The sequence below is a fragment of the Phyllobates terribilis genome, unplaced genomic scaffold (assembly GCF_046119375.1).
Source record: "Phyllobates terribilis strain yellow unplaced genomic scaffold, ASM4611937v1 Scaffold_1__5_contigs__length_1240528914, whole genome shotgun sequence".
Taxonomy (NCBI): Eukaryota; Metazoa; Chordata; class Amphibia; order Anura; family Dendrobatidae; genus Phyllobates; species Phyllobates terribilis.
In genome coordinates this window covers 893,885,138-894,173,495 of record NW_027362761.1, presented here as the reverse complement: position 1 = coordinate 894,173,495, position 288,358 = coordinate 893,885,138, and the positions used below count along the sequence as shown (strand labels likewise).

At 43.4% G+C, this 288,358-nt stretch overlaps 2 protein-coding genes across 5 annotated transcripts; one reads left to right on the top strand and one right to left on the bottom strand.

Annotated features, from left to right (window-relative positions):
- Positions 1 to 47,215: 47,215 nt before the first annotated feature.
- On the bottom strand, positions 47,216 to 63,149 carry TIFA (TRAF interacting protein with forkhead associated domain). Of its 3 annotated transcripts, none has more exons than XM_073640658.1 (2): positions 63,015 to 63,149; positions 47,216 to 48,257 (listed from the first exon to the last, which is right to left on the bottom strand). In XM_073640658.1, the coding sequence occupies exon 2, from the start codon at positions 48,253 to 48,255 to the stop codon at positions 47,680 to 47,682; it is 576 nt and encodes a 191-aa protein (XP_073496759.1). In that variant the 5' UTR covers positions 48,256 to 48,257; positions 63,015 to 63,149; the 3' UTR covers positions 47,216 to 47,679. The 3 variants fall into 3 exon arrangements, with proteins under 3 accessions (XP_073496759.1, XP_073496751.1, XP_073496769.1); XM_073640650.1 differs by having other exon boundaries at positions 62,838 to 63,118; XM_073640668.1 differs by lacking the exon at positions 63,015 to 63,149 and adding an exon at positions 62,559 to 62,792.
- On the top strand, positions 62,868 to 249,586 carry ALPK1 (alpha kinase 1). Of its 2 annotated transcripts, XM_073640626.1 has the most exons (14): positions 62,868 to 63,006; positions 162,790 to 163,019; positions 177,072 to 177,226; positions 205,170 to 205,368; positions 209,689 to 209,748; positions 221,138 to 221,224; positions 223,089 to 223,165; positions 223,901 to 223,996; positions 225,142 to 225,246; positions 225,935 to 228,158; positions 234,453 to 234,606; positions 234,817 to 234,979; positions 239,315 to 239,495; positions 246,125 to 249,584. In XM_073640626.1, exons 2-14 carry the CDS (start codon positions 162,902 to 162,904, stop codon positions 246,361 to 246,363), a joined length of 3,858 nt encoding a protein of 1,285 aa, XP_073496727.1. In that variant the 5' UTR covers positions 62,868 to 63,006; positions 162,790 to 162,901; the 3' UTR covers positions 246,364 to 249,584. The 2 variants fall into 2 exon arrangements, with proteins under 2 accessions (XP_073496727.1, XP_073496736.1); XM_073640635.1 differs by lacking the exon at positions 62,868 to 63,006 and having other exon boundaries at positions 162,842 to 163,019; positions 246,125 to 249,586.
- The last annotated feature ends 38,772 nt before the right edge of the window (positions 249,587 to 288,358 follow it).

Here is a 288,358-nt window from a genome sequence, read left to right as displayed (position 1 = left end):
GCAAAACATTTAGGCGCGGGGACTCAAGCATTTCACTCAAGCATCCACGATATTCTGTGCATAGCCGAGCACTTGTGCTCATTACTAGTTGCCTGTCATGTATGGGCTGTCACTGCCGTAGTTTTTGTATTTCAGGCCCTATCACAGAACAGACATGTAGATCTAACACAGATATGAATGAAGGCTTCTATGGCTTTTGTTGGCAGCACTCTATAAATGTACACGTGGTTGCTTTTGTGATGAGCTGAACGTGGATCTGCGCAATGGTTGTAGATTATGAAGTGATCGGAGCTCGCCTTATATCTTGTACATTCCACTATAGGACACTTGAGGACTTGATGTCAGTATATAAGTCCTGTTCAGTCACAGGTGAGCACAGTCAGTATTTCTTGGCTCTAGCAGGACACTTAATACCACATGCATGATGTGATTTCACAACAGATTGTTTATCTTGCATCAATAAAACTGATAGCTTTACACCATCCTAAGAGGTTATGTACACCTCCAGAACCAATTTATTCTCTTAATAAATAACATGAAAAATTAAGCAACTTTTCAATAGGTTCTAGTTAAATATTTCCAATCATTTTTTTTCATTGTAGCCGGACTACTCTTCCATAACAGACGGAAAACAAATTCTTTGTAGTGTATTCTTGCAGTCTTAAAGGTTTTGTCCCAAGAACAAAGTACACAGCCATTACACAGTACACAGCAGGGTCACATTTATGAGATTATCTCAGCACAGGAACATTTTTTTTAACACATCTAATTGTGGAACTTATTTTTATTCCAAAATCTATTGATTAAAATATACTTTGTTCGAGGGACAACCCCTTTACAACTTTTTCTATTTGTCCCCCACTTGTACTTGTGTACATATGGTAGAGTAGCTTGATGTAGACAGATCTATGGGAGTATGGCTGCAAGCTTCAGCTACCCTGAGTTTGTTTCTACAGCTCCTATGTGTCTCCATTGAAACGAATAGCAAACAAAGTAAGATCTTTTTAAATAACACCTACTGTGAATTTGATTTGTTTCTATATGCATTGAAAGAGTGAGACAAAAATGATTGTAAAAGTCGACGTAAACTTTAAAGGGAATCTGTGAGAAGGTTTATGCTTCCCATTCTGAAGGCAGTATAAATTAGTGACCAAGACTCTGATTCCAGCGATGTATCACTTACTGGGCTGCTTGGTAGTTTTGATAAAATATGCAGTTTTCTCTGCTGCAGATCTATCCATTTTCTGAATGCCTCGCTCTGTATAACCCCGCCCACACCACTGTTTGACAGCTTTATGTGTATACTGTGCATAGGCAGAAAACTGACAGTTGTGGGGGAGGAGTATAGGGCTGCAGAAAATAACACAGTAATAGGGTATGTGTACACTGAGTTTTTTAGGAGGTTTATTTTTTTTTTTGCTAGAAACTTAGCTTAAACTCCAAATCCTCCTCTAAAACTTGGAGGTTCTGCTCAGTCTCCTCTCTGAAAATTTTGCTGTAGTTTTGACAATATGGCATGTGCACACTAAGTCTTTTGGCAAAGAACAATAAGTGACACACACCTGCAATTATGGTATCTGTCCTGATTTTATGTTGTATTCAGATGGGGCAGCAAAACCTGGTGACCGATTCTCTATATCTATTGGGACACTTACCTACCCATAGTTTGTATAAAGACATGGATGTTGCAGGTGGGCCTTTATTCTATATTTTTTAAAAAGTTACATGCATAACTGGAAGATGTAATCTTTCAAGGATAGCCTCATTAAAACCTAATTTCCTGTCCATCCCTGCAGTAATTTTTGGCAAGCCCTGCAGTCACATGCCAACTAGCGTTTGAGCTACTTCTCTCAGTACAACAATGAGAGAAGCAGGGGAAACTCTAGTAGGCATGTGACCGCAGCCATGCAAAGATCATACTTGCTGTCACATAATGTCCGCTGAAAGTGGAGCCGAATACTAACTGGGTATACACATCTCAGATTTGACAGTTAAAATGACTTTTTTTTTTTTTGTTGAAAAACTATAAATAAAAATTTGTTATTATAGGCCACCTGTGTTACCACTAATCCTGAACAGTAATATCAGTTGTGGCCTGAGTAAAATGAGTGTTCTTTACTCTGGCATCTGCTATTCAGGAAAGTTTGATAACGGCAGCATCATGTGAAATTTTATGAGTAACCGCAGCACATTTAGTGCTGACTTTTTATTTTATTCCTGGTCTTCCTGAAGACTCTTAGCCATTATGAGAATTATACATTTTATATGACAAGTCAAATAATTCAGACTGATGATCTGGCACATATCTGATTTCATTAATGCCTGAGTAAAGGACCTTTATTGTAAGAAAGAATAACTGTAATCAAAATCTTTTTTTTTTATTTATTTTTTTTTTAATAGAAGCTCTGTTACACTTGCAATATGGATTCACTTCGCAGACGTATCTGTTGTACTGCGTATCCATACAATGCCCAATGGACCCTGGAGTTTTACAGTGGGTCTGTCGAGGTCTTTTTGTTGTGGCAGTCACGCAATGTGAACAATAGATTTAGCTTTAAAACTATGGCTTTGAAGTCAGAAAAATGAAAAGGTTGAATTTTGAACAAAGGCCCTTATATTACAGCAAATTATGTGAAATATATTTTTTGATATATATTCAACAGCCACATTTTAAAGACAGCTATGGAAATAAAATCCAGAATTTACTTGAATGGCAAAGGTAACCTGAAAAAAAAATGTATTATGGGGGCTGGTGAAAACTCAAGTGTCTTATAGAACTCCATTGAGAAGCTTGTATATTATGCTGTAATTGAAAAGAAAATGTTGGGTTGCTTTAAATGTATTTGCTACAAGTTCATGCAGATTTGCTGCATCATTATGAATAAATGCACAAATGTAATATAGGCATGCTGACGAATAAATCTTTTTTTAATCACGTATAAGTCTTGTTTTTCCTACTTTTCTAAGCACTATCATGTCATATTGCAGTGACTGTCCAGGTTATAATGAAGCTAGATATGATTGCCTCACATTTGAAAAAAACACTTTGGTCCTTGTCAAATATGCAAAAAAAACAAAACACGTTTATATGTGCCATCCATGCGTTATCGTGAGTTTTCTCATGCTGTTCAGCTGGATTGGCAATGAATTCATGGAGGAGCAGTTCAAAAGCCAAATGTAAGGCTGCAGTTACAATAACATCACCCATTGTACGCGGAAGGCACAATATATAACAAATGCCAAGTAAAAGTATGAAAAAGTGACTGAAGGTTCAAAGAAAGCTTTACTAAGAGTATTGCAAGGAATGGCAGCCTTCAAGGGGACCCATCTTTTGGATGGATGTTTCGCTAAGGAAAGCTTCATCTGGGGATGGTTGGAATACTGGTTATATCATCTATTTGAACCCCAAGTGGTCAATAGATGCACATCTATGGATTACCTGCAGTGTTTTCATAATGTGCACAGGCGCCAGCAATGGTAAATAAGGACTTCAGTTTACTGCACCTATGACACCACACCAGAGGTAGTACTAAAGCTGATATCAAGGTCAGCCACAAAACAAAGCTGAAGTAGAAAGAGGAGCTCGCAATGGTGATCAAAAGGTTTGTGAGGTAAACCAAAATGGGCCAGAGAACATAACCAGAGGGTGGAACATGTGATCACTGATGGGGTATGGATATCAGTCATGTTCATTGGAAATAGTCTCGTGTGGATGGCAAGTATAATGGATGTGTGTAACTAAAACCAGGCAAAATACTTACAAGGGGTACATAAACATTAGGATACAAAAATACATAACACTCTATGAAGAATGAATGCCCAAGTGACGCATGTAAAATAAGTACAGACGTGACAAGACATGAACCCCTTCATGACATGACCATTTTCCATTTATTTATTTTTTCATTTTAATTTTTTCCATCCCCTTCTTCCAAGAGCCATATCTTTTTTTTTTTTTTTATCTTTCCGTCCATATAGCCATGAGGGCTTGTTTTTTTGTGGGAAGAGTTGTACTTTTGAATGACACCATTCATTCTACAATGTAGTGTACTGCAAAACGGGAAAAAAATTCCAAGTGTGGTGAAATTGGAAACAATTTCACAATTGTTTTTTATTTTCCCATATTCACCATGTGGTAAAACTGACCTGCCAGTATGATTTTTTTAGGTCCGTAAGAGTACGCAGATTCCAAACATGTATAGTGTTTTTTTTTATAATTTTGTCAAAAGAAAAGTTTTTGCTTTTTTGCCATTTTCCGAGGCCTGCAAAGCTTTCATTTTTCGAGATATGGGGCTGGGTGATGGCTTATTTTTTGCACCCAGAGCTGAAGTTTTTACTGATGCCATTTTGGAGTAAATACAATGTTTGATCGCCTTTTATTGCAATGTTGTGCCGGTCAATAAATAATTGTCATTTTGATTTGTTTTCTCGTTACACAGTATACCGATTGGATACATTTTATATTTGGATAGATTGGACTTTTACAAACGCAGCGATATCAAATAAGTGTATTTTTTTTAATTGCTTTATTGTTAATGGTGGCAAAAGGGGGGTGATTTGAACTAGTCTGATCGCTTGTGCTATACATAGGGAAAATCACGATCTCCCATGATCGCCAGCCAGGAATCACAGGCACGGCGTCATCAGCAAACTTCCGTCTGTCATGACAACCCATCTGTGCCCCGCGATCACGTCACGGGTGTGCTGACCAGAGCGTGGAATGATGCGCTTTCCCCCCGCCGTTGCTTGTTAAATGCCGCTGTCGGAGATTGACAGCGGAATTTAACAGTTGCAGGCGGCCGGGAAAGATGCGGGCTCAGCATGCGGCATGAAGATCCAATGCGTCAGTCATGAGAAATCTAGCGTGGAAGCAGGCTGCGAGTACAAGCGGAGATTAGTAGGGGTCACCACATTCCCTTCTTAATGGCAAGGGTTTCAAGAGAAGACCAAGTTATTTTAAATATCTGGCATCTTCTTAACCAAGTGAATTTACATTTACCCGAACTATCAGTCTTCATGTCTCAATGAGCATATGACCAATTCATTAACTTTGAACACCTCCATTCTCATTGACCATTTTCAAATCAAAATAGAGTTCTAGAGCTCGCTCCCACTTTCAGTGACCCGTGCACATAGGGCGTCACAATAACAAGGAGAAGTGAAATGGAGGAAAACAAACCTGATATCATTGTGCACAGTGCACAACAGCTAGATGCATGTGGATGTAGCAGAGCTGACTGCTGCCGGCAGATCCTTCCTAGATCGGAATAGCAATGGAGAAAAAAAAAACATCTGCTGAATTGGCACTTAGTTTGACAGCTGCCCCCAGATAGATGTGAGAGATCTGTAAAAAGATTACATGGCAAGGTTGTAGTGAAAGGTTCCACTAACCACAGTAATATAATTTATTAATTAAAATAACAAAAAAATGAATAGAACATGTAAAAACACTATACGTTTCAGTACCCAACCGGCTCCTTAATCAGATGTTTAGGAGAAATAGGCAGGCCAATGAACGGTTAATGAATAAAAAACACATTTTAAAATATTAATTTGGTAATGGGTAAACCATTATGTAAAGTAAACGTGGCTCCAGTAATAGAATAACTAAAATAGAGTAATATAAGACGAACATTATAAAATACCTGATGATTGTGTGTGTGTATAGTCCGGCTGTGCTAGTATTTATCTGTGTGTAAAACATTGTTTCCTCCTAAGAGACCTGTTCATCTACTCTATAATATAAGGGCAGGTAATAGGAGGAGTTGTGTGTCACTGAAGTACAGTCAGTCCGGAGTAGCAAAGGGCATCTCTGTTGTCCTGATGACCACTGAGACGCGTAATCATTGGAAGCTTGGAAGGACCAAAACAAGTAGTGTTGTGGAGCACAACTTTTGCGTCATGGTAGTAAAGGAGCTCAAAGGAATAAACTAATGTCCGTGAATAATGGACCTGAAGGGTAAATAAGGTCTCATTCAGACGTCCGGTTTTCTCAAGTACAAGAAAAATGGACTGAGTGTGGTATGAGTGTCATACAAGCGTGTCCGAAGCAATTAGTCACTGCTCACAGCACTGAGTGGCAGTTGTAAGCATGCCCGTCACTGACTGACAGCTGGTTCAACAGTGCTTCAGGACAGAGCTGGCTGTCAGTCAAAGTGCCAGGACGTGTTTACAGCTGCTGCTCTCCGTGCAATAAGTGGTGGCTGTAATTGCTCCGGGCATGCCTGCATGACTGAAAGCCGGCCCTGGAGAAGCAAAGTGCATGGGCAGCATGAATCAGATCCTGGCTGCAAGATGGCACCCTGGTTTATGTTTCTTTGAAACACTTGCATTTAAGATAAAATAAACTTTAAAGTTCCTGCCAGGAACCACAGCCGGAGATTAGATTAGTTTGGTGCAGCCCCTGGTCAGCTTCTTCCAGCGCCATAGCAGGACCTGTCACTCACCTCTAGCAGCACTGGGAAGCGCGAGCTGTCAGAAGGGGAAGCCGGACTAGTTTCATCTCCTGACTATGGTCCCCAGCTGGATTTTTAAAGTTTATTTTGTCTTAAGAGTGTTTCAGAGAAAAATATATCTGGCTATAATTGAGCAGCCAGGATCTGATTCATGCTGCCTGAGGTATGAGCAGCATAAAGCAGATAATAGGTTAATTTTCAATCTAAAATAACTTTCTTTCCTTTTCCTGTATGTGTTTTTTCTTTTTAATTTTTGTTCCAACAGGGAAAATGTTTTTTTTACAGACCATATCAGACAAATCCATCTCACAGTAATAAAAAAAAAAAAAAGAAAAAAAAAAAGGTTGTTAACCAGAGGATTCTCGGAATAGGGGAATAAAAAGGCTCACAAACACAATCGCTAAGTGCCTTTATTATGCTATAATAAAACTGCTTGCATCAGTAAAATAAGCAGATAGAACAAATAAATGAAGGTATACAGTCACCAAGTGTTAGTTCAGGTGTCTTGCGATATTCACATTGAGTTCACCAATACCCAAGATAGTGAGAAGAGAGTGTTTTAAAGATGTCTATTCAGAAGGCTTAGTCTACTGACAGTCAGGTTGCGTTACATGCCAATGCATGTACGTGTGTGTATTTCTTTGTGTGGCACTCATACTTGCTATTGAACCTAGATGTTTTAAATTATTTTTCCATTTCTTCATCATTTGCATATCATTAACATGTTTGACCACGTGGGCAATGCCGTGAAGAAGCCTTCCTAGGGAACGTTGCAACAATTCTACTACCAGGATTATGGTGTGGGTTGGGATAATGTGCAAAGGGAGCTGACAGCAGTGGATCTTGATGATTTGTATGCCTAGGTGCATTTAGCATGGGAAAACATTTTTCTGACAATCATTAATAGCCTCAGCGATAGCATGCCAATGCGTGTAAGTGTGGATATTCCTGCACGTGGCGCTCATACTAGATACTGAATAAATTGAGATGTTTTGAAAATGTTGTTTCCATTTTTTTATTTGCATATCATTAATCTATTATCCTGTTATTTCCATAATTTCACTTTTCCTTCTTTGTGTTGCCATTTCAACGTTGAGGATTGCAGTAAACATTCTGTCCTTGATTTGAATAAATGTTGACTTTTGTATTAGATTTAGGTTTGCAGTAACAGACTGCAGTAGTGACAAAGAGGTTGCTGTTATTTTTTCGCTCTCTAGTTGTTACTACAAAGAAACAAAGATGAGTGTTAATGGAAATGGGTTACTATAAACCTTAAGGCTTTAATTAATGCTGTATAAAACATCTATTCCCTTAAGTCTCTCTAAGCAGCACAACACATGGGAATTTCTCTATTTTGTGAGCTGATAGGACAGGTGAAAATTCCACCCATTTTTTGTTTTTTTTCTGTACTACTGAGCTTAATGGGCCGGACTGACTAAGGCTAAGTGCATGCTGCAACCGTACCCCCATCATGCAGTAGACTGTAACGTCTCCACAGTTGAACTTTCACCAGACGGAGGCCAAAAGTGTGTTCTCCCGGTGCTTTACTATACAGAGGGCTTACTGCAAAGAAATGTATAGGACGCGCCCCTGGGCCTGTGTCGCGCTGCGTTGCGCACGCGGGAGCTTACCCGGAGCCGGATCTTTTGAGGGTTGTAGTCTCGTGGTGGTGATCCGGTCCGTGCCCAGGGAGTCAGACTAAGTGGCGCTGTATTAGCGGTAGATGTTGGACGACTACGCCACCCGTTGAGTACAGCTAAGGAGCTGCTGCTGCAGGGCAGACCGCTGAGGCCGGTGGTAGGATTATGCAGCGTGATAGTATAACCCCCAACGGGAGGGGTATGGCCTCAGGGCAGCCGACGTGGATGATGGGGGTAGCAGGAACCACTCGGAGACGGTACGGTGTAGTTCAGGGTCTTTACTGGTGACAAAGATAGACCCTCCCGGAGTACTGGCTAGCGATTGGGGCCTGGTCAGTCCTTGAGCAGATGGGATCTCCCCTGGCCAGGCGGAGTTGTAGGCCTCCCAAACTAACGATACTCTTCTGGCTACCTTGCTAGAGGCGGGTATAAGTAGCCCACGTCCCTGAGTGTACCGTGTGGTGCTCACCCGTATGGCCGGTGACTCGGGGCCTTCTAGTAGCTTCCGCTCCACGACGGCGGTGCTGGTCCCACGCGTGTGACCGTGCCTTCGGGTTTCTGGGCCAGAGGACCTGCAATCCCCTGCCGGTCGGTTTCTGCTGTTGGATAGGAGTTAGTCCCCACAGCCTCGGACTCCGGGTCCGGTGATAACTTCTCAGTCAGGGCGAGCTCTGCAGCTGCCAGCCCCTGACTCCTTGTAGCACTGCTCCCACAGAGCTCCTGATGTTCTTTTCCTATATCTGCTTCTCTGTCTCTACTTCTTCTCTACTCACTAACCCTGCCTCAGCCCTAGGTTTATATAGGGGAAGTTCTTCCCCTTCCAGGACTGGGCAGGAGGTGTGGCATGCACAGGATCCCTGACCAAGAGACCTCCCACCTGCTCTCAGACATAACATTGCTGTTACTGTGGAAACCAGACCCCTGGGGTGCCACATTCCCCCCTAGTGAAATTTAGTACTCCGGGACTAAACATATTTTTAGAAAAACATAACAAGGTATAAACAATAATAATACAATAAGAAAAACACATAAAGATGGTTACGGCGTGTCCGCAACCGGGTGCAGTCTTTGAAGAAAACAAAGGTGTCCATTTCACCAAAACAGGGAGACGTAACCAGGTAGGGGTCTGTCCTGCCCCGAGTCCTTAACAGTCTTTAGTCCATTCCTGGGTTACGCTCCAACCAATTGTACAAGGATTCCCGGTAAATCCACCAAGGACTCCTAAAAATAACTAGAAACACATAATTATTTACAAGTAACAGACAGGTGACCACAAATAAAACAATTTAAACACTTCAAATCCTCCAACGTGCGGATAACTGGCCTCTAGTGGCCCTAGTGGACCTACGGAGTTGACTGTCTGGCCCTGAACTACAGGGTGTAGGAGCTGTCAAGGGTAAACTGGGCAGCTGTCTACCGGCTCTTTGGCTCACTAGGGGTACGGCAGGCTCACTATAAGCAGAGGGTTCATCCTCCTGTTCTGCTTGTGTGGAGTCTTCTGCCTCCTGGACCGGCTGCTCTTCCAGCTCTACCTGTTGCTCCGTAGGCACTTGGGATGCTGGTTGGAGGAACGTGAGGACGGGTACCACAACTTCACCATTGACTTGAGTCCAGGACTGAGGGAAGTCTCCGAGCACAGTACTAACCATATCTTCCCTTTCCTCTACGGGTCGATGGTCTTCTTGTTCCTCTTCAGGGTTCCGTAGCTGTTCAGGACACTTCTTCAGGTGATCCCGGGATACAATGGCTATGGTCTCCCCTCCGTCTTTACTGATGGTACAGACTTTCGGGTTCTCGTGGCTTGAGGGCAGTACGGTGTACAGGTCCTTCTCCCACTGGTCGTCCAACTTGTGGAGCCGTCTTTTCCTCTTCAAGACCTGCTCTCCGGGTACCAGGGGAACAGCGGGAGCATACTGGTTGTAAGTTTTCTCTTGTCTTTCCCTAGCCTGACAGAGACTTCGCTCCACGCTCTCCTGTACTTTCCGGTACTGCTGCTGCCTCTCTGTGTCCCAGTCTGCTTCTGGTGAAGTGTCCTCGGGTGTCAGGACTCCCATTTCCAGGTCAACAGGTAACTTACCAGGTCTCGCCCTCATTAGGTAAGCCGGGGTACAGTTGGTGGAACCTACCGGGATGTGGTTGTATAGGTCCACCAGATCGGGCAGCTTCTCAGGCCACAGACTGCGTTCTTCCAGGGGCAACGTTTTCAGGAGATCCATTACCACCTGGTTCATTTTCTCACAAAGTCCATTAGTTTGCGGATGATAGGGTGTCGTCCTTATCTTCCGGCAGCCATACAGATTGCAGAATTCCTGGAAGACCTCCGCTTCAAAGGCAGGTCCCTGGTCCGTCAGCACTTGGTCCGGGTACCCGTGTGGACGGCAGAAGTGCTGCTGGAAGGCTCTAGCTGCTGTTTGAGCCGTTAAGTCCTTAACGGGGACGACAACCAAGAACCGGGAGTAATGATCCACAATGGTTAACGCGTAGACGTAGCCACTTCTGCTTGGGGTCAGTTTTACATGATCCAAGGCTACCAGTTCCAACGGCTGCCGGGTGACGATGGACTGCAGGGGAGTCTTCTGGCTGGCACGGTCCTTCCTTCTTAGGTTGCACGGGCCACAGTCTCTGCACCACCTCTCGATGGTTCCCCTCATGCCTACCCAGTGGAACCGCCCACGCAGCAGGAACTCCAGCTTCTTCCATCCGAAGTGTCCAGCCCCGTCGTGTCCCTCCGTGGCACCACTACTTGCCAGATTAGTTCATGCGTCCGGGAGTTAACCATTCTGCGGCACAACTTCCCCTTGTAAAGGAACAGTCGACTCTTCTCAGCCCACAATTGCTTGGCTTCCTCCGGAGCGTCTGGGTCAAGGCGAGCCTCTGGCCGAGTCAGCATCTCCTTCACCACCCGGACGGCAGGGTCACTGTCTTGCGTTTCCTCCCAGTTGTAGTGAGGCAAGGGGTTAAACGTAGCGGCTTGCTTACTCCTTACCCGATGGGAATACTGGATAGTCCCATGACGGTGGAACGCGGGGAGTTCGACTTCTTCCAGTCCCTCTGGATCTTCTCCTACGTCCGGTAGGTTTGGCATCCTGGACAGGGCGTCCGCGTTGGTATTGGAGCGTCCTGCCCGGTATTTGATTGTGAACTCGTAGTTGGACAGACGGGCCATCCATCTCTGCTCTAGGGCACCGAGTCTTGCCGTGTCCAGGTGTGTCAACGGGTTGTTATCCGTGTACACGGTGAATCGGGAAGAAGCGAGGTAGTGCTTAAAGCGTTCGGTGACTGCCCACACCACTGCCAGGAACTCTAGCTTAAATGAGCTGTAATTCTCAGGGTTTCTTTCGGTGGGTCGCAGTTTTCGGCTGGCGTAAGCGATTACTCGTTCTTTCCCCTGCTGGATCTGGGACAGCACGGCTCCTAGCCCGATGTTACTTGCGTCGGTGTAGAGGATAAAGGGCTGGCTGTAATCAGGGTACGCCAGGATTTCATCCCCCGTGAGGGCCATCTTCAGCTGGCGGAAGGACTCTTCTTCCAGCTTCTCCCATCTGAAGGGTGGCTTCTGGTTCTTGGCCTTCCGGGACTGGCCTATCAGGAGGTCCTGCATAGGAGCTGCCTTTTTGGTGAAACCGGGGATGAATCTGCGGTAATAGCCTACCAACCCGAGGAACTGCCGCACTTCCTTTACACTGGAGGGACTTGGCCATTCCTTAATTGCGGTGATCTTATCAGGGTCGGGAGCCACTCCATCAGCGCTCACCACGTGTCCCAGGTACTGCACCTTTGGTTTCAGGAGGTGACACTTGGAGGGTTTCACCTTTAGGCCGTAGCTTGCCAGAGCTTCGAACACTTCCGCCAGGTGTTTCAGGTGGTCCTCATACGTCTTGGAATATACGATGACATCGTCCAGGTACAACAGGACTGTCTCGAAGTTTCTGTGGCCCAGACAGCACTCCATTAATCGTTGGAAGGTTCCTGGTGCGTTGCAGAGTCCGAACGGCATGCAGGTAAACTCGCTAAGTCCCATCGGGGTGGTGAATGCGGTCTTCTCCCGGTCCGCCTCTGCTACAGGAACCTGCCAGTACCCACTAGTGAGATCCAAGGTAGAGAAGAAGTTAGCAGATCTTAAAGCAGCCAAAGACTCCTCTATCCTTGGTAAGGGGTACGCATCCTTGTGTGTGATACGGTTGATTTTCCGGTAATCTACACACATCCTCATGGTGTTGTCTTTCTTTTTGACTAAGACTAGTGGAGCTGCCCAGGGGCTACAGCTATCCCTGATCATCCCAGCCTCCTTCATGTCTCTAAGCATCCCCTTGGCGTGTTGGTAGTGTGCAGGGGGTACGGGTCGATACCTCTCTTTTATGGGAGGATGGTCTCCCGTGGGGATGTGGTGTTCTACCCCCTTGACTCGCCCGAAGTCTAACGGGTGTTTACTAAACACTCTCTCGTACTCTTGAACCACCCGATAGACTCCCTGTTTCTGGTGTGAGGGAGTGGAGTCAGTACCCAAATGTAGTTGCTGACACCAGTCCTCCATTGTTTTCTGAGAGCCGTTACCTTCCTCCGGGGAAGATGGAGGCAAGGGTTCTACGGACTGTATGGAATCTTGATTGATGGTATACAATTTGGCTAGCGTGGCATACCGGGGCAGGTACACTTCCCTCTTCCCGATATTTATTATGCGAACGGGCACCCTCCCATGGCGTACATTGACCACCCCCCGTGCTGTCAAAATGGTGGGCCTACTGTCTGAGTAAACTGGTTCTACCATTGCCTGGTAATCTCTACCTCTCAGACCAATAGCTGCCCGGCACCAAATCATCATTTCACTTTTCGGGGGCATGGCAATAGGGAAAGGGTCACACATTCGCACGCTACCAATCTCACCACCGGAGAGTTCTAGCTGTTGCCGTCGCATCAGTGCCCGGATCTCTTTCTGGAGCACTCGCTGCTGGCCGGAGCTGGCGTTCTTGGCAACCTGCTGTAAAAGGAAAATCACCTCTGCAAGACAATTTTCAATTACATTAGTTCCTAGAGTTATCTTTGGGTGACTCTCGTGTTTGTCAATGTCTACAATGATCAGTCCCTGTGCTGCCAGTTCGACTCTACCGATTTTAATGGTCACCTCTTTAAATCCAATCTGTGGCACGGGCTGACCATTGCTGGCGATGATACTCAAGTCGTCGTCAGGGTAGCGGGTGATATCCGAGTCATTCCAGTACTGCTTGAAGAGCACGTACGGGATGGTGGTGACCTGTGACCCGGTGTCCAGTAGGGCACTCATAGGAATGCCATCCAGTACCACGGGTAAGACTGGACGTCCTCCCACATATTTGTCGCGCCAGTTCGATGGGCCTGGTGATCTTTTTCCTGGGGGTTGGCCCTCTCCCCCAGGTTGTGCCAGTTTAAAGGACAGTACCTTGCCATATGTCCGGGTTGATTGCAGCGGCGGCAGATGGGTCGTCCGTCCTCGTTGTATCGGTCACTGGGTCTTCCTCTGGCCGGTGGGGTCCTCCTTGGTCGACGCCACGGGATGTCCTCCGGTCCGGATGCCAGCTGGATCTTCCCTGGAGTGGAAACCTGTAAAGACTGCACAGTTCGGGTTAGCGCAGCAACGCTTTTAGCTAGCTCTTGGACCTGATGGTGCAGGTCTGGAGCCGGGTCATTGTTCAAAGCCTGCGCATCAGCTCCCACAGGCCCTGCCGACAAGGGCGCCGCCTCCTGGTGGTAAGTGGTAGTGGGGCGTCTGGGGGTCACAACGCCACCTGGTGCCGGTTCTCGAAGCACCCGGATGGCTCTGTCCTTGAACTGTGCAAATCCCAGATGAGGGTCCTGTAAGGCCATTGCCCGCAACTGGGTTCGGTGGGCATTGCAATATAAACCCTATATAAATTGTTCAGTCAACAGCCTGTCCTCGTCTCCCACGCCGTCAGGGTCGGTCTGCTTAATGGCTCTCAGGGCCTCTTGTAGGTTCAGGGCATAGTCCCTTATACTCTCATGTGCCCGCTGTTTGCACCCGTAGAATCTAAGCTTGATCTCGGCTGAGGTGCGGGTATCAAAGGTGTCCCTCAGCCGGGTTAGTATCCCTGCGACAGTCCTCCCCCCAGGTGGCCAGGACTTTACCTCCCTTTGGGCTGCCCCGGTTAATTGGGCCACCAGGATGCTCACTTTTTGCTCCTCTGTGAGGGGGTACACCTGGAAGAGGCTATCCAGCTTTTCTCTAAAGTCATGCAGGGTATGTGACTCCCCTGAGTACTGGGGTAGCCAGGCTGCCCCCGGGATATAGGGCATGGTGAAAGGCATGACCGCAACAGCGGTGGCGCTGGCGGGGGTTGAAGCGGTGAAGCTCTCCTCCGTATCCGGCATCCTTCTCCCCCCTAGTGGACCGTGGCCTACCTTGCGATGATCCTCTTCCGTAGGCCGCGGCTCCGCAGTGGATCGTCAGGGTTGAGGACCTTCCGTCGCGCTCCTGTGACGTCGGCGTCTGCTGGGCTCCTTCCAGGACCTTACGCAACGTCCGGACGTGAGGCGGGGCTTCAGTTCTAGCGCGCTTTCGGAGTCCACGCCCCTCTTCTTCCCGCGCGGCGTCCTCAAGATGGCGTCCAATGGCGGGAAAACTCCACGTATGGCGGGAAGAAGGCTGAAGATGGCGCCGGATGGCGGGAAAACTCCACCGATGGCGGGAAGGAAGCGGAAGATGGCTCCGGATGGCGGGAATCTTCACCACAGGTAAGTTTGAACAGTCTTTTTCAGGCACGCAGTACCCGGTGGTTGCGGGCACGAAATCCTGCCGACTACGCCAAAAGTTGACGCGCCCCTGGGCCTGTGTCGCGCTGCGTTGCGCACGCGGGAGCTTACCCGGAGCCGGATCTTTTGAGGGTTGTAGTCTCGTGGCGGTGATCCGGTCCGTGCCCAGGGAGTCAGACTAAGTGGCGCTGTATTAGCGGTAGATGTTGGACGACTACGCCACCCGTTGAGTACAGCTAAGGAGCTGCTGCTGCAGGGCAGACCGCTGAGGCCGGTGGTAGGATTATGCAGCGTGATAGTATAACCCCCAACGGGAGGGGTATGGCCTCAGGGCAGCCGACGTGGATGATGGGGGTAGCAGGAACCACACGGAGACGGTACGGTGTAGTTCAGGGTCTTTACTGGTGACAAAGATAGACCCTCCCGGAGTACTGGCTAGCGATTGGGGCCTGGTCAGTCCTTGAGCAGATGGGATCTCCCCTGGCCAGGCGGAGTTGTAGGCCTCCCAAACTAACGATACTCTTCTGGCTACCTTGCTAGAGGCGGGTATAAGTAGCCCACGTCCCTGAGTGTACCGTGTGGTGCTCACCCATATGGCTGGTGACTCGGGGCCTTCTAGTAGCTTCCGCTCCACGACGGCAGTGCTGGTCCCACGCGTGTGACCGTGCCTTCGGGTTTCTGGGCCAGAGGACCTGCAATCCCCTGCCGGTCGGTTTCTGCTGTTGGATAGGAGTTAGTCCCCACAGCCTCGGACTCCGGGTCCGGTGATAACTTCTCAGTCAGGGCGAGCTCTGCAGCTGCCAGCCCCTGACTCCTTGTAGCACTGCTCCCACAGAGCTCCTGATGTTCTTTTCCTATATCTGCTTCTCTGTCTCTACTTCTTCTCTACTCACTAACCCTGCCTCAGCCCTAGGTTTATATAGGGGAAGTTCTTCCCCTTCCAGGACTGGGCAGGAGGTGTGGCATGCACAGGATCCCTGACCAAGAGACCTCCCACCTGCTCTCAGACATAACATTGCTGTTACTGTGGAAACCAGACCCCTGGGGTGCCACATATACTGTTAAGTAGACGATTCTTCACAGTGTGCCCTTATGATGCCTCGGCATCCATCCTGGCTGTTACCACCGTCTGGTACATACCTCCTGAGCATATGCGTCCAACAGTGGACACAGACATGATCTGGATCTAGCGTTACAGATTTCTTCTTTTGCGGGACTTTACTGACTTCTAGACCCAGTATTCACTATTGCTGATCAGTAAGTTTAGCAGGTGTTTCTGGATCCTTCCAGACACTTTTGCCTGCATTTGCAGCTCAGTTTGTTGTGGGATGCAGTAACTAATGTTAGTTTTCACTGTATCATAGCCATCAGTTCTGTGCTTTCTCTGACCTCTCTTTTGGAAATTATTGTACTACTCTATGTACAGTGTTCTGGCCTTATGAGAGCTATAGTTTTAGTTCATATGTACGTGCTAAGGGGTGTATATGGAAATCACGGGGCCTCATAGCAAAAGATTTAATTGTCCTCCCCTCACGCCTCACAAATAAAATATATATATATATATTATATATTTGGCGGAGTAGGCTAGGTAAAATCTTGCAACTTTTATAAACAGGAAGGAGGACATTTATTGCAGCACACAGTAATTATGCACATTTTCAAGCCCCTTACTGTTCTCACCCACAATACACATTTCATGGTCATTATAGAGCAGGGGTGTCAAACTCAATTTCACCGAGGGCCATATCAGCATTATGGTTGACTTCAAAGGGCCACTTATAATTGTAAGGGCTCATGCAGACGTCCGTGCAACATGGTTCGAGCACGGACTGCAATGCCCAGACTATCCAGGGGGCTATAAGAGAGCTGTCCGTGGGTAGTCGGGCTAAGAAAGCTGTCCGTGGGTAGTCAGGCTAAGAGAGCTGTCCCTGGGTAGTCAGGCTAAAGAGCTGTCCCTGGGTAGTCGGGCTAAAGAGCTGTCCCTGGGTAGTCAGGCTAAGGGATGTTTCTGAGTAGCAGGGCTAAGAGACCTGTTAACTGTTCCTGGGTAATAGGGCTAAAAGAGCTGTCCCTGGGTAGTAGGACTAAGAGAACTGTCCCTGGGTAATAGGGCTAAGGCTATGTGCCCACGTTGTGGAAATGAAGGAGAAAATTTCTGCTTCATTTCCGCATGTCCTTTCCCGGAAAAAACGCATGCGGAATTTCGCAAGCGTTTATCGCGCGTTTTCGACATGCGGAATTGCCTTGCGTTTTTTAGTGCATTGGAAAGGCAATTCCGCATGCGGAAACGCAAAATTAATTGACATGCTGCGGATTTTTGTGCACATCAAAAACGCTGCTGAAAAATCCGCAGCATGGGCATAGAACTTGCGGATTCTCATTGGGGACCATGGGGTGCGGATTACCAAGCGTTTTACAAGCGTTTCCGCTGCGGAAATTCCACATCAAATACGCTTGTAAAACGCTACGTGGGCACATACCCTAAGAGAGATGTCCTTGGGTAGTGGGGGCTAAGAGAGCTGTCCATGGGAAATAGGGCTAAGAGAGCTGTCCCTGGGTAATGGGGCTAAGAGAGCTGTCCCTGGGTAGTGGGGCTAAGAGAGCTGTCTCTGGGAAATAGGGCTAAGAGAGCTGTCCCTGGGTAGTAGGGCTAAGAGAGCTGTGCCATACCTCAGAGTCAAAGATAGACTGCTCCCTATGCTAAGTACTGGCTGCCTCTGCTCTGATTAAAAAATGTAACCACACAAAATTGCTGACTGACTGTGTTCTTTGTGTTCACTTTTTGTGCTGGCTGACTTTCACTGTGTTCACAGTTTGTGCTAGCTGACTGCATTCGCGATTTGTGCTTGCTGACTGCATTCACGGTATTCACTGTACTGGCTAAGTTCACTGGTTGTGCTGGCTGACTGCATTCATTTTTGTGCTGGCTGGCTGTGTTAACGGCGTGTACTGTTCAATCACAAAGATGGGACCTGCTCCTTTTGCTGGTGCTCCCCCCTCTTTGGCTGCATCTGCTCAGATTCAAAGATCGCATCAGCTCCCTGTGCTGGCTCTGGGAGAAAAATCTGAATAAAAAGTGATCAAAAAATGTTAGGTAAAATTGTACTAATAAAACTTCAAGTCATCCCTCAAATAATAAGCCCCCACTTGGGTCTGCCATCTGTCAATGGAAAAATAGTGGGTTTCCATGTAAGTACAGGTTCAGACGGGGGTATTTCATGGTCTGAATACGGACTGCAATGCCTGGACTGACCGTGGGTCTCTCGACCCGAACTTGCACTGTAATAAACACATATAAGATTAAAAGTTCGGGTCTGGGCATTGCAGTCCATATACGGACCTTCAAATACACCAGTCTGAACCTGGCCTTACTAGCACCTCAAAGTCTTTGGCACCCAAAATGCCATCCAGTAAAAACTAAGCTCCCAAATCCAAATACCCCCCCAAGTGTGCCTAAGCCGCAGTTAGCATCCACATGTACGGCAATTGTGTAGCCAAAAAAAACACAATTCACAGAGTGCGTGTCTCCAAAAGCACAAGCTGCTCACTAGGTATTGGTTACTCTGCAACATCCACTCCATGCTTTTTTTCTGAAAAACACCCATAAGACGAAAATAGTCACTTCACTTGTAGATTAATCTGCGAAGGTATGGAAGTTGAAAAAATATATGCTGTTCTGATACCTCTATTGATGCCCGCAATACTCAGAAAAATCTGTGCTCAAAAAGTCAAGTAGTCCTCCTTCCCTTCCGAGCCCTGCCGTGTCCACAAACAGTCTTTTCCGACAACGCATCACTACGTTCGGGTGAAATTACGTGACAAATTGTGTTATAAAATTCTGTGAGGCACCCATGGGTTCAAGATGCTCATTACACTCTTGCATGAGCATGAGCGGTGTTTCCAGTGCACACCAGTTTTCTGTTTGGAAGTGACAGTCCGTCTTTGATATTTGTATACATAGACCCTCTGACTGAGCACTCCACCCATAAGCCTATGGCGGTTTTAATCACAGCAGGATCCTACCTTCCCATATAAATGTAGGCTATTAGTCCATGAGAGGAGTCATATTAGATTAGTGTCAGGAAAATATTAATGTCAGGGACAGATTAACAGAATATTAGCCTCTTCTCCCATGCCCTCTCCTGTAGTGTTTGTCCAGAGATGACAATTATACTGTGTCTTCCTGCAAATTATCCCCCACAGCCAAAAGGCTTTACACATGAAGTGTCACAAGCTAAAATGCAAATGTATTTCCTCTTAACACAGACCTGAGATAGATTGACACCTTCTCCCAAGCAATGAGTTTGGAGGAAAGAGGAAATGGTTCGTTAAGTTCAAAGACACTCATAAACAATTCCTGGCCACCAGCCATAGCCAGATCGGCTCCGATATTAGATATGAAATAGTATGAGTTCCATACGTCCGGCAATAACGAGACCCAAATGGGTAGTGACCATATCAACCCAGGAAGGTGTAGGTAGTTTTCCAGGGCTGTAACCAAAATCAGGGAGCTGTAGCGCAAAAACACCAGAATAGCAGACTACAGCTATGTGAAGTGTGATATCAAAATAAAAATAAAATCATAAGAGAAAAAATGGCGTAGTTTGCGAGCTTCTGTGATCAACGAGCGATGAGTTATCGCAGAAGTTAGCCTTTCTAATAAAAATATACAGACTGGAGACCGGCCCACATGATGTCACCACAAGGGGCGTGTGGCCAGATCTCCCCTTAGGTATAAAAGAATCTATGGAGAAGACAGGAGCACTCATTGCCAGGGGGGAATAAGAATTATAAGCAACGGGTCCTGTTCAATAACAGCATAATCTGGAGAGCCCCTCCTCCACCTATATTGAATCATCTCCGCGATCGTATAGTGTAAGTAAGTTATCTTCTCTTTCCTCCTGTTTATTTTATGTAACTGCCTATGTATTTTAATGTCTCCCTTGTAACATCCTTGTATATACTTTTCCTAAACACTGCCTCCCTTTTGGATTAAATATAAAATTTAATACTTCTGTTTCTTTTGTTCTGTAATCGTTCCCTTCCCCAAAGCCATATACGCTACCAAAACGCAGGTGTCCGGCCAGGCCTGTATTATATTTTAAACTCGGCCGGTGGTGGCAGAGAGTATTAATAATTGGGCTATCGCGAAGCTGACAGTGACCGTACGGAGGGCGTTAAACACGGATTCCAGGCTGTGGAACCCAGGGTGTTGAGCCATACGCTCACTGGTCGCTTACCGATACCCACGTAGAGAGTAGTCTGGATCGTGTGCTCGCGACTCTGGACGATATACGGACAGCGTGACGGCACGGTGAGATATTGTGTGATCTCCCCGGTGTCGTCCTGACTGTGTGTGGGTGGAATCCCTGACAAATTGGTGGCTGCGGTGGGATATTGTGTGATCCTGCCGGTGCCGTTCCTGACAAATTGGTGTCAGCGTTGGGATATTGTGTGATCCTGCCGGTGCCGTTCCTGACAAATTGGTGGCAAGCGGTGGGATATTATAGAACATTAGTGGCTGGATTGAGCAATCATTCTTGTCACTGAAAACTTGCACGGTTCTTGCGAGAATTCTGTGCAGAGTTTTAAGAAATCAGACTCAGTGTTTTAATATTTTTCTTATCTGGGACATTACTATACGTGTAGCAGTTGCATCACCCCCCCTTCTCTTGTTTTTCTGTCCTATCTTTTATTTGGCAATAATGGCTACACGTGGAGAGAACTGGTATCACCAGCAGGTGAAGACCACTATCATCGCCCTCTGTGAGCTGAGGCAGATTTACCCCATGGGCAAAACCAAGGTCCAAATGATTGCTGAACTGCTGCAAGGTGATGCAGAGCCCGTCCGACAGCAGAGCCCTGATGATGGGGCGGCCAGCCAAGGCGCTGCTGCAGGGGTCCCACCTGTGACTGCCAGCCATACCCACAACCAGGGTAGTGTGGACCCCCACCTGCAGATGGCCTTGGAGCAGCTCGATGCAGACGATCGCGATGGACGACTGCAGCTGATCCTGAAATTCCAGGAGCGAGCAGCGCAACAGGCCAAAGCTGACCGAGCAGAGCGCCAGGCCCAAGCTGACCGAGGGGCTGAGAGAGCTGAGTGACAAGCTGACTGAGAGGCTGCTGAGCGCCAGGCCCAAGCTGACCGAGAGGCGGCTGAGCGCCAGGCCCAAGCTGACCGACAACACCAGCTGGAGATTGCCCGGATCCCGACGGAGTCATCCTCGACGCAGACCCGTGAGTCCAACAGCACCAACTGCTTTAAACCCCGTCCTGAGCACTTCCCTGTGATGGAAAAGGATGGGGACTTGGACACATTTCTGCGAGGCTTTGAAAAGGCCTGCAGGCAGTATCAGCTGCCCACGGACCAGTGGGCAAGATACTTAACTCCAGGGCTCAGAGGAAAAGCCTTGGAGGTGTTCGCTTCCCTCCCTCGAGAACAAGATGGAGACTATGAGGCGTCAAGCAGGCCCTGATAAAAAAAAGTACCAGCTGACTCCGGAGGTTTACCGGAAAAAGTTCAGAGTCCTCCAACGTGGACCACATGACACCTACAGCGATGTGGTAGACGGGCTCAGAACCAACTTTGAGCAGTGGATCCAAGGACTGTCAGTCACCACCTTCGAGGACCTGAAGGATCTGATGGTGAAGGACCAGTTTCTTCATCTTTGCCCTGTGGAGGTGAGACAGTTTGTGCTGGACCGGGAGCCAAAGGAAGCCGCCAAAGCAGCCCAGATCGCGGATACCTATGAGGCCAACCGCACACCAGAGGTGCGGAAGTCAGCCACCGCCAGCTGGAAGGGGGGTAAGCCGACAACCACCCCCAGTGTTCCAGCCAGCCGACCCTCAGTGTGTCCTGCCCCATCTTTTAGCACCCGGCCTGCATTTGACTCCCGTAGGTGTTATACTTGTGACCAAACGGGTCACATCAGCCTTGTCTGCCCGGAGAGGCAGAAGATGAACCCCACACCGGAGGCCCCAGGGCCTACTGCATCCATTCTTTTTGTGGGTGGGGCGGTTGGTCGGGCCCGGGAGAACTTACAACCCGTTACCGTGGGCAACACTGTCACTGTCGGCCTTAAGGACACTGGCGCAGAACGCACCCTGATCCGCCCTGAGTTTGTGTTACCAGAGGAACTCATTCCTGGGAAGACCCTGACTGTCACCGGGTTTGGCGGTGTTTGCCGTCCCATACCGATGGTCCGAGTTTTCCTGGACTGGGGTGCGGGGAGGGGATTAAGGGAAGTGGGGGTGTCGGAGAATCTCCCCACTAATGTGCTACTGGGAACTGATCTGGGACGGCTGGTTGCCCGATACATCCCTGACAACCCTCCCAGATGTGATATGTCATGTAATGCCGCTGTCAAAAATGTCAATGTGATGTATAATAAAAGTGTGTGTTGTGGTAAAGGAGAACTCAGCTGCCTCTCCCCGCGGGGTGATGCTGCTTAGGATCCCCTAAAGAGAGCCAGTATAAGTGCTAGGGGTAAGGGGAGCAGGCACGGACACCAGGAAGCAGGTCGTCCCGTGCAGGTGACCAGTGTCACACCAGATAGTGACATGGTCAGTGGTAGCTGCCCCATGACTAGCACGGCTCCAGAGGTGATGTGGAAGGATGGGGAGAAACACGGGGATCATAGGGAAAGTGGTCCCGTGCCGACGACCAGTGTCACGACGGACTGTGACATGGCCGGTCATAGCTCCCCCTAGGGAGTGAAGCTTCCAAGGTAAAGATGATGACTGGTAAAAAGGTAGGCCGCATAACCAGGCAAGGTAGGAGGAAGGTGTGTCCCCCTGTCTGTCAGGAGTATAGGAGGAAGGTACCCATAGCCTGTCAGAGGTGGGGGGAAGATGTATCCAAAACCGGTCAGGGTGACCGGAAAGCTGGATCCGCAGGAAGGGTGGGCCAGGAGGTGGGCTCAAGGGGCGATCTGTAAATCACCCCTTATGCCACCTCAAAGAGGGGGAGATGTCAGGAAAATATTAATGTCAGGGACAGATTAACAGAATATTAGCCTCTTCTCCCATGCCCTCTCCTGTAGTGTTTGTCCACAGATGACAATTATACTGTGTCTTCCTGCAAATTATCCCCCACAGCCAAAAGGCTTTACACATGAAGTGTCACAAGCTAAAATGCAAATGTATTTCCTCTTAACACAGACCTGAGATAGATTGACACCGTCTCCCAAGCAATGAGTTTGGAGGAAAGAGGAAATGGTTTGTTAAGTTCAAAGACACTCATAAACAATTCCTGGCCACCAGCCATAGCCAGATCGGCTCCGATATTAGATATGAAATAGTATGAGTTCCATACATCCGGCAATAACGAGACCCAAATGAGTAGTGACCAAATCAGCCCAGGAAGGTGTAGGTAGTTTTCCAGGGCTGTAACCAAAATCAGGGAGCTGTAGCGCAAAAACACCAGAATAGCAGACTGCAGCTACTGTATGTGAAGTGTGATATCAAAATAAAAATAAAATCATAAGGGAAAAAATGGCGTAGTTTGCGAGCTTCTGCGATCAACGAGCGATGAGTTATCGCAGAAGTTAGCCTTTCTAATAAAAATATACAGACTGGAGACCGACCCACATGATGTCACCACAAGGGGCATGTGGCCAGATCTCCCCTTAGGTATAAAAGAATCTATGGAGAAGACAGGAGCACTCATTGCCAGGGGGGAATAAGAATTATAAGCAACGGGTCCTGTTCAATAACAGCATAATCTGGAGAGCCCCTCCTCCACCTATATTGAATCGTCTCCGCGATCGTATAGTGTAAGTAAGTTATCTTCTCTTTCCTCCTGTTTATTTTATGTAACTGCCTATGTATTTTAATGTCTCCCTTGTAACATCCTTGTATATATTTTTCCTAAACATTGCCTCCCTTTTGGATTAAATATAAAATTTAATAGTTCTGTTTCTTTTGTTCTGTAATCGTTCCCTTCCCCGAAGCCATATACGCTACCAAAACGCAGGCGTCCGGCCAGGCCTGTATTATATTTTAAACTCGGCCGGTGGTGGCAGAGAGTATTAATAATTGGGCTATCGCGAAGCTGACAGTGACCGTACGGAGGGCGTTAAACACGGATTCCATGCTGTGGAACCCAGAGTGTTGAGCCATACGCTCACTGGTCGCTTACCGATACCTACGTAGAGAGTAGTCTGGATCGCGTGCTCGCGACTCCAGATGAAATACGGACAGCGTGACGGCACGGTGAGATATTGTGTGATCTCCCCGGTGTCGTTCTGACTGTGAGTGGGTGGAATCCCTGACAAATTGGAGGCAGCGGTGGGATATTGTGTGATCCTGCCGGTGCCATTCCTGACAAATTGGTGGCAGCGGTGAGATATTGTGTGATCCTGCCGGTGCCGTTCCTGACAATTAGGTATCCAGACATACATGAATTGGACAATTTATTGGCTAAGTATCTTTGTTTTTTCCTATTTTCTACACCAGTAATGCAATTCCAATTTAATATATTTCATGTTTGCATGCTATAGCGTTAGAGTGCAACTTTGTTAGTTTCCAAAAGGAAGGTAATTTTTTTTGGCTGTTCAGGTACCGCAGGGGCTTTGCTAATGGTGGCCACAATCAATCAAACAAAATCTGCATTTCAAAAGCCAAGAGGGTTCCTTAGCTTCTGAGCCCTGCTGTATGCACAAACAATAGTGTACATTCATATGTGGTGTATTGTCGCACAGTAGAAATTACAAAATTTTTTGGTCCATTTTCTCCTATTACCCTTTTTGAGAATGAAACATTTGAATCTGAAGAAGCATTTTAGTGGAAAAAATAAAATCATTCGTTTTCACAGCCAAATCTTATAATATTCTGTGAAACACTTGTGGGTGCAAAATTCTCAATACACCCAAGGAGTGAATTTCTTCAGGCTTTTTTTCTCTAAAATGGGGTCACATGGGGGAAATTTCTGCTGTTTTGGCACCTCAGGGTGCTCTGCAAATGCGACATGGTGTTTTAAATCTCTTCCAGCAAAATTGAACCCCTATACCCCCGAAGGCTGTTTGCACGTTAATGACAGGCTAATTTTTACAATTCTGACCAGTGTCACTTTATTATTATTATTTATTATTATAGCGTCATTTATTCCATGGCGCTTTACATGTGAAAAAAGGGGGTATACATAGCAAAAACACTTACAATAATCTTAACAAAACGAGTCAGCGAGTGGTACAGGAGGAGAGAGGACCCTGCCCGCGAGGGCTAACAATCTTCGCGGAATGGGTGAGGATACAGTAGGTGAGGGTAGAGCTGGTTGTGCAGCAATGTCATAGAGCAGTGGTTACTGCAGGTTGTAGGCTTGTCGGAAGAGGTGGGTCTTCAGGTTCCTTTTGAAGGTTTCCGTGGTAGGCGAGAGTCTGATATGTTGGGGTAGAGCGTTCCAGAGTAGGGGGGATACACGGGAGAAATCTTGTATACGATTGTGGGAAAAGGAGATAAGAGGGGAGTAGAGCAGGAGATCTTGTGAGGATCGAAGGATGCGTGCAGGTATGTACCGGGAGACTAGGTCACAGATGTATGGAGGAGACAGGTTGTGGGTGGCTTTGTATGCCAGGGCTAGGGTTTTGAACTAGATTCTATGGGCAATGGGGAGCCAGTGAAGGGATTGACAGAGGGGAGAGGCGGGGGGACAGGTGGATTAGTCGAGCAGCAGAGTTTAGGATTGATTGGAGGGGGGCGAGAGTGTTAGAGGGGAGGCCACAGAGCAGGAGGTTGCAATAGTTGAGGCGGGAGATGATAAGGGCATGCACTAGTGTTTTTGCAGAGTCCATGCTGAGGAATGCGCGGATGCGGGAGATGTTTTTGAGTTGGAGTCGGCAGGAAGTGGAAAGGGCTTGGATATGTGGTTTGAAGAAGAGGTCAGAGTCCAGGGTTACCCTGAGGCAGCGAGCTTGCGGGACTGGGGAGAGTGGGCAGCCATTGACGTTGATGGATAGGTCAGATGGGGGGATGAACGAGAAGGTGGAAAGATGATGAATTCTGTTTTATCCATGCTAAGTTTTAGAAATCTGGCATAGAAGAAGGATGAGATAGCGGACAGACATTGTGGGATTTTGGTTAGTAGGGAGGAAATATCGGGTCCAGAGAGGTAGATCTGTATGTCATCGGCGTAGAGGTGATACTGAAAGCCGTGAGACTCTATGAGCTGTCCCAGGCCAAAGGTGTAGATGGAGAAGAGCAGAGGTCCTAGAATTGAACCTTGGGGGACACCGACAGATAGGGGGCAAAATGAGGAGGTGGTGTGCGAGTGGGAGACGTTGAAAGTCCTGTCTGTTAGGTATGAGGAGATCCAAGATAGGGCCAAGTCCATGATACCAAGAGATGAGAGGGTCCATAGTAAGAGGGAATGGTCGACTGTGTCAAAGGCAGATGACTGGTCCAGGAGGAGGAGGACGGAGTAGTGTCGCTTGGATTTGGCGGTTAGTAGATCATTGGTGACTTTGGTCAGGGCAGTTTCAGTCGAGTGATGTGGTCAGAAGCCAGATTGTAAGCGGTTGAAGAGTGAACATGAGGAGAGGTGGGAGGATAGTTCAAGGTGGACATGTTGTTCCAGAAGTTTTGAGGCATAGGGGAGAAGTGATATGGGGCGGTAGCTGGTCAGAGAGGATAGGTCAAGGGAGGGCTTTTTGAGGATGGGTGTGATTGAGGCGTGTTTGAAACAAGAGGGGAAAACACTAGTTGTTAGTGACAGGCTGAAGAGGTGGGTTATGGTTGGGATGAAGACTGTGGTAAGGTTAGGGATGAGGTGGGACTGGATTAGATCAAGTTCGCAGGTGGTGAGGTGTGACTTGGAGAGTAAAGAAGAAACTTGGTCTTATGTAATGGTGGAGAAGTGGGGTTTGGAGGAGGAAGGTTGAGTAGATATGAGGAGGGGCTGTGGGGACTTTATGGAAAAGCTTTGTCTGATGGTGTCAATCTTCTGATTGAAGAATGAGGCAAAGTCTTCAGCTGAGATGAGAGGAGAGGGAGGAGGCGCTGGAGGACGGAGGAGAGAATTGAAAGTGTTGAATAGCTGTTTAGGGTTGTGAGACAGGGAGAATATGAGAGATGAGAAGTAGGTTTGTTTTGCTGTAGTGAGTGTGGACTTGAAAATAGTGAAGGATTGTTTGAATGCGATGAAGTGCTCGATGGAGTGGGACCTTTTCCATCTCCGCTCAGCAACCCTGGAGGCTCGACGCAGTTCTTTAGTAAGTTTGGTGTGCCATGGTTGCCTATTGATTGTGTGAGCTTTGGTATGTGTGAGTGGGGCGACTGAAAAGTAATAACTTTGAAACGCTTAAACGGATCCCACTGATTCTGAGACTGTTTTTTGTGACATATTGTACTGCACGATAGTGGTAAAATTTATTTGATATGACCGGCATTACTTTGTGAAAAAATTGGAAATTTGGCGAAAATTTTGAAAATGTCGCAATTTTTAAACTTTGAATTTTCATGCCCTCAGAGAGATATGTCACATAAAGTAGTTAATATATAACATTTTCCCCATGTCTACTTTACATCAGCACAATTTTGGAAGCAACATTTTATTTTGTTAAGAAGATATAAGGGTTAAAAGTTGACCAGCGATTTCTAATTTTTCCAACAAAATTTACTAAACCATTTTTTTAGGGACCACATCACATTTGAAGGAACTTTGAGGGGCCTTTATGACAGAAAATACTCAAAAGTGACACCATTTTAATACTGCACCCTGCAAGGTGCTCAAAACCACATTCAAGAAGTTTATTAACCCTTTAGGTGCTTCACAGGAATTTTTGGTTTGTGGAAGAAAACAATGAACATTTAACTTTTTTCACAAAAATGTTACTTTAGACCCAATTTTTTTTTATTTTCGCAAGGGTAAAAGGAAAAAATGGACCCCAAAATGTGATGTACAATTTCTCCTGAGCACACCGATACCCCATATCTCCCACTGTTTGGGCGCACGGCAGGGTTCGGAAGGGAAGGAGCGCCATTTGACTTTTTGAATGTAAAATCTGCATGAATAATTAGCGGACACCATGTTGCGTTTGGGGAGCCCCTAATGTGCCTAAACAATGGAAACCCCCCATAAGTGACATCATTTTGGAAACTAGACCCCTTAAGGAACTTATCTATATGTGTGGTGAGCACTTTGAATGCCCAAGTGTTTTACAAAAGTTTATAACATAGAGCCGTGAAAATAAGAAAAACACTTTTTTCCCCACAAAAATGATCTTTTAGCCCCAATTTTTTTATTTTTACAAGCGTAACAGGAGAAATTGGACCACACGGCAGGGCTCAGAAAGGAAGGAGTGACATTTTGGAATGCAGACTTTGATTAAATGGTCTGCGGCTGTCATATTGTGGTTTGAGAGCCCCCATTTTGGAAACTAGACCCCTCAAGGAATTTATTTAGATGTGTGGTGAACACCTTGAACCAACAGGTGCTTCACACGTGGATCTGTAAAAATGAAAAAAATATAATTTTTCCCACAAAAATGTTGTTTTAGCCCCCAATATTTTCCTATTCACAAGGATAGCAGGAGAAAATGGACCCCAAAATATGTTGTGCAATTTCTCCTGAGTATGCCGATACGGCATATGTGGTCGAAAACTACTTTTGAGGCACAGTGCAAAGCTCAGAAGAGAAGAAGCGCCATATTGGAGTTCAAATTTTGCTGGGCTAGTTTGACGGTGCCATGTCATATTGGCAGGGTTCCTAAGGTGCCAGAACAGCAGAACCCCCCATAAGAGACCCATTGTACAAACTATACCGCTCAATGAATTCATCTAGGGGTGCAGTGAGCATATTGACACCAAATGTGCCTCACAGAATTTTACACCATTGGGCGGTGAAGAAAGAAAAATTACATTTTTACCACCAAAGTTTTTTTTTAGCCCTAGATTTTACATTTTCACACTAGTAAAGGGGTAAAAATGGCACCAAAATTTGTCCCACAATTTTTGCTGAATGTATAAATACCCCATATGAGGCTGTACAGTACTGCTTAGCCACACGGCAAAACTCGGGAGGAATGGAGCGCTATTTGCCTCTTGGAGCGCAGATTTTCTTAGAATAGTATGCAGACTCCATACACATAGCTCCTAAGTGCTAGAAGAGCAGAATCCCCTTTGGGAATTTATCTACAGGTGTGGTGAGGATTTTAACTACATGGGTGTTTTCCAGAAACAAGCAGCAGTGGATGCTGCTTAGTGAAAATTGCATACTGTAGTGACCAGTACGTTATGCCCAGCTCGTGCTTCTGAAGACATCCACACGTAAATTAGGTGGGTTCTCATCGCTACAAAAATGTCAAACATGTGGATGCTAATTGCGGTTTAGGCACACTATCGGGCTCAAAAGGGAGGGGGGCATTTGTATTTGGGAGCAAGGGCAATTACATTTTTCCAAAGCCGTTGTGCTACTAGTAACATGGAAGCCCCCTATATTTCCCGTAACAGATGACGGACCTGAGTGGGGACTTGCTTTTTTTGTGGATTGAGTATAAAACTTTTATTGTGATCCAAAATGTTATGTAAAATGTTCCCATTTATCCTGTGCTCTATGCTGAGCACTGATATCGGGGTTGCCATTTAAATCTCCGTTTGAATCACATATTTCAGAGATTTACACGGAAACCACGGTGTATGCGCTCAGCGAAGAGCGCAGGATAAGTGTGAGCTGAGCCATACCGTAATCTTTGGGAGGCAGAATGAACAAATCAGTAGCAGGTGAAGAATTGGCTTTATTTATTTTTCATGCTGTCTCTCGTGAGGTATAAGTGATTACACGACCTTATTCTTCGGGTCAGTGCGATTACAGCGATACCAGATTTATATCGGGTTTTTATGTTTGCCAGCTGTCACACACTAAAAAACGCGTTTTTTTTTGTATAGACTAGTGTTTGCATTGCCAATTTTTGGGAGGCAGAATAAACAAAAAACAATTCAGGAATTGTTTTTTGCTTTTTTTTAAATTCCGTTCCGTGTATAGTAAAATTGATAAGGCAGCTTTATTCTTCAGGTCAGTACATTTACAGCGATACCGTTTTTTCATATTTTGGCGCTTTTACACAAAAACTATTTTATAGAAAAAATAATTTTTTTCACATCGCTTTTTTCTGAGAGCTAGAACTTTTTTATTTTTCAGCTGACAGAGCTGTATGGCAGCTTGTTTTTTTGCGGAACAAGATTACGTTTTCAGTGGTACAATTTTTATTTACATTTGTCTTTTTGATTGTGTTTTATTCCACTTTTTGTTCGGCAGTATGATGATAAAGCACCATTTTTTACCTCGTTTTTTTTTTTTTTTTTTTTTTTTACCGTGTTCACTAAAATCTGGACACAGCGATACCAAATGTGTACTTTTATTGTTTATTTTTTTTCTTCATAATAATATTTATTTATTTATGGGTAGAATACATATATATATATATATATATATATATATATACATACACCGTATATACTCGTGTATAAACCTACTTTTTGAGCATGATTTTTTATGCTGAAAAAGCCCCCCCGCCTTATACTCGAGTATATATTTCTTGAGTATATATAATTCCGGCTGTGGAAGGTGGGGGGGGAGATGCGGCGGCGGAGGAGCGGGGCACAGGTAGTAGCCGGCTGCTGCAGCTACCACATGTGCCCGCTGCTAAAGAAAATTAATATTCACTCTTCTCCACGCCCATGGGAGTGGAGAAGAGTGAATATTCATTCTCTTTAATAGCGCACACTGTCAGTCGCAGCCGCCGGCTTCCTGCTGCGGCTCAGCGATCCTCTGTGCCCGCAATTAGAGAATAAGAATATTCACTCTTCTCCACTCCCATGGGCGTGGAGAAGAGTGAATATTCATTCTCTTTAGTAGCGGGCACACTACCAGGATGGGGAAATTTACCAGTAGCTGCTGCATTTCCCATCCTAGGCTTATACTCGTCAATAAGTTTTCCCAGTTTTTTGTGGTAAAATTAGGTGCTCCGGTTTATATTCGGGTCGGCTTATACTCGAGTATATACGGTATATATATTTTTTTTAAAATATTTTTACAACTTTTTTTTACTGAGTCCCACTATGGGACTTTCACTTTCTGCAGTCTGATCACAGTAGCCTATATCTGTCAGCCCTGCAGACGCAAGATAGTTTGATCATGCACTGCGCATGATCAAACTACCTTGCTAGTGCCTGGTGACCCGGGTGTCGTCATGACAACATCGGGTCACCCTGGCAATGATCTGGACCCCGCGATGATGTAGGTCTCCGATCCAAGAGCAGAGGGGCTTTTGTCTCTCTGCTCGCTCTCTAAATGATGCAAACGCAGCATTTAGGGGGCTAAAGTGCTGGGAGCGGTGCGGGCACCGCTTCTGGCACTGAGTGTTGGGTGTCAGCTGCCAGAATCAGCTGACACCCGGCGGCGATCGAGCCCACACAGCCTCTGTGCGGGTGTGATCACTGAGACGTAATAATACGTACCTGATCATTAAGGCACAGGGACGTATTATTACTCCTCATATCAGAAAGTGGTTAAGCTCCTAAAATGAAATAGCCCTACTGTATGCATAAACAGTAGTTTTTAATCACATATGAGACATTGCCATGTTTGGGGGTAGTTGTTTAACAAATTGTGGGGTCCATTTTCTCCTATTACCCCATATGAGAATGAAATAATTGAGGTTAAAGTACCGTATATACTCGTGTATAAGCCGACTTTTTCAGCACATTTTTTATGCTGAAAAAGACCCCCTCGGGTTATACTCGAGTGAGGGTCCAACTTACATTCCGGCTGTGGATGGTGGGGTAGGGGGGAGCAGTGGCAGAAGAGCGGGGCACAGGCAGTAGCAGTAGCCGGCTGCTGCAGCGATCACATGTGCCTGCTACTAAAGAGAATGAATATTCACTCCTCTCCACGCCCATGGGAGTGGAAAGGAGTGAATATTAATTCTCAATAGCGCACACTGTCAGTCGCTCCTGCAGCGGCTCAGCGATCCTCTGTGCCTGCTATTAGAGAGTATGAATATTCACTCATCCCCACTCCCATGGGCGTGGAGAGGAGCAAATATTCATTCTCTTTAGTAGCAAGCACACAGGATCGCTGAGCAGCAGCAGGAAGTCAGCAGCTGCGACTGACAGTGTGCACTATTAAGGACGCAGCGCTGGAGCAGAGGGAAGGAAGGTGAGTAGAATTGTTTATTTTTTTCATGTCTGCAGTGATGGGGGGCCATGCATACCAGGATTGGGGATGAGGGGGCCATGCATACCAGGATAGAGGATGAAGGGGCCATGCACACCAGGATAGAGGATGAAGGGGCTATGCACACCAGGATTAGGGATGAGGGGGCCATGTATACCAGGATTAAGTTATACTCGAGTCAATAAGTTTTTCCATTTTTTTTGTGGTAAAATTAGGTGCCGCCTTAATTCCTTTGAAGCACCTGAAGCATTAACAAATTTCCAGATAGCGTTTTTAATATTTTGAGAGGTGTGTTTTTTAAAATGGTATCACTTTTGGGGCTTTTTCCAATGTATAATGCTCTCAAATTCACTTAAAAACCAAACAGGTAAAAACAAACTGTACTTGTAAATTTTCTTGAAAGCAGTGAAATATTACTGCTAAATTTTAACCACTTTAACATCCTAACCAAATAACGATATTTGAAAAATTATGCTGTCATAAAGTAGACATATGAGAAAGGGTATTAGCATTCAAAGTTTAAAAATTGCAAATTGTTCAAAATTCTATTATTTTCATAAAAAATAAGCAAAACATCTACCTAAATTGACCATTCACAAAGTACAATCTGTCACACAAAAAAAATCTAAGAATCACAAAGTTATTATCACATAAACTGAAAAGTCAGATTTGAAAAATGGGGCCTGGTCGGGATGGAAGAGATGCTATTTGACCTTTTGGAGCGCAGATTTTCCTGTAATAGTTTGTGGGTGCCCTATGCATAGCCCCTAAGTGCCAAAACCAAAGAACCCCCAACAAGTGACCATATTGGTAATCACACCCCTCTGGGAAGTTATCTATGAATGCAGTGACTATGTACATATGCCAGCTTAGAGCCATATACATTTTCCCCAGCTTCTGTTTCTGGAGAAAAATGTCAAGTGATTTCTTCTCTCTACAGCAGTGTTCCTAACACGGGTCATCAAGATCCACCAATAGGTCATGTTTTCAGGATTTCCTTTGTATGGCCCAGGTGATAATTGTATCACCTGCACAGGCAATAATTCCATCACCTGTGTAATACTAAGATCTGTGTAAATCCTAAAAACATGACCTGTTGGTGACTCTTGAGGACCGGAGTTGGGGGAACACTGCTCTACAGCAATGTCAAACATTTTCGCTAACTGCGGTTTAGGTAAACTGTGTGGCTCAGAAGGGAGAAAAGGTATTTGGATTTAGGAGCTAAGATTTCTGTGAAGACCCGGGGTCTTCCGTGGGCGTAACGCTACTCTGGCAACACAGGGTGAGGGTAAAACAGCATGGCAATACTTTATTGAACCACAAAGCGGACAATAAACACACAGAACAGTCCCAGCAAATACCAAAGATGGTAAAGCATTACAGTCTCACCCTTCCTTCTCCGCCCGCTTAGGATAGAACAGCTACGACTTTGGAGACTTCAAGGGCTGACTACCTCAACCAGTGGTCCCCCCTGCTTCTGACGGGTCCCGAGAGAGAAGGTAGCGGCAAGCTTAGGAAGCCAGCAGTCCATCGAGGTACAAGGCCAGGAGACCCAGGGGGTTCCAACCTGGCCTCTCCAGGGGCTTTACATGGGGCCAGATGACCGTATGCAATCTATCTACTGTCCTGAAGGATGTCTCTCATTCACCTTGTAAAGTCTTTCTGATTCTCCTTGCAGCACTACAGACATCCCTGTTTATATTTACATCTGTGTAAGGTCATCAGTCACAGGTAAGAGGTAAAGGTGCAGGGCTCAGCTATCATTGTTTGAGCTAATCTATTTACATAGTTGGTATCACAGGGGCTACCTGACTTTTAGTACAATTTGTCATTAGCATAGTAAACATGACTGTTTCCAAAGGAATAGAATTCAACATTCACAGTTATACAAATACTGGTCTGTTCTTATTGACCAGACACAAATACACAAAGATAATAGAGTATTTCTCTTGGATTAACAAATCTAAATGTCTGGCTTACTAAGATTTTAGGCTGTATCATCACAATTTCACATAATTTTTTTTGGAGGAGCAATGCCGCTTTTCCAGAACCTTTGAGCTACCAGTAATATGGAAACCCCCTATAACTCCGCAGACAGATGATGGACATGTGTGGGGGCTAGTATTTTGTGAGTTGAAGCTTATATTGGTATAATTTTGGGGTACATAACATTTTGTATCCAAAGTGTATTTTTCTACCTCATGGGTGAATCACATTTTGGGGATTTAGATAGAAACCCCAACACAATCTCAGCGTGGAGCATGGGGCAAATAAGGACTGAGCCTTATTGGGATTTTTGGGAGGAACGAGGTAGTTTTTTCTTCTATCCTTCCAGTAGACGGGCATGGCGTCAGGAGATGGAACAGGATCCTTGATGTGAACAACTGGCTGAGACGATGGTGCAGACAACAAGGATTTGGATTCCTGGACCACGGTGTGAATTACCTCTATGACGGACTCCTTGCCAGAGACGGACTACACCTCAACAAACCCGGGAAACACACATTCGCCAGGAGACTCGCAACACTCATCAGGAGGGCGTTAAACTAGAAGAAGAGGGGATGGGAAGAAAAACGCCGGACACGAACATGCAACCAGAGAACATACTAATGAAAGATATGAAGTGCGACAAAGAAGGTCCAAGACAAGATACTTGGAAGGGAGGTAAGAAAATTTCAAATAGAATCCACAGGGAGAAGATTGGAACAAAACAAAATCGTGTAAACTGCGTGCTAGCAAATGCCAGAAGCCTGACAAACAAGATGGATGAACTGGAAGCAGTAATATCTACAGGTAACTATGACATAGTGGGAATAACCGAGACATGGTTAGATGAAAGCTATGACTGGGCAGCTAACTTACAGGGTTACAGTCTGTTTAGAAGGGATCGAAGAAATCAGAAAGGGGGTGGAGTCTGTCTATATGTAAAGACGTGTCTAAAGCCTACAATACGGGAGGATGTATGGGAGGGACATGAGGAGGTCGAGTCCTTATGGGTGGAGATACATGGGGCAAAAAACAATAATAAAATTATCATAGGAGTCTGTTATAAACCACCAAATATAGCAGAAGCCACGGAAAGTCTATTAATGAGACAAATAGACGAAGTAGCAAAAAATAACGAGGTGATTATTATGGGGGACTTCAACTACCCCGATATAGACTGGGAAACCGAAAGCTGTAGATCTCAGAAAGGAAACAGGTTTCTGTCAATTATCAAACACAATTATTTGTCACAACTTGTGCAGGAACCAACTAGAGGGACGGCCCTTTTAGACTTAATATTAACTAACAGGCCAGACAGAATAACTGAGGTGCAGGTCGGGGGGCACCTGGGAAATAGTGACCACAACATTATACAATTCCACATGTGCTACAGTAGGGAGTCCAGCAAGGGAATCACAAAAACACTGAACTTCAGGAGGGCAAAGTTTGATCAGCTAAGAGATGCCCTTCACCTTATAGACTGGGATAGTATCTTTAGTAATAGGAGCACGGATAGAAAATGGGAAATTTTCAAAACAGTCCTACATAGTCACTGTAGAAGGTACATACCTTATGGGAATAAAAGGGCTAGAAATAGGAGGAAGCCAATGTGGCTAAATAAGGAAGTCAAGAGGGCAATGAAAAACAAAAAAAGGGCTTTCGGTAAACTTAAACAAGAAGGCAGCGAGGAAGCGCTAATATCTTATAGGGAAAAAAACAAAATCTGTAAGAAACAAATAAGAATAGCAAAAGAGGAGACAGAGAGACTAATTGCCAAGGAAAGTAAAACGAATCCCAAACTGTTCTTTAACTATATAAACAGTAAAAGGATTAAAACTGATGGAGTTGGCCCATTGAAAAATAACCTGGGTAAAATCATAGAGGGCGATGAGGGTAAAGCAAACCTACTCAATAGCTTCTTCTCCACTGTTTTCACAAAAGAAAACAATTTATCGGAGGAAATGCAGAGTGATAAAGTAAACCCTCCACTAAATATCACCCACCTAACCCAGGAGGAAGTTCAGAAACGCCTAAATAATATCAAAATAGACAAGTCACCAGGCCCAGATGACATACACCCCCGGGTACTAAAAGAATTAAGTAATGTGATAGACAGGCCGCTGTATCTTATATTCAAGCACTCTTTATGGACAGGGACTGTCCCACTTGACTGGCGCCAAGCAAATGTGGTACCAATATTCAAAAAGGGGTCTAAAAGTGACCCTGGGAACTATAGACCAGTCAGCTTAACGTCTGTTGTGGGTAAATTGTTTGAAGGATTTCTTAGAGATGCTATTGTAGAATATCTTAATGATAATAACTGTCTAACTCCATATCAACATGGAATCATGAGGGATCGCTCCTGCCAAACAAACCTGATGGCCTTCTACGAGGAGGTGAGCTCACAGCTGGACCGGGGAGAGTCAGTGGATGTTGTATACCTTGACTTCTCCAAAGCGTTTGATACCGTGCCACACAAAAGGTTGGTATATAAAATGAGAATGCTTGGTCTGGGGGATAATGTGTGCAAGTGGGTAAATAGCTGGCTGAGTGATAGAAAGCAGAGGGTGGTTATCAATGGAGTAAGCTCAGGGTGTGTCAGGGTTACTAGCGGGGTGCCTCAAGGGTCTGTCTTGGGCCCTATATTATTTAATATATTTATTAATGATCTAGTGGAAGGGTTGCATAGTAAAATAGCAATATTTGCAGATGATACTAAACTTTGTAAAGTAGTTAATACAGATGAGGATAGGGCACAGCTACAGGAGGATTTAGATAAATTGGGGAGTTGGGCCAAAAAATGGCAAATTGGGTTCAATGCCGATAAATGTAAGGTCATGCACATGGGAAAGAAAAACAGCAGTCACCCATACATATTAAATGGGAAACTGTTGGGGAAATCTGACATGGAGAAGGACCTGGGCGTCTTGGTTAATAGCAAATTAAATTGGAGTGCCCAGTGTCAGGCTGCAGCTGCGAAGGCAAATAGAGTCATGGCATGCATCAGAAGAGGAATAGGGGCATATGATGAGAACATTGTTCTTCCTCTGTATAAAGCGCTGGTAAGGCCGCACTTAGAATATTGTGCACAGTTCTGGGCTCCGGTGCTCAGGAAAGACATATTGGAGCTAGAGAGGGTACAAAGGAGGGCGACTAAGGTAATAAAGGGAATGGAGGGACTAGAATACCCAGAGAGGTTGTCAAAATTAGGCCTATTTACGTTGGAAAAGAGAAGGCTTAGGGGAGACCTCATAAACATGTATAAATACATCAGGGGGCAGTACAGAGATCTCTCCCATGACCTGTTTATACCAAGGATGGTGACAAAGATGAGGGGGCACACTATGCGTCTGGAGGAAAGGAGGTTCCTGCACCAGCATAGAAGGGGATTCTTTACGGTCAGAGCCGTGAGACTCTGGAACTCTCTGGGAGAGGAAGTGGTGATGTCCAACTCACTTAATGAGTTCAAGAGAGGCCTGGACGCCTTTCTTGAGAACAATAAAATTACATCTTACGCTTAGTGATAGTTAATTAATCCAGGGATTTAATCTGACTGCCAGATTGGAGTCGGGAAGTGAATTTTTCCTCAATGATGTAAATTGGACTATACTGAATGGGTTTTTTTTGCCTTCCCCTGGATCAACGCTGCGGAATAGCTGCAGTGCACAAGAAATAGGCTGAACTCGATCAACGCTTGTCTTTTTTTCGGCCTTATAAACTATGTAACTATGTAACAAATAAAAAAAAAGTAAAAGACAATTCCTGAACTTTTTCATGTCGTTCATCGTGAGGTATAAGTGATATGACAGCTTTATTCTTCTGCTGCTTCCAATAGGTGGCGCTATATAGTTCAATCCTCTTTTTCTCTGAAGAGGCAATTTGCATACTTTTTCCTCCAAAATTTTGGAGGAAAGTGGGGAGTGTGTCTTATAGTCCGGATGTACGGTCCTGCTCTGAATGGTGTGGGGGGAGCGGGAGCGGCAGAGATGCGGGTCACAGAACGCAGGAGCTGCTGCAGCTCACACTGTGCCCCCTGTTAAAGAAAAAGAATATTCACTGCTCCCCATGCCCATGGGCGTGTGTGGAGTAGTGAGTATTCATTTTCCTTAACAGTGTGCACAGTGTCAGCCGCCGACTCCTGCAGCAGCTGGGCGATCCCGATGTTAAAGGGAATGAATATTCACTGCTCCCCACGCCTATGGCAGTGGAGAGCAATGAATACATAGTAACATAGTCTTCCTTCAACCTTAAAAACGAAGTCCTTCTAGTTCAACCCATAGCCTAACATGTTGATCCAGAGGAAGGCAAAAAAAAACCCATGTGGCAAACACTAAGCTCCACAATGGGGAAAAAAATTCCTTCCTGACTCCATACAACAATCAGACTAGTTCCCTGGATCAACGCCCTATCAAGGAAACTAGTATATATAACCTGTAATATTATACTTTTCATGAAAGGCATCCATGCCCTTAAATTTTTAGTAGTGAATCACTCATTACAACATCATGCGGCAGAGAGTTCCATAGTCTCACTGCTCTTACAGTAAAGAATCCGCGTCTGTGATTATGATTAAACCTTCTTTCCTCCAGATGTAGAAGATGCCCCCTTGTCCCCGTCTCAGGCCTCAGAGTAAAAAGATCAGTAGAAAGGTATTTGTACTGTCCCCTCATATACCTGTACATAGTAATAAGATCACCCCTAAGCCTTCTTTTTTCCACAGTAAATAACCCCAAGTGTAATAACCTGTCTTGGTATTGCAGACCCCCAGTCCTCTAATAACCTTGGTTTCTCTTCTCTGCACCCGCTCTAGTTCAGCTATGTCTTTCTTATACACCGGAGACCAGAACTGTACACAGTATTCTAAGTGTGGTCGCACTAATGACTTGTATAGAGGTAAAATTATGTTCTCCTCATGAGCATCTATGCCTCTTTTAATGCATCCCATTATTTTATTTGCCTTTGCAGCAGCTGCCTGACACTGGCCACCAAACGTAAGCTTGTCGTCCACCAATACACCCAGGTCTTTTTCAGTGACAGTTTTGCCCAGTGTTTTACAATTAAGCATATAATTATACATTTTATTTCCTCTGCCCAAGTGCATTACCTTACATTTATCCCCATTAAAGCTCATTTGCCATTTACCAGCCCAAGCTTCTAGTTTACATAGATCCTCCTGTAATATAAAATTGTGCTCCTCTGTATTGATTACCCTGCAGAGTTTAGTGTCATCTGCAAATATTGAAATACTACTCTGTATGCCCCCTACAAGGTCATTAATAAATATGTTAAAAAGAAGCGGGCCCAATACTGACCCCTGTGGTACCCCACTGTTAACTGAGACCCAGTCTGAGTGTGTTCCATTAATAACCACCCTTTGTTTCCTATCACTGAGCCAGTTCTTAACCCACATACATATATTTTCTCCTATCCCCATTGTTCTCATTTTATGTATCAACCTTTTGTGTGGAACCGTATCAAAAGCTTTTGAAAAGTCCATATACACAACATCCACTGCATTTCCTTGGTCCAGTCCGGAACTTACCTCTTCATAAAAGCTGATCAGATTAGTTTGATAGGAACGGTCCCTCGTAAACCCATGTTGATATTGGGTCATGAGGTTATTCTTCTTCAGATACTCTAGTATAGCATCTCTTCATAGAATCATAGAATGGTAGAGTTGGAAGGGACCTCCTGGGTCATCTGGTCCAACCCCCTGCTCAAAACAGGATTCACTAGATCATCTCAGACAGATGTCTGTCCAGCCTCTGTTTGAAGACGTCCATTGAAGGGGAACTCACCACCTCTCGTGGCAGCCTGTTCCACTCATTAATCACCCTAACTGTCAAAAAGTTTTTTCTAATATCTAATCTGTGTCTCCTCCCATTTAGTTTCATCCCATTGCTTCTAGTCTTTCCTTGTGCAAATGAGAATAAAGATGATCCTTCTACAATGTGACAGCCCTTGACATATTTGTAGACAGCTATTAAGTCTCCTCTCCGTCTTCTTTTTTGCAAGCTAAACATTCCCAAATCCTGCAACCGTTCCTCATAGGACATGGTTTGCAGACCAGTCACCATTCTGGTCACCATTCTTAGGAAACCCTCCAGGATTTTACCCACAGTAGAGGTTAATCTTACTGGCCTGTAATTTCCAAGTTCAGTTTTTGTCCCCTTTTTGAATATTGGCACCACATTTGCTATACGCCAGTCCTGCGGTACAGACCCTGTTATTATGGAATCTTTAAAGATTAAAAATAATGGTCTATCTATGACGTTACTTAATTCCTGCAGTACTCGCGGGTGTATCCCATCCGGGGCCGGGGATTTGTCAACTTTAGTGATTTTTAGACGCCGCCGTACTTCCTGCTGGGTTAAGCAAGTGACATTTAATGGAGAATTTTTGTTATCACTGATCATGTTTTCTTTCATTCGATTTTCTTGTGTAAATACTGTTGAAAAAAAATCATTTAGCATATTGGGTTTTTCCTCATCCTCATCCACTCTCTAATAGTGGGCACATATGATCGCCCAGCCACTGCAGGAAGCTGGTGGCTGTGGCTGACACTGTGCGCGCTAATAAGGAGAATGAATATTCACTACTCATCACGCCCATAGTCCCGGCGTGGGGAGCAGTGACTATTCCGACAGCTGATCTCAGCGTGTGAGGACGCATGACAGTGACGTCATGCACTGCTCCCACGGTGAGATCAGCGGCTGACTAATGTTGAGCCACCCCCGTAGTGTTCAGGTTCGGTTCGTCGAACACCGGGATGTTCGAGGAACTGTTCGTCGAACACTTTAGAACACCATCGAACACCGTTAAATCCAATGGCAGGTAAACAAAAACACATAGAAACACATAGAAAACACCTTCAAAGGTGTCCAAAAGCTGACAAACTGCTCAGAAGACGCTCTCTTTAAAAAAGCCGGCAGGCAATTCAGCAGTGGCATACACCGGTACCCGACAATTTAGACAAGAAGGAATAGAGCATCACACATAGATTAGATAGATAGAAACATGTCAGTCACATATATATGAAGTACAGTGACAGTGTTGATGACTGTACTTGTCATTTAGTGTTAAAATAAAGGATTTATTAAAAAAAAATTGGCGTGGGGTTCCTCGTAATATTAGTCTCTAGCGGAGGTTAAGCAGACGGCTGGGGCAGATGTTTGAAGCCTGGGAAGGTGGTAATATCCATAGAGCTTCCCAGGCTACTAATATCAGCCCCCAGCTGAATACCTAGCCTTTACTAGCTATTAAAATGGGGGACCCCCCCAAAAAAATGATGTGGGGTCCCCCCTATTTTAATAGCTAGCAAAGGCTAGGCAGACAGCTGGGGGCTGATATTAATAGCACAGGAAGGGTTCCATGAATATTGGCCCCCTCCCAGGCTAGAAACACCTGACGTCAGCCACCCCAGAAATGGCGCATCCATAGGATGTGCCAATTCTGTCACTTAGCCTCGCTCTTCCCACTGCCCTGTAGCGGTGGCAGTGGGGTAATAGGGTTGGGGTTGATGTCAGCTTATAATGCCAGCTGACATCAAGCCCAGGTTAGTAATGGAGAGGCGTCTATAAGACACCCCAATTACTAACCCCATAGTCAAAGTTAAAAAAAAACACAAACACCCAGAATAAAGTCCTTTAATTGAAATAAAGACACAATTCTTAATTGTTCTAAATTAAACCATACTTACCGTATCGCCCATTCCAGCTGAAGCCAACGATCTCCTGCAATAAAAGAAAAATAATAAAGCAACATCATCCTTACCTTTCCATGGTTCCCAGGACAGCTTCAGCTCTGCTACATCGAGATGACAGGCTGGACCGCAGCAGAACGCTGCCATCCAGCCTGTCATCCCGCAGACACTGAGAAGCGCAGCGTGAGAAAATTCTCCTGCACTCAGCGCTTCGGCGTGAGAATTTTCCCACGCTGTCAGTGACGTGCATGAAGTGAGTTCATGTCCATTTTTTTTTTAATTATTTCATGAAATAATTAAAAAAAAATTGACGTGGGGCTTCGCCCTATTTTTGTGTCCAGCCAGGTACAACTAGGCAGCTGGGGGCTGGAATCCACAGCGCAGGGAGGCCCAAGCTTTCTGGGCCCCCCCGCTGCAAATTGCAGTCCGCAGTCACCCAAGAAAATCGAGCGTTCATAGAAGCGCCATCTTCTGGCGCTGTACCCAACTCATCCAGGGCCCTGGTGCGGTGGCTCACTGGGTAATAAAGGGGTTTGGGCCAGCTTAGCATTATCAGCTGGCCCTAAGCCCGAAATTCATGGGGTCACGCCAATATTAGACATGACCACCATGAATTTCTAGTAAAGTATTTAAAAAAAACACAACACCCAGAAAAAAGTCCTTTAATTGAAATAAACACACAATTCTTTATTGTTCTAAATTAAACCATACTCACCATCACGCCCATTCCAGTTAAAGCCAACGATCTCCTGCAATAAAAGAAAAATAATAAAGCAACATCATCCTTACCTTTCGATGGTTCCCACGACAGCTTCAGGTCTGCTAAATCGAGATGACAGGCTGGACTGCAGCAGAAAGCTGCCATCCAGTCTGTCATCCCGCAGACACTGAGAAACGCAGGCATGCTTGCGCTCCTCAGTGTCTCGCTGTGACGGCATCCAGATGAGCCGAGGTCATGTCCAATGAACTCGGCTCACCTCATGCACGTCACTGACCGCGTGGGAAAATTCTCCTGCACTCAGCGCTTCAGTGTGAGAATTCTCCCACGCTGTCAGTGACGTGCATGAGGTGAGCTGAGATCATTGGACATGAACTCACCTCATGCACGTCACTGACAGCGTGGGAAAATTCTCACGCTGAAGCGCTGAGTGCAGGAGAATTTTCCCACGCTGTCAGTGACGTGCATGAGGTGAGCCGAGTTCATTGGACATGACCTCGGCTCATCTGGATGCCGTCACAGCGAGACACTGAGGAGCGCAAGCATGCCTGCGCTTCTCAGTGTCTGCGGGATGACAGGCTGGATGGCAGCGTTCTGCTGCAGTCCAGCCTGTCATCTCGATATAGCAGAGCTGGAGCAGTCGTTGGAACCATGGAAAGGTAAGGATGATGTTGCTTTATTATTTTACTTTTATTGCAGGAGATCGTTGGCTTCAGCTGGAATGGGAGTGATGGTAAGTATGGCTTAATTTAGAACAATAAAGAATTGTGTGTTTATTTCAATTAAAGGACTTTATTCTGGGTGTTTGTGTTTTTTTACTTTGACTATGGGGTTAGTAATGGGGGTGTCTTATAGACGCCTCTCCATTACTAACCTGGGCTTGATGTCAGCTGGCATTATAAGCTGACATCAACCCCAGCCCTATTACCCCATTGCCACCGCTACAGGGCAGTGGGAAGAGCGAGGCTAAGTGCCAGAATTGGTGCATCCTATGGATGCGCCATTTCTGGGGCGGCTGACGGCTGGTGTTTCTAGCCTGGGAGGGGGGCAATATTCATGGCACCCTTCCTGGGCTATTAATATCAGCCCCCAGCTGTCTGCCTAGCCTTTGCTAGCTATTAAAATAGGGGGGACCCCACATCATTTTTTTGGGGGGGGTCCCCCATTTTAATAGCTAGTAAAGGCTAAGTATTCAGCTGGGGGCTGATATTAGTAGCCTTGGAAGCTCCGTGGGTATTACCCCCTTCCCAGGCTTCAAACATCTGCCCCAGCCGTCTGCTTAACCTCCGCTAGAGCCTAAAATTATGGGGAACCCCACGCCAATTTTTTTTTTAATAAATCCTTTATTTTAACACTAAATGACAAGTACAGTAAGCAACACTGTCACTGTACTTCATATATATGTGACTGACATGTTTCTATCTATCTATGTGTGATTCTCTATTCTTTCTGTTCTAATTTGTCGGGTACCGGTGCATGCCGCTGCTGAATTGCCAGCTTTTCATGTTTCACTGTGAGCACTGTTCCCATCGATTTGGGCAATCACTGTAATGCCACAACCACCATGGCTGTGACATTACAGTGAGTGGCAGACAATCCCTGCATGATTGGTGCTCTAAATAGCGCCAGACATGCAGGACACGCTTTTGGTGCACGAACAGTTATCGAACATAACCTCGAACAGCCGAAGTTTTTGCAAATTGTTCGGGTTCGTCTAACAACTCGAACACCGCCCAAAACAGCTCGAATTTGAGATTGGCGAACAGTTCTAGTCGAACACTGCTCATCTCTACTGCTGACAGCAGAACAGGATGTAGCGCTGGAGCAGAGGGAAGGAAGGAGAGTAGAATCCTTTATTTTTTTTTATGTGTGCAGCGTGATAGGGATGGGGGTGCCATGCATACCAGGATGGGGGTGCTATGCATGCCAGAATGGGGATGGGGGGGGGGGGGGGGGGGGGCGCATGTATACCAGGATGGGGGATATTACCCCTATAACTATCAGCAGCAGACCCCCTCCCCATAACAGTGCATCATGACCACATTTTTTGCTTCCATTTTTATTTATTTATTTATTTTTTAAATTTTCCTCCTCTAAAACCTAGGTGCGTCTTATAGTCCGAAAAATACGGCATATAGGTTGTTCTGTTTTGCCACTGCTACACACTATGCACTGCCACACTTAGAGAGCTATCATTTTTCTAGTTTTCTGCCAACAGTCACATGAGGGCTTGTTTTTTCCCCCCGATATGAGCTGAAAGTTTTTATTGGTACCATTTTGGGGTACATAAAATTTTTTGATCACTTTGTATTCCGATAATTTGGATGCAAAATGAACAAAAAACAGCAATTCAGGAATTTTTTTTGTTTGAACCTGTTCACCATGTGAGAAATGTTATAAGACCGTTTTATTCTTTGTGTCAGTACGATTATAGGGATACTAGATTTCTAGTTTTCTTTTATGTTTTGCTACTTTTGCACACTAAAAAAACAATTTTGTAGGAAAAAAATGCTTCTACATCACCATATTCTAGAAGCTATAACTTAGCCAGGGCTGAATGTGCATTTGTTTTTGCGGGACATGCAGCATTTTTATTTACAATTGACTTTTTGAATACGTTTTGTTTAGCTTTTTGTGAGGCAGAATACTGAAGAAAAAAAAAAAGTGTTTTTACCTTGATATTTTTGTTTTGGAGGTGTGCACTCTAGGGTTAAACAGGGAGACAGTTTTATAGATCTGGTTATTTAAGAGGCAGGCAACCAAGTACGCTTACTTTTTTGGTTTTACATTTAAAAAAATGCATATTTATTGGCTAAACATTGTTAGTCATTTTTGCATTCTTGATTGTTTTTTTTTTGTTTTTACTTAGTCACTCCATAGGACTTAAACATTTGTACTGAATGATAACTGGGCGACTGGGCCAATACCCTACAATACTTATGTATTGAAGGGTATTAAACCTGTCAGTTTCAGGTTATGTGCACACAGTGCGGATTTGCTGCGGTTTTGACGCTGCGTTTTTATGCAGCGTCAAAACCGCAGCGGCCAGATGTTACAGCTTGGTGGATGGGATTCCTAGAAATCCCATGCCCACTACACTATGCGTTTTTGTGCACCTGCGGATCACCTGAGGAAACTGACTTGAGGTGCGTTTTTCAGATCCGCAGCATGTCTATTTCTCTTGCGGAAACGCATGCGGATTTTCCCCATAGACTTGCATTAGATTAGGAAAATCCGCATGCGTAAAAACTGCATGTGTGTTTTGTGTGCATTTCCGCAGCAGAAACGCACACAAACACGCTACATGATGATCAATAAAGTTTGTTTAAAAAAAAACAACAAACAACTAGTCTCTAATTTCAACATGAAAAACCACAATTAACCTGCAGCGTCAAAATCGCAGCAAATCCGCACCGTGTGCACATACCCTCGAAGTGACAGAAGGTCTCTGAGTCCTAAGGGTATGTGCACACGGTGCGGTTTGCTGCGATTTTGACGCTGCAGAATTCCTGCACCAGTTCTGCACCTAATATGCAAATTATTTTACTTGCGGTTTTTGGTGCGGTTTTTATGCATGCGTTTTTTTTGATGCATGCATTTTTTTTTCATGTCTTCATGTTGAAATTAGATAGTGTTTTTTTTTTTAAAACAAACTTTATTGATCATCATGTAGCGTCTTTGTGTGCGTTTCTGCTGCGGAAACGCACACAAATCACACATGCGGTTTTTACACATGCGGATTTTCGTCATCTAATGCAAGTCTATGGGGAAAATTTGCATGCGTTTCCGCAAGAGAAATAGACATGCTGCGGATCTGAAAAACGCACCTCATATCAGTTTCCGCAGGTGCACAAAAACGCATAGTGGGCATGGGATTTCTAGAAATCCCATCCACTATGCTGTAACATCTGGCCGCTGTGGTTTTGACGCTGCATAAAACCGCAGCGTCAAAACCGCAGCAAATCCGCACCGTGTGCACATACCTTAACAGGCCACCATTTCAGGCAGGCCCGGAGGTCATTGTGTAACCTCTAGTTGCTTGACAACCATGGGCTATACACGCCCCATCACAACTTTCTAAATCTTCTTCGCTATTGATTGCAGCATCTAGAGGGCTAATGCTGCAGGAGCTCAGCAATCAGAAAAAAAGGGGTAGTCCACTACTTGGACAACCCATTCTCAATTGCTACATTCTCTCATGTAGAGTAAAAACACCTTATACTCACCTTTCTGTTCCAGCAACAGGTCGCTCATAACATTAAGCTCTGCAGCCAATCAGTGACCGATTCCCTCTGTTTGGCTGCAAGGCTCACTTGATATAACAATGCAACACGAGCCCCGTGACACCAGCCACTTATGTCGCTGGAATTGCGCCGGCACCAGAGGCAAATATAAGAAATCTTTATTCCACGTGGGAAAGCTGTAATTGAGAAGGGGTTGTACGAGTAGCGGAACAACACCATTAAGCCAAGCTCCTGGAGGAGAAGGTTCGGGCACTGCTCCTGTGCCTACATTATCACTATACGTCATAATGTGGTGATAATAATCCTTCCAGATTATGATGTACATTTACATCAAATGTTGGAAAGGGGTTAAAATGGAAAGAGTAAAGTACTTGTGTAAAAGGAACATTAATTTGTTTAATAACATTTAGCGGATTTGTTTACTGAAGGGGGAATATTATTTTCAGACAATGAGATTCTTTCAGATGTTTTTTTTTGCAGTTGGATAACATGATAATCATAATAAACCGTAATTAACATGCTGAAAAGTCAATGAGAACAGACATAGAAAATGTTTATAGTAAAGATAAAATAATTTAATTTTTACATGGTAGATTTTCTATTTGTAAAATATAAAAAAAAGTATTTGTGAAAGTTATATGAATACAAGTTAAAGAGCAGTGACAAATGCATGCGGAGACATTGAAAATAATATTTTTACAGTTTCATTAGTTAAAATTATATTAGCTATAGAGGTGGAAGTGGTAGCAGGCAAAAGCTACAATACTGGAGTCTCCTGCCAACCCACCCATAGCTGGGCTAGAAGAATTGCACTGAAAAGTCTGAATACACAATAACAAAAGTCTGTTAGCTGGAGCCATCTTTTACACAAGGTAATATTTTATAATCGTTATACTGTCTCATGTATCTAATATCATATTTACACAAATAAATACAGCCACATTATGGATTTTACCCCCATGCATACAAAACTACCTCATCTCTACCGCATGTATAAAATATAGTAATAATTTTTTTCTATATATCGTTTTCATCAACTTCCACTGGGGGAGGAGTTGATGGAGTAATTGAAGGCTGATGATTTAATGGGCCATTTTCAGGGATGGCTAGCATCACCGGATAGCCTACTTCTTGTACAAGAGAAAAGCGCGACACATCACAGCAGATTGCAAATTTGTCCTCAGACTCTCCGGCTTCATGCTCCATCAACATCTGAAATTCCCCAAAACGAATGATGCACTTTGGTGGAAGCTCAACCTTATTGAGGTAGCTCAGTTCCAATCCATCAACATAAAGTTTAGATTTCTTGCTGAGGTTTTTTATCTCAAAGGACGTTGTGGAAGTATTCAATGGTATAAAGAACTGCAAAGCGAATTGCATCCGGGAGACTTTGTTATGGAGCAACTTGAACTTACAGCTATTAACGTCCCGCCCGAACAAAACCATATCCTCTGCTTTGATCTCTTGTCTTCTGCACAAGTCAATGGCACTGAAAATTCTTCGGTCATGTTGGTGAGGATGGTACATTTTCATGTGCAGGCACGTGAGAGTCTGTTCTGTATCCACATCATTGTCCCCATCTGCGGAGGCCATTCCTACAGGAAACAGATAAAACCAATAATATGGTAATTTACATTTATCATTAGTGAGTACATAAACTTGTTTTATGGAGTGGAATACTTCGCTCAATGATAAGAGTACAGCAACTCATAAATTGCCATATCTCAGGTCATGATTAACTAACGATGCAACAATTCGTACGTGGCCAGTAGTTTGACGATACATAGATATTTCATTAATTGTCATGTAGCAAAAAATATCCCTAAATGTCCAAACTATGTCAAAACCGACCTTTAAAGGGGTTATCCAGGTTTGGCACATAAGTCTGGAGTCACTCTACAGAATGTGACTGCAGACGTATGAATCCTCACATCTCGCACAGTGCACACTGTCAGGATTCGACAATGCTGACGGCAATACCAGTGCGGTCATGCGACCGCAAGTATGCAATATGCATGCTTCCAACTAGACGTGCGTAGCCTCGCTCAATTCACTGGTATTGAGCAAAGCCGCGCATGTCTAGTCTGAACGTGACTGGGAGGGAGTATGCATATCGTATACTTGCAGTCACATGACCGCCCACTCCTGACACGGGAAAATCGTATTGCCTGCACATCAAGAGAGCACAAAAGCATTGTACAGTGTCACCTGTTCAATGTGCACGGCCAACTTTTTGTACAATACTTTTGCTTTTCGCATGGCACTATATGGTTTGGGGCTCTAATCAGAGAGCTACACCCCTTCATAAATTTATTATAATCCATGATACAATCTGGCTTTGGGACTTCTGTTGTGGTACCTCGGACAGTGACAAGGGAGCTGTTGTCACGGTGTATGATGGTCAAGATAAGGACATCGCTCTATTCCTCATACTTAACCACCAGCACGTTGTCACTGCATTGGGCTCTGCTCTCACCCCTTTTCAGGAGTAGCCCAATTAGCAGCTTAGGGAGGCCGCTCGGATTTCTTTGTGCTGTGCCGCATGCAACTGTACTTCTGGCAGAGAGGGTCTTAATGAGCAGGATGCTGGTGTAAAAGTTATCAATGTAGAGGTAACCCTTATCCAGTAGTGGGTGCAGCAATTCCCACACAATTTTCCCACTCACCCTCAGGACAGTTGTGCATTCAGGGGGGGCAATCTGGATGTCCTTCCCTTCGCTGACCTTAAATCTGTGGGTGTACCCTGAGGTACTCTCGCACAGATTGTACAGTTTAATTCCATACCCGGCTGGGTAAGTACTGCCAACATTTTAGCCTCCCTTTGAAATGAAGCAGAGATTGATCTATAGCAATGTACAGGGTGAGCCATTTATATGGATACACCTAAATTAAATGGGAATAGTTGGTGATATCAACTTCCTGTTTGTGGCACATTAGTATATGGGAGGGGGAAAACTTTTCCAGATGGGTGGTGACCATGGCGGCTGTTTTGAAGTCGGCCATTTTGGATCCAACTTTATTTTTTTCAATGGGAAGAGGGTCATGTGACATCAAACTTATTGAGGATTTCATAATAAAAACAATGGTGTGCTTGGTTTTAATGTAACTTTATTCTTTCATGAGTTTTTTACAAGTTTATGACCACTTATAAAATTAGTTCAAAGTGCTGCCCATTGTGTTGGATTGTCAATGCAACCCTCTTCTCCCACTCTTGACACACTGATAGCAACACTGCAGTAGAAATGCTAGCACAGGATTCCAGTATCCGTTGTTTCAGATGCTGCACTTCTTAAACTATATTCCCTTTTCTTTATTCCTCTTTTATTGACCGCCCTGGTCACCGTCACTGTGACACCCCCAGCACCGACCGGCCCGGCTACCCCACGGCCCAGGGGGGCGCGTCAAACTTGGCGTCACGAACAGGATATGAACCCACCCGTTATCACCGGGTAGTGTGCGCCTAGAGACTGTGTTTGATACTGAATGTGGTGCCCGCCCCAGAAGAACGGACGCCATTATGTGCGTGATTAAAGACAACAAGAAACCACCTCCCATCGTGGGCCGGGTTCCAGAATGGCGCCAAAAACGGGGCCCGCCCCGAGCAGCAGTGGCCATGTATGTAGATGTGTCCATCAAGATGGGGGGGCCGCCCCTAGGTGTGGCCGACCGCAAGCTGCCATGGAACCGCCCCCGAAAGGGGAGAGGAGAGAAGAAACCTGGGAGACAGGGAGGAGTCTCCAGCAGTCTAGACAGACCGCACCCGGCAGGCAGCATGGAGAGGAGTCCAGAGCAAGCTCCCGTCCGTGGCCTGCAGCACGCAGAGATGCCTCTCACCCTACAGGAGGCGATCTCCAAACTATCCCTGGAGGATACAGAGTTCCTCCATGCCGAAGTACAAGAGTTAGGCCGGAGGATGGAGAAGGCCCAGCAGGATACCATCGCTAGCCGGAAGGAGGAGCTGCAGGGGAAGATTGTGACCCGGCAGCAGCCAGCGCTGCCTTCCACCAGCAGCGCCCCAGCCCCGGCGGAGCCTGAACGGAGCCAGGAGGCAGAGAGCAGCACAGGAGCGGCCGCGGGAACAGGTAAGAGGAGTTTCCGTGTCCCGGGCGCTGAGTGCGCTGACCTGCTCCTGGGCCCCCTGGCGGAACCTCCAATCCCGGGCGCCGACTCCGCAGCCTTACTTCTAGGCCCCCTACCAGAGCCACCTGCCCCCGCACCCGAGTGGGTGTACGGAAGCCTCGTCTATGACTGGTCCAAGTTTGAGGACCAGCAGGGACTCCCTCTGACACCCAGACCCGCACCCCCGGTAGCCTGCCAAGGAGGAGAGGAGTTTCGGTGGGACAACCGGGAGAGGAACCTCATGGGGTTCCCGTGGGAGACTCAGACCCAAGCCCTCAGGAGGGAGGAGCACTGCAGGTGGGAGCTTCTGCAGTCGGAAAAGGAGCGACATATCCGGCAGGTGCGTTGGGAGCGAATGGAGGCCCGGAATATGGCAGCCAAAAACCGGGCCCGCAACACAAGATCTGCCACATCCAGTCCCCGTCTGGAGGGGATAGTGGTGAAATTCGACCTGGAAGCCGGGTGGGGCTTCATCAGAGAGCTGCAGATTGATCGGGACGTCTTTGTGAATCAGCGGGACGTCGAACCCCATCTTCAACAGAAACATACCGGCAGAGACCTCTACCCCGGTGACCGTGTCACCTTTACCCGACACAAGGGAGAGCGCAGGTGGTATGCCCTTCAGGTGTACAGAGTAGTGGAGGAGGGAAAGGACATGTCCCCGCAGTACGAGGCTGATGACCCGGCTGGGTCAGCCTGCAGGAATCAGGTGTTTCCCAGGAGGGAACACTACTATTGAGTGGAAACTGTACTGTAAATAGTTGCCCGGAGGGGTATAGCAGAGACACTGCAAGTTTAAAAAGTTGTGTGTGCATAATTACCCGGTAAGGGTACCAAAAACTGACAGGCTGAGGACTGTGAGCAGCCAAAAACTTTACCTGTAAATAGTTTGCACTTAAAGTGCCTCTTATTTGTTTTATATAAATAGAGCTCAGAACAAAAACCCGTTTGGCGTGGCCGAAGACGTGGTCCAGCGACTGGATCATCTATGCCCTGCAGCCACGCCCAGGGCCTACGTTGATAGTTTGCGGACGGGTCCCTCATGTTCATCAGAATTGCACCTTGTTCAGCTGAATGGACACCCGGTTACAGATCGCGCTGTAACCTGCTAAAAATGTTTGATATGAGAAATGTTTTATATACCTGAAGAAAGTTTTATAATGTTTTAAAAAGTCTTGATAAGAAACATGTAACGTTTAAGAAAAGTGAAGAAAAAGTTTGTTTATGATCTTATATGCGAATGCATTCTAAAAATTGTATGTCTAAAACCTTGTTTTACTCTGTTCCAGCCTGCGGACGTCCTGTGTTTTACCAGGGGGTTATGTGGCACCCCTGCGGGTTCAGTCACCACAGAGGTACTGCATCTCACCCAGAGGTGTAGTATCTCACTCTCAGGTAAGGAAGGAGTACTGCCCGGGACCCTAACACCTGCATCCAACACTACACTACTCCAGACCAGCAGGAGGGGCAAGATGCGCTGCTCCTCTGCTGAGCCCTGTCCCTGGCTGGAGTGGGGGGGAACCATGTAGTGGGTTTGGGTGGAGGAAGGAGTTTAGGGGAGCTCAGTAAGAAGCGATATAAAAAAGAGAGGGTGGAACATTCTAGAGGGGAGAAGAAGGAAGAAGAAGTGAGAGAGAGTCAGAGGAGGAGTTGTAAGCAGGAGCTCTGCTCAGGGGAAGCGCGGGCCTGAGTGAGGAGGAAGGAACGGGAGCAGAGAGAAGGCTCCAGGAGTGAAGAAAGGAGCCCAGGGGTACGGGCAGTGCTGGAGGCCACCCGTACACCCGAATCTACCAGGCGGTGGAGGGATCGGGTCGCAGAGGGGACCGGCCCCTAGCTAGTGAGAATTGCAACGTTCAACTAGGTAACCGGAGGGTGCAGCATTTTAGGTGCTGCAGCCAAAAGCCACATCTATTTCACCGAAAAGGTGGCCATAGAGGACCCAGGGGACAGAGAAGACGTCGCCAGACAAGGTCCGCGGTCACTGGATTGGGACACTGGGTGTGAGGTGCAGGGAGACGGCCAGAAGGAACACACAGAAGGGGGTCCTGTTATGTACTCCGGAGGGACCTGAGGGTTGGCTGAACCCCTCCCTGAGTAAGCACAGGACGGCGTGGGAAGTTATGATCTGCAGTTGTAACCAGGAGCAAAGTGAGAACTGTGAGTAAATCCGGAAGACTGCACCCCACTGTCTCTGAATTATTACTACTGCGCCATCATCCCCTGCACAGCAACATCTATACCATCACCATTTACTGCCCTGGAGCTAAGCTCTACCTGTGGAGAGCTAAACCAACTCTGCTGCATTAACACCAGCTCCAGAGGACCTGCTCCGCAGCGGCAGCTCCCTTTAGCCGCATACCACAGGTGGCGTCACGAACATTATATAAAAACTATATTCCCTTTATTATTATTCCCCTTTTATTGACCGCCCTGGGTCATCGCCACTGTGACACCCCCAGCACAGACCGGCCCGGCTACCGAGTACCCCACGGCCCAGGGGGGCGCGTCATATCCATATAAATGGTCCACCCTGTACTTTTGGGGGTTGTACGCCTCAGCAAATTTTCTGAAGTGTTCAACTACTGTCCGAATTTTATATAGAAGATCAAGGTTGGGCTCGTCTTAGGGAGGACCCTGTGTTATCACTGTAATGCAAAAATGTTATCCTTGTCATGGCCATACGGAATACCGGTGTGCTGTAGAGTATGTCAGTACTCCAGTGTTGCTGAATCTATTTTTTTTGACTATGCCCATATGCAGCAGAATGCCTCAAAATGTCAATTTCTGCTGCATTTACAGGGGTCCATCTGGCTTATGAGGAAGTGGGATTTTGGGGTGAAAAATTGATGGGCATACAAATTTGTCTGGGCCACCATAAGGTTTATTATTTCCTTGCTGAAAAAGAATTGAAACCATTTAATTTCAGTGAGACCTGTAACAGTAAATTAGATTCCTGAGACGCTCATGAAATCAAGAATAACTGGCTGATAATTTTCGGGGGGTGGAGCCAATACGGGATCGATTGCTGGGGGGGGGGGGGGGAATCACTCCTCACTACACTGTGTTCCAAATTATTATGCAAATAATATTTTCTCAGATTTTCCCAAATTACCTATATGAATTGCAGTCATTGTAATTTTCCAGTCAAATAACTATTAGAGTACAATTGAAAGGTTTTTGTACAAACTGCCTATGATAACAGTATATTTTAAAAAAATAAAAAACTCAAACTGCACTCAAAATGCATGTTCCAAATTATTATGCACAGCAGAGTTTTCAACCTTTTCATTTTAATAAAGAACAAAAAAATGGTCATTTTTGAAATTATAAGCATTAGCAGGTTATTACAAACTGAAATCAAACAGTTTTCAACTCAAAACTTTATTCTAGGTGATGTTGCATTTGTACATAGGACCGCTTCTGAACTCTCTCGTTCATTGAATTTGTCAGGTTTTGGATGGTTTCTGCTTCAATTGTTTTGCATGAGGACAGAATACCCTCCCAGAGCTGTTGCTTAGATGTGAACTGCCTCCCGCCATCATAGACATTCCTTTTGATGATGCTCCAGAGGTTCTCAATGGGGTTGAGGTCAGGGGAGCATGGGTGCCACACCATAAGTTTGTCCCCTTTTATGCCCATAGCAGCCAGAGATGCAGATATGTTATGTGCAGCATGAGACGGGGCATTATCATGCATGAAAATGATCTTCCTGCGGAATGCACGGTTCTTCTTCTTGAACCATGGAAGGAAGTGCTGTTTGAGAAACTCAACATACATTATGGAGTTCATCTTTACCCCTTCAGGGATCCTAAAATGGCCGACAATCTCTCTCCCCATGATTCCAGCCCAAAACATTACTCCTCCTCCTCCTCGTTAGCGCCGTAGCCGTGTTTGCATGGGGTGTCCATCAACCAGCCATCCTCCACTCCATCCATCTGGACCATCGAGATCATTTTCATGCATGATAATGCCCCGTCTCATGCTGCACATAACACATCTGCATCTCTGGCTGCTATGGGCACAAAAGGGGACAAACTTATGGTGTGGCCCCCATGCTCCCCTGACCTCAACCCCATTGAGAACCTCTGGAGCATCATCAAAAGGAGTGTCTATGATGGCAGGAGGCAGTTCACATCTAAGCAACAGCTCTGGGAGGGTATTCTGTCCTCATGCAAAACAATTGAAGCAGAAATCATCCAAAACCTGACAAATTCAATGGACGAGAGAGTTCAGAATCTCCTTTCGAACAAGGAGTCCCATGTGCAAATGTAACATCACCTAGAATAAAGTTTTGAGTTGAAAACTGTTTGATTTCAGTTTCTAATAACCTGCTAATGCTTATAATTTCTAAAATGACCATTTTTTTGTTCTTTATTAAAATGAAAAGGTTGAAAACTCTGCTGTGCATAATAATTTGGAACATGCATTTTGAGTGCAGTTTGAGTTTTTTACTTTTTTAAAAATATACTGTTATCATAGGCAGTTTGTACAAAAACCTTTCAATTGTACTCTAATAGTTATTTGACTGGAAAATTACAATGACTGCAATTCATATAGGTAATTTGGGAAAATCTGAGAAAATATTATTTGCATAATAATTTGGAACACCATGTAGAGGAGAAGGAAGAGAAATAGAGAAATGTGGGCTCTTTCTCACTGCCTGAATCTGTGTCATAGGCAAAGAAAGTGTATGCATCCTCTGTTGAATAGTGTCTTTTTGACGAATGGGACATTTTAATTTTATTCTTCAAAATACTTGCAATGTGTGTGTAAGTGGTGCTTTTACACGTGTATTTTGTGGGACGTGAGTAAAGGGTACTATTTATTATTAAATGTACTATAAAAAAAATAAAGAGAAAATAAAAAAGTACAGAAAAAGAAAAAAGTAGAGGAAAAAAGTGACAAGGAAAGATTTAGAAGAAACACTTAGAAGAAAAAAAAATAAAGAAAAATCAGTAGAAGTAAAAAAAAGTTTGCATAAAAAAAAAAAAAAAATTACACTAATGCCCTACCTATAAAGTTACTCGGTGCTATTATTTTTTTGCAAAAGAAAAATGGACCTCACTAACACTGTGACATACGCTCCCTTAATGCGCTTCCTATGAAGTTACTGGCGCAAACTATTATTTTTCTGCAAAAGAAAAACGTACATCAATAACGATTCACAGCGATTGCCGAAGCGGGGAAAGGGGCGGTACAACCCCCGGGGTGACGTGCAGGGATGGTCTGCTGTCAGACACAGCGGCCATCTTAACTCTGTCACCGCGCGGTGACTGGAAATATCGTGTACGGTGGATGTCGTGAAGGGGTTAATGTTTATAAAGTGCTTTTTCAGGTGGGCTATGGAGTGTACAGGCCTGAAAAAAAAAAAAAAATGTTTTGTACACATACCCGAGCAAGGTTTTACCAGCTTATATATCCAATATTGTATTTTTTAGGTTGCTGCAGTCCAAGCTTGTAGTGAATTTTTTTTGAAGGTTATTGCAGACATGCCAGACCTCGATATTAAAACTTAACTAGGAATGCGATTTAATGATTTATTCACATTAATGATTCACTCTAACTCATATATTTTTAAGTAATTATATAATATACAATATGCATGTCTGAAATATCCACATTCCTAAGAAAAATGGCATTGTAATGGGCAGCATGGTGGCTCAGTGGTCAGAACTGTTTTGCAGTGTTGGGGTCCTGGGTTCAAATGCCACCAAGGACAACATTGGAAAGGAGGTTGTATGTTCTCCTCGTGTGTGCGTGCGTGTCCTCAGACATTCTAGTCTAGTAGCTACTGGTATCCACAGCACTCACGTGTCACACTACATATTTTACAGCAGGATAAAAACACTCCTTGTAGCAGTTCTTAGGAGTATTTTTACCTGAAGAAGAGCATGTAATTTAGGCAACATCCCCACTATCAGTATTTGGTCAGTATTGTTTCTCAGGAGTGGGAGCCAAAACCAGGTGCGGAACAATCAGAGAAAAGGTATAATAGAAACAAGTCACCAATTCTGCATTTATCACCCACTCCTGGTTTCGGCTCCCACTCCTGAGAAAAAATACTGACCGAATACTGATAGTGGGGCCGTGGCCATACAGTACAGCTATCCAGCATGCCATCCTTCATAGACACTGCAGAGCGCAGGCATGCTTGCGCTCTGCAGTGTCTCTGAAGGATGAAAAGCTGGATGGCAGCGCTCAGCTGCGATCCAGCCTGTCATCTCAATGCCATCCCAGTGTGGGAGAATTCTCCTGCTCAAGCGACAAGCGCAGGAGAATTCTCCCACGCTGTCAATGACGTGCATAAGGTGAGCTGAGTTCATTGGACATGAGCTCACCTCATGCACGTCACTGACAGCGTGGGAGAATTCTCCTGCGCAGGAAAATTCTCTCACGCTCACCGCATGCGCAGGGGATTTCTCCCACGCTGTCAGTGACGTGCATGAGGTGAGCTGAGTTCATTGGACATGACTTCGGCTCATCTTTATGTCGTCACAGCCAGACACTGAGGAGTGCAAGCATGCCTGCACTTCTCAGTGTCTGTGGCATGGCAAGCTGGATGGCAGCTTTCGGCTGCGATCCAGCCTGTCATGTGAATGTAGCAGAGCTGGAGCCGTCCTGGGAACCATGGAAAGGTAAGTATGATGTTGGTTTATTATTTTACTTTTATTGCAGGAGATCGTTGGCTTCAGCTGGAATGGGTGTGATGGTAAGTATGGTTTAATTTAGAACAATAAAGAATTGTGTGTTTATTTCAATTAAAGGACTTTATTCTGGGTGTTGTGTTTTTTTTAACTTTGACTATGGGGTTAGTAATGGGGGTGTCTTATAGACGCCTCTTCATTACTAACCTGGGCTTGATGTCAGCTGGCATTATATGCTGACATCAACCCCAACCCTATTACCCCACTGCCACCGCTACAGGGCAGTGGGAAGAGCGAGACTAAGTGCCAGAATTGGCACATCCTATGGATGTGCCATTTCTGGGGCGGCTGACGGCTGGTGTTTCTAGCCTGGGAGGGGGCCAATATTCATGGCACCCTTCCTGGGCTATTAATATCAGCCCCCAGCTGTCTGCCTAGCCTTTGCTAGCTATTAAAATAGGGGGGACCCCACGTCATTTTTTTTGGGGTCCCCCATTTTAATAACTAGTAAAGGCTAGGTATTCAGCTGGGGGCTTCAAACATCTGCCCCAGCCGTCTGCTTAACCTCCGCTAGAGACTAAAATTACGGGGAACCCCACGCCGATTTTTTTTTTAATAAATCCTTTAACACTAAATGACAAGTACAGTAATCAACACTATCACTGTACTTCTTATATATGTGACTGACATGTTTCTATGTATCTAATCTATGTGTGATGCTCTATTCTTTCTGTTCTAAATTGTCTGGTACCGATGCTGAATTGCCGGCCGGCTTTTTTAAAGAGACGGTGCATGAAAACACTATTATTTTTTTTAATAAATCCTTTAACACTAAATGACAAGTACAGTAAGCTGAGCGCTGCCATCCAGCTTGTCATCCTTCAGAGACACTGCAGAGCGCAGGCATTATGGGAACTTCCGATTCCAGTATTCGATATTCTAAAAGTATCGGAACTCCGATACCACGAATATCGGTCGATACCCGATATTTCAGTATCGGAATGCTCAACACTACTCAAGACATACCACTTTGCTAACAATTGCCCTATAAGATGACTGAGTTCTATGGGTGCAAAGAATTTACATGTTGCAGATCTCAAATATGCTGTCGTGCTGAAAGAATTGACATGCATCAGATTTAAAAAAAAAAAAGGGGGCTCTGATGGCTCAAATCCACAAAGAAAGACTAAGCAGCATGTGCATGAGATTCCAGAAAGCTCATTCACTTTGAGTACAGTAAATTGCAGCATTTTTTACCTTAAAAAAAAACACACAGAAAAGATAGCAGCAAAAGCATAGCGTGTGAACAGGCCCTAACTCAAAAGTGAAATACATAGGCATATATAAGAGAAGGAGCTTACTATTTATGAATGAAAACATTGCTATATCCATATAATTCTTCTATGCTTACAGAATATAATAGAAAAAGTACAATGGAGTCCATTTTTGACCATCAGGACTTTCTTGAATGCAAAAAAAATGAAAATAAAAAATAAATTGCAAAGCTTCTCCTACTTACTGTAATATTTAAAACAGGCTGCACGCAGATTTTCACTGACCCATAGACTAGTATGGGTGATTTTGATCGGTGACAGATTAAAAATGGACATGTGTCTGCAATGTTTTTTTGTGGACACACAGTCCGTAAAAAAAATGCGTATCTGTAAACAGCACCATAGTCTATACTAGATAATGATAAAACTGATCTAAGGCCAGGTTCAGATGGCCCCATTTTATGGTCTGTATACAGACCTCAATGCTGGTCTCCAGACAATGTAGGAAAATAGATCAAGGAGTTTGATCACGCCAGTTCAAATTCCGGCAGGAGGATCAGACCGAAGGATGCCATGTCTCAGGCGGGTGCAGCGCAGCAATGACAAACCAGAGGGAAGACGGAAGAGACTGCACATCTAAGGTAAATAAACAGTCAATAACTCTTTAATCTGTATCCATGGTAATCATGATTCTGGGCGAGTGACTCGCCAGAAACGCGTTGGTTTTAAATCACTTTGTCATTTTAATGGATACAGATTAAAGAATTGTTGACTTTTATTTACCTTGGATGTGCCGCCTCTTCCGTCTTCCACCTGGCTGGTCTCCAGACCTGAACTTACAGCCTCTTGGGTACATATGAGGCAAGGTCAGGTCTGGAGAAGCAAGGTCAGTTAGGGTATAGCGGTACATATACGGACCATGAATTAAATCCATCTGAACCTGACCTAAGGGTATGTGCACACAGCGCCATTTAGTTTTCTCAGGCAAAGCTGCTTCAGGAAAGCGGTGACATTTGTTTAACTGAGGCAGCTTCGCTGCTGTTCTTTTGGTTACTTTCACTGTATACTGTTAAGTATAGAGAACAGACGGCTTCAGAGCAGAAACAGGCCGAAGAATGAGCATGTCACTTCTTTTCAATGGTTTTCAAACTCTGAAGCGGTTAAAGTGACATAAGATGGAACATGTGCACAGCAATGTCATTTTGACATTGCTGTGCGCTATGTTCATTTTATGGGGTGTTTTTGCAGGCGGATACCACAGAATTTGCATGAAAAAAGATGTTGCATGCACATACCGTAATAGTGTTTGTTCTCTGCTGCTTAAACCCAAGGGTGCCCTGCGACACAATCTTTGCCCACATTTTGTGTATAAAGAGAGCCCAGGATTCACTGAATGACCCTAATCCTGTCAAGTATTACCAAATTATAGGGCAATACATATTGATAGATACACATTATGATAGCTCATTATCAAGTTAAAAATACCTATAGTGATCAAATAAAATGGTGGGTAAAAAAGTAAAATAAAAAACGGCAACAAAAAAAAAGTAAATGTGAATGGTGTCTAAGTACAGAAAAACAACAAGACCTTTAACTCAATTTTGTCAGAGTAAAATGTGAAAGTGACAAAACAAAAAAATGTATCTTTGGGTCTTGTAAGGATAGTAATACTTTTCTAAAATACAATACTGTGCAAGATTAGTAATAACTAGACAACATCACCACAGGCAGAACAGCAGTTCCTTCTTCTCAGAAATATCAGACAGCTAATTTAGGTATTTACTAAGAATTCTGACTTGCACAACTTTCTGGCTGTGACTGTCATCATCTATAGTATCTAGAATTATAATCTATAGTATCCAGAATTATATTCTCTACGATAGCGGTTAATTTACTTTTTTTTTTTTTTTTTTTAATAGTGGTAACCTTTGCACCTATGCTTTGGGAGATCTGCTGACATAGCATCTTTAACAGGAAGCAACTGTCCCACTGTAATTCTTGGCTAAATACTGAGGTCAGCGTCATTTAGCATCTGCTTATAGGGGGTTTACACAATATGACTATGAGAGCTGAGTGAGGGGGATGGGGATAGTTATCACCCATTCTATAGAAAGCTGCTAGGAAATTCCCAGGCATGATGTAACCATGGTGGAATGTGTGTTCAAGAAAAAGGAACACCAAAACTAAAAACAGAACTGAAAATGCCTTAGGCTATGTGCCCACGTTGCATAAATGAAGCAGAAAATTTCTGCTTCATTTCAGCAAGTCCTCTCCCGGAAAAACGCATGCGGAATTCCGCACGCGTTTATCGCGCATTTTTCGCGCGTTTATCACATGCGGAATTGCCTTGCGTTTTTTATGCATTGGACAAAGGCAATTCCGCTTGTGGAAACGCAAAATTAAATGACATGCTGCGGATTTTTGAACGCGGCATAAACGCTGCGGAAAAATCCGCAGCATGTGCATAGAACTTGCGGAATCCCATTGGGGACCATGGGGTGCGGATATACATGTGTTTTTCAAGCGTTTACGCTGCGGAAATTCCGCAGCATATACGCTTGAAAAATGCTACGTGGGCACACAGCCTTATAACTACATAGACACAGAGGGGACATCTACTAAGCAAAATTCTTCCATCCACAGCAAAAATCACAGGGAAGGCAAGGCTGCATTAACCTCTTAGGGCCATTTACACTGGGTTTGTTAAAAATGCTTGCTGTGTAAACAAACTGCAGCACAAAAGTATAGCATAGATCATTCAGTGAGCATCACTTACTTTGGTCTGCCTGTGTAAACAGGCATTCAGACGACCGCCAATTGTCGGTCCATGTAAAATAAGTGCGTTTTTTTCCCCCATTCATTTGAATTGGTGAAAAATACTGTAAAACCGCTGAAAGAATTGACATGCTCGGGCTGCTTCAAATCTACAAGGACAAAATAAACAGCGTGTGCAAGAGATTTCAGAAATCTCATTCACCTTGCTGGGGCAGTAAGAAGCTGCATTTTTTTTTGCTGGAAAATCATGGAAAAATAATAATGCAAGATGTTAACACACGCTTACATGCCACAGTCAATGAGGTTTTGTGTATCTGGCTCAATAAAGTGGGAGGGTCACCCTATCAGCATTCATGTGGTCCCAGTGGGTTGCCTCAGACTAGTATATGCTTAGAAATCACTATATAAAAACATGAGCGCTCTCTTGGAATGCAGCAACATAAAAAATATTGTTTTATCTATGAGATGTGCAAACATCATAGAACATTTAAAAGAATAATAAAACAAACAAAACAACAACATATCTTTGGTATCTCTGTGATTAAGGTGGCTCAGTGGTTAGCACTGCAGAACTGGGCTTAAATCCAACCAAGGACAACATCTACAAGGAGTTTGTATGTGTTTCCTCCAGGTTCCTCCAAAGACACCGCCAGTGTTTTGTGCCTTTTTTTGTACTCAGTTCATTATTCTACTTGTGCCTTTTTTGAAGCCTATCCTATATTTGCTCCCTTATTTTTTCCGGTTTGTCAGTAGTTTAGCAATTCTAGATATTTTTAAAAAGTTGCAAAATTTGGAGCAACTCCATTCCAGAGTGCCCCCCCCCCCCATGTGTTATTGAGTACCCCAGTATTTTGACACAATTTTTGCGTGAATATGGCCATAGTGATAGGGAACCTGATGTCTGTATGGCGCTGTGGTATATGATGGTGCTATATAAACAAGAATAATAAACATATAATTGTACCAACCCTTACAATAAAAGTAACACATTACTCTGACCTGATCATAAAATGCAAACATTTAAAATAGCTATAGTCCCCCTCCCCCCAAAAAGTTATTAAGTGAAAGTGCAAGTAAATCCTACTAAAATCATGCAGTGAGTCACCCTTCCAGAAGTGCAGTGGTTAATCTGGAGCTAGGTAAAGTCCAATCCTGTCCCATGGTGGTGATACATGTGGGGCAGGACACTGCCCGGGGTACAGCACATATGTCAGCCCCGGCGTCCATACATGGGGAAAACGACCACAGACAGGACTGGTGGTCCATACATGGGGTGAATGGCCGACACACAGGACTACTGGTCAGTACGGAGAGCCAGTGGCGCGCACAGCACGAGCGGCTCCCGCCTCGGGGCAGCACTCACCTGCAGTAATGACACTCGCTCGCTCCTCCGTGCAGTGTTATCTGGGGCTGATTAGCCTCTGCTCTGCTGTTGGGTGTCAGTCAGGATCCCGCCCAGTCCTAGCTCCCGCCCTCCAGTGCGGTGTGACGGACGGGGACGGGGCACGGACCTCCAGTGCTGCCAGCTAAGAGTACGTACCCTGCGCTCGTGTTCTCCCTCCTCACTGCCCCCTCTGTCCTGGCACAAGACTCGTCAGCCGCCCCTCCCGCCATTATTCCCTCACACTATTTATTATTGTTTCTTCAGTCACTGCTCCTTCCGGCTCCACAGGCAGGAATTCCCCTGTGACGTCACTGGCGCACAGACAATCCCAGCAGTGATGTCCCCCAGGGTCTGCAGGACCATCGTTACCACTGCCAGTATCAGCACTGCTATTAAGTATCATCTCCCAATCATTATTCCCACACAGTAGCACCATTGTTACCAGTCTGTGATGGTGCAGTGTAATGTACAATTGTTATTATTTAGTTTTGGCTGTTGGTGGGAAGAGAAAAATATGTATATTCTGCCATTGTTTTTTTTTAAACTTTTAAAGGACATTGAAACTTGATTGTGTGAATCGATACAATGAGGACACTACTTTCTTAGTGTTTTATTACTTTTACACAATATTTCTTTTTCTAACTCTGTAACGTCAGCCTGCAGTCTTGTGATGGGGGAAGGACAGGTCCTCGGCTCGCAGCGACTTACTATGACACTGCAGAGCAGCAGATGGGGTTTTCCATAATTAACCCCTTTACCCCCGAGGGTGGTTTGCACGTTAATGACCAGGCCAATTTTTACAATTCTGACCACTGTCACTTTATGAGGTAATTACTCTGGAACGCTTCACCAGATCCCCCTGATTCTGAGATTGTTTTTTCATGACATATTGTACTTCATGATAGTGCAAAAATTTCTTCGGTATCACTTGCGTTTATTTCTCAAAAAATCGTAAATTTGACGAAAATTGTGAAAATTCCGCAATTTTCAAACTTTGAATTTTCATGCCCTCAGAGAGATATGTCACACAAAATAGTTAATAAATAACATTTCCCACATGTCTACTTTACATCAGCATAATTTTGGAACCAAAATTTTTTTTTTTGTTAGGAAGTTATAAGGGTTAAAGGTTGATCATCAATTTCTCATTTTTTCAACAAAATTTACGAAACAATTTTTTTAGGGTCCACATCACATTTGAAGTGACTTTGAGTGGCCTTTATAAAAGAAAATATCCAAAAGTGACACCATTCTAAAAACTGCACCCCTCAAGGTGCTCAAAACCACATTCAAGAAGTTTATTTTTGGAATGTGGAAAAAAACAATGAACAATAATTTTTTTTCACAAAATTTTTACTTTGGAACCAAATTTTTTTATTTTTGCAAGGTGGCCAGGAAAAAATGGACCCCAAAATGTGTTGTACAATTTCTCCTGAGCACGATGATGCCCCATATGTAGGGGAAAACTGTTAATTGGGCGAACAACAGGGCTCGGAAGGGAAGGAGCGCCATTTGACTTCTTCAATATAAAATTTGCTTGAATAATTAGCGGACGCCATGTTGCGCTTGGAGAGCCCCTGATGTGCCTAAACTGTGGAAACCCCCCACAAGTGACCCCAATTTGGAAACTAGACCCCTCAGGGAACTTACCTATATGTGTGGTGAGCACCTTGAACCCCAAGTGCTTCACAGAAGTTTATAACATTGAGCCTTAAAAATATAATTTTCACATTTTTCCCACAAAAATGTTTTTCAGTCCCCAATTTTGCATTTTCATAAGGGTAACAGGAGAAACTGCAGCATATCATTTGTTGTGTAATTTCTTCTGAGTAAGCCGATACCCTATATGTGGGGCGAAAACCACTGTTTGGGCGCACGGCAGGGCTCGGAAGGGAAGGCGCGCCATTTGACTTCTTTAATGTAAAATTTGCTGGAATAATTAGCGGACGCCATGTCGCATTTGGAGAGCACCTGATGTGCCTAAACAGTGGAAACCCCCCCACAAGTGACCCCAATTTGGAAACTAGACCCCTCAGGAAACTTACCTAGACATGTGGTGAGCACCTTGAACTCCCAGGTGCTTCACAGAAGTTTATAACGTGGGGCCGTGAAAATAAATCCCATTTCCCACAAAAATGTTTTTTAGCCCCAAATTTTTTATTTTCAAAGGGATTACAGGAGAAAATGGACCCCAAAATTTGTTGTGCAATTTCTCCTGAGCACGCAGATACCTCATATGTGGGGGAAAACTATTGTTTGGGCGCATGGCAGGGCTCAGAATGGAAGGAGTGTCATTTTGGAACTCAGACTTTGATGGAATAGTCTGAAGGTGTCATATCGCGTTTGGAGAGCCCCTATTGTGCCTAAAATGTGGAAAGCCCCTACAAGTAACCTGTTTTGGAAACTAGACGCTTCATGGAATTTATTCAGATGTGTGGTGAGCACCTTGAACCCACAGGTACTTCACAAAATTTTATAACGTGGTCTGTAAAAATGAAAAAAAATATTTTTCCCACAAAAATACAGTTTTAGCCACAAATTGTTTCATTTTCACAAGGATAGCAGGAGAAAATGGACCCCAGAATTTGTTGTGCAATTTTTCCTATGTATGCCGATACCCCATATGTGGTTGAAAACTACTTTTGATTCACAGTTGAAAGCTCAGAAGGGAAGAAGTGTCATATTGGAGTTCAGATTTGGCTGGACTGATTTGAGGGTGCCATGTCACATTGGCAGAACCCCTGAGGTGCCAGAACAGCAGACCCCCCCATAAGAGACCCCATTTTACAAACTACACCTCTCAATGAATTAATCTAGGGGTGCAGTGAGCATATTGACACCACAGGTGGGTCACAGAATTTTATACCATTGGGCAGTGAAGAAAAAAATAAATACATTTTTACCACCAAAATTTTGTTTTACCCCAGATTTTAAATGTTCACACTGGGAAATGGGTAAAAATGGTACAAAAATTTTCCCACAATTTCTGCTAAATGTAGACATACCCCATATGTATATGCACACGGTGAAACTATGGAGGGATGGAGCGCTATTGCCTCCTGGAGCGCAGATTTTTCTAGAATAGTGTGCAGACTCCATATACAGAGCCCTTAAGTGCTAGAATAGCAGAATCTCCCCTCAAGTGACTCCATTTTGGAAATTATACCCCGTTTGGAATTTATCTACAGGTCTAATGACGATTTTGACTCCTTGGGTCTTTTCCAGAAACAAGCAGCAGTGGATGTTGCTGAATGAAAATTGCAAACTGCCTTTGTAGTGACCAGTACGTTGTGCTCAGCTCATGCTTATGGAAACACACACCTGTAAATTAGGCAGGTTCTCATTGCTACAGGAATGCCAAACATGTGAACGCTAACTGTGGTTTAGGCAAATACTGGGGCTCAGAAGGGAGGGGGCATTTCGATTTGGGACTGGAGAATTTGCTCAATTTCTTTTGAGGGATGATGAGCTATGGCGCTTTTCCAGAACCTTTGTGCTACCAGTAATGTGGAAGCCTCTGTATTTCTGATAACAGATGACGGACCTGAGTGGGGACTTGCTTTTTTTGTGGATTGAGTTGAAGCTTTTGTTGGGAACATTTTACATAACATTTTGGATCACATTTATCCTAAGCGTTACACTGAGCACTTATACTGGGGTTTTCATCTAAATCTCCGAGTGACGTGATTCAGATGAAACCCCGACGGATCCATTCAGTATAATGACGCAGCAGAGTTACTCTGGACTCCATCTGGCCTCTGTCCTTTTCAGAAGTGCACAAAACTGTGGCTGACGTCACTTTTATGCACGCCTAATAAAAAGACGGACTCCGACAGATAATAGGCCAGACGGCGTCCACAATGCCTCCATCTACCTCATTATAGGGAATCTTCTGCCTGGGTTTCCGTCTGAATCACGTATTTCAGAGATTTACACTGAAACCCCGGTGTAAGCGCTCAGCGCAGAGTGCAGGATAAATGTGAGCCGAGCCTTACTGCGATCTTTGGAAGGCAAAATGAACAAATCAACAGCAGGTGAAGAATTGGTTTTATTTATTTTTTTACGCTTTTCCTCATGCAGTATAATTGATTAGACGACTTTATTCTTTGGGACGGTGCGATTACAGTGATACCAAATTAATATCGGGTTTTTATGTTTGGCTGCCGTCACACACTAAAAGACTCTTTTTATTGCGAAAACCAGTTTTTGCATCGCCATATTTTGAGAGCTCTAGTTTTTCCATATTTTGGCCGACAGTCATGTGACGGCTTGTTTTTTGTGGGACCAGTTGATGTTTTTCTTGGTACCATTTTCGGGCACTTGACATTTTTTGATTGCTTTCTATTCTGATTTTTCGGAGACAGAATGAACAAAAACCAGCAATTCAGGAATTGTTTTTTTGTTTTTTATGTCGTTCCGCGTGTAGTAAAATTGATAAGGCAGCTTTATTCTTCGGTTCAGTACGATTACAGCAGTACCACATTTATAGCGTTGTTATGTTTTGGCGCTTTTACACAATAAAAACTATTTTATAGAAAAAATAATTATTTTTGCATCCCTTTATTCTGAGAGCTATAACTTTTTTATTTTTCGGCTGATGGAACTGTATGGCAGCTTGTTTTTTTTTGCGTGACGAGATGACGTTTTCAGCGGTACCATTTTTATTTACATTTGTCTTTTTGATCGCGTTTTATTCCATTTTTTGTTCGGCGGTATGATGATAAAGCATCATCTCTTTTGCCTCGTTTTTTTTTTCTTCTTTTTACGGTGTTCACTAAAGGGGCTAACTAGTGGGACAGTTTTATAGGTCAGGTCGTTCTGGAAGTGGCGATACCAACTATGTGTACTTTTTTTTTAATTTTTTTTATATTTTTAATAAAAATATTTATTTATGGGTAGAATATATTTTTATGTTATTATTTTTTTTTTAAATATTTTTACACATTTTTTTTACTTTTACATTTTGTCCCACTTTCACTAATTGACTAATTGCAGGCTGATCGCTTGTATAGTATAGGGATGTAGCAGCATACTTATACTATACAAGCTGTCAGTTCAGCACTGCACATGATCGAGGCAACTTTCCTAGCTTTGGTGACCCGGATGTCGTCATGATGTCATCGGGTCACCATGGCAACGATTGGCACCCCTCAATGACATCGCTGGGTCTCCGATCCAAAGGCAGAGGGGCTTTCTTCACTCTGCCTGCACTCTAAATGCTGTGATCACACGCAGTAAAACGTCTTTTATTGCTGGTATTTGGGGCTAAAAATACTTTTTTCATTTGGGTTTCTTTAAAAATTTTGCACCGTTTTGGCGTTTACAGACTCTTTTTTTCCCTGCATATTTAACTTTAATGTGGTCTGTGGTCATAAATCATCTGAGAGGAGCTCAGAAAAAGATCTAATAGGAATACACACTCTCTCAGATCGTCATAGTGGGCTCACTGACTGATTCTCAGTTATCTCATTCTTCAGCCAGCAATGTACAGTGTAACACAGAGGCTATATAGCAGGTTAACGGTGCAAAATATCTAATGAAACCCAATTGCAAAAATCATGTTTAGCCCAAAATGCATGCAAGTAAGGGGAGAAAATGTCCCCAAATGTGGATAACTGGCTCCCATGATTTTTTCTTTGCTCTGAGAAGCTGTAACTAATTGCTCCTGTACTATAGAAACAGGATAAAAGGAAGATCTGATCCCCGCTGTTAAGCCTTTGACACTGAGAAAAGGGGACTACCTCCTCCAATTAGGTTGCTGATTAAAGCCACTTGCACACGTTCAGTATTTGGTCAGTATTTTACATCAGTATTTGTAAACCAAAACCAGGAGTGGGTGATAAATACAGAAGTGATGACGTGTTTCTATTATACTTTTCCTCTGATTGTTTCACTCCTGATTTTGGTTTACAAATACTGAGGGAAAATACTGACCAAATACTGAACGTGGCCTAATTCAGAGATTAGGCATCTGCAATCAGCCCTAAGGAGCTACAAAGGACCCCAGGCCCGTCTGTTCAGTAAACTACATGGTGTAACATACCTGGCGGCGTCTTTGCATAGTGGTCCATCTCCCACTGTGCAAGAGCGCGCACTTGATCTCCAGTCCAGAGTGTCTCTCTGGCTTCCCTCCATGCTGTCTGTTTGTGTCTGTTTCTGCTGCTTAAGGGCGGCGCCCGATCACTTCCTGCTTTTTGTACCTGCTGCAGGCACACCCCTTGTACGTCCTCAGCCTATTGCTGTCTGTCACCTGGTATTTAACCCAGCTGTTCCAATGAATCCCTGCCTGAGCATTGTCTTTCATTTAGTGTGCTCTTGCACTCTGAATGTGCCAGGTCCCTTCTGTATTCTCTTGTCTGCCTATCCTGGAGGCTGTATTTCCAGGCCTGTCTGAACACGCTCCTAGCCTGTTCCTCTCGCCCTCTAGGGGCTGCATTCCTAGACCCGCTCCTGTATCTAGTCTGTCCTGTCTGAACACGCTCCTAGCCTGTTCCTCCCACCTTCTAGGGGCCGATTACCTAGACCCGCTCCTGTATCTTGTCTGTCCTGTCTGAACACGCTCCTAGCCTGTTCCTCCCGCCTTCTAGGGGCTGCTACCTAGACCCGCTCCTGTATCTTGCTACTGTGTCTGTTCTTGTCTGTATACTCTTCTAGCCTGTTTCCCGTGTTTCTCTATGTCCGTACCTTTCCTTTTTCTGCAGAGTCTGAACTCGTACCTAACTCCTGCTCGTTGTCACTGTACTCCCGTTTGTGAGTTTGTGGTCCACTCGCTACTTCACTGCAAGTACCCTGTGGGTATCTGGTTCTGCCTTTCCCTTCCTGTCTGTTCCGTGTGAACAGAGCCCTGTCCCCCCTGCTCTGCCTTGCTCACCGCTCCGGCTGTTCTAGCCTGCTCTGCCTTTCTCACCGCTCCGGCGGTTCTAGCCTGCTCTGCCTTGCTCACCGCTCCGGCGGTTCTAGCCTGCTCTGCCTTGCTCACCGCTCCGGCGGTTCTAGCCTGCTCTGCCTTTGCTCACCGCTCCGGCGGTTCTAGCCTGCTCTGCCTTTGCTCACCGCTCCGGCGGTTCTAGCCTGCTCTGCCTTTGCTCACCGCTCCGGCGGTTCTAGCCTGCTCTGCCTTTGCTCACCGCTCCGGCGGTTCTAGCCTGCTCTGCCTTTGCTCACCGCTCCGGCGGTTCTAGCCTGCTCTGCCTTTGCTCACCGCTCCGGCGGTTCTAGCCTGCTCTGCCTTTGCTCACCGATCCGGCGGTTCTAGCCTGCTCTGCCTTTGCTCACCGCTCCGGCGGTTCTAGCCTGCTCTGCCTTTGCTCACCGCTCCGGTGGTTCTAGCCTGCTCTGCCTTTGCTCACCGCTCCGGCGGTTCTAGCCTGCTCTGCCTTTGCTCACCGCTCCGGCGGTTCTAGCCTGCTCTGCCTTTGCTCACCGCTCCGGCGGTTCTAGCCTGCTCTGCCTTTGCTCACCGCTCCGGCGGTTCTAGCCTGCTCTGCCTTTGCTCACCTCTCCGGCGGTTCTAGCCTGCTCTGCCTTTGCTCACCGCTCCGGCGGTTCTAGCCTGCTCTGCCTTTGCTCACCGCTCCGGCGGTTCTAGCCTGCTCTGCCTTTGCTCACCGCTCCGGCGGTTCTAGCCTGCTCTGCCTCCTTTGCTCACCGCTTCGGCGGTTCTAGCCTGCTCTGCCTCCTTTGCTCACCGCTCCGGCGGTTCTAGCCTGCTCTGCCTCCTTTGCTCACCGCTCCGGCGGTTCTAGCCTGCTCTGCCTCCTTTGCTCACCGCTCCGGCAGTCTCGCTCTGCTCTGACTCCTTGCTCACCGCTCCAGGCGGCCTCGTCCTGCTCTACTCTTGCTCACCGCTCCAGGCGGCCTCGTCCTGCTCTACTCTTGCTCACCGCTCCAGGCGGTCTCGTCCTGCCCCGCTCTCGCTCACCGCTCCGGGCGGTCTCGTCCTGCCCTGCTCTCGCTCACCTCTCTGGGCGGCCTCACTCTGCTGTGTTTGTCCGCCACATCTGTGGTTCTGTTCCTGAGTCCCAGTGTGTACTGGGTCCTATCCCGCCTGTGTTCCTACCTGCTAGTGCCTCCCTGTCTGCACTCTAGCCGTGCTTGCCTGTACCCTCCTGCCTGCATACCCGCCTGCCTGCATACCAGTCATGCCTGCCTATACCCACCAGTCTGTGTGCCAGCCTAACCAGTCTGTTCCTGTATTCCCCTGTGTGGGTCAACAGCCGTGTCCGGGGTCTGTCCTGGAGTAGCACCTGGTCCCTCTGCTCGGTTCCTCCTTGGTGCACTGGTGTCGTATGCCGTCGTGCGACCCTGGTCGGATCGGGTGAATACCTAGTTACGCCCCTCCAGGCATTCACTCTCCGGCACGGTCCAGTGGAATCACACGCACACGCCGCTCAGCCCGGGCGTGTGCATTACACATGGTTGTGCATATTGCCAGAGCCGCTGAGCTCATTGGTTGGCTGCAGCGGTGATGTGTGCTGTTGTCACAAGCCTGTAAACAGTCATCAGAGCAGCAGCGGGAAAGGCAGTGCTGGACCTGTGGAGGGTTAGTAACAGGTTGTTTTTTTTAACCAGTCGCTATCTGGTAGACTAAATAATGTTATTCTGGGAAAACCCCTTTATATTTTATTATTCAGCATCTTGTGACTTGCATTCCTTCCTGACAGGATAAGGCATGTTATAGTAAGAAGCCACTGTAATAAATAAAAAAAACCACACAGATTATCATTGATTTCGCATTATTACATCATCATTTCTGCTAAATTCCAAATAACTTCAGCATTGAATGGTCTAATTGGCGACAACCCCTCAGGTTAAGTTCCCACATTGAGTTTTTGATGCTGTATATTTTCACTGCACAAAACCTCCAAGTTTCTTACAGTTATTTAGGCCCTATTGGGTCCACGAAAAAAAACAAAACAGCACACGGAGGCTATCTGCATGACATCCTAGTGCTGTTTTTCACTGACTATGCTAGGAAGTGATTGAGAAACCAGTTTATTTTCTGATACAAGACTAAATTACTTACCGGTAATGGGATTTTCCACAACCCACGACAGCACCATGAGAGAGGGGATCCGTCCATCAAGGACAGTAAACCTACAAAATGAAAGGGTGGAACATCTCCTCCGAATCGGTTGGGTTACAGAGCATGAGAGGACTTCCATTAACAGTTATACTGTGTACAACAGAAATACCATCATCAACCGTAATACCTTCCATACCACATGATCTTTAAGTGTACACCCATTATTAGTGACTGAGGGTGTTATTAGGGTGCTGAAATGGGTTCTGGAAAATCCCATTACTTGTAAGTAATTTAGTCTTTTCCTTTCACCCGTGACAGCACCATGAGAGATTTACAGAGAAACAAATCAACCCTAGGGAGGGTCCACCGCTTGTAGAACCCTTCTCCCAAAGGATAGATCAGTATTGGAGGATATATCAAGCCTATAGTGATTATAAAATGTATAAGAAGAGGACCATGTTGCAGCCTTCTATATCTGCTCGATAGACACGTTCACTTTCTCTGCCCAGGAGGCTGCAATAGCCCGTGTAGAGTGAGCTCTCAGATCCCTTGGAGCTGCCCTATCACTTGCAGAATAGGATAATCTAATAGCTTCTCTAATCCACCTAGCTAAAGTATCCCTTGAAACTTTCCCTTCCTGGGGCCCTAGAATGACATGAATAACGACTGACTTTTTCTCCATGATCTTGTGGCCGAGACATATCCTATTAGGCATCTCCTAACATCTAAGGTGTGAAATTTTTCCTCCCTAGAATTCCTGGGGTTAGCGCAGAAGGAAGGAACTTTTTGACTTCTATGGAACCTAGTGGCAACTTTATGAAGATAAGCTGGGTCTGAATTTAAAATAACAGTGTCATCCAGGATCTTCATAAAGGGAGCACTAAGCGACAAGGCCTGAATGTCACTAACTCTACGAGCAGATGTTGGGGCCACCTAAACGACTGTTTTAATCGTAAGGATTTTGACTGTTGTTGTTGAATCTATAGGTTCAAATAGGAACAGGTTAGTGTGCCTCTGGCACCAGGTTCAACTCACAGGGTGGAATTTTTGGCGGTAGAAACTGGCTTTGATCTATCGCACGCCTTTATGAATCTTATTATCCATCTGTTACTGGCTATATCGCAATTATACAATGACCCTAAGGCTGATATCTGTACTTTAAGCATTCTAGTAGATAATCCCCTATCTAGCCCCTTCTAGTGAAATTTTAAAATAGGCCCAACTGAGACTCTGTCTTCTAGTCTTACACCTAAGCTGCTCAGAAATTTCTTCCAGCTTCTATTGTAGATTCTAGTCGTTACTAGTGTCCTACTTTGGAGTAAGGTGGAGACCAGATTAGGTGAAAAACCTTGCTGTACTAATAGTGACCTCTCTGTTAGGAATTGTGGTTCTGTGCTCCCACCTGGGAATGGATCCGGTCCGGTACTACACTACTCCGGTTGCAGGCGCCGCCTTGTCCTGACCCTGGAGGCGGAGCTACTACGCATGCAGGGAAACCGTCCCAATCTTATTGAGCATCGCTTTCTGGTGGTGTAGGATGTGTGAGGATACGGGACGCCGTGTCTCTCACTGATTTCCCCGGTTGCCAGGCAACGCAGGACGCTGCTGTGTCTGGCACTAGGCAGTGGTGGTCTGTTGTCCATTCTGCTGTGCAAACTAGCAGGGAGTGGTTGTCTGGGGATTATTGGGAGGTATTCAACACCTGATCATTAGGCTGGCTTTTTAACCCTGTTGCCTGCTCAGTCCTTTGCTGTTTATTGCAGTTCCTATGTGCTGTTGTGGTAAGTGATGCTATCAGTAGTGTTGCTATCTTTTTGGGGTTTTTCTCATTTTCTCTTCTGGTTACTGGCGACAGTGGGCATGGGAAGGGCTCTGCCAAAGTCCCCCTAACATTTACTAAGAGCTGGGTGAAGAGTATTCCCCACCCTCAATGACTTGCCTAGCTGGGCAGCTTGTGCCAAGTGCCTCTGTAGCTGCTTCTTTGCTGGTTTGGTGCCAGTATTGCTCAGTCTCTCTGCGTAGCGCATAACACTCTCAAGTTCCAAGCTGACAAGTGAAGACCAGTTGCCTGGGGGAGGCCGACTGGGCCCTACATGAGTAGATTCGGGATCTCCGGCAGTATCCAAGGATCGGCGACACACATTAACCTCAGCCAAGAGAACATGGTCTCTTGGGCCAAAATGGTGGTATTATAATTACTCTTGCCCGATCCTGTCTGATCTTCCTCAGTACTGTCGGAATAAACATTACTGGTGGAAAAACGTAGGCTAGACTGAAGTCTCATCTGATTCAAAAAGACATCTGCCACATATGGATGTTCTCTGGGATCTAGAGAGCACATTTTCTTTACTTTTCTGTTTAGTTTGTTTTCAAACAGGTAGGTCTATGTAGGGAAGACCTCATAACTCTACTATATTCTGGAAAACTGATGGATTCAGGCCCATTCTCCTTACCTAAACCAATTAAAGCTTAAAAAGTCTGCCTTAGGCTGCGTGCCCACTATGCATTTTTCAAGCGTTTTTTTCCCGCAGAATTTCCGCAGCGATAACGCTTAAAAAACGCTTGGTAATACGTGCCCCATGGTCCCCAATGTTGCGGAAATTTCTGCTGCGGATTATCATTGCGGAAAAATACGCAGCATGTCCATTAATTTTGCGGACATGCAGCGGAATTGCCGCCATTGACTTGCATTGAAATGCATATTATCCGTGTCAGCACATTTGCAGATTCGTATATTATGCGATTCTATGTGCGGATGGTACCTGGGTTTGGAGAAGAGACTCTCCTCCAGACTCGAGTACCATAGAACCTGTTAAAAAAAGAATTTAAAATAAAAAAGGTAAGTATAATCTTTATTTTTTATTTTTTACCATTTTTATTATTTTTTTTTACTGTTACTTGGTCACACTATATAAATCCATTCCGGTTGCATGGATTTATATAGTGTGACCAAGTTGTCAAGCACTTTTCCAAGTGATAGCAAAATCGCTTGGAAAAGCGCTTGATAACCCGCATGCAGAAATGCATGCAAAAACGCTTGACAAACGCTTCTACCCGGCAGGAAAAACGCATGTAAAATCCGCATGCATTTTTCCTGCCAGGGAGAAGCGGCATCGTGGGCATTTAGTCTTACTGTTTTGTTTCCCTTTTGTATTCAGTGCTGTCAGTGAAGAGAGATGGGTCTTTGCCATCCAAAAGTTTTGCTCCGTTACTGTCATCAGTGAATAGGATTGAGTTTCTCCCTGATGATTGATGTATTTCACTGTCACTCTGTTGTCCTATTGAATACAAACATGCCAGCCCTGCATTGATAAAAGCAGCCCCTCTATCGCATACTTCACTGCCATTAGTTCTTTCAGATTGGAAGAACACGACCTTTCCTCCTTTGTCCAACCTCTTTGGACTAGACCATCCTCCAAAGTTGCTCCCCATCCTCTCGGACTTATATCCATGGCTATAACACTCTGAACCTGATTTTCCCAAGGGACTCCCCTTGATATATTTTCTGTACTTGACCACCAATCGAGAGACTCGACTGGTACTGTGGAAAGGGTTACTCTTCCTTCTAAATGCCCTTCTAGCTCTATTTCGCTTATTAAGATGTCTCGTTATAATTTTCTGATGTGTAACTGAGTCTAAAGCACCGCTGGTATATAAGATGTCAGAGACCCCAGCGACATAGCTTTCCTGAGAGTCATGGTAAGATTCTTTATTGCTTTTGAAACCTGGTCTGACACCTTTTCCATTTTCTTCTTCGAGAGGTAACAGCTTTCGTTCACCGGGTCTAAAAAAAAGTCCTAAAAATATCTGGACTCTCATGGGAACTAACCTCGACTTTTTCAGGTTCAGAAGCCAACCTATATTTGTTAAGGTGGTTCTGACACATTTTAACTGAGAGTTGCAGTGTTCGATCATCCTGCCTATGATCAAAAATCGTCCAAGTATGGTATTAGAAGGGTGTTCTGTTCCCGCAAATGAGCAGTCATTTCTACTATCACTTTTGTAAAAACATAACTCATCCTGCAAAAAAAAATCCCTCATACAAAAAAACTAAAACAGTTACGGACAGACTTTACTAAAATATTTATACATGTATATGTATGTATATATTTATATATACAGTGGTGTGAAAAAGTGTTTGCCCCCTTCCTGATTTCTTATTCTTTTGCATGTTTGTCAGACTTAAATGTTTCAGATCACAGAACAAATTTAAATATTTGTCAAAGATAACACAAGTAATCACAAAATGCAGTTCAACACAGAGCAGAGATAAAGGTAGCACTCACCCAGTCTTCTTAAAAAAACGTCCTTTATTATTATGTGCGGGACATATCAGCGTGCGGCGTCGGCCTGAGACCCAGAAGGGTGTGCGCGGGGAGAGGAAAAAAGGAAACAAAATGCAGTTCAGATGAGACCACCCATACAAGTCTATGGGTGCACAAAAAAAAACGAATCCCATACGGATAATTTGCCATTATTAACATAGGAAACTGTATTTGTTCTTTAACATTTTAAAATGTTGATGTATAAATACGGATGTCACACGGACGTAAAATACAAACACACGGATGGCATACGGATGACAATATGGATGAAAAAAGGATGATTTTTCATTCTCTCTTCTGAAAACAGGCTTACCTTCACATTACAACTTGTAGTCTTAGGATGATTTTACCAAGGCCTATGGGAGTCATCACTCCGAGGAATGGTATGAACACTATGTGATGTTTAAGGTAGCAAAAGATAGACCTTACACCAGTATAGCTAACAAGAGCTGTTGTTTGACGTACTCCCATCGGTGCACCCGTGATGTGATCGCGGGGCGCCGATGAGTTGTCATGACAGCCAGGGGTCTGCTGATGACCCCCGTGCCTGTCATTACGGGCCTCCTGTGAACGCCAGCCTGTGCTGAAGAACGGCTATGTGTAGCACAGGGCATCACAGCTTCAAGTCTCCTCTGAGGAATATTAAACCCTTCAACCCCGAGCCTGTTTTCACCAAATTTTACAATTCTGACCAGTGTCATTTTATGTGGCAATAACTCTGGAACACTTCAACAAATCCCAGTGATTCTGAGAGTGTTTTTTCATGACACATTGTACATTGTGTTACTGGTAAATTTAGGTAGAAATTTTTTGCATTTATTTGTGAAAATAGTGGAATTTTGATGAAAATTTAGCAATTTTCAAACTTTCAATGTTTATATCCTTAAACCAGTTAGTCATGCTGTATGTACAAAATAATTTATAAATAACATTTTAAACATGTCTACTTTACATCTGTATCATTTTTGAAACATAATTTTTTTTTTGTCCGGAAGTTAGAAGGGTTAAAAGTTTATCAGCAATTTCTCATTTTTCCTACTAAATTTATAAAACCGTTTTTTAGGGACCACATCACGTTTGAAGGACCTACAGTATATGACAGAAAATACCCAAAAGTGACAGCATTCTAAAAACTGCAACCTTCAAAGTGCTAAAAAACACATTCAAGAAGTTAACCCTTTAGGTGCTTCACAATAATTAAAGGAATGTGGAAGGAAAAAATGAACGTTTTATTTTTTCCCACAAAAATGTTCATTTTGCCCCAAATTTTAAATTTTTACAAGGCTAACCGGAGAAAATAGACTTTACAATTTGTTGTGCAATTTCTCCTGACTACGCCGATACCCCATATGTGGTGGAAAATTACTGTTTGGGCGCATTGCAGAACTTGAAAGGCAAGGAGTGCCATTTGACTTTTGTAGTGCAAAATTGTCTGGAATAGATAGTTGATACCATGTCGCCTTTGCAGAGCCCCTGATGTGCCTAAACAGTGGAAACCTCCCACAAGTGACCCCATTTTTGAAACTACAAACCTCAAGAAACCTTTCTAGAGGTATGGTAAGCTGCTTGAATCCACAGGTGCTTCACAGAATTTTATAACGTTGAGCCGTGAAAATAAAAAATTAAATTTTTCCCACAAATATGTTATTTTTTGCCCCAATTTTTTCATTTTCACAAGGGTAACAGGAGGGTATAAACTGTAAAATTATGTTGTGCAATTTCTCGTGAGTACACCGATACCCCATATGTGGTGGAAAACTACTGTTTGGGCGCACGGCAGGGCTTAAAAGGAAAGGTGCGTAAATTGAATTCTGGAGCGCAATTTTGGCTGGAACACATTGCGGATGCTATGTCACATTTGAAGAGCCCCTAACATGCGAAAACAGCAGAAACCCACACAAGTGACCCCATTGTGGAATCTTCACCTCTTGAGGAATTCATCTAGCGGTCTAGTGAGCATTTTTAACCCTCAAACGATTCACAGAATTGTCTAACATTGGGCTGAGTCAATGGAAAATTACATTTTTTCCACTAAAATGTTACTTTGACCTCAAGTTTTCAGTTTTCAAACGGGATAATAGGAGAAAATGGACCACAAAGTACGTTACCCAATTTCTTCTGAGTACGCCGATACCCCATGTTTGGTTGAAAACTACTTTTGAGGCACAGTGCAAAACTCAGAAGGGAAGGAGTGCCATATAATAGTGCACATTTTGCTGGAATGGTTTAAGGGAGCCATGTCACATGGCAGAACTCCTGAGGTCTTAGAACAGTAGATTTCCTCCCATAAGTGACCCCATTTTACAATTTACACTTCACAATGAATTCATCTAGGGGCGCAGTGACCTTATTGACACCATGGGTGTGTCACAGAATTTTATACCATTGGGCAGTGAAGAAAAAAATAATTAGATTTTTACCGCAAGATTTTTGTTTTAGCCCCAGATTTTACATTTTCACATGGGAAATGGGTAAAAATGGCACCAAACTTTGTCACACAATTTCTGCTGAATGTGGCAATACAATACCCCATATGTGGCTGTACAGTACTGCTTAGCCACACGGGGAGACTCAGAACGGAAGGAGCGCTATTTGACTCTTAGAGAACAAATTATCATACAATAGTTTGCAGACTCCATATGCAGAGTCCCTAAGTGTCAGGAGAGAAGAATCTCCCCTCAAGTGACCCCATTTTGGAAATTACACCCCTCTGGGAATTTATCTACAGTTGCAGTGACGATTTTGACTCCAAGGATGTTTGCCAGAAACAAGCAGCAATGGATGTTGCCGAGTGAAAATTGCAAATCTGCCATTGTAGTGCCCAGTACATTGTAGTACCCAAACATTGTGCCCAGCTCTTGCTTCTGAAGACATGGACCCTGTAAATTAAGTGGGATGTCATCACTACATAGATGCCAAACATGGATGTTAACTACGGTTTACTCACACTCTGGGGCTCAGAAGGCAGAGGGGCATTTGTATTTGGAAGCGCAGAATTCACTGGATTTCTTCTGTGGGGCGAGGATTTATTTAACTTTTTCAGAGCCTTTGTGTGCTACAAGTAACATGGAAGCCCCCTATTTTTCCATTGACATGTGACAGACCTGAGTGGGGACTTGCTTTTTTTGTGGATAAATTTGAAGCTTTTGTTGTGAACATTTTACATAACATTTTGGATCACATTTATCCTGCGCTCTACGCTGAGCACTTACATCAGGGATTCCATCTAAATCTCCGAATGGCGTGATTCAGATGAATCCCCTGAAGGATCCATTGACTATAATGAAACACAGAGTTACTCTGGACCCTGTCTGGCCTCTGTTTGGCGGAGTCCTTGTATTCAGAAGTGCACAAAACTGTGGTTGACAGACTTTTATGCATGCTTAAAAAGACCTGCACCACTGGATCATAGACCAGACGGCGTCCACAGTGCCTCCATCTGCCTCATTATAGGGAATCTTTGGCCGGGGGTTGCGCCAGAATCACGTATTTCAGAGATTTAAACGGAAACCCTGGTGTAAGTGCTCAGCACAGAGACCAGGATAAATGTGAGCCGAGCCTTACTGCCATTTTTGGAAAGCAAAATGAACAAATCAATAGTATGTGAAGAATTGGTTTTATTTATTTTTTTACGTTGTGCGGTATAAGTGATTAGACGGCTTTATTTTTCGGGTCAGTGCGATTACAGCGATACAAGATTTATATCTGGTTTTTATGTTTGTCTGCTATCACACACTAAAAGACGCTTCTTTTTTGGAAAACAAGTTTTTGCATCTCCATATTTGAAAGCTATAATTTTTCTATATTTCGAGTCATATGAGGGCTTGTTTTTTGCGGGACGAGTTGACGTTTTTATCGGTACTATTTTCGGCACATGACATTTTTTGGTCGCTTTCTATTCTGTTTTTTCGGAGGCAGTATGAACAAAAACCATCAATTCAGGAATTGTTTATTTTTATTTTTTTTATGCTGTTCACTGTCTGGTAAAAGTTATAAGACTGCTTTATGCTTCGGCTCAATGCGATTACAGCGATAGCACATTTATATATTTTTTTTATGTTTTGGCGCTTTTACAATCTATTTTATAGAAAAAATAATTGTTTTTGCATCGCTATATTCTGAGAGCTATAGTTTTTTTTATTTTTCCACTGATGGAGCTGTATGGTGGCTTTTTTTTTTGCGGGACAAGGTGGCGTTTTCAGTAGTACCATTTTTATTTACATTCGTCTTTTTGATCGCGTTTTATTCCACTTTTTGTTCAGCGGTATAATGAAAAAGCATAGTTTTTTGCCTCGTTTTTTTTTTTTGTTTTTTTTTTGTTTGTTTTTTTACAGTGTTCATTGAAGGGGTTAACTAGTGTGACAGTTTTATAGGTTGGGTTGTTCCGGACGTGGTGACACCAAATATGTGTACTTTTTTGGTTTATTTTTGTTTTTACATATAAAATACGTATTTATGGGTCTACTATTTTTTTTAATAATATTTTGTGATTTTTAAAAAAAATATATATATTTGTACAATTTTTTTTTTATTTTTTTTTTACTTAGTCTCTCTTATGGGACTTTAACTTTTAGTGCTCTGATTGCTGGTCTAATGCATTGCAATGCACAAGCATTGCAATGCTTTATACCAGTCAGTGCTGCTCTGACACAAGCCTCTTAGACCATGCTCTGAGCATGGTCTAACAGGCTTTCTGTAGCCTGGTGACCCGGATGTCGTCATAATGACCTCGGGTCACCATGGCAACGATTGGCCCTCGCATTGACGTCATGTGGTTGCTGATTGGATGGGAGCTCCTTCACTCTCCCAGCCTCCAAATTGTTACTATCGATATCGATCGCAGCATTTAGGGCGTTAAACAGCTGGGGGCATTGTGGGCACTTTTTATGGCTGTGAGAGCTGAGTGTCAGCTGTTATATTAACTGAACACCTGGCGGCAATCGTGCGGGCACAGCTCCTGTGCCTGTACGATCGCCATGTCGTACCTATACTTAATTGGTTGGGAACTCCTTGCCTTCCATGACGTATAGATATGTCAAATGTCATGAAGGGGTTAAATTCAATGAAAAGTTTTTTTCAAAGAAAGTTTTTAAAAATATGACAAAAAAACCCGCAAAAATTTCAAATCATCCCCCTTTTGCCCCATTAAAAATAAAACAAACAAACAAAAAATACACATATTTGGTATCGCTGCATTCAGAAATTTCCAATCTATCAAAATATAAAATAAACTAATTGGATTGCTAAACGTCATAATGAGAAAAAAAGAAAAAAAAATCAAAACGCCAGCATTACAGTTTTTTGGTCGCCACAGTATTGCAATATCATATCTACTTCAAAATGGTATCCTTAAAAACAACAATAAATAAGCCATCACCCAGCCCCAGTTCCCGAAATATGAAAACGTTACAGGTCTCGGAAAATTGCGACAAAAGCAAAATTATTATTTTTTTTACAAATTTCCGAATGTTTTTTTCACCACCTAAGTAAAAAAAACAAACTATACATGTTTGGTATTGGCATACTCATACTGACCTGTAGAATCATATTGCCAGGTCAGTTATGTTAATAAAAAAGCCCAAAAAACAATTGTGGAATTGCACTTTTTTTTTACAATTTCAACGCACTTGGAATTTTTTTTTCCCCTTTTCGAGTACACTATATGGTAAAATCAATGGTGTCATTAAAGGAGTACAACTTGTCCCTCAAAAAACAAGCCTTCATATGGATATATTGATGGGAAAATAAAAAAGTTATGGCTCTGGGAAGAAGTGGAGGAAAGAAATGAAAACGAAAAAAAATGGAAAATTGTTGGGTAGTGAAGCGGTTTATTAAAGGCAAAATGGTTGAGAATTTTGTAATGTGACTTGTTTTTGTGTGTATTGTGTGTATTAATGATGCACTGAATGTCTTTCTTGTGTCAACCATCTAACCCTGAAGCTAGCTTGCTCTTTTGGTGAAGACCGGAAAGTCCACAATGATGCAATCTCTTGGCTTCTCCTATTCACACTTCCACAAAAGTAAATGAAAGTAAAATCTTGTCTGTTGCAATAAGACTGTAACTACTCTGTGTGTATGATAGGTTAGTACAATGAGGTTTTTGTATGATTTGCTATTGGAAAATTGATATTGTGCCATCTAAGGCTATGTGCCCACGATGCAGAAATGAAGCAGAAAATTTCTGCAGCATTTCTGCATCTCCCTGGCAGAAAAAACGCATGCAGATTGACAAGTGCTTTCCAGGCGATAGCATCACTTGGAAAGTGCTTGACAACTAGGTCACACTGTATAAATCCATGCAAACGGCATGGATTTATACAGTGTGAACCGTAAAAATTAAAACAAATAAAGGAACGAGCGCTGCAGCCACGCCGGGGCCTCGGGGGTGAGTATAGCTTTATTTGTTTTAATTTTTACAGTTCACACTGTATAAATCCATGCTGTTTGCATGGATTTATACAGTGTGACCTAGTTGTCAAGCACTTTCCAAGTGATGCTATCGCCTGGAAAGCGCTTGTCAATCTGCATGTGGATCCGCATGTATTCTGCAGGAAAAACACATGTACAATCTGCATGCGTTTTTTCTGCCAGGGAGATGAAGAAATGCTGCAGAATTTTTCTGCTTCATTTCTGCATCGTGGGCACATAGCCTGAGAGTCTTCTCTCCTCCAGAACTGGGTACCATCCGCACATAGAGACGCATAGAAGCCGCTTGTATAAATGTACAGTCGCGGTTTCTATACGTCTCAATGCAAGTCAATGACGGGAGTTCCGCTGCGCTTCCGCAAAATTAAATGACATGCTGCGGATTTTTGTACGCAGCATAAACGCTGCGGAAAAATCCGCAGCATGTGCATAGAACATGCGGAATCCCCTTGGGGACCATGGGGTGCGGATTACCTAGCGTTTCACAAGCGTTTACGCTGTGGAAATTCCGCAGCATAAACGCTTGAAAAACGCTACGTGGGCACACAGCCTAAACATGGCTGTTTTGAAAAGATTGATTAAAATTATTTTTCATATTTTTTGGAGTTAAAGGATTGGTCTGGGATCAGATGCGTATGAAAAATCGTCGCATTTTCATCCAGACAGCCGTGACATCCGTTATTATACATTAATATTTTAAAATGTACTGTACATGAACAAATACAGTTTCCTATGTTAATAATGGCAACTTAAAAATCGGATGCAACATAGATGATTCGTATGAAATTAATTTTTTTGGGCGCACCCATAGACTTGTGAGTTTTATCTAAGATACAGAAAGAATAGTACATGTTGCAATTTTTTTCCACACGTATACTAAGTCCATGTGAGTAGACTGTCATCTGATAGCCCTATTGAGTTACATTGGTCAGTGTGTTGTCTGAATTTTTTACTCTGACAGCACTCGTCCATATAGTACACTTGTCTGAACGAGCCCTTATTCTCAGGATTTCACTTCAGTGGTGCGCCGCTTACAGGGCTCCTGATTAATCACAGACTTTTCACAGAAAACTGTCCACTTTCTGATGCTGCAAACAGAGTCCACTTTGCCTCTGCAGCATTTGAGGAGCACAGGGGCACTGCAGCTGTCTGGATCCAGTTTCAGAGTGGCACTTGAAAGCTCTACAGCAAAGAGCTTGTAAGCACTGTGCTCTCTGCTTAGGGGAGCAACCTCTGCTGATAAATGGCAGAGGTGGCCGGGAACCTTGGCAACAAGTAGTAAACTATATAATTGAAAATCCCTTGTTTTTTAGAGCATTTTTAAAAAATAAATTGCAGTGTTGCTTGTTTTTACAAGCACTTGACAAGTGTACCCATTTACAATAATGCTAAAATTAGTTTAACCCCTTCATGACATCAGATGTTGGGCCCCCATTTTTGATGTGGGATCCAATGGCTGTGTTATTCAGCAATCATCTACCTCTTAAAAGCAGCGAATGGAGTAAACTTCCACCTGCTGCTCTTAACTCTTTAAGTGCCTCTGTCAATCTCTGATAGAGTAATTTAACAGCGCACTGCAGGGAGCGCACCATTCTATGTGCATATCGTCCCTCCATGACATGATTGCAGGCTGCTGATGGGTTGTCATTTCAGCCGGGGGCCTGCTTAATGAGGTTTTCAATCTTAGGCCCCACTATCAGTATTTGGTCAGTATTCGGTCAGTATTTTATCTCAGGAGTGGGATCCAAAATCAGGAGTGGAACAATCAGAGAAAAGGTATAATAGAAACAAGTCACCAATTCTGCATTTATCACCCACTCCTGAGAAAAAATACTGACCGAATACTGACCAAATACTGATAATGGGGCTGTGGCCTTAAGCTGTAAGTCAGCCGTCACTCTGTGTGACTGCAGACATGTGAATCCCCTCACATCACGTGCACTGCTCCATGTGAGGATTCTCCGGTGCCAGGAGCATGCGGTCATGTGATCGCAAGTATGCAATATATATACTCCTGGCCACATTCCGACTAGACTGTTTCCGGCCTTACTCAGTACACTTGCATTGAGCAGGGCCGCACCCACCTAGTCGGAATGTGGCTGGGAGTATGCATATTGCACAGTGCGCACAATGTGAGGATTCACAAGTCTGCAGTCAAATAGATTGACTCAGACTTGTAGCTTAAGAGCGGACAACCCCTTCAGGCCCTTGTGCCTGACATGACCTTATGCCTGAAGATGAACCTGTGGCTGACATTCATCGTAAACCGTTACTTTTGTTATATACCGCAACATTAAAGTATTGTATTATATAAAATAAGTAATGAGAACGAGGATCGCAGGTTCAAGTCCCCCAAATGGACTAATAAATAAGATAAAAAAAAAGAAAGTTTTTTAACCCCTTTACGACGTGGTACGTAATATTACGCACCAAGTCTTAATCCCCGGTTCAGTGCGGGCTTCGTGGTTAAGCAAGTGAGCTAATCTGCTACATACAGGCAATCTGCTCATCGCCTGTATGTAGCAGAGCCGATCAGGCAAGTGCTGCTTCTAGTCTCCCATGGAGACTATTGAAGCAAGCAAAAAGTGAAAAAAAAAAGTTTTTAAAAATATTAAAAAAAATATATATAAAAGTTTAAATCACCCACTCTTTAGCCCCATTCAAAATAAAACAATTTAAAAAAACCACACATACACATATTTGGTATTGCCACATTCAGAATCACCCGATCTATCAATGTAAAAAAAGAATTAATCCGATCAGTAAATGGCGTAACGAGAAAAAAAATCGAAACGCCAGAATTACATTATTTTGGTTGCCAAAACAATTGCAATAAAATGCAATAATGGGCAATCAAAACATCAGAGCTATCCCAAAATCAATAAAAACGTCAGCTTGGCGTGCAAAAAATAAGCCCTCACACGGCCTCAGATCACGAAAAATGGAGACGCTACGAGTCTCAGAAAATGGCGCTTTTTTTTTTTTTGCAAACTTTGAATTTTTTTTTCACCCCTTAAATAAAAAGTAACCTATACAGTCATGGCCAAAAGTATTGAGAATAAGACAAATAGTAATTTTTCCAAAGTTTACTGCTTCATTTTTTGTAATGGCAATTTGCATATACTCCTGAATGTCAAAGAGTGATCAGCTTAACAGCAATTACTGTACTTGCAAAGTCAATATTTGCCCAGAAAATGAACTTTAACCCCCAAAACACATTTCAACATCATTGCAGTCCTGCCTTAAAAGGAGCAGCTAACATCGTTTTAGTGAATGATCCATTAACACAGGTGTGGGTGTTGATGAGGACAGGGCTGGCGATCAATCAGTCATGATTAAGTAAGAATGACATCACTGGACACTTTAAAAGGAGGCTGGTTCTTGCTATCATTGTTTCTCTTCAGTTAACCATGGTTATCTCTAAAGAAACACGTGCAGCCATCATTGCACTGCACAAAAATGGCCTAACAGGGAAGAGTATCGCAGCTACAAAGATTGCACCTCAGTCAACAATCTATCGCATCATCAAGAACTTCAAGGAGAGAGCTTCCATTGTTGTCAAAAAGGCTCCAGGGCGTCCAAGAAAGACCAGCAAGTGCAAGGACCGTATCTTAAAACTGTTTCAGCTGCGGGATCGGACTACCAGCAGTGCTGAGCTTGCTCAGGAATGGCAGCAGGCTGGTGTGAGTGCTTCTGCACGCACTGTGAGGCGGAGAGCAAGGGCTGGTTTCAAGGAGGGCAGCAAAGAAGCCACTTCTCTCCAGAAAAAACATCAGGGACCGACTGATATTCTGCAAAAGGTACAGGGAGTGGACTGCTGAGGACTGGGGCAAAGTCATTCATTTTCTCTGATGAATCCCCTTTTCGATTGTTTGGGACATCTGGAAAACAGCTTATTCGGAGAAGAAGAGGTGAGCGCTACCACCAGTCTTGTCTCATGCCAACTGTAAAGCATCCTGAAACCATTCATGTGTGGGGTTGCTTCTCAGCCAAGGGAATCGGCTCACATACAGTCTTGCCTAAAAACACAGCCATGAATAAAGAAAGGTACCAGAATGTCCTCCAAGAGCAACTTCTCCCAACCATCCAAGAGCAGTTTGGCGCCCAACAATGCCTTTTCCAGCATGATGGAGCACCTTGCCATAAAGCAAAGGTGATAACTAAATGGCTCATGGAACAAAACATAGAGATTTTGGGTCCATGGCCTGGAAACTCCCCAGATCTTAATCACATTGAGAACTTGTGGTCAATCATCAAGAGACGGGTGGACAAACAAAAACCAACAAATTCTGGCAAAATGCAAGCATTGATTATGCAAGAATGGACTGCTATCAGTCAGGATTTGGTCCAAAAGTTGATTGAGAGCATGCCAGGGAGAATTACAGAGGTCTTGAAGAAGAAGGGGCAACACGCAAATATTGACTTGCTGCATTAACTCATTCTAACTGTCAATATAACCTATTGGTACTCATAATATGATTGCAATTATATTTCTGTATGTGATATAAACATCAGACAAACACTAATAAAAATCAGAGGCCTGCAGATCATGACATTGGTGTCATTCTCAAAACTTTTGGCCATGACTGTACATGTTTGACCTGGAGAATAATATTGCCAGGTCAGTTTTAGCATTCAGTGAACGTGGTAATAAAAAAAACCAAAAAACTTTGTTTGCAATTTCACCGCACTTGGAATTTTTTTCCCGTTTTCCAGTACACGATATGGTAAAACCAGTGATGTCGTTCAAACGTACAACTCGTCCTGCAAAAAATAAGCCCTCACACGGCCTTATTGACCGAAAAATAAAAAAGTTATGGCTCTGGGAACAAGGGGAGAAAAAAATGAAAACGCAAAAACGGAAAATGCGGCGGTCATTAAGGGCTTACTGTTAGAACCTTGCTGTTAGTTTTTTTTTCCTTTGCTGGTCACATGACCTTGTTGGCCTATTTAATCCTGCTCCGCCCTTCTGGCTTTGCTGGACTTCATTGTATATCTACTTTCTAGCTAGCCTGTGCTCTGTATCTATCTCTGTTAGTTTGCTTGGTCTACGGACCTCTATGTTCTATCTATTTTGTTTGTTCGTCTGTCTGCTACTATTTCTGTTAGGAGGTGTCCCATATTCCTTCCAGTCCTTAGTACTTGTAGGGATTCCCTCCCCACATCTATAGGTCTTCGTACAGACTAGATTAGGACTTTAGCAGGTCTGATCGCAGGATCAGGTTCCCTGTTACATCGTAGGGATTCAGCTGAGTCCTATAGTAGGGACAGATCTCCTCTCTTTCCTTAGCTTTGGTAGCAGAACATAACAGTAAGTCCAGCCTGCAAATTCTCTAAGGAAAGATTTTTTTTTGTTCCATCATGGTGTCGGTTCAGGATTTGGCTAAACACCTGCAGGGACTCTCTCTGGAAGTGGCCGAGCTCCGTCAGCACGTGAGTAACTGTCCTGGAGCATATTTCTTGGAGCCTAAGGTATGTTTGCCGGATTTATTTTTTGGTGAACATCGAGAATTTTTTTCATTTAAAAATGCTTGCTTATTGTATTTTCGTTTGAGACCCAAGTCCTCTGGGGATGAATCCCAGCGCGTAGGGTTCATAATGTCACTTTTGCGCAAAGAGCCTCAGGAGTGGGCCTTTTCTTTGCAACCTAGTGATACATGCTTCAGATCAGTGGATAGTTTTTTTTCTGCTTTAGGACTATTATATGATGATCCTGACCGTGTGGCATCAGCTGAGACTGAGTTGAGACGTTTAAAGCAAGGATCAGGTAATGTGGAAAAATATTGTACTCATTTTCGTCGTTGGTCCACTCAAACAGGGTGGAACGATTCTGCTCTGAAAAGTCTATTTCTTGCTGGGCTCAGTGAAAGGGTTAAAGACCTGCTAATTGCTTATCCTACACCTGAGGATTTGCAACAGGCTATGCAATTAGCTATACGGGTGGATAGAAGACTGCGTGCTAGGGTTAATGAGAGCAAATCCTCTGCTATGTCAGTTTCTGGTTATGATAATGTGTGTACTAACAGTGGTGAACCGATGGAGATTGGATCGGTGGCACCTCGCTCTCAAGAAAAAGACCGTCGTTTTTCGGAAGGCTTGTGTTTCTATTGCGGAAAATCTGGTCATTTGATTAAAGGCTGTGAGCTTCGTATGAAGAAAGAAAAAAAAATGGTCAGTCACGCCCGTATTGCCTGTTTAAATTCCAAGGGTATATTTTTAGCTGCTTCCACGATTGCTCAGGAAAAATTAATGGAATTTCGGGTGTTTGTTGATTGCGGGTCTACACTAAATGTAATTGATGGGGGATTCGTGGAAAAACTCAATTTAAAACCTGAACCTTTATCATCCCCCATTGCTGTGGTTTCTGTGGATGGCTCCCCTTTGAAGAATATTACTCTCAAGGTCAGTGAATTTCCTCTCACTATTAATGGTGTTCACCATGAGAAATTGGATTTGGTAGTGTTGAATAACTTGCCTTCTCCAGTAATATTGGGTTTGCCCTGGTTAAAATTTCACAATCCTGTACTGGATTGGTCTACCAGTGAAATTAAATCCTGGAGCCATAAATGTTATGACAAGTGTTGTAACGGGCGTATTGCAGCTTTGGATAGGGGAGAATTGCCTGTTCCTATTCAGGATTTTTGGAGAGTTTTTTCTGAGAAAGAATCGCAGGTTTTGCCTCCCCATAGAGACTATGATTGCTCTATTGAATTTGTCCCTGGAGCGACTCTTCCTAAAAGTCGTTTATTTAACCTTACTATTCCTGAGAGGAAGGCTTTGGAGGAATACATACAGACAAGTTTGGCCGCCGGTCACATTAGGCCCTCTAAGTCTCCTGTGGCGGTTGGATTTTTTTTTGTAAAAAAAAAGGACGGCGGTTTACGTCCTTGTCTAGATTTTCGTGAGATTAACAAAATTACGGTACGCAATCCTTACCCACTGCCATTGATTCCTGATCTGTTTAACCAGTTATTGGGGGCCAAGTGGTTCTCTAAAATTGACCTTAAGGGGGCATACAATCTGTTGCGCATGAAGGAGGGTGATGAATGGAAGACTGCTTTTAACACTCCTGTGGGTCATTTTGAGAATCTGGTTATGCCTTTTGGTCTTACTAATGCTCCTGCATTTTTTCAGAATCTGATTAATGACATCCTTAGACCTTTGATCGGTAAAAATGTGGTTGTGTATTTGGATGACATTTTGATTTATTCGCCAGATCTGGAGTCTCATTGGCGGAGCGTGCGTGAGGTATTACAGTTATTAATGGACAATTCGCTTTTTGCTAAGCTGGAGAAATGTGAGTTCGCTGTACAGAGAATTAGTTTTTTGGGCTACATTATCTCCAGCAAAGGTTTTGAGATGGATCCGGTTAAGGTTCAGGCTGTGCAGGAATGGCCTAGGCCTATTGGTTTGAAATCGATACAGAGGTTTTTGGGTTTCGCCAATTACTATAGAAAATTCATAAAAAATTTTTCTAGTATTGTCAAACCTCTGACTGATCTCACCAGGAAAGGTGCTGATGCGGTTCAGTGGTCTTCTGAGGCCATTGAAGCTTTTGTGTATCTCAAGGAGAGGTTCACCTCTGCTCCCATCCTTATGCAGCCTGATGTTACTAGGCCGTTTTTGGTTGAGGTTGATGCTTCCTCTGTGGGGGTTGGCGCAGTATTGTCTCAGGATAACGGGGATGGATTACATCCCTGTGCCTTTTTTTCAAAAAAAATTTCGGAGACTGAATTGAATTACGATGTTGGTAATCGGGAATTATTGGCTATTAAACTCGCATTTGAACACTGGCGCCACTTCTTGGAAGGTGCGGAATTTCCCGTTCAGGTTCTTACGGATCATAAAAATCTGATATATCTTGATGCTGCCAAGCGCCTGAATGCCCGTCAGGCTAGGTGGGCACTGTTTTTCTCGCGGTTTAATTTCTCCGTTACTTACATCCCTGGTACTAAGAATGTTAAGGCGGATGCCTTGTCTCGCAGTTTTTCTCCCATAGTCGGTGCTGAGAAAGAGGAAAACATTTTACAAGAAGGTGTTGTGATAGCTGCTTTAGACTCCGTTTTGGAAGATGAGATTCTTAAAGCTCAGGAGAATGCCCCATCTAACACTCCTCATGGGAGGTTGTTTGTGCCTGGGACCTTTAGGAGAGATTTGTTTGTTGAGTGTCACGAATCTCGGTTGGCAGGTCATCCCGGAATCTCTGAGACCAAGAGACTGGTGGGTCGCAGTTTTTGGTGGCCTGGATGGCAGAAGGAAGTCATTAAGTGGGTGCGCCAATGTACTATATGTGCTAGATCTAAGTCCTCACATACTCCTGCTGCGGGGTTGCTTTGTCCTTTGGAGGTCCCCAGTGCTCCTTGGACACATTTGGCTATGGACTTTATAACTGACCTTCCCCCCTCTGAGGGTTTTACTGTCATCTGGGTGGTCGTGGACCGTTTTAGCAAGATATGTCACTTGGTTCCCTTCGTCAAACTGCCCTGCGCTAAAACTCTCGCTAAGACCTTTGTCAAAGAAATTGTCAGACTTCATGGCGTTCCTACTGACATTGTTTCTGATAGGGGTCCTCAGTTCGTGGCTCGTTTTTGGCGTGCCTTTTGTGACAGGTTGGGAATTCATTTGTCGTTTTCGTCCGGATATCATCCTGAATCTAATGGCCAGACAGAAAGGAAAAACCAGGATGTTGAGCAGTTCTTGCGTTGTTTTGTGGCAGACAATCAAGAGGGGTGGTCTGAGTTTCTGCCACTTGCCGAATTTGCTCTGAACAATCATACATCTTCTTCTGCTGGTTGTTCGCCTTTTTTTTGTTGTTCTGGGAGACATCCGTCGTTTGGGTCGTTCTCCAAGTTGGGATCTGCCGTGCCTGAGGAGGAGAATTTTTCCGGTGATTTGGAAAGAGTTTGGACGGATGTGCGTGGTAATCTTCAGGAGGCCAACAGAAAATCTAAAGACTACTTTGATAGGAAACGACAGGAGGTTTTGTTCGCTGTTGGTGACATGGTTTGGTTGTCCTCTAGGAATCTGCGGTTGAGGATTCCTTCTAAGAAATTGGGTCCCAAGTTTGTAGGGCCCTTTAAGGTGCTTCAGGTTGTCAACCAATCTGCTGTTAGGTTGGAGGTTCCTACCTCCTGGAGAATTAATCCGGTCTTTCATGTCTCTCTGTTAAAAAAAGCTGTTGTGTCGGATGGTGACGCCTCTGCCTCTGTTCCTCCGGTGGTGGAGGACGGGGAATATGAAATTTCTCGCATCCTTGACTCTAGACGGTATAGAGGTAGTTTGCAGTATCTTGTGGCCTGGAAAGGTTTCGGACCCGAGGATAACTCTTGGGTGAGGTCAGATGATGTTTCCGCGTCCAGACTTATCAGAGCGTTTCACAGGAGATTTCCTGATAAGCCTGGTCCTAGGGGATCCGGATGATCCTCTTAGAAGGGGGGGTACTGTTAGAACCTTGCTGTTAGTTTTTTTTTCCTTTGCTGGTCACATGACCTTGTTGGCCTATTTAATCCTGCTCCGCCCTTCTGGCTTTGCTGGACTTCATTGTATATCTACTTTCTAGCTAGCCTGTGCTCTGTATCTATCTCTGTTAGTTTGCTTGGTCTACGGACCTCTATGTTCTATCTATTTTGTTTGTTCGTCTGTCTGCTACTATTTCTGTTAGGAGGTGTCCCATATTCCTTCCAGTCCTTAGTACTTGTAGGGATTCCCTCCCCACATCTATAGGTCTTCGTACAGACTAGATTAGGACTTTAGCAGGTCTGATCGCAGGATCAGGTTCCCTGTTACATCGTAGGGATTCAGCTGAGTCCTATAGTAGGGACAGATCTCCTCTCTTTCCTTAGCTTTGGTAGCAGAACATAACACTTACAGTATGTAAAAAAAAATTGAGTTACCCCTTTCTTTTTTTATTAAAGTGAAAAAATAAATAAACAGATTTGGTATCAGTAAATGCCGTGAAGAGAAAAAATTGAAATGACAGAATAGCGTTTTTTTGGTCGCCGCAGTTCTGAAAAAAAATGAAATACAATAAGAAGTGATTAAAACGTTTCTTCACTAAGATGACATCAATAAACCCGTCAGCTCGCCACACATAAAAGCCCTCCTACAGCTCTATCCACATAAAAATAAAAATGTTACATACAGTACAGACCAAAAGTTTGGACACACCTTCTCATTTAAAGATTTTTCTGGACTATGAAAATTGTACATTCACACTGAAGGCATCAAAACTATGAATTAACACATGTGGAATTATATACTTAACAAAAAAGTGTGAAACAACTGAAAATATGTCTTATATTCTAGGTTCTTCAAAGTAGCCACCTTTTCCTTATGATGACTACTTTGCACACTCTTGGCTGTGGTGTCAGCACTCGCAGTTCCTGAGCTCTGGTGCGGTGGAATGACACGTGACCCCAGTGCCTAAACAGCATTGGCGTCACTGTCCCCGCCTTCGGACAATTCGAACATGAAGAGGAAGTCCGGGCTGCGGCTGCTCTCTGACTTCCTCTTCATGTTAAATTCGACAGGAGGTGGGGACAGTGATGCCAGCACTGATTGGCTGCCGGGCATCACGTGTCATTCTACTGCATCACAGCCCTGGGACCGCAATAGCTGACAACGCTGGAACGGCGCAGGCACGGAAGGAGAGTATAGGTTTTTTTTAATGTTATCGGTGCCAAACATTTAGTTCAGGAAGGGGTTGTCCTACTTGTGGACAACCCCTTTAACTCAATTTAGAATCTCAAGACCATTTGCTTCTGTTCTAAAATGTCTTTATTCACAGCCTTAGGCTACTGCTATGTTGCCGCATGCATTACCTCAGCCCATGTAAATTCATAATAGCACACGCCAAGGCTGTCCCCTATTGCCCCTACTTTTTGTTATGTGTATAGAGCTTCTTGCTGCAGCCATAACTCAAACATCCATGGAGGGATGGTGAGGGACAAGGAATTTAAACTGTCTTTATTCGCGAATATTGACATTAACCCAATTACATATTATCCTCCCTAATCTTCATGCTCTTCTAGGACAATTTAGTTACCTCTCCAGCTACATGGTCAACTATAGTAAAACATAATCCTCCCTCTCAATGTTTCCAATACAGCATTATGCTCATTAAAATAAAACTATAATTACAGATGGAAAGACACCTCTCTAACATGCTTGGGGGTCCAATTGACATTTTGTTATAAATCTTTATATCAACATAATTGCCCCCATTTATTTACTGAACTCAAACAGCTACTTATTAAATGGAACAATCTTCCGGAATCTCTAGTTGGGAGAATTTCAGCAGTCAAAATGACTATGCTTCTTAAGCTTTTAAACTTGTTTGAAACCCTGCCCCTCTGTGTTCCCTATAGGCAGCTAAGAAATGTTTAGTCATCCATCCTCCAATTCATCTGGGCTTATAAAAGACATAGGATTCTACTTACGAGTAAAATTGAGGGGTGGACTGGGCGTGCCAGATGTTATCAAATACTAGTCTGTAATCATTGTGTGTCACATTCCAGCTTTGTCTGCTCTTAGAGCATTGGCCCGACAGATGGAACTTGAAAAATTATGGTTAGCTGTGATTCATCCGAATTCTTACCTCTGGGGGACCACCTAAAATATATTAGACTCTCACATTTTGAGACCAATAGTCTTCAATAAAATTATTTGGGAAACATGTTTGGAAACAAATTCTCACTAATTTCTGATCATTCCCCTGTGACTTCGTTTTTACTTAACCCCACATTACCTGATAGCCTGAAAAATAGTTTAAGTAGGCCGTGGTTCAACAAACAACTTTTTTGCTTTGCAGATATAGTTGATATCTACAAATTAGGCTCTATTTATGTATTCTCCCTTCTCTTTCAAAGTCTCCCACCCTACCCGCTTTGAAAAATTTTCTGTAGAGCAGGTATCTCAACTTATATCAAATATTTACCAGATATTACTTAACCCCTGTCCAGATAATCACCTGAAACTCTCATGCATGAGTAAATGCGAAAGTTTTCTAGGGGAATCTCTCTCGCCTCCTACTTGGCAGGGGATATGGAGAAATGCCGCTAAGACCTCCACATGCTTCGTCTACAGGGAAAACCAATTTAAGCTACTTATGTTTTCGTATCATTCCCAATTGTTGGAGGTGTGATACTAAGTATGACTCCATTTATTTTGGTCATGTGCAGGTCTGCATGAGTTTTGGGAAATTGTTAAGACTCTTATTTTTAAGGTCCCTGGTCTTCAGATACCCCTAAATCCCAAATTTTATCTTCTCAACATTCCACCATTTCAGGTTAATCATAAATCCAAACAGCTCCTACTACACATGACATCTACTACGCTAGATGTCTGAAAGCATGTAAATGGAGGTTGGTCCAACCTCCATCAAATAGTGAGTAACATGCGCATGTACAAGATATATGAAGCATGGAATACCTTACGGCCCTATTAAAAATTACGGTTGAGTGCTTTGAAATAGTCTACACTCTTTGAGTCACATTTTGGGTACAAAGAGACTTGGGTTGAGTCCATTCATTGTTGATGGTAGTTTTCAATGTTGAATTATATGTATCGAATGCTGCTACTTTGAGTTTTATATTTTTATTCTGTAACTCTATTCTGAAAATTCAGTTATAAAAAACCTAAAACACAGGCTACTGCAGGCCTGCGCTCTGTTTGAGATGGCACATGAAGGGGATGTTGGAAAGCCACTGCTGTATCAGATAGAAGAAGAGATGGCAGCTGCGGTGTACAGAGAACCTGGATTAGGTGAGGATAAGATTTTTTTTTTTTATATTATTTTGCCACTGAATGGAGGCTATCACAGGAAGGGCTGGCCGTGGGGACAATCACAGGAAGGGCTGGCCGTGGGGACAATCACAGGAAGGGCTGGCCGTGGGGACAATCACAAGAGGGGCTGGCTGTGGGGGTAATCACAAGAGGGGCTGTGGGGGACATAACAAGAGGGTCTGTTGGGGACACAACAAGAGAGTCTGTGGGGAACATAGCGAGGGTCTGTGAGGAACATAACAAGAGGGTCTGTGGGGGACATAAGAGGGGCTGTGAGGGACGTAACAAGAGGGGCTGTGGGGGACATCACAAGAAGGGCTGTGAAGACAACATATATGGGAAACTGTGAGGGACATTATACTGGGGCTGTGGACACATCATACTGTAAAAGGAGCTGTAGTGACCATACTGTATATGGGGCTGTAGGTGACATAGAATCATAGAATCATAGAATGGTAGAGTTGGAAGGGACCTCCTGGGTCATCTGGTCCAACCCCCTGCTCAAAGCAGGATTCACTAGATCATCTCATATACTGGGGTCTGTGGTGACCATACTGTATTGGGGCTGTTGGGGATCTTATATTGAGGGCAGTGGTGACCATACTGTATTGGGGCTGTTGGGGACCTTATATTGAGGGCTGTGGTGACCATGCTGTATAGGATGCTGTGGGAGAGATCATACTGTAAATGGAGTAATGGGGTCTGTGGTGACCATCCTGTATCGGGGGACTGTAGGGAACATACTGGGGACTGTGGTGACCATACTGTATTGGGGGTTGTTGGGGACCTTATATTGGGGGCTGTGGTGACCATGCTGTATAGGGCACTGTGGGGGACATTATACTGTATTGGGGCTGTGATGACCATATTGTATAAGGGGCTGTGGTAGACATCGTACCGTATATTGGGGGGCTGTGGTGGATATCATACTGTGTGGGGTGCTGTGGGGGACATAATGTATATAACGGGCTGAGGGGGCCATTATACTGTATCGGCTGGGGTGCCATAATGCTTTATGGGGGCCATTATACTGTATATGGAGGCTGTGGTGGACATCCTAGCGTGTATTGGGGAGCTTTTGTAGATATCATACTGTATGGGTGGCTGTGGTGATCATACTGTGTAGGGGAACAGTGTGAGGAGCTTGGTACAGTTTGGAGAGGACAACATGGTGGGCAGTATGAGGCATAGTGTGAATAGGGGGCACAGAATGTACAGTACAGACCAAAAGTTTGGACACACCTCATTTAAAGATTTTTCTGTATTTTCATGACTTTGAAAATTGTACATTCACACTGAAGGCATCAAACCTATGAATTAACACATGTGGAATTATATACTTAACAAAAAAGTGTGAAACAACTGAAAATATGTCTTATATTCTAGGTTCTTCAAAGTAGCCACCTTTTGCTTTGATGACTGCTTTGCACAGTCTTGGCATTCTCTTGATGAGCTTCATGAGGTAGTCACCGGAAATGGTTTTGACTTCACAGGTGTGCCCTGTCAGGTTTAATAAGTGGGATTTCTTGCCTTATAAATGGGGTTGGGACCATCAGTTGTGTTGTGCAGAAGTCAGGCGGATACACAGCTGATAGTCCTACAGAATAGACTGTTAGAATTTGTATTATGGCAAGAAAAAAGCAGCTAAGTAAAGAAAAACGAGTGGCCATCATTACTTTAAGAAGTGAAGGTCAGTCAGTCTGAAAAATTGGGCAAACTTTGAAAGTGTCCCCAAGTGCAGTTGCAAAAACCATCAACCGCTACAAAGAAACTGGTTCACATGAGGACCAACCCAGGAAAGGAAGACCAAGCGTCACCTCTGGTTCTGAGGATAAGTTTATCTGAGTCACCAGCCTCAGAAATCGCAGGTTAACAGCAGCTCAGATTAGAGACCAGGTCAATGCCACACAGAGTTCTAGCAGCAGACACAACTCTACAACAACTGTTAAGAGGAGACTTTGTGCAGCAGGCCTTCATGGTAAAATAGCTGCTAGGAAACCACTGCTAAGGACAGGCAACAAGCTGAAGAGACTTGTTTGGGCTAAACAACACAAGGAATGGACATTAGACCAGTGGAAATCTGTGCTTTGGTCTGATGAGTCCAAATTTGAGATCTTTGATTCCAACCACCGTGTCTTTGTGCAACGCAGAAAAGGTGAACGGATGGACTCTACATGCCTGGTTCCCACCGTGAAGCATGGAGGAGGAGATGTGATGGTGCTTTGCTGGTGACACTGTTGGTGATTTATTCAAAATTGAAGGCATACTGAACCAGCATGGCTACCACAGCATCTTGCAGCGGCATGCTATTCCATCCGGTTTGCGTTTAGTTGGACCATCATTTATTTTTCAACAGGACATTGACCCCAAACACACCTCCAGGCTGTGTAAGGGCTATTTGCTCAAGAAGGAGAGTGATGGGGTGCTACGCCAGATGACCTGGCCTCCACAATCACCAGACCTGAACCCAATCGAGATGGTTTGGGGTGAGCTGGACCGCAGAGTGAAGGCAAAAGTGCCAACAAGTGCTAAGCATCTCTGGGAACTCCTTCAAGATTGTTGGAAGACCATTTCCGGTGACTACCTCTTGAAGCTCATCAAGAGAATGCCAAGAGTGTGCAAAGCAGTCATCAAAGCAAAAGGTGGCTACTTTGAAGAACCTAGAATATAAGACATATTTTCAGTTGTTTCACACTTTTTTGTTAAGTATATAATTCCACATGTGTTAATTCATAGTTTTGATGCCTTCAGTGTGAATGTACAATTTTCATAGTCATGAAAATACAGAAAAATCTTTAAATGAGAAGGTGTGTCCAAACTTTTGGCCTGTACTGTATATGGAAAGGAGCATCGTGAAACAGGAGCACAGTATGGAGAGAGGTCAGCATGGCGGGGGACTGTCAACATATAGAGAGTGTAAGGGAAAACATTGGAGAGGGGAAGGTGTGGTGGTTATAGCTGATAATGGCAAACAGCTCATAAGGTCAGACAGTGTGGAGGTCATTTAGCACTAGAGACTTATTTAGGTCATAGTATAGACAGATATTTTTATGCAGAGGGAATTTTAATATAACTTTTATTTTTAAGTGCACCGTGTTGAGATATGCTGCAGAATTTATGAAAAGATGCTGAGGGCACTACAAATAAATCTGGGATCAACCAAATGCACACCAAGGCAAACATGTAATAAAGTGAAAGAAGTGTGCAAAAACTGTTAGGATCACCAAGTAAAATAATGACTGGTTTATTGTAAGAATACGAACAAACAATGACATATAGCATAAAAACAATTAAAGGGAACCTGTTACCAGGTTTGGCCAATATGAGATACGACCAGCACCTTTTAGCCCACATATACAGCTTTCTATAATGCTACATATAAGCCCCCGACCTGGCCTGCAAGAGAAGAAAAAGAGCTTTTATTATACCTACCGGGAGGGGGGGGCGGTCTGGTCCGATGGGTGTCACTCGTCCTGCACCTCCCTTCTTTCTATGCCATCCTATTTCTTGCTTTGTGTGGATGATGTGTCCCTCCCTGCGTCATCCACATAGTCTCCCCGGCAATGCGCAGGCGTACGTCTCTGCCTGACGAGGGTAGAGCAAATTACTGTAGTGCGCAGGTGCCGGGAAAGTGGAATCTGGATGTGAGGACAGAGTATTTGTGAGGAGTAGAAACCCCACGTGTATCACCACCAGAAGCGTGGCTTCCTCAGGGGTAGTGGGGGATGTGCTGCAGAAGTCTGCGGAGACGAGTTGTTGCTATGAAAGGTCATCATGGCATCTGGACAAGATGAAGACTAAAGAAAGAAACCACTCTATCAGAAAATATGTTGCCTATAAGGTACCTGGATGTAAATGTTTATTTGTGATACTGTCTGTGTTTCATCAGTACTGTGGTTCCTGTATGGTTCGCAGTCCGATAATGACTGATAACAACCTTCAGCATCTCCTTACCATTGTTAAGGACATACCGGGAGTTGTAGGTTCATGCGATACAAATATATACAGTGAAGGAAATAATTATTTGATCCCTTGCTATTTTTGTAAGTTTGCCCACTGACAAAGACATGAACAGTCTATAATTTTAAGTGTAGGTTAATTTTAATATTGAGAGATAGAATATCCCCCCCAAAAAATCAAGAAAATCACATTGTATAAATTAGATACATTTATTTGCATTTTGCCGTGAGAAATAAGTACTTGATCCCCTACAAACATTATGAGTTCTGGCTCCTACAGACCAGTTGGACGCTCCTAATCAATTCGTTACCTGCATTAAAGACAGCTGTCTTACATAGTTACCTGTATAAAAGACTCCTGTCCACAGACTCAATTAATCAGTCAGACTCTAACCTCTACAACATGGGCAAGACCAAAGAGCTTTCTAAGGATGTCAGCGACAAGATCATAGACCTGCACAAAGCTGAAATGGGTTAAAAAACCATAAGTAAGACGCTGTGTGAGAAGGAGACAGCTGTTGGTGCAATAGAAATAAAATGGAAGAAATACAAAATGACTGTCAATTGACATTGATTCGGGGCTCCATGCAAAATCTCACCTTGTGGGGTATCCTTGATCATGAGGAAGGTGAGAGATCAGCCAAAAACTACACAGGGGCAACTTGTTAATGATCTCAAGGCAGCTGGGACCACAGTCACCAAGAAAACCATTGGTAACACATTACACCTTAAAGGTTTAAAATCCTGCAGTGCTCGCAAGGTCCCCCTGCTCAAGAAGGCACATGTGCAGGCCCGTCTGAAGTTTGCCAATGAACACCTGGATGATTCTGTGAGTTATTGGGAGAAGGTGCTATGGTCAGATGAGACAAAAATTGCGCTCTTTGGCATTAACTCAACTCGCCGTGTTTGGAGGAAGAGAAATGCTGCCTATGACCCAAAGAACACCGTCCCCACTGTCAAGCATGGAGGTGGAAACATTATGTTTTTGGGTGTTTCTATGCTAAGGGCACAAGACTATCCGCATCAATGGGAGAATGGATGGTGCCATGTACCGTAAAATCCTGAGTGACAACCTCCTTCCCTCCGCCAGGACATTAAAAATGGGTCTTGGCTGGGTCTTCCAGCAAGACAATGACCCAAAACATACAGCCAAGGCAACAAAGAAGTGGCTAAAAAAGAAGCACATTAAGGTCATGGAGTGGCTTAGCCAGTCTCCAGACCTTAATGCCATAGAAAACGTATGGAGGGAGTTGAAGCTCCGAGTTGCCAAGCTACAACCTCAAAATCTTAATGATTTAGAGATGATCTGCAAAGAGGAGTGGACCAAAATTCCTCCTGACATGTGCGCAACCCTCATCATCAACTGCAAAAAATGTCTGACTTCTGTGCTTGCCAACAAGGGTTTTGCCACCAAGTATTGAGTGTTGTTTGCCAGAGGAATCAAATACTTATTTCTCACTGCAAAATGCAAATAAATTAATCTAATTTATACAGTGTGATTTTCTTGATTTTTTTTGGATATTCTATCTGTCAATGTTAAAATTAACCTACCCTTAAAATTATAGACTGTTCATGTCTTTGTCAGTGAGCAAACTTACAAAAATAGCAAGGGATCAAATAATTATTTCCTTCACTGTATGGGACTGACCTAATATTACAATTGATTGCTGTACTAAGCTTGATGATGTAGTAATGTACTGATGGTATTTCTGGTGATTTATTCATGTATTAATTGTGGTTCTGGTGATGTATTCATGTACTGATGGGGATTTGGGTGACATATACTTGTACTGATCGTTCTGGTGTTGTATTAATTTACTGATGGTGGTGCTCGTGATGTAGTTGTAAGGTGCGTAAGGTGGTAGTCATGGTTGAGGGGCTGATGTTTCTCCTCACCCTGGCACCTCACAAATAAACGGTGTCCCAGTTCCCATTTACTGTGGGTGTAGTGCAGTTCACTCATGTTTCGGCCGCAGGCCTCCGCTGTCTCCATAATCCCTGGATCTAGGAACAGCCACATATACATTAGGGGACACCTGATTTGTTTTAACAAGTTTGTCTTTACTGAACAGTTCAAGTACAGCCATATTTAATATGCAGTATTTGGCACGGCACCCTCCATCACTTGCTTCCTCCACACAGTACTTCTCACTCCTGTTCTCACATTCAGCATAGATTACCCCTACGCTTGATCCTCTGGTCAGCCCCAGGGTTTCCCAATCCAGCTCCACAGTATTTCTGAGTTCCGCTATGTTTCCCTCACACAGTTCCACGCCCATCTTCCAATGTACGGGAGGGGTGTCTGTGCTCTCCATAGCCCCCAACTCGAGCCTTAGGCTCCGGATGTTACAGGAATGTCCGTAGGGAGTTTTGTGCAACCTCATACCGCCAGAACGTCTTTCCCCACTCCATGTTTCAACCCACTGCACCTAGAACTCACCCTAGCAACTGTCACCAATGAACTCCTACACTAACTGACTAAACCAGGAAGTGGTTGCCTTTTTTCTGGCCCTAACTCCTCCCACTTTTGTCTGGACCAATCACCAACTGTCTCCTTTCTTTGTTTACCCCAGCAGTCGGTTGCTGGGCAAACTTCTCCTTTCACCTATTTAACTTCAGTCGCTACCTTATAACAGTATGCACTGAACTTCCTTTGTCCTAAACTATGCCTTATATCTTATACACTAATCGGCCCACCACTGCATACCTGCCCTAATGTTCCTATCTATCACTAACTAAACACTAAACTATATCCTATGCTAGCGCTGTATTCATGTACTGATAGTGGTTCTGGTGATGTATTAATGTACTGATGGTGGTTGTAGTGACCTATTTATTTACTGGCGATGGTTTTGATATCACATTTATACACTATTAATGGCTCTGGTGTTCTGTTTATGTACTAATGATGATTTTAGTTTTGTATTCATGTACTGATGATGGTTCTGGCTGTGAATACAGCAACACAACCGTTATCATTACATGAATACAAAACTAGAGCCATCCGTAGTACATGTGTACAGCACCAGAACTAACATCAGTACAGGAATACAACACCAAAACCACCATCAGTACATGAATGCGTTACCAGAATGAATATGTCACTACAACCACTATCAATACAGGAATATGGCACCAGAACCACTATCATTTCTGTTGCAAACTGTATTTTCACATTAGAATATAGAATATTCGGAGTGCACACACAAGGAGAGTCTTCAAGGTGCTAGTAAAAAGGGAGTGGATCCTCAGTATAGATCCAAGGAATTATTCACTGCACACACGATTTGGTTCAAGCAAAAGTGATGATGTTCATTTATTTACATAGTGTGACAAAGTCACTGGTAACGTGATAAAGGGAAGATATGTTTCACCGGAGGCTATTAGCTTCCATGAATTGAAACCATGAAGTGTGCTCCAGCATGTTATTTGCTGAGAGGGTTAAACCTCAATTTTAAAAGGGAGTGGTTTTTGTGAATGGCCATTGTGAAGGGCGGGAGGTCATTCACCATATCTCCATCTCAGGGTGTGGTCTGGGGGGTTTAAATATTCGGCCTGCAGAGGCATTGAGTGTTCAGTGTCTGGAGAAGCTGGCTCCAGAGGAGAGCTTGTATTTGTTTGTTCCTAAACCATGTGGAGTTGCTGAACTCTCAGCAAGCGGATCCCTGCTACTTCAAGTACTGTGTTTTTGTGTTACCATTTTGCTTTGTTTTCCTGTTTTTGCCCAGTGGGCTGTGTTTGTTTTCACAGACTAAATGTTGGTTTATGCCACATTATAATAAACCAACAAAAGACTTAAAGAGACAGCGTACCTGTGTCTAGCTCCGTATGCAGCCGAGTGAGAGATCTACCACATTAGGTATAGATAATGCATTCAAAAGGAGGAAATTGCCCATTGACTAGAGTGGTGACGCACATTGTTGACACCACTATAGTCAAATACCTGAAACAATGGGGAGTCGGTGCTGAACTCAGGAAGGCAGAGTACCTTCTGAATTTATTCTATGTATTTTATACAGTTTTGGGGCCCACTTTTCTGAAAGTGGACTACACTTTAAAGCTTTCTTCTTGTAGAAGTAGAATTCTGTCTGTGGACTCCAAACGATTCCTGCAATGTAAGATGACCAATCCATATAGTACTCAATCTTTCTTGCTTCAGCGCCGTCTCTCCACTGCTGCTCTATTTTCTGTGTTTTGGCCATCATGGACATCTTGCATCACTGCTGTAGCCAATCACTCAAATCACAGCAGCTCTGCTGATGTGGACGGTATGAGACACTGAGCTCAGTGAATGTCTTCAGAGGTGATGGTAGCTCTCCAAGTGACGTCACCACTGCAGTCAAAACAGAGAGCTCGTAGATGGATGAGTACAAGGATGAGTACTATCTGGCTTTGTTAGATTACATTACTGCAGTTCACTTTTTTCATCAGCTAGGAAAACCCCTTTATTAACTGGAAAACGCCCTTAAAACATTCATGTTGTTTCAGTTGACTATTCAGAATAAGCTGTCATGTGTGAACATGAGTAATAACACTATTTCTGACCGTCAAATGACTTGTATCCTGGATTTTTTTTCTCCAGTTTTTCCCTCTGCCGGTTCTATTTATAATATTCACTTGTCCCTCAGCTAGTGGATGGAGACTAGTGCTATGATGTTTTCCATATGCCTCACAGATCTAGAAGTAGAAGAGGAGATCCTACTCTTGTATTTCTGTTTAACACGTGTTTAAAAGCAGCAACATGAAGGACGTTGTGCAGCAGTCCTGAGTAGGTCACCAGTAAATTCATCATTGGTGTAAGATAAAACACGTACTAGAAGCTGCTATGATATCTCTGTGTGTTTCTTTGCCACTCTATACAACTTCTGCCTCTTTCCATAAACTTCTGTGGAAAGTACTCAATGCATGTAGCAGTTTAGGTGGTGAGAGGTCTCAGGTAGAGCAAAAAGTGACTCATCAGTGGAGAAGAGGCATTTATATATATTGTATAACAATTTTTTATATTCACTTGTACTGTTGATTTATGTAAAGTTTGTAAAAAAACCTGATCATTTCAGAAATGTATTAGACTCTGCAATATTCGAATCATGTGATTGCTCTAATTGATGCTCATTTTGCACTTTAGTGCCTTCTATTCACGTTCACTGAAGTTTTGAGGACACTGACCCATAATCACTTTCTGTTATGGAAGAAAGTTATCAGCTTATTTTAGGTAATAGATTTCAAAGAAGTGGATAGTGAACAATTTTAAAGTTTTACTACTCAATGGTGTTAGTATTGCTCTTCAATCATTTACCAGCATCTACCTACTGAAGTATACAGATGTGTTGTTCCTTAAATTTTCTCTTGGCTCAAGCTATCCTAAGATGTCAAGCATGATATTTTGTGATACTATATGTGGACACCTAGTGGTTGTGGTGTGTATTGCAACCTGTAGTTTCTTAAGCCAGTTTCACACCTCAGATTTTCATTTTCTAAATCTAGATTGACTGGTGGTCTCCCGATCCAAGCTAAAAAAAACCTCATATATGCCTATTCAGGTGTTAAAGTCGCGTCCAACCAGTGCTTAACCCCTTAGTGACTAAGCTAATTTTGACCTTAATGACCAGGCCAAATTTTAGATATCTGACCAGTATCACTTTATGTGGTAATAACTCTGGAACGCTTCGGGATCCCAGTGATTCTGAGATTGTTTATTTGTGACACATTGTACTTTATGTTGTTGGTAATTGTAGGCCGATATTTTTGCATTTATTTGTGAAATTATCGCAATTTTGGCAAAAATTTAGAAAAAAAAATTCGCAATTTTCAATGTTTCAATCTTTATATCCTTATACCAGTTAGTCATGCTGTACAAAATAATTAATAAATAACATTTCCCACATGTCTACTTTACATCTGCATCATTTTTCAAACATCATTTTATTTTGTTAGGATGTTAGAGGGGTTAAAAGTTTAGCAGCAATTTCTCATTTTTTCAACAAATTTGCAAAATCTGTTTCTTTAGGGACCTATTCCGATTTAAATGGACTTTGAGGGGCCTATATATTTGAAACTTCCCAAAAGTGATACCATTTTAAAAGCCGCACCCCTCAAATACTTCAAAAGTGTTGTTAAGAACTTTTGTTAACCCTTCAGGTGCTACACAGGAATTAATGCAGAGTGGAATGAAAAAACAATATAAAATGTTACCTCTAAAATGTTTTTTTAGCCCCATATTTTTCACTTTAGCAAGCGGTAACCCCCAAAAGTTGACCCCGCAGTTTATTACCCACTTTCTTATGAGCACGGCGATACCCCACATGTAGTTGAAAAGTTCTGCTTGGACAAATGGCAGCGCTCCTAAAGGAAGGAGCAGTATTTGAATTTTGGAACACAAATTTGGCTGAAAAAGATGGCGGGCACCATGTCGCATTAGAAGTGTCCCTAAGGTGCCTAAACAGCAGAAACCCCACACAACTGACCCCAGTTTGAAAACTACACCCCTCAAGGATTTTATCCAGGGGTATAGTGAGCATTTTGAACCCAGAACTACACAGAATTTGATAACATTAGGTCGTCATATTGAAAATGTTCATTTTTTTTTTACAAAAATCTTGCTTTAGCCCACATCTTTCACTTTTGCAAGATCTGAAACCACAAAAATGCCTTCCTTCAGTTTTTCTTCTGACAGTCCCTGAAACTTGGTACATAGGTACTTTAAAGTGTCTCCTTCTTTCGGTAGAGCGTTCACAAACTGCTTCATCAGTCCAAGCTTAATGTGGAGTGGTGGCAGGAGAACTTTAGTGGGATCAACTAAACTATGTTCTTAAGTCCAGGTTGCAAAGATGTTCTTGCTGGCCAAGTTTTTTGGCTCTAGTGATAAGTCCTATCCCGCATGGTTGTCAGATAACCTGACTTGTCAAGAACATTCGTGGGGTTTACATTCTGGAGTATACAGATGTGGGCATGTGGACGAAAATTTGTCTGATTAATAGTTTGTATGTGAATGATCAAGTCCTGGAATTAATTGTGAAATGGAGTAAAATGTGTGTTACTGATAAAAATATTATTTTTATTATCCGTCCAATAAAAATGCCTAAACAGAAAATAGCAATTATTTGAGAAAAAAGAGACGCCACCACACAATTTGGTGTTACTTATGTCAAATTAATAATGGGAAGTTGTGTGGTAGATTTTAAAACGGGAAGATACAAAGGCCTGATTGAGATGGGCACATGGGGCAACTATACTGGGAATCACTCCTTCTACCGTGCTTCCTACAAATCCAGCATTTTGTTGGGGGACGGTATTGGGTGGTAGTGGCAGGAACGGGGCCAATAAAATGTTGCTCTGATAGTCTCTGGACATCCTCTGACTCGAAGACTGCCTCCTGTGCAGTTGAGTAAAATAGGAGACACTCGACAACTGAGTGCTCCTTGTGACTTTTTATAGATGACAAAGCAGTTATAGATAGCAATTTGGATGAGGTGGATTGCTACCTTTTTATACCAGGAAACCTAAAGAGATGAACTGGAATATAAATTGGTATGCATGCAGTATGTAGGCGCATGTTCACAAGATAAAAACATAAAAAGCAAATACCCTGCAGTAAATAAAGAGACAGCAATAGTGCATGAAAATAATATATGGCGCTTAGTAACGTAATTTTGATTGAAAAAAATGTAAAATCCACCCCATCATGTCACAGTGACCCTATTCGGGACGGTCCTAACCTCTAGTATTAAAATCTTACCATTTGTCAAGTGACGTACATGTGGATAAGGGCAGAGAAGAACTGAGACCCGGCTATTGGACAACCAGGCATGAGAAACTACATGAATGTAATGTCCAGCTCCAAGAAAAGGGAGGCCACGGCCTTATTTGCACAGAATGCAAAAAAACTGAAAAAAACTAAAGAGATGAACTGGAATATAATTTGGTGTTCATGTAGCATGTATTGTACAGGGGTAGAGGGGAAGGAAAGTCAGCTCACCTATTATGTACAGTAGATATGGCATCAGTCAGATGGACAATCGCACGGAAAAGCCCTGGCCTTGGTTAATATGCATACAAATTGAAAAAATGATTTCCTGCGAAATATAAGTCCTTTTAACAATAGAAAAGGACTTATATTTTACTGGAAATCTTTTTTTCAATTTGCATGCAGCATGTAGGCGCATGTTCACACTGACCACTAAGCAGGCAGACAAACCCCAGGATAAAAACATAAGGAGCAAATACCCTTCAGTAAATACCAGGCCCTGGTCTTCTGCTTCACCAAGTATGGTTGAAGCACCTTGTCTGACAAGTCAACTCCTCCCATAAATTTATTATAGTCTATTATGCAGACCGGTTTTTGCTTGTCCCTGGTGGCGCTCCTGTCTCTGACCATCACAGGGGTGTCCGCATGAAGCGTGGTCAGCATGTAGACATCTTTCCTGTCATTCCACTTCATTGCAAAAAGTTGGTCACTTTCTAGTGAGAATGACACCCCCTTCTCCAAATGTCTGGACACTAACTGCAATGGAAAACCTGCTCATTTTTTCTGACTGTCCCACAGGCCCCCTGTATTTGCAGCGTGGAGTGATTTATATATGGGGATACTAGTGTAATGTGTGCAAAATTTGAGTTTATGAAAATTGTTTCAAATCCAATGATTGACTCATATGTTTTCTTATGCCTTGATTTAAAAAAAACACTTCTATTTTTAACCAGCACCTATGGATTTTGCACAAAATGTGTGTGAAATTACGGACAAGCAAGATGAACAAGAACATTTTTTATTAAATTTATTGAACATTCATTCTGCAACTTTATTGGAAATTAATTCTTTCCCCTTTTCCTTTTCTCTTCAAAGCTTGTCTTGATACTTTTTCTCTTATGGAACGTCTGTGGATCTTCTCTTTGAAGCATCTAGCAGTAGTCCCTCATTATGTTCACACTCCATCTACCTTGGTATTGTCGCTCCATCACCTTGATATCCTGATTTCTCCTTGCTCTTCACTAACAGCACCAAGGTTTTCAGGAAAGTAATTCAAATGAGAATGTAAAAAATATAACTTCAAATTCATCAGACAACCCAAGGCTTTGAAACGTTTCAGCATGTTCTCCACAATGGACTTACATTTTTGATCTTTGTTGTTACCAAGCCCTTTTCTCAACAGCTTTCATTTTTGTTTCGAACACTTTGTCCTTCATGAGTTTTTGAATATCCGAAACCACAAAAATGCCTTCCTTCAGTTTTTCTTCTGATAGTCCCTGAAACCTGGTACATACTGTAGGTACTTTAAAGTGTCTCCTTTCGGTAGACCTTTCACAAACTGCTTCATCAGTCCAAACTTAATGTGGAGTGGTGGCAGGAGAACTTTAGTGGGATGAACTAACCTTCCGCAACTATGTTCTTAAGTCCAGGTTTTAAAGATGTTCTTGCTGGCCAACTTTTTTGGCTCTAGTGATAAGTCCTATCCCACTGGTCCCATTCACACAAAAAGAATGGGTACTTCGTGTATCCTCCTTGCTGCCCATCCTTGATCCTCGTAGTTAAGTTTCTTGAGAATAAAGTCTAAATTCTCATACCTGCACAGAATGCCCTACAGGCACTGAAGCATACCTGCTGCCATTCTGCAGCAGCACAGCTTTCATGCTTTTTTTGGGTGAATCAATAAAGAGTCTCCACTCGCTCACATTGTACTCAATGTAAAATTTTTACATTAGCCCAGGGACATAACTGCAATATACTTGACCACCGTCTTGGGAAAAGTATGGAACAAATTCCTTTTCTCTGCTTCTGTACCATGAAAAACAGGTATTAGGTAGAAAGTTATTTTCCTTTACTCTAGAGCCTAAAAGTTCTGCAGAATGTTTAGGAAGGTCTAAGTCCCTGACTAATTTAGTTCGAGCTGTGAAAAAAGCTGTGGCTCTTTGGGACTAGCGTGAAAGTCTTCGTCGGAATCCTGCTCTTCATGTTCTGAATAAGGTGTATCTTCAAGTTTCTCCGGAGGTGAAGGGACAGGTATTCCTGGACCATGAGGCACAGGGCGAATTGTTGACTGGAGGTTTGGGTATATAATTTCCTTCTTATTTTTAAGGTTGAATCCCTCCACGTTGCATGTAGCAAAGTAGCAGTCATCACTATAATTTTGCGGTTTCCTCTGCATCATAGGCATGCAAAACGAAAGCTCTCTTTCATTCCTTTAGACCACTGTCATAGTTCTACACAGACCGAACACACTACATGTGGAGTCCACAATTTGTCCTGATCAACTAGTTTTACACCAAAGTCCACATAATAGACTTTTTTAACAAAGTCATTAATGTTCCTTCGTTGTTTCTTCACTACAAAACGACTGCACATGTATCAAAACTTGTGTGGCCATTTCTGCTGTTCTGTGTCATGGCCAGTATGATAAAGCAATAGGCACTCTTCCTTAAACAGCTGCTGGTGTATCTGCCCTATGTATTAGACCAGGGGTCTCAAACACGCGGCCCCTCCGGCTGCTTCTTGCGGCCCGCAGGCACAGACCCCGTAATGATCGCGGCTCTCTCCAGCAGCCGCCGACATCAGTGCCGTAGTGCAGTGTATTGCTGTGCAGAGACCGGCTCTCTGCACAGCAATACCAGTGCCAGCCGCCGGCCTATCAGAGGCCAGCAGCTGACATCTGCGTCCCAGCACAGCGGCCTCTGATAGGCCGGCCGCTGACACTGGTATTGCTGTGCAGAGAGCCAGTCTCTGTGCGGCAATACACTGCACTATAGCGCTGATGTCGGCGGCTGCTGGAGAGAGCCGCAATCGTTACGGTGTCTATGTTCCTGCGGGCCACAGGTGCAGAAAGGACGCCGAGGGAACGGAGGACAGGTGAGAATCCTTTTTTTTTTTCTCTGTCATGTGAAATACAGCACAGGGGACCTGTGCTCAGTATAGAGGGGGGCACTGTGCGCAGTATGGGGGACGGGGACCCTGAGCGCAGTATGGGGGAACGGGGACCCTGAGCGCAGTATGGGGGGATGGGGACCCTGAGCGCAGTATGGGGGGACGGGGACCCTGAGCGCTGTATGGGGGGACGGGGACCCTGAGCGGAGTATGGGGGGGGCGGGGACCCTGAGCACAGTATGGGGGGGACGGGGACCCTGAGCGCAGTATGAGGGGACGGGGACCCTGAGCGCAGTATGGGGGGACGGGGACCCTGTGCACAATATGGGGGGGGGGCGGCCTGGGGGACATGTCTGCAACATGGGGACCTGGATGGGGGACATGTCTGCAATATGGGGGACCTGGAGGGGAGACCATGTCTGCAATATGGGGGACCGGGAGGGGAGACCATGTCTGCAATATGGGGGACCTGGATGGGGGACCATGTCTGCAATATGGGAGACCTGGATGGGGGTCCATGTCTGCAATATGGGGGACCTGGATGGAGGACCATGTCTGCAATATGAAGACCATGTCTGCAATATGGGGGACCTGGATGGGGGACCATGTCTGCAATATGGGGGACCATGTCTGCAATATGGGGGACCATGTCTGCAATACGGGGGACCTGGATGGGAGACCATGTCTGCTGGATGGGGGACCTGGATGGGGGACCATGTCTGCAATATGGGGGACCTGAATGGGAGACCATGTCTGCAATATGGGGGACCTGGATGGGAGACCATGTCTGCAATATGGGGGACCTGGATGGGAGACCATGTCTGCAATATGGGGGACCTGGAGGGGAGACCATGTCTGCAATATGGGGGACCTGGAGGGGAGACCATGTCTGCAATATGGGGGACCGGGAGGGGAGACCATGTCTGCAAGATGAGGACCAGTTCAAAAGGTGTATAGAAAATAAAATGGTATCACTAAAAATGTCACTTTGTCATGCAAATAATGCGGCCCCCCAAATTAAATGTTATTCCGTGTGCGGCCTATATGCCCTGCTGAGTTTGAGACCCCTGCATTAGACTATAGTCTGCCATGGCTGCTATAAAGCTGGACAGATCAATGAATCCAGCCAGCTTCAGTATACCTGCGTCTTTGAGAGGCAAAGCTGTCTTTTCTTGCCACATAGGAGTTTGCACAGTTTAGACCAACATAACAAATATATAATTGTTTATTATACAAGGAATTTGCACTAGTTCTATACCTATCTTCTTCCAAGCTGCAAACTCATAGGCACCTTTGCCTTAGTGTATGTTAGTAAAACTAGTGGAAATATGATATATCAAAAATAGAAATGCGCTAAGAAGAAAGTTTAGAATAATATTCAAGCCAATATGTAAAAAGTGGCAACAGTACCAAGTATGTGGTATAGGAAAACTGTATAAATATAAGTCTTTCCTACCTTTTAACGATATGTGATGGTTGCGGACTGTGCCCAATAAAGGTTCATATAGGTGTATGCGTGCAGAGAATCCTTTATTCCTGTCGAATCCTGTATCTTGAGAAGCGTTGGGCTGCACCTGGTAGAAATCTCGGCGATGCTGATGAGTCTCTTGTCGCACTATGCCAGGTTCCGTATGTACAAGTCCTAGTGCTATGATGCACTTGTGGAATGCTTATGTCCAGAATCCACGTGACGGGGAAAAAGGAAAAGAAATGAGCGGTGCTGGTATGGTGCCGGCCGGTCACCGTTTCACCGCTCACTGGTTCAAACAGACTGCCGCCTTGGAGGTGCGTGACGTCACTAAGGCAGTACGGACTCTCCTTAGGAAAAAAAAGGGGGAGTGAGTACTTTTCCAACGAGTTTCTGCGGTTGCGACCACCTTCATCAGGGATTGTGCCTGCAACCTATAGCGGTGTTTATATACTGTGAAGGAAATAATTATTTGATCCCTTGCTGTTTTTGTAGGTTTCCCACTGACAAAGACATGAACAGTCTATAATTTTAAGGGTAGGTTAATTTTAGCATTGAGAGATAGAATATCCCCCAAAAAATCAAGAAACTCACATTGTATAAAATTAGATACATTTATTTGCATTTTGCGTGAGAAATAAGTATTTGATCCCTCTGGCAAACAACACTTAATACTTGGTGGCAAAACCCTTGTTGGCAAGCACAGCAGTCAGACGTTTTTTGCAGTTGATGAGGGTTGCGCACATGTCAGGAGGAATTTTGGTCCACTCCTCTTCACAGATCATCTCTAAGGCTGTGTGCCCACGTAGCGTTTTTCAAACGTATATGCTGCGGAATTTCCGCAGCGTAAACGCTTGAAAAACGCATGTATATCCGCACCCCATGGTCCCCAATGGCATTCCGCAATGTCAATGCCCATGCTGCGGATTTTTCCGCAGCGTATATGCTGCAGTCAAAAATCCGCAGCATGTTCATTAATTTTGCGGAAGCGCAGCGGAATCAATGTGCGGATGGTACCCAAGTCTGGATGAGAGGAGACTCTCATCCAGACCTGGGTACCAAAGAACCTGTAAAAAAAAGCCACGTCATTGAGTCATGTGACCCACCACATGACTCAATGACGTCACCGCAGGTCCTGCACACAACAGCGTGAGCCGCTCAAGACTCCGGACGGGGCAGAGGATGCATCAGAAGGTGAGTATAAAGTTTATTTTTTTATTTTTTACCATTCTGAACAAGTTGTCAAGCACTTTTCCAAGTGATGCTTGGAGAAGTGCTTGATAACCCGCATGCGGAAATGCATGCAAAGACGCCTCACAAACGCTTCTACCTGGCGGGAAAACCGCATGTAATATCCGCATGCGATTTTCCCGCCAGGGAGAAGCGTAAAAAATATGCTTCAGGTCCGCAACGTGGGCACATAGCCGAAATCATTTAGATTTTGAGGCTGTCGCTTGGCAACTCGGAGCTTCAACTCCCTCCATAAGTTTTCTATGGGATTAAGGTCTGGAGACTGGCTAGGCCACTCCATGACCTTAATGTGCTTCTTTTTGAGCCACTCCTTTGTTGCCTTGGCTGTATGTTTTGGGTCATTGTCTTGCTGGAAGACCCAGCCACAACCCATTTTTAATGTCCTGGTGGAGGGAAGGAGGTTGTCGCTCAGGATTTTACGGTACATGTCTCCATCCATTCTCCCATTGATGCAGTGAAGTAGTCCTGTGCCCTCAGCAGAGAAACACCCCCAAATCATAATGTTTCTACCTTCATGCTTGACAGTGGGGACGGTGTTCTTTGCGTCATAGGCAGCATTTCTCTTCCTCCAAACACAGCGAGTTAATGCCGAAGAGCTCAATTTTTGTCTCATCTGACCACAGCACCTTCTCCCAATAACTCACAGAATCAAGTTCCCCCTGTGTAGTTTTAGGCTGATCTCTCACCTTCCTCATGATCAAGGATACCCCACGAGGTGAGATTTTGCATGGTTGCCCTAGATCGATGTCGATTGACAGTCATTTTGTATTTCTTCCATTTTCTTACTATTGCACCAACAGTTGTCTCCTTCTCACCCAGGATGTTACTTATGGTTTTGTAGTTGATTTTCTTTTGGATATGATATTCTATCTGTAACGGGTCTGGGAGGCGGAACCTCTGAGCTACTATACAAGGGGGCGGTCCTTGTAAGGGAGCGGGTGGCGACCAGGGAAGATGGGCTGGAAGTCTCAGCAGGTGAACGGGACAGTCTCTGAGTGAACGGGACAGTCTCTGAGTGAACGGGCTGGAGGTCACGGCAAGTGACCGGGGCAGTCTCTAGGTATAGGGTTGGTACGACCTGTGGCGGCTGAAGATAGACGTGAGCTCCCAGGTGAGCAGGCGAGAGTCTCTGGATGAACGGGTGGTCACAGCATGTGACGGCGGAGCCTCCAGGAAGACCAGCGGACAGGCGACAGATGAGCGCTCCCAGGTGAGCGGGCAGAAGTCTCTGGACAGGCGGGTGGTCACAGCACGTGACGGCAGAGCCTCCGGGTAGGCAAGCAGACTGGTAGCAGATGAGCGCTCCCAGGTGAGCGGGCAGGAGTCACTGGACAGGCAGGTGGTCACAGCACGTGACGGCGGAGCCTCCAGGTAGGCTAGCAGGCAGGTAGCAGATGTGCGCTCCCAGGTGAGCGGGCAAGCTGGTCCATAGACAGACTGACAGGAGTTGGAAGGCAGACCGTCGGACCACAGGCAAGCAGGCAGGTAGCTGATGTGCGCTCCCAGGTGAGCGGGCAGGCTGGTCCTTAGACAGACTGACAGGATTAGTAAGGCAGACCGTCGGACCTCAGACTAGCAGGCAGGTAGCAAGTAATCAGGCAGGAATCTGGCAGGTAACTGGCAGGTAACTGGCAACGGGACCTGAGGGCTGAAGCACAGGTGAGACACAGGTGCAAACAACATTGCTCGGGCACCTCCATTTTGGAGGAGGTGCCTTATATATGGTAAAGTCCTCCGGCCATTGGCCGGGGACTCCTTAGGACGGCGCGCGCGGCCCCTTTAATAGGGAGGGAGAGCGCGCGCGCCCTAAGCACAGTGGCCGGGAAGGAGCGCGCGCTGCCAGCAGAGCGGGAGAGGGACGCCGGGCACGGAGCAGAGCGGTGAGGGGAACAGCGTCCCTGCCTAGCAGAGGGCAGGGACGCCGGCACTACAGTACCCCCCCCTTTAGGCCCCCCCTTTTTTAGGCCAGAGAGAAATTTAGCTAGGATGAGAGGGGCATGGATGTTCTCCCGGGGCTCCCACGTTCTCTCCTCAGGACCAAACCCCTTCCAATCTACCAGAAAAAAGGTCTTTCCTCTTACCCTTTTGGTAGCAAGAATGTTCTCTACCTCAAACTCGTCCTCAGCGGAAACCGGAGCAGGAGGCGTACCTGTAGACTTGGAAAAAGAGTTAAGCACCACGGGTTTGAGGAGAGATACATGGAAGGAGTTAGGGATCCGTAAGTTGGCCGGGAGTTTCAATTTATAGGCCACCGGGTTGATCTGACTGATGACCTCCAGAGGACCGATGAACCGAGGCCCTAACTTGTAAGAAGGTATCTTGAGTCGAACATATTTAGATGAGAGCCAGACCTTATCTCCTGGACGAAATTGTGGAGGATCCAGGCGTTTTTTGTCAGCGTGTCTTTTAATACGCTCGGATGACAGAAGGAGTGCGGACCGGGTACTCTCCCATATGGAGGAAAATTTGCTAACGAGAGATTCCGCAGCCGGGTTGTCCACAGAGGTGGAGACAGGAAAAGGAATCCGAGGATGCTGACCGAAAACTACAAAAAACGGGGATTTGGAGGAGGATTCACTCTCGTGATTATTATAAGAGAACTCGGCCCATGGTAGGAGATCCACCCAGTCAGAATGGTGGGCATTAACGAAGTGCCGGAGGTAACTGGTTAGGTTCTGATTGATCCGCTCCACTTGACCATTGGACTGTGGGTGGTAAGCGGAGGAGAAGTCCAGGGTGACGTCTAGTAGTTTACAAGTGGCTCTCCAGAAACGTGAGGTGAACTGTACCCCACGATCCGACACGATGTGGAGGGGCAGGCCATGAAGACGGAAGATATGGCGGATAAAGTCTTTAGCCAGCTCGGGTGCAGACGGGAGGCCTGGCAGGGGAATAAAGTGAGCCATCTTGGAAAAGCGGTCAGCGACCACCCAAATGACCGTACAACCGACAGAGACGGGGAGATCAGTTATGAAGTCCATAGCAATATGCTGCCAGGGGGCAGCAGGCACAGGAAGCGGAAGGAGGCGTCCGGCTGGCAGATGTCTCGGGACTTTGTTGCGGGCGCAGGACACACAGGCAGAAACAAAGTCTATTACGTCCTTGTGCAGGGTAGGCCACCAATAGTGCCGGGCAATAAGCTGGAGGGTCTTTTTCTGACCGGCGTGGCCAGCTAGCTTAGACGAATGGCCCCAGTGTAGGATCTTCTCCCGATCAGGTACTGAAACAAACGTCTTACCGGGAGGGAGACGATTTAGACTCACGGGAGCCACCTGCATTACTCTGGCGGGATCGATGATATGTTTAGGGTCTTCCTCGAGATCGGACACCAGAAAGGATCGGGACAAGGCGTCTGCTTTGACGTTTTTGTCAGCCGGGCGAAAATGAAGAACAAAATCAAAGCGAGCAAAAAACAAGGACCACCGGGCTTGGCGCGGGTTAAGTCTCTGGGCATGCTGGAGGTAAGCCAAGTTCTTGTGGTCAGTGTAAATTATTACCGGATGAAGAGCCCCCTCGAGTAGGTAACGCCACTCCTCCAACGCCAGCTTGATGGCCAATAACTCTCGGTCTTCTATGGAATAGTTGCGCTCAGAAGAGGAGAAGAGTTTGGAGAAGAAGCCACAAGTTACCATTCTCCCGGAAGATGATTTTTGAGTAAGTACCGCTCCGGCTCCAGAGGAGGAGGCGTCAACTTCCAGGAAGAACTGCTTGTTGCCGTCCGGGCGATGCAGCACCGGGGCGGAAGAGAAGGCCTGTTTTAGGGAAAGAAAGGCCTCCTCTGCTTCGGGCGGCCACTCTTTGGGATTAGTACCCTTACGGGTGAGCGCGGAAATTGGGGCAGTCCGGGAAGAGAAGTGTGGTATGAAGAGGCGGTAGTAGTTGGCGAAGCCCAGGAATCGCTGAATGGTCTTCAACCCCTCCGGTCGGGGCCATCTCTCGATGGCAGTTTCTCAGGATCCATTTGTAGGCCGGTCTGAGAGATAATGTAGCCCAGAAACGGAAGCGAGGTCTGCTCAAAGAGGCACTTCTCATATTTAGCGTAGAGATGGTTCTGCCTGAGCCTGAGCAGGACCTGACGAACGTCCCTCCGGTGAGTCTGGAGATCCGGAGAGAAGACCAAGATGTCGTCCAGGTACACCACTACGCAGGAGTAGAGAAGGTCCCGGAAGATGTCATTGACCAACTCTTGAAAGACGGCAGGAGCGTTACAGAGGCCAAAGGGCATTACCAGATATTCATAGTGGCCGTCCCGGGTATTGAATGCCGTCTTCCATTCATCCCCCTGACGGATACGAACCAGGTTGTACGCCCCACGGAGGTCTAGTTTGGTGAAGATTCTAGCCCCCCTCAGACGATCAAATAACTCCGGAATGAGCGGAAGGGGGTACTTATTCTTCACCGTGATCTGGTTAAGGCCTCTATAGTCTATACAGGGACGGAGAGAGCCGTCCTTCTTTTTGACGAAAAAGAAGCCTGCTCCCGCCGGGGAGGTAGATTTCCGGATGAATCCCCTGGCCAGATTCTCCTCAATATATTCGGACATCGAGCGGGTCTCAGCAGCGGATAATGGATAAATACGCCCACGGGGAGGAGAAGTACCAGGTAACAAGTCGATAGGGCAGTCGTATGGTCTATGAGGGGGTAGTGTCTCTGCTTCCTTTTTATTAAAGACATCAGCATAAGACCAATAAGGGATCGGAAGTCCAGGTAGATTAGCTGGAGTAGGAGAAGGACGGACGGGATGGACGGGAACCAGACAGGTCTTATGGCAGCCCTGTCCCCAGCGAAGGACTTCTCCGGTCTGCCAGTCAAGAACGGGTGCATGTCTCTGGAGCCAAGGTAGACCCAGCAGGAGGGCGTGAGAGAGTCCAGGCAGAACATGGAAGGAGATACTTTCAGAATGCAGCATTCCCACCTGCAGAGTAATGGATTCGGTGATGAGTTGGATGGGGCGTGGTAAGAGCCCCCCATCCACGGCAGCAACAGACAAGGGTACAGCCAGAGGTTTGGTGGGGATGCGGTATTTCTCTACCAGGGACTATGAGATAAGATTCCCGGCTGCTCCAGAGTCAAGTTGGGCTAGTTCGAAATAACGGTTCTCCCCGTAGACGATTGAAACTGACAACAGCAGGGATGGAGAGGATTTATTCTTGTCTAGGTGGACCTCTCTGAGCGAACCTAGACACAGGCGTTTCCCGACCTCTCCGGGCAGGCACGGATCCGGTGCTCCTTACTGCCACAGTAGAAGCAGGTCCCCTCGGCACGGCGTAAGTCCTGACGGGTCTTGACCATCTTGGTCTGGTCGACCTGCATAGGCTCAGGAGAGTGTACCTGGTAAGAGACAGAAGGAGTGACGGGTTTCTGAAAAGTAGGAGCTAGACGTGGTAATCTCCTCTCACGGGTGACCTCTCTGGCACGCTCCCGGAACCGTAGGTCAGTCCGGGTGGCAAGAGTTATTAAATCATCGAGAGTGGTAGGAATGTCCCGACCGGCAAGCTCATCTTTAATACGGCCGGACAGACCCTCCCAGAAGACGGAAACCAGAGCGTCGTTATCCCAGGCCAGCTCCGAGGCAAGGGTACGGAACCGTATGGCATATTGGCCCACGGTGAGACTTTCCTGACGGAGGCGTAGCAGAGATGATGCGGATGAGGTCTTCCGTCCGGGTTCGTCGAAGACTTTCCGGAAAGCCGTGAGAAAAGCAGGCAAGTTGGATACCAGGGGGTCTCCTCTCTCCCATAGAGGATTTAGCCAGGCCAGGGCCTCCCCGGTGAGATGGGACATGATGAATGCAATTTTGGCCCGGTCGGAGTTAAACTGGTGAGATAATAGTTCAAAGTGCAGGGTGCACTGATTTATGAAGCCCCGAGCCTGGGCGGAGTCGCCTCCGAAGCGAGGAGGTGCAGAAAGCCGGGGTCCGGGGTAAGATACCATGGTATTAGTGGGCAGTGGAGCTGCCGGATTGCGAGACATCTCACTGGCGGAGGTTGCTGGTGGAGCAGTCAGAGTGTCCAGGCGAGTATTGACATTCCGCAGGTGACCCAGAATGGACTCCTGTTGGGACCTTTGACGGGACAGTTCATGACACAGGTCCGAGAGCGAGGGAGCTTGGGTGCCACCGGGTTCCATGGCCCGAGCAAACTGTAACGGGTCTGGGAGGCGGAACCTCTGAGCTACTATACAAGGGGGCGGTCCTTGTAAGGGAGCGGGTGGCGACCAGGGAAGATGGGCTGGAAGTCTCAGCAGGTGAACGGGACAGTCTCTGAGTGAACGGGACAGTCTCTGAGTGAACGGGCTGGAGGTCACGGCAAGTGACCAGGGCAGTCTCTAGGTATAGGGTTGGTACGACCTGTGGCGGCTGAAGATAGACGTGAGCTCCCAGGTGAGCAGGCGAGAGTCTCTGGATGAACGGGTGGTCACAGCATGTGACGGCGGAGCCTCCAGGAAGACCAGCGGACAGGCGACAGATGAGCGCTCCCAGGTGAGCGGGCAGAAGTCTCTGGACAGGCGGGTGGTCACAGCACGTGACGGCAGAGCCTCCGGGTAGGCAAGCAGACTGGTAGCAGATGAGCGCTCCCAGGTGAGCGGGCAGGAGTCACTGGACAGGCAGGTGGTCACAGCACGTGACGGCGGAGCCTCCAGGTAGGCTAGCAGGCAGGTAGCAGATGTGCGCTCCCAGGTGAGCGGGCAAGCTGGTCCATAGACAGACTGACAGGAGTTGGAAGGCAGACCGTCGGACCACAGGCAAGCAGGCAGGTAGCTGATGTGCGCTCCCAGGTGAGCGGGCAGGCTGGTCCTTAGACAGACTGACAGGATTAGTAAGGCAGACCGTCGGACCTCAGACTAGCAGGCAGGTAGCAAGTAATCAGGCAGGAATCTGGCAGGTAACTGGCAGGTAACTGGCAACGGGACCTGAGGGCTGAAGCACAGGTGAGACACAGGTGCAAACAACATTGCTCGGGCACCTCCATTTTGGAGGAGGTGCCTTATATATGGTAAAGTCCTCCGGCCATTGGCCGGGGACTCCTTAGGACGGCGCGCGTGGCCCCTTTAAGAGGGAGGGAGAGCGCGCGCCCTAAGCACAGTGGCCGGGAAGGAGCGCGCGCTGCCAGCAGAGCGGGAGAGGGACGCCGGGCACGGAGCAGAGCGGTGAGGGGAACAGCGTCCCTGCCTAGCAGAGGGCAGGGACGCCGGCACTACACTATCTCTCAATGTTATAATTAACCTACCCTTAAAATTATAGACTGTTCATGTCTTTGTCAGTAGGCAAACGTACAAATACAGCAAGGGATCAAATAATTATTTCCTTCACTGTAGGTAACTGTTTTGAATAGCTGGATTGGAGATCAAATCATCTTAGAACGCAAACAATTCTATCTCACTAATGAGACCAAATGGTCTTAGTGTGTTTAGAGTAAAAATGAACCTGCTTTCTACTTTGGACATTTATTTGATTATATCTCCTCCTCTCCAATGTTTTTCAACTTTTTCCACCCTCCAAAAGGAACTTCCCGTTAGATTTCCGTTGTGTACTGTTTTATAGTGCTGTGATAGGGGATGTCCAGCGAACTTTTTTTTTGATATTATATACAGTACAGGCCAAAAGTTTGGACACACCTTCTCATTTAAAGATTTTTCTGTATTTTCATGACTATGAAAATTGTACATTCACACTGAAGGCATCAAAACTATGAATTAACACATGTGGAATTATATACTTAACAAAATAGTGTGAAACAACTGAAAATATGTCTTATATTCTAGGTTCTTCAAAGTAGCCACCTTTTGCTTTGATGACTGCTTTGCACACTCTTGGCATTCTCTTGATGGGCTTCAAGAGGTAGACACCGGAAATGGTCTTCCAACAATCTTGAAGGAGTTCCCAGGGATGCTTAGCACTTGTTGGCCCTTTTGCATTCACTCTGCGGTCCAGCTCACCCCAAACCATCTCGATTGGGTTCAGGTCTGGTGACTGTGGAGGCCAGGTCATCTGGCGTAGCACCCCATCACTCTCCCTCTTGGTCAAATAGCCCTTACACAGCCTGGAGGTGTGTTTAGGGTCATTGTCCTGTTGAAAAATAAATGATGGTCCAACTAAACGCAAACCGGATGGAATAGCATGCCCTGCAAGATGCTGTGGTAGCCATGCTGGTTCAGTATGCCTTCAATTTTGAATAAATCCCCAACAGTGTCAATAGTGTCAGTGTCCGTAGCAAAGCACCCCCACACCATCACACCTCCTCCTCCATGCTTCCCGGTGGGAACCAGGCATGTAGAGTCCATCCGTTCACCTTTTCTGCGTCGCACAGAGACACGGTGGTTGGAACCAAAGATCTCAAATTTGGACTCATCAGACCAAAGCACAGATTTCCACTGGTCTAATGTCCATTCCTTGTGTTCTTTAGCCCAAGCAAGTCTCTTCTGCTTGTTGCCTGTCCTTAGCAGTGGTTTCCTAGCAGCTATTTTACCATGAAGGCCTGCTGCACAAAGTCTCCTCTTAACAGTTGTTGTAGAGATGTGTCTGCTGCTAGAACTCTGTGTGGCATTGACCTGGTCTCTAATTCGAGCTGCTGTTAACCTGCGATTTCTGAGGCTGGTAACTCGGATAAACTTAACCTCAGAAGCAGAGGTGACTCTTGGTCTTCCTTTCCTGGGGCGGTCCTCATGTGAGCCAGTTTCTTTGTAGCGCTTGATGGTTTTTGCAACTGCACTTGTGGACACTTTCAAAGTTTGCCCAGTTTTTCGGACTGACTGACCTTCATTTCTTAAAGTAATGATGGCCACTCGTTTTCTTTACTTAGCTGCTTTTTTCTTGCCATAATACAAATTCTAACAGTCTATTCAGTAGGACTATCAGCTGTTTATCTACCAGACTTCTGCACAACACAACTGATGGTCCCAACCCCATTTATAAGGCAAGAAATCCCACTTATTAAACCTGACAGGGCACACCTGTGAAGTGAAAACCATTTCCGGTGACTACCTCTTGAAGCTCATCAAGAGAATGCCAAGAGTGTGCAAAGCAGTCATCAAAGCAAAAGGTGGCTACTTTGAAGAACCTAGAATATAAGACATATTTTCAGTTGTTTCACACTTTTTTGTTAAGTATATAATTCCACATGTGTTAATTCATAGTTTTGATGCCTTCAGTATGAATGTACAATTTTCAAAGTCATGAAAATACCAAAAAATCTTTAAATGAGAAAGTGTGTCCAAACTTTTGGTCTGTACTGTAGATGTTCTTTTAATCTTATTCTTAGTTCATGTTTTGTCCTACCTACATAAAGTTTTTGACAAGGATATTTTATACAATATATGACACTTTTTGTATAGAATGTCAAATGTGTTTTTATTGTATACTGATTTTCTGGAGTATCAAAAGTACATGTTGGATCCTGTTATTCAGTCATTTTACACACTGCGCAATTTTTACATAGAAAAAAACCTTTTTCCATTCGTATTCCATTCACCTTGTGCTGATTTCTTACCACTGTGGGTGCTGTTTTGCTCGCTAAATTGGGAGCCTTTCTGAATATAAAACTGTTGCCACGTTTTACATATTGACTTGAATATTATTCTAAACTTTCTTCTTAGCGCATTTCTATTTTTGATATATAATTGTTTTTTTGCTCCACCCTCACCCACATACCCCCTAAAAGTAAAAAAAAAATAAAAGTTTATTTGTAACCTAAAAGTATTCTGTTAAAAAAATCTGACTCATCTCACAAATAACAAGCCCACATATGGCTAAATCATTGTAAAAAAGTTGTGACTCTTGGAATGTGGTGACATAAAGCAATATATATTTTTTTAAATGTTCTTTATTAGGCAGAAGTAGTTTTGAATGTTAGTGGGCTTTCTGACTTTTTTTATCGAAAAGTATGCAGACTCCCTGAGAACGTCCTATTCTGATCCTCTGCATAGGATCAGAATAGCACAAGCTCTGAGTTTCAGGGGTCTCATTCTCGGACCCATCATTTTAATGGATGTGTGAATGGATCTCTGAGACTCTATGGGTTTGAGTGCTGTCTGATAATAAAAAAAAAAAATCTAACAGTACTTGCATATTTCAAAATAGCGCCGATACTGAAGGTGTTAAATAAGGGCAGGATTAATTGTTTTCCATTCTTTGTTTTCTAGCAGCATACACACGTGGTCAATTTCATGAGTTTAATTTTTTTTTTATTCTGTGGAAGCAGGGTTGAAAAGCAATGTCTGACTTTCATTTGTCCATTTTCATAGATTTTTAATTTATTATGTTGTCAGATTCAAGTTATTTCTGTGACCATTGTGGATTAAACAAGGGGTACCAACAATTTTGACCACGTCTGTATTTCTTTTTCTTGGAAATTAAAGATTATTAATGCATCCACTAGATGGCAGTATTGCATTACTTTTTGCATTTACCAGCACAGCTGTTACCTTGCATCTTCCATAAGATACCTTGTAATTTTTGCTTTTTTTTTGTCTAAAAAATATTCTGTTACCATTTTCAGTCATAGTTGCAAAGTTCATACTAGTCTGAGTAGAAAATTTCAGTAATTTTTCCAGCTCATGGGGAATACCTTCTACCCCCTATAAATATTTGGTATCTATGTGAATATAATGATTTATATTGAGAGCTATAATGTATAGTCACAATTAAAAAGTTCATAAAAAATAATACTACATCTATATCAATGGAAGAATAACAAAAAAAGCTATGCCTCACAATGTGGCAAGGCAAAAACAAAAAGAGCATCCTTTGCCATAGAATTGGCTACGTCTTTATTCACACACTCTATACTGTTTTAACATAGATTTACTTTGTCTTTGAAGGAACAGTTAGTCCTTTTTAATTATTAGTGACATCTTTGAGAATCCTAATGATATGTGCACATAGGACAAATTTGATGGGGAATTTCTGCAGCAGATATTTCACTGCAAATACACAGCGGCAAAATCTGATTTAAATTTCACTGCATTTCATATTAAATCTGTAACCTGCGGAGGCAATGAGATCACATTGTTATACTCTAATTAGCCGTGGACCGAAAATCTGCATCTTATTCCACCCATGTGAACATGTTCACACTTAACAGATTTGTTTCAGAAAGTTTGATGATTGTCCCATGTAAATGGTTAGCACATTTTGCAGTAGCAGCTCCATTATGTATGCTTGCAATTATTTATCAGCAGCAATTCTGCAATATATGAATGTACCTTAAAGGGATTGTCTCAGCATGATAAATGGTTATAATAATTACAAAGTGCTTGTTAACCCCCTTACGCTCGAGCCATTTTCCATTTTTACGTTTTCGTTTTTTGCTCCCCTTGTTCCCAGAGCCATAACTTTTTTTTATTTTTCTGTCAATATGGCCGTGTGAGGGCTTATTTTTTGTGGGACAAGTTGTACTTTTGAACGACATCACTGGTTTCACCATATTGTTTACTGGAAAACGGGGAAAAAAATTCCAAAAATTGCAAAAAAGTACCAATACCACAGTTGTTTTTTTGTTTTTTTTTACCACGTACACTGAATTCTAAAACTGACCTGCCATTCTTATTCTCCAGGTCATTACGAGTTCGTAGACACCAAACATGTATAGGCTCTTTTTTATTTAAGTGGTAAAAAAAAATCCAAAGTTTGCTAAAAAAAAGAAGTTGCCATTTTCCGAGACCTCTAGAGTCTTCATTTTTCGGGATCTGGGGCCGGGTGAGGCCTTATTTTTTGCGTGCCGAGTAGACATTTTTATTGATACCATTTTGGGGTAGATCTGATGTTTTGATCGCCCATTATTGCATTTTATTTCAATGTTGCGGTGACCAAAAAAAAAGGAATTCTGGCGTTTAGAATTTTTTTCTCATTACGCCGTTTACCTATCGGATTTTTTTTTTTTTATATTGATAGATTGGACGATTCTGAACGCTGCAATACCAAATATGTGTATGTGGGTTTTTTTTTATTGTTTTATTTTGAATGGGGCGAAAGGGGGATGATTTAAACTTTTATATATATTTTTTTTAATATTTTTAAAAACATATTTTTTTTACTTTTTGCTTGCTTTAATAGTCTTCATGGGAGACTAGAAGCAGCAGTTGGCTGATCGGCTCTGCTACATACAGGCGATGAGCAGATCGCCTGTATGCAGCAGATGTGCTCACTTGCAATGAGCGGCACTCATAGCAATCTACACATGACAACCACAGGGGTCTGCTGCAGATTATGTGACGGGGTCACCGATGGGCGGGGTAAGTGACGCACATCCGGTTTGCGCAAGTTAAATTGACAGCGGCATTTAACTAGTTAACAGCCACGGGAGGATTGCGATTCCACCCGCGACTGTTGCGGGCACATGTCAGTTGTATAAATCACCTGACATGTGCCCGGTTCAGTGCGGGCTCATCACCAGAGCCCGCGCTGAACCGGGGGTTCCAACGTGGTGCGCCGGAAAGGGGTTAAAACTAGCAACTTTACAATTACCTTGTTGTTAAAAATCTTCTCTATTCTTGAGAAAGGAATGATTTTTAATTCTATAGTTTACTTCTTGTTGCCTAGGTTACCATCCACAGCTGCAGACTGTCGCTGGGGTCCAGTGTCATTGGCAAGGAGCACAGCACTAGTATGCTCCTTGCTGTAGAACTTGGTGCTTCTCAGTAGCTGGCCAAATGGCTGGATCTGGCTTCAGTGTGCTTGTGATCCTCCGATGCTGCAGAGACAAAGCTTTCCTTACTTGCAGCATTGGAGAATGTACTGTTCAGACCAGAGGCCTAAGCCTGCCAATGGCTAAACTCTCAATCTTCAGAAGCTTGCAGCCCCCTGGCAGTTGGGAAGCTAGCAGGCAGGGGAGCGCTGTGCTCTTTAAAACCTTGAGAAATCTCCTCCCCATCTTTTCTGATCCCCAGCTATCCTCTGTCATCAATAGGAGATGCTCTGTGTTGCCACTCCTTTTCAGTGGTTGTGACAGATCAGGGATGTCAAACTCAAATCACACAGAGGGCCAGAATGAAAAATTTGGACCGAGTCGCATGCCAACTAGTATACAGTATAGTGGGCCAGCACATAATCCTCCATACAGAATAATGGCCCCACATAGGCGTGGTGGTTCTGGTCTCGCGGGCCAAATAAAACTACCCTGCGGGCCACATTTGGCCCACAGGCCAGAGTTTGACGTGTGTTATAAGGGAATGTAATATTTGCATGATGCCTATTTAAATGAGCATGGGACCCCATCCAGTGCAGTACATACTCTGTTGCTATGTGAAGCAGTGGATTCAGAAGGCACCCTCTTGGTCCCTAAAAGGGAACCTGTAAGTTTGATTGTCCTCATGGCTGTAAAGAGCGTACAAAGCTTGCTGATAAATCGCGCTTTAAGATCACATGCTAATTTATCTGGAAGTGCATTAAGAGCTTGCTACTGCACTCCGAGTATGTTGAAATGCCGAAAGTGTGGAAAAAATTTATATGATCCAGTTTCCACACTGAAAAAGCAGATAGAGAAACCTTGCCATATGCACAGCATGGGGGAATTGCATGAAATTCTGAGATTTATCTGTTCCAATATTCATGTAAAAAGTGAAGAATTGTGCATACGATATCTTATAGACGCTAGGGTACCTACATCACTTTTAAAGCTGAAGATGCTTCATTAAGTGTTTTTTTTTGGAATCTGCATATATAACACGGTGGTGGTTTCCAAGTGACTGCCGGCAGTAGTTTGGTCCGGTCACTTCTTTTAGCCATTTCACGGTTTTCGTTGCCTGAAGTTTTAAAAGAAGTTACAAGCCATATGCACAGCAAGTTGTTCTGTCACTGCTCAGCATATATTTATTCTTTTTGGTGTTTCTTCGTGCTTTTTCAGGTGCAATACTGGAAAAGACGTTGAGTGAACATACCCTAAGACCACGTTCCCACGTTCAGTATTTGGTCAGTATTTTACCTCAGTTTTTGTAAGCCAAAACCAGGAGTGGGTGATAAATACAGAAGTGGTGACGTGTTTCTATTATACTTTTCCTCTGATTGTTCCACTCCTGGTTTTGTCTTACAAACACTGATGTAAAAAACTCACAAAATACTCAACGTGTGCACGTGGCCTAAGGGTGTTGTATTCTATATGTAGACCATGCAGCTGGTACGGACACCATTCTTGGGACCTGTTCCCTAGCGATGTTGCCAAACTCCATGTAATGGGGAAGTGTTTGGAGGGTTATGCCCCTTTATGTTGTCAAAGAAAGGCATGGTATGGAGAAAGCAAATGCTGTTCAGGAGTGATGGGATGTAATGTCTTGAGCCACTGTGGTCCTTTAGTATATTTTCTTTCTGTCCCGCTCTACTTCATATACGCCGCTGTCCTATGCTATTTTATTGAGTGTAAACAGTTTCCATGTATCTAAGAGCATGTTTAAAGTATTTTGGAAAATAGCAGCATGAGATTTTTTATGTAAATAATTTAATAAAGTATTTACATTTTTGCTATTAGTATAAAGTATACCTAGAGAATACCCTGCTGTGTCCCGTGGCCTTCTAGAAGCTACCAAACAAAAGGATTAAGATAATGCCCTGAGCTACAGAGGATTCCCCTGTCTGAATTCAAGAAGCGTGGATTCTCATTATTTACCCAAATTTTGGCATTAGTTTAGGTCAGTCAGCTTTAGCGCTGTCTGTGTTTGTGTACTATACTTCAATAAAGACTCCGAGCTGGCGATACATATTCATGAAAGAAGCTCTTCTAACCACTATTAACATTGACAAAGACCTAGCTGTTTCAGGCCTCCATGTGACTGGTATTGAGTGGAGACCAGATTAGTGCACACAGCTAGATTATTTCTTAAGTCGTTAGGACTCGCCTTCCTAACAATTTGCCCCGATTGTCGTGTGTGACAAGTCTGTCATTAGGTGATGAGTTCTTTTAGACATTAGGAGATGAAGATAATTTCCTTGACTTCACTTTTATTTGACAACAGGCTGCTGCGGACAGAGAGGAAGTGCTTTAGCAGTTTGTGGATTAAGGGTTTTGTCACTTCAAAGCCATCTTTGATCTATAAGATATTGCTGTACTAAGTTCAGTAATGTCCCTTGTCGTGTCCTTTTTTTGGGGAAGGCCATAATTTATCGCATGGCGGTGCTTGTTTTGGCCTTAAAGCTAGAAACAACGGTCCAGCTTTCATGGTTCATGGAAAGAAACCACAGGTGCTCAGTCTGCGATGTGATAGTCAATGAATACCCTGATTTTGACATACAGCTGAAACACTTCTAAACTGATTGACAGGCATCACTAATGAGGAACTTGTTATATTAAGAAAATAAAGTAGCTATTGTCTTAAACAATACATACCGGGAGCTACGTTCTGTCTCTCCAGCTTTAGTGGTTGCAATAGGACAGGATTTTTCTGTGATGAGAGGTCAACTAACATCCCGCTGTTGCCTTTATCGAGGGTGTGGGATCAAATTGCTTTGCGCTGTTTACAAGCCTGAGACGTGGAGAATAATTATATCGTCATACTCAGTAACATGACTTTAGGGCACCTAAAACAGTCACCTGTGTAAGAAAAGTCAATTACCATACAGCTGATACATCCTGGTGTGGGAAAGTATGTGTCATGGACAGCCACTAGCTGCCCCAAGGTAATCTACACAACGAAAAGGCATGGGAAGCTCTAAACATTGTCTAGCTAGAGAATGTACAAAAAAACAGATTTTTAATTTTTTTGGTGATTTTCTTTTTGCATAATCACAGTGAATGAGTAGAATTCTTTTTTTCATAGTCTGATTAGTTATTTTCTCCATGTTAGGCTTTATTCACACATCAGTATTCGTATAAGTGTCTCCAAAACACAGAACAGGTGTCAATTATTCAGTTATAGTTTTTCTCTGTAAATTCCATTTCTGGTTTTGGCATACAAACTGATGAAATACTGAACAAATACTGACGTGTGAATAAGTTCTTCTCCAAAAAGGGGAATTTTATCTAATCTATTTTATAATTATTAAGATTCCCAGTTGAGTATAAAATACGGTGGATATCATTAATGAAAAACACTTGGCCTTGATGCATCATTGTCTTCGCTCCTGGTTCTCGCGGTGACTTTTATGTTTGCGCTTTATTCAATATTTAATTTGCACCTTTTCTAAGTAATCTTTACTTGGTATGATCTGTGTTGTTGTTTTTTTGTTCGATTATTTGACTGTTATTTTCTTTATTTAGATGGTTTACCCAAATTCATCATTTGCAACTTTTCAGAATGTTGCAAAAAATTTTGGGCGATTGTACTTCATTAGCCTAGTGTAATACAGAATCTAATTAGATTTTTGCACAGTTGGAAAGTAACATTTGAAATTGTAAAGAAATATGTGACTTTTTTGCTCTAAAAAGGTACAAAAATTGTTGCAAGCATTTTTGGTTCTATACCAAATTCATCAACCTGCATGCGACATTTTGAAGAGTTTGGTACAAAAAATGTCAACTAATGCCACAAGACAAAAAAACACAAATGAAGAAACTGGACCTTTATGTTTTAATTATTTCCAAATTTCATGATCTCTTTTGTATCTGTAATCTGTAAGATTCTTATTTACACTCAGAGGCTAAAAACTGTAGAGAGCTTTTATACTTTTCACAGCTATGAACATTTTTTATAGTTGTATCCAGTGTAGGAAATTATCTGTGAACCAAACCGCCTCATGTCCAGACTGATGCACTAATAACTGCTACAGAACTAGAAACCTATACCTACAGCTGTACTATGGTTTTGGGTTGCACAGAGCCTTATGAGAATAAAAAAAAATTCTGAGTCAATGAAATGGTGAACAAAACATAATTCTGCCATTGTTTTGTGGGTTTTGTTTTAGTTGCATTCATTATACTGTAAAAATGACCAGGGAACATGATTGTCCAATGCAGTGCGGTTACGGCACATACCAAACTTACATTGATTTCTTTTTTCTATTTAAGTGAAGAAAAAAACAAAACAGAATTTTGTAAAAACATTTTTTTGTTTGTGTCGCCTTTTTCTGAGACCTATAACTTTTTTATTTTTCTGTGGATGTAGCTGAAAGAGGGCTGTTTTTTCCGCCGTGAGCCGATGTTTTTATTCACACCAATTTGAGGTACATATGATATTTTGATCCCTTTTTATTGCATTTTTGTAGGGGGGCGAGGTGTTTAACCCCTTAATTACATATGTGACATAAAACATACAGGGTATGTCTTATGCCATCTCCCTGATTTTGATGCGGAGTGGCAAGCCGAGCCCGCATCTTTGCCGGCAGGTAATGGCTATGATAATCAACCATCATCTGCCTCTAACAGCCATGGATGGAGAAGAGCTCCGCCCGCGGCTGTTAACCTGTGAAATGCTGCTGTCGATCTCTGATAGCGGCATTTACATTGCATCGGCAGGGAGGTGAGCCGTTCTATGCACCCATTAGCACTCCTGTTATGTGATCGCGGGGCGTCGATGGGTTGCCATGACAGCCAGGGGTCTGCTGAAGACCCCTGTGCCTGTCATGACGGTACCCCTGTGAAAACCAGTCTGTGGCTAGCGTTCATAGGAGACCATGATTTATGCTAAATACAGCAATACTTTTGTATTGCTGTATATAGTAGAAGCAATCAGACAATCACAGGTTCAAGTCCCGTAAGGAAACTAACACATACAGTGTTAAAAAAAAAAGTTTTAAAAAATATGAAAAAAATAAAGCTCAAATCACCCACCTTTTCCCCAATTAAAAATTAAGAAATTGCTGCATTTGTAAAAGTCCGATCTATCAAAATATAAAATAAATTAATTCAATCAGAAAACGGCATAACGAGAAAAAAAATGCCTGAATTGCAGTTTTTCGGTCTCTGAAACAACACAAAAATGTAATAAGAGGTGAGCAAAACATTGTATCTACCCCAGCTTGGAGCACATAAAACAAGCCCCCACACGGCTTCATATCCCAAAAATTGAAAACGTTACGGCTCTGGTAAAATGGCGTCAGAAGCAAATTTTTTATTTTTTTTATTTTTACAAATTTCTGAATTCTTTTTAACGACTCAAGTGAAATAAAAATTATACACGTTTGGTATCTGCTTAATCGTACTGACCTGAAGAATCATCATAAGAGAAAGAAAAGAAGTATGTATAGACAGGGATCACCAACTTTTAATTATAAATTTTTATTGGACAAGTAACTAGACAAACAAACCCAGCTAAAAACATTTAAAAAGCACAAGGCTTCAATATAACAACAAGCCCCATCACAATATTATGTGGGCTAAACCTCAAACATAGAGTCATAATAGACACAAAATGGCACAATCCAAGAAATTGTTATACCAATAAATATAATTCCTGCTTACAACACAGGATAAAGCAAGGAAACATGTGAAATGATACTCACATAGGTAATTACTATTCTGCTGTAGGTACAACCATATAAATAAAAAAATATAGGACTTTTATCTAGGGAAAATACCCAAAGTGCCATGCGTGTGATGTGTGTAAAGATGCATAAAGAGGTGAAAAAAAGGGGAAGAAAACCCCCCCAACCCCACGCGTATCGCCACTACCAGGGTGGCTTCATCATTTATTGTAAAATGAAAGCTGTAGATACAAAAAAAAAACAATTGCGGAATTATGCTTTTTTTTGCTATTAAGTCACACTTGGAATTTTTTTCCGACTTTCCAGTACGTCACATGATCAAATGGATGATATCATTCAAATGTAAAATTAGTTCCACAAAATCAAGCCCACACATGGCTATGTTGATGGAAACATAAAAAATATATGGCTCTTGGAATAAGGGGAGAAAAAAACACAGGCCCAAAAGCAAAAAATCGTCCTTAAAGGGGTATTCCCATCTCCAAGATCTTATCCCAATATGTAGTAGGTGTAATAATAATAATATTAGCAAATACCTCCAGTTAGAAGTGTAGTATAGTTTTTTTGATTCGCTATGTCTCTTTCCTCATGTGCAGGCATTGCAGGACCTTAGGTATCCATGGTTACGACCACTAGCAGCTAGCTAATTGTCACTTTATCAGTGGACGTAACCATGGATACCTAAGGTCCTGCAATGCCTGCACATGAGGAAAGAGACATAGCGAATCAAAAAAACTATACTGCATTTCTAATTGGGGGTATTTGCTAATATTATTATTATTATTACACCTACTACATAGGTGCGATGTTTTACTCATGCTAAATCTGCATGAGAAAAAAAACTCTAATCAGCAATGCCCCATAGAATAACATTGGCCGAATGCTATCTGATAAAATCTGATATTACAGGCACATTTTCAGTCTCTGGATGTAAGCAAGAATGTTTCTCCTCTCTTATGCAAATTGCCTCTTCAGAGAAAGAGGACTTGAATTCTATAGCGCCACCTATTGGTAGCAGCAATCCTACAAGTCACAATCGACCCTTTAACGAGTCTTGCAAAATGGCTTAGGATAAAAGCCAAATTAGAATCTCAATTTACAAACATGGTGTTTCGGGCTGTTGACCCTCGTCAGTGCAAAGAATGAGAACTGATTTGGCTAGGTGAGAGGCTGACGAGGCTGATCTTTTAAAAATTGACAAAGAAGTGAAATATAAAGCGTGCTATATGTGGATGTGATTTGACGAAATCTCATCCACTTTGTGCTGTTATACCTTATTGATTTTCACATGCAAAATCTGGGTAGAAATTCCTTAGGGGATCCACATGTACTGTGGCATGTAAAAGTTTGGGCACCCCATGTCAAAATTACTGTTATTGTGAACAGTTAAGCCCTCTTAAAGGGCATGCGCTCACACTTGCTACTACGTCCCCAGCTAATGGCTGTGGGACATTTCATATATATTGCTTCCTTCCTGTTGGGGAGGTGCCTGAGCAACCTTCCTGTTCTGCAGTCTATGTTGTAAAGGTTGCGTGCTAGTCACTGCTACTACGTTTGACTACCGCACTCCGGTTCAAACCCAGCTTGCTGCACTCTGGTGCAAACCCAGCCTGCTGCACTCTGGTGCAAACCCAGCCTGCTGCACTCTGGTGCAAACCCAGCCTGTTGCACTCTGGTGCAAACCCAGCCTGCTGCACTCTGGTGCAAACCCAACCTGCTGCACTCTGGTGCAAACCCAGCCTGCTGCACTCTGGTGCAAACCTAGCCTGCTGCATTCTGGTGCAAACCTAGCCTGCTGCACTCTGGTGCAAACCCAGCCTGCTGCACTCTGGTGCAAACCCCGCCTGCTGCACTCCGGTGCAAACCCAGCCTGACGCACTCCGGTGCTATCCTGCTTGCCGCTGTTGGTTACCATCCTGCCTGTCCTACTGAGTCCAGCTGCTGCGCGCCCCTTTGGTCTGTTCTGGAGTGGCACCTGGCATTCATTGGGAGTCAAGTTTAACCTCACCATCAGAGACTCTAACGAACAGTCCAGTGCTCGCTTAGTCACGTTCTTCCAGGCTCTCCACGGTCCGTGGCACAGTGGTTCCACAAACCACGTTTGTGACAAAACCTTCAGCTTGCGCCTTTTTGAGGTAGTCTATTGTGAATTTTGACGTGTGTTTAGGATCATTATCCATTTGTAGAAGCCATCTTCTTTTCAACTTCAGTTTTTTTTACAGATGGTATTATGTTTGTATGAAGAATTTGTTGAAATTTTATTGAATCCATTTTTCTCTCTGCCCACGAAATGTTTCCCATGCCATTTACTGCAACACAACCCCAAAGCATGATTGATCCACCCTCATGCTTGATGGTTGACAAGATGTTCTTTTCGTGAAATTCTGTGCCCTTTTTCCCCCACACATAACTTTGATCATTGTGGCCAAAGAGTTCTATTTTATCCTCATCGGTCCACAGGGCTTGTTTCCAAAATAAATCAGGCTTGTTCACATGTTCTTTTGCATATTTTTGACGCTGAATTTTATGGTGAGGACACAGGAGAGGGTTTCTTCTGATGACTCTTCCATGAAGGCCATATTTGTGCAGGTTTATCTGAACAGTAGAACAATGTACTCCAGAGTCTGCTAAATCTAAGTCTTTTGCAGTCTGATTTTGCAGTTTGATTTTTCTGATTTGCCTCTTTAGCAATCCTATGAGCAGTTCTCACTGAAATTTTGCTTGGTCTTCCAGACCTTATGTTGATCTTTACTGTTCCTGTTAACTGACATTTCTAAATTACATTTCAAACTGAGGAAAGGGCAACTTGAAAACGCTTTGCTATCTTCTTATAACCTTCTCATGCTTTGTGGGCCTCCACCATTTTCATTTTCAGAGTGCTAGGCAGCTGCTTAGAAGAGCCCATGTTTTTTGGCACAAGGTTAGAGGAGACTGGGTTTTTATAAAGATGGGAAATTTGCATCACCTGGCCTTTCCTAACAATGATAGTGAACAAACCATAACCCTAACAGGCTAATTAAGGTCTGAAACCTTGGCCAAAGTTATCTGAGGACATAAATCTCCAAGGGTACCCAAACTTTAGTATCAGCCCACTTTCCTTTTTGTAATTTTAAAAGGTAAAATATGACTCTATATATATATATATATATATATATATATATATATATGTATGTATATGTATGTATATATATATACAGTACAGACCAAAAGTTTGGACACACCTTCTCATTTAAAGATTTTTCTGTATTTTCATGACTATGAAAATTGTACATTCACACTGAAGGCATCAAAACTATGAATTAACACATGTGCAATTATATACACAAAAAAGTGTGAAACAACTGAAAATATGTCTTATATTCTAGGTTCTTCAAAGTAGCCACCTTTTGCTTTGATGACTGCTTTGCACACTCTTGGCATTCTCTTGATGAGCTTCAAGAGGTAGTCACCGGAAATGGTCTTCCAACAATCTTGAAGGAGTTCCCAGAGATGCTTAGCACTTGTTGGCCCTTTTGCCTTCACTCTGCAGCCAGCTTACCCCAAACCATCTCGATTGGGTTCAGGTCTGATGACTGTGGAAGCCAGGTCATCTGGCGTAGCACCCTATCACTCTACTTTTTGGTCAAATAGCCCTTACACAGCCTGGAGGTGTGTTTGGGGTCATTGTCCTGTTGAAAAATAAATGATGGTCCAACTAAATGCAAACCGGATGGAATAGCATGCTGCTGCAAGATGCTGTGGTAGCCATGCTGGTTCAGTATGCCTTCAATTTTGAATAAATCCCCAACAGTGTCACCAGCAAAGCACCCCCACACCATCACACCTCCTCCTCCATGCTTCACGGTGCGAACCAGGCATGTAGAGTCCATCCGTTCACCTTTTCTGCGTCGCACAAAAACACGGTGGTTGGAACCAAAGATCTCAAATTTGGACTCATCAGACCAAAGCACAGATTTCCACTGGTCTAATGTCCATTCCTTGTGTTCTTTAGCCCAAACAAGTCTCTTCTGCTTGTTGCCTGTCCTTAGCAGTGATTTCCTAGCAGCTATTTTACCATGAAGGCCTGCTGCACAAAGTCTCCTCTTAACAGTAGTTGTAGAGATGTGTCTGCTGATAGAACTCTGTGTGGCATTGACCTGGTCTCTAATCTGAGCTGCTGTTAACCTGCGATTTCTGAGGCTGGTGACTCAGATAAACTTATCCTGAGAAGCAGAGGTGACTCTTGGTCTTCCTTTCCTGGGGCAGTCCTCATGTGAGCCAGTTTCTTTGTAGCGCTTGATGGTTTTTGCAAGTGCACTTGGGGACACTTTCAAAGTTTCCCCAATTTTTCGAACTGACTGACCTTCATTTCTTAAAGCAATGATGGCCACTCGTTTTTCTTTACTTAGCTGCTTTTTTCTTGCCATAATACAAATTCTAACAGTCTATTCAGTAGGACTATCAGCTGTGTATACACCTGACTTCTGCACAACACAACTGATGGTCCCAACCCCATTTATAAGGCAAGAAATCCCACTTATTAAACCTGACAGGGCACACCTGTGAAGTGAAAACCATTTCCGGTGACTACCTCTTGAAGCTCATCAAGAGAATGCCAAGAGTGTGCAAAGCAGTCATCAAAGCAAAAAGTGGCTACTTTGAAGAACCTAGAATATAAGACATATTTTCAGTTGTTTCACAATTTTTTGTTAAGTATATAATTCCACATGTGTTAATTCATACTTGTGATGCCTTCAGTGTGAATGTACAACTCATGAACATACAGAAAAATCTTTAAATGAGAAGGTGTGTCCAAACTTTTGGTCTGTACTGTATGTATATATATATATATATATATATATATATATATATATACATATATACAGTGCAGACCAAAAGTTTGGACACACCTTCTCATTTAAAGATTTTTCTGTATTTTCACGACTATGAAAATTGTACATTCACACTGAAGGCATCAAAACTATGAATTAACACATGTGGAATTATATACTTAACAAAAAATTTTGTGTTTTTCATTGAAGACAAAATTTTGCGTTTTTTCATTGAAGACAAATTAAATGAAGATAATAATACCAAAGAATTTGTGATTACAATCATTTTCAGGAAGAAACTGAGTATTATCTGACAGAATTGCAGGGGTGCCAATACTTTTGGCCACCACTGTTCACATATATAAATTTACTAGCTTTTACCCGCGGCTTAGCTCGCGTGGAATTTGGTCTGCCACATTAAGTTTCGTGACAGATCATTTTAATAGTAAAAAAAAAGAATCTTAATAGTAAAAAAAAAAATCTTATTTAGTTACTCGTACATCCAAAATTTCAGATGTCTAACTTCAAAACTGACGGATTCCATACAATCTTTGAACCCCTATAATATGAAGAGGGAAACTCTTGAGGGTGGAATTCCTTTCTTAGTGCTCATTTAAGCTATGATAGAACCGATCTGCAAATTTCAAGATGCTAAGTTCAGTGGTTTCGGCTGTGCGTTGACCGCTAGGTGTGTCAGTCAATCAGGTTTACAGTTTTATATAATCTTCGCCTGTATGGTGTGTTTATAAAAAGTAGCCCTATGTCCTTCCCCAGGCTTGAAATTATCCATATCAAATTTCATCACAAACGGATTACTAAACACTGATTAATAAACAGGACGGACTGAAGTTACTTGCGTTTAATATTGTTCGTGTTAGTAAAGAATTAGTATGTAATTGGAATAATGGACATCTGCAGGTAATTTATCTATGTGTTTTTACTGCAATATACTCCTGTAAACTATGTTATTTGATTTCTTTCGTTCAGCGAAAATATGTAGATTTTGCGATTTAGAAACACGTGAGCAAGCTACGTATAGCTGAGCGTGGGAAAAACAGGGCGTGCCTAAATGTATCCCCGCTACCTTCAAAGTTTGCCCTTGCGATTTATTGATGGTCATTGAAAATGCAACTTTAAGTGGGAACTGCAAACGTTTGAAATTAAAGGGTAAGTTATTGGGTATTATTGGGATGCGTGGTATAAGAATATTTTCACCCTTAGCTTCTCCAGTTAAAATTGTGGCCTTTACAATGTGCCTGCCTAGTTCAGTGACTCGCATTCTAGTGCCATTACATAATCTCGGGGCGACCAAGTTGCGCATTAACAAAACGGGTATACCGACCTTTAATTCGAGCTTATGAGATGGGACCCCGGATAGCTCCAAAGAGTTAAGAAACTCCACGGGGTAGCTCGTACAGTCTTCAGATGACATGACTGTGTCGATGGAGTTGTAGGTTGTTGCATCGCTGGTTACTTGGTCCAAGATAATTTTATTGATTTTCGCAACTGTTTCATTTCTTGGTGCTAGTATAGTTCTTTCACATAGCCAATTTTCATTGTGGATGTTTTGTTGCAAATTTGGAAAAACTTGAGCAATAAGTGCGTCTTCCGAATCCACAACATGACAAAATTGGTTAGTGAATAGAACCATACTTTCTTCGTCAGTTTCGATTCGACCTTCACCGATCTCGAGCAGTTTCTCAGCATACGCGCCCGATTCTAGATCACTGAATAACTGGACACGCATGTTGGTGGTGAGGTGCAGCTTTTCAACTTTGGTCAATAAATATGAGGATTTCAGACATGCGTTAATTTCGTCTGCTGCAGTGCCTCGCTCGATGACAGGCAAAGTTTGCCTAAAGTCCCCAGCCAATAAAACAACCACACCACCCATTATTGTTTGTTTACTGTGTAAGTCTTGTAGACAACGATCAAGAGCTTCGATGGCGCGTTTGTGTGACATTGTGCACTCGTCCCACACGATTAGTTTGCACTGTTGCAACAGGAGGCCACGGGCGCTGCTCTTGCTGATATTACACGATGGGGTTTCTTCGTTCACCAGATTAAGAGGTAGTTTAAAGACTGAATGTGCCGTCCGTCCACCGCTTAGCAATGTTGCAGCAATTCCAGAGGAAGCCACAGCTAATGTAACGTTATGACCGCTACGAATTTTTGCTAAAAGTAAATTAAGCAAGAAAGTTTTTCCTGTACCACCCGGGGCATCAAGGAAAAAAAGTCCGCCTTCACCATTCTCAACTCGTCCTACTATTTTGTGATAAATCTCTCTTTGCTCAGGTAGCAAACGTGGCTCAGTTTCGCAAACGTGAGCTTCTAACTGGTTGGTATCATAGCTTAGCTCTTTTATCAACTCTTTCGACAGCTCTCCTCTACTCCGCGGTGAGGGTAGACCAAAATCGGACAATTTCTTTCCAGAAATTATTAATATTTTGTCCTCGATAAGCCCCAACGCATCATTGAAACAGAGATCATCGTTAACGTGATCCATTCTTTCAAATCTGTGCATGATATCCTCTGATAACGCAGTTTTATACTTGTGCCAGAGTTGTAGAGGATTGGATAAACCGCAAGTGCATATCAATATGGCAAACAGCTCTTTTATTTGCGCCGGGGAGCTACATAGCACGGTCTCTTCTAAGGTGGTATCCCAGTGGTTATCATCTTCCAACAACCCCATCTTCTCACACACCTGCCGAAAAGTTGCAAGTTCTTGACCTTCAAATGTTTTTAAATCCGAGAAGTTGGTTGGACCCCTTATTACATTCAGCAGCATACACAAGCAATAACATTCAAAATTGCTAACGTGCACCGTGTAAATGCGACCTAGAGCGTCTCCTGCCTTCACACCTGGCCAGCCATCGACAGGTGTTCCTTGTAAACGACGTTTCCATTGCTTCCGTGTCACATTCCAAGTATAGTAGCGAGGCACGTCAATGTAAAGTAATGTTTTTGCAAACGTATCACTTTGGCACAACAGGAAAAATGCAGTTAGTGTAGTTTTAGGTGGTGCTTTTAATCTCTCTCTAAAATTATTTTCCGTAAAGTAAACCCTCTCGCCATTGGGTAAATGAATCGCGAGATGAGTGACGGTTGGGTGTCTCTCGTGCAGAGGCAGACCTAAGATCCGCCACGCTGCTTCGTTACTACTAACATATCGGCCGGTTCTAAAGGTCTGCACCTCATCTCTTGGGTCAATGTTAACATTCCCTTGCTGGCGGATGTTAAAAATAGCCTGGTCGCTACCCTTATTAATATATTTACAAATATATTTTATCGCCTGTACCGTATTACAGAACTCTACATTTAAATGAGAATTAAAATTTTTTGATAAGAGTGGAGAATAGAGGACCACCCAGCTATTGTCCACCAATATTTCCTGTGTTCCTCTACGGGTTTTTATAATCGTCGTGCGTCCACCATTCTCTGGTGCTCTGCGCCTGTACAAAGGATAACCTTTGTCATTGGTTTGAGTATCTTTTAAAAGCTTCCTCGGATATTTTTTGGTACATTTTCCTTCCTTCATGCATGGCGATGAAGAATTGAATGTACCACATGGCCCGTGAATCATATTCTTTGTCACTGTATCATAGAGCTTTTGATCGGTTTCTGGGTTTGGTATCTCAGCACATATGATTTCGTCAATTTGGTTCGGATGCAATTTTTCCTTTAACCACAGTAGTAAGTGCACATGAGGCAAACCTCGCTTTTGCCACTCGATCGAGTACATGAAGCATTGCATATCACCAAATATGTTACCTTTTGTAAGTAGAGCTACCAACTTCTGTACTTTTATTCTAAATACTCGAGCTGTTAAGTCATGTCTGTCCGTTGAATTTTGACCAGCCATAAGCTCTTTGGTGATTTCTGGCCAAGCGGGGTTGCAAGTCATTGTAATAAATAAATCAGGCCTATCTCGGGCTATTTACAAATGATGACGGGAGAATCACCATCTGATCTAAGTTATTTGGATCCAAATCCGCATCATTTCTTATTGCATCTTGCAAGTGAATATAATTTTCTGCGCGCAGTTTTTTTTGATGTAAAGAAATGAACCTTAAGGGCTCACTTTCCATCTTTACATACATGTCGACCAGAAACTGATGAAGTAGGAGCCTACACTTAAGCATCAAATTAAAATCGCTGCGACGGACCATCAAGTGAAAGGCATAAAAATCTTTGCAGGACACCTTTTTGCTTGGCATTGCTTGTTTGGTAATTGGATTTATCTGAGGAATATCAATGCTGTACCCCTCTTGTCCTTTCCAAAAAATTATTGGGTACTCGAGAGCGTCATAGAATCTATGTGTATCGGGAACCCTAGTGAGCATGCCATCGCGCGGCTGCACAACGATGTCCCGAGACATAGTTTGTTCGCTACTAACTATTACAGCAGCTATTTCATTTGTAGTAGGGGCATTGAATCGTCTCTCATGTTGACCACGTGGTACACGGTCTGGGTGAATCACTACTTTGAGATGATCGTCATTGATCATTCTGTCTCTAGCCATTTTAAATTCATGCACCAAAATGTTGTGGTCGTGAAGTACTCTTTGTAATTTTTTAACTATGTTTCTATCTACGCTTTGCACGCACTCAGTACGCCTGTTGATTTGTTCTTCTTCGTCACCTATGAAATAAACTTGTAAAAATTGTGGTTGCGAAATGGACGTAGGAATTAAAGAACCGATACGGTGGTATACTTGTCCTTGTATTGTAAAGGTCGGGCAAAACCCTGGCATTGAGACAATTTGATCTGCTCCAAAAGACGTCATATGAAAGCACATGTTGTATTTTCTTATATTATTTAGAAAAAGGCGAGATTCATCAGTTTCATTAGAGAAAAACTCTTTTAAAGGTTGAACTGGCTCGTCTATATAAGGAAGAGCTACTTTCCCGCCCAAACAACACATACCTGCTGCTTCCTCTTTCCACTTAAGAGCTCCGCAATATTTGCAATCTATGGTTATTGCTTCTATTTTTATAAGCTTGTGAGTTTCATAATCAAGAGCCTCGTCATACTCAAATGCAGCTTTATTAAACAATATCCATGTATTTCTTGTAAATGTTTGACGTCGCTGTGCTGCCCTTTCAGCAACAGTGCGTCTGCGAGATTCGGCCATTTCATAAGTTTCAGTGGCTCTTTAGGACGCCATGTAAGTCGCTTGCTGCTGAATTCGAGCTTGGGACTGTTCTGGAGTTTCAGCAGCCCGTTGAGACGCCAGATACTCCGCATGCTGTTCACGTCGGGCTTGGGACTGTTCTTGAGTTTCAGCAGCCCGTTGAGATGCCAAAAACTCCGCATTCCGTTCACGTCGGGCTTGGGATTGTTGTGGAGTCTGGAGTCTCTGCAGCTCTATGTGCCGCACAACGCACCGCCTGCTCAAGCCTTCGTTGCTCGGCTTGTTGAGACGTCTCATCACGTCTAATTATTTTCATAGCTCGGGCTTTATTAGAGCTTTGCGAAATATTAGACTTACGCTTTCGTGGCATTTTTATAAGTACTAATTACAAAATAGGTACTTAGTAAAGTTCAAACAAAATACTAAACCAATCTAATTAGTTATATTACGATCGCTGTACAGACGATATCAGTTGTATATGACTGGTCTATGAGGAGCAGCTGTGGCGCGGTTACCCATAGCAACCATTCCCAGTGCTCTGTGGGAGCTGAGAGCAGCCTGCTGGTGCTGTGGGTGACATGCTGCGCTGCACACACACAGGGCTGTGCTGCACACAGGAGGGGAGGACGCCATTTGTGTAGCGCTGCTGCCGGTGCTGTCAGGCTGCAGTGTGTGCATCCTCCATGGAGCCGCGCTCAGGTTACTGCCCCTCCCCGTGTGTGAGTGACTTCCCCTCCGCCCAGGTGAGGCGCTCGGAACTTTCCCGGCTGCAGCAGCTGGCGCAGGTGAGCGCATGTTTTATTATACGGTGTTATGTGGAGGGACAATGGCGGCGGGGACTCCCTGTGTGAGGACAATGACGGCCCGGTGCCCCCGGGCAACCTGCAGGAGGAAGCCTCACACTCCCTCCGGGCTGTGGGCGCGGGCAGGCCATGCTGGGACGTGTAGTTCCCTAGTAACCTGTTCCTGACATATGGGCTGTTTTCTGTGTTTTTTTTTTTTTTTTTTTTTTAAGTCTGAGAAAATGTCATAAATTATCCTTCTCCCTTCAGCTGTTTCCAGAGTGTAATGTATCAGGGTGAGCTCATGACTGACAGCTGCCAAAGTTTCTAGGAAATGTCAGTCCCTGGGGGTCGCGTGTGAACCCCCTGTGCCACACTTGTACCTGGCCACGGTATATGATCACCCCTGTATTCTGACTGTGGACAGGCGGCAACTGTGACCTCACTATACAATGATCCACTATGGGCAAATTATTGTATTATCAATCTCTTCTGACTGCTGTAAATCAGCCATTTAAATATCACCTGTGTATGTGTGTATATAAGAGAGCTCTCAGAGGCCAGATTTTTTTCCGACTTAATTGACATGTATCTTTATATTACGACCAAAATTACATAAAATCATTACAAATTGTAGCCTATATGTTATTCCGATGTATAATCTATATTACTGTAAAGTTTCATGCAAATCTGTCCAGTCGTTTTTTCGTGAAAGAGTAACAAACATACATACTCACAAACTTTCGCATTTATAATATTAGTAGGATTTTAGGCTATATCTCTATATAGCCTAAAATACAAAGGAAGTGTGTCATTTTAACTTTAGGCCTTTTAGAGATTATTTCATCTTCAACTTGCTTAACTGTTCACAATAACAGTAATTTTGACAATGGGTGCCCAAACTTTTACATGCCACTGAAACCATACCCTAAAACAGCTCCGCTTTTCTCAGTATCCAGTGAACATCACATCACTTTTGTTGTTCAGTCGTCTTGTTGTGATTGTGTCTGGTACTGGAGCTCACAACAGGATAGTCACATTTAGGCCACGGTCCTACTATCAGTATTTGGTCAGTATTCGGTCAGTATGTTTTCAACACATCACATTTTCATGATTTCCTTAGTATTGCCCAAGTGATGGAATTATCACCTCAGCTATCCTAAGGAAAGCATGAAAACATGATCTGTTGGTGGCTCTTGAGGACTAAAGTTGGGGAACACTGACCTACACCAATCAGACTTTGACGGGTTATCCTAAGGCTATCAAATGAAAACCTCTTTTAATGGAGTTGTAACAGCGACAATAATTCCTGTCCACATGCCTTACTAGCATTATAAGGGAGATACTGATTATGCCTAGTTGGAGCTTTCCTTGGCTTCTTGCAGAGTGTTTTGGAAATCCATCTTTAAAAAGTGGTTTAATTGATAAAATAAGCCCAGTTAGTATTCTCAGATTTATTTAACTTCCAATGGCAGAATTTTTTTTTTTAACCCCTTCGCAACTCTGGGATTTTCCGTTTTTGCATTTTCGTTTTTTGCTCCCCTTGTTCCCAGAGCATAGCATTTTTATTTTTTGGTCAATATGGCCGTGTGAGAGCTTATTTTTTGCAGGATGAGTTGTACTTTTCAACGCCACTACTAGTTTTACCATATCGTGTACGGGAAAACGGGAAAAAAATTCCAAGTGCGGTGAAATTGCAAAAAAAGTGCAATACCACGGATGTTTTTTTTTTTACCACGTTCACTGAATGCTAAAACTGACCTGCCATTATTATTCTCCAGGTCATCACGAGTTCGTAGACACCAAACATGTATATGTTCTTTTTTATTTAAGTGGTGAAAAAAATTCCAAAGTTTGCTTAAAAAAAAAAAAAAGCGCCATTTTCCAAGACCCGTAACGTCTCCATTTTTCGGGATCTGGGGCTTATTTTTTGTGCGCCGAGCTGAAGTTTTTATTGATAACATTTTGGGGCATTTTATTGCAATGTTGCGGCGACCAAAAAATGTAATTCTGGCGTTTAGAATTTTTTTCTCGTTACGCCGTTTACCGATCGGATTAATTCTTTTTTTATATTGATAGATCGGGCGATTCTGAACGCGGCGATACCAAATATGTGTATTTTTTTATTATTATTTTATTTTGAATGGGGCGAAAGGTGGGTGATTTAAACTTTTATATTTTTTTAATTTTTTTAATATTTTTAAAAACATTTTTTTTTTCACTTTTTGCTTGCTTCTATAGTCTCCATAGGAGACTAGAAGCAGCACTTGTCTGATCACCTCAGCTACATACAGATGATCAGCAGATCACATGTATGTAGCAGAAATGGTCCTGTGCTATGAGCGCCAACCACTAGGTGGCGCTCATAGCGATCAGCTCATGACAACCACTGGAGTCTGCTGCAGACCCAGGGTTGTTATGCCTACGCATTGGTGACCCGCCATCACGTGACGGGGTCACCAATGGGCGGGGTAAGTGACACGCTTCCGGCACGGCGCTGTTAAATGCCACTGTCAGAGATTGACAGCGGCATTTAACATGTTAACAGCCGCGGGTTGATCGCGATTCCACCCGTGGCTGTTGCGGGCACATGTCAGCTGTAATAATCAGCTGACATGTGCCCAGTTCAGTGCGGGCTCAGCGCCGGAGCCCTCACTGAACCGGGGGTTACAGCTTTGTGTGTACAAATACGGCACAGGCTGTAAAGGGGTTAAATACCCTGGTCCAGCGACCACAACAGTAGTCCATGGTTCTGGACCAAAGACCAAAACACTACAAACCTCCTCCGACCAGCTAGCATCCCAATGGCTTGAAACGTCACCACAATGATGACTATGTGGGGCCTAGTAATCAGAAGAGATGTAGAGGATGCCAAGGTAGAAGGAAGTTCGCAGGCCTCCGGTCCGGTGGCCACGATCTTCTGATGCTGATCTTTTTAATCAACTTTATTTATGACATGCAAATCTCTAACCATTCTAGAGGGGAAGAGGGAATTTTTAGAGGGGTTAGCTCATGAACTACTTCTCGCACTTCATAGGATCACAAGAACAGGGCTCCTGTGTCTCCTGTCTGATTTGAATGCTGGTCATGGGCGCAAACTACTTTTCCATTTAATGGCTTTAGCACAGACATTCGGTACAGTGCTCTGCTATTTCCATAAGTTCCATTGACATCAAATAGAGCAGTAGTGTGCATGCATACCCCTTTTTAATTCCGATGAAGGAACTTATTCTTATGATAAGTGGTGTAATGTCACAATCTGTCTTCACTGAATACAGATTTTCCCTGTAAATTGAGAATTTTGAAAATCAATGATCAGTCCTGACAGAGAAAGAAGCAGATAAGATGTATTACGAAGTTTCATATTGTCGCATGTACTATTGTTACATGCATGCCGCTAGGTTCAGATAGGGCAAGACAGGTCTCATGAATTTGTTGGAATCCTGAGGGGAACCGGTACTCAGGACGACCATAGGCTGCAGTTTCTCTCAGGCACATGATAGATTCAGTTGCTGACCAGACACATCTGATGAATCTTTTTCAACAGTTTAACAGTGGAATTTAATCTGAAGCACGGCCAGTGCGATTCAGGGATATTACAGCAACAATCTTCATTACAGTACAGTCTAATAAAGCAGGCACAGTAACGTCAGTCTCTTCAGTAGCATAATTCAGCGCAGATTAGATCTCTTAGCAGCACACTTCTATGCATACACAACCACAGGCTTTTCAGCAGCAGAAGGGAAGGAAGGGAGACACAGATCCATTACTAGTGGGTAGGCGGAGCCCCATAGGATAGTTCACCTCAGATTTATAAAAAGTGACGACCGGCCCCTCCAGCTTAGGCTCCTCCTACTCCCATGATTCTCCAGTCTAAAATTTGAGGTCGCAGAGGATAGTCGCTGCCTTTGCAGCTCCTCAGAAGATTTTTTATTTTTTATCCACGGAGGCCTGGACCCCCCCGTGGTCTCAGGAGGTCTTGGCGCTGCTGGGACCCCCACCCCTCCCCTGGCGGATCTGCGTACCCCTTAATGAGGTCCCCGCAGAACCCTGCCGGCCCCGGGGGGATACAGGGCGCTTCCTGGCGGAGACGCACACCGCGCCTGTAGGGTCCCTGCACGCTCCGCCGTGGGCGAAGCTAAGGGCCACCGCGCCACACATACCTGGGGGTCCCTGTGGCGCTCAGCTGGGTAAGTGCTCATCATGTGTGAGTGCTTTAGCGGCAGGAAGCGCTCTAAGCGCGTGCTGGAGCGGTTCCTGCCCCTCCTCTTCCGGCTTCTTCTCGCGCGGTGGCCATCACCGTGCGGCGTCCTCCTGCTCCTGGCTCGCCTCTCTCCCTCCTTCCGGACCGGTCCGCGTCTTCCAGACCAGGAAGAGCAGTCACCGCGGCCAGCTGGGTGAGTCGCTTCTGTCTTTAAGGCAGAAGGTTCCTCTCTCGCCTCCGCAGCGCAGGGCACCTCTCTGCAGCCCAGTAAGGTAGTCAGACTGTGTTGTACCTGCCGCGGTTACCTCTCATGCGGTATTTCTGGGACTCGCACACCTCTTCTCTCCTAAAAGCAGAAGTTGTTCCGTAGTCGGCAGCATTAACCCCTGTCGGGCAGCTGGGGTAGCTTTCTCTTCTAAGAGGAGCTTTAACCCTTCAGCGCTTGGTTTCTTTTGTGAAGAACAGGCTGTGGTACAGGATCACACTGTCCTAGTTACTGACCACACTTTTAAGGGGTTATTCGGCCTTACAGATACTGCGTGAGGGCATGTCGGATCAGGGTCCAGAAGGCGCGGACCGCCTCCCAGGTCCGCTTCAGGATCAGTCACGTGTATCTGACACGCAGTCCTCGACGGCGTCAAGTTCAACGCTGGTCAGGGGTCTCAGTGATGTTAAAGTGGAGGCGCTCACTCGCTCCATTGATAGCCTGTCTGGCCTTCTAGGTCATTGGGTATCAGCTAAGTCCTTACAGACTTCTCGTGGCAAGAAGCGCCACAGGCCAGTACTGTCCCCTCCGCGCAGCGTGACGGAGGCCTCAGATCCGACAAGCTCTGCTGGGGAGATCTCCGATTCTGACAAAGAGGATCGGCAGGGTCGCTCTGCTTCGCTTGTGGGCCGCGTGGATGCCTTTATTGGGGCTATGAGAGAGGCGTTACAGTTGCCTGATGAGGTATCGAGCCGCCCTGGTAAGTCGGCCCGGCTGTTTCAGGAGTCGCGTCGGACTCGGTCAACACTGCCATCGCTCGATGAGCTTAACGAGGCGGTGGAGAAAGAACGCCTGTGTCCGGATAAGCGCTTTCAGAGGACTCTGCTTTTTGATGCACTGTATCCCTGTTCCACGGAGATGATCGCTAATTGGGTTCCCTCTCCTGAGGTAGACGTACCTTTATCTCAGCTGAGCAAATCTTCGTTACTTCCTGTTAAAGGGAAGGCGAGTCTGCAGGATCCGCTAGACAGAAGGACGAAATCCATCTACGAGGCCGCGGGTCAGGGGTTCCGAGCGTCTTTAGGAGCCATGTGTGCTGGTGAGGCTTCTCTGCGGTGGTTGGATCAGCTACGGACGGCGTGGCAAGATGGAACCCCGCTATCTGAGGTAGAAGGGCTCATCCAGTTGTTGGAAGAGGCGGCCCGTTATAGCAGAGACGCAGTTCTGGATTCTACTTCGGTTCTGTCCAGAGCGCAATCCTCGGCCGTCACAGTCAGAAGAGCTCTGTGGCTTAAGCAGTGGACTGGAGACGCAGTATCCAAGCAAGGTTTGCTGAGTCTGGCGTAGAAGGGTGGTCAGCTTTTTGGTTCTGACCTCACGGAGCTGATTGCTAAGGCCAAAGCAAAGGATACGGAGAGCAGCGGCGCCTACGTCTGGCAAGTCAAGTGCCGGTGGTGGTCGTCGGTCCTTTCGACCCAGGGGACGGTTCGGTCAGCCCTCTTGGGGATCGGGTCGTCCCTCGTCTTCCGGAAAGAAGACCTCTCAGAAAACCCATACTCCCTGGAAACAGAGTTTCCGTCAAGACAAACGGGAAACTGACAAGAAGCCCGCTAAGGCGGACTGACACCAGGTTCTCACCCGAGGGCTCTCGGGTGGGGGGTCGTCTGCTACAATTCGAGTCGACTTGGGCATCCCACGTATCGGACGCCTGGGTGACGCGGGTTATGTCGGCAGGCTATTTCATAGAGTTTCATTCTCGACCCCTGGACAGGTTTCGCCAGTCTCGCATCCCGTCCGAGCCCAAGCTGGCAGCTGCTCTGCTGCGGGAGGTCGATTCTCTTCTGCAGAATGGTGTAGTGGTTACGGTTCCGCCGGAGGACCGGGGAAGGGGGTTTTACTCCAACCTCTTTGTGGTCCCCAAAAAGGAGAACAAGTTTTGCCCCATTCTGGACCTCAAAGAATTGAATCTTCACGTCCAGACCTAGAAATTCCGCATGGAATCTCTTCGCTCTGTTGTGGCGGCCCTGTCACAGTACGATTTTTTGGTGTCAATCGACATGCGCGACGCCTATTTGCATGTCCCCATCAGAAGGGCCCACCAGCGCTTCCTGCGTTTTGCCATAGGTCAGGCCCATTACCAGTTTGTGGCCCTACCATTCGGGTTGGCCTCGGTGCCCAGAGTTTTTACGAAGATTCTGGCGCCACTTATGGCGATCCTTCGAAGGCAAGGAGTTACGATTCTCCCCTACCTGGACGACCTGTTGATAGTGTCGTCCACAGCGGAGAAGGCGGTGACAGCTCGCGATCTCTCCCTTCAGCACCTGGAGGACTTCGGGTGGCTGGTCAATTGGAAGAAGTCATCACTGGAGCCTTCACAGTCAATCCTGTTCCTGGGAATGCACTTCGACATGGTACGGGCAGTAGTGTCCCTGCCTCCGGACAAACAAGCGAGCCTTCGTCACCATGTTCAAGCTATGAGGTCGTCGTCGGCAATGTCCCTTCGAAGGTGTATGCGCCTTCTGGGTTTGATGGTGGCGACAATGGAGGCAGTACCTTTTGCTCAATTTCATTCCAGGGGTCTCCAAGATCTCATTCTGACCTGTTGGGATCGAGCGCCGACCTCGCTGGATCGCAGTGTCATTATCTCCCGCAGGGTGCGAGAGTCTCTCGGATGGTGGTTACGTCCGGAGGTGTTATCCCTGGGAAAATCATTCCTCCTTCCGCGGTGGTCGGTCATAACCACCGATGCCAGCCTGACGGGCTGGGGGGGAGTTTGGAACGATCTCTGGATTCAGGGGGTCTGGTCGTCAGAAGGGTCCTCTCTGCCGATCAACATCCTGGAGTTCAGGGCGATTTTTCTCTGCCTCCGTCATTGGACGGTCCCTTTGAGCGGTCTGCCAGTCTGAGTTCAGACGGACAATGCGACAGCGGTCGCGTATATCAACCATCAGGGCGGGACGAGGAGTTCCAGACTCATGATGGATGTCTCTCGGATCATGGTATGGGCCGAGTCCAGGGTTCCAGCCATCTCCGCGATTCACATTCCAGGAGTGCGGAATATCACAGCGGACTTTCTCAGTCGCGAGCAAGTGGATCCTGGAGAATGGAGTCTTCATCCGGAAGTGTTTGCACTGCTGTGCTCCCGTTGGGGGACTCCCCAAGTGGAATCCAGGCTGAACACCAGGATTCCGACGTTCATGTCCAGGTACAAGGACCCGGAGGCCGTGGCAGTAGATGCTCTAGTAGCCCCGTGGGACCAGTTCGAGCTGATCTACGTGTTTCCGCCGGTATCCTTACTGCCTCTAGTGATTCGGCGGATCAAACTCGAGCAAATTTTGGCAATCTTGGTGGCGCCGGATTGGCCAAGGAGGGCGTGGTTTTCAACGCTGGTATCTCTTCTGGCAGCGCCTCCGTTTCCACTACCTCTTCGTCCGGACCTGTTAACCCAAGGTCCCATTCGTCATCCGGACCTGAAGTCTCTTCGTTTGACGGCGTGGCTCTTGAGACCGAAATCTTGACCCGTCGAGGGTTTTCAGCCGAGGTCATTTCCACCTTGCGAGCGGCCAGAGGTCCTGCTACGACTAGGGTTTATCACAAAACTTGGGAGGCCTTCTTTTCGTAGTGTTCTGAATCGTCAAGAAACCCGAGGATTTTTTCCATTCCCAACTTATTGGCTTTCCTGCAATATGGGTTGGACAAGGGTCTGGCAGTTAGTACCTTGCGGGGTCAGGTATCTGCTCTATCCTTGCTTTTTCGGAAAGGCTATTGCCTCGCGCAGGGATGTGCGTTCCTTTTTTCGCGGGGTAACTCGTCAGTTTCCGCCTCGGAAGACGTTTGTGGCTCCTTGGCGGCTCAATATAGTCTTGGAGGCTCTTCAGCATGGGCCTTTTGAGCCTATGGATTCTGCTACGCTTTATTTGCTTTCTTGGAAGGTGGCCTTCCTGGTAGCAGTCACCTCCTTGAGAAGGGTTTCTGAATTGGCGGCACTTTCTTGCTCGCCCCCTTTTCTGGAATTCCATCCGGATCGCGTGGTGCTTCGCACCCGTTGTGACTTTCTGCCTAAAGTGGTCTCACGTTTCCATGTCAATCAGGACATCGTGTTGCCTTCCCTCTGTCCAGAACCGAGGAATTCAAAGGAGCGGGCCTTGCACTCGTTGGATTTAGTACGGGCGTTAAAGTTCTATCTTGCGATCACGCAAGGGTTTCGGAAGTCGGACTCTCTTTTTGTGATTCCTGCTGGTCGTCGGCGTGGTCAGCGGGCTTCCAAAGACACTATAGCTCGGTGGATACGGTCGGCTATCCTAGAGGCGTACCGGCTCAAGGGCGAGCCTTGTCCGATTAAGGTTCGAGCTCACTCCACGAGAGCTGTGGGTTCGTCGTGGGCTTTTCGTCAAGGGGCCTCGGCAGCTCAGCTCTGCCGGGCGGCTACCTGGCGCTCCATTCACACCTTTACAAAGTTTTATAAGGTGGACGTCAGTGCTTCCGCTGATGCGGCCTTGGGACGCAGGGTCCTGCAGGCGGCAGTGGTTTAGGATATCTCTTTAACTTGTGTTTAGCGCTGGTTGCGCGTTTATCTAAGTTGTTGAGGAGTTGGCGATTCTGCTACTGTTTTTCCCACCCTTGAGTTCTGGACTGCTTTGGGACGTCCCACTAGTAATGGATCTGTGTCTCCCTTCCTTCCCTTCTGCTGCTGAAAGACGGATTTTGGTAAGACCTTACCTGTAAAATCCTTTTCAGCGAAGGAAGGAAGGGAGACACAGCACCCTCCCATGGCAGAAGTGTTTTATTGCTTTTCAGATGCGGCGCGACCCCTCTCTGATGGCGGTTATCTGGGCTGGGGTCGGCGCGCAAAGGCTCTGTTCCAGCATTGCCAGCTCATCGCAGTTGTCAGGTCCAGTGAGTAGTGCCTGGGACTGTGTGTTTTTTTTGTTATATGCATAACCTGTTCTCTCGTTTTTCTGAGTTTTCAGAAGGGGTTGTGTTGCTCCGCTGGTGTTATCTGCTCTTCCTTAGCTTGTGTACGGACTGGAGAATCATGTGAGTAGGAGGAGCCTAAGCTGGAGGGGCCGGTCGTCACTTTTTATAAATCTGAGGTGAACTATCCTATGGGGCTCCGCCTACCCACTAGTAATGGATCTGTGTCTCCCTTCCTTCCTTCGCTGAAAAGGATTTTACAGGTAAGGTCTTACCAAAATCCGTCTTTCCTTCACAAGGACTCAATAGTAAACAGCATTCTTTATCCTGCATGGAGATGAAGGGGGGAGGGTTTGATGAGGGAGATGATCCCTGTGACACAATTCCTTCCAATCCTTATGTTTCTGCCCAATAATACTCTGCACTGTTAGTTCAGGGAGTTTATCTGACCTGTGTTTAGTTTCTCTCCTGCTCTGAATCCTGTTCAGTTGCCTTCTGTCAGATCCAGATAACACACCAACTTTCTCTTCGGCTTCAGCCAGACTACAATAACAAGTTCCCCACAATCCCCCTGGGGCTCTGCTAAAACACTCCCTGTCTCATGTGACTGTGTTAACTCTTATAGTTGCTGGATGCTTTTGAAGCAACAGCACTACTTCTGCATGTCACACTATTAATTTATGAAATAAGAATTAAAACGATGATTACTCTTTAAGGCCTCCATACATATTAGACTAAACCCGCCAATGCTGGTAGGATTGGATGACAGTTCAATGGCAATTGGGCCCTCCCTATTAACCCTCAAGAGATGTCGGAGAAGGATCTGGCATGTCCAATTTCGAACTCTGGATCCTTTTGTTCACGTTAGAGATAAACTGCCACTAACAGGGGAGTCTTGCAGCGCTCTCTCATAAGGAACAGAGGAGTGCGCTGATAAGCCAAACATTCCTGTGTTTTGGGGAGTTTTTGTCATTTTTGCACCACTCCCAACCATCTTCGCCTACTTTTAAAAAATAGGGCTGAGCTGGGGCAGGTCGGAGCATGACCATACACCTCTGACTAATTAATGATAGTGTGCGCTATTAGGGTGGGTAAATATATAGCAGTCCCTGAGTAGAATACCACTTCTGGCTGTGGTGCACTGCAGTTGAAAGATATGCTAAATTCATTAAAAGGCATGCGTCTCTTAATGAAGTAGTATCTTACTGCAGTGCACTGTTCATCAAGACTGCCATACAAAATGCCAATCTTGATGGATCGGGTCCATATTGCCACATCTCCTGACTTCTGTTGCCAGGCGCCGCCGTATTCACTCTGTGGGTGGCGCTAGTGATAGAGGAGATGTCAGAACCAGAAGCTCTGGACGTCGCCCGCTCTGTTCAGTCACTAAGGTTAGAGTGGCTGGGACTACTAAAGCTTCCTGTTGGAAGCTGACAGATATAGCTTTGTGCTTCCCTGGTTTAGTCTGTGTCTTCTGCTCCTGTTTGGTATTTGTGTTTTCGTATTGTGACCTCGGCTTGTTATTGATGCTCTTGCCAGCTGGCGCCACTGAGCAGCTGACCTTGTGGCTCTTCCCCAGTGACCCCTGTGTAAGTCCAGATCCTTGTATAGGGCTTAAAGGTTGAAGGCCAGGGCAACCCAACTGCTCTGCAAAACGGAGTAGCCTGTAAGTGGTAGCCATTTTAGAGCTGCGAGTCACCACTGACAGAGCCACCTGGCGCATATTTGGTAAATTGTTTATTTAGGTTTATCCTGATTTTCCTCTTTTAGTTGTGAATTAGAAATGTAAAAAAAATGATTTATATTAGTTAGCACTGATAGTTAAGCTAATAACAAGCACTATCTCCTTTTTCCCCATAAAGTAGAATTAATGGGATTGGGTTTCATTTTCATGCAGAATTCTCTGGTTAATGAATTGCTCCTTAGAGTGATTTTATAAGCCCCACTTGCCTGTTCCTTATATACTCCAAAAGTCAGTAAAGCTAAAAATAATGATAACAACCAAAGCCACCAATGTGCCATTATCATTATAACAAGTTCTCAGCTTAGGGTTACTGGCAGCCGAGTTGCTAAACACAAGCATTTCTTACGCTGGTTGGCCGGCTGTTCACGAGGTGCCTACTTATTCTTTAGCTTTTTAATTGGCTAGGACCACCAGAATTCAGAGGACACAGATGTCACCGATAGTGTGCCTAGGGAACACATTCATGCCCATCTGTTGCCGTCTAGAGAGTTGTTCATATATCCACAAGGCCTCCATTTAATTCTTGTCAGAAAGTAATGTAAATCCAGTTTACCCTCAGAAGTCACTACTACAGAGAATTATGCCAATGAGCCCCCTGCAATTTGCACACACTGTAGCTGTATAGGAAGAAAGGGCAGTCCTTTTCATGTCTGTGCATATTAACAAGAGAAGCCTGCCTTAAGAAGCTTTTTTTTTTATTGAACGCTCTCATTATTTTAATGCAGCCCATCCCGCTCCTTCTGTATGAATAGAAAACTAGATCGTAAAACAAAATATGGGGGCAGGGGCAGGCAAATTGTATAACACAATGCTGTGTCCCATCACACGTCTAATTGCCCCAGTTAAGGGATCTCTAGAGGAATACTAGTATCTTGTACTCTGCTCATATGTTACAGAAATGTCATTTAACAGATAGTAACAGTTGTTCTCTGGCTCTAGATTGCCTAAATATTGAATTTTACATATGTTGCTGAATTGGTCTACATCTTATTCAAGGAAAATAATATATGCAAGCTGTCACAACTAACACCAGTTGATTTTTGTGTGCAAATTCTTTAAATAAAGCTAAATTACTGAGGCAAATTTCACTATTATTAAACGTGTGGGCTCTATTTTTTTGAGAATAATAATCGCTCATCAAACAATATTGGCCGCATATTACTACTGGCAATACTTTCATTGAGAGTGTGGGTGTTAGATTGGCTATGACCATGAATGCCAGTATAGGGGAAGATTGTGCCAGCTCTAATGATTTTATTTTTTTATATGTTATTTTGCCATTATCCACAGTGAACAGCAGGCGGTCTAGTTGCCAGCCTCATGCTGTAGGAAATATTGAAGATAATCCAATCCTCGAATTTAAGGATTATCAAGGAGTTCACTCTTTCAGGGTTAAGATCTGTCTACAGATTTGTTATGGAAAGTAGATTTTAGGTAGGTTGCCACTCCCTCCTGGTTTGTACAGAACAAAGAAGGTAATCAGCTCACTATCCTATGATGTGAGAAAACATACAGTAAGGGCCCCGTCACACTAAGCGATGCAGCAGCGATCCCGACAACGATACGACCTGTCAGGGATCGTTGCTGCATCGCTAATACATCGCTGGTGAGCTGTCAAACAGGCAGGCTCACCAGCGATCAGGGGAGCAGCGATATCGTGGAAAGAATCGTTCCACGATGTCCTGCTCCCGTTACCAGCCTGCTGCAATTAGGTGAACACAAATTTAAGATGACGTCGATGTTGCCGAAACTCCGCCCACATGTAAGGCAGTGCTAGTGATCATGCTGGGGGACACTCACTGCATCGGGTCAATTCAAGCACACATGCAACGTTTTCCAGTATTTCACAATCCAGCAGTTTATTACACTACACTACTGCTTATCACCGAGTCCAACTCAGTGGCTCGCCGACATACACATATAATGTCCAGGAGCCTTTCAAGTGGCAGACAGGCCCACTTGGCTCCAATTACAGCCTTCAGCAAAGTCACTTATATCAATGTCCATATAATGCAGTGTTTTACCTTTGCTGGGTTTTAGCTGCTTCAGTCAGATTTGTTCTGCCACCACTGTGGCTTTACGGCTTCCCAGATGGGGGTCTCCAGTCCTCGTTCCTTCAAAGGCTACTGGTATGTTTTCTCACCTAACATCCAGCCTCTGCCTTCCAGGACTCTTGCCTTCCAAGCCTCTGGCCCTCCAAGGCTACTGGTATCGCTTACACATAAGGATCCAGCCTCTGCCTTTCAGGCTTCACTAGGCCTCACTAAGCCTCTCCAGGCTAACGGTGTCCCACACACAGGAACAGGCCTCACGCCTTACACACCTGTCTCAAATCTACCAGGGTTTATATATCCTCTAGTACACACACAGGACCTGTGCTGATGTCACAGTCATGTGATCAGACCTTCTGTGTGCACAGGACATGTGCGATGTCACAGTCATGTGATCAGTCACCTGGGGGAGGTACATGGTCGGCCAAAACACACCCTGGACCATTACAGTAATGCCGCAAGCCGCTGCATTACATATCCCTCCCCTCTGTTCAAACTTGTGGGGTTGAACACATACTATACACAATCACCTTATAACCCACAGTTCACACCGAGACCATGTACTTGACAATTGCGCTGCTCAGCCCCTGGAACATTAGTCATCGACATTGGCCCATTCCTTAGCGACCTACCATCCGTCATTGTCACTGACTTCGTCAAGTCACATTTCCGGGTCGTAACCTTGGCAGATCTCCCCCGCTCCCAGCGGTCAGTCGTAACCTTGTCAGACCTCCCCCGCTCCCAGTGGTCAATACAGCAGTGTGACTCACATGCCCTGGTATCTAAGGTCCGGTTCAACTCCGTACTGTCCCGTCCTCTATTGGGTCTTTTGTATGGGCCACTCAAACCTGAGTTACTGGAGGTCTCACTACCTCTAAACCCACGCCCACTACTCTCAGGACATCTTGAAAGGTCCCTAACTTCAGCTGTAGCTGTTCTGTTATTTAGGGGGCCCTTTCTCTATCTGGTCTCACAATTTCTAGACGGCTGCCACCTTCGGCCGCTCAGGCGATTCTGTCTTTCCACTCGCAGTCTAGCGAGATTCAACTGTTCTACCTCTCGCAGGTAGGTCACTTGGTACTCCATCAGCATGCGTATATATGCAAGACTTTCTTCCGTTCCTACAGCGGAGAATGACACCAGGCCGTCTTCATCTGGTATCCAGTCCTGTCGATCACGTGGACTGCTTACTCTCATCACACCAGACTTCTTTACCATCATCTGCATGGCTCGGCCATTTCTCCCAATGAGCTTTCTCACCAGAACATGAGGCACCCGGATGACCTCTTCCCGCAGACTGTGAGCTTTTCTCATAAGCTCCAGTTGTCTTAACGGCTTGTTCCGTCTTCAACCGGAGAAACCGCTTCGTGCGAATACATCGCCAGTGCATGTCACTTAGGATCGCCACCCTCTTCACTGTGACTTCGGTCGTGGACAGGACCACCAGCTGTTTAGCTTCTGAGGTCGAGTACACCTTACAGGCTCCCACGGCCTTCTTAAACTCTTCATGCATGGACTCACTGGTGCATTCTTCTCTCAAATCCTCGGATACATCTATGAGGCACTTGTACCGAGACGTTTCGGTCTCACCAGTGGTCTCCAAATGATCATCTGGCTCAGGTTTCAGGGGAAACTGACTTTCAGCTTCTTCACCCTGTATGCTTCCCCTGAGCTGACTCACAGCTACAAATTCACAAATATTTATCTTCTGTTAACACTCTCTTAGCTCTCCTCAGGTCCACCTTCTCATGGTATAAGGGAGTGAGTGCAACTTGTTTGCCCTTTTCCTTCTCCAAGGAGGCCTCATTCACTGAGTGATACTTTGCTAGGCGACCTTTGAGCTCGAAAACTTCTTCCTCTAGCTCAGCTACTCGTCTCTCAGCAGCCTATCTCTGAAGCTCTTCCTGCTTCAACTGCTCCTTTAACAGTAGAGTTCTCTCAGACCTCTCTGTCTGCAATGCGCCCACTCGGCTCTCGACAGCCAGTCTCTCAAGCTTCTCTTGCTTCAAATAGGCTTGTAGCGACTCCTTGATCTCGGCTCCTACATCCACCGAATCATCCGAGCTTGCATTATTCGAGTAGGTATTTGTTTCATACCTCCCATCTCCAGTGGCCAACTCCTGGCCCTGGTCTGTGGCTTCTCCGATAGACTCCTCCATCTTTTTCCGCTCAGCTTCCATATTGCTGATTCTTTCCTTAAGGCACGTCTCTGCCCTCTGAAGATTATCACAGAACGTCTGCAGCTCCTTCACCTGAGCTTCCAGACCTAGGGTCTTTCTGCGAAGATCACCATTTTCATCACGGGTGTCCTGCAGAGTGGTCTCAACCACTTGGCGCATGTGCTCTGCTTCCGCCTTATCATCCTCTAGTTTTTCTTTAACCCTGAGGAGATCCTCATAGTCTCTCTTAATTTGTTGCAGTTCCCCACTGCGTTCACCATATTCCTTCTTGGATTCACACAGGTCCCGGTTGAACTGTTCGCGCAGTCGTTCTAGGTTTTGTTCACGCCTAGAAACTTCATCCTGCAGCACCTCCTTCTCAAGCTTCAACTGCAAAACCTCCTCCTTGGTTTTGCAGCGGTCCTCCTTAATTTTCTGGAACATTTCCTTCCATTGGTTAATTTCCTCGTTGCTTCCCTCCAGGTCTCGCTGTAAGTTCCTTACAACCTGGTATATTTTCTGCCTTTCAGACTCCAGGCTCCGCTGGTCTGAGGACACGTTCTCCAGGTTTTCCCATAGTTGCTGCACGTCACTCTGACACTGCTGCCTGATAGGCTCCAGCTCTTGGTCATGACTGGCCACCTCCTCTTTCAGGGCTGTCAGATCCTGATCCTTCTGTCTCAGTACTGTACTGGAGGTTGCTACTGGCAACGTCACCTCCTCTTCTGCCTCTAAAGGAGGATCCACACTTGAAACAAAGGCACACAGTACTACTTTTGTAGTGTCACCATCAGCTACGGGGTCTGTGTCACTCCCCATGGTTTTGTGGACTAACAGGTCACCTCCCACTTTGACGTCAACCCCTTCTACTGGAGCTACCCCGTTATCAAGGGTCAAATTGTCATTTTTAGGCGGTACCAACTCACAACCAGTAACAAATTTTAGTTTTCTATACTCCACGCTCTTTTGAAAATCCGTCCCCTTTTTAGACTCCGCCCCCTTTTGAACAACCACACCGGTAGGGGAATTTTTACAAAAAAAATCAGCAATAGTCTTAGGACCCAGTTCACAACATCTCTTACCACCTCCCCAGGCACTCTGGGACAATACTGGTGCCCCCGGAGAGTTCACCGAATGGTTCACTGCTGCCATTCTATACGGTGCCCACAGCTACTGCCGTTCCTGCACCATGTCCCGTAGACGTTTCTCAAATACCTGCTGCGGTTTAAACCGGCACTTTAATTGCTCAATAGCTTCATTTTCTTTTGCTGATCCATTCACAGCCATCGTGGTACACTGTTCACACTAGACACTTCACACCGCTCTCCCCGGAAAATTTTCGTGGCCCAGCCGAGCCACAGCAAACCAGGTTTGAGTGCGAGGACAATTTTCGTAACCCCGCCAAGTTACAGCCAGATGCTTTAATCTTCGTGACCCCGCCGAGCCACAGCAAACCAGGTTTGAGTGCGAGGACAATTTTCGTAACCCCGCCGAGTTACAGCAAGATGCTTTAAACTTCGTGACCCCACCGAGCCACAGCAAGATGCTTGTATAAACACTCGTCATCCTGTGCCGTTACCCCTAGCAACCGGGCTGCAGTTGCCCCTAGCAACCGGGCTGTAGTTGCCCGCATTCTCCAACCACATGTAAGGCAGTGCTAGTGATCATGCTGGGGGACACTCACTGCACCGGGTCAATTAAAGCACACATGCAACGTTTTCCAGTATTTCACAATCCAGCAGTTTATTACACTTCACTACTGCTTATCACCAAGTCCAACTCAGTGGCTCGCCGACATACACATATAATGTCCAGGAGCCTTTCAAGTGGCAGACAGGCCCACTTGGCTCCAATTACAGCCTTCAGCAAAGTCACTTATATCAATGTCCATATAATGCAGTGTTTTACCTTTGCCGGGTTTTAGCTGCTTCAGTCAGATTTGTTCTGCCACCACTGTGGCTTTACGGCTTCCCAGATGGGGGTCTCCAGCCCTCGTTCCTTCAAAGGCTACTGGTATGTTTTCTCATCTAACATCCAGCCTCTGCCTTCCAGGACTCTTGCCTTCCAAGCCTCTGGCCCTCCAAGGCTACTGGTATCGCTTACACATAAGAATCCAGCCTCTGCCTTTCAGGCTTCACCAGGCTTCACTAGTTCTCACTAGTCCTCACTAAGCCTCTCCAGGCTAACGGTGTCCCACACATGGGAACAGGCCTCACGCCTTACACACCTGTCTCAAATCTACCAGGGTTTATATATCCTCTAGTGCACACACAGGACCTGTGCTGATGTCACAGTCATGTGATCAGACCTTCTGTGTGCACAGGACCTGTACGATGTCACAGTCATGTGACCAGTCACCTGAGGGAGGTACATGGTCGGCCAAAACACACCCTGGACCATTACAGTAATGCCGCAAGTCGCTGCATTACACCACCCATGGCCTAAACTCCGCCCACTCGCAAGTAGCTAATTAAATTGAAGAGTGGGCGAAGTTTTGTTAGAGTGGGCGGAGTTACATCCGCCAAACACCACAATTTTTACGTCCAGTGAGAGCCATTCCGAGAATTTAGTGGCTCACCCTGGGGTGCCGCCTCCCATCGTTCACAGCAGAAAGCCGGCTCTCAGTCTCAGATCGTTCGCATCCAACGCATCACTAAATTGATCGATGTAAACATCAGAGCTGCAGCTAGCTGACACCAAGTGATGTTTTCTGCATGAGAAAGGTATATATTACTATAATAAGAGTATGAATGCATTTACTCACATATAATAGCAAGATTAATTAATAATAATGTGGAAGTTCATTATCAGTCAAATGCATGCTTTCTTAACAAGAATCCTGATAAATATTACACATTGCAGAAGGTTGTAACAGCCACAGAAGACTTACATGACCTTAGGTGCAACCCTTGCAGACTTCCCCATAATGTCTTGCAGCTATCATATCACATGGTATAGTTCAGCCAACCAGGCTGGACTATTATAGCTAGTATAAAAGCTTAGAGAGGGAATGCAACAACCATTTTAGACTGATTCAGAATAGTGAAAGGATGTCAGAGCTCACTGCTCAGCATTAGAGAAAGTGCTAAAGCATTGGACAAATACTCCAGACAGACTGTACTATACAACTGCAGTACTGAAGAAGATGAGCGGGAGAGAGAGAGATATGAGAGGTGCTAGCAGGAACAGTGCCACACTTGGTGTGATTGATCAGTGATATGGTATAGTTGGCATTTGTCCTGCATTTGAATGACAATTACACATTTTTTTCTTCATTCTTAATGTGTTTGAAATCAGCAAGCCAGCTGACAGTATTGTTACAGAATAAAAAATCTTAAATCAGTGTCAGAAATATAGTGATTTTTTTCTTGTGCAATCATTTTTGTAAAGGGTGGAATGCTTGTTTTTTTAAAATACAAAAAATTCTACAAAATCCAGACATTTAACTGCAACTGTCTACCACACAAAGTATCTGTGTTGCAAACAATTTTTTTTACACATCTGTTTTGCTAGTCAAAATTTTCATCCACATTCACCACTCAAATTCAGCGCCCTGTTGCAGGTGCTGGCTTTTTGGATTTGTACCTATCTACCATTTTTTATTTCATAATTTTTAGGAAGGGGGTTGAAATTTTGTTTAATACAGAAAACATTTTTTTTTAAATATGCCTGTTTTTGCACACGTTTTACTAGTCCAATTTGACAACTAAACGCCACACCTGTACTGTGGCCTGCTGTCACATTTTTCTTTCTCTATGGGCACCTGCCTGCCAAATATTTCTTGTTACATTTTTTTATTGGGTTGTTTGATTGGGGTTGTCAAAAGTTAATTATAGTGTTGTACAAAATGTATTTTAAAAGACAAAAATTGCAATGGATGGGGTGATGTAAAAGAAAAAAAACATACCCCAGCTAAGAATGTTGAAGCCTTTAGCAGCAATAGGAGCATCGCCACCACTCGGTTCAGCTCTCCATGTAGTAGTACTACCAAGCTTAGGCCACAATTGAGGTCCTTTGCCTATGGCAAGTCCTTTAGTGGGGAGAAAGTGGCGGGCATTATGGAATATATGACACATCACTCGTCTTAGTCACAGCAGGATGATGTTACCTTTGACAGCGACACTGTCGGTTTGAGTTAGTATTCTGCACAGAACAGTCTGCTTAATCACAATGACTAAGAAGAAGAATTTTTGCACTGTTATTTTTATTTTAAAAAACTATGGAAACTTCGTCAGCGAGCTATGTTACTATCCGGTTACCATCCATTTCAATGGGGAGGTCACTTTGACATTAGTATTGACATTACTAATATTGTGCTTGTGTTAAAGAACTTGAAAGGGGTTGAATACATTTTTAGGCTACCTCAACATGTTATACACATCGTTTCAGGCCAATTGGAAGCTTTGAAGTGTTTTACGAATCGCAACTAATCATATTTTTGGGGGAAAAATTTGTCAAGCTCGGCGAACTCAAATTTCAAAAGATTCAATCATTTCAAATAATAATCTTTGCAAAGCGTAATAGTTTAATGTGCAGGCAAAATCAGACAGATATAAATGATAATTCAGATGACTTTTATGCTATACAGTTGTGCTCTAAAGTTTACTTACCCCGGCGGAATTTTTCCTTTCTTGGCCTTGTTTCAGAGAATATGAATGATAACAAAAAAACTTGTTCTCCACTCATGGTTATTGGTTGGATGAAGCCGTTTATTGTCAAACTAGTGTGTTTTCTCTTTTTAAATTTTAATGACAACTTTTGACAAAGTATTTTTGTTATCATTCATATTCTCTGAAACAAGGCCAAGAAAGGAAAAATTCTGCCGGGGTATGTAAACTTTTGAGCACAACTGTATATGGGATATTAAAGCCATTTTTGTAAATTGTTTTAGGATTGGAAATAACTGAAGAATTCCATAATTAGCGTATGAGTACACAAAGTCAGAGGATATTCAGTATTTTATATATTTTTATTATATATTTCTCACTCATATGTATACAGTATATACATATTCTTTATTTTTCTGTCATAGATGGCTATAGATAATAAACTGTATCACACTATGAATACATTAACTGAAACATTATTCTGTTTTATAGATATGTATAATTCTAGATAATTATTCTTTATATATTTTATGGGCATGCTTTTAAGGGCAGGTGCTCCTGAAAGAACAGGCTGGAGCTCTTTATCAACAAGTTGCTTTCTAGTCCACCATGTCATCAGAAACGGTTAATGAAGTTGTGTCAGGTCCTCTATAGAAGACAAGATTTCTGTATCTCTTTCATTCTCTTATCTTGGCTATCTGTTTTTATCCCCATGTGTGTCAGGCACCCTGCTGTAATTTCACACACTTCTCCAATAAAATGCTCAGATGCCGTCCTGTGTTTTCATGTACTCTTTCCTCCATTATCTCTCCGCAGCTTGAATTTCTCTTATAATTGATGATGCTTTAGTTAATCATCTCTTTTCCCCTTTTGTTCCGCAGGTACCTCAACCTTGAAAGATCCCTTTTATTCAGAATATGTGCCTTCTCTTAGGTCATTGATCATAGAGCACCCAGGGACTCTCAATTCACAGTCAAGTGGGAAACAGTCATCATGAATAATCAAGAGGTTGTGGCTGTGCTACAGGAGTGCAAGCAAATGCTCCAAGTTCTCACTTCAGAGGTGTCAGAGCCATCTGAAGAGGAAAAGAATGACTACCAGCAGTGCGAAGGTGAGGACCTTATGTGACAGCCCAGGACTGCCAGCAGGTTCCTCCCGCCTCTGTGCAACTCAGCCACATGTACTCCTGCTCTATTTTTCTTCTTTTGGCAGGCAAGACTGGCTAGGCTGTTGGGTTTGTGGGGTATGAATGGGATTTGGACCGCAGGCAGAGAAGGAAGCTCATTTTGTTGGAGTGAATTGCTGTCACTTCTAATTTCAGGCTCCAGTAAACCCAGGCGGAGCCACATTTATTTGTGGAAACAGAACAATGGGCAAAAGTTTGATGGCAGGTGACATACTTTTTTGAATATTAGAAAATGAAAGAGGACAAGCTATTGGCGCAGTGTGCCACCAATGTATTAGCACTGAATGGCTTCGAGATTTGAATTTAATGACTTAACTTGCTAATTAGTTTTGCATGATTTATTCCAAAGAGAACCGATGAAAACATTTTTTTTAATTCTGTGGATTAAACAAACCAGCAATACTTAGAAAATTGGTCCTAATGATATTTGTGACAGCTTTTGCCCTGCTTTGCATTCAAGTTAATGATGTCTTTGAATTAGCATAACTGAAATCTTTATTGAATTTAATATCAGTGCGTTAATGGGTATTGATTTTGTGCAGAATATGAGTCAAAGTAAAGGCTTCTAGGATTAATTCATTTGTACGTTGTCCTCCAAGATTTTTTTCTCTTTTTAAGAAAAAAAAACTTTGTTAAAGAAATTGTAAGATCAAATAATACAAGGAGGGTGCAAAGTAAGGCTCAACAAGGCTAATTTCTCTTTTTCTTATGTACAGTCCAGCGCCACGCTTCCTTTTTTAAAGAAAATGTTAAGCTTTTTATTTTGATCTTTATTTTTAATTGACTTCAATTGTTAACATCACAGAACATTCATTAGGAAGTTACCCTGTTCTTCACATTAAAAAAAGGTTTCCTGGAAGAGCAGAAGCTAATTGATGCCAACTGATGGCATCAATTAAAAAAAATTAGTTGATCTATGCATTCATGGAAATGCTTCAGAATAACATGAAGAAGAATGCTTATGAGAACAAGTCACACAATTTATTTTTTTCTTTCTGTATATGCATAGAAGATCACATCTATAATCTTAACTCATAACTGTTTGTAAGTACTTACATTGGCTTCCACAACCAAAAGCATGAATACAAGAAATTCAAGTCTAAACTTCAAAATGGGACCCAACTCTTCACATTACCTCACTTCACCCCGATTGTGGTACAAAGGGCTTTGTACATATTTATTCCCTCTATTCCTACCTATGTAAAGGTAACAGTGAAAACAATACATGGTTATCCCCTTCCTGATATATGACATACAGTTACGTCATATGTTGGGTCCCTGAGTTTACCGGCAGATGATTGATGAATTAATCATCCATCATCTACCTTTAACAGCCAACGCCACCCGCGGCATTAACTGGTTAAATGCCGCTGCCAATCTCTGATAATGCCATTTAACACGTGCCCAAAGGTGGGTGTCATTCCATACACCCATCGGCCCGCCTGCGACGTTATCGTGGGGTGCCGATGGATTGCCATGACAGCCTGGGGTCTGCTGAAGACCTCCATGCTTGTCAGAACAATTCTCCTGTGAAAGCCAGCGCTTAGCTGGCGTTCATAGGACACTGTGATTTTCGTTATACATAGCAGTGCTGTCCCCTGCACGAAAAGCTAAAGGGATATTACCATCTGTAATATCTATGTTATATCGAAAGTATATACCATAAATGTCTGACAGGTGCAAATTCTACTTATCGGACTCTTAACTCCACCAATCAGCACTCTCCTAGTACGTTTAGAGACATCAAAGGCCTTCTGTCTAATTCACATACTCTTTTTTGAAGTGCAAAACTAGTCTGGAGACCCCGTTCTCCTGATCTATGAGGCATCCAAAGATGTCTATACAGGGCACCATGAGCACTTGCCAGTCCCTGCTCCTCAGCTTCTTATCACTGCTCTTCTGTGTGTAGTTTCTCACTTACAGATAGCCTGTCAGACAAGCATTTCTCTGTCCATATAGTTGGATGACCACACTGAATGGCATCACGGGCCACATGTAGCCCCCGGGCCGCAGGTTGTGCACCCCTGTTTTAATATAAACCATACTGCTACTTGAGCTTAAATTGCCCATTCATGTTAGATGCAAGTTGATTAAACTTACTGATTTTGGTTGAACCTTTCAACTAATAATGTGTATGGGGCCTCCCAACACTCCCAAGATGGAGGATAAAAAGAGACAAGGGAATGGACGTGTTGAATTTTAAGAATACTCTGCTTTTTCTATTGCATCGAATATTCATATTGCATTCTATTGCATATACTACACTGCACAGGCTAATAATAGCTGATCATGTAGGACAGTTTCCGCACAAAAGCCTTATGAATCCCAAATGTGCTTATGTATTAAGCCTTAAATAGATTTTAATGACAAAAAAAATACCGAACATACATTAGTTTTAAATAGTTGAATAATTTAATAATATATTTCTATAAGGCTGGGTACCGAAACTCGTCAAGTAGCTACTCCATACCGGGTCTCAGCAGCTTTTCTTCTGGTCTACTCTTTGACACAAGGAAAACAGTCGCCCTCCTCACACTGTTTTTGGTCCCATGGTTCATGTGTTAGCACGTGATCTGAGCAAACTGGCCAGGATGGAGTGATTACCTGCCAGTGAAGATATTTTGCCTAATAGAATAATATTAGTAAGTATTATCACTTACTATTTAAAGCTTTTTTATGTATGTTGTTTGACTGGAAACCCCATTTTACCTGACAATGATTCATTTCACTTTTAAATTCCTGTTGAATTTCTCTTAAGCTAAGCTGATTCTACAATCACGTATCCATCTTGTTTTAGGTAGTACATCTGATTTAGTTATCAGTCCCCTGAGTCAGAACAGGTTAGATCCAGACACAGTAAGTTGAAGCCCCATAATCACTAAATTAGACACAGCAAATGTGGTAAAATACTTGAGGAAGAGAGGAATGATCAGAGAACACAAAGGCTTAAGAAGTCTCCATGAAGATGTAGCCTCAGGGTAGCTAGTGGGAAATACTGCACATTCACACAATAATTAAAATATTGGTTCAGTAGACACTACTCAATATGATAGGACAGGTCTTCTCAATGATGCAGATCCTGTGAAGCAAGTTTACAATACTGTAAGAATCTGGATTAATAACTAATCATTATAATGAGAGTGCACAGTTAGAGATTTATGAATATCGGTGCGTCAAATGAACAGTGCACTAGTCTCTTTCACATTGCTGCATGCACCATATCGGCCCACAAATTTATAGCCAAAATAATATTAGAAATAAATTGCAAGGGGATAGCTGTACTCAATTTATGGTCTTCTTGACTCATTTTATTCTGAAATACTAAATAGGCGATATCCACCACTGGGGTATGCTATCTTTTGGACGACAGTCAAGTTGTATGGGAGCCACAGACAAGTTATTGTTGGTGGAAATATTGATCTGTCATGTCCCATTTTAAACTGCTGATCGTATGGTCTCCCAGACATTAGATGTCACCAGATACCTCTGGTGAAAGATCGCTTGTAGAGAACACAGGAGCGCTCTTTCGGCTCCGGCTAAGCAGAGCCAGTCCGAGATGGCTTTTGGCTGAATGATCGGTTGAACCATTGTTCGTCCAACAGCCATCTAATGTGTATAGTGGGCTTAGTACACACCTCACCAATGTTTTTTTGCTAGTCATTGAGTTATTTGCGAGTAATTGAGTATTTACCACTGCAGCCAATTAGTGACTATATCAGGGACATAAACCACAAGAGTAGTGAGGGTAGTGGGAAGTGAGATGAAAAATGAAAATTTACAAATTTATTGTGACAGCTATCATGAATTGCGCATAATTGCTATCATACATTGTGCATACATTTTCATCTCTCTACCCCTTTTGAACTCTGTCTATCTGTTTGTAGTTGAGGATTTTTGCTAAGTGTAATTCCTTGGTTTATGGGCTTCACCTGTTCATGTGTCATATCGACACAATATAACTAGAGCTGGGTGAACAGGAAACAGCGGAGGACAAGGCACAAGAGCAGCATGGGATTAGTAAGGCAGGAATTAAAAATGTAAAAAAAATATGGGGTTGGATAACCCCTTAAATGTTTACATACAAAAGATGTCAACACTTCTTTCTATTTTTTTAAAATAAACATAATTATTGTTACTACGCAGTCTTTATATTAATATTTTCAGATATTTAGTATCATGTATAACCTACTGATCAAGATTCTTGGGAATAATTAGAAAGCACTTTGCATTGTATCCAGGATATGTGGCAGTGTAGTATTAACCAGTGCTGCCCTGGGATATTTATTTAAAACACATTTCAAACTTGAATAGTTAAACTGGTGCATAATTTGCTGAGGATGAATGACAAGGAATATTCCGCTTCAAGGATTTGATGTCAAGCAGCTGAGTTGATGCTCATCTTCCACTAGCAGGTGTCCTGCCATAGCTGTACTAACGTTCAGATAAAGGACTTGTGAGGACACTTGTATCATTGGATTTAGTGCCCAATCATAAACTGAATGGCTTTTGTTTATGGCTTTATCACTGAATCATTCTATTTACTACTAATTTAATAATGACTGTTTTCTCTGACACAATGATTTTATTTTGTATTATACAAATCCAACCGCTCTGTGATCTCATATATTGTAGTATTAATTATATGAGACCCAAACAATATATGTACAGCCTTCAAATACAAGCTTGTTTGATTGTACAGTAAAATAATATAAATAGTTTGCTTTTATTATAAAAAAAAGATATCAATCAGAATATTATAAATCATGCCATCATGTCACACCATATATCAAATCTAATAAATACATAAAACATAATTAAAGCACTATGAAAGGGTCTTTTAATGTTAGCAATAAGTAGAAACACGGTTTAAAATCCTGCATCTCCGTACATAACCTAAAACGCTGACAGGAGATGCCTTCATGCATGCATAATGCATTAGAGGAAAGTGACAATTATCCTCAAGGCATGCAATAATATTAATAAGAATTTTTATTTCAATAGCACCAACATATTCCGCAGCACTTTACATTTTAAAGGAGACTTGTACAGACAATAAAGACAACAGAATAACACATAACTCAACAGATACCAGGAGGAGTGAGGGCCCTGCTCGTAAGCTTACAATCTATAAGAAAATAGGGGAGACACGAAAGGTGAATGGTAAAAAGTGCTTCTATTGTATGGTCCAGCCATCAATATAATAAATAGGGTATTCACATAACGCTGCATGAATCGGTCACCAGCCAGTATCTGTACAGTACAGATGCAGAGTGTTATTAAGTGCATGGAGGGTGTGTGAACAGATGCTACAAGGGTCCTGATTTGGAAGAAACTTTTGTAAGGGCAAAATGGTAATAGTTAGATAAGTAAGGTGAGGAGATAGGCCAGTCTAAAGAAATGCGTTTTTAGGCCAAACTTAAAACTGTGGGTATTGGGAATTAATCGAATTTCCTGGGTAGTGCATTCCAGAGAATTGGTGCAGCACGCGAGAAGTCTTGGAGACGGGAGTGGGAGGTTCAGATTATTGATGATGTTAGTCTTAGGTCATTAGCAGAACGGAGGGCACGGGTAGGGTGGTAGACTGAACTGAGGGAGGAGATGTAGGATGGTGCTGAAACATGGAGCGCTTTTTGGGTGAGAGTGATAAGGTTATGTTGGACTCTGTAGCGGATGGGCAATCAGTGCAAAGACTGGCACAGGGTAGAGGCATCGCTGTAGTGTTTGGAAAGGAATATGATCTTGGCTGCTGGATTCAGGATGGATTGGAGAGGAAAGAGGTTAGCAAGAGGGAGACCGATTAGTAAAGAGAGTTGCAATAGTCCTTACAAGAATGAATAAGAGCAACAGTAAGTTTTTGCAGAGTCAAATCTAAGAAAAGGTCAAATTTTAGAGATGTTTTTGAGATGTAGGAGACATGAGCAAGCGAGTGATCGGCTGTGGGAGGTGAATGACAAATCTGAATTTAAATATGACCCAAAGACATGGGGAATGTTTCTGGGGAGTAATGGTAGAACCACACACAGAAATGGCAATATCAGGCAGCACAAGAAGTTCAATTTTTAACAGGTTTGGTTTTAGGTAGAGGGAGGACATAATGTTAGAGACAGCGCAAAGACAATCACTGATATTTTGTAGTAATGCAGGGGTGATGTCAGGAAATGATGTGTAATTGGGTGTCATCAGCATAGAAATGGTACTGAAAACCGAATCTACTGATGGTTTGTCCAATAGGGTCAGTATATAAGGAGAAGAGGAGAGGACCTAGGACTGAACCCTGAGAAACCCCAACATTAAGAGGAAGAGGAGCCAACAAAAGATACAATGAAGGAGTAGTCAGAGAGGTAGAATAAGATCCAAGAAAGAGCAGTATTCTTGAGGCCGATAGAACGTAACATAGTGAGGAGAAGTTTGTGATCGATAGTGTTGAAATGCTGCAGAGAGATCCAGGAGAATCAACAGGGAGTAGTGTCCATTAGATTTACAGTTGAAACCAGAAGTTTACATACACTATATAAAAAGATACATATGCATGTTTTTCTCAATATCTGACATGAAATCAGAATAAACCTTTTCCGTTTTAGGTCAGTTAGGATTACCATAATTCTTAATATTGGCCAAATGCCAGAATAATGAGAGAGAGAGAATGTTTTAAGGCATTTTTATTACTTACTGGATCAAGTGAACTTAAGGGAGGGGCCTGGAGGGCGATATACAACTGCCACTCACAGGGAGAAGGGCCCTTAGAGTCTGACAGTGTAGACCTCAAAAGAAGGGAAAATAAGTGAGGGTACTGGGGGGATAACCTGAAAAGCACATTTTGGTGAAAGAAGCCAACCAACAGGTCCACCTGGTCTGTTGTCAGGTCTGGCAGTATGTGAAAAATGTAGGCCACCATACTAGAGAGCAGCAACAACAGTGGTGTCCGACTGCTGGATCCAGGTTTCAGTAAGAGACAGAAGATTAAGGGAATTTGAAAGGAAAAAGTCATGGATGTAGGAGAGTTTGTTACACACTGACCATGGGTTCCAGAGGGCACAGTTAAAGGAGACAGATGTGTTATAATGAATTTATGTCAGAGGTGAGGTTCATATTTGAAACAGCAGGTTCCCTACCTGATCAACAAAGATACTCACAATGCAGCACGTTTCTGGAAATTATGTGTACTTCAGTAGCCAAATAAAATAATGACGAAATTCAAACATCCTGTTAGCAAATTTTACTCATAATATGGCTTATTATTACCCCAATAAAGACGATACCAATGTTCCAGTCATGAGAAAGTGATTTGCATTCCACCCTGATTTAGCTTCTATGCTAGATTTCTCATGATTGAGACTGACACATCTGATCTATACAACATAGTCTTCCTTTAATTAAAAATAAATGCATTAAAGCATATATTTGTGCCTAAAACTTGCATAAGAGTAGAGGTTTACATGCAAAAATACAATATGAAGATAATACTTCAAGGAGTATAATGTTCGTATATACCACAATATATACCTGCAATTGTGCAGCCAGGCTCTGATTCATGCTGCCCACTGTTTGAGCAGCATGAATAAGGTAAGAAGTTCTCTTTAAAATGTAAGCTGCAAAGAGCTACTATTGGTACAAAAATCTAAGCGCAAAAAGTAACATGTATAAAACACATCGAGAGGTGGCCACAGACACATTCTTTACATTATTAATTGAGCCTATGACACCAGAATTAATGGACATTGGTGTATCACTTCTATTCTCCTAGAGTAGCCATGCATAGACAGGACCGTTCATAGCGTCCTCTCATGTCTCTGTTTATCTTTTCAGACCAGCCAGCCGTCCTTCTTTGCCGTAGGCATTTTTACTTGGATTCTTGTGCTCTGTGAAGATTGCTCTTTAGGAAGCATATCTGTCATCCCTCTTGTATCACTGCTCATTTTGGGTGGTCTGTTTGTTAGCCTATGTAAAAAAAACTCTGCTAATCCTCCTTTATTAGCATGAGTAGTTATAGGTCATCGCCGCCATAAATTTCCAAATAAAATCACCATTATTTGACTTTAAGGGGCAGAAAAAAGTGGTACCTTTGAAGATGTCATGCTTCATTATAAAGGAAAATCTACAAAGCAGTATCTATGCGGAAGGCATCTTTTCAAACTTGACAAATGGTGACTGTTGTCCACGATTTGATAATATAATTAATTATGCTAGCTTATGTTTTAGTTAACCTTCAGTAAGGCCTCATTCCGACATCAGTGATTTTTCTCTTATGCAAAAAACGGACCGAGTTCCATCAATGTTTGGTCCGTGTGTCAGTTTTTACCATCAGTGTTTCATCAGTTTTTCTTGCATGCTACAAAAAACTGCGGGAGGATTCTCAATTTTCTGTCAGTCAGGGAAAAACAGATAGCACTAGGAAGCAACTAGGATGGCGTCTCAGTGAGTTTTTATTTAACCCATTTATATGAAAGGGGGAGTTTTATCCCTAATTAGGATCAAAAACTGGCGTGCCTCTTTTTCTTTTTTTTATCGGACTCACGTAATAGGTATATGTTCTGTCCAAGAAAACTGAATGTTGAATGAGGCCTAAGTGCAGCACACAGTGCTCACTGCCCTGTACTATGGAATGGGGGGAACACCATGTGCCAATGTATAGTGCTTCTATACGACACCATGTTTCACACATTTATTTTTTTTTGTGTGCAATTGTACCCAATATTTTTACTGTACAATATCAAGAGGTTTATCTTCTCTTTAATGGATCTTGCAAGAAGCACTGCCGATTATGTTTGCTGGATAGAAATACATTTTAACATAATAGCATCTCCAGTGTCTCCAACTGTATCCTTGTAATTAAAGTTCTAGCAGATAATTGGATTAAATATAACGAAATTGGACAAAATGATAACCCTGTTAGTGCAAAGTGGCCTGCATGGAACATTTTAGCACAAACAAATGGATTAATGAACTTATTCAGCCTAAATGTATTATTATTTTTGGGTGCGCCAAATTGTGCTGCACCCTCTCCATTATGGCACATTTATCATTTTCAAAACTAACCAGAGACTAATTATCATTAGTACCATTATCACATTATGAATTCTTTTTTTCCCCATGTTTTGTAAACTGAAGTTGACATGTCTGCACTATAAATGGCTCTATTCATATCTGGCCTTATTGAATCTAACCTTGAAAGTTGTGCATTTTATATGACACTGTGTATTGTATACCCTATCTTTACAAATACATTTCTTGCTGACATTATTTTGCTGGAACACATATGCCTACATTAGTCTTGCAGTTCTCCCCATGCCTTGTCCATTGTGTTCATGAACGAGGGATCATGTACATACCTATCCAGGTGCTCTGTTCCCAATCATAGCAGCCTTTTAAATGGATGTTTAGGTGGCTGCCAAATTCACTAAGACCTTATTTACAAATTCAGAAACCTAAACCTACCACATGGCAATCAATTTTTTCTTTTAAACTGTAATTTGTATTAAATTTTGTATAAAGTTAACAGACATAACTTTAAAAAAATGTAAAGACTGCAGCTGATCAGCGACTACTGACTCTCTGCAGTGGTCAAGTGACATTGTTTATTGAGACCGGTCGTAGCATAGCGCAGTGCCACTTGTCCGAGAGGTTAGCTTTAGTGATGAGCGAGCTGTTACACAGCTGTGACACATGTAGGGATTGCCTGACAAACAGCCAATCCCTACATGTGTCACAGCTGTGTAACAGCCGCAACACATGCTGCCGCGGCGGCTGAAGCTGAAATGCAGAGCAAGCCAAAACTACTCGGCGAATACCTGAGCGTGCTCGTTTAAAGGGTTAAACGAGCATGCTCGCTCATCACTAGTTAGCGTACTTTATTTTTTATTTAGAACCCTGGGGCCATTGATAGGGGTTTGTTCTGTAGTAGGTTATTTTGGATATATCCATAAGGCTGAAATTGGGACCATAAAACCATTACTAATTTAGAATTTAGCTTAAAAATGTTATGGTGACTTTGCGGGACGTATCTAGTATGTTTTGTGGCAACAGTAGACTAACATACTAATCATACAATTGGTAAATTGGCTAGTATTACACTGTGTGCACAATTATTAAACAAGCCCGTATTTTGACCATATCATCATTTTTATGCAGATTTTGCAACTCCAAGCTGTGTAAACTTGAATGCTTATTGGATGAAGCAGATCAGGTGGCGTGTATTTGTGTAATAAGGGAGGGTGAGGCCTAAGGATACAACAACCTTTATCAAGGCGTGCAGCATTACTAAGCAGATTGTTTTCCTCAGGCCAAATGTGCCAAAAAAGAGATTTGCGTACCCCCCGTTCAGTGAGGGCTGCTGCGCTGAGCCCTCACTGAACCGAGCACATGTCAGCTGATTCTTACAGCTGACATGTGCCCGCAACAGCCGCGGGTGGAATCGCGATCCACCCGCGGCTGTTAACCTGTTAAATGCCGCTGTCAATCTCCGACAGCGGCATTCAACGCGTGCTTCCTGGAAGCGCGTCCTAAGCCCCGCCCACCGGCGACCCCCGTCACGTGATCGCGGGTCGCCGATGGGCGTGCATGACAACCCAGGGTCTGCAGCAGACGCCTGTGGTTGTCATGATCTGGTCGCTATGAGCGCCACCTAGTGGTCGGCGCTCATAGCACAGGACCAATTCTGCTATATGCAGGGGATCTGCTGGTCCCCTGTATGTAGCAGAGCCGATCAGACAACTGCTGCTTCTAGTCTCCTATGGAGACTATTGAAGCATGCAGTAAGTGAAAAAAAAAAGTTTTTAAAAAAAATAAAAAAAATTAAAAAAATATAAAAGTTTAAATCACCCCCCTTTTGCCCCATTCAAAATAAAATAATAAAAAATAAACCCCACATACACATATTTGGTATCGCCGCGTTCAGAATCGCCCTATCAATATAAAAAAAAAATTAATCCGATCGGTAAACGGAGTAACGAGAAAAAAATTCTAAACGCCAGAATTACTTTTTTTGGTTGCCGCAAAATTGCAATAAAATGCAATAACAGGCGATCAAAACATCGGATCTACCCCAAAATGTTATCAATAAAAACGTCAGCCCGGTGCGCAAAAAATAAGCCCTCACCCAGCCCCAGATCACGAAAAATGGAGACGCTACAGGTCTCGGAAAATGGCGCTATTTTTTTTTTTTACCAAAGTTTGGAATTTTTTTTCACTACTTAAATATAAAAGAACCTATACATGTTTGGTGTCTATGAACTCGTGATGACCTGGAGAATAATAATGGCAGGTCAGTTTTAGCATTCAGTGAACGTGGTAAAAAAAATAAATAAAAAACAACTGTGGTATTGCACTTTTTTTGCAATTTTACGCACTTGGAATTTTTTTCCCGTTTTCCCGTACATGATATGGTAAAACTAGTAATGGCGTTGAAAAGTACAACTCATCCCGCAAAAAATAAGCCCTCACATGGCCATATTGACCAAACAATAAAAACGCTATGGCTCTGGGAACAAGGGGAGCAAAAATGACAAAACCCAAGGTTGCGAAAGGGTTAACTAACTCTGAAAAGTCAAAAATTGTTACAGTTCTTACAGAGGGATGCAGCACTTTTGAAAGTAATAAGATATTGGGCTGTGATCACAAAGCCATCAAAAGTTTTCTTGCAAGTAGGAAACAGGGTGGCAAAAAATGTGTTCAGAAAAAAAGCCGCACATTAATTGTCAAAGATTTGAGAAGAATTTGAGAAGAATCAAATGTGAAGCAACCAGCAACCCTTTATCCTTCCAGAACTGCAACCTCCCTGGAGTGTCCAGAAGTACAAGGTGTTCAATGCTCAGAGAGATGGCCAAGGTAAGAGAGGCTGAAACCCCACCAATACTGAACAAGACACACGCATAACGTGAAATGTCAAGACTGAAAAATTTGTCTTCAGATATTTCTTGGCCCAAAGGTTTTATGGACAGATGAGATGAGAGTGACTCTTGACGAACCAGATGAATAGGGCCATGGCTGGATCAGTAACTGACCTCCACTTCAACTCAGACGCCAGCAAGGTGGTGGAGGGGTACTGTTATGGGCTGTAATTTTTACAAATGAGCTAGTTGGACCATTTTAGGTTTAAGATGGAGTCAAAATCAATTCCCAAATCTACTACCAATTTTCAGAAGACACTTTCTTCAAACGGTGTCATAGGAAAAAGTCTGCATCTTTTAAGACAACGATGACTTTATATAGTACAATGCTCCATCACATGCATCGAAGTCTCCACTACTTGGCTGTCAGTAAAGACCTTAAAGATGACAGAATAATGACATGGTCCCTTCCTCACCTGACCTAAACCCTATTGAGAACTTGTGAGCCCTTCTTAAACAGGAGATTTACAGTGAAGGAAAACGGTACACCTCTCGGACCAGTATCTGGGAGGCTGTGGTTGGTGCTGCCCAAAAAGTTGATCATTAACAGAAATAAGAAACTGACGGACTCCATGGATGGAAGGTTTATGATTGTTATTGAAAAGAAGGGGGGCTATATTGATCCCTGATATTTTATTTTTAAACGACAAATGTAGTTTTGTACAGTTTTAGTTATTTGATGATTATTCTCACTTTAACAGATGAAAGTAGACAATTCAGATGGGAACATTTGTTTTTAAATTTTATTGCATAGTTATTCTGCACACTAATAGATATTCTCCTTAGAAAGACAAAACCTTACTTTTACTTTCTGAAATATTGAGGTTTATTAGCCTTTTGTATTGACCAATCGTCAGTTGTTCAATAATCATCAAAAATACAAATTGCCTAATAACAGTGCACACAGTGTAGTTGAAAGTGCTATGTCATAGTCAGGAGAGGACATACCATTGGTGCAACCTGTGCAGTCACACAGAGGCCCAAGAAGGGAGGAGGGCCACTTCTGCCTCCAAAGAAGGTGAAATTGGGCATTATGATGTCATATTGGACTGTAAAGGGCCCACACACTGCTCTTGCACAGCGCCACTCTTCTGTCTGTGTCCGCTCCTAATCATAGTGATTATGTAATCTGAAATATTGTTTTAAATGTATCTATAAATCACTGCTTGTACTTTAGTCTAATGTCTCGGAATGGTTAGTTAAATAGATAATAATATAGATAGAAAATCTGATTGATTGTTTGGAATAGAAAAAGAACCCAACTTAAGTTGAATTCAGGTTTGTTTTAGAAACAACAGAAATCACCATTTACCGAAAGGGGATGCTACTAGACATCAGGCCAAACATTTGCCATTTTCTGCAAAGCTTGTGTACACACAGCTTGGCCAAGGGGGTCTTTAAGATTTAAAACTTCTTTGTCAAAATCTCCCTCCTATGATAGCCATATATAATGTCCCTTACAAGTAATATGGAAAGGAATTGCCTCGTGAGACTACCCTGAACAAGCAGGGGATGCCTACAAACTTGAGGTCAGCTGCCAGAAGATTCTGGAATGATGCTCTGAACAAGAAGGAATTATAACACGTAATACAATAAACCATGTCATGCACAACATTTTGGTAGAAAGGTAATTGCTGTGGATGTGGAAATGACCATAGATGCTGGCACATGAACATATTATTATGCCTGGAGCTATACTGTTAAGTGCTACGACATGAAAACAATGTTGTTTTAGGAGGTGAAAATAGATTTTTCTTTCTCCTATTGATTACAGAGAAGATGGTTTACTTCCTGTAGAGAGTACAAGCTTGTCTCCACTCACCAACGCTTATCTTAATGATTTGCTTCCCATTAAAAACCTATTTAATGGCCGATTGCCTCACCTTACCTTGAGGGCAGAAGGGAATAGGCCTTCAGTTGATAGACATTTTCTTATTATCAGTGTTATGGCAGAAGGCAACAATGTGTAGCAAGTGCACCAAGGTGTATGGAAAGTGAGGTGTTCTCATGTGCCGTGCATACCACAACATAACAGATGAGTCTTGTCATTATGTAACGGATATAGCTTTACATGCACTTTGACCTTTTTCAGCTTCTCTCCCGGACAATCTGGGGACACTTATCCAAGAGGCAAAGGAAATGAAGTGGCCATTTGTGCCAGAAAGGTGGCAATACAAACAGGCTGTGGGCCCAGAAGACAAAACAAACCTACAAGACCTAATCAACCCTAGGCTGCGTGATTTACTGGTACGAATTAACCTGTCTGTATCAATTATGGCAAGAGACATGTATCTGTGGTTCACTAGGTAACACATATATACATAAAAACTTTTTGGGGGTATTTATCATATGTTTTGAACCAGTATTTTGGTGCCTTTTCAGTTTTTAGACACATTTATAAAAGTTGTGCTCTATTTTTAAGGCATTTGCTCCAAGTCCGTTACTTGTATATTGAATACTTTAAAAAGGTTTGTCCTGTGTATTTTCATGGTTTTATTCATATTTATGATATGTGACTTATTTTTAAATGTCCCACAAAATCACTCCAGTGGAGGAGTGGTATCAAAAAATGTGAAAATTAGTTGCAGACAGATGTCTTAAACTTCAAGATGCGCCAAATTTATCAAACGCCGTGTGACACTTTTCGTTGCATATAACAACAATGCAGCCACCAGCAAAACTGACTTAAAAAATCCTTTTATTATAAATTGCCCCCTTTGTCTTTATATATTATCAAAATATAGTCTCAAAAGCAAGAAATAAAGTTAAATTTGGGACAAAGGTGCCAGGTTATCTAATGTTTTGGAGATCCATCAAGAAGAGAGTTAAAATTTAAATGCTCATACAAAATATGCTCATCACTGGTTATATCTGCTGAGTCTTCCTTCTTTCGTATTAAAGAATTTGGTATTTTCTTGTGATTTTGTGGCAGAAAAATTGATATCAATTGATGAGTTGGTGAAAATTTCAATTTAACAAAATGGCGTATATAATGGTAAATTTGGTATTGTTGTCTGGGCGTGCTTAACTAATTTTTCTATAAATAATTTATTAAATTTGCTGTACATATTGGTTCTGAATTACACTTTTGTGGCTTTATAGCAGAACTTATGGGACTATTTCCTAATGTGTACCGATTTCCAATAAAGCACTGTAGGCAGAGTGTCATATTGGGCAAATACAGTCTGCTTGTGCCAGGAAAATGTAACCTAGAATTAAAATCATGCATAGAAACACTGCTGTAAGTAATGAGTAACATATGTTAAAATACCTAGGGCATTTAGCTGAAATTTTTTTGATCAAAAAAGTGTAAAAGCCATCCCACCGAGCCCAGGTGTGCCCAATCAGGATGCCCAATAAGTAACTCATCATTCTATGTGCCTGCAGGCCTCAAAATAGACAGGGGCAGAGCATGACCTGAGCCTGACTGTGTTTAAAGGGGTTGTCCAGTCCAAATCGATAAGGCTGCAGTCACTCTGTGTGACTGCAGACTCATGAATCCTCCCAGAGCGCGCACTGAGCGCTGTGAGGATTTGCCGTTTTCTGACCCGGGAGCAGAGGGTATGTACGTGTTATACATTCTCCCGGCCGGTTGGAGTGGCCTCGCCCACTGGACGGCCACGTCACTAGACTGGGCGCAGCCTCGTTCAATACAAGTGTATGGAGTGAGGAAGTGCCCACTAGACGGGCCCTGGCCGGGAGTAAGTATAAGTCATGCATACCCTCCGTTCCCGGGTCAGAAACCGGCGAATCCTTGCATAGCTCAGTGAGTGCGCGGTGGGGATTCATTAGTCTGCAGTCACACAGAGCGACTCCAGACTTATCCTCTTGCAGTGGAGAACCCCTTTAACGCTTGCCTTTGACATCTGCCTATGGAAAGCTGAGTAGATAAGGTGCACAGGACAAGGGGGCGGCCACACCTCCAAGTGTACTGAGCACAAGAAACTGAAGCAATACCAAAAAACAAGGGCCAGCATTCCTGTTAGTATAAGTGTAATATGTAGGTGCACATATACAGTTGTGCTCAAAAGTTTACATACCCCGGCAGAATTTTTCCTTTCTTGGCCTTGTTTCAGAAAATATGAATGATAATATAAAAACTTTTTCTCCACTCATCGTTATTGGTTGGATGAAGCCATTTATTCTTAAACTAATGTGTTTTCTCTTTTTAAATCTTAATGACAACCAAAAACATCCAAATGACCCTGATCAAAAGTTCACATACCCTGGTGATTTTGGCCTGATAACATGCACAGAATTTGACAGAAATTGATTTGAATGGCTACTAAAGGTAACATCCTCACCTGTGACCTGTTTGCTTGTAATCAGTGTGTGCATAAAAGCTGAGTGAGTTTCTGGTATCCAGACAGACTCTTGCATATTTCATCCAGCCACTGACGTTTCTGGATTGTGAGTCATGGGGAAAGCAAAAGAATTGTCAACAGATCTATGGGAAAAGGTAGTTGAACTGTATAACACAGGAAAGGGATACAAAAAAATATCCAAGGAATTGATAATGCCAGTCAGCAGCGTTCAAACTGTGATTAACAAATGGAAAATCAGGGGCTCTGCATAAACCAAACCATGGTCAGGTAGAGCAACAATAATTCCGGCCACAACTGCCAGGAAAATTGTTCGGGATGCAAAGAAAAACCTACAAATAACATCAGCTGAAATTCATGACTCTCTGAAAACTAGCGGTGTGGCTGTTTCAAGATACTCAATAAAGAGGCACTTGAAGAAAAATGGGCTGCATGGTCGAGTCTTCAGAAGAAAGCTATTACTGCGCAAATGCCACAAAGTATCTCGCCTATAATACGCCCAACAGCACTGAGACAAGCCTCAAAACTTCTGGAACAAGATAATTTGGAGTTATGAGATCAAAATTTACTTTTTTGGCCACAACCATAAATGTTACATTTAGAGAGAGGTCAACAAGGCCTATGATGAAAGGAACACCATTCCTACCGTAAAGCACGGAGGTGGATCGCTAATGTTTTGGGGATGTGTGAGCTACAAAGGCACAGGAAACTTGGTAAAAGTTGAAAGAAAGATGAATGCAGCACGTTATCAGCAAATACTGGAGGCAAATTTGCACTCATCAGCCCGGAAGCTGCGCATGGGACGTACTTGGACGTTCCAACATGACAACGATCCAAACCACAATGCCAAGTCGACCTGTCATTGGCTACAGCAGAACAAAGTGAAGGTTCTGGAGTGGCCATCTCCATCTCCTGACCTCAATATCATTAAGCCACTCTGGGGATATCTCAAGCGCGCAGTTCATGCTAGACAGCCCAGGAATTTACAGGAACTGGAGGCTTTTTGCCAAGAAGAATGGGCAGCTTTACCATTTGAGAAATTAAAGAACCTCATCCACAACTGCCACAAAAGACTTCAAGCTGTCATTGATGTTAGAGGGGGCAATACACGGTATTAATAACTGGGGTATGTGAACTTTTGATCAGGGACATTTGGATGTTTTTGGTTGTCATTAAGATTTAAAAAGAGAAAATACAGTAGTTTGACAATAAATGTCTTCACCCAACCAATAACCATGAGTGGAGAAAAAGTTTTTTTGTTATCATTCATATTCTCTGAAATAAAGCCAAGAAAGGAAAAATTCTTCCGGGGTATGTAAACTTTTGAGCATAACTGTACACTGTGGCCATTAACAGACCGTAAAAGAAGACACAAGGCAGCTAGCATATAATGCCAGCTCCCGAGTACAACCGCTACAATGGTGCATATACGTATCGTTGACATATGTTATAAGCAACTATACGAGAAAAAGGTGGAAGTGTTCCTGTATTCCAGGGTAAACCCGGTCTGAGAAGTGGGGTAAGAGGGCATTGTTGGAACTAATGTGAACAGGGGGGCAGGCTTCTTTGAGACTACAAAAGTAATTGAGCCCCTATGACTACTGGGGGAAAGGAACCCTACTGTGAACACTGGTGGAAGTGGGGTGCTGTTGTAACTACTTGATGTCTGGGGTTCTTCTCTCAGTATTTGAGTATCTGGAAGTGACATGTACACTTTTTTCTCAGTATGACAGTTTAACTTTTAATTTTCAATAATATGGAACATCTTATGAAGCGCTAAGCATTCTCTGTATCTGTAGGCTACTCACAGGTAACTTCCAGTACTAGTCATACAGAAGAATGAATACATTTTGTGGCATTATATTAAGCCTAATGGATGATATTTGAGATAATTTAGTTAATATAATACTTGAAATTCATTCATATATTTATATCTACGTGGATAATTCTTATCTTTAGTGTCTGGGTATGCTCTTCGATCCAATGGTTGAGCACAACGTGATCACTTTTATCTTTTGTGTATGGGTGTGCACGGCGGCGTGCTTTAAGAAGGAAGCCAGCCCCTTACATTTGGCTGATTATGTTGCAACATTAGACTAATTCTGTATTGTCATTTGATTTCAGCTTTTTTTGTGACCTCAGACAGAAATTTATGGCTGATTTTGACCTTTTCTTTGACCCCTGCAAAGCTTCTTAACTTAAAAGAGTACAGTCCTGATTCTCTGAGAATGAGCACCTGCAGGAAGCGCCCCAAGAAACCTGGATAGATGAGAGATTAATGTGGCTAGAATAGCAAAGCAGTGTTTTCCGCATTATGCCCTCTCCACAGGTAGATGGGCCTTTTCTGAGATGATACCAATTATTTATTGCCGAAACATCTGTTGATAACTGCAGCTGCCCCTGTTAAACAAAGCACATCACAGGGTCACAGACTATGAGGACCTGAAATCCTTGCCTCATGCTATTCGGACTATTCACCAGCTCTCTGCCTGTGTTCTGCACCCTTCCCCCTCGGACACAAGACCATGGGAAGAGTAAACGTTTCATACATTATCAACAATGTGCTGCCTTCTCCTTCTCATACACTTTGAAGTATCATTTCATCTTCTGAAGCAATTTATGGCTCAGTTATTAAAGCATGAAGGGCCAAAAAAAGACAAGCGGCTTCACTGCCATTCATTACACCAAGGAAGTGTTGCAACTTTGACCCATAGATAATAAAGTGTCAATTTTGAGTCTATTTAATTATTCTTAGTCATGGCGAGTTTTATTATACATAGCTATATAATAAGCCTATGTACACTAGGACAGCTTTAAAAGGGTGCACAGATGTATCATTGTAGTCCAGATAATGCTACGGATTAAAACATTTATTACAATTACAATAAAAAGGTGCACAATGCTATGGAATACTTTAATGATCCAAATTATGTCCAATCATTATCATTAGTAATAATAATAAAACTACACTGATAATACGGGTCTGGGTCTGTGCAGTCAAATATATTTTGTCCATACTCTACATTGATTTAACTTAGTCATGTGACAGGCTGAAAGTGGATCTGTCATTATATTTAACAATATGAACTATATGTGACCCGCCTCCTGGGCCGTGGGGTACTCGGTGCCGGGCCGGTCGTTGCTAGGGGAGATGTCACAGTGGCGGTGACCCGGTCCGTGACCCAGGGCGGTCAGTAAAAAAGGGGATATTTACAGGGGAATTAAAGTTCTTATATACAGTTCGTGATGTCACCTGTGGTATGCGGCTATAGGGAGCCGCTGCTGCGGAGCAGGTCCTCTGGAGCTGGTGTTAATGCAGCAGAGTTGGTTTCGCTCTCCACAGGTAGAGCTTAGCTCCAGGGCAGTGTAGATGTTGCTGTTATGGAAGTAGCACTCGTGGTGCAGTGTAGTGCAGGGGGTGATGGCGCAGCAGTAATAATTGACAGAGACAGTGGGGTGCAGTCTTCCGGATTTACTCACAGTTCTTTCTTTGCTCCTGGTTACAACTGCAGATCATAACTTCCCACGTCGTGCTGCATTCACCGGACAGGGGCTCAGCCAATCCTCAGGTACCTCCGGAGTACATAACTTGACCCCCTTTTGTGTGTTCCTTCTGGCCGTCTCCCTGCACCTCACACCTAGTGTCCCAATCCTGTGACCGTGGACCTTGCCGGGCGACGTCTTCTCTGTCCCCTGAGTCCTCTATGGCCACCTTCTTGGTGAGATAGATGTGGCTTGTGGCTGCAGCACCTGAAATGCTGCAGCCTCTGGTTACCTAGTTGAATATTGTAATTCTTACTAGTTAGGGCCCGTACCCCTGGGATCCTTTCTTCACACCTGGAGCCTTTCTCCTGCTCCTCTCTCTCTTCAGTCTTGGGCCTCTCTGGCTAGGCCCTCCTCCTGAGCAGAGCACCTACAGAGCTCCTGCTCCTCTCACTGTCCTCCTCTGACTGAACTCTCACACCAAAGATGGCTTCCCTCTTTATACTATTCCTAACAAGTGCTCCCCTGATTTACTTCCTCCACCCACACCCACTACATGGTTTCCCACACTTTGGTTCCCCCTACTCCAGCCAGGGACAGGGCTCAGCAGGAAAGCGACACATCTTGCCCCTCCTGCTGGTCTGGAGTAGTGTAGTGTTGGATGCAGGTGTTAGGGTCCCGGGCAGTACTCCTTCCTTACCTGAGAGTGAGATACCACACCTCTGGGTGAGATGCAGTACCTCTGTGGCGACTGAACCTGCAGGGGCGCCACATATGCACTATTAAATAGATCTCCTATGCCTAATTAGACTGGTGTACTTATTTTGGAAATTTGTGCTAGAATAACTGTATGATCCTGATAGTCCAATGTCTAGATTTACATTTTACTCTCAGGCTGAAAAACTTTCAAGGAAGATTATGGAATCATTCTGACATGATGATTCAAGGTGGTACACCAGCCTCATCAGGTCTAAGAGATCGGTTTAATAATGTATACAGTCTATATTGTGAAATCTAGTGACAAAACCACTTTAAAGGGAGTATCCAGAACTAAATCTTTTTTTTTTTCACTACGGGCCTAAGAACTAACTACCTGCTTGTTGTACCTAGCGCCGATCTCTGCCAGAACAGAGTGGTCACCGCCCGCTTCTGCCAGCGATTCAGAAGCTTCCGCTGACGTCATGTGGAAATGGCAGTGGCTGCTCTTCCTCTCTGCTCTGTTGCCCGAGGGAAGCCGGCTGTCAGTCAGCATGATATCAGCAGTGAGGCCCCTTCCATGGAGCAAACCGGAAGAAGAAGAGCTGCACTGTTGATGTGGAGCAGCTGAATCGCTGGCAGGAGTGGTCAGTGACCGCTGTGAGCAAGTGCCAGGCAGAACAGGCAGGTAGTTCACACTGATAGCAACTACCTGTTAGGATAGGTCATCAATATCAGATCGGTGGGCGTCTGACACCTGGCACCCCTGCTGATCAGCTGTTCCCGATGCAGGCTGTGGCCAAATGTGATTAGGATGTGCTGAGTTCCATCAACTGTATAGGGTACTGCACATCCGCCCCTATATAATTGAAGAGGGGTGTATTTGCACAATCCCGCTGTTTCCACTATACAGTTAATGTAGTTGTGCTGTTCTGCTGTGTAACTAAGTACAGCCGCCGGAACTAATAACAGCTGTTCGTCGAGAAGTTGCACACCAACCGATCTGATATTGATGACCTATTCTAAGGCTAGGGCATCAATGTAAAGAAACAGGACAAAACCGTTAATGCAAGTCTCTTTTCTTTTTTGTCTTGCAGTATTAGTTGCCATTTTAGTTTTAGTGATAAACCCTATTTAGTCATCTTCAAATATATCATATTTTAATATTGGTGGCAATCCATAAGCTTGGACCACTCCTGCTTCCCAGATTGAAGGGGCTCACATAAATGTTTTGCTTTTAAACCCTTGTAGCACTGGTTGGACAGTTCTACAACTCAAAATCTCTGAAGTTTTTCTCACGATGTATTGTCACTATTTTCATTGATCTGCATTTAGTTTTCTAAGGCCGATCCCATTCATTAGATCACTAGAGGTCGAATGCTCGTTTGATTGGTGGCTATAATAAATCTCAACACATAAACTGAATTTGCTTGTGTTTTTAATGGGTTGGCAAGTCCCGCCAAACTTGCCGGATTTGTCTGACCTTAATTTAATGTGTATGGCATTTAACTTGTACGTGAGTGACAAGTTTAGTTTTCACCAATCAAACAGGTTGCCAATGTTTTTTTCCATCCCCTTCACCACCTTGGGTTTTTCTATTTTTGCTCTCCTTCTTCCCAGAGCCATAACTTTTTTTTTATTTTTCCATAAATATGGCCATGTGAAGGCTTGTTTTTTGCGGGATGAGTTGTACTTTGAAGCAACACCATTGATTTTACCATATCGTGTACTGGAAAACGGAAAAAAAATTCAGTGCAATTCCACAATTGTTTCTTTTTTTTTTACCATATTCACTAAATGCTAAAACTGACCTGCCATTATGATTCTCCAGGTCATTACGAGTTTGTAGATATCAAACATGTATAGATTCTTTTTTATATATGTGATAAAAATAAAATCCAACGTTTGTCAAAAAAAGGTGCCATTTTCCGAAACCCATAGTGTCTCCATTTTTCGGGATCTGGAGCCAAATGAGGGCCTATTTTTTACGCACCGAGCTGGCATTTTTATTGATACCATTTTGGGATAGATACGATGTTTTGATTATTGCATTTTATTGCAATGTTGTGACAACCAAAAAAACATAATTCTGACGTTTTGATTTTTTCTCTCATTACGCTGTTTACCGATCGGATGAATTCTTTTTATATATTGATAGATCGGGCGATTCTGAACACGGCGATACCAAATATGTGTATTTTTTTTTTTTTTATTGTTTTATTTTGAATGGGGCAAAAGGGGGGTGATTTGAACGTTTATATTTTTTAGATTTTTAAAAACTTTTATTTATTTGTTTTACTTTTTACATGCTTCAATAGTCTCCGTGGGAGACTTGAATCTGCGATCATTCATTTGTTTGTGTTACACATAGCAGGGCTTCAGTAACAAAAATGTTCATCTCCTATGGTCATCTCCTATGCTCACCTCCTGTGGTCGGCATTCATAGCAGTTCAGTAATGACAACCACAGGGGTCTCCTGCAGACCCCAAGTTGTCATGCCAACTCATCGGCAACCCGCGATCATGTGATGGGCGTGCCAATGGGCGGAGCTAATGACGCTCTTCCGGCACGATAATGTCAAATGCTGCTGTCAGAGATTGCGATCCACTCGTGGCTTTTAGGGGCACATGTCAGCTGATGAAATCAGCTGTCATGTGCCTGAAAAGGTGCGGGCTCTTCTCCGGAGCCCACACCAAAAAGGGGGAGGAGACCTATGACGTATATATAAGTCATTGGTCGTAAAGCGGGGATCTGTCACCAGGTTCTATTCTATCTGAAAGCAGCATAATGTAGGGGCAGGGACCCTGATCACAGTGATATGTAACTTACTGCGTTGCTTGCTGTCATTTTGATAAAATCACTGTTTTCTCTGCTGCAGATCTAGCATCTCCCTGAATACTGAGCTCTGTATAACCCCGCCCACACCACTGATTGGCTGCCCATATACAGTGTAGACAGAAAGCTGCCAATCATTGTGGGGGGCGGGGTTATACAGAGCTCATGAATATGGAGGACTACCAGGTAGCAGGGTTACTAGTCCTCTAGTGATGATCTTCTGCTGATTAAAAAAAAAGTGATTTTATTAAAACTACACTAAGCAGACTAGTAAATGATACATTCCCAGAATCAGTGTCTCTGCCCCTACATTGTGCAACTCTCAGATTAGGTGGCAAAAACCTGTTGACAGATTCCCTTTAAAAAATTATAGCACTGATCTGATTGGCTGCTATGAAAAAATGTATTTGGCTGGGGTCCCATGTACAGTAGCAGTTGATATGCTCCTCGTGCAAATTAGTTTTGGCTGCAATTCAGCCACTGCATAAATGTTGTAGCATCTTTCCACTGTATCGTTACGTGGCGGTTAACAATATGCAAGCCATTTGTAATCCATTTCTAGCGATACAGCAGAACGCTGCTGCGACTTTTCTGAAGCAAAAGTAGCCTCTTGGCCGCGCACTACAAGTGGCACCTCAGCCTTTGAGCTGTTGAATTACAGATCATTATCATAATATAATTCATATGAACAGATGCTAAATAATAAATGAAGATTACTAGGCTGGAGTTTACATTTAGCCACTCATATGCAGCTCTCATATGGAGACTTTATCAGATTTTGAATTATCCAGGCAACACAATGGGAAGCTTTTCTAGAGCTCTCTGACATGTTCTACTTAGTTTTTGATGCAGAAAAATCTGCTGCAAATACTCCCAAGTGTTGGCAGGAAAACCATTACGTAGAATACACTAGTTTTTACATGCGTTTTTGATGCAGTTTTGTTTGCCTTTTGTTCTTATTTATTTGAATGGGTGAAAAGTCCTGCAAAAACACTGAAAGAATAGACATGCTGCAGATTTGAAAAATCGCTTTTGGTGGTTCAAGTCCACAAGGAGAAAAAGTAAAGTGCAGCTTTAACAAGCCTTAAGCATCTCAGTAAAAGGAACTCCACAAATGTTTTGCATATTTAGATTTATAATAATGGTGAAAAGCCATCTGATATGAAGACCCTGTATATAAAAGATCATTTTGGTGTTAATTTTATGACATTGTTTATATAAATCTAAATCAGCCTTAATAGTAGATTAATACACCTAGAATCTAATTGAGATGAATGTTCCCTAAATGTTTTTAAACAAAGTAATCTAAAGCCCCTTTAGTCTTGTACATGCTTATTCTCCAATTTATTCACTTGAATTTAAAGCACAATTTATGTGGTTGATGCTTTTTGTATTCTATCGGTATTCAGTGGATTTTCTTTCCCTAATTTTAATTTAGAATATCTAAAGTGCCATAAATTAATAATATTATGGAATAACGTGTAACATTTCTGCATGGCTCCAAATTATATATAATTTTGTTCTTTTGAACGTTCTTAAGAATAAAGGGGGCACATTTTTAATGGAGATATCGTCCCTTTGTGGTCCTTTTGTGGTTGAACTCTGTGAGGAACATTGTTAGTTGAGATGTTTGCCCTTGTTATCACCAGCTGGTACCTCCCCCTGTGAAATCAGAAACTTTTTCCCCCATTTGTGTTATGTCAACGGAAAATGTAGAGCAGAAATGCACAATGGACTGATCAGTTGTGTCCGAACACTGTTGATATAATTGAGTTTGATCACGTGCAGATCTGGGACAGGGTGAAATGAGATTTAGCTCCTCTCGGGATTGTTTGCCTCACACTCACATAACAGTAGTGGGAAGTGGCATATGCTGAAGAATCAGTCTCCGAGAGTCATTAATATAGGGTTTGTAAAGATGTCTTTTTATTCCGTTCCTTATTTGTTTGTTTTTTTCTCTTTCTTAAATTATTTTGGGGCTTTGCAATTATGTAAATATATCAGAAAAAGAAGAAGTTTGTTTTCATGCTATTTTTATATTTTACAATACTCCAAATGTGTTAACAGAAACAAAGCTGCAGTTAGTGAAATCAACTGGGGATCAAAGACTATTCAGTTCTGAAGGATAAATACATATAGTTTCCTAATCGACTGAGAAAATTAAAACATCACCACTAATTACTAACTAGTTTGATGTTTTTCCCAGGAAACTTAACACTAGGTTATCCAAGTAGAGTATATGGCCACCAGAGCTGCATCCCTTTACTAGTAGTAACATGGCTCAGTAAGTGCATTCCCATAGCTGGATGTGTTATTCTCATAAGCTTTTTGTCATTCTGTGTTTTGTTTCTATATTTGATAATATGCACTTTTGTTACCTTCCTGATGGTGGCAGCACTGAATTTCATTTGGCGTCAGCACTTTTCTTTGTAGATAAAACTATACATTCCAAATAAGACATTAAAAATATGAGAAATTATACAGTGCAGATGAAGAAAAATGCCTAGAATAGTGTCACATAATGAATATTCCCCTGTAGATGTTGCTCTGATCATCCATGTGCTAAGTGCTGTACGGTAGCAGTATTCACCACAGAGCCACCAAGCTGTCTAGAAATTATTAATTATATGTCTACAAACATGTAAGCAGAGGTTCTGCTTATTTAATAGATATTCCAACCTTATATACAGTTATATGAAAAAGTTTGGGCACCCCTATTAATCTTAAGCTTAATGTTTTTTAAAAATTGGTGTTTTTGCAACAGCTATTTCAGTTTGATATATGTAATAACTGTTGGACACAGTAATGTTTCTGCCTTGAAATGAGGTTTATTGTACTAACACAAAATGTGCAATCTGCATTCAAACAAAATTTGACAGGTGCATAAGTATGGGCACCCCACCAGAAAAGTGACATTAATATTTAGTAGATCCTCCTTTTGCAAAAATAACAGCCTCTAGTCGCTTCCTGTAGCTTTTAATGATTTCCTGGATCCTGGATGAAGGCATTTTTGACCATTCCTCTTTACAAAACAATTCCAGTTCAGTTAAGTTTGATGGTCGCCGAGCATGGACAGCCCTCTTCAAATGATCCCACAGATGTTCAATGATATTCAGGTCTGGGGACTGGGATGGCCATTCCAGAACATTGTAATTGTTCCTCTGCATGAATGCCTGAGTAGATTTGGAGCGGTGTTTTGGATCATTGTCTTGCTGAAAGATCCATCCCCTGCGTAACTTCAACTTTATCACTGATTCTTGAACATTATTGTCAAGAATCTGCTGATACTGAGTGGAATCCATGCGTCCCTCAACTTTAACAAGATTCCCGATGCCGGCATTGGCCACACAGCCCCAAAGCATGATGGAACCTCCACCAAATTTTACTGTGGGTAGCAAGTGTTTTTCTTGGAATGCTGTGTTTTTTTGCCGCCATGCATAACACCTTTTTGTATGACCAAACAACTCAATCTTGGTTTCATCAGTCCACAGGACCTTCTTCCAAAAAGAAATTGGCTTCTCCAAATGTGCTTTTGCATACCTCAGCCGACTCTGTTTGTGGCGTGCTTGCAGAAACGGCTTCTTTCGCATCACTCTCCCATACAGCTTCTCCTTGTGCAAAGTGCGTTGTATAGTTGACCGATGCACAGTGACACCATCTGCAGCAAGTTGATGCTGCAGCTCTCTGGAGGTGGTCTGAGGATTGTCCTCACCATTCTTCTTCTCTGCCTTTCTGTTGGTTTTCTTGGCCTGCCACTTCTGGCCTTAACAAGAACTGTCCCTGTGTTCTTCCATTTCCTTACTATGTTCCTCACAGTGGAAACTGACAGGTTAAATTTCTGAGACCGCTTTTTGTATCCTTCCCCTGAACAACTATGTTGAATAATCTTTGTTTTCAGATCATTTGACAGTTGTTTTGAGGAGCCCATGATGCCACTCTTCAGAGGAGATTCAAACAGGAGAACAACTTGCAAGTGGCCACTTTAAGTAGCTTTTCTCATGATTGCATACACCTGGCTATGAAGTTCAAAGCTCAATGAGGTTACAAAAGCAAAAAAACTGCTTTAGTAAGTCAGTAAAAAGTAGGTAGGAGTATTTAAAACAAGAAAATGATAAGGGTGCCCATACTTATGCACCTGTCAAATTTTGTTTGAATGCAGATTGCACATTTTCTGTTAGTACAATAAACCTCATTTCAAGGCAGAAACATTACTGTGTCCAACAGTTATTACATATATCAAACTGAAATAGCTGTTGCAAAAACACCAATTTTTATAAAACATTAAGCTTAAGATTAATAGGGGTGCCCAAACTTTTTCATATAACTGTAAATGGGAAACTCAAAAAAATCATTAATCTCCAGGAAACTCCTAATTCCCTTTTTAATCCACATATGCTTATATGGACAGGAAAAAGCATTCTATAGTCCTTGTCCAGCACTATATACTCTCCAAAGGTCTAACGTGTATAAAAGGTCCACGGGGGATGAGGATGCGGCATGTCCGATTTCAGACTGCCAATCCTTTTGTTCTCTGGCAAGATAAAATAGTACATTTTTCTAGGCAAACCCTATCAATGTGTCTACATATGCCCATTTGCTTGAATGAGCAGCTAGTTACACTACAGTTATTGGATTTCCCCAAACAATAACATCTGATCATCTGGGTTTATGGAAGTCAAACCTGCAGCGATTAGATGATGATTGAGGCTTCTTTTTTAAGTCCCTATTTATGTCACCTTCCAAGTATGTACTCCGTCCCGTATAGTATTCCCGTGCACCATTGATGAGTATGTGCAACTCAGCAGGACCTCCCACCAGGTCCAAAAACAGCAGCAAATCCAAAGATACCCGAGGCACCATAGAGATCCTTGTAAAAACCCAATCTTTATTCCAAAATATTTAAAACATCACAGCAGTGAGGAGACAAAAATAGAGCAACGTTTCCGCCGAATGACCTTTCTCAAGCCTAAAATACAGTCAACTGTCTTTTCACATTTCTTGCTCATATCTATACAAGTACTTCAGGTAATAATGTTTTAAATATTTTGGAATAAAGATTGGATTTTTATAAGGATCTCTATGGTGCCTCGGATATCTTTGGATTTGCTACCTTCCAGGTATGTGTTGGGAGAATGTCACGACATATGCACTGTAAGGCAGTGGACACCAACCTTTCTTACCTTGAGAACAACATTCAGATCTGATAGAGGGTCGTGAGCCACATTCAGTGGGAACTTGCCCACTTACACTATAGTGATACCAATAGCCCCACAGTCCCAATATAATGCAGTCAAAGCTTCGCTTCAAGGAAGCACATCGAAACCTTGTGCCCCCCTGAAAGTTGAATGCTGAAAGTATTTGTATAGCGGGATTTGATAGCAGCTTTTGAAGGCATTGCCAAATTAAATTGACTTTATGGTATTCTGTGCACTTGTGAGGAGGGGGTGGTGGGTCATATGATACATTTTAGTATAGGTGAGTGGATCACTTTTCCAACCCCGATCCACAGTACAGGTCAATGCTCTCTGGTCGTGGACAGGAGCTGCGTGAATTTCCTGAGGACTGTGTTCCCCTGTGCAGTGTTTGATGCGCCAGCCTTGTGCAATGCACAGGTGACATCTTGCCAATCCACCTAATCCTAAACAGAGCCTTGGATCCCAGAGGGTAAAGAAATTAGTGCAGCTCCTGTTCATGGCCTGACAGCGGTGACCTGGACTGTGGACCGGGGTTGCAAGAAGCGATCCGCTCATCTCTGCTTTCTAGACTTGGGAGGACATGACCACAACAGTCAGCTGTTCTACTCTTACTTTGTGTTTTTTGGAAGCATCCTGTTGTGAATTTTCTAAGCTTGTGTCCTGGAGGCTATTGTCCCTCCTTCATGAGCGCTTCACATTCCTCTAAGTGTGTGGCTGAAGTACTTCTATGGCCCCTAAAACAATGTTTGTAAATCAAGGTTGTCATGTATGTGCTTTGAAAGATGTACTGTTTGTGCTATTTTTTACCAATGGGAATGTACCATAAAAGTGATGACCATAATATAAAAAAAATCTGAAGATAAAAATTATCCTTGGAAATTCTATGCTAAATATAGCTTTTAAGTTGAAGACACAGTTACATAAAATCTGAATAGGAAGTTTCCACATTTCTTGCTCAAGTACTTAAGGTAATAAATAATATAATCACCAATATATGGCAAAGCATATGCACATCTCTTTTCCTCAATAGGGCACAATGCCAGTTACTGGCCAAGGTCCTGTATAGTGAAAATGCCACTGATTTATAGAAATAAATATTTTGTTTTATTCTATTGTAGACTTTCAAATTGGATTCTTGTTAACATCAAAACATATTGTGACTGTAAGTTCCAGTTCTTAACTATAGTAACATATTAAAACAAAACCTAAGATAAAAACAAAATGGGCAAATACCCTGCAGTAAGAAAATTTATATAGTGCATGTAAATAACATAGGGTACTTTTTTTTTTTAATCAAATGTTTTTTATTGATATTTATAAAGATTTACACAAAGGAAAAAATAAAAAAAAGGAAAAAACAACAACAGCCAGACAAACATTGGAGAAACACAGTTCTCCACCCCCCCAACCTTAATAAGCATTAAACATGAGATATTTATACATCTTGGCTCTGCAAAACCAGCATAATTAGATGAACAAATATTTGAACATAGTAACAATAGTCAATCCAATTACATATAACTTGTGGAAATACTAATAACATTTTTATTAATTTTCAAAGAAGTTTAATTTGAGGCATCATATAAATGTAACTCAAAGCAAGTCGAGGCAAAATCTCTTTAGTTCCCTAGATGTCAAACCAGAGCCATCAATCCATAGACCCCATCTCTTTTTAGTTATATGCCTTTTTCAAAATTTACTAGCCAGTTAACTTTATCAATAAATTCTGATATCATAGGCTCCTGATCTGTTATCCATTTTTAGCCTATCAATTTTCTTGCCATATATAACATACGCACCGCCGCAGTTTTGCCGTACTCATCAATAGTCAGATCTTCAAACTATCCCAATATACATACTAATGGTGAAAGCTCTACGTCAATGGAATAAACCCTGTTAATCATTGCTACAACACTCTTCCAAAAGGAGACCAAGTTAGGACAGTTCCACATCATATGAAGCATATCTGCTATGTTAGTTTTGCATCTAGGACAGTGGGGACTTGAACGAAATCCTATGTTAAATAAGAATTGAGGTGTCCTGTATACCTAGTGTATCACATATATATGGGACAGTCTATGAGATTCACTTAAAGACAGCTGTGGAACTCTTTCCGGTATATCTGACCAGTGATTTTACTCTATGGGTCCCATTACACTCTCCCATTTCTCTTTTGATCGCATCGGCTGGCTTGTCAGCAATTGTGGCATCCAGATCATTTTGACCTGGTTAGCACGGCCCACAACCAACAATGGTAACTTAGACCAGGCGCCTAGTTTACCTCTAAATTTAATTAAGACTTATGCTATGAATCCCCTAACAATTTCTGGTATAAGCAATTACCTTCATAACACAGATCCATCACAGTCTGGCCCCCTACATTCTACAGAAACTGCACTCATCAAAGTGACCAATGACATTCTGACAGCAAAACGTAATGGTGACTACTCTCTGCTCATTCTTTTTGACCACTCTGCAGCTTTCAACACTGTTGACCACCATCTACTGCTACTGTTGACTACCATCTACTCTCTATGCTCCTCTCAATCGGTATAAAAGACACTGCTCTCCTGGTTCTCCTATCTTTCTGACCCCTCTTTCAGTGTATCGTTCGCTGGCTCCACTTCTTCTCCTCTTCCTCTCGCTATTGGGGTCCCTCAGGGTTCAGTCCTTGGCCCTCTTCTCTCTCAACATTGCCCCAATGGGACAGACCATCAGCAAATTTGGCTTTCAGTACCATCTTTATGCTGATGACACACAACTATACACTTCATCGCCTGACCTCACCCCCGCTGTACTACAGAACACCAGTGACTGTCTGTCCACAGTTTTCAACATTATGTCCGCTCTCTATCTGATACTCAACCTTTCCAAAACTGAATTTCTTCTGCTCCCACTGTCTACTTACCTCCCTAAATCTGACATCTCCCTCTCCCTGTGTGGCACCACAATAACGCCGAACCAGCAGGCTCGCTGTCTGGGTGTTGTGTTTGACACAAATCTTTCCTTCACCTCCCATACACAATCTCTTGCCCGCTCTTGTCGCTTGCACCTGAAGAACATCTCTAGGATCCGCCCTTTTCTTACCATGGAAACTGCAAAAACCCTCACTGTCGCCCTCATCCACTCCCGCTTGGACTACTGTAATTCTCTATTAATTGACCTCACTCGACTTTCCCCACTCCAGTCTATCCTTAATTCAGCAGCTATGGTCATCTATCTGGCTAATCATTACTTGGACGCTTCCGCTCTGTGCCAGTCATTGCATTGGCTCCCCATTCATTGTAGGATCCAATGTAAACTGCTTGTTCTCACCCACAAAGCTCTCACCAGTGCAGCACCCCCCTACATCTCCTCCCTCATCTCTGTTTATCGGCCTACCCGTTCTCTACGTTCCTAAAACGATTTTCGACTAACCTGTACCTCCCACTCCCGGCTCCAAAACTTCTCCCGAGCTACACCTATTCTTTGGAATGCTCTTCCCCAAGAAATTAGGACTAATCACAACTTACACAGTTTTAGGCGCTCCCTAAAAACACATCTATTTAGGTCGGCCTATCACGTTCCCTAATCGAAGTCCTTTCGTATATAGCATATTCACTATTTTTCCAAACATAATTCTCCACCATACCCAAAAGCACTACAAATACTGGCTGGTAACTAGCTCATGCAGCTTTTATATATCCCCCATTCCAGCAAGATGGCTGGACCAACATTGTAAATAAGGACCTGTTCTTTGTGTCACCCCCACCTCATTGTACATTGTAAGCTCTTACGAGCAGGGTCGTCATTATTTTTGCTTTAATTATTGTATTATCTTTAACTGGTACTTATGACTGTTGTATATGTACCTCTATATTGTAAAGCACTGCAGAATATGTTGGCGCTATATAAATAAAGATTATTATAATTATAAGTCACCTGCTTAGTGAAAGTAAGTCCACCTGTGTGCAATCTAAGTGTCACATGGTCTGTTAGTATACACACTCCTTTTCTGAAAGGCCACAGAGGCTGCAACACCTTTAAGCAAGAGGCTCCACTAACCATACAACACCATGAAGACCAAGGAGATCTCCAAACAAGTCAGGGACAAAGCTGTGGAGAAGTACAAGTCAGGGTTGGGTTATAAAAACATATATCCCAATCTATGAGGATCCCCTGCAGCACCATCAAATCCATTATCATCAAATGGAAAGAACATGGTACCACAACAAACCTGTCAAAAGAGGACCGCCTACCAAAAGTCTCAGCCCAGGCAAGGAGGGTATTAATCAGAGAGGCAGCACAGAGACCAAAGGTAACCCTGAAGTAGCTGCGGAATTCCCAAGCAGAGATTGGAGTATTTGTCCATACGACCACAATAATCCGTACACTCCATACAGTTGGCCTTCATGGAACAGTGGGCAGAAAAAAGCCTTTACGTACATACAAAAATTGTAAGGAGCATTTTGATTTTGCCAAAACTCATGTGGGAGACTCCCCAAATATATGGAGGAAGGTGCTGTGGTCAGATGAGACCAAAATTGAACTTTTTGGCCACCAAGGTAAACGCGATATCTGGCACCAAACTAACACAGCTCATCACCTCAAAGAACACCATCCCTGCAGTGAAACATGGTGGTGGCAGCATCATGCTGTGGGAATGTTTTTCAGAAGCAAGGACAGGCAAAATAGTCCAAGTCGAGAGGAAGATGGATGGTGTGAAGTACAGGGATACAGGCAAAACCTGTTTCTGTCTACGAGTGATTTGAGACTGGGATGGAGGTTCACCTTCCAAAAAGACAATGACCCAAAGCATACTGCTAAAGCAACACTCGAGTGGTTTAAGAGGAAACGTAAATATTTTGGAGTAGCCTAGTCAAAACCTAGACCCTAATCTAATTGAGAATCTGTGGCCAGACTTGAAGATTGCAGATCACCAGAGGAAAACATCTAACTTGGAGGAGCTGGAGCAGTTTTGCCTTGAGGAATGGGCAAAAATCTCAGTGGCAAGATGTTGAATGCTCATAGAGACTTATCCAAAGTGACTTGCAGCTGTAATTGCTACAAAAGGAGGCTCTACAAAGCACTGGCTTTAAGGGGTGTTTAGTTATGCACACTGAGGATTTCAGTTATTTTGTCCTATTTGCTGTTTGCATCAGAATAAAAAGAAAACCAAATGTTCACAGCTATAGGTAGGTTCTTTACATGAACTGATGCAAACTCTCCAAAAAAAGTGAAATTCCAGGTTGTGAGATAACAAAACACGAAAAATGCCAAGGAGGGTGAATACTTTCGCAAGCCACTGTAAACACATAACATTCAAATTCCACTATCTAATATATTTTCAATTTGGGGGATTTATTTGGTTACTACTGGTAGGCATGGAAAATGAGGAGTAAGTTAAACACAAATGAAATAGAAACCAAGTAAGCCATGTGGTTGCAGGTTAGGAGTGGCATATCCATTGCAGGACTTTTTGTTCGACCATCTTTATTTGTTTCCTACTAAACTATGTAAATGTAAAACTGCTTTTGTTAGCATTCCTCCACTGCTGCATGTAATTTGCTTTGGTAAGTGACTAAGTTCAGTTCACTCTCATGATCTCTGATGGACTACATTGATCTTTTAGAACTAAGAAAACATTGTTGCTCTAAATGTGGCAGTTTCACCCAAACACAAGCAGTAAAGAGCAGAGAGTGCAGGGCACCCAAGCAAAAGACATGAAAACACATACAAGCTCTCTATTCTGTGCAAATGGTCTGGCATCTTCAGCTGCTCTATAGAACCTTAAAGGAGGCTGCACCATTACTAGCTCAGAGCAAACATGTCCAATGGACATGCCACAAATAATGCTGCTTTAAATCCTTCGACACCTGGTACAGAATCCTAAACATGTGCCTATTGTGATGTTGGCTCAATGGCATCTTGGCATTTCCCACCATGGGATTTATATGGCAGAACAAGTTTACACTGATACACCATGTACTACAGCCCTGTCAGTGTTCTTACATCCAGCAGCATTGGCAATTGCATAATACTTAGACTAAGTGCCCACGATGCAGAAATGCTCCAGATTTTTCCTGCATCTCTCTGGCAGAAAAAACGCATGTGGGTTGTACATGCGGGTTGTACATGCGTTTTTCCTGCCAGGGACAAGCGTTTGTGAAGCGTTTTGATCATGCGATTTTGCATTCATGTTGTCAAGCGCTCTCCAAGCGATTTTAGCATCACTTGGAAAGTGCTTGACAACTTGGTCATACTATATAAATCCATGCAACCGGCATGGATTTTATATAGTGTTACCAAGTTAGTTAAAAAAAAAGAATAAAAATGGTAAAAAAAAAACAACATTATACTCACCTTCCGATGGCCCCCGGTCTCCTTATCCGATGCGTCCGGTCTTCCCGGTGTCTCGCGGTTGTGTAAAAGGACCTTCCATGGCGTCATTTAGTCATGTGACGTCAGCGGTCGCGTGACCAGTCACATGACTAAATGACATCATGACAGGTCCTTTTAGACCATCGCGAGCTGCCAGGGAGTCAGGACGCATCACTATGGAGTTCGGTGCCATCAGAAGGTGAGTATAATGTATGTTTTTTATTTTAATTCTTTTTTTTTTTACAGGTACTATGGTACCCGGGTCTGGATGAAAGTCTCCTCTTCTCTAGACCCGGGTACCATCCGCACATTGAATCGCTTAATATCCGCATGTGCACATGTAGTCATGCGGATATTAAGTGATTCAATGCAAGTCAATGGTGGCGAAAACGCAGCGATTACGCAAAATAATTGGTAGTGCTGCAAATTTTTCCGCAATGATAATCCGCAGTGGAAATTTCCCCAGCATGTGCACAGCACATGCGGATTATCATTGGGGAACATTGCAGACCTTCTACCAAGCGTTTTTTAAGCGTTTCTGCAGCGCAATTGCCGCTGCGGAAATGCTTAAAAAACGCATAGTGGGCAACACAGCCTTAGGGTATGATCAGTCTTTTTTGTGACTCAAACTGTTTCTTATCCTGATAATGATGAAACGTTGTTACTTTGCTGTATTTGTTTCCAGGCTTTAATCCCATGACATTGTAAATTTATAGCTTGAGACTAAAGCTCTAGAGATCAAGCAGAAGCCTGTTGGTTCTCTGGGTGTCAGACACAGTCACGAAACTTTGGGGGAAGACAGAAGCAGTATATTACCACTTCTGTCTTCACTTTTTTCCAGCTACATAGCACTATGAATGCTGTGTTGTGAATAGAAGCATTTGTGTCACCCCAGGCCTGGATGCCACAAACTTGTAAGGCTGTGTCTGAGAGCAGGAGGGAGGTTCTCTGGGCATGGACCATTTGTATGCCGCACCTCCTGTCCCAGGCCAGTAGGGGGAGCAGGCTGCCCCTATAAAAACTGGTACTGAGGGCAGGGTTAGAGAGACCAGGACCCGCTTCTGAAGTATCCCGAAGGGTTCCCAGAAGCAGAGGGACAGGTCAGCCGCAGCTGAGGAGTTCAGGAGGCATAGGAGGAACACCAAGCCAGGGACAGAGACGACGAGAGCCGGTCCTGGCAGAGAGAGAAACTACATACCGGACACTGGGGTCCGAGGCTGTCAGGGTTGCAAGCCCTGCAGCAGAAAACCAACCCGCAAGGGATTTCAGGTCCCTTGGCCAAGAACCCTGGAGGTTCCGCCACACAGAGGGACCAGTACAGCACGGAGAAGCTACAGGTACCTAAGGCCCGAGTCGCAAGCCATACAGGCGTAGTACACGGCAAGCTCAGGGATGTGGGCTATCATACCACTAAAGGGGGAGATAGTCAGCAAGGGCAGAGAGAGAACGGTAGGCCTACCCACTCACCCTGACCAGCGGAGCTCGCCTGAATGCCCTCAGACACCCCGGTCCATTCCTACCCTGTACTCCTGTTGGGTCTATGATAAGATCAGTAAAAGACCCTGGACTGCATTATTGGACTCTGTGTGGTTACTGCTGCGCCTGCACCATCACCCCCAGCATCCTATCACACTGTCCTGAGGCTACACTCCTCCCGTGGGGAGTTGTACTATTCCCTGCTGCATCCCCAACACCAGCCTCAGCGGTCTGCCTTGCAGCGGCGGTCCTCCCTGACCGCAATCCACGGGTGGCGTAGTCGGACATTACCTAAAAACACATCATAGACTACCACTGGTCAGACCACCCTGAGCCACGGGACCGAGTCGCCACTACTACTCCCAGCATTGCCCTGAAGTCCGGTCTCGAGTGCCCCACGGCCCAGGGGGCGAGTCACATTCATACTTCTGATGTCTCTGTATGACTTCAAGATCATGATAACAGGAGGGTGACATGGCAGATCTTCTGGGTGCTAGCAGACTTTTGTCACTGAAGTGAGCTATTTTCCCTTGGAACTGGGGTTCCAATGTGTGCTCCAGTTGCAGTGAAAAAAAGGAACACTAGAAAAATATATCTTTCCCAGACCTCTTTTTTGATCTCCTAAGGGACAATATACACTGCTCAAAAAAATAAAGGGAACACTCAAATAACACATCCTAGATCTGAATGAATTAAATATTCTCATTGAATACTTTGTTCTGTACAAAGTTGAATGTGCTGACAACAAAATCACACAAAAATCATCAATGGAAATCAAATTTATTAACCAATGGAGGCCTGGATTTGGAGTCTCCCCCAAAATTAAAGTGGAGAAGCACACTACAGGCTGATCCAACTTTGATGTATTGTCCTTAAAACAAGTCAAAATGAGGCTCAGTACTGTGTGTGGCCTCTACGTGCCTGTATGAACTGTCTACAACGCCTGGGCATGCTCCTGATGAGGTTGCGGATGGTCTCCTGTGGGATCTCCTCCCAGACCTGGACTAAAGCATCCGCCAACTCCTGAACAGTCTGTGGTGCAACTTGATGTTGGTGGATGGAGCAAGACATGATGTCCCAGATGCGCTCAATCGGATTCAGGTCTGGGGAACGGGCGGGCCAGTCCATAGTTTCAATGCCTTCATCTTGCAGGAACTGCTGACACACTCCAGCCACATGAGGTCTGGCATTGTCCTGCATTAGGAGGAACCCAGGGCCAACCGCACCAGCATATGGTCTCACAAGGGGTCTGAGGATCTCATCTCGGTACCTAATGGCAGTCAGGCTACCTCTGGTGAGCACATGCAGGGCGGCCCACCAAAGAAATGGCACCCCACACCATTACTCACCCACTGCCAAACCGGTCATGCTGAAGGATGTTGCAGGCAGCAGATCGCTCTCCACGGCGCTTCCAGACTCTGTCATGTCTGTCACGTGCTCAGTGTGAACCTGCTTTCATCTGAGAAGAGCACAGGGTGCCAGTGGCAACTTTGCCAGTTCTGGTGTTCTGTGACAAATGCCAAGCGTCCTGCACAGCATTGGGCTGTGAGCACAACCTCCATCTGTGGACGTTGGGCCCTCATACCACCCTCATGGAGTCGGTTTCTAACCATTTATGCAGACACATGCACATTTGTGGCCTGCTGGAGGTCATTTTGCAGGGCTCTGGCAGTGCTCTTCCTGCTCCTCCTTGCACAAAGGCAGAGGTAGTGGTCCTGCTGCTGGGTTGTTGCCCTCCTACGGCCCCCTCCACGTCTCCTGGTGTACTGGCCTGTCTCCTGGTAGCGCCTCCAGCCTCTGGACACTACTCTGACAGACACAGCAAACCTTCTTGCCATAGCTCGCATTGATGTGCCATCCTGGATGAGCAACACTACCTGAGCAACTTCTGTGGGTTGTAGAGTCTGTCTCATGCTACCACGAGTGTGAAAGCACAACCAACATTCAATAGTGACCAAAACATCAGCCAGAAAGCATTGGTACTGAGATGTGGTCTGTGGTCCCCACCTGCAGAACCACTCCTTTATTGAGGGTGTCTTGATAATTGCCAATAATTTCCATCTATTGTCTATTCCATTTGCACAACAGCATGTGAAATTGATTGTCAATCAGTGTTGCTTCCTAAGTGGACAGTTTGATTTCACAGAAGTTTGATTTACTTGGAGTTATATTCTGTTGTTTAAGTGTTCCCTTTATTTTTTGAGCAGTGTATATAAATTAAAAAAAAAAAATCCCCACCACATGAAAATTGTGAAAAAAAAAAAATGACATACTTAAACCTACACATATTAGATATTCTCCTCACTATAATAAGCTGGAAAATTGATAACAGTTGATGTTTAGTGTAAACAGTAAAAATAAAAGTATTGAAAAAAATGTAACTAAAAATTGCTTTTTTTTCTATATTTGCTTTGTTAAGAAAATTAAATAAATTACAATATGAGTTCTGACTCATGTTATTTTGTGTAGTCACTGCTTTTGGATTTCTGCATATAATAATTTTACAAAAATATCGGTAAAATAAACCTAAGAGAACTTGAGAACTTGTGAACATTGTTCCTGTGACCGTCCTTTACCCCTCCATAACACCATTAGGAGATGGTGCCATAGGTTCTGAGGCATGATGCAGCTGCAGCCTGCTGCCTCTTCAGAATGAGATCCTTCCTTTACATTCTCCACAATGCTATTCAAGTGCTTATTTTCCTCCTGAAGAAACACAAACAGATGCAAACTTCTGTAAACACTTTAAGAATGAATTCAGTGAGTTTGGCCTCTCAGCAGCATTCAATGGGTGACAGAAAAATGTCTAATTAGTGCAAATGGAAATAATAGGGCCACTTGGATTCCATCCATCCTCCTAAGTCTGCCTTTCCGAGCAACTCAAACCCCTTTTGTTTGGCAGGTCACTCTCTTTCAGGCTTTTGTGTTCTCATCTATGAAGAAGAGTGAAGAAATAAAATAGATTAGGTGGCAGTCTGCATTTAAATATACCCTATACTATAAGTTATCAAAGCTATAATGCGTAAGCGCTGCTTACAGGTGCTTGGAAACATTCCTCTATTGTGTTTAACAACAGGTATTCTGTATATGCCAGGTGTAAGTGTCCTTATTGTCTCGACATTATAGTATGCTGTCTATATCTTTTGGATATGGAGCTTTCCGGCCCACTTAATTGGTCCTTTGAAATTTGAGATGTACTTTTGAAAAATTCAGGAAACATGCATTTTTTTCCAATGCAATTAGAAACATTATAATTATTACTATTTGTAGATTTTCATTATATACAGTGTATATATATATATATATATATATGTATATATATATGTGTGTGTATTTACATATATACATATTTATGGCTAGTAATTATGTTACTAATATATCAATTTGTTATTGGCTATAGATATTCAGGCAGAATATATTTTTGCTTATAGAGATTCTGATACTGGGTGTACAGAAGGCATAGGTCTTATTGCTAAATTACCTGTTTATCTTTGCATACTTTTCTGCTTCCTCCTCCATTGTGTATGGTTACCAGCTTATTTACCCTGTATAAAATGCCTTCAAGTTTCTTTTTCACAATATTAGTTAAAATGTCTTTTTTTAATTTATCAGTATTTATGGCTCGTGCAGAGCCATCTGTACTACTACTTTACCATGGAGGCCTACAATAACAGGTCTAACTTGAAGCCCATGCACTACTCTACAGTTCTAATAGTGCCCTTTGATACCCTGGGTGATTTCTAATACCAATGTCTTCCTATCAGAAAGACCTTGGCCCAAGTGGATCTGCTACCATTGCACCCCTTATAGATAAGCAATGGCATACAAGTTCCAGCGTAGTGTAATAAAGATTCCCTAGAAGCAATGATTTTGCAATGTTAAGATATTGTAATTTTGTAATGAAATTATTGTTATGCATTATTTATACTTGCACAGTTTTTCTTTGTGTGGATTTATGGTTTCTTTCCTAGAAGCACTTAGTTTACACAATCATACAGATATAAAATGCAACCTGGGAATTATCGTGCAGTTACAGTCATGAAAAAAATCGACGGTAAATACGCCCTCTTTGTATTTTATGATTTTACGTATTAGGACATAATAAAAATATCTGGCCCTTAGAACGTCAGATGAACAACACATGACAAATGATACCATGTCATTACTTATTTAAAAAATATTACCGTAGGCCCCTTTGCAGAAACTGTGTGAAAAATTAAATAAACTTCACGAATCAATAGCTTATAGAGTCACAAGCAATAACAAAGTAAAGTATTGAAGTGATAGTTTTCTGTATGGATATCTGTCTTTCAAATTGTTCTTGAGGAATCTTCTTTACAATGTTGCAATCTTCTTTCAAAGTTCTCTGCTGTTTATGGGTATTTGTTTATGCACAGATCTCTTAAGGTCTCACCACAGCATCTCAATTGGGTTGAGGTCTGAACTTTGACTTGGCCATGGCAACATTTTGATTCTTTTCTTTTTCAGCCATTCGGATGTAGATATGCTGGTATGTTTGGGATAATTGTCCTGTTGTATGATCAAGTTTCCGCAAAGCTTTTGGATAGATGGCCTCACATTTGACTCTAGAATACATTGGTGTACAGAGGAATTCATGGTTGACTCAATGACTTCAGGGTGCCCAGGACCTGTGGCTGCCCAAATCCTGACCCCCTACACTGCCTTGCTTGACAATTGGCATGTGGAGTTTATGCAGATATGCTGTGTTTGATTTTGCCAAACATAGCACAGGTCATTATGGCCAAACATATTTATTATGCTCTTGATTGTCTAAAGGACATGAAACTGAGGCCTTTAGTGTACAAGCTTTAGCTCTTGGGTACAATTTGTCTGAGCATTGCATAGTGTGAACTTGGGGTGAATTTGCTGTGACGTGCCCTACTGGCAAAATTGCCAACTGTCCTGAATGTATTCCACTTGTGAAAAAAACGTACTCACAATATAAAAGATGTACTCCAAATTGTTGGGAAAGTGGCCTGGTAACCATTTCCAAATTGATGGACAGCAACAATTGTTTCAGATCTTTGCTCATGTCTTTCCTCTTTTTCATTGAATTAACTCTCGCCTGAAACCTCCAGACCAGAAAACTGCCAAAACTTCTGCTTTTATAGAGGTGGTCACACTTGCCAATGAACAACTAATCAAGGGCATTTTAACAGCGTGTGGTTGGCACTTGTCCTCTTAATTCCTATGGATCCAGTAAGGGTGTACTTAACTTTTCACATATTGGCTTCATTTTTGTTAAATAAATAATGATACACTGTAATTTGTCATGGGTTGTTGTTCATCTGAGGTTATATTTACCTGATTTAAGATCTTCTAACGTCAAATTTTATTTCATTATGTCCTGATACATAAAAACATAGAGTTCAAAGAGGGTTGTTTTTTTTCTTATGAATGGGTATGGTACAAGTAATTTAAAGAACCATTTGTTATTTAGAAAGGTTTTCAAGCAGTTTTGCAGTCTTATATGTTTTTGATTATTTTGTAAATTTATTCCCTCAACTCTTGTGACCATTTTCTTAAAAAGTTGGGAGAAAGATCATGATTTTCATAATTGATCCTGCTTTTTAATGATGCACTTACACATATATCAAAACTGGTAACCTCAAAGGGATGTAAAATCGGTCCATGTAATGTGATGATTACACCAGTGCAGAACTCGTTATAATAAAGAAATGGTCATGTACTTTTGTAACATAAAAATATTAAATATATCTACCCAAAATAACCACTGAAACACCAATAACATAATATACATAGATAATAATTATTAATCATAAATTGTCTTCTGTTTTTTAGGTATTTTTGAAGGCTTGTATCCGGGTCCATGACAGTTGTACATCGGCTGCAATTGTATTTTTGATTGATCGATTTCTATATTGGGCAGATGCATCCACAAGACTGCTTTCTGTTGCCAAAGTTTTGCATAAAATTTGGCCTTCTACCCCTATAGCTCCACAGGTGGTTATTCGGCAAGCTCGTATCTCCGTAAATTCAGGTGACGTATCTATTAGTTGATCTTTCTCTGTTTTCTCAGCTTAGTCCCAATTAGGATCTACTTGACTTTCAAGAGGACACTCTATGCCATTATAGGGATGACATTCCTCTGAACCCAGTGGCATCTTTTGAAACCTAGAGCCAGCCTTCCTTTTCTCCAACAAAGGAACCAGGATAAAGAGTCTGTGAGCCTAAAGAGGTAGAGGGATTTGTGAAAGGGCGTGGAAAATACTAATTGGGGCTTTTGTTCCCTAATAAATATTTCCTGCTGCTTTCAAACAGGGGTATCTAAACTGCCATACTTCTGATTAAGAGCTTCCATAACACAAGACACAATCTCTGAGCTTGTGCCTATATTCTGTTCTGAAAATCCACTTGACTAAACAAACAATGCCGTTAACAAAGCACAGGTTCCTTCTTAAATATTTAATTTATTTTACTCGCTTATATAGAGCCAGTAATTTTTACAGCGCTTTACAGACCTTATCATCGCAGTCCCCATTGGGCTCACAAACTAGATTCCCTATCAGTATGTGTTTGGAGTGTGGGAGGAAACTGGAGAACCTGGAGGAAACCCACACAAACACGGGGAGAACATACAAACTCATTGCAGATGTTGTCCTTGGTGGGATTTGAACCTCAGTGTGGCAAAGCAATGACTAACTAACAATTAACACCTCTCCTCCACTTCTAGTCATTAATATGCATGTTCAGCTTGACCACAAGTGCATAATAATATATAGGGAGGTGGAAGAATACATGGATTCTAAATATCTCTGGTTCTACAAATAATATATAGTATGTACTGTATATAGAGTATTTACAATGTGCCTGGTGACAAACAGACACTGTCTCATTAGGATTCCTGATCTGGTAACTGACTGGGAATGGCAGTGAGTTTATAAGTTAGCCAAGGGAGTATGTGAACGCTGGCACACGAACATCTGTACATGTTTTTCATGGACCCATAGGCTTGTATTGGCCTTTGAAAAAAAAGAACGTTTCCGTGATTTTCGCACTGACACCCGGTCCGTGAAAAAACACGAACACGTGAATAGCACAATAGATTATAATGGATATGTTTTCTATCCGTTAAAAAAAATGTATACACCACGTACAGTACAGACCAAAAGTTTGGACACACCTTCTCATTTAAAGATTTTTCTGTATTTTCATGACTAAGAAAATTGTACATTCACACTGAAGGCATCAAAACTATGAATTAACACATGTGCAATTATATACTTAACAAAAAGGTGTTAAACAACTGAAAATATGTCTTATATTCTAGGTTCTTCAAAGTAGCCACCTTTTGTTTTGATGACTGCTTTGCACACTCTTGGCATTCTCTTGATGAGCTTCAAGAGGTAGTCACCGGAAATGGTTTTCACTTCACAGGTGTGCCCTGTCAGGTTTAATAAGTGGGATTTCTTGCCTTATAAATGGGGTTGGGACCATCAGTTGTGTTGTGCAGAAGTCTGGTGGAAACACAGCTGATAGTCCTACTGAATAGACTGTTAGAATTTGTAATATGGCAAGAAAAAAGCAGCTAAGTAAAGAAAACGAGTGGCCATCATTACTTTAAGAAATGAAGGTCAGTCAGTGCAAAAAATTGGGCAAACTTTGAAAGTGTCCCCAAGTACAGTTGCAAAAACCAACAAGCGCTACAAAGAAACTGGCTCAGATGAGGACCGCCCCAGGAAAAGAAGACCAAGAGTCACCTCTGCGTCTGAGGATAGGTTTATCCGAGTCACCAGCCTCAGAAATCGCAGGTTAACAGCAGCTCAGATTAGAGACCAGGTCAATGCCACACAGAGTTCTAGCAGCAGACACATCTCTTCAACAACTGTTAAGAGGAGACTTTGTGCAGCAGGCCTTCATGGTAAAATAGCTGCTGGGAAACCACTGCTAAGGACAGGCAACAAGCAGAAGAGACTTGTTTGGGCTAAAGAACACAAGGAATGGACATTAGACCAGTAGAAATCTGTGCTTTGGTCTGATGAGTCCAAATTTGAGATCTTTGGTTCCAACCACCTTGTCTTTGTGCGACGCAGAAAAGGTGAACGGATGGACTCTACATGCCTGGTTCCCACCGTGAAGCATGGAGGAGGAGGTGTGGGGGTGCTTTGCCGGAGACACTGTTGGGGATTTATTCAAAATTGAAGGCATACTGAACCAGCATGGCTACCACAGCATCTTGCAGCGGCATGCTATTCCATCCGGTTTGCGTTTAGTCGGACCATCATTTATTTTTCAACAGGACAATGACTCCAAACACACCTCCAGGCTGTGTAAGGGCTATTTGACCAAGAAGAAGAGTGATGGGGTGCTACGCCAGATGACCTGGCCTCCACAGTCACCAGACCTGAACCCAATCGAGATGGTTTGGGGTGAGCTGGACCGCAGAGTGAAGGCAAAAGGGCCAACAAGTGCTAAGCATCTCTGGGAACTCCTTCAAGATTGTTGGAAGACTATTTCTGGTGACTACCTCTTGAAGCTCATCAAGAGAATGCCAAGAGTGTGGAAAGCAGTCATCAAAGCAAAAGGTGGCTACTTTGAAGAACCTGGAATATAAGACATATTTTCAGTTGTTTCACACTTTTTTGTTAAGTATATAATTCCACATGTGTTAATTCATAGTTTTGATGCCTTCAGTGTGAATGTGCAATTTTCATAATCATGAAAATACAGAAAAATCTTTAAATGAGAAGGTGTGTCCAAACTTTTGGTCTGTACTGTATGTGCAATACAGACTTGTGCATGAGGCCTTAGATTAAAGTCTATTGTAATGGCAAATGAGAAAGAGAAGTTACACTTGGGATGAAAAGAAATGAGGAATCCTTAGCACGATCGAAGTCCAGGCAGGTAGAGAAGCATTTCTACATACATGTTGATCTTAAGGACTGTTGACGTTCCCCATAGGGTAGTAAGAGAGGCTTGAGAGAAACAACTGAGCTTTGATCATGGTGAACTGGAGTTGAACTGCAAGGCTGATACCAGAAAAGTCACCACTAACCCTTCACCCATTCTATATTGCTAGATATTGTTAGTTATATTGAAGGGGATATCCGGGGCTTAAAAAAAAAGGCATGTAGTTGCTAAAAGAGGCAACTACCTGTCTGTTGTACCCGGTGCCGGAAATTGTTCGCTCCTGCCAGAGATTCAGCTACTCCCTGTCAACAGATCAGCTGTTTCTCTTCCTGTTGACAGGGCGGAACTACTGGTGTCATGCTGATTGACATCTGGCTTCCCTCAAATAGGCTGCAGAGAGACGGCTGTCAATCAGCATGACACCAGTAGTCCTGCCCTGTCTACAGGAAGAGAAACTGCTGCTCTGTTGACAGGGAGTAGCTGAATCTCTGGCAGGAGCGATCAATGATCGGCATCGGATACAACAGACAGATAGTTGCCTCTATTAGCAACTACATGCCTTTTTTTTAAGCCCCGGATATCCCTTTAATCTATATTTAACAGAGACAAGGCTGTTCAAGGTTTGTGCCTCTCCGTGCAAACTAGTATGTTTATGTGCCCTTATGTGTTCTAAGCAGTGATCATCAAGCTTTTGTGCCCTCTATGTTGTTATGGTGAAAGTTGCTGTAAAATTTACATTCATCCGTTCATACCCGCTGCTCTAAAGCTCTAGCGGAGTGGCTATGACCTACCTAAAGTTCTGCTGCATTATATAAATATGTTAGACAGCACTCTCAGTATACACAATTGCTCCTGCCGCCAAACTCCTATTAAGCTACCACTTTCCAATTGTTTTCTGTTCGGAATAGGGCTACTAGTTGGCTTTTAGGCATTAGTTTTTCATGAGAGGATCCCTGAATTTTAGTAGGATTCTGAGAATGAGGACTGCTAAGAAGATTTTTGACTGAGGGCTGCCGTTAGGGTATGCAGGGATCCAAAAAGATAGGTTTTTCATAGCCAATTATTTGCCTTCATTGATGATAAGCATCATCGGAGATGTCTTTTAACCATGTTTACTCTTTTATCCGAACATTTAAAAAAAAAAAAACAATGGTCATGCATGTGTGAAGGGGTAAAGGAAGTATTAGTAGAAGGGATAACATTATAGTTCCAGTTTTCTTCTTAAAGTCTTTGGTGATTAATGATTTGTGCATCATATTAATTAAAATTGGAACCTACATGATTTTCGCTGAGTGTTGTATGGTCACCTTGGTACCAGCACATTTTTCTCCATCCCTATTTGATCCAAAGAAAACAATTGGAGACACATTTTAATATGTACATTGAAGAAAAAGATTGTACGTTTTTATGGTCATAACATGTTTAATGAATTTAATATTTATTTTCACAGGAAAACTTTTGAAAGCAGAATATATATTAAGCAGTTTGATAAGAAACAATGGAGCAACCGGTAAGTGTATAGTAACAGTAAAGCAGAGGCAAATCTAGGATATCCTGCACCTGGGGCAAAAATTTAGTTTGGTGACCCCTTCTGTACACAACTTAAGCGGTTTGAGCAGTTGTCATGTGATTGATCATTTGTAATTTGCATACTTAGTCACGTGCCTACTAGCTTTTCTTCCTGATTCTCTCAATGTTTAATGAGAAACTACAGCCCCTGCTTCATTGAGAAAAGCAGGAAGCATTGCTAGTTGGTACGTGATTGTAAGTATGAAAATCGCATATGAGTAGTCATGGGATAACCTCTCGATTTGACAAGCGGAGCTGGATCCTGCCAGTGAGAATATACACTGTTAGTACTTGGCATGCTACAGTGCTTGATTTTAAAATTGATGTTAAGTTATGGATTGTTACATGTATACATGATCAGATCCAATAACAATGCAAGAATACAGTGAGTACGGAAAGTATTCAGACCCCTTTAAATTTTTCACTCTTTGTTTCATTGCAGCCATTTGGTAAATTCTAAAAAGTTCATTTTTCTTTCTCATTAAAATACACTCTGCACCCCATCTTGGCTGAAAAAAACAGAAATGTAGAAATTTTTGCAAATGTATTAAAAGTAAAAACTGAAATATCACAAGGTCATAAGTATTCAAAGGCTTATACCACCTTTTGACCCAAGTTTCGAAATTTTCCCTTCATTACGAAAATTTATTTCATGGGGTTGAAATTTGGGGTCCTTTTTGTGTTTCCCCTCCAAAATGAGGGTTGTGGTGCCAGTAGTGCCACAAAAATGTCGGGCATGCCTTGCTACAGCCAGGGCTGTGGAGTCGGAGTCAGAGTCGTGAAGTCGGATCCCATTTTGGTGGAGTCAGTATAAAATGGACCGACTCCGACTCCTAAAATATATAATAAATTGGGTACAGTAATTCAATGCAGTTTGTGGGGAATATTTTTTCATAAGAATTTGGGAAAGTTATGAAATGTCCTATAAATGTCTTTCCTATTCCTGATCCAAGGGTCTAGACTTTTAGCTGAGATTAATCTGTGCTACAGTAAATTTATCACTTAAACATGAGCCATGTATGAGGGAGTTGGAGTTGGTGTCATGGAAATTGAGGAGTCGGAGTCTGAATCGGAGGTTTGGCTTACCGACTCCACAGCCCTGGCTACAGCATGACACACCACAATCCATGCTGACTGTGTCCAAAATGCCCTAATCCCCCACTTTTACAAGGAGGGATGTTAAGGGTGTTTTTACCCTTTGGTGGCTTTTGACAGGTAATCTGATGATGTAAATTGGTTAGAATGATCAGTAGATGTGAGGATATGAACGCAATGTTTGCCTCTTTACATAACATGACGTTTTAGGGGGTAAATTCTAAGGGGTACACATGCAAAACCCCTGAAAATGGGGATAAACCTTCCGATTTCTTGACAAACTTCCAGATATTTTTGTGCGCCTTTGAAAGCATACTGATTCAACCAAGGTTATCATTATCGCCCCATTTTCAACCCTTTGGGGAGGGTTTGAGTTTAGGAGTTGTGGGGTTTTTACTCACTAGGGTGCGACGGGAAGCAAACAGGAAGCAGGTTCCTTTAAATGTCATGGCGGTTTATTACTTCATAAACCAAAAAGCAAAAAAAGGAAAACAAACAGCCTTTAGGCTGGGTATTGTCCAGTATCCTGGCTCAGTCTGAAGACAACAACATACAGGAGGCCTTCTCCCTCAAAACACACAGACCATGTGCCAAACAACGGCATCTATTTTAAAGGCTGTTAACCACACCCAAAGGTGAGGTATGTGGGTAGATGGACCCGCCCAACTCTCCAAGCTACCCATAACCCGGTCCCAGGTGCACCAAATGATCCTCTTAGTGCTTATGTGCACTAGAGAAACACTCCGGGTTACATCACAGAGGACAGCCATCTCTGTGACACATACCTCCCATCGACTATGTGACCATTAGCCACCTTACAGGGTACACTGGAGGGGTAGTTTTTATCGTAGGCGGTTGAACTTGACAGAATCACAAATGATAGGCAATCGACCATCACTGGTGAGATTTTCAAACTAATTCATTTGACAGTTTCAGAGAAAAGTCGAATTCTTTGGAATTGTTCTAGCCACTTTCCAATTTGGGGTGTTTATAGGGTTGCAGCCCCTAGAATTGATTTGAAAAGAATTTCCGAATCATGAATTTCAGGGTCTGGCCTAAAGCCATGCAAAACTGTGGGTTACATCACAGAGGACAGCCATCTTTGTGACACATACCTCCCATCGACTATGCGAACATTAACCACCTTACATACCTCTCCCCACTGCCTAAAGCCGGGGGGCTTGGCATCTTCGTTTACCAGATAGGGGATTCTCGAGAGGACATCGGCATTACCATGTAGCTTCCCTGCTCTATGTTCTAAATAGAAGTTGAAATCTTGTAGGGCTAAGAACCAGCGGGTGACCCTAGCATTTTTCACCTTTGTTTCCCTCATCCACCTGAGTGGGACATGGTCAGTTAGCAATCTAAACTTCTTTCCTAACAGATAGTACCGTAACATGTCCACCGCCCACTTTATGGCCAAGCACTCCTTCTCTATGACCGAATAATTCTTCTCGCATGAGGAGAGCTTCCTACTCAGGTAGAGAACAGGGTGCTCCTCCCCGTGTATCTCCTGGGAAAGGACTGCTCCTAAACCGACATATGAGGCGTCCGTTTGGAGTATAAATTCTTTCTTAAAGTCGGGGGCAACCAGAACCGATTGCCTACACAGAGCCACTTTCATTTCTTGAAAGGCCGTCTCTGCCTCTGCAGGCCACTTGGCCATAGCTGATTTTGTCCCCTTAAGGAGGTCAGTCAGGGGTGCGGACATCATGGCGAAGTTAGGGATGAAAAGCTCTAGCTTGCTTCTTTGACAGCAGCCTCGGCCAGGTTTGGATTGCCCCCACTTTACTGTTTTGGGGTCTGATCTCTCCTCTACCCACTACATATCCGAGGTATTTGGCTTCTTCTTTCCCCATGGCACATTTCTTTGGGTTTATTGAAAACCCCGCCTTCCTTTGAGCATCAGACACCACCTGGACCTTTTCCAGATGACTTTCCCAGTCTGGGCTGAAGATAACAATATCATCCAGGTATGCTGCGGCGTACTTATTATGGGGTGCAAGGATTTGATCCATGGCTCTCTGGAAGGTGGCAGGGGCCCCCTGTAGTCCAAACGGCATCCGGACATACTGGAAGCATCCATCCGGCGTAGAAAACGCAGTCTTCTCCTTGGCTCCCTGTGCCATGGTGATCTACCAATATCCCTTCGTCAAATTCAAGGTGGTTATTTATGTACCTTGCTGGCCCAAGTCTCTCGATCAGCTCATCGACACGTGGCATGGGATATGCTTCGAATTTGGAGACCTCATTCAACTTCCAATAGTCATTACAGAGTCCCCATTCACCATCGGGCTTTGGGACCAAGACAATCGGGCTCGACCAACCACTCTTGGATTCTTCAATGACCCTGAGTTTCAGTATACGAGCCACCTCTTTGGAGATCAACTTTCGTCGGGCCTCAGGTATTCCGATAGGGCTTCAAGTTCACCCGCACATGTGGCTTTGTCAGAACCTCGTGTTCTATGACCCTTGTGCTGCCCGGCAATTCCGAGAACAGATCCCTGTTCTTCTGCAGCAACTCCCGACACTGCTGTTTTTGGGCCTTTGTTAGCGTCTCCTCTATTGCGACTCCTCCATCCTAACCTTCTGGTTTGACCAGCAAGCATGGAGCTTCAACAGCCTCTCTGTCTTGCCACGGCTTGATGAGGTTGATGTGGTATATCTGGTATGGCTTACGTCGTCCTGGTTGATGAATCTTGTAATTCACTTCACCAACCTTTTCCACCACTTCATATGGCCCTTGCTACTTGGCCAAGAACTTACTTTCCATGGTAGGAATCAACACGATGACTTTGTCACCAGGATTGAACTGCCGCACTCTGGCTAACCGGTTGTAGACCCTGGCCTGGTCCTCCTGTGCCTGGAGGAGATGTTCTTTTATGATGGGCATCACCTTCGCAATTCTCTCCTGCATCAGGACAACGTGCTTGATGACGCTCCTGTGGGGTGTGACCTCGGCTTCCCAGATTTCCTTTGCTACGTCCAGGAGACCCCGCGGATGTGGGCCATACAGGAGTTCAAATGGCGAGAACCCAGTAGAGGCCTGTGGAACCTCTCGGACAGAGAACAACAGATACGGCAGGAGACAGTCCCAGTCTCTCGCGTCCTTTTCTTTGGCCTTCCTCCGCATACTCTTCAAAGTTTTGTTGAACCGCTCCACAAGGCCATCTGTCTGAGGATGATATACTGATGTTCTCAGTTGGGAGATTTGCAGGACCTTGCACAATTCCCTCATCACCTTACTCATAACTGGTGTTACCTGGTCAGTCAGGATCTCCTTTTGCAACCCTGTCCGGGAGAAAACATGGACCAACTCGCGAGCTATACTCTTGGCGGAGGAATATCTCAGAGGGATCGCTTCAGTTTAGCGGGTGGTATAGTCCAAGATGACCAATATATTTTGATACAGAAACAGAAAAAACTGACGGCACTTCCAAAACAAGAAATAGGTGTGAACAGGTGCTTAATAGGAGCAGCTACCTCCATAGACAAATAACAAGCAAAGCAGCACACTGTAACGCTAAGTATGCGAACATGAAATATATGAAATTTGAATAGCATTACTGCTGTAGAAAATAGAAATAAATGAGAAATCTTAGCGCATAAATTGGCCAATTCATGTGTACCTGGTAGCCACGTTAAGACATCTCTCAAAATACCAGGACCCTACCAATGTGAATACCTCTCGCGTCCTTTTCTATGGCCTTCCTCAGCATACTCTTCAGAGTTTTGTTGAACCGCTCTACAAGGCCATCTGTCTGAGGATGGTATACTGATATTCTCAGTTGGGAGATTTGCAGGATCTTGCACAATTCCCTCATTGCCTTTCTCATAAAGGGTGTTCCCTGGTCGGTCAGGGTCTCCTTTGGCAACCCTGTCCGGGAGAAAACATGGACCAACTTGCGAGCTATACTCTTGGCGGAGGAGTTTCTCAGAGGTATCGCTTCAGGATAGCGGGTAACATAGTCCAAAATGACTAATATACACTGCTCAAAAAAAATAAAGGGAACACTCAAATAACACATCCTAGATCTGAATGAATGAAATATTCTCATTGAATACTTTGTTCTGTACAAAGTTGAATGTGCTGACAACAAAATCACACAAAAATCATCAATGGAAATCAAATTTATTAACCAATGGAGGCCTGGATTTGGAGTCACCCCCAAAATTAAAGTGGAAAAACACACTACAGGCTGATCCAACTTTGTCCTTAAAACAAGTCAGAATGAAGCTCAGTATTGTGTGTGGCCTCCACGTGCCTGTATGACCTCCCTACAATGCCTGGGCATGCTCCTGATAAGGCTGCGGATGGTCTCCTGTAGAATCTCCTCCCAGACTTGGACTAAAGCATCCGCCAACTCCTGGACAGTCTGTGGTGCAACATGACATTGGTGGATGGAGCGAGACATGATGTCCCAGATGTGCTCAATCGGATTCAGGTCTGGGGAACGGGCGGGCCAGTCAATAGCTTCAATGCCTTCATCTTGCAGGAACTGCTGACACACTCCAGCCACATAAGGTCTGGCATTGTCCTGCATTAGGAGGAACCCAGGGCCAACCGCACCAGCATATGGTCTCACAAGGGGTCTGAGGATCTCATCTCGGTACCTAATGGCAGTCAGGCTACCTCTGGCGAGCACATGGAGGGCTGTGTGGCCCTCCAAAGAAATGGCACCCCACACCATTATTGACCCACTGCCAAACCGGTCATGCTGAAGGATGTTGCAGGCAGCAGATCGTTCTCCACGGCGTCTCCAGACTCTGTCACGTCTGTCACATGTGCTCAGTGTGAACCTGCTTTCATCTGTGAAGAGCACAGGGCGCCAGTGGCGACTTTGCCAATCCTGGTGTTCTGTGGAAAATACAAAGCATCCTGCACGGTGTTGGGCTGTGAGCACAACCCCCATCTGTGGACATCGGGCCCTCATACCACCCTCATGGAGTCGGTTTCTAACCGTTTGTGCAGACACATGCACATTTGTGGCTTGCTGGAGGTCATTTTGCAGGGCTCTGGCAGTGCTCCTCCTGTTCCTCCTTGCACAAAGGTGGAGGTAGCGTTCCTGCTTCTGGGTTGTTGCCCTCCTACGGCCACTCCACGTCTCCTGGTGTACTGATCTGTCTCCTGGTAGCGCCTCCAGCCTCTGGACACTACGCTGACAGACACAGCAAACCTTCTTGCCACAGCTTGCATTGATGTGCCATCCTGGATGAGCTGTGCTACCTGAGCAACTTCTGTGAGTTGTAGAGTCCGTCTCATGCTACCACGAGTGTGAAAGCACAACCAACATTCAAAAGTGACCAAGACATCAGCCAGAAAGCATTGGTACTGAGATGTGGTCTGTGGTCCCTATCTGCAGAACCACTCCTTTATTAACTGTGTCTTGATAATTGCCAATAATTTCCATCTATTGTCTATACCATTTGCACAACAGCATGTGAAATTGATTGTCAATCAGTGCTGCTTCTTAAGTGGACAGTTTGATTTCTCAGAAGTTTGATTTACTTAGAGTTATATTCTGTTGTTTAAGTGTTCCCTTTATTTTTTTCAGCAATGTATATTGAGGCCTACGAGCAGACTTAACTAAGGGACCGACCAAGTCCATAGCAATTCTCTCGAACGGTACTTCAATGATGGGCAATGGCACAAGGGGACTTCGAAAGTGAGAGGTGGGGGTGGTTAACTGACAGGTAGGACAGGACCTGCAATACTTTAATATTTTCCGGTGACATCCGGGCCAATAGAACCTCTGCATGATCCGTTCCTGCATTTTTTCCACTCCCAGATGTCCTCCCAAGATATGTGAATGGGCCATGTCAAACACCCTCCGTCTATAGGACCCCGGCACCAATAACTGTTCCACAAGCTCCTCCCTCACTTTCGGTACAACAACTCCCCACTTAACATAAAATAGGGAAATCTTGTGTCAGTCCCAGGCTCCTGTGCGATCCCATTTATGACCGTGACATTATTAAAGGCTTCCTTCAGAGTTAGGTCCCTATGTTGGACTGACCCAAAATTCTTGCTGGTCACCCCTAACTCCCCTAAATGTCAGACTCAGGGGACACTACCATCCTCATTTGGAGAAATTAATCTTAAATAATAAGCGGAGTACATGGTTCATGGAAACATTCGGTTTAGAACCAGGGTTCCCTCGACAGTCCAAGTATGTCTGTGTTAGCTCTGCTCCGGAGTCACCTATACTTGCAAAGTAGTTTCTGGTGTTTTTCTAGCAAGGGAGCATAGCAGATGATTCTATTTGTTTTCAGGCCACATCCCTTAAATTCAAGGTTAAATTTACCATGGTCAGGGAGGGGGGATGGGTTTAGGGTGGGGGTTTGGTAATGGGTTTTCTTGGTGTGCACATGTATCATTTATCAGTTCTTGGCAAAGATAATAATTCTGAAATATTATATACTGTTTCCGGATTCCGGATTCTGAAAGTTATCTCTGTCCGAACAGTGAAATTCATGTCATGGAATATTCATGGCCTGAAAGACATTTCCAAAAGGCGAGCAATATTTGAGTACATTAGAAAATTTAATCCTGCTATAATAGGGTTGCAGAAAACTCACATGACCAATGAATTCATTAGGTTGCTAAATGGGTCCTGGTTGGGATTTAGCCTCCATTTTGTGTACTCCAATTATGCCAGAGGTGTCAGCCTCTTAGTACATAAAAGTATGCCCTTTAAAAGCATAGATTAATTTACAGATGTCAAGAGCAGATTTGTGGGAGGTTGGTACACAATATCCCATTTTGAGTGCATCACTGTCGTGGTATATGTACCTCCTCCATACTCTAATGTTTCGCTCAAGAAAATACTAGTGAAACTTGCAGAGTGGCCAGATATCCCCTCATAATTATGCGTGACTTTAATAATATCTGTATTTCTTCTAAGGATAACTGTCAGGCAGGGAATGAATCTCTTTCTCCCTGTGGTCGCCTGATTAATGAACTTTAAAAGGGAGAGAGCTTCCAATGTAAGGTTTTCTCTTGTGCTTCATCGACATACCAGTTCTCTGTATTTTCCTTATGGCCCCGTTCCTATGCGACATTGAATATTCCACTAGGTCCCGATCAGATCACTCCCCTCCCCTATTTCAGGTACGGGTGGACCCAACGCGGACTAGACATTCTTTGGGATGGAAACTTAACCCACTTTGACCCATGCTTATTAACAGTGATAATGTCAAGGCAAAACTTTCAGATTTTTTTGAGCATAACGTGGGCTCGGCACCCATTAATGTAGTTTGGGATGCCATAAAGGCATTCCTAAGGGGGGTCCTATTAAGAGAAATAAAGATGGTAAAGGATAAATCACGAAAGAAGGGAGAGGGGCTGGAGAGTAGGGTGATTGAGGGAGCATATATTCTCAATAATAGTTCAGAATAGTGGAAGGAGGCCAAGCAGCAATTACGAACATTCCAACTGGAGAAGGCGGATAATAAACGTAGGGTTTTAAAACAACAGTTTTATGAAGAGGGGGAAACAACTGGTTGTTTATTAGCCAAACTGGCACAGACACAACAGGATAATGCATTTATATATCAGTTAAGGGACAATGGAGGAAATGTAAATACTCAAAGTACTAAAATATTGCAGATTTTACATAGTTTTTATTCTATCCTTTATTCATCCATGGTTCATTACACTTAAGAGGAGTTAGTAAAATATTTAACCAGGATTGGTCTCCCCTCTTTAAGTGATAAGGACAAGGATTTCCTGAATATGCCGATCACGGTAGAGGAAATTCAACAAGTGATAGAGAAAATGCCTAATGACAAAGCCCCGAGGTCGAATGGTCCCTCTTTATGTTTATGAAATTTTACTATAAACTGGTAAAAATCCGTGCTTCTCCCCCTGGATGGGAGGGATATGAAGGGGATGGATGCAGTCTAAAGTATTCCAATATTACAAAAATTCGAATACCTTGGTATCTACATTACAAAGGAGACTAATGATTATATCCCTTTAAACCTTTAAATCTGAACCCCCTGGTAATCAAATCAAAGAATAAAGTTAGTGCCTGGAGGAAACTATCACTATTAGCTCTGGGCTGAACCAATCTCATCAAAATATGTCTTATGCCTTGCATTCTTTATGCCTTTCACAACTCTCTGGTCTGGATACCTAGATATTTGTTTAGGAAAATGCATAATATAAAAATAAACTACAGCTATCCAAAGATCAAGGAGGTTTAGCACTCCCACATGCTTGGGTGTACTTTCTAGCATCCCAATTCCAACCTTGTAGAGGATGGGTTTTGGAACGGATTCCAGAGGCGGGGACTGTAATCTTGAAATATTTGAGGGGGAGCGCAAATTTGCTAGACCTCTTGGAATCTCATAAATTTAAGGACACATCAGGGAATTTCCTAACTCTCCTTCTTATGCATAAAACATGGTGGCCTTGTAAGAAGCTGGGAATGAGAGATTGGGGAGTAGAAAAACAGGGATTGAGGTATGCGTATTAATAGTTTCTTGATGGTCACTTCTGCTCCTTTGAACACCTAAAACAGGAATTCAACTTGGGTAATTTTGAATTCTTCAGATATCTACAACTAAGACGTGAAGTAAGGACGCAAGAAACCATTTCTGACCTTTCCATCTCAATTAACGGGATAATAGACTATGTGATGAGGGGTAAAATGACTGAGGATATTATCTCCTTGCTGTATACCTCTTTGTTACCAAGAATCCTGGGTGAACCTATGGCTGTAGTCAAAACAAGCTGGGAGAGAGATATGGGTCATCCAAGGAAGAATGGGATGATATCTTGAAATCCACAAGCCAGATATCGATTAATACAGCCCAGAGGAGGTCGTAATTAGTTTTAATCCATAGAGGCTATAGAACCCCAAAAGCATTATGTTGGATAGGCCTCAGAATAGATGATCCCTGCCCCCATTGTAAGGAAGAGGGAGCAGATTTGATTCATATATTTTGGTCTTGTTCTCAACTGGGGGTTCTGTGGGAGAATGTAGGCAGCTTAATTTTGAAGGTTTTTAACATCCTTGTTCCTCTCATCCCAAGGTCTTGTGTCTTGGGTCTGGTGGGAGATATTGGAGATTCCTCTCCAAGTACTCTTGGCTGTAGCTAAAGTACGATATCACACCAGGAAGACCATTGCCAAACATTGGTTTTCCAAGTGGTCCTCCCTCAATAGACAAAGTAGTTTGGTTCTTAAATAGTACAATCCTAATGGAGAAAATTGTATATATTAAAAGAGAAGCAACCGTCAAAATCGGAAAACAATGGGGAGATTAAGTAAGATGCCCTGCTGTAGTGTCCGACGTGTTAGTGTCGGGTGGGCTTTTCAACTTATTAGCGTTGGGATAAACAAGGCTAAATTACATACTAGATTATTGATTTAAAGCTATTATATAATGTTTAATTAATAATCACTTGAGTGCGATGCGGGGAAAACTGGAGGCTTGTTCCTTTAAAAGTTCATGTGGATTTATTGCTTCATAAACCCAGAAGCCAAACCGAAAAGCAGATAGCCTTTAGATCAGGCAAACAAAGCAGGTCTTTGCTCACTCAGGCCTGTGTGGCACACAGGCTGGGGTAGAGTCCAGTATCCTGGCTTGGTCTAAAGACAAACATACACAGGAGGCCTTCTCCCTCCAAACACACAGACCATGTGCCAAACAACAGCCTCCATTTTATAGGCTGTTAACCACACCCAGAGGTGCGGTATGTGGGTAGCTAGACCCGCCCATCTCTCTAGACTACCCGTAACCCTGCTCCCAGGTGCACCAAACGCTCCTCTTAGTGCTTACATGCACTAGAGAAACACTCCGGGTTACATCACAGAGACCAGCCATCTCTGTGACACATACCTCCCATCGACTATGCGACCATTAGCCACCTTAGAATAAGTAGAGTCAAAATGTGTTATTTAGTTTGGTGTATATAGGTCAGGTACGACAAGAAGGTGGTTTGTTGGGGGGGGGACGGGAGTTGAGATTTTAGTTGTATGAATAGTGGTCATGTATGACAACAATGTATTTGTTAACAATGTATATTCTGTGCTTGTAACTATTGTACTGTTCTGAAGTCAGTAATGTCAACTTCTTCAATAAAAGTTTTCTTGATTAAAAAAACACAAACTCATATTGGTGGTGGGAGGGATTCATCATGGCTCCATTGCACTGTTCGGCACCGAGAACAACATACTTAATTATTTACTTAATATTTTATTTTTAATTTTAAAATTCAATAAACAGGTACTTGGAATTATTCTGAAGAGAGTGATCGACTTCTGGTTCAGTCTGTTTGCATACAGATACGAGGACAAATCCTGCAGAAATTAGGTGAAGAATTACTTTAGAAGTGTTAAAATATTGTTACAGATTGACATGGCATGCATACTCTTTAGCTACATACATTTGAGGCTGCCCTACTTTTGTTTTTGTGCATTAAATATTTATTTTAATATTTTAGGGGTTTTAGACTTATTTTCCTATTTACAACATATTTTATTTGCTTTTTAAAAAAAAACATATAATGTATATATACAGCACAACTACAGTTCATGAAAAAAGGAGAAAGTTTGAAGATGCCAATAAACTTTATTGAGAGCGACACAGAAACGAAATTATCACCAACGTTTCTGCTAGTGCCTTTATCAAGGTTATCTAAACATAAAAAATACATATATTAGTGTGACAGTCGCAATAACTCATACAAAAGAAAAATTACATAAATGGTATAGGAAACATACATAATGCTCATTGGAAAAAAATTATATTTACAAAATTAGTTTTAGGAAACACAGTTGAAATGTTGCTATACCTATAAGGTAAGGAACATGAGGAACATTAGATCTAAGGACTTTCAGGTTACTGGAGACCATAGATAAAGTCTCAGTTCCGCAAGGAAAACAAGTGACCCAAGTAAATAGAATATCTTTGTGCACATACAAATTCTATAATACAAGAAGCCTGCTGGAGAAACCATTATAGTAAGCCCACAAGTGTCTAAAGATAATTAATTACCTTATCTGGTACTCGGTGCTCATGAGTCGTGGTATATGATTCACGTGAGTTTAAGTGTAATGCGCGCTGCTGTGTAGAGAAAGGTGCTACTGTCCCTTACTAAATACATGTGTCGGAGGTGGATGTGATGTCAAAACAGGAAGCAAAAAGTGCATTCCATCTGGAGGAAATGACGTCACGCTGGAGGGAAGATGAGGCTTGGACACATAGACAGCAGGGCGCATGCGTGACTTGCGTTCCAACGGAATCATTGAAACAGAGCGCATGTACTGTGCAGCGCTATCTGAGATGAACACCGGGCTACGGAGTATAATGGAGAGTCGATGTGTTTATGTGTAATATAATGTAATACATGAGATCTATATAAAAGAAGTATGATGTAAAGGGGCCAATAAAATGAAGTAATATGTAGAGAATATAAGTATATGAGCATTATGTATGTTTCATATACCATTTATGTAATTTTTCTTTTGTATGAGTTATTGCGACTGTCACATTTATATATGTATTTTTTTTTATGTTTAGATAACCTTGATAAAGGTACTTGCAGAAATGTTGCTGATAATTTTGTTTCTGGGTCGCTCACAATAAAGTTTATTGGCATCTGCAAATTTTCTCCTTTTTTCATGAACTGTAGTTGTGCCGAAGGTATATATACATTATATGGAACTTTTTTTCCTTCTGAGCACACAAATTGTCCGTGCGAGTCCTCTGGAATTGGTATTTTTAAAAAAAACATAATATGGAAATTTTAAAATATTTAAAAAAATAGTATTGTTTTTAAAGAAAAATGCAACCCCAAAAATGTAAGGTCATGTGGACACCCAACCACCGCTTCATTCATGCCCTATGAGACTGCTGTAGAAAGCCTGGCGCAATGCTCGTCAGTCCTATAGGGAATGAGTGGGGCGGAGGTGAACCATACACAATGCCGCTCCATTTTAACAGGGATAACCGTTCCCCATTCTGACAATCAGTGCGGGACCCAGCGGTTGGACCCCCATTGATTCACAAGTTACCACCTATCCACTGGATAAGTGATAACTTGTTTTCACTATACAAGCTGTGTAATTGCCAATATATAAGTGCTTGCTTAATGAATACTTTGCAATATTGAAATTTATGGACCTATATATTTGTTGTATGGGAGTGATTAGAACATGCTTCTTGTGGATTGCAGGCATGTGGTACGAAGCAGCTGAGCTGATCTGGACCTCTATTGTTGGCTTTTTTGAACTCCCCATACCTGACAAAAAGGTAGATCTTGCTGCTTTATATTTAGATGTTCAGTGGTTCTGTGATCGATTGTCTTGTACACAGTTAATTCAGACTTCTTATCATGCTACAACATAAGAAAGGGGGGAGCAGCTTGGTGTGTTCTGGCCACTTCTATAATCCGTTCCTATTTTTAAAAGCTAAAATAGCTTTCAAGTGGGGCACAAAGGCAAATATTTAATAACAGGCCAGTCTCAGGTGCAATCATACGGTTCTTTGCTCTCTCTGATAATGAGATGCAAGGAGGAAGTTTTAGCTTGCTAAGTAATCTGTCTAATTACTGTTTTAAGTAATTGATCAATTATTATAGTCTCAAAAAGATGAAGCAGAAGGAAAGCACAAGGAAAGTCTAATCTTTCCCTTTGCAATGACAGTATAAAATCCATCCTTTCCTCAGCTGAAGGCAAAAATGTGCTCAGTGACCACTTGTTCTTGCTTTTTTATGTACTAATTGTACATTATTTATATGGCCACATCAAATATTCATTTGATTTAGATTTCTTCTTTGTTCATTCACTTTGCATTTTGTTAATTGTTAAAAAATAAACTATTAAAGCTTCTATTTTTGAAAGCATTCTTACTTTGCAGCATTTTTTCCACACTTGCCTAAAACTTTTGCAAAGTACTGTATATTTTTGTATTTTTTTACTGATTTGTCAGTTAATAATTTTTGTTCTTTAGTGGGTCTCACTATTAAGCTGTATCCTTTATTTTAAGGGAATTGGAACATCTCTTGGTATCCTAGCTGACATCTTTATATCGATGAGTGAGGATGACTACCAGAGGTTCAAAAATAGTACCCATGTGGGACTGGTAAGTGTTATATAATACATTTGACTTCTTATAATCTGAGATGTGTTACTGTGTTGCAGCATTGCTTTGACAATTTTATATTTTTACTTGCAGTACCTGTAATACTAAGCGATTCATATGGAATTGTATATTTAAAGGGGTTTTCCCAGGAACAAAAGTTAATTTTAATCAATAGATCTTGGAATAATAATAATTTCCACAATTGGGTGTGTGTAAATAAAATGTTCCTGTGCTGAGATGATCTTATAAATGTGCCCCTGCTGTGTACTGTGTAATGGCTGTGTCTGACCGTGCAGGAACATGGTCTGATCATACCACAGCTCCTGGGCAGGGGGGAAGCAAAAGATTATACAGTAATTACATCACTGGATCACAGCTGATTCTTTCTTTGAAGTAAAACATTGTTTAAAAACAGGCAGGAAAATGTTTTACCTCACAGAAAGAATCAGCTGTGATCCCATGCTAAAATGTCTGTATATTCTTTTGCTTCCTCCCCTGCCCAGGAGCTGTGGTATGATCAGACCATGTTCCTGCACGGTCAGACACAGCCATTACACAGTACACAGCAGGGGCACATTTATAAGATTATCTCAGCACAGGAACATTTTATTTAAACACATCCAATTTGGAACTTATTATTATTCCAAGATCTATTGATTAGAATGAACTTTTGTTCGTGGGAAAACCCCTTTTAAATGTTATAGGGGATGCCGGCCTTTGGCTTTTGACTGCAGGCTTGAGAACCAGCAAATCACATGTTCTGTGCGCTGTGAGGACTCCCTGGTGTGAGTGCCAGGAGTGAGTGGTCATGTGACCAAAAATATGCAATTTGCATACTTCCGGGCACATTCTGACTAGACGTGTCTGGCCTCGTTCAGTTCACTTGCATTGAGCGAGGCCGCGCAAGTCTAGTTGGCACTTGATCACATGTATTCAAATTGCATACTTGTGGTCACGCGCCTGCCGCTCCCATCGCTGACACTGGAGAATCCTTATAGCGCGCAGTATGTGCGATATGAGGATTCACAATTCTACAGTCACTTAGAGTGACTGCAGACTTGACTGGACAACCCCTCTAAATCTTGTTTAACATTTAGGGGTTATGCAGACCTAACAGAACGTACTGTATATATTTTCTTTGGCAGACTTTACTAGAAGAGTATGGACATAGATTACTGTCTGCAGCAGAAGCATGTAAACTGGCAGCAACCTTTAGTCTATACACACCCCTGTTTGTCCTTACTAACCTGGTAAGTGATTACTAGTTTAAAGAAAAAATGTTAGTTTGTTGTTTGTCTGTAAGTTAAAGAAATATGTTCCTGTTTAATATAGCTAATAATAATATACTGGCTTTCATATAATTTCTAGAATTACATGAGAAGGTTCTCACCTATACCATGGCATACAGTAAGCATCACTGGCAAACTTTATGCATAGAGGCCCACCAAAAAAAAACTATATCAAAAGTGACCCTTTGTATGAGAAAGGGGATATGGCTGTATGTACATGTTATTGTGTAAGCTGGGAGCTTTTCCCTGTGTATGCGTTAAACATAAGCCTCGACACAATGTGCACAGAGCCCTAACCTATTTACGATTCATGACTATGGTTATGTCGCAAGTAAGTCATGAGCACAGAAGCCGCACTATAAAAATGTGATGAAATTGGTTTGTTTGCCCTAACAAGTACTTTTTCCTTGAAGGATAAAAGAAGATGAAACTATTACAAATACTTCGTATATGTTTTTGGTTTTGGGGTTTTATTTTAGACATCAGAATCTACAGAGCATGGTGTCTGTCAATAAAAGATCCAGCACATAATAGTCATAATAGTTTGCTTGATTTTTTAACAGATTTAATTTCATATGCATCACAGCACTGTGTATTTCAAGTTACCAAAGCCAATGAACTAACATTATTTTCTATTTTTTTTTGTCAGAACATTCGTGGGACATGTTTATTATCATACAGTTTGTCAAAAGAGTGTCCAATTGAGAAAAGGTCTTTTTATCTCTCTGAAGCTAAGGAATCATTCCATATTGGTCTCCTCAGCAAGAAGAGAGGAGACCGAGTGATAAGTAAGCAGGAGCTCCACAGCTTTGTCAAGGCAGCCTTTTGTCTTGTAAATGTGCACAAGTGGCTTGACTGCAAAGCCCCCATAAATGAAGACGTGAACGAACTTTGTAAAGAAGCCACGGAAAAACTTGTGAAATATAACATATTGCCAGATAAACGAGACAAAGTAGACTTATCCATTGATATCATGTCTCTTGTAAGCTCTATTAAAGAACACTTAGATGTGCAACCTTTCCAGACCTCAGAAGACAATTGTTATGTCCCTGACAGCTATAAGAATTGTGTGACAAAAAATCTCTTTACTGGAAAAGTCAGTTTTACAAAGTTGTTGGATGTGTACTCACATCATCACAATTCTGTATGTGAAGTGTTTGACGTTACATGTAAGCAGCATGTCACCACAGAGGGATCAAGATCAGGCGCTTGTATCACCGCCTTAAAGACTAGTGATACTGTAAGCACAATAGACAACACGTCCATTCACACCGATGAAAAAAGTGATCGATCAGATGAGACATCAGCCAGAAGAAGAAAATTGGTACGGTCTGATGCAGTACGTCACTCTGATAGTATTAGACGGAAATTAAGTAGGTCACGCAATAGTAGTCATAGCTCAAGTTTGTCAAATTCATCTTTTAGTTGGGAATTCATACCAGAGCAAAAGGAAAAAGAGGAAGATAGTAGTAATGCAGAGAAAGTGGAGAGCATGTGTTCCTTAGATAACCTTGTTGAGCACATCCATGGAGATGACAAAAACCTTGACGTACATTTTAAGGGGCTCTCGGTTCAAGAAATTAAAAACTCTGCTAACCAGTCTGCCTGTTCCTCATATAAGCAATCAGAAGAATCAAATGATTTATCTAATCCCGACCCCAAAACTGGGAAAATTGACAGAAACTTTTCAAAAGCAACAGTTACCAAAAATTTGGTGGCTGCAGTATCAAATAACGCAGACACCGATCAGTTTTCAGATGATGAAGGCTTTGAGTTTGTTGAGCATATTTCAGAGTTATCATCTTTACCAAATGTCAATAAGACATTTGGCGTAGCAGGAACACACTGTATGTCTAAGAGTGGTATTACAGATGAATTGCTGCAAAATATGGCTGACTTGACTACTGCAACAGTGGATACTGCAGATGATAGTTGCTTTGGAATCAATACGAGTCTACCAAGTGGTAATGCAGGGCAAACTGTAATGCATGGAGTTGACCCACAAGCTGAAACAGAAGATGGTACAGATAATGCCATGACTAAAATGCATGAGAATAATTTAACACCTCTACATCCATCAAGTTGTCATGAAGGACACATAGTAATTCATGGAGCTGACATTAAAGCTGAAGCAGAAGATACTACTGATAACAGAGACCCAGGTAGCTTTGTAGGACAAACATTTTCTCTTGGAGCTGAAGGAGAGACTGAAACAAAAGATGATACAAACGACATACCTGTTGAAATATCCAAACACACAGTAAATTCTACATTAGTAGATGGAATTGAAGAACAAAGGTTGTTTCATGGAATTGACATAGAAACAGAAACCAAAGATACTGCTGATGATGCCAACATGGAAATCTCATTCCATTCAAGACGTAGGTCTACTATTAGCCACTATACATCTGACTCGAGTTCTGAAGATAAGTTGGAACTGCAATTCCTTCATCAACAATGTTCTGTGGAAACTTCAACTGATAGAACATCTTTACCTCACCAAAATAGTAGATTAAATTTGTCTTCTTCAAGAAGTCGCCAAGAACAGTTGGTAGACAATGTTGATCCATGTGAGAGCACAGAAGAAGGGGACGATAAGTCAAGTCTGGGTTTTAGCAGCAGCCATGGATCCAGCTCTTGGAGTAAAATAAGTCAGTTTTCTGGATCTTTTTCTGAATCAAATTCATTTTTGAGTTCAAGTGCAAGTTCCTTTGGTATGTTATCAGGTCTGAATACTGAGCAGATACAACAAGATCGTTTTCTAGATAACACTTTTTACGAAGCACTTCTTTCTGGAGTAAATCATTCTTGGTTGCTGGAGAGGCTAGAACATACCGGTGTATTTAGCTTCAATCATTCACAGAAGACACAAAGTAAGTATAAAGTAAAGTGATATTACTGTATACGTGTTTGGCAATATCTGTAGGTTGTCCACTAATACACAACTTCTTTTTATATACTAAAGTGCCCCAGATAAAATAAAAAACAAAACGCATACTTCCAAGATTGGTGCCACTCAAGCATTAGCGCTGTGTCTTCCTGCAGTCATGTGACATTATTATATCACGTGTGCGCTGCAGGCTATAGACAGCCACTGATGGGCTGCAGCCTTTATAGTTCTGTCAGAGGGAAGTCTGCTATCGATCAGTGTCCACTAGTTGGCTGCAGCAGGCACTTTTGCCAGTCAGGTGAGTATGTATTTTTATTTTATTTAAGGCACTTTATCAGGGGTTGTCCAATAGCTATACCACTGTTTTACTTATTTACTTTACTCACTTATATAGCAGCACCATATTCCACAGCACTTTACAGACAATATTGTCACTGTCTCCATTGGGGGTCACAATACAAATTCCCTATCAGTGTGTCTTTGGAGTGTGGAAGGAAACCGGAGAACCTGGAAGAAACCCTCACAAACACAGGGAAATCGTACAAATTCCTTATATTTGATGGGAATAAACCCAGGAAACCAGCGCTGAAGATCAACGGTGCTCACCACTGAGCCACCAATGCAGTTGAACTATTGTAAATATTCATACCATTAATGATAAAAGCAAATCAATTAATAAATATATTTGAAAGGCTTCCCTTCATCTTCCCTGACTCTCGTTCTCTCTCTTTCTTGTTCTTGTTATAGAACAGGGAGAGTGGAGTAGATTGATATGTAGGTTTGTGATAAAAGATTCAGTATAACCTGTTTTTTATCATTTAAACCTCTACTCTTTCTGGGATTTTCAGTCCGGTGGGCAGTCCAATCAGTGACTGACAGCCATCTCTGTATGCACATTTATACACGAAAATTGTCAGTCACTGATTGGACCGTCCATGGACTGAAAATCCCAGAATGAGCAGAGGAATAAATGAATAAAACACAAGTTTTATTCATAAAACATTATATTAATCTGCTCAAATCTCCCTGCTGTATAACATGATGGCAGCAGATTAGGATGCATTTTCATGTTGACGGGTTCCCTTTAACAGGTCAGCTTTGAACAGGAGCCTTAGCTATTGGAAGAGGTGATAATGTGCACAAGATGAGACATAATGGAGAACATCATGTGCCTTACTATACATGACTATCCGCTTTATGGTCCTCCTTTATCAAAACTAGTCAAACTCTGGCTCTGGAAAAAGTGAAGTTTTAGGGCTTATTTACATGTCGGTGTTTGGTCTGTATTTTTCATCAGTGTTTGTATACCACAGCCAGGAGTGAAACTTGCAGAGAAAAACTATAATTGAAAGACTGACAAGTGTTCTGTCCTTTGGAGACATTCCTGGTATTGGAATACAAATACTGATCAAAAATACTGATGTGTGAATAAAGCCTTACTCTGTTACTTTGGTCAACAGGACTATTTTTTCGTCAGACAGTTTTGATAAATTAGGCCGTATGTGTCTTATTATGCATGGATGACTTAACACTTTCTATCAGTTGGCCTGACCAGTTGTTATGAATTTTGCAAAATTATAGTCGAGCATATCGAGATGTTTTGGGTAGTTCTTCCCTTTACGTTTGGTAGGTTTTGTGGTTGTCGCATTTTATATACTGATTAATTGAATTGCATACATTGATTTTTTTATTTTTCTTCAAGCCTAACTCAGATTATGGTATACATAGTAGAATTCACTTTGTCTGCCTAACAAGCACTACCAGGCCTTTATATGTGCCTGTCAGGCTTGTGTAACACTTAATTGTCATAATTCTAATACTTATACTTGAAGGGAATCTGTTAGTAGGATCAACCCTCTTAAGCACTCTACATGAGCATGTAGGTCATAGGAAGCTGAATAAAATGATACCTTTATATCTGCGATCCGATGTCTTATTCCAGAGAAATCCACATTTTTTTTTCTTAAATTTAAATGTGCTGTTCAGGACTATGAGAAAGACACTGATCTGTATGAGAATCTGTCTTCAGAGTTTATTTTAAATAGAAGGGGACATTAACAGTGTGAGACATGTCACTAACACAGAACAGGAGAACTGAACTTTGTCTCATAACAAACACATTTGCTGCAGCTCTCACAGCTCTGCTGTATTACAACATTATTGCTGCACTGTCTGCCTGTGAGATGGAAGCTGAAGCTGAGAGGAACCTGCAGATGTGTCAGGTATAATCAAACACAGCTCTGCAGTGAGATCAGGATTTTATAAAAAGATATTTTTTTGCAATCAGACCTCTAATATGGGACATACAGATAAGTATAGATTTATATTTCTATCACCTGTATGCCCATATTAGAGGTCTGAAAAATCCCAGGGGGTAACAGATTCCCTTTAAGAGAGAGAGAGACTCTTAAGTAATCAGGTGTATATGAAAAGTGGTGTTCACCTCATTGTGCTTCCCCACAAATCTTTCTCCAGTGACTGGAGTAAGACTTATGGCATAAGGCACGCCACAGATAGTCATGAATTAGACGAGCTGTGACATCAAGCCCCGTTGCACCCCCATTCTGCCCCTGGTCTGGCCGTTTTGATGGAGCTGGTAGAAACTCCTTGTGAAAATGTCAAAAGTCGCAACATTTTTGCTCAATTTTCACAACTTTTAAAAGTGACTTACTCCTGAATTTTGGCATTGTTGCTTTACTTAATCGGGGCCTATATTCATTTTAAATGTGTTATCCTTAATTTTAGACTTAGCCTCTGCATATGGATGATAGTAGAGTGGATTGGGCTGTGGTAGAGCATGTGGATGATAATAGAGTGGATTGGGCTGTGGTAGAGCATATGGATGATAATAGAGTGGATTAGGCTGTGGTAGAGCATGTAAATGATAATAGAGTGGATTGGGCTGTGGTAGAGCATATGGATGATAATAGAGTGGATTAGGCTGTGGTAGAGCATGTAAATGATAATAGAGTGGATTAGGCTGTGGTAGAGCATGTAAATGATAATAGAGTGGATTAGGCTGTGGTAGAGCATGTGGATGATCATAGAGTGGATTAGGCTGTGGTAGAGCATGTGAATGATAATAGAGTGGATTGGGCTGTGGTAGAGCATGTGGATGATAATAGAGTGGATTAGGCTGTGGTAGAGCATATGGATGATAATAGAGTGGATTAGGCTGTGGTAGAGCATGTGGATGATAATAGAGTGGATTAGGCTGTGGTAGAGCATGTGAATGATAATAGAGTGGATTAGGCTGTGGTAGAGCATGTGGATGATTAATAGAGTGGATTGGGCTGTGGTAGAGCATATGGATGATAATAGAGTGGATTAGGCTGTGGTAGAGCATGTAAATGATAATAGAGTGGATTAGGCTGTGGGAGAGCATGTAAATGATAATAGAGTGGATTGGGCTGTGGTAGAGCATGTGGATGATAATAGAGTGGATTAGGCTGTGGTAGAGCATGTGAATGATAATAGAGTGGATTAGGCTGTGGTAGAGCATGTGAATGATAATAGAGTGGATTAGGCTGTGGTAGAGCATGTGAATGATAATAGAGTGGATTGGGCTGTGGTAGAGCATGTGGATGATTAATAGAGTGGATTGGGCTGTGGTAGAGCAGATGGATGATAATAGAGTGGATTGGGCTGTGGTAGAGCATGTGGATGATAATAGAGTGGATTAGGCTGTGGTAGAGCATGTGAATGATAATAGAGTGGATTGGGCTGTGGTAGAGCATATGTGTAGCGCCGGCGTCCCTGCCCTCTGCTAGGCAGGGACGCTGTTCCCCTCACCTCCCTGCTCCGTGCCCGGCGTCCTCCTCCCGCTCTGCTGGCAGCGCGCGCTCCTTCCCGGCCACTGTGCTTAGGGCGCGCGCGCGCGCTCTCCCTTCCTCTTAAAGGGGCCGCGCGCGCCGTCCTAAGGAGTCCCCGGCCAATGGCCGGAGGACTTCACCATATATAAGGCACCTCCTCCAAAATGGAGGTGCCCGAGCAATGTTGTTGCACTGTTCTACTCTGCTTCAGCCCTCAGGTCCCGTTGCCAGTTACCTGCCAGTTACCTGCCTGATTCCTGCCAGAGTCCTGCCAGTTTGCTGTCTGTTTCCTGCCTGTTATTCCTGCTACCTGCTTGCTAGCCTGAGGTCCGACGGTCTGCCTTACAACTCCTGTCAGTCTGTCTAAGGACCAGCTTGCCCGCTCACCTGGGAGCGCACATCAGCTACCTGCCTGCTTGCTAGCCTGAGGTCCGACGGTCTGCCTTTCTACTCCTGTCAGTCTGTCTATGGACCAGCTTGCCCGCTCACCTGGGAGCGCTCCTCCGCTACCTGCCTGCTTGCCTGCCCGGAGGCTCCGCCGTCACGTGCTGTGACCACCAGCTATTCCAGAGACTCTTGCCCGCTCACCTGGGAGCGCTTCTCCGCTACCTGCCTGCTTGCCTGCCCGGAGGCTCCGCCGTCACGTGCTGTGACCACCAGCTATTCCAGAGACTCTTGCCCGCTCACCTGGGAGCGCTTCTCCGCTACCTGCCTGCTTGCCTACCTGGAGGCTTCGCCGTCACGTGCTGTGACCACCTGCTATTCCAGAGACTCTCGCTTGCTCACCTGGGAGCACACATCCTCCATCTGCCTTGCTAGCCTACCTGGAGGTTCAGCCATCACAGGTCGTACCTACCCTTTACCTAGAGACTGCCCCGGTCACTTGCCGTGACCTCCAGCCCGTTCACCCAGAGACTGCCCCGGTCACTTGCCATGACCTCCAGCCCGTTCACCCAGAGACTGCCCCGGTCACTTGCCGTGACCTCCAGCCCGTTCATCCAGAGACTGTCCCGGTCACTTGCCGTGACCTCCTGCCCGTACACCCAGAGACTGTCCCGGTCACCTGCTGTGACTGCCTGCCTGGTCGCCACCCGCTCCCTTACAAGGACCGCCCCCTTGTATAGTAGCTCAGAGGTTCCGCCTCCCAGACCCGTTACAATATGGATGATAATAGAGTGGATTAGGCTGTGGTAGAGCATGTGGATGATAATAGAGTGGATTAGGCTGTGGTAGAGCATGTGAATGATAATAGAGTGGATTAGGCTGTGGTAGAGCATGTGGATGATAATAGAGTGCATTGGGCTGTGGTAGAGCATGTGAATGATAATAGAGTGGATTGGGCTATGGTAGAGCATGTGAATGATAATAGAGTGGATTGGGCTGTGGTAGAGCATGTGGATGATAATAGAGTGGATTGGGCTGTGCTAGAGCAGACAAAATTCTATGGTCAAAGGTATATATTTTATGTTTTGGGTAGAGGAACATGTATTGCGGCACAGAGGATGCAGATACTGTTGAAATTGAGACACCAGGCTGAGAGTCCCCCAACTCACGGGCCAAATAAATAGCGGTTCTGTTGTCTGCTGATATTAGCAGTACACCACTGGTGACAGGTACCTATAGATGCTTGAGCACCTGATTTCCATGCACACAAAAGCAAAGGAGATATATATATGTAGGTCCAAAAGTCTCTTAACAGTACAAAGCATGGAAATCCAGTAACTATTCCAAGCAAATGATCCTAAGGGTACACTTACACTGGCCAACCCGTTTCTGTTAAATAACTGCCGATTGGCTGTATAGAAGCCGATCAGCGGTCTTTTAATATCCTGTTTAGATTGGCCGACAACACATAAAATAATATTAACACAATCATTCTGCATGCATAGAATTCAATTATTCTTGGCAGCACATGTCCTGTTTATACTGGACATGTCCTTCCAATAACAATTATTTTACCTGATAAATGAACGTTCATCAGATGATTGGTAATCTGTTTAGTCAGGCCGTTTGGCGTTCCTAGGAACGATCGGCCGGTGTAAATGCTCCCTTACTCCCTTTTGGGAGTACTGCATTTAGAGACAGTACAGATCACAAGAAGACAATGGGTGATATACTAGGAGAGGAAAACAGTATGATGTGAGGAACATAGTGACACAGAAGCAAAATGGAGCGATGCTTGCCACCTAAACAGACTCATTCAGAACTGATTTTCAGTTGCCAAATTTTCTGCAACAATACTATGTGTAATATAGAATTAACAGTACTTGTAAAGTTGTGGTGCAACAACTTGATATTTTTGATTCTAGTACAAGGATTGTGGTCCAATGGGGACAGTGATGAAGTTGTTTGTAAAGAGTTGTGGTTTTAATGATGCTATATAAAAAAGTAAAATAACGAAATAAATATTTGTCATATGCTACTCCTAACGTGACAGTTGTGCCACCCTTATGTATTATATATAGATGCTTTGCTTCTTAAGTTTTCCAAAAAATCTGGGCTTTGGACAGCCCAAGAAACAATTGTACATATTGGAGATGATGTGGATGTTAAAAAGAAAGGCAAGCAAAGAAAAGCTTTCTGGATCCACTTTCTACACCAGGATGAGACTTTGGGAAGGTAGGTCGCCGACCGTGTTTGGTATGTAAATTAGCATAGCTTGTTTCCAGTTGTCCCAGTGGCCCAGTGTCTGGATGCATTCCCTACCAGCGCATCTTAGCCATCTATACCCCTGGTTATCGAGACTGCAAATTCTTTGATATGACTAAAAACAGTTTATCCATCCAATACGTACATGGAGATTTTACTTTTCTTTGTCCTTTTTTTTAGGTACATTGGAAAAGCATACAAAAAACACAAGGAACTGCTGTACCATTTCTGTGATGTTGAGCGTCAGATGACTGCTCAGTACTACGTCACAGAATTCAACAAAAGATTGTATGGATTAAACATCCCCACCCAGATATTTTACGTCTCGTCTGCTGTTCTTTTGGTAAGACTGCCCTAGTAAGCAACACAAGTAATATACACTGCTCAAAAAAATAAAGGGAACACTCAAATAACACATCCTAGATCTGAATGAATGAAAATTCTCATTGAATACTTTGTTCTGTAGAAAGTTGTGCTGACAACAAAATCACACAAAAATAATCAATGGAAATCAAATTTATTAACCAATGGAGGCATGGATTTGGAGTCACCCCTAAAATTAAAGTGGAAAAGCACATTACAGGCTGATCCAACTTTGATGTAATGTCCTTAAAACAAGTCAAAATGAGGCTCGGTATTGTGTGTGGCCTCCACGTATCTGTATGACCTCCCTACAACGCCTGGGGATGCTCCTGATGAGGTTGCGGATGGTCTCCTGTGGGATCTCCTCCCAGACCTGGACTAAAGCATACTCCAACTCTTGGACAGTCTGTGGTGCAACGTGACGTTGATTTATGGAGCGAGACATGATGTCCCAGATGTGCTCATTCGGATTCAGGTCTGGGGAACGGGCGGGCCAGTCCATAGCTTCAATGCCTTCATCTTGCAGTAACTGCTGACACACTCCAGCCACATGAGGTCTGGCATTGTCCTGCATTAGGAGGAACCCAGGGCCAACCGCACCAGCATATGGTCTCACAAGGGGTCTGAGGATCTCATCTTGGTACCTAATGGCAGTCTGGCTACCTCTGGCAAGCACATGGAGGGCTGTGCGGCCCTCCAAAGAAATGCCACCCCACACCAGTACTGACCCACTGCCAAACCGGTCATGCTGAAGGATGTTGCAGGCAGCAGATCGCTCTCCACGGCGTCTCCAGACTCTGTCACGTCTGTCACATGTGCTCAGTGTGAACCTGCTTTCATTTGTGAAGAGCACAGGGCTCCAGTGACAACTTTACCAATCCTGGTGTTCTGTGGCAAATGCAAAGCGTCCTGCACGGTGTTGGGCTGTGAGCACAACCCCCATCTGTGGACGTCGGGCCCTCATACCACCCTCATGGAGTCGGTTTCTAACCGTTTGTGCAGACACATGCACATTTGTGGCCTGCTGGAGGTCATTTTGCAGGGCTCTGGCAGTGCTCCTCCTGTTCCTCCTTGCACAAAGGCGGAGGTAGCTGTCCTGCTTCTGGGTTGTTGCCCTCCTACGGCCCCCTCCACGTCTCCTGGTGTACTGGCCTGTCTCCTGGTAGCGCCTCCAGCCTCTGGACTCTACGCTGACAGACACAACAAACCTTCTTGCCACAGCTCGCATTGATTTGCCATCCTGGATGACCTGCATGACCTGAGCAACTTCTGTGGGTTGTAGAGTCCGTCTCATGCTACCACGAGTGTGAAAGCAAAAGTGTCAAAAGTGGCCAAAACATCAGCCAGAAAGCATTAGTACAGAGATGTGGCCTGTGGTCCCCATCTGCAGAACTACTCCTTTATTGAGTATGTCTTGATAATTGCCAATAATTTCCATTTATTGTCTATTCCATTTGCACAACAGCATGTGAAATTGATTGTCAATCAGTATTGCTTCCTAAGTGGACAGTTTGATTTCACAGAAGTTTGATTTACTTGGAGTTACAGTACAGACCAAAAGTTTGGACACACCTTCTCATTTAAAGATTTTTCCGTATTTTCTTGACTATGAAAATTGTACATTCACACTGAAGGCATCAAATTATGAATTAAAACATGTGGAATTATATACTTAACAAAAAAGTGTGAAACAACTGAAAATATATCTTATATTCTAGGTTCTTCAAAGTAGCCACCTTTTGCTTTGATGACTGCTTTGCACACTCTTGGCATTCTCTTGATGAGCTTCAAAAGGTAGTCACCGGAAATGGTCTTCCAACAATCTTGAAGGAGTTCCCAGAGATGCTTAGCACTTGTTGGCCCTTTTGCCTTCACTCTGTGGTCCAGCTCACCCCAAACCATCTCGATTGGGTTCAGGTCTGGTGACTGTGGAGGCCAGGTCATCTGGCGTAGCACCCCATCACTCTCCTTCTTGGTCAAATAGCCCTTACACAGCCTGGAGGTGTGTTTGGGGTCATTGTCCTGTTGAAAAATAAATGATGGTCCAACTAAACGCAAACCGGATGGAATAGCATGCCGCTGCAAGATGCTGTGGTAGCCATGCTGGTTCAGTATGCCTTCAATTTTTAATAAATCCCCAACAGTTTCACCAGCAAAACACCCCCACACGATCACACCACCTCCTCCATGCGTCACGGTGGGAACCAGGCATGTAGAGTCCATCCGTTCACCTTTTCTGCATCGCACAAAGACACGGTGGTTGGAACCAAAGATCTCAAATTTGGACTCATCAGACCAAAGCACAGATTTCCACTGGTGTTCTTTAGCCCAAAAAAGTCTTTTCTGCTTGTTGCCTGTCCTTAGCAGTGGTTTCCTAGCAGCTATTTTACCATGAAGGCCTGCTGCACAAAGTCTCCTCTTAACAGTTGTTGTAGAGATGTGTCTGCTGCTAGAACTCTGTGTGGCATTGACCTGGTCTCTAATCTGAACTGCTGTTAACCTGCGATTTCTGAGGCTGGTGACTCGGATAAACTTATCCTCAGAAGCAAAGGTGACTTTTGGTCTTCCTTTCCTGGGGCGGTCCTCATGTGAGCCAGTTTCTTTGTAGCGTTTGATGGTTTTTGCAACTGCACTTGGGGACACTTTCAAAGTTTGCCCAATTTTTCGCACTGACTGACCTTCATTTCTTAAAGTAATGATGGCCACTCGTTTTTCTTTACTTAGCTGCTTTTTTCTTGCCATAATACAAATTCTAACAGTCTATTCATTAGGACTATCAGCTGTGTATCCACCAGACTTCTGCACAACACAACTGATGGTCCCAACCCCATTTATAAGGCAAGAAATCCCACTTATTAAACCTAACAGGGCAAACCTGTGAAATGAAAACCATTTCTGGTGACTACCTCTTGAAGCTCATCAAGAGAATGCCAAGAGTGTGCAAAGCAGTCATCAAAGAAAAAGGTGGCTACTTTGAAGAACCTAGAATATAAGACATATTTTCAGTTGTTTCACACTTTTTTGTTAAGTATATAATTCCACATGTGTTAATTCATAGTTTTGATGCCTTCAGTGTGAAAGTACAATTTTCATAGTCATGAAAATACAGAAAAATCTTTAAATGAGAAGGTGTGTCCAAACTTTTGGTCTGTACTGTATATTCTGTGTTTTAAGTGTTCCCTTTATTTTTTTGAGCAGTGTATAACTGCCCTGACCCACGGCAATTTTTTTTTTTTTTTTAGAAAGTCAATGATCGGGATAGCTCTCTGAGATTGAAAAGGTCAATCTATATGATGCCCATACACATGTCAATATTGTTCCCCCATGGCCCAGAATTACAAGAGTTTTGTGATGGCTTTGATATAGTTCAGTTTTACGTAATGTTTTTTGTTTTCACGGCTTAGTAAAAGAATGGACAACTGTTAATTATCTGCTTCTTCCCTTGCACTTGCGACTTTCTTATCGAGGTTGCAGCACTCTTAGGGTCGCAATGCACCCCCTTTGACTTGAATTGCGCGGCGATTATGCTACAGACTACAGTATTGCGCTACAGACAAAATAGCAGAGGCTCGCAGCTGCTGCTTTCTGAGGCAACACATTTCCCTGCCTGAGGTATTACAGGAACGAGTGTTTCTGCCATGTCTCCAACCCTCTGAGCTCATCACAAATCAAGTCACACTCTGTGTGACTGCAGACTTATGAATCCCCCCAGAGCACGCACTGTGCGGTGCGGGGATCCGCCAGTGTAAGACCCGGGACCAGAGGGTATATATGCATTATATATACTCCCAGCCAGTGGGCATGGCCTCGCTCCATACGCTTGTATTGAGCAAGGTCGCATCCTCTAGTCGGCCATGCCCACTGGTCGGCCACGTCACTAGATGGGGCGCGGCCTCTCTCTATACAAGTGTATGCAGCAAGGCCACGTCCACTGGCCGGGAGTATGTGTAAAACATGCATACCCTCTGGTCCTGGGTCTGGTCAGTGCATGGTCTGGGGGAATTCATAAGTCTACAGTCACACAGAGTGACTGCAGATTTATTAGTTTGGAGCGGACAACCCCTTTAACATAACAAAACAAAAACATGTACACCTCCACTTCTATGTGCTGCTGACAGTTTCCAATCCACATTTCTGGTCATTTTACTCTGCAACTTTTCTTGTATTACTTTTCTGCTACTACAGTAATAGGCTTCAGATTTTCTACACGCAATTACACAGCAGAGAATGCGCTGTGTATGTGATCATACCCAGTCTATAACTAGTTTCAGAACATATGGACTAGTAATGATTATCTTTAATTTCTCTGTCTCAGATCATGGAAGGAAGAAGCATAAAAGAATGTGTGAGTGTGGAGCCTTATATTCTTGGCGATTTCGTAAAACTTACAAATAACACTAAAATCGTGAAAACCGAGTATGAAGCTACCAAATACGGTCTGGCTTTTGGACATTTTGTCTATGAATATTTCTCTGATATAGTGGTGGATTTACAGGGTAAGATTTTACAAACCTGATCCATAGCGTAAGAAAATATATACTTCATATGGATATTTACATGCATTTCTGCTTAATTCCGCTTAATTATGTAGGATATATTCTACTTAGACATCTGTTATTAGGGTTATCTGTAAAATCTGTTGTCAGTGAAGAAAGATTTCCCCATTACTGAGATAGGAGATGACAGTTGGTGTTTTTAAAGTTCTATAGAGGTAGGAGCTAACTGCAGACACAGACATTCTGCAAGTTCTCCATAGAAATTTATGAGCACTAACAGTCATCTCCTATGTAATGGGAAAATACAGGTGCATCTCACTAAATTAGAATATCATCAAAAAAGTAATCTATTTCAGTTCTTCGATACAAAAAGTGAAACTCATATATTATCTAGAGTCGTTACAAACAGAGTGATCTATTTCAAGTGTTTAAGTCTGTTAATTTTGATGATTATGGCTTACAGCCAATGAAAACACAAAAGTCATTATATTAGTAAATTAGCATAATTAACACAAAACACCTGCAAAGGCTTTCTAAGCATTTAAAAAGATCCCTTAGTCTGTTTCAGTAGGCTCCACAATCATGGGGAAGACTGCTGACTTGACAGATGTCCAGAAGGCAGTCATTGACATCCTCCACAAGGTCCCAGAGTTCCAATTTTCATTTGGAAATCAAGGTCCCAGAGTCTGGAGGAAGAGTGGAGAGGCCACAATCCAAGCTGCTTGAAGTCTAGTGTGAAGTTTCCACAATCAGTGATGGTTTGGGGAGCCATGCCATCTGCTGGTGTACAGTCATGGCCAAAAGTTTTGAGAATGACACCAAAATTATATTTTCACATGATCTGCTGGCCTCTGGTTTGTATTAGTGTTTGTCTGATGTTTATATCACATACAGAAATATAATTGCAATCATATTATGAGTACCAATAGGTTATATTGACAGTTAGAATGAGTTAATGCAGCAAGTCAATATTTGCAGTGTTGCCCCTTCTTCTTCAAGACCTCTGTAATTCTCCCTGGCATGCTCTCAATCAACTTTTGGACCAAATCCTGACTGATAGCAGTCCATTCTTGCATAATCAATGCTTGCATTTTGCCAGAATTTGTTGGTTTTTGTTTGTCCACCCGTCTCTTGATGATTGACCACAAGTTCTCAATGGGATTAAGATCTGGGGAGTTTCCAGGCCATGGACCCAAAATCTCTATGTTTTGTTCCATGAGCCATTTAGTTATCACCTTTGCTTTATGGCAAGGTGCTCCATCATGCTGGAAAAGGCATTGTTGGGCGCCAAACTGCTCTTGGACGGTTGGGAGAAGTTGCTCTTGGAGGACATTCTGGTACCATTCTTTATTCATGGCTGTGTTTTTAGGCAAGACTGTGAGTGAGCCGATTCCCTTGGCTGAGAAGCAACCCCACACATGAATGGTTTCAGGATGCTTTACAGTTGGCATGAGACAAGACTGGTGGTAGCGCTCACCTCTTCTTCTCCGAATAAGCTGTTTTCCAGATGTCCCAAACAATCGAAAAGGGGATTCATCAGAGAAAATGACTTTGCCCCAGTCCTCAGCAGTCCACTCCCTGTACCTTTTGCAGAATATCAGTCGGTCCCTGATGTTTTTTCTGGAGAGAAGTGGCTTCTTTGCTGCCCTCCTTGAAACCAGCCCTTGCTCAAAGAGTCTCCGCCTCACAGTGCGTGCAGAAGCACTCACACCAGCCTGCTGCCATTCCTGAGCAAGCTCGGCACTGCTGGTAGTCTGATCCCGCAACTGAAACAGTTTTAAGATACAGTCCTGGCGCTTGCTGGTCTTTCTTGGGCGCCCTGGAGCCTTTTTGACAACAATGGAAGCTCTCTCCTTGAAGTTCTTGATGGTGCGATAGATTGTTGACTGAGGTGCAATCTTTGTAGCTGCGATACTCTTCCCTGTTAGGCCATTTTTGTGCAGTGCAATGATGGCTGCACGTGTTTCTTTAGCGATAACCATGGTTAACTGAAGAGAAACAATGATACCAAGAACCAGCCTCCTTTTAAAGTGTCCAGTGATGTCATTCTTACTTAATCATGACTGATTGATCGCCAGCCCTGTCCTCATCAACACCCACACCTGTGTTAATGGATCAATCACTAAAACGATGTTAGCTGCTCCTTTTAAGGCAGGACTGCAATGATGTTGAAATGTGTTTTGGGGGTTAAAGTTCATTTTCTGGGCAAATATTGACTTTGCAAGTACAGTAATTGCTGTTAAGCTGATCACTCTTTGACATTCAGGAGTATATGCAAATTGCCATTACAAAAAATGAAGCAGTAAACTTTGGAAAAATTACTATTTGTCTCATTCTCAATACTTTTGGCCATGACTGTAGATCCACTGTGTTTTATCAAGACCAAAGTCAGCACAGCCATCTACCAGTAAATTTTAGAGCACTTCATGCTTCCCTCTGCCGACAAGCTTTTTGGAGATGGAAATTTCATTCTCCAGCAGGACTTGGCACTTGTCCACACTGCCAAAAGTACCAATACCTGGTTTAAAAACAACAGTATCACTGTGCTTGATTGGCCAGCAAACTCGCCTGACCTTAACCCCATAGAGAATCTATGGGGTATTGTCAAGAGGAAGGTTAGAGACACCAGACCCTACAATGCAGACGAGCTGAAGGCTGCTATCAAAGCAACCTGGGCTTCCATAACACCTCAGCAGTGCCACAGGCTGATCGCCTCCATGCCACGCCGCATTGATGCAGTAAATGATGCAAAAGGAGCCCCGACCAAGTATTGAGTGCATTTACTGAACATACATTTCAGTAGGCCAACATTTCTGATTTTAAAATCATTTTTCAAGCTGTTGTTATAAAGTATTCTAATTTACTGAGATAATGACTTTTGTGTTTTCATTGGCTGTAAGCCATAATCATCAACATTAACAGAAATAAACACTTGAAATAGATCACTCTCTTTGTAATGACTCTATATAATATAGGAGTTTCACTTTTTGTATTGAAGAACTGAAATAAATTAACTTTTTGATTATATTCTAATTTAGTGAGATGCACCTGTATATATTCAATAAAAACAGATATTACCAGTGAATTGAGAATTTTGAGAGTAAATGATCAGTGATGGAGGAGAAACAAGTAAGTTTTTTTATTTTCTTGCATACTATTGATTTATTTAAAAAAAATAAAACTTTTATTGCTCTGTAAATATCTTCCTATGGGTATTTACAGTGGGGAAAAAAAATATTTAGTAAGCCACCAATTGTGTAAGTTCTCCCACTTAAAAAGATGAGAGAGGCCTGTAATTGACATCATGGGTAGACCTCAACTATGAGAGACAAAATGAGAAAACAAATCCTGAAAATCACATTGTCTGATTTGGAAAGAATTTTTTTTCAAATTTTGGTGGAAAATAAGCATTTGGTCAATTACAAACAAGCAAGATTTCTGGCTCTCACAGACCTGTAACTTCTTCTTTAAGAGGCTCCTCTGCCTCCACTCATTACCTGTAGTACTGGCACCTGTTTGAACTTGTTATCAGTATAAAAGACACCTGTCCGCAACCTCAAACAGTCACACTCCAAACTCCACTATAGTGAAGACCCAAGAGCTGTCGAAGGACACCAGAAACAAAATTGTAGCCCTTCACCAGGCTGAGAAGACTGAATCTGCAATAGGCAAGCAGCTTGGTGTGAAGAAATCAACTGTGGGAGCAATAATTAGAAAATGGAAGACATACAAGACCACTGATAATCTCCCTCGATCTGGGGCTCCACACAAGATCTCACCCCATGGGGTCAAAATGATCTCAAGAACGGTGAACAAAAATCCCAGAATCACACGGGGGACCTAGTGAATGAACTGCAGAGAGCTGGGACCAACGTTACACAGGCTTCCATCAGTAACACACTACGCCTCCAGGGACTCCGATCCTGCAGTGCCAGACGTGTCCCCCTGCTTAAACCATTACATGTTTGGGCCCATCTGAAGTTTGCTACAGAGCATTTGGATGGTCCAGAAGAGTATTGGGAGAATGTCATATGGTCAGATGAAACCAAAGTAGAACTGTTTGGTAGAAACACAACTCGTCGTGTTTGGAGGAGAAAGAATGCTGAGTTGCATCCAAAGAACACCATACCTACTGTGAAGGTGGCAACATCATACTTTGGGGCTGTTTCTCTGCCAAGGGACCAGGATGACTGATCCGTGTACATGAAAGAATGAATGGGGCCATGTATCGTGAGATTTTGAGGGCAAACCTCCTTCCATCAGCAAGGGCATTGAAGATGAAACGTGGCTGGGTCTTTCAGCATGACAATGATCCCAAGCACACCGCCAGGGCAACGAAGGAGTGGCTTCGTAAGAAGCATTTCGAGGTCCTGGAGTGGCCTAGCCAGTCTCCAGATCTAAACCCTATAGAAAACCTTTGGAGGGAGTTGAAAGTCCGCGTTACCCAGCGACAGCCCCAAAACATCACTGCTCTATAGGAGATCTGCATGGAGGAATGGGCCAACTTACCAGCAACAGTGTGTGCCAACCTAGTGAAGACTTACAGAAAATGTTTGACCTCTGTCATTGCCAACAAAGGATATATAACAAAGTATTGAGATGAACTTTTGTAGGTGACCAAATACTTATTTTCCACCAAAATTTGAAAAAAATTTCTTTCCACATCAGACAATGTGATTTTCAGGATTTGTTTTCTCATGTTGTCTCTCATAGTTGAGGTCTACCTATGATGTCAGTTACAGGCCTCTCTCATCTTTTTAAGTGGGAGAACTTGCACAATTGGTGGCTGACTAAATACTTTTTTCCCCACTGTATAATGACTTCTATAATTGATGCTGTACGTTAAATTATAGGAATGGCAGTAATACAATATATGGTTTAGTTCTAATATATATTCCATTGCTAATGTGCCATTCTATGTTATTTGTTTTGATTAAATTACTGAACCCTAATTCTTCTTCACATGTGATTGGATGCAACATGTAGTTCCTGTTATTTATATGAAATCACAAACAACTAGTGCAGTTTTACTGCCTATGTTCGCACGTGTCTTTTGTGCTGCGTTTTTTTATGCAAATAAAAAGTTACTTTTTTAAAATATCAACAAAAGCTATGATATTTCAGAAATCTCATGCCAGTGCTTGTTTTTTTTTCTGACTGAACTTGAAAACTGCAGCATGTTTGAAGTGCAATATATCAATTCTTTCAGCATTTTTGCAGCTTTTTTCACCTATAGAAAGCAATGAGATATTGAAAAAAATGCTACAAAAGACCCAATAGTGTTTTTGATGAATAAAACAAATTTTATTTAATATGTACTATAGACAAAGCACATGTGTAATCCGCACCCAAAACCTCTGAAAAAAACCTCTTTGAACACACTGAAAAACGGGCATTTTGATCTTAATGTTTTACTGCCAAGAAAGCAGGTTTTGGCTGCAGAAAATGCAGCAAACACACTGCGTGTGAACATAGCCTTACAGTTGCAAGCTTAAGCTTGCGGTTGGTAATTTATTTATGTTACTCACTTATATAGTGCCATTAATTCCACAGCGCTTTACAGACATTATCATCACTGTCCCCATTGGGGTTCACAATCTAAATTTCCTATCAGTATGTTTTTGGAGTTTGGGAGGTAACTGGAGCACCCAGAGGACGCCCAAGCAAAATACGTGGAGGACATACAAACTTCTTGCAGACATTGCCCATGGCTAGATATGCATTTGTACTTCTGTTCCCATATATTTGTATAGGCCAATTTGTATTTTGTGATTATAGCTTTCTGTGCAATAAGCCATACTGTTTGCATCTGGGACAAATCAAGGGTTTCATAAGAGACATAAGCATCTTTTGTGTTTAGCTTGTGTGTGCTTAAAGCGTACTACTTTAAAGTAACTTTTCAGAATATTCTGCCTAATCTGTCCTTTCTACATACATGAGTAATAACACGATTTCTGGCCATCCTTATATCCTGTATTTTCACCAGTTTTCCCCTCTGCAGGCTCTATCCATTATCAACAATCCACTTTTGGCTAGTGGTATGAGACTAGCTGTTATGATCTCTCCCAAACCCAGCACTTTAAACAGGGATGGATTCCTGCTCATCATTCCTTTTTTACATATATAGAGAAGCAGTAGCAGCATGGAGGAAATTTTACAGTAGTGCTTAGCAGTGTAAATGAGATTCCAGTTCTGGGGTGGGACAAAACACTCGTCAGAAAGCTCAACACAATCTTTCTGTGTCTTTCTCTGCCTGTATCCTCACTCTGCTCCTCACACCTTCTCCCTGCTCCCATCTTCTAAGAGCAAAAAAGGCTGTATAACATGATAACAGAGTGAGCTGGCAGTTTGTCTTGTCTGAACAATACTGAGTTGAGCCATGTTTCAGAGTGGATGATGAGTTCAGGGGGCAGGTGGAAGCAGTAGCTGGTAAGTGGAGAAGGAAGCAGATTTGTTTGGTAAGATATATTACAATGTTTCTTAGATTTCCCTGTACTATTGAATAATACAAAGTTTGTTGAAAATACAGTCCCCTTTTAAATTAAACTTTATTGTATTATAGTGTATCTATATGTAGGATTTTTCTTTTATATGTACAAATAACACAGCCTTTTACTGTAATTTTACAGGATGGGTGACTGGAAGTGAGAAAGGTGAAGCAATCATTTACCTAACAGACCCACAGATCCATTCAGCCAACAGTACACCAGGATCCACACATATCAATTTTGGAAAGTACGGGATATACATGTTCTTTACTTATCAACATAAGGAATGCAACGATATTTGTAAAACACTTGCTCTTGAAAGACCTGAAGACAAAATGTTAGCAGAATTTAGTAAATCAGGGAAAAATAAAGGAAATTAAACAGTTATACCACAGAAAGAAACCTCAACATGTTGAAAGTTATTAGTTTGTTCATAAATGTTAACGTTCACTTTGTTACAGTAGCATTGGTTTCGAGTGATACTTCTTTAGAGGGTACAAGGCAATCTGGCTAACAACATATAGTGGTCATTAAAGGGATTTTCCCATGAACAAAGTACATTTTAATCAATATATCTTAGAATAAAAAAGAATTTCCACAATTGGATGTGTTTAAATAAAATGTTCCTGTGCTGAGATAATCTTATAAATGTGCCCCTGCTGTGTACTGTGTAATGGCTGTGTCTGACTGTACAGGAACATGGTCTGATCATACCACAGCTCCTGGGCAGGGGAGGAATCAAAAAAGAGTATACAGACAGGACAGCAGGGGGTCACAGCTGATTCTATCTGTAAGGTAAAACATGTTTTTAAACTGGGAGAAAATGTATACTATATAAACAGCGTTTGTTCAGCGCTGTGTATGCAGTGATCATAAAACCAGGGATGGCAAAAAAACATCTCTTCCTTCTCTGAGGGGAGTCCAGTTTTGTCTGGTAGCTGGCTTCCTGCTGCCATAGCTGCATAATCTTATGCAAACAGCTTGCTCTGTATTGATGTTTTAGAACGTTAGTGTAAAGTCTGGACATTTTAAAGTCTATGGGTGTCCTGGAACTGGTTAAATGGAAGCTATACAGACAGGACAGCATGGGGTCTAAGCTTCTGCATGTTTAAAAACGTGTTTTACCTCTGTGGGTTTTACTCACTTAGCTGCTTTTGAGGTAGGCACAGGAAGCGGTTTCTTTAAAATGTCCAAGGCAGGTTTATTATAACTGCATAAACCGCACTTAAGAAGTAAACAAGACACAGCCTTGTCTGGCACAGAGTGACAAAACAGAAAATAAACAGTCCATTCAGTAGTACGGATTCGCCCGCTCATAGTCAGTGTCCTTTAGCAAAAACACCCTGGACGTCTCCACACCTCCAGCCACAGACACTGAATGAGACACTCAGTTTCCATTTTATTTACAAAACCACGCCCTGGTGTGCGGATATGTGAGCAGCCATTCCCTCCTATCTCTTTTTAAGACCCGGACCTTCAGGAGGGGAATGCATGGCATTATTATGCATTTGTTTTCCTCTCCTGAAAGGGTTAATGTGGCTGGAATGGTTTCCCGCCATGCTGGGGATTGGTTCAGGTAGCCAGCCTGTCAGTGAGGTGTCGCAGGGGGAAGACTACTTCTTCCCTATGCGACAGCTGCTGATAGGGTCCTAATATTTATTAAACATTGGTGGTGCAGGGTATTAAAGATGGCAGCGCCTGAGGAGAGTGTCAGTCCTCAGACGCTGCTCATCTAGTGCTGCTGCCTGGCCCACCCTCCCTACATATATGTTTATATTCGTCACGGCCTTGGGGTTAGTCGTTCAGGAGACTGAATGGACAGCAGGTTGGTAAGGTAAACGGGCTTGAGCTTATGGCTAAGCTGCTGTGTTATAAGAGTTTTATTAAAGTTATGGTTTTTTAAGTATAAGAATTTTTAATAAAGGCCGTGGTCATAAATTTTCCAACCAAATCTTTTTTATGTCATGTTTATTGAGTGTGGTAAATAATAGGTTTTTGGAAAGTAAGGTTAATATGCAGTATAATGCCATATGTCTGCTCGTAAAATCCGGCCCTGGTACGTCCTAATAAACCTCTCAGCACTATGCGTGCTGGAGCATGCTTTACCGGGTTTACATCACCGAAGCTACCAACCTTGATGATACATATGTCCCCTCAAGGACCTGTCCGGCGGCCATCTTACACCTCCCAGAAAGAATCACCTGTGATACCATGCTGTGTTATCTGTATCCTTTTTTTTGCATCCTCCCCTGCCCAGGAGATATGGTATAATCAGACCATGTTCCTGCACGGTGAGACACAGCCATTAGGCTGTGTGCCCACAATGTGTTTTTTAAGCGTTTCCACAGTGGCAAAAACGCTGCAGAAACGCTTAAAAAATGCTTGGTAGAAGGTCTGCCATGTTCCCCAATGATAATCTGCATGTGCTGTGCACATGCTGTGGAAATTTCCGCTGCGGATTATCATTGCGGAAAAAAATTCAGCACTACCAATTATTTTGTGGAAGCGCTGCGTTTTCGCCGCCATTGACTTGCATTGAATCGCTTGGATTCCGCATCACTGCATCTGTACATGCGGAATCCATGCATTTCAATGTGCGGATGGTACCCGGGTCTGGAGGACAGGAGACTCTCCTCCAGACCCAGGTACCATAGAACCTGTAAAAAAAAGAATAAAATAAAAAATAAATATGATGGCCCGCGGTGTGCTTGTCCTCCCTTGCCGGCAGATCGCGGTGCACTGAAGGACCTGCGCTGACGTCATAGTCTTGTGACAGCAGGTCCTTCAGTGTAGTGTACCGCGAGCTGCCGGCAAGCCAGGACGGAGCGAATAAAGACTCCGGGGGCCATCAGAAGGTAAGTATAGATTTATTTTTTTATTTTTAAACATTCTTTAAGGTCACAGTATATAAATCCATGCCGTTTGCATTGATTTATATAGTGTGACCAAGTTGACAAGCTCTTTCCAAGTGATGCTAAAATCGCTTGGAAAGCGCTTGTCAACCCACATGCAGAAATGCATGTGAAGAACGCTTCACATCCGCATGTCCCTGGCAGGAAAAACGGATGTACAATCCGCATGTACAATCCGCATGTACAATCCGCATGCGTTTTTCTCTGCCAGGGAGATGCAGAGACGCTCAGGAAAAAATCCTGAGCATTTCTGCATCGTGGGCACATAGTCTTACACAGTACACAGCAGGGGTACATTTACTGTATATTATTATCTCAGCACAGGAACCTTTGTTAACACATCTAATTGTGGAACTTATTTTTTCCCCAAGATCTATTGATTAAAATATACTTTGTTCGTGTGACAAGCCCTTTAAATTTAGTACAATCCATTCTTCCTACTACTTGCACAATATTTGCAATATGGATAAATATATTATTTATGATGATTTTCATTAAAAAAAAAACAAAATAAAACAATTCTGTCATTGTTTTTCTGAAGCACCAGTTCCATTATTAAAATGTATATGAAATTAACACACAGCTCAAAATTACATAAAAAGTACAACTTGGGCCACACAAAAAACAGTTCCCATAAAGTTATGTCGATGGAAAAATAATAGCTGAGGAATTTCAAGCACAGTTTTTAACCCCTTCACCAGCATGCCTGTTTTCACCTTCATGACCGGGCCAAATTTTGCACTTGTGACCACTGTCACTTTATAAGGTAAGAACTCTGTAACGCTTCAATGGATCCCACTGATTCTGAGACTGTTTTTTCATGACATATTGTACTTCATGATAGTGGTAAAATTTCTTCGATATGACTTGCATTTATGTGTGCAAAATACTTGAAATTTGGAAAGAAAATTGCAATTTTCAACTTTGAATTTGTATGCCCTTAAATCAAATAAATAACATTTCCCACATGTCTACTTTAGATCAGCACAATTTTTGAACATATTTTTTTTTTGTTAGGAAGTTATAAGGGTTCAAAGTTGACCAGCAATTTCTCATTTTTCCAACGACATTTACAAAACCTTTTTTTTTAGGGACCACATTACATTTTACGTGACTTTGAGGGTTCTATATGTCAGAAAATACCCAAAAGTGACATCATTTTAAAAACTGCACTCCTCAAGGTGCTCAAAACCACATTCAGGAAGTTTATTAACCATTCAGATGCTTCACAGGAATTAATGGAATGTGGAAAGAAAAAATGAACATTTAACTTTTTTTTTACAAAAAGTTTACTGTAAACCCAAATGATTTAATGCAAAATTTGTTCTACAATTTCTCCTGAGCACGTCGATACCCCATATATGGGGGAAAACCACTGTTTGGGCGCACGGCAGGGCTCGGAAGGGAAGGAGAACCATTTGGCCTTTTGAATGTAAAATTTGCTGGAATCTTTAGCGGACGCCATGTCACGTTTGGAGAGCCGCTGATGTACCTAAACAGTGGAAACCCTCCACAATTGACACCATTTTGGAAACTAAACCCCTCAAGGAACTTATCTAGATGTGTGGTGAGCACTTTGAATCCCCAAGTACTTCACAGAAGTTTATAACGTAGAGCTGTGAAAATAAAAAAATTAAATTTTTCCCACAAAAATGTTCTTTTAGCCCCAATTTTTTTATTTTCACAAGGGTAACAGAAGAAAATAAACACCAAAATTTGTTGTCCAATTTCTCCTGAGCATGCAGATACCTCATATGTGGGGGAAAACTATTGTTTGGGCGCACGGCATGGCTCAGACAGGCGACGTTTTGGAACGCAAACTTGATGGAAAGGTCTGCGATTGTCATGTCGAGTTTGGAGAGCCCCTGATGTGCCTAAACAGGGGAATCCCCCATAAGTAATCCCATTTTGGAAACTAGACCCCTCAAGGAATTTATTTAGATCTGTAGTGAGCCCTTTGAAACCACAGGTGCTTCACAGAACAGCGTTTTACAACGTGGATCTGTAAAAATGAAAAAAAAAAAAATTTCCTACAAAAATGTTGTTTTAGCACCAAATTTTTTCATTTTCACAAGGATAACAGAAGAAAATGGACACCAAAATTTGTTGTGCAATTTCTCCTGTGTACGCCGATACCCAATATATGGTTGAAAACTACTTTTGAGGCACAGTGCAAAGCTCAGAAGGGAAGAAGCACCATATTGGAGTTCAGATTTTGCTGGACTGGTTTGAGGGTGCCATGTCACATTGACAGAGCCCCTGAGGCGCCAGAACAGCCGAACTCTCCATAAGAGACCTTACTTTCTAAACTACACTCTCATTGAATTCATCTAGGAGTGCAGTGATCATATTGACACCACAGGTGTGTCACTGCATTTTATACTATTGGGCAGTGAAGAAAAAATAATTACATTTTTACAACCAAAATTTTGATTTTACATTTTCACACTGGGAAATTGGTAAAAATGGCACCAACATTTGTCCCACAATTTTTGCTGAATGTAGAAATACCCCATATGTGGCTGTACAGTACTGCTTAGCCATAAGGCGAGACTCGGGAGGGACAGAGCTCTTTTTGCTCCTGAAGCGCAGATTTTCCTAGAATAGTTTGCGGACTGCATATACAGAGCACTTACGTGCTAGAAGAGCAGAATTCCCCCTCAAGTGACGCAATTTTGGAAATTATACCTCTTTGTGAATTTATCTACTGGTGTAGTGATGATTTTGACTCCATGGGTGTTTTCCAGAAACAAGCAGCAGTGGATGTTGCTGAGTGAAAATTGCAAACTGCCATTGTAGTGACCGGTACATTGTAGTGACCAGTACGTTATGCCCAACTTGTTCTTCTGGAGACACGCACCCATAAACTAGGTGGGCTCTCATCGCTACAGAAATGCCAAACATGTAAACGTTAAATGTGGTTTAGGCATACTAGGGCTCAGAAGGGAGGGGCGCATTTGGATTTTGGAGCACAGAATTCACTGGATTTCTTTTGGAGGGTGAGGAGCCATTTTGCTTTTCCAGAGCCTTTGTGCTACCAGTAACATGGAATCCCCTATGTTTCTGTTAACAGATGACGTATCTGAGTGGGAGCTTTTTTTGTGAAATGAGTTGAAGCTTTTAATGGGAACATTTTACATAACATCACATTTATCCGGTGTTCTACACTGAGCATTATATCAGGGTTTCCATTTAAATCTAGAAGTGACATGATTCAGATGAAACCCCCGAGGGATCCATTCACTATTATGAGGCAGTAGAGTTACTCTGGACTCCATCTGGCCTCTATTCAGCGGTGTCCTTCTTTTCAGAAGTGCACAAAACCGTGGTGGACCGCGTTTTTATGCACACCTAAAAAGACGGACACATCTGACATCGGATCATAGGCCAGACGGCGTCCACGGTGCCTCAATACAGGGAATTTTCCGCCGGGGGTTCCGTCTGAATCATGTATTTCAGAGATTTACACGGAAACCCCGATGTAATCGTTTAGTCTCAGCGCAGAGTGCAGGATAAATGTGAGCCGAGCCTTACTGCGATCTTTGGGAGGCAGAATGAACAAATCAACAGTAGGTGAAGAATTGGTTTTATTTATTTTTTACGCCATTCCTCGTGCGATATAAGTGATTTGACGACTTTATTCTTCGGGTCGGTGTGATTACAGCGATACCCGATTTATATAGTTTTTTATGTTTGGCTGCTGTCACAAACTAAAAGACACTTTTTATTGTAAAAACAAGTTTTTGCATCAACATATTTTGATAGCTATAATATTTCCATATTTCGCTGACAGAGTCATGTTAAGGCTTGTTTTTTGCGGGACAAGTTGACGTTTTTATTGGTACCACTTTCAGGCAAATTACATTTTTTATAGCTTTCTATTCCAATTTTTGGGAGTCAGAATGAGCAAAAAACAGCAATTCAGGAATGTTGGCAGTATGGCCGCTTGTTTTTTTGCGGAACAAGATGACGTTTTCAGCAATACCATTTTTATTTAGTTTCGTATTTTTGATCATGTTTTATTTCACGTTTTGTTCGGCAGTATGATGATAAAGCATAGTTTTCTGCCTTGTTTTTTTTTTTACGGTGTTTACTGAAGAGGTTAACTAGTGGGACAGTTTTATAGGTTGGGTCTTTGCGGATGCAACGATACCAGAGTGTGTACTTTTTTTTGTTTATTTTTTTAAACACAAATAAATGTATTTATTGGATGAGTCTTTTTTGTTCTTTATTTTGTGATCTTTTTTTAATATTTTTATAATTTTTATTAACTTTTTGTTTACTTTTTTTAACTTATCCCAGGATATAGAGCTGACACCCGCACTCCATCGCTGGCGGCACTCAGCGTGAGCCCATGCAATTGTGAAGCAGTATATATACAGTTTGCGGGAACACCGCTCTCGCAGTGGTGTATATATACTGCATTAGATTTTACCCGCAGCTTCGCTCGCGTGGAATTTGGTCTGCCACATTAAGTTTCGTGACAGATCATTTTAATAGTAAAAAAAAATAATCTTAATAGAGTAAAATAAAATAATCTTAATAGTAAAAAAAAAAATCTTATTTAGTTACTCGTACATCCAAAATTTCAGATGTCTAACTTCAAAACTGACGGATTCCATACAATCTTTGAACCCCTGTAATATGAAGAGGGAAACTCTTGAGGGTGGAATTATCAAAATTCCTTTCTTAGTGCTCATTTAAGCTATAATAGAACCTATCTGCAAATTTCAAGATGCTAAGTTCAGTGGTTTCGGCTGTGCGTTGACCACTAGGTGTGTCAGTCAATCAGGTTTACAGTTTTATATAATCTTCGCCTGTATGGTGTGTTTATAAAAAGTAGCCCTATGTCCTTCCCCAGGCTTGAAATTATCCATATCAAATTTCATCACAAACGGATTACTAAACACTGATTAATAAACAGGACGGACTGAAGTTACTTGCGTTTAATATTGTTCGTGTTAGTAAAGAATTAGTATGTAATTGGAATAATGGACATCTGCAGGTAATTTATCTATGTGTTTTTACTGCAATATACTCCTGTAAACTATGTTATTTGATTTCTTTCGTTCAGCGAAAATATGTAGATTTTGCGATTTAGAAACACGTGAGCAAGCTACGTATAGCTGACCGTGGGAAAAACAGGGCGTGCCTAAATGTATCCCCGCTACCTTCAAAGTTTGCCCTTGCGATTTATTGATGGTCATTGAAAATGCAACTTTAAGTGGGAACTGCAAACGTTTGAAATTAAAGGGTAAGTTATTGGGTATTATTGGGATGCGTGGTATAAGAATATTTTCACCCTTAGCTTCTCCAGTTAAAATTGTGGCCTTTACAATGTGCCTGCCTAGTTCAGTGACTCGCATTCTAGTGCCATTACATAATCTCGGGGCGTCCAAGTTGCGCATTAACAAAACGGGTATACCGACCTTTATTTCGAGCTTATGAGATGGGACCCCGGATAGCTCCAAAGAGTTAAGAAACTCCACGGGGTAGCTCGTACAGTCTTCAGATGACATGACTGTGTCGATGGAGTTGTAGGTTGTTGCATCGCTGGTTACTTGGTCCAAGATAATTTTATTGATTTTTGCAACTGTTTAATTTCTTGGTGCTAGTATAGTTCTTTCACATAGCCAATTTTCATCGTGGATGTTTTGTTGCAAATTTGGAAAAACTTGAGCAATAAGTGCGTCTTCCGAATTCACAACATGACAAAATTGGTTAGTGAATAGAACCATACCTTCTTCGTCAGTTTCGATTCGACCTTCACCGATCTCGAGCAGTTTCTCAGCGTACGCGCCCGACTCTAGATCACTGAATAACTGGACACGCATGTTGGTGGTGAGGTGCAGCTTTTCAACTTTGGTCCATAAATATGAGGATTTCAGACATGCGTTAATTTCGTCTGCTGCAGTGCCTCGCTCGATGACAGGCAAAGTTTGCCTAAAGTCCCCAGCCAATAAAACAACCACACCACCCATTATTGTTTGTTTACTGTGTAAGTCTTGTAGACAACGATCAAGAGCTTCGATGGCGCGTTTGTGTGACATTGTGCACTCGTCCCACATGATTAGTTTGCACTGTTGCAACAGGAGGCCACGGGCGCTGCTCTTGCTGATATTACACGATGGGGTTTCTTCGTTCACCAGATTAAGAGGTAATTTAAAGACTGAATGTGCCGTCCGTCCACCGCTTAGCAATGTTGCAGCAATTCCAGAGGAAGCCACAGCTAATGCAACGTTATGACCGCTACAAATTTTTTCTAAAAGTAAATTAAGCAAGAAAGTTTTTCCTGTACCACCCGGGGCATCAAGGAAAAAAAGTCCGCCTTCACCATTCTCAACTCGTCCTACTATTTTGTGATAAATCTCTCTTTGATCAGGTAGCAAACGTGGCTCAGTTTCGCAAACGTGAGCGTCTAACTGGTTGGTATCATAGCTTAGCTCTTTTATCAACTCGTTCGACAGCTCTCCTCTACGCCGCGGTGAGGGTAGACCAAAATCGAACAATTTCTTTCCAGAAATTATTAATATTTTGTCCTCAATAAGCCCCAACGCATCATTGAAACAGAGATCATCGTTAACGTGATCCATTCATAGAATCATAGAATCATAGAATGGTAAAGTTGGAAGGGACCTCCTGGGTCATCTGGTCCAACCCCCTGCTCAAAGCAGGATTCAATATTCTTTCAAATCTGTGCATGATATCCTCTGATAACGCAGTTTTATACTTGTGCCAGAGTTGTAGAGGATTGGATAAACCGCAAGTGCATATCAATATGGCAAACAGCTCTCTTATTTGCGCCGGGGAGCGACATAGCACGGCCTCTTCTAAGGCGGTATCCCAGTAGTTATCATCTTCCAACAACCCCATCTTCTCACACACCTGCCGAAAAGTTGCAAGTTCTTGACCTTCAAATGTTTTTAAATCCGAGAAGTTGGTTGGACCCCTTATTACATTCAGCAGCATACGCAAGCAATAACATTCAAAATTGCTAACGTGCACCGTGTAAATGCGACCTAGAGCGTCTCCTGCCTTCACACCTGGCCAGCCATCGACAGGTGTTCCTTGTAAACGACGTTTCCATTGCTTCCGTGCCACATTCCAAGTATAGTAGCGAGGCACGTCAATGTAAAGTAATGTTTTTGCAAACGTATCACTTTGGCACAACAGGAAAAATGCAGTTAGTGTAGTTTTAGGTGGTGCTTCTAATCTCTCTCTAAAATTATTTTCCGTAAAGTAAACCCTCTCGCCATTGTGTAAATGAATCGCGAGATGAGTGACGGTTGGGTGTCTCTCGTGCAGAGGCAGACCTAAGATCCGCCACGCTGCTTTGTTACTACTAACATATTGGCCGGTTCTAAAGGTCTGCACCTCATCTCTTGGGTCAATGTTAACATTCCCTTGCTGGCGGATGTTAAAAATAGCCTGGTCGCTACCCTTATTAATATATTTACAAATATATTTTATCGCCTGTACCGTATTACAGAACTCTACATTTAAATGAGAATTTAAAATTTTTGATAAGAGTGGAGAATATGGGACCACCCAGCTATTGTCCACCAATATTTCCTGTGTTCCTCTACGGGTTTTTATAATCGTCGTGCGTCCACCATTCTCTGGTGCTCTGCGCCTGTACAAAGGATAACCTTTGTCATTGGTTTGAGTATCTTTTAAAAGCTTCCTCGGATATTTTTTGGTACATTTTCCTTCCTTCATGCATGGTGATGAAGAATTGAATGTACCACATGGCCCGTGAATCATATTCTTTGTCACTGAATCATAGAGCTTTTGATCGGTTTCTGGAATTGGTATCTCAGCACATAAGATTTCGTCAATTTGGTTCGGATGCAATTTTTCCTTTAACCACAGCAGTAAGTGCACATGAGGCAAACCTCGCTTTTGCCACTCGATCGAGTACATGAAGCATTGCATATCACCAAATATGTTACCTTTTGTAAGTAGAGCTACCAACTTCTGTACTTTTATTCTAAATACTCGAACTGTTAAGTCATGTCTGTCCGTTGAATTTTGACCAGCCATAAGCTCTTTGGTGATTTCTGGCCAAGCGGGGTTTCAAGTCATTATAATAAATAAATCAGGCCTCCCATAATTACGTACGTATGTGAACGCATCTTGTGTGTATTCGTGTAGGTATCTCAGGCTATTTACAAATGATGACGGGAGAATCACCATCTGACCTAAGTTATTTGGATCCAAATCCGCATCATTTTTTATTGCATCTTGCAAGTGAATATAATTTTCTGCGCGCAGTTTTTTTTTATTTAAAGAAATGAACCTTAAGCGCTCACTTTCCATCTTTACATACATGTCGACCAGAAACTGATGAAGTAGGAGCCTACACTTAAGCATCAAATTAAAATCGCTGCGACGGACCATCAAGTGAAAGGCATAAAAATCTTTGCAGGACACCTTTTTGCTTGGCATTGCTTGTTTGGTAATTGGATTTATCTGAGGAATATCAATGCTGTACCCCTCTTGTCCTTTCCAAAAAATTATTGGGTACTCGAGAGCGTCATAGAATCTATGTGTATCGGGAACCCTAGTGAGCATGCCATCGCGCGGCTGCACAACGATGTCCCGAGACATAGTTTGTTCGCTACTAACTATTACAGCAGCTATTTCATTTGTAGTAGGGGCATTGAATCGTCTCTCATGTTGACCACGTGGTACACGGTCTGGGTGAATCACTACTTTGAAATGATCGTCATTGATCATTCTGTCTCTAGCCGTTTTAAATTCATGCACCAAAATGTTGTGGTCGTGAAGTACTCTTTGTAATTTTTTAACTATGTTTCTATCTACGCTTTGCACGCACTCAGTACGCCTGTTGATTTGTTCTTCTTCGTCACCTATGAAATAAACTTGTAAAAATTGTGGTTGCGAAATGGACGTAGGAATTAAAGAACTGATACGGTGGTATACTTGTCCTTGTATTGTAAAGGTCGGGCAAAACCCTGGCATTGAGACAATTTGATCTGCTCCAAAAGACGTCATATGAAAGCACATGTTGTATTTTCTTATATTATTTAGAAAAAGGCGAGATTCATCAGTTTCATTAGAGAAAAGCTCTTTTAAAGGTTGAACTGGCTCGTCTATATAAGGAAGAGCTACTTTCCCGCCCAAACAACACATACCTGCTGCTTCCTCTTTCCACTTAAGAGCTCCGCAATATTTGCAATCTATGGTCATTGCTTCTATTTTTATAAGCTTGTGAGTTTCATAATCAAGAGTCTCGTTATACTCAAATGCAGCTTTATTAAACAATATCCATGTATTTCTTGTAAATGTTTGACGTCGCTGTGCTGCCCTTTCAGCAACAGTGCGTCTGCGAGATTCGGCCATTTCATAAGTTTCAGTGGCTCTTTGGGATGCCATGTAAGTCGCTTGCTGCTGACGTCGGGCTTGGGACTGTTCTTGAGTTTTAGCAGCCCGTTGAGATGCCAAAAACTCCGCATTCCGTTCACGTCGGGCTTGGGATTGTTCTGGAGTCTCTGCAGCTCTATGTGCTGCACAACGCACCGCCTGCTCAAGCCTTCGTTGCTCGGCTTGTTGAGACGTCTCATCACGTCTAATTATTTTCATAGCTCGGGCTTTATTAGAGCTTTGCGAAATGTTAGACTTACGCTTTCGTGGCATTTTTATAAGTACTAATTACAAAATAGGTACTTAGTAAAGTTCAAACAAAATACTAAACCAATCTAATTAGTTATATTACGATCGCTGTACAGACGATATCAGTTGTATATGACTGGTCTATGAGGAGCAGCTGTGGCGCGGTTACCCATAGCAACCATTCCCAGTGCTCTGTGGGAGCTGAGAGCAGCCTGCTGGTGCTGTGGGTGACATGCTGCGCTGCACACACACAGGGCTGTGCTGCACACAGGAGGGGAGGACGCCATTTGTGTAGCGCTGCTGCCGGTGCTGTCAGGCTGCAGTGTGTGCATCCTCCATGGAGCCGCGCTCAGGTTACTGCCCCTCCCCATGTGTGAGTCACTTCCCCTCCGCCCAGGTGAGGGGCTCGGAACTTTCCCGGCTGCAGCAGCTGGCGCAGGTGAGCGCATGTTTTATTATACGGTGTTATGTGGAGGGACAATGGCGGCGGGGACCCCCTGTGTGAGGACAATGATGGCCTGGTGCCCCCGGGGGTCGTGTGTGAACCCCCTGTGCCACACTTGTACCTGGCCACAGTATATGATCACCCCTGTATTCTGACTGTGGACAGGCGGCAACTGTGACCTCAGTATGCAATGATCCACTATGGGCAAATTATTGTATTATCAATCTCTTCTGACTGCTGTAAATCAGCCATTTAAATATCACCTGTGTATGTGTGTATATAAGAGAGCTCTCAGAGGCCAGATTTTTTTCCAACTTAATTGACATGTATCGTTATATTACGACCAAAATTACATAAAATCATTACAAATTGTAGCCTATATGTTATTCCGATGTATAATCTATATTACTGTAAAGTTTCATGCAAATCCGTCCAGTAGTTTTTTCGTGAAAGAGTAACAAACATACATACTCACAAACTTTCGCATTTATAATATTAGTAGGAAAGGATGTGTCAGGAAGGCATTAATGTAAAGTAGGCAATCCAAAAAGCAACACTTGTGAATGCACTGTTGAATATACTTCTTAATTGTCAGGCACAACAGTAGTTGCAGGGAAAGGTAAATGGGGTTTTCCCACCAATAAAATGCATTTTAATTAGTAGATCTTAGAATAAAAATAAGTTTCAGGCGGATTTCAGTCATGAAAGACATGTCATGTGCACATACCTTTTCAGGGGGTTTATGGTTTTAGAAAATTCTTATCCTCCAGCTGCAGTTTGTTTTATAAATACAAACTGTACTTTACTCACCCTCCTCAGGTCTAGTGCTGAAAGTCTCCGCTACTGCTGCCAGTTTCTGTTATTGTAACCAGCCCTGACGTTACGTTAACAGAGCTGCAGCCAATCAGTGAGTCAGTGTCTCTGAGTGGCTCTTGCTGCCAACTCCGTCACAGCTCTGAGATCAGTTATTGGCTGCAGCGCTGTCCTGAAATAGTCCTGAAAAAACTTGCCATAGCTTGTAATATCCCATTAGTGAAATCTAATAGATTAGTTTACAATAGTAATTTCCCAAAGTGTATTCCTGTTGATGTGTCCAATATTCATCTAGCATAAATTTACCTGGAGTAAATATTAGCAGGAGAAGAACAGCGCATATTGGTGACTGGATGTGTAGAAAACAAGAAAGAATGTCTTCATTTACTAGCAGAATAAGTAATGGATGCCTCAGGGTTCCCAGGCTTCCTGTGGCTCAATAGCCACAGCCAAAGGCTTTGCCTGAAGTTATCCCTTTGGCTTCTGCTGAGTCTAAGATGTCTATGTTGCTGATGGATTTACCATCTATAGCTCATATGACTTTGATTTCTTTAATCTCCAAAGACAATCTAAGAGTAGATGAGCAAGTGCTCCACGTGAAGGCCGTAAGATCATTCATGTACACTGCTGGCTTGTTTTTATATGAAGATAGACAACCTTCAGTGTGGTGCAGCATGTTGATGCTTTCTAAATTACCATGGTATATAACATCATTGTAATGTTCACATATATCCGGCCCGTTAATTAAGTTGTAGAGAAACAAGAATCTACTTACAATAGCTGCCTTTCACAAACTGTTGACACATTGGTATTTACTATTGGTCTAGGTAATGCTTTTTATATTTTGTAGGAAATCATAATATCCTTATCATTTTTAACCACTCAATTTAGACAGTTGAATGTCATATTGTTAAGACTGCTAGACACATTAAAGTTGTCTAAACTTGACAACTTCAAGACAACCGTTTCAAGACATGACTCTCCCATGCCCTACCATCATTCATCAGTTGAAATTCAATCAAAAATTCTTTTGTTTTCAGGGAAGATGAGCTACTAACAGAGAGGTCTCTGGAAGTGGCAGAGCTGTCAGCAGTGGCCTTCTCCTCTCTCCCCATTGGAAACAGGTGTGCTGTGCTGAGCCAAACTTTCATGTGTATGGCAGATCAGAAGAGATCGTGCTGGCCAAGCAAGCATTCAAGCACCTTGTGTATCGCCACCATTAGGCATTTCATAGCCTATTATCTTATTTTACTGTATCCCAAAGCATATGCAGAAACCACAGGGAAATTCACACCCAATTGTGTGGAAATTGTTGTGGATTTGCCTCTGCTAATTAAAACATCTGAACATCTAAAATTAAAGTAGCAGTATACTCAACTTAACAATTCTTGACAATCCCATTCTCCAAATACTCAGTATCCTGGCAGAGGTGACTGCTGTGGCCTGTGATTAGCTGCAGCGATCATGAGTCGACGTGCCATTACACCTTTGAAGGCCAGTCAGCAGAGACCTGCAGAAGACCAGGGAACATTGGGCAGATAATAACCAGTCCACAACTTAATGGCGGTTTCCTCTTATCTTTACTTGCGGTGGTTAGGCAGACCGGGAGTACTAGCTGGTAGTAGAGGTCCAGGCGGCCTGGAAGCAAGTTGGGAATCCACCTCGCCAGGTGATGTTGGAGGCCTTCCATCTGTGCTAATCTCTTTGACCCTGCTGCTTATAGCTGTGCTGTGGCCCTCGTCCCTGAGTAAAACGTCTTTGTGCTCACCTGTATGGCAGGCAGCTCGGGCCTTCCTGGAGTGTCGCTCCCACGTGGCAGTGCTGGGCCCTATGTGTTGCTGAGCCTCCGGGCGTCTGATGAGGCCAGGAGACCTGCAGTCTTCTGCCCTCCCATTATGATCTCCCAAGTTTGTAGATACCAAACATGTATATAGTGGGTACGGAAAGTATTCAGACCCCTTTAAATTTTTCACTCTTTGTTTCATTGCTGCCATATGGTAAATTCTAAAAAGTTCATTTTTTTCTCATTAAAGTACACTCTGCACCTCATCTTGACTGAAAAAAACAGAAATATAGAAATTTTTGCAAATTTATAAAAAAGAAAAACTGAAATATCACATGGTCATAAGTATTCAGACCCCTTGCTCAGACACTCATATTTAAGTCACATGGTGTTTTTCAGCTACATGGACAGGACGACTGGTTGCAATTGAAGGAAACATGAATGCGGCCAAGTATCCTGGATGAAAACCTCTTCCAGAGTGACCCTAAGCACACAGCTAAAATGACAAAGGAGTGGCTTCAGAATAACTCTGTGACCATTCTTGACTGGCCCAGCCAGAGCCCTGACCTAAACCCAATTGAGCATCTCTGGAGAGACCAGAAAATGGCTGTCCACCAACATTCACCATCCAACCTGACGGAACTAGAGAGGATCTGCAAGGAAGAATGGCAGAGGATCCTCAAATCCAGGTGTGAAAAACTTATTGCATCATTCTCAAGAAGACTCATGGCTGTACTAGCTCAAAAGGGTGCTTCTACTCAATACTGAGCAAAGGGTCTGAATACTTATGACAATGTGATATTTCAGTTTTTCTTTTTTAATAAATTTGCAAAAATGTCTACATTTCTGTTTGTTAAAAAAAAAAAGACGCCATTTTCCGAGATCCATAGTGTCTCCATTTTTTGGGATCTGGGGCCAGGTGACAGCTTATTTTTTGCGTGCCGAGCTGACATTTTATTGATACCATTTTGGGGTAGATTTGATGATTTGATCGCCCGTTATTGCATTTTATTGCAATGTTGCGGCGACCACAAAAACGTAATTCTGGCGTTTTGATTTTTTTTCTCATTACACCATTTACTGATTGGATTAATTATTTTTACATATTGATAGATCGGGCGATACTGAATGCAGCGATACCAAATATGTGTATATTTGATTTTTTTTATTGTTTTATTTTGAATGGGGCGAAAGGGGGGTGATTTTAACTTTTATATTTTTTTAACATTTTTAAAAACATTTTTTTTACTTTACACTAGCTTCAATAGTCTCCATGGGAGACTAGAAGCTGCGATCATCAGATCACCTATGCTATACACAGACGATCATCAGATCACCTGTGTGTATCTGAAGTGCTCACTGGCTATGAGCGCCGACCGTTGGGCAGCGCTCATAGCCTCCAGGCAATGGCAACTGCAGGGGTCTCCTGCAGACTCCGGGTTGTCCTGCCAACCCATCGGTGACCCGCGGTCATGTGACACAGGCGCCGATGGGCGGGACTTATGACTTTGCAGCTGAAAGGCAGGACCACCTGCGGAGTCAGGTGTCTTGTTACAACTACACATGCTTACAGAATGATTTTAAGCTACCATTACATCCCCCCATCCTTCACAATAGTTATGAAAATAGAAGTACTTACATCCTATCCAAGTAAAAATGTCAGATGGCAGTATGGTCCTAGCGCCCCATAAATACATTGTATACCTTATTGTATTACTGCATGCATGATTGGTTCTCCATTGCGTTACTCTTTTTAGACACTTTTTATATATATCTGGATTTATTAATAAAGAAATTGTTTTATTTAAAACATTTATGCATACGTTGGTGAAGTGAAGTAAGAAAACTAGAAGCATATGTGAAGGATATTCTAGAATAATCACATATTCCCTGGTTGTCAAGTCTCCAAGCACAGGGTAACCCGACTCCCAGCTGTAAGAGAGAACAAAGAGAGGATCTCAGCAGGAGGTGACACCCAGAGGGTGCCCCAAAGCCCCACTGGTAACTCTGCCCATCATTGAAGAGTCTTTCAGGAGGGTGGCTGTGGATTTGATTGGCCCAGTGGCCACTCCCAGCAGTTCCGGAAAATGCTTCATACTGATGGTAGTAGACTATGCCACCCGATACCGGAAGCGGTAGCCTTGTCGTCCATTCGGGCCGACAAGGTGGCCACAGCCTTACTGGAGATTTTCTCTCGATTAGGTTTTCCCCATGAAATGCTCACCGACCAGGGGACCCAGTTCATGTTGCAGCTGATGGAGTCCTTCTGTAAGCAAATACAGGTGCAACATCTGGTGACCAGCCCGTACCACCCACAGACCAATGGCCTGTGCGAACGGTTCAATGGCACCCTGAAGCAGATGCTTAAGATGTTGGTTGACTCCCACGGGCTTGACTAGGAGCAGTACCCCCCACACCTGCCATTTGCCTACCGGGAGGTTCCACAGGCCTCAACGGGGTTCTCCCCCTTTGAGCTCCTGTACCGCCGGCATGCGCGGGGCCCTCTGGCTCTGGTGAAGGAGGTCTGGGAAGGGGACTTAGAAGCAAAAAACACTGCACAGCTGTTTAAAGTGGTGCACGAGTAGGGGCCGAACCCATACTATACTGAAAAATAACCTCGGCACTCAATGGATATGAAAGAATATGATATTTTATTATATGCAGTCCAAATTATAAGTAAACGTTTCAGTCCACATTGACCTTCATCAGTATTGCTGCAAAATACAAGTAATGCAGTACAGAGATAAATACAACATACATTTGAACATAAATTGAGCTAGATGGGGACAAAAAAGGGGAAAAAAGGGGGATGGGAGAAGGTATAGGGTGCTGCCTATGATCGCGGAAGCAAGCAACTAGGGGAGACCTACCAGACTGCCAGTGAAAATGTGCGTGGCTGAGCGGCCCGGACAAAGAGTCTCTAAGGCTACCTGGAAGCATACAAATGTAAAGGTAAGAGGCTGGTAGTACTGGAGTGTAAAGGGGAGAGACAAGGAGTACTATACCTGAGCGGTGACCTGTGTATGGCCTGGACTACGCGGTATCCCCCGCTAGTAGAGAGCGCTGCCATAAGGTATGGAAGGCATGTATTTATAGGGCAAAACTAATTGAATAGAACGCTGCAGAGCGCGCCGGCGCGGAAGCGGAAGTGACGTCACCGGATGTGACGATAGGGGTGATGCGTGCGGTCCAGAGGCTTGCGTTCCACACTAATAGGAAGTAACTGGGCGTGCGCTACCGCTGTGGAACCAGAGGAGGGACTGGATAGGAGGGCAGGAACAGAGGGCAAGGATATCTAAGAGGGAAGGAAACAAAGAATAAATAAATGCATACCGATGCAGTAACCAATTGTAGACAGAGTACAGTAATTTGACATAGGATAATACAGGGAAAATACAGTATTTGTGCAACATTTTATACAAGTCAAAACAGCAATCATGGAGCATAATAATAAGGAGTATCCAATTTTATGATCATAATACCTGGATAAATCCCAGGGGGGGGGGGGGGGGGCTGTATATAAGGATATAATGATGTGTGAAACAAAAAGAGAACTATGCCTAGTGGATGCAATCTTACATAAAAGCTGATAAATCGTATTCCCTATTCAGACCCTTAGGATTCCAGCTCGTGGATCCAGAAAGCTTCTCTCTTTTTTAGGAGTGTGATACGATCACCACCTCTGCGTGGTGGTGGTACCTGTTCCAGAACTTGGAACCTTAGTTGTGAGATATTGTGTCCTTTTGTAATAAAATGGTGGGGAATGGGTAGTAGCATATTTTTACATCTTATGGTAGATTTGTGTTTGGAGATACGATCTTTCACCGATTGCGTGGTTTCACCAATGTAGATCATGCCGCATGGGCATTTAATAAGATAGACCACGAAGGAACTATCGCACGTAAAATAGTCTTTGATGGTATATCTCTTACCTGTCTGAGGATGGGAAACGGAATTACCTTTAAGGACATTATTGCACTGGTGGCAATGTAGGCACGGGAATGTGCCCGTTTTCGGATTCTGGAAGAAACGTTGCGTCTGCCCAGTTATACTACCACCAATATCCGTGCGTACTAGCGCGTCTTTAATGTTGGGAGCTCTTTTGAAGCAGGGCATGAAGGGTTGTTTGAATGAGGGTATGGTAGGATATGCTTCCTGTAATAAGTTCCAGTGTTTTTTGATGGCTTTATGAAGAAGATAGGCATATGGATGGAACGTATGGACAAAGGGAACTCGTTCCTTTTTGTTCGAAGTTGAACCTCCAGTTGAGTTCCTCATACTGGTTTGGAGAGCGGAGGATGGGTAACCCCGTTCTCTAAATTTAGATTGCATCTCCTGGAGTCTTAGGGCTCTAGTGTCTGGATCTGTGACAATGCGTTCAACCCTTTTGAATTGGGACCTGGGGATGGATGTTATCATGGGTTTGGGGTGATTGCTGGTGAAGTGTAGTAAACCATTTCGATCCGTGGGTTTACGAAAAAGGTCTGTACTCAGGCACCCCTCGGTGTCTTTCAACACCAGGGTGTCCAGAAAACTGATCTTAAATGGATCCTGGGTCATGGTGAAACCAAGATCAGGCCAAGCCGAATTGAGGAAATTGTAGAACAGTTTGAGGGACTCCAATGGGCCGTCCCAAATGCAAAAAATATCGTCAATAAATCTTTTCCATATGACAGAATGTGTTTGAAACAGAGGGTGTGAGTAAACCATCCGGTTTTCAAAGGTAGCCATATAGCAATTTGCATAAGGGGGGGCCACATTGGAGCCCATTGCGGTGCCCTTGATCTGGAGATAGTAGGAGTCCCCGAACAGGAAGTAGTTTTTAGTGAGAACCAATGTGAGTAACTCAATGGAAAGGTCTATAACCCGGGGATCTATCAATGAATCAGTCATGAGAGTTTTGACTGTTTCTATACCGGTGTCATGAGGTATGGACGTGTACAGGTTTCTGACATCAAAAGTGACTAGCAGTGCGTCAGAGGGCACTAGTCCCACCTCTTTAAGGGCCGTAAGAAAGGCCCCAGTGTCCAGAAGATAGGCAGGGCTTTTCTGGGTGAGGGGAGTTAAGATTTTCTCCAAGAAAATAGCCAATGGAGAGAGGAGAGAATCTGTGGAGGCTACGATCGGTCGGCCTGGTGGGTTCGTCAAACTTTTGTGTATCTTGGGTAATGTGTAGAAGACTGGTGTGACCGGATGAATCTTTGTTAGAAATTCGCATGTTTTGGTATCTATAACTCCGGCTCCAGCAAATCGGCCAATAGTTGTGTTGATCAGCTTGCTGAACTGGAGGGTGGGATCATGTGGTAGACGGCGATAAGTGGTGGTATCGTTTAATTGCCGTTCAATTTCAGTGATGTATTGTGCTCTATCCATGACCACTATTGCTCCCCCCTTGTCAGCTGGTTTGATGATGATATTTTTGTCCTCTTTTAGAATTTTGAGGGCCTGTTGGTCTAGGGATGATAGGTTGGATTCATAGTGTAGCCTGCCCCTGTCTGCTCTGGACCTCAGGTCCTTGAATGCATTATCAACAAAACCAATAAAAGTTTCGAGGGCATGTGAGCCTTGTGGTGGTCTATATGAACTACGGGTGTAAAGGCCAAGACTTTTGGAAGTGATGGCTACCTGAGGATCTGAGGGATGGACTGAGAGGGGATGAGAGATATTGGGAGAGTTAGGTTGGGCAAAGTGAACCTTGAGTCTGAGTGACCGATAGAACCTTTGGAGTTCCATCTCCAGTTTGAAAGTATTAGGGCGGTAAGAGGGACAAAAGGAAAGGCCTTTCTGTAATAGAGTTGTTTGAGCTCTATTCAAGGTTTTAGATGATATATTTACCACCAGGGGCGTTGTGTCTGGGAGCGAGTTATCCTGGTGAAATCCATGCCGCCTCTGGTGCTGCCCGCCTCTTCTCGTCTTCTTCGGGATGGGCGTCTCTTGTATTGTCCTAGAAAACGAGAAGAGGAAAAGGATTGATCTCTTCTGTCTGTCTCCGAGCCCGAAGAGGAGACGTCGGTGGAGGAGTGGATATAACGGCGAGAGCTTCCACCAGCCGGATGTCTCTCCTGCCATCGGTAAACTCGTTGTAGTTCGTAGTCCTCAGTATCTCTCTGGAATTTGAGTCTTTTTCTGGCCTCGGTCTCCTTTCGGTGTAGGTCAATATTGGTTTTAATCTTGGCTTGCAAAGTAGACCACTCCTCGGCGTTGATTGAGGATGTAAGTTGTCTTTCGGTATCCTTGATCTGATCCCTCGTGGAAGAAATGGCCTTGTGTAAAAAATCTACAGTTAATGTCATGAGATCAAGTGAACATTTATTTAAAATCTGTTCAAAGCGGTTGCAGTAATCCGGTAGATCGGAGAATAAGGTGGGTCTCAAGGGTACTCTAAGAGCTCTGGGAATGCGTTGGACCCTCAGATATTCTGTGATGGTGGCACAGTGGAGCTCAAGATTTGTGAGATGTCTCTGTTCCTTTTCCAGATCACGACCCCTGGTTTCTCTTGGGGGGACCCTCAAAAAGTCACAAGGTATATTAACTTGTGCTAGTATAGAAGAAGTTTCTTCCGCATTGTAGGAAAAAGTGTTGGAAGTCATATCCCAACAGCGTGCTAGTGGAACGGTAAATCAGGTAGAAGCAAAAAACACTGCACAGCTGTTTAAAGTGGTGCACGAGTAGGGGCCGAACCCATACTATACTGAAAAATAACCTCGGCACTCAATGGATATGAAAGAATATGATATTTTATTATATGCAGTCCAAATTATAAGTAAACGTTTCGGTCCACATTGACCTTCATCAGTATTGCTGCAAAATACAAGTAATGCAGTACAGAGATAAATACAACATACATTTGAACATAAATTGAGCTAGATGGGGACAAAAAAGGGGAAAAAAGGGGGATGGGAGAAGGTATAGGGTGCTGCCTATGATCGCGGAAGCAAGCAACTAGGGGAGACCTACCAGACTGCCAGTGAAAATGTGCGTGGCTGAGCGGCCCGGACAAAGAGTCTCTAAGGCTACCTGGAAGCATACAAATGTAAAGGTAAGAGGCTGGTAGTACTGGAGTGTAAAGGGGAGAGACAAGGAGTACTATACCTGAGCGGTGACCTGTGTATGGCCTGGACTATGCGGTATCCCCCGCTAGTAGAGAGCGCTGCCATAAGGTATGGAAGGCATGTATTTATAGGGCAAAACTAATTGAATAGAACGCTGCAGAGCGCGCCGGCGCGGAAGCGGAAGTGATGTCACCGGATGTGACGATAGGGGTGATGCGTGCGGTCCAGAGGCTTGCGTTCCACACTAATAGGAAGTAACTGGGCGTGCGCTACCGCTGTGGAACCAGAGGAGGGACTGGATAGGAGGGCAGGAACAGAGGGCAAGGATATCTAAGAGGGAAGGAAACAAAGAATAAATAAATGCATACCGATGCAGTAACCAATTGTAGACAGAGTACAGTAATTTGACATAGGATAATACAGGGAAAATACAGTATTTGTGCAACATTTTATACAAGTCAAAACAGCAATCATGGAGCATAATAATAAGGAGTATCCAATTTTATGATCATAATACCTGGATAAATCCCAGGGGGGGGGGGGGGCTGTATATAAGGTTATAATGATGTGTGAAACAAAAAGAGAACTATGCCTAGTGGATGCAATCTTACATAAAAGCTGATAAATCGTATTCCCTATTCAGACCCTTAGGGGTTCTGGATTCCAGCTCGTGGATCCAGAAAGCTTCTCTCTTTTTTAGGAGTGTGATACGATCACCACCTCTGCGTGGTGGTGGTACCTGTTCCAGAACTTGGAACCTTAGTTGTGAGATATTGTGTCCTTTTGTAATAAAATGGTGGGGAATGGGTAGTAGCATATTTTTACATCTTATGGTAGATTTGTGTTTGGAGATACGATCTTTCACCGATTGCGTGGTTTCACCAATGTAGATCATGCCGCATGGGCATTTGATAAGATAGACCACGAAGGAACTATCGCACGTAAAATAGTCTTTGATGGTATATCTCTTACCTGTCTGAGGATGGGAAACGGAATTACCTTTAAGGACATTATTGCACTGGTGGCAATGTAGGCACGGGAATGTGCCCGTTTTCGGATTCTGGAAGAAACGTTGCGTCTGCCCAGTTATACTACCACCAATATCCGTGCGTACTAGCGCGTCTTTAATGTTGGGAGCTCTTTTGAAGCAGGGCATGAAGGGTTGTTTGAATGAGGGTATGGTAGGATATGCTTCCTGTAATAAGTTCCAGTGTTTTTTGATGGCTTTATGAAGAAGATAGGCATATGGATGGAACGTATGGACAAAGGGAACTCGTTCCTTTTTGTTCGAAGTTGAACCTCCAGTTGAGTTCCTCATACTGGTTTGGAGAGCGGAGGATGGGTAACCCCGTTCTCTAAATTTAGATTGCATCTCCTGGAGTCTTAGGGCTCTAGTGTCTGGATCTGTGACAATGCGTTCAACCCTTTTGAATTGGGACCTGGGGATGGATGTTATCATGGGTTTGGGGTGATTGCTGGTGAAGTGTAGTAAACCATTTCGATCCGTGGGTTTACGAAAAAGGTCTGTACTCAGGCACCCCTCGGTGTCTTTCAACACCAGGGTGTCCAGAAAACTGATCTTAAATGGATCCTGGGTCATGGTGAAACCAAGATCAGGCCAAGCCGAATTGAGGAAATTGTAGAACAGTTTGAGGGACTCCAATGGGCCGTCCCAAATGCAAAAAATATCGTCAATAAATCTTTTCCATATGACAGAATGTGTTTGAAACAGAGGGTGTGAGTAAACCATCCGGTTTTCAAAGGTAGCCATATAGCAATTTGCATAAGGGGGGGCCACATTGGAGCCCATTGCGGTGCCCTTGATCTGGAGATAGTAGGAGTCCCCGAACAGGAAGTAGTTTTTAGTGAGAACCAATGTGAGTAACTCAATGGAAAGGTCTATAACCCGGGGATCTATCAATGAATCAGTCATGAGAGTTTTGACTGTTTCTATACCGGTGTCATGAGGTATGGACGTGTACAGGTTTCTGACATCAAAAGTGACTAGCAGTGCGTCAGAGGGCACTAGTCCCACCTCTTTAAGGGCCGTAAGAAAGGCCCCAGTGTCCAGAAGATAGGCAGGGCTTTTCTGGGTGAGGGGAGTTAAGATTTTCTCCAAGAAAATAGCCAATGGAGAGAGGAGAGAATCTGTGGAGGCTACGATCGGTCGGCCTGGTGGGTTCGTCAAACTTTTGTGTATCTTGGGTAATGTGTAGAAGACTGGTGTGACCGGATGAATCTTTGTTAGAAATTCGCATGTTTTGGTATCTATAACTCCGGCTCCAGCAAATCGGCCAATAGTTGTGTTGATCAGCTTGCTGAACTGGAGGGTGGGATCATGTGGTAGACGGCGATAAGTGGTGGTATCGTTTAATTGCCGTTCAATTTCAGTGATGTATTGTGCTCTATCCATGACCACTATTGCTCCCCCCTTGTCAGCTGGTTTGATGATGATATTTTTGTCCTCTTTTAGAATTTTGAGGGCCTGTTGGTCTAGGGATGATAGGTTGGATTCATAGTGTAGCCTGCCCCTGTCTGCTCTGGACCTCAGGTCCTTGAATGCATTATCAACAAAACCAATAAAAGTTTCGAGGGCATGTGAGCCTTGTGGTGGTCTATATGAACTACGGGTGTAAAGGCCAAGACTTTTGGAAGTGATGGCTACCTGAGGATCTGAGGGATGGACTGAGAGGGGATGAGAGATATTGGGAGAGTTAGGTTGGGCAAAGTGAACCTTGAGTCTGAGTGACCGATAGAACCTTTGGAGTTCCATCTCCAGTTTGAAAGTATTAGGGCGGTAAGAGGGACAAAAGGAAAGGCCTTTCTGTAATAGAGTTGTTTGAGCTCTATTCAAGGTTTTAGATGATATATTTACCACCAGGGGCGTTGTGTCTGGGAGCGAGTTATCCTGGTGAAATCCATGCCGCCTCTGGTGCTGCCCGCCTCTTCTCGTCTTCTTCGGGATGGGCGTCTCTTGTATTGTCCTAGAAAACGAGAAGAGGAAAAGGATTGATCTCTTCTGTCTGTCTCCGAGCCCGAAGAGGAGACGTCGGTGGAGGAGTGGATATAACGGCGAGAGCTTCCACCAGCCGGATGTCTCTCCTGCCATCGGTAAACTCGTTGTAGTTCGTAGTCCTCAGTATCTCTCTGGAATTTGAGTCTTTTTCTGGCCTCGGTCTCCTTTCGGTGTAGGTCAATATTGGTTTTAATCTTGGCTTGCAAAGTAGACCACTCCTCGGCGTTGATTGAGGATGTAAGTTGTCTTTCGGTATCCTTGATCTGATCCCTCGTGGAAGAAATGGCCTTGTGTAAAAAATCTACAGTTAATGTCATGAGATCAAGTGAACATTTATTTAAAATCTGTTCAAAGCGGTTGCAGTAATCCGGTAGATCGGAGAATAAGGTGGGTCTCAAGGGTACTCTAAGAGCTCTGGGAATGCGTTGGACCCTCAGATATTCTGTGATGGTGGCACAGTGGAGCTCAAGATTTGTGAGATGTCTCTGTTCCTTTTCCAGATCACGACCCCTGGTTTCTCTTGGGGGGACCCTCAAAAAGTCACAAGGTATATTAACTTGTGCTAGTATAGAAGAAGTTTCTTCCGCATTGTAGGAAAAAGTGTTGGAAGTCATATCCCAACAGCGTGCTAGTGGAACGGTAAATCAGGTAGAAGCAAAAAACACTGCACAGCTGTTTAAAGTGGTGCACGAGTAGGGGCCGAACCCATACTATACTGAAAAATAACCTCGGCACTCAATGGATATGAAAGAATATGATATTTTATTATATGCAGTCCAAATTATAAGTAAACGTTTCGGTCCACATTGACCTTCATCAGTATTGCTGCAAAATACAAGTAATGCAGTACAGAGATAAATACAACATACATTTGAACATAAATTGAGCTAGATGGGGACAAAAAAGGGGAAAAAAGGGGGATGGGAGAAGGTATAGGGTGCTGCCTATGATCGCGGAAGCAAGCAACTAGGGGAGACCTACCAGACTGCCAGTGAAAATGTGCGTGGCTGAGCGGCCCGGACAAAGAGTCTCTAAGGCTACCTGGAAGCATACAAATGTAAAGGTAAGAGGCTGGTAGTACTGGAGTGTAAAGGGGAGAGACAAGGAGTACTATACCTGAGCGGTGACCTGTGTATGGCCTGGACTATGCGGTATCCCCCGCTAGTAGAGAGCGCTGCCATAAGGTATGGAAGGCATGTATTTATAGGGCAAAACTAATTGAATAGAACGCTGCAGAGCGCGCCGGCGCGGAAGCGGAAGTGATGTCACCGGATGTGACGATAGGGGTGATGCGTGCGGTCCAGAGGCTTGCGTTCCACACTAATAGGAAGTAACTGGGCGTGCGCTACCGCTGTGGAACCAGAGGAGGGACTGGATAGGAGGGCAGGAACAGAGGGCAAGGATATCTAAGAGGGAAGGAAACAAAGAATAAATAAATGCATACCGATGCAGTAACCAATTGTAGACAGAGTACAGTAATTTGACATAGGATAATACAGGGAAAATACAGTATTTGTGCAACATTTTATACAAGTCAAAACAGCAATCATGGAGCATAATAATAAGGAGTATCCAATTTTATGATCATAATACCTGGATAAATCCCAGGGGGGGGGGGGGGCTGTATATAAGGTTATAATGATGTGTGAAACAAAAAGAGAACTATGCCTAGTGGATGCAATCTTACATAAAAGCTGATAAATCGTATTCCCTATTCAGACCCTTAGGGGTTCTGGATTCCAGCTCGTGGATCCAGAAAGCTTCTCTCTTTTTTAGGAGTGTGATACGATCACCACCTCTGCGTGGTGGTGGTACCTGTTCCAGAACTTGGAACCTTAGTTGTGAGATATTGTGTCCTTTTGTAATAAAATGGTGGGGAATGGGTAGTAGCATATTTTTACATCTTATGGTAGATTTGTGTTTGGAGATACGATCTTTCACCGATTGCGTGGTTTCACCAATGTAGATCATGCCGCATGGGCATTTGATAAGATAGACCACGAAGGAACTATCGCACGTAAAATAGTCTTTGATGGTATATCTCTTACCTGTCTGAGGATGGGAAACGGAATTACCTTTAAGGACATTATTGCACTGGTGGCAATGTAGGCACGGGAATGTGCCCGTTTTCGGATTCTGGAAGAAACGTTGCGTCTGCCCAGTTATACTACCACCAATATCCGCGCGTACTAACCGGCGTGCGCGGGGCCCTCTGGCTCTGGTGAAGGAGGTCTGGGAAGGGGACTTAGACATCCCTGGAATGTCAGTCATCGAATATGTTGTGCGCTTCCGTGACAAAATGCAAGCCTTGGCGCAGCTGGTGCACGACAATATGACGCGAGCACATGGCTGACCAGAAGCGATGGTACGACCAGAATGCTTGTGAGAGGACCTACCAGGTGGGTCAAAAGGTGTGGGTACTGGTCCCCGTATCCCAGGACAAGCTTCAGGCAGCCTGGGAAGGCCTGTACCTCGTGCATCATTAGCTCAATGCCTTGACGTACCTGGTGACCCTGGACCACGCCCGGGGAAAGCGGAAGGCCTTCCACGTAAACATGATGAAGGCACATCATGAACGGGAGGCCTGTGCCCTTCCCGTGTGCAACCTGCCAGAGGAGGGAGAGGCGGAGACCCTCCCAGACATGCTCGCCCAGGTGAGGACGTGGAGGCTTTCCACCAGCTGTTGTCGGACCAACGGTACCAGCTGTGGGCAACCCTGCACCCCTTCCGGGATTTGTTCAGCAACAAGCCTGGAAGGACAGAGTCGGCTGTCCATCACGTGCACAATGGAGTTCACCCCCCAATCCGGCGCTCAGCATTTCCGGTCTCCCTGGAAGTGCAGCAGCACATGCGCCAGGAGATTGACGAGATGCTGAAGCTGGGGGTCATCCAACCCTCCAGCAGTTCTTAGGCCTCGCCTGTGCTCCTTGTCCCAAAGAAGGACCGGACAACCCGGTTGTGCGTGGACTACAGGGGGTTTAACGCTGTCACGGCCACCGATGCTTGCCTAATGCCGTGCACCAATGACCTGCTCGATCAGCTGGCCGGGGCTAAGTACCTGACCATCATGGATCTGAGCAGGGGGTATTGGCAGATTCCCCTGACCCACGAGGCACGGGAACTCTCTGCCTTTATCACCCCATTCGGACTGTACAAGTCCATGATGATGACCATCCACTGAAAAATGGCAGGGGCATTCTTCATGCCGAAGGGCAACATGCTGCTCAAGGGACTCGAAGGGTATGCGGCCGCGTATCTGGATGACATTGCCATCTTCAGTCCCACCTGGGAGGATCACCTAGAGCATCTGGCGCAGGTGCTCGGGCGGATCCAATGGGCAGGCTTGACCATTAAGCTGGAAAAGTGCCAGCTGGGTATGAATGAGGTCCACTATCTGGGACACCAGGTAGGTGGGGGGGAGATCTGAAGCCAGAGCTGGAAGATGGATGCCATCGCATCCTGGCCCACCTCCAGGACCAAGAAACAGATGATGTCCTTCCTGGGCACCGCCGAGTACTATAGAAGGTTCGTCCCTCACTATAGCAGCCTGGTTAAGCCCCTAACGGACCTCACCAAGAATAAACTGCCCTCCGCAGTCGATTGGACAAACAACTGTGAGACGGCCTTCCAGGCGCTGAAGGCCACCCTTTCTAGCTCCCCTGTACTACAGGCAGCCGACTTCATGTGCCCGTTTGTAGTGCAGACTGACGCCCGACTGACGCCAGTGACTTTGGCCTCGGTGCGGTGCTCAGCCAGGTCAACACTACGGGCCATGATCACCCCGTTTTGTACCTGAGCCGGAAGCTCCTGCCGAGGGAGGTGGCCTATTCCACGATGGAAAAGGAATTTCTGGCAATTGTGTGGGCCCTGCACCGTCTGCAGCAATACTTGTGTGGACGCCAATTCACCGTGGAAACAGACCACAATCCCCTCAGCTAGTTACACACCGTGTCCGGGACGAGTGGTGCTGCCCCCTAGCGCCCTCTAAAGGGGGTAGGTGTGACGGATATTCTAGAATAATCACATATTCCCTGGTTGTCAGGTCTCCAAGCACAGTGTAACCCTACTCTCAGCTGTAAGAGAGAAGGGAGGGGGCTTCAGTGTGAGTGTCCCTCTGCAGCGTGAGCTGAGCTGACAGGCAAGCCCCCTGCTGAGATCCTCTCTTTGTTCTCAACATGTGCTATGATGTGTAAGGTACTATACTTCAATACCGAGCTGTGGAAGAACTATATGTCCCAGCTCTTCACAAAATGGATTTTCTAGCTCAGGGGTAGATAGCAAACGCCAGACTGCATCCTAGCCCACTCTAGCATGTAGGGACGAGGAGATACATGTCCCAGCCTTTTGGAACCTCCTACAACTGCTGTGTTTGGTACCCAGCCGGGTAGCAGGGGCCCGGCCGGGTCTGTTAACACCAGAACGGTTCCCTGGGACCATCCAGTAAGGAGGTATGGGCCATGTTAGTTATGGGAGTCTCTTAGCCAGGAAGGAACAGGGGGTGGAGACTTGGGCTGAACTGGGGGCAGGTAGTGGGAGTTCCCAGAGAGTTGGAAGGTCTGTGTAGCAAAAGCCTATTGTCTTTTCCCTGGGGAAGCTCGTGACATGCAGACGTGAGAAACCAGTCCAGCTACCAAGCAGGGCACACATTCTTCCCCATGTGGTCGTCCAACCCCCGAGCCATGCTTTCCTTCTAACTGGTAATTGACTTTAAGATTTGTTATGCTTGATGTACCATGCTTTTGTATTTGTAACTCTGACCACTGTATATGTATAACCTTGCGTATATAGTAGATTGTGAACCCTTATGGCGATTAAATATATAATTTAATCTTGGGCTGGTCTTTTATCTCGAACCATGAACCTCACGTCTGTTGTTCGGTCAACGACACACTACCGGGCTGGTTTCTAGCCCAATATAAGTCTGTTATATCAAATAGAAACTGGTGGCAGCTCTATCCAGGCTGACAAGGCTCTGCTTCACTGGAGTAGTGAAAGAGCCTCTCAGCCTGTCAGGAGTGTGGGAGAGTGTGGGGCCACATCAGCGTCTGAATGGACCACCTTGTCCCACCCCCTGGTGCCTCTCTGTACCCATGTGGACAGGAAGTGACGGTGTAGAAATGTGCCTTTTTGACCTTACACGTCCTTGAGGGGGTGCGGAACGTCACGTTCGAGCAAAGGGTAGGTCTGTATCACATGCTCCGTCTGGCATAGTGTGACGTCAGGCGGGTGGCGGGGTGAGGATCCACCGGAAGAAGTGGCGACAGTGGAATTCTGCGGGGCCCCTCTGGTGCCGTTCCTTCACATTGGTGGCAGCGGTGTAATTCTGCGGGGTCTCTCTGCTGCCATTCCTTTACAGCTTAGATTTAATTTATGTGATCAAATAACTAAAAATTGGCATGCGCATATGTATTCACCTCTTTTGCAATGAAGCCCCTAACAATTTCTAGTGCAAGCAAAATTACCTGCATAAGTCACATGCTTATTGAAAGGAAGTCCACCTGTGTACAATCTAAGTGTCACATAGTCTGTCAATATATACACACCTTTTCTGAAAGGCCACAGAGGCTGCAAACCATTAAGAAAGAGGCACCGCTAACCAAACAACACCATGAAGTCCAAGGAGATCTCTAAACAAGTCAGTGACAAAGTTGTTGTACAAGTCAGGGTTGCATTATAAAATGTATCCCAATCTCTGAGGATCCCCTGCAGCACCATTAAATCCATTATCATCAATTGGAAAGAACATGGTACCACAACAAACCTGCCAAGAGACGGCCTCCCACCGAAACTCTCAGCCCGGGCAAGAAGGGCATTAATCAGAGAGGCAGCACAGAGACCAAAGGTAACCCTGAAGAAGCTGCAGGTGTTCCAAGCAGAGGCTTGAGTATCTGTCCATATGACCACAATAAGCCATATACTCCATAGAGGTGGCCTTTATGGAAGAGTGGGCAGAAAAAAAGCCTTTACTTACACACAAAAATTGTAAGGCTCGTTTTGAGTTTGCAAAAAGACATGTGGGAGACTCCCCAAATGTATGGAGGAAGATGCTGTGGTCAGATGAAACCAAAATTGAACTTTTTGGCCACCAAGGTAAACACTCTGTCTGGCGCCAAACCAACACACCGTCCCCACAGTGATTTGAGACTGGGACGGAAGTTCACCTTCCAACAACACAATGACCCAAATGCAAGATGTGGAAAGCTCATAGAGACTTATCCAAAGCGACTTGCAGCTGTAATTGCTGCAAAAGGAGGCTCTACAAAGTACTGACTTTAGGGGGTTGAATAGTTATACACACTGAAGTTTTCAGTTATTTTGTCCTATTTGTTGTTTGCTTCACAATAAAAACAAAACCAAATGTTCACAGTTGTAGGCATGTTCTTTACGTGAACTGATGAACACCCTCAAAAAAAGTGTGAAATTCCAGGTTGTGAGGTAGCAAAACAGGAAAAATGCCAAGGGGGGGTGTGGGTGAATATTTTCGCCAGCCACTGTAATAGATCAGAAGGAGAAAAGAAAGATTTAGCCAGGGGATTTCACAAATTTGAGTTGTCAGTACTGGTATCAGGGTCACTAATGTTTTCACATCTTTCCATAAGATAAGCTATTTGAATTATTCATGTGAATGTGAGCAATAGAAATATGGTGGGTAATAGGTCATAAATCTACTTGTATCACATGCCAATTTGATTGCTTGTCCCAATACCTAATGAAGGGGTCATAGACAAGTCATATGCATAACACAGCATGAGGCTTTCCATTTACAGCCCATCAAATGCCAAATAAAAAACCTTATTGAACCACTCTAGATTGTCCTATACATCAACCCTGTGGTTTTATGGCCTAAAAAGATAACATTGCCATCATTACAAGTCAGAAGCTTAGAATACGTGCTATTCTGCCTGAATAATAGTGTGTGACATACATTTAAAGGGCATATATTGTAATATAGGTTAATTCAATTAATGGATTGTCTGGAATGTCAAAATATCTAGGGCGGGCCAAAGAGCTAATTGATCATTTTAAGATGAAATCCTAGGCAAAACCTTTTATTATTGTTCAATGAAAAGCCATATAGAAAAGCTATATAAATCAATGCGATTTTTGTTTTTAGATACATTGATGCTTTATATGTCTTAGCATTCCATGCTACTGTGTCCTAACAACCAGACCTAACAGTTTTAGCATCTTTTACAAGAGCTGAAAGAATTATGCGTGTCCATCAAGCAGCATTCAAGGCCTTATGATATTTTAGCATAACATATCCACATTATTTCACAGGCAGGTATACTACTGCTGGCTCTATATAAGTAAGATTATTCAAGCAGTGCACTCACTAGTACATCTCCACTAGTATATTTTTGTATATACTAATGTCAGACTTTCTTTAATGCTTTAAATTAATTATTAAAGAAAAGGCTTTTTTTATTTAAAGAAGCACTACATCAAAGTTTTTAGTAATGCCCCTCTTCAACTCCTGACCCAGCTGCTCAACCCTGTCAGGGACTTTTGTAGTGATGACTCATGCAGGGAAAATAAACCTCCTGTTTCTACATAGAGCTTAGAAGGATTCAGCTAGTCTGTTTTAATCACCTGATGTCATAGACCTAATGGAAAAGAGAATAATTAACTGGATAGGAAGGCAAAATGAGCAAAAGTAAGTACACTGTATGTAATATGATGATTGCAATATATTAAGAGGATAACAGTTTTGATGGGAGGAATGCTTCTTAATGCTTCTCTTTTCCATTAGACCTATGACATCACGTTATTAAAAACAGACTAGATGAATCCTTCTAAGCTCTATGTAGAAACAAGTCTCTTTTCCCTGCATGAGTCATCATTAGAACTACAATTCTACATCACTACAAAGTCCCTCTTATGCATTTAAAGGGAACTTGACAGAGAAAAACATAGTTTTAATAGCTGCTGGGGACCGAGCTGCACTGTGCACTAGTCATACAGGCGGATCCCCGGCGGCTTCTAGCCTCCCGCTGAAACTGACTGACAAGTCTCTGCCTATATGTGGATATCAACATGCAAAGATTCTCAATAACTGATGTTTATTATTTTATTCTATTCGTTTATATAGCGCCATTAAGTCCACAGCGCTTTACAGACATCATCATTACTGTCCCCATTGATGCTCACAATCTAAATTCCCTGTCAGTATGTCTTTAGAGTTGGGGGGACCGGAGTACCTGGAGGAAACCCACACAAACATAGGGAGAACATACAAACTTCTTGCAAGTGTTGTCCTTGGTGGAGTTTGAACCCAGGACCCCAGTGCTGCAAGGCAACAGTGCTAACCACTGAGCCACCGTGCTGCCCCAGAGGACATGCTATACTGAGCCAATTAACATTTTAGCCTCAGTTGGCTTTACTATATTTTTTTTTTAATAAAGCTAATGGATCGATTATAATGGGAGCTTATGAACACCCACTTGTAACATACTCTTATGAGTCTCAATGATATTTCAAAAGATGTTCAAGAATACACATACCCCTCAAGTGGTTGTCAGGTACTAGAAAAAAGGGTCTGCAGTTTTTCAAAACACAGTGTTACATCTGTCGATGAGCTGTGTCTGGTTCATTTAAGTCAGGGGTCTCAAACACGCGGGCCGCATGCGGCCCCCTACGGCTGCTTCATGCGGCCCGCAGGCACATAGACCCCTTGATGATCGCAGCCCGGTCCAGGAGCTGCCGACATCAGCGCTGTAGTGCAGTGTATTGCTGCGCAGAGACCGGCTCTCTGCACAGCAATATCAATGGCAGCCGCCGGCCTATCAGAGGCCAGCAGCTGATATCTGCGTCCCAGCGCAGCGGCGTATGACGTCACTGCCATGCGCTGGGACGCAGATGTCAGTTGCTGGCCTCTGATAGGCCGGCGGCTGGCATTGGTATTGCTGTGCAGAGAGCCGGTCTCTGCACAGCAATACACTGCACTACAGCACTGATGTCGGCGGCTCCTGGACTGGGCTGCGATCACCAAGTGGTCTATGTGCCTGCGGGCCACAGGTGCAGAAAGGACGCCGAGGGAACGGAGGACAGGTGAGAATAATCTTGATTTTTTTTTTCTGTCATGCCTATGTGCAATACAGGACATACTGTGCCCAGTATTGGGTGGGTGACCTGTGTGCAGTATGGGAGGGGGGCACAGTGCGCAGTATTGGGGGGAGGGAACTTGTGCACAGTATTGGGTGGGTGACCTGTGCGCAGTATGGGGGGGGCACTGTGCGCAGTATGGGGGGAGGGAACTTGTGCTCAGTATTGGGTGGGTGACCTGCGCGCAGTATTGGGTGGGTGACCTGTGCGCAGTATTGGGTGGGTGACCTGTGCGCTGTATTGGGTGGGTGACCTGTGCGCTGTATTGGGTGGGTGACCTGTGCCCAGTATTGGGTGGGTGACCTGTGCGCAGTATGGGGGGGGCACTGTGTGCAGTATGGGGGGGAGGGAACTTGTGCGCAGTGTTGGGTGGGTGACCTGCGTGCAGTATTGGGTGGGTGACCTGTGCGCAGTATTGGGTGGGTGACCTGTGCGCTGTATTGGGTGGGTGACCTGTGCGCTGTATTGGGTGGGTGACCTGTGCGCAGTATTGGGTGGGTGACCTGTGCTCTGTATTGGGTGGGTGACCTGTGCGCTGTATTGGGTGGGTGACCTGTGCGCTGTATTGGGTGGGTGACCTGTGCGCAGTATTGGGAGGGTGACCTGTGCACAGTATTGGGTGGTTGACTTGTGCGCAGTATGGGGGGGCACTGTGCGCAGTATGGGGGAGAGGGAACTTGTGCGCAGTATTGGATGGGTGACCTGTGCGCAGTATTGGGTGGGTGACCTGCGCGCAGTATTGAGTGGGTGACCTGCGCGCAGTATTGGGTGGGTGACCTGTGCGCAGTATTGGGAGGGTGACCTGTGCGCAGTATTGGGTGGGCGACCTGTGCGCAGTATTGGGTGGGCGACCTGTGCGCAGTATTGGGTGGGTGACCTGTGCTCTGTATTGGGTAGGAAAAAAATGGTATCACTAAAAATGTCACTTTGTCCTGCAAATAATGCGGCCCCCCAAATGAAATGTTTTTCCGTGTGTGGCCCATATACCCAGCTGAGTTTGAGACCCCTGATTTAAGTGAATAGAGCTAAGCTGCAGTTCTAGATGCACCCCGAGGACAGATATGGTGCTACTTAAAAAAGGAAATAAATAAATATACAAACTTACAGGTGCATCTCACAAAATTAGAATATCATCAAAAAGTTAATTAATTTCAGTTCTTCAATACAAAAAGTGAAACTCATATATTATATAGAGTCATTACAAACAGAGTGATCTATTTCAAGTGTTTATTTCTGTTAATGTTGATGATTATGGCTTACAGCCAATGAAAACACAAAAGTCATTATCTCAGTAAATTAGAATACTTTATAACAACAGCTTGAAAAATGTTTTTAAAATCCGAAATGTTGGCCTACTGAAATGTATGTTCAGTAAATGCACTCAGTACTTGGTCGGGGCTCCTTTTGCATCAATTACTGCATCAATGCAGCGTGGCATGGAGGCGATCAGCCTGTGGCACTGCGGAGGTGTTATGGAAGCCCAGGTTGCTTTGATAGCAGCCTTCAGTTCATCTGCATTGTTGGGTCTGGTGTCTCTCATTTTCCTCTTGACAATACCACAAAGATTCTCTATGGGGTTAAGGTCAGGCGAGTTTGCTGGCCAATCAAGCACAGAGATACTGTTGTTTTTAAACCAGGTACAGGTACTTTTGGCAGTGTGGACAGGTGCCAAGTCCTGCTGGAGAATGAAATTTCCATCTCCAAAAAGCTTGTCGGCACAGGGAAGCATGAAGTGCTCCAAAATTTACTGGTAGATGGCTGTGCTGACTTTGGTCTTGATAAAACACAGTGGACCTACACCAGCAGATGACATGGCTCCCCAAACCATCACTGATTGTGGAAACTGCACTCTAGACCTCAAGCAGCTTGGATTGTGTGCCTCTCCACTCTTCCTCCAGACTCTGGGACCTTGATTTCCAAATGAAAATTGGAACTCTGGGAGTTTGTGGAGTGTGTCAATGACTGCCTTCTGGACATCTGTCAAGTCAGCAGTCTTCCCCATGATTGTGGAGCCTACTGAAACAGACTAAGGGACCTTTTTAAACGCTTAGGAAGCCTTTGCAGATGTTTTTTGTTAATTATTCTAGTTTACTGAGATAATGACTCTTGTGTTTTCATTGGCTGTAAGCCATAATCATAAACATTAACAGAAATAAACACTTGAAATAGATCACTCTGTTTGTAATGACTCTATATGATACATGAGTTTCACTTTTTGTACTGAAGAACTGAAATAAATTAACTTTTTGATGATATTCTAATTTAGTGAGCTGCACCTGTATATTCTAGTACTGGACAACCGCATTAAATTGTATAAAGTTCAGTGCTATGGATATTTAAAGACTTTGAGGAATCAGAAGGAAACTATAACTTGAAGCTCACACTATGCATATGATATAAAATTATATGTGACATGCAGCATGCCTTTTATGGTGAATACAAATTAAATGTGTTTCATATATTATCATTACGATAATAACAAACTCAGACATTTTTTTCTGCAAATAAGATATGCTATTAAGAAAATAATGAAATGCAAAAAAATACAATGAAACATTTTCCCATAGATTATATATGTCCCTTTTGGGTAATTTGCAATGCAAATAACATGTATTATTTCTATGAAATTTTAATTAAGGTCAGGAGCACGCCAGGTAAGTCAGACCCACCATTTATAGCAATGATTAAATGTAAACTGCATGGTCCCTATAGACTAAGCCATCATGTTAATAGGGGGTGATTTGTAAACAGTCTTCTTCTTCCCCCTCTGTCATCACCCCTCCCTTTGGCTTCAACTTCCCTTCTCAATGGCACAGATGCTGCTTTTTAGCACACTGGGACCAAGCCACCATTAACAGCAAATCCGGTGATGTAAATTAATGAAGGGGTCTGCTAATAAAAGACTGCCCTAGACTTCTATGCCAGTTTGCTCCAAGCAGTAATTAATTTTTTAACTCACGAAAGTAAATAAGCCATAGGCACTGGGCCATCCTTTTGCCTTTGTCATAAGACGAAGAAAGACTAACCAAGTGATTGGGGTCCTAGAAGTGATTAGACAACTGCTCAGTGACTGCTAGCAAACGTGTGATGTCTATATACACTTCTTTTCTGAAATATACAAGTGATGCCAGAGAGCAAAAAACAATTGTTCTATAGTCAAAATCTGAATGGATGTAGTAGAGAAAAAGCAGTTTTGATCTCACCTCAGTTCACTAATTCAGGTGCCCAAGAGAGAAGCAGATCTCAATGTGCCAATGAGGGGTTGGCCCATGAAAAACATTACAGTACTCTGGTATCTCCATCAGTCTCACAGACCTTGAATGGGAATGGAACACACACCTGGAACAAAAGCTTTGAATCCATATTAGTCACATTACTGGGACCGCTAACAAAGTTAGCTGCTTAGTCCACTGTTCTCCCAAGCAGGCGCTACAGGAAGCAAAATTGGGGCTAACCAAGCGATGTCTCCAGGAATGTAGCTGTAGGGGGTGCAGAGGTATCAGTTGCACCCTGGAACTTAAAGGCACAAGGATTATAGATGGCACATGGTGGTGGTTCATCCTGCTACAGGCTTTGCATTGAGATGAAAACCAGGGTCAGGGCTGAAGATATTTTCAGGGAAGATAAGCCACTGCCATAAGTGTCTTCAGTGGCTTTTTTCCTCCTCCTCTTTTTCCATTGGAAACACATGAATGCTCAGCAGAATTGAACACTCATGTGTAAGGGGAAGTCAGGAGAGATGTTTCTGCTGAATAAATCCTGATCTTGGTATATGTCCCTTATCCTGGGCCCCATCCTGTTATACAGGGGGTATGGAAAGTACTCAGCCCCTTTAAATTTTTCAGTCTTTGTTTCATTGCAGGCATTTGGTAAATTCTAAAAAGTTAATTTTTTTCTCATTAAAGTACACTCTGCACCCCATCTTGACTGAAAAAAAAACAGAAATGTAGAAATTTTTGCAAATTTATTAAAAAAGAAAAATTGAAATATCACATGGTCATAAGTATTCAGACCTTTTGCTCAGTATTGAGTAGAAGCACCCTTTTGTACAGCCATGAGTCTTCTTGGGAATGATGCAACAAGTTTTTCACACCTGGATTTGGGGATCCTCTGCCATTCTTCCTTGCAGATCCTCTCCAGTTCCGTCAGGTTGGATGGTGAACGTTGGTGGACAGCCATTTTCAGGTCTTTCCAGAGATGCTCAATTGGGTTTAGGTCAGGGCTCTGGCTGGGCCAGTCAAGAATGGTCACAGAGTTGTTCTGAAGCTGTTATTTTAGCTGTGTGCTTAGGGTCATTGTCTTGTTGGAAGGTGAACCTTCGGCCAAGTCTGAGGTCCAGAGTTTTCATCCAGGATATATCTGTACTTGGCCGCATTCATGTTTCCTTCAATTGGAACCAGTCGTCCTGTCCCTGCAGCTGAAAAACACCCCCATAGCATGATGCTGTCACAATCATGTTTCACTGTTGGGATTGTATTGGGCAGGTGATGAGCAGTGGCTGGTTTTCTCCACACATACTGCTTAGAATTATCACCAAAAAGTTCTATTTTCATCTCATCAGACCAGAGAATCTTATTTCTCATAGTCTGGGAGTCCTTCATGTGTTTTTGAGCAAACTCCATAAAGGCCCGACTGGTGGAGGGCTGCAGTGATAGTTGACTTTGTGGAACTTTCTCCCATCTCCCTACTGCATCTCTGGAGCTCAGCCACAGTGATCTTGGAGTTATTCTTTACCTCTCTCACCAAGGCTCTTCTCCCACGATTGCTCAGTTTGGCTGGACGGCCAGGTCTAGGAAGACTTCTGGTGGTACCAAACTTCTTCCATTTAAGAATTATGGAGGCCACTGTGCTCTTATGAACCTTGAGTAATGCAGAAATTCTTGTGTAACCTTGGCCTGATCTGTGCCTTGTCACAATTCTGTCTCTGAGCTCCTTGGGCAGTTCCTTTGAGCTCATGATTCTCATTTGGTCTGACATGCACTGTGAGCTGTGAGGTCTTATATAGACCGGTGTGTGCCTTTCCAAATCAAGTCCTATCAGTTTAATTAAGCACAGCTGGACTCCAATGAAGGAGTAGAACCATCTCAAGGAGGATCACAAGGAAATAGACAGCATATGACTTAAATATGAGTGTCTGAGCAAAGGGTCTGAATACTTATGACCACGTGATATTTTAGTTTTTCTTTTTTAATAAATTTGCAAAAAATTCTCCATTTCTGTTTTTTTCAGTCAAGATGGGGTGCAGAGTGTACATTAATGAGAAAAAAATGAACTTTTTAGAATTTACCAAATGGCTGCAATGAAACAAAGAGTGAAAAATTTAAAGGGGTCTGAATTCTTTCCGTACCCACTGTAGAGCCCCAGTGTGCCTAAACCACATGTTTGCCATTTTTGTAGTGATGAGTCCACCTAATTTACGGGTGTGTATCTCCAAATGCATGAGCTGGGCACTACAACGTACTGGCCACTACAATGCACTGGGCACTACAATGTACTGGGCACTACAATGGCAGTTTGTAACTTTTACTCAGCAACATCCACTGCTGCTTGTTTCAGAAAAAATCAATGGAGTCAAAATCGTCACTACACCTGTAGATAAATTCCCAAAGGGGTATAATTTCCAAAATGGGTCACTTGAGGGGGATTCTGCTCTTCTAGCACTTAGGGGCTATGTATATGGAATCCGAAAACTATTCTAGTGCTCCAGGAGGCAAATAGCACTCCTTCCCTCCTGAGTCTCGCCGTGTGGCTAAGCAACACTGTACAGCCACATATGGAGTATTTCCAGGTTCAGCAGAAATTGTGTGACATATTTTGGTGCCATTTTTACCCATTTCCCAGTGTGAAAATGTAATATCTGGGGCTAAAACTAAATTTTTGTGGTAAAAATGTTATTATTTCTTCTTCACTGCCCAATGGTATAAAATTCTATGACACACCTGTGGTGTCAATATGATCACTGCAGCTCTAGATGAATTCATTGAGATGTGTAGTTTATAAAATGGGGTCACTTATGGGGGTTTCTGCTATTCTGGCACCTCAGGGGCTCTGCCAATGTGACATGGCACCCTCAAACCATTATAGCAAAATCTCAACTCCAATATGGTGCTTCTTCCCTTCTGAGCCTTGCACTGTGCCTCAAAAGTAGTTTTCGACCACATATAGGGTATTGGTGTACTCAGGGGAAATTGCACAGCAAGTTTTGGTCTATTTTCTCTTGTTATCCTTGTGGAAATTAAAAATATTGGGGCTAAAACAACATTTTTGTGGGAAAAAAATTTTTTTTTTCATTTTCATAGTTCAACGTTGTAAATTTCTGTGAAGCACTTGTGGGTTCAAGGTGCTCACCCCACATTTGGATAAATACCTTGAGGGGTCTTGTTTGCAAAACGAGATCACTTGTGGGGGGTTTCCACTGTTTAGGCACATCAGGAGCTCTCCAAACTAGATATGACACCCGCAGACCTTTCGATCAAAGTCTGCGTTCCAAAACGTCACTCCTTCCTGAGCCCTGCCGTGCACCCAAACAGTTTTCCCCCACATATGGGGTATCTGTGTACTCAGGAGAAATTGCACAACAAATGTTGGAGTCCATTTTCTCCTGTTACCCTTGTGAAAATAAAAAATTTGGGGCTAAAGTAAAATTTTCATTTTTTCCTTTCACATTGCATTAATTCCTGTAAAGCCCCTGAAGGGTTAATAAACTTCTTGACTTTGAGGAGTGCAATTTTTAAAATGGTGTCACTTTTGGGTATTTTCTGTCATATAGATCCCTCAAAGTCACTTCAAATATGATGCAGTTTCTAAAAAAAAATGGTTTTGTAAATTTTGTTGTAAAAATGAGAAATTGCTGATCAACTTTTAACCCTTATAACTTACTAAAAAAAAAATGTTTCAAAAATTATTCAGATGTAGACATGTGGGAAATGTTATTTATTAACCATTTTTTTTTGTGACATAACTCTCTGGTTTAAAGGGGTGGTCCACTACATAGTATACTGCCCCCATCTATTTAAACGTTATAAACAAGTCTTTTTGTGAATACATATTGCTGCCAATTGTGCCTGTGAGCTGACCGCTCACTAGGCTTCACGTGACTACGGCTGCAGCCTCGGCTGACATCTGCTGATGTCACGTCAAGTTCTGGATTCATGGACGCGTGAGCCAGTCGCAGGCACCCCCCCTGATTGATGGGCTGTGAGTGGGGTTTCACCGCGTGTCACAGCCCAGCATCCACCGCATACTTTCCCTCTGCTTTCATTGGCTGCAAGCGCGCAGTGGATGCTGGGCTGTGTAACATAACTGGCGGCGTTCTTGCATAGGGCACCATCTCCCACTATGCAAGATCACAAACTTGATCATCAGTCCAGTCTGCTAGCCTGGCTTCTTTCCATGCTGTCTGCTTGCCTCAGTTCTGGCTGCTTAGGGCGGCGGCCCGGTCACTTCCTGTTTCTTGTAGCTGCTCTGGGCACACCCCTAATGCGTCCTCAGCCTATTGCTGTCAGTCATTGGATATTTAAACCAGCTCCACATACTAGCTGGTGCCTGAGCAACTCTCTCATTCAGTGTGCTCCTTGACTGTGAATGTGCCAGGTCCTGTCTGAACTATCTCC

Excerpts from the sequence above, each read along its gene's own strand:
- ALPK1 (XM_073640635.1), top strand. The coding sequence starts at position 162,902 with ATGAATAATCAAGAGGTTGTGGCTGTGCTACAGGAGTGCAAGCAAATG. Across the intron at positions 209,749-221,137 it reads AAGAAACAATGGAGCAACCG|GTACTTGGAATTATTCTGAA; the intron begins GTAAGTGTATAG and ends TTCAATAAACAG. Across the intron at positions 223,166-223,900 it reads TCCCCATACCTGACAAAAAG|GGAATTGGAACATCTCTTGG; the intron begins GTAGATCTTGCT and ends CTTTATTTTAAG.
- TIFA (XM_073640658.1), bottom strand. The coding sequence starts at position 48,255 with ATGGCCTCCGCAGATGGGGACAATGATGTGGATACAGAACAGACTCTC.